Source organism: Trichomycterus rosablanca, chromosome 11 (assembly GCF_030014385.1).
Source record: "Trichomycterus rosablanca isolate fTriRos1 chromosome 11, fTriRos1.hap1, whole genome shotgun sequence".
In the NCBI taxonomy this organism is placed as follows: Eukaryota; Metazoa; Chordata; class Actinopteri; order Siluriformes; family Trichomycteridae; genus Trichomycterus; species Trichomycterus rosablanca.
The window spans coordinates 32,790,693-33,052,052 of record NC_085998.1 but is presented as its reverse complement, the minus strand read 5'-3'; the positions used below and the strand labels follow the sequence as shown (position 1 = coordinate 33,052,052).

The 261,360-nt window shown below is 37.3% G+C and overlaps 13 protein-coding genes across 24 annotated transcripts; 3 read left to right on the top strand and 10 right to left on the bottom strand.

Annotated features, from left to right (window-relative positions):
* Nucleotides 1–4,387: 4,387 nt before the first annotated feature.
* Nucleotides 4,388–9,018, bottom strand: panx2 (pannexin 2). The gene is made up of 5 exons (XM_063004763.1): nucleotides 8,790–9,018; nucleotides 6,852–7,960; nucleotides 5,960–6,092; nucleotides 5,215–5,409; nucleotides 4,388–4,734 (listed from the first exon to the last, which is right to left on the bottom strand). Exons 1-5 carry the CDS (start codon nucleotides 9,016–9,018, stop codon nucleotides 4,448–4,450), a joined length of 1,953 nt encoding a protein of 650 aa, XP_062860833.1. The 3' UTR covers nucleotides 4,388–4,447.
* A 4,509-nt stretch (nucleotides 9,019–13,527) lies between these two features.
* mlc1 (modulator of VRAC current 1) lies at nucleotides 13,528–21,642 on the bottom strand. 4 transcript variants are annotated; one of them, XM_063004759.1, is made up of 12 exons: nucleotides 21,550–21,642; nucleotides 19,567–19,817; nucleotides 18,379–18,468; nucleotides 18,211–18,264; nucleotides 18,017–18,118; nucleotides 16,927–17,028; nucleotides 16,772–16,840; nucleotides 15,967–16,083; nucleotides 15,805–15,861; nucleotides 15,535–15,657; nucleotides 14,785–14,946; nucleotides 13,528–14,016 (listed from the first exon to the last, which is right to left on the bottom strand). In XM_063004759.1, exons 2-12 carry the CDS (start codon nucleotides 19,798–19,800, stop codon nucleotides 13,936–13,938), a joined length of 1,191 nt encoding a protein of 396 aa, XP_062860829.1. In that variant the 5' UTR covers nucleotides 19,801–19,817; nucleotides 21,550–21,642; the 3' UTR covers nucleotides 13,528–13,935. The 4 variants fall into 4 exon arrangements, with proteins under 4 accessions (XP_062860829.1, XP_062860831.1, XP_062860832.1 ...); XM_063004761.1 differs by lacking the exon at nucleotides 21,550–21,642 and having other exon boundaries at nucleotides 18,379–18,463; nucleotides 19,567–19,654; XM_063004762.1 differs by lacking the exon at nucleotides 21,550–21,642 and having other exon boundaries at nucleotides 18,379–18,449; nucleotides 19,567–19,646.
* A 3,164-nt stretch (nucleotides 21,643–24,806) lies between these two features.
* btbd11b (BTB (POZ) domain containing 11b) lies at nucleotides 24,807–99,768 on the bottom strand. The gene is made up of 17 exons (XM_063004212.1): nucleotides 98,833–99,768; nucleotides 52,533–52,676; nucleotides 44,593–44,797; nucleotides 42,425–42,577; nucleotides 41,861–42,026; nucleotides 41,241–41,330; nucleotides 36,290–36,391; nucleotides 35,724–35,817; nucleotides 34,503–34,638; nucleotides 33,396–33,616; nucleotides 32,672–32,850; nucleotides 30,243–30,348; nucleotides 29,220–29,322; nucleotides 28,663–28,744; nucleotides 27,809–27,877; nucleotides 27,586–27,699; nucleotides 24,807–27,282 (listed from the first exon to the last, which is right to left on the bottom strand). Exons 1-17 carry the CDS (start codon nucleotides 99,698–99,700, stop codon nucleotides 27,073–27,075), a joined length of 3,042 nt encoding a protein of 1,013 aa, XP_062860282.1. The 5' UTR covers nucleotides 99,701–99,768; the 3' UTR covers nucleotides 24,807–27,072.
* A 2,890-nt stretch (nucleotides 99,769–102,658) lies between these two features.
* Nucleotides 102,659–109,404, top strand: zgc:153031. Of its 2 annotated transcripts, XM_063004210.1 has the most exons (6): nucleotides 102,659–102,941; nucleotides 103,993–104,042; nucleotides 104,992–105,097; nucleotides 105,946–106,072; nucleotides 106,946–107,061; nucleotides 107,714–109,404. In XM_063004210.1, the coding sequence occupies exons 1-6, from the start codon at nucleotides 102,832–102,834 to the stop codon at nucleotides 107,790–107,792; spliced, it is 588 nt and encodes a 195-aa protein (XP_062860280.1). In that variant the 5' UTR covers nucleotides 102,659–102,831; the 3' UTR covers nucleotides 107,793–109,404. The 2 variants fall into 2 exon arrangements, with proteins under 2 accessions (XP_062860280.1, XP_062860281.1); XM_063004211.1 differs by having other exon boundaries at nucleotides 102,872–104,042; nucleotides 104,640–105,097.
* mterf2 (mitochondrial transcription termination factor 2) lies at nucleotides 109,250–111,403 on the bottom strand. The gene is made up of 2 exons (XM_063004209.1): nucleotides 111,358–111,403; nucleotides 109,250–111,011 (listed from the first exon to the last, which is right to left on the bottom strand). The coding sequence occupies exon 2, from the start codon at nucleotides 110,994–110,996 to the stop codon at nucleotides 109,854–109,856; it is 1,143 nt and encodes a 380-aa protein (XP_062860279.1). The 5' UTR covers nucleotides 110,997–111,011; nucleotides 111,358–111,403; the 3' UTR covers nucleotides 109,250–109,853.
* Nucleotides 111,404–124,538: 13,135 nt separating this feature from the next.
* Nucleotides 124,539–126,309, top strand: si:ch73-62b13.1 (Carbohydrate sulfotransferase 1-like). Its single transcript, XM_063004350.1, has 2 exons — nucleotides 124,539–124,680; nucleotides 125,222–126,309. Exons 1-2 carry the CDS (start codon nucleotides 124,545–124,547, stop codon nucleotides 126,307–126,309), a joined length of 1,224 nt encoding a protein of 407 aa, XP_062860420.1. The 5' UTR covers nucleotides 124,539–124,544.
* A 2,842-nt stretch (nucleotides 126,310–129,151) lies between these two features.
* Nucleotides 129,152–134,919, bottom strand: tmem263 (transmembrane protein 263). Its single transcript, XM_063004757.1, has 3 exons — nucleotides 134,709–134,919; nucleotides 131,911–131,981; nucleotides 129,152–130,551 (listed from the first exon to the last, which is right to left on the bottom strand). Exons 2-3 carry the CDS (start codon nucleotides 131,972–131,974, stop codon nucleotides 130,253–130,255), a joined length of 363 nt encoding a protein of 120 aa, XP_062860827.1. The 5' UTR covers nucleotides 131,975–131,981; nucleotides 134,709–134,919; the 3' UTR covers nucleotides 129,152–130,252.
* Nucleotides 134,920–137,678: 2,759 nt separating this feature from the next.
* Nucleotides 137,679–148,347, top strand: si:dkey-103i16.6 (uncharacterized protein LOC557125 homolog). Its single transcript, XM_063004756.1, has 8 exons — nucleotides 137,679–137,779; nucleotides 144,026–144,221; nucleotides 144,654–144,821; nucleotides 145,267–145,499; nucleotides 145,851–145,951; nucleotides 146,065–146,226; nucleotides 146,823–147,035; nucleotides 147,117–148,347. Exons 2-8 carry the CDS (start codon nucleotides 144,034–144,036, stop codon nucleotides 147,243–147,245), a joined length of 1,194 nt encoding a protein of 397 aa, XP_062860826.1. The 5' UTR covers nucleotides 137,679–137,779; nucleotides 144,026–144,033; the 3' UTR covers nucleotides 147,246–148,347.
* Nucleotides 148,348–149,259: 912 nt separating this feature from the next.
* Nucleotides 149,260–166,299, bottom strand: ric8b (RIC8 guanine nucleotide exchange factor B). Of its 2 annotated transcripts, none has more exons than XM_063004754.1 (10): nucleotides 166,162–166,299; nucleotides 163,635–163,682; nucleotides 162,729–163,352; nucleotides 159,782–159,876; nucleotides 158,979–159,126; nucleotides 158,274–158,369; nucleotides 157,516–157,660; nucleotides 157,213–157,357; nucleotides 154,855–154,974; nucleotides 149,260–150,816 (listed from the first exon to the last, which is right to left on the bottom strand). In XM_063004754.1, the coding sequence occupies exons 1-10, from the start codon at nucleotides 166,243–166,245 to the stop codon at nucleotides 150,696–150,698; spliced, it is 1,626 nt and encodes a 541-aa protein (XP_062860824.1). In that variant the 5' UTR covers nucleotides 166,246–166,299; the 3' UTR covers nucleotides 149,260–150,695. The 2 variants fall into 2 exon arrangements, with proteins under 2 accessions (XP_062860824.1, XP_062860825.1); XM_063004755.1 differs by having other exon boundaries at nucleotides 149,260–150,791; nucleotides 166,162–166,298.
* A 4,479-nt stretch (nucleotides 166,300–170,778) lies between these two features.
* On the bottom strand, nucleotides 170,779–191,582 carry rfx4 (regulatory factor X, 4). 2 transcript variants are annotated; one of them, XM_063004221.1, is made up of 19 exons: nucleotides 191,322–191,582; nucleotides 187,732–187,818; nucleotides 187,042–187,128; nucleotides 185,830–185,890; nucleotides 185,339–185,462; nucleotides 183,725–183,786; nucleotides 182,873–183,086; nucleotides 181,486–181,563; nucleotides 180,812–180,975; nucleotides 180,565–180,665; nucleotides 180,420–180,478; nucleotides 180,170–180,314; nucleotides 178,830–178,924; nucleotides 177,384–177,501; nucleotides 177,079–177,198; nucleotides 176,074–176,235; nucleotides 175,188–175,353; nucleotides 174,958–175,096; nucleotides 170,779–172,000 (listed from the first exon to the last, which is right to left on the bottom strand). In XM_063004221.1, exons 1-19 carry the CDS (start codon nucleotides 191,362–191,364, stop codon nucleotides 171,728–171,730), a joined length of 2,298 nt encoding a protein of 765 aa, XP_062860291.1. In that variant the 5' UTR covers nucleotides 191,365–191,582; the 3' UTR covers nucleotides 170,779–171,727. The 2 variants fall into 2 exon arrangements, with proteins under 2 accessions (XP_062860291.1, XP_062860292.1); XM_063004222.1 differs by having other exon boundaries at nucleotides 175,188–175,314.
* Nucleotides 191,583–193,979: 2,397 nt separating this feature from the next.
* On the bottom strand, nucleotides 193,980–219,164 carry polr3b (polymerase (RNA) III (DNA directed) polypeptide B). Its single transcript, XM_063004220.1, has 27 exons — nucleotides 219,136–219,164; nucleotides 218,983–219,039; nucleotides 218,814–218,878; nucleotides 218,640–218,715; nucleotides 218,200–218,300; nucleotides 217,699–217,790; nucleotides 217,490–217,607; nucleotides 217,285–217,393; nucleotides 215,488–215,610; nucleotides 213,154–213,270; nucleotides 212,066–212,200; nucleotides 208,738–208,899; nucleotides 208,456–208,656; nucleotides 207,559–207,721; nucleotides 207,196–207,349; nucleotides 206,578–206,652; nucleotides 206,295–206,393; nucleotides 206,054–206,181; nucleotides 203,975–204,184; nucleotides 202,899–203,057; nucleotides 202,409–202,526; nucleotides 202,073–202,215; nucleotides 197,644–197,747; nucleotides 195,757–195,923; nucleotides 195,297–195,410; nucleotides 194,998–195,171; nucleotides 193,980–194,501 (listed from the first exon to the last, which is right to left on the bottom strand). Exons 3-27 carry the CDS (start codon nucleotides 218,864–218,866, stop codon nucleotides 194,372–194,374), a joined length of 3,225 nt encoding a protein of 1,074 aa, XP_062860290.1. The 5' UTR covers nucleotides 218,867–218,878; nucleotides 218,983–219,039; nucleotides 219,136–219,164; the 3' UTR covers nucleotides 193,980–194,371.
* Nucleotides 219,165–221,743: 2,579 nt separating this feature from the next.
* Nucleotides 221,744–226,491, bottom strand: endouc (endonuclease, polyU-specific C). Its single transcript, XM_063004750.1, has 8 exons — nucleotides 226,428–226,491; nucleotides 226,157–226,216; nucleotides 224,579–224,678; nucleotides 224,218–224,329; nucleotides 223,759–223,880; nucleotides 223,452–223,568; nucleotides 223,081–223,227; nucleotides 221,744–222,763 (listed from the first exon to the last, which is right to left on the bottom strand). The coding sequence occupies exons 1-8, from the start codon at nucleotides 226,436–226,438 to the stop codon at nucleotides 222,503–222,505; spliced, it is 930 nt and encodes a 309-aa protein (XP_062860820.1). The 5' UTR covers nucleotides 226,439–226,491; the 3' UTR covers nucleotides 221,744–222,502.
* A 2,244-nt stretch (nucleotides 226,492–228,735) lies between these two features.
* ppfibp1b (PPFIA binding protein 1b) lies at nucleotides 228,736–260,649 on the bottom strand. 6 transcript variants are annotated; one of them, XM_063004203.1, is made up of 29 exons: nucleotides 260,513–260,649; nucleotides 251,993–252,078; nucleotides 250,577–250,782; nucleotides 249,575–249,670; nucleotides 249,135–249,248; nucleotides 248,843–248,974; nucleotides 246,519–246,611; nucleotides 245,251–245,343; nucleotides 244,544–244,661; nucleotides 244,241–244,285; nucleotides 242,973–243,034; nucleotides 242,807–242,891; nucleotides 241,906–242,033; nucleotides 240,820–240,920; nucleotides 240,170–240,229; nucleotides 239,055–239,115; nucleotides 238,426–238,458; nucleotides 237,895–238,069; nucleotides 236,960–237,101; nucleotides 235,945–236,076; nucleotides 232,005–232,155; nucleotides 231,747–231,858; nucleotides 231,569–231,657; nucleotides 231,326–231,448; nucleotides 230,630–230,755; nucleotides 230,360–230,548; nucleotides 230,083–230,253; nucleotides 229,693–229,758; nucleotides 228,736–229,601 (listed from the first exon to the last, which is right to left on the bottom strand). In XM_063004203.1, exons 2-29 carry the CDS (start codon nucleotides 252,054–252,056, stop codon nucleotides 229,515–229,517), a joined length of 3,054 nt encoding a protein of 1,017 aa, XP_062860273.1. In that variant the 5' UTR covers nucleotides 252,057–252,078; nucleotides 260,513–260,649; the 3' UTR covers nucleotides 228,736–229,514. The 6 variants fall into 6 exon arrangements, with proteins under 6 accessions (XP_062860273.1, XP_062860274.1, XP_062860276.1 ...); XM_063004204.1 differs by lacking the exon at nucleotides 238,426–238,458; XM_063004206.1 differs by lacking the exon at nucleotides 240,170–240,229.
* Nucleotides 260,650–261,360: the final 711 nt, after the last annotated feature.

Sequence of the window (261,360 nt, the reverse complement as noted above, 5' to 3'; positions counted from 1 at the left end):
TATCTTCTCATTGTTTCTAGTGTTTGTTTTATGTTTTATAAGTATCTATGTACAGCACTTTGTCACAGCTGTAGTTGTTTTTAAAGTGCTCTATAAATAAAGTTGAGTTGAGTTGAGTCCTGTGCGTCAGGGAGTGTGGCTACATACTGTATATAAATGTAGTGAATTAAGTTATAAAAACTCTTTGCGGCACCTCCTATAATAAAGAAATCCATATATTTTGAAAAGCAGTCTTTTTATTGATAACTAGATATACTGTAGATTAAAACCCCAACCATGCCAACCGGCGCTCCCCGCACATAATGCAGATTTACAGGCCACCTCAGCCGGGCAAAATAGCAATGCAGAATGACATGAACCACTGCCAAACTCATTCAGCAACTGCCATGTTATATATTATTTTTCATTTAACAGGGGTCTATGTGCTGTGTGCTTTTTTGCTATCTAGTATACAATCCTCCATATAATACTATAACTGTGCATATTATACTTCCAAAAAGTAATATAATTTCCAGAATTAAACCTTAACATTGTTTAGGAATGGGGTTGCTTAAAGGTGTAATGCAACAATATGACTAAAACATTTTTGTTTAGTACATTTTATTTATAATTTAATAATTAATTCACAAGTCATTTAAGTTTATTTATTCATTTATTTTTTAAAAGTGCTTGTAATTCTGTAACTACATACATTTTAACTTTTTTTTCCAGTGACAAAATGTCCACAGATCATTTGACCTATAGACATGCTAATAATCAACACTAATCTTCTTCTGATCAGTCTCAAAGTACTACTCAATTGCATGAAAAACAAAAATCAAAGCACTTTCAGCTAAATTTTATATACTAAATGCAGTTGAGTGTGTCTGTGTGCTTTCTTCAAATACAGTAATGTGATAACTAGCTAATATTTACAATGGGGGGAAAACAAGGTTTCAACGTCTTTGATTTTTGTTATTTAATATATTTTCGGTGCATATATCCACTTCAAATTTACACACAAATTATACATCTAAAACATCTGTATTTATAAAAAAGAGTTATTTTGGGTGTATGTTTGATAACGCATATAAATACTTATAAAACACATCATGTGGATACATTTAAAGTGGATATATGCACTGCAAGCATATTAAATACCAAAAAGTGGGTAAATTCTTGTTTCCCCTCACTGTGTCCATGTCCATGTCGTTGATGTAAATGACTATGATCATCATGACATGCATAGGAGCAAAGGAACAACAGGGAAACAAATATATTGTAAACATTGCTGCGGACCACAAACAAAATCCACTCAAAAATGTTTCACAATGAATCACTGAGAAATAGTCTGACTTTTAAAAACTACTTTTTTAAAAACTGCTTTCTGTCTTGTTGCCTTTTTGTTCCATGCTATTGGGTAGATAAATCTTTTTGAAGAAGGTCCTAACTGCCTTAGACCATACACAGCTTACAGATGCCCAAGACTGGCTAGCATTGCGTGACTGATAGGGGAGACAGAAATGCTATTCCTCAAACCCACACAGCAGCACCAATCAACTCCTGGCATCTGGCCACACATGGCTTAACAAAGGGATTCCTTAACACCAGTCCACAAGTCCCTGCAGAATTTCAGGTTTTCTTTACTCTAAATGCATCTGTTCCCAATTCTAAATTAACAAATCCTCAATTAGCTTAATCAGTGATAAAAAAACCTGAAAGTTTGCAGAGCAGTGGGCTGCTAGGACTTAACAATGTGAATCTCCTCTAGTGACCTCCAGACAGCAAGGGGAGCACTTTTCTGCAGGTCTATTTGGAGGCAACAATCAGTAAGTCCTACACTTGTACTGAAGTATTGCAAGAAGACTGAATGTATTAAATATTGGACAACTGCTGAGAGATTGAAGTCTTAAAGGTGTGTGAGAAACAAAACTTATTACTGAAAGAACAAACTCATTTACATTTTGAAATACAATCACGCTTGATTTCAGCACCATTATTAGCCAACGTTTTCAACATCTGTAGCTGGCCTCACAGGAATTAATCAAAATCAAGCGTTTTAGTTTGCAACAAACAGAAAAAACACAGCTAGATCCTGAAACAGCCAAACATTAGAACTGAAGGAGTGCAGCATGAAGATGTGGGAATGGAATATGTTTGCTATTTTTCTTACTAAGCAGCACATTTCTTAATTGATCATATTCTCCAGCATGTAATTTTCTTTTATAGATACATCCATGCCCCTAAGAACTGACAGCATCCTATGATTAGTACAACATAATTTTCCCATCAAAGAAAGTAGGCTTTACATATTCAGATTCGTAATTATTTAACATTTAGACAGTAAGTAACATTTAGACTACAGAATACTTTGTGCATTTTGGTACTGAAAATATTATATTAAAGTTGCAATGCTGAAATGGGATACAGTCCTTCAAGGTGACATAAAATGCAGTGACTTTATAAATTGTCGTATGTATAGTTCTTAAAATCACAGACTATTATTTGCTGTAGAGCGACACAGGTGTATCAATGAATTTTAAATGCTGCATGGAGTAATTGAAAAGTTCTATGTATTTAAAAAGGGTGCATTCTTAATAAAATACCAGCTGGTGATTGTTGTAGAGAGGTTACAGTTTTTCTGTTGACTTCAGGTTTTCTTAGTAACACTTACTGTATGTGCTAATGCTCTTGTGCCCTTTACTCTATATGGTCAAAAGTATGTGATTAACTGACACCTAAATATTAATTCTATATGAAGTTGGTCAGTCTTTGCATCTCCATTCTTCTGGATTGAGTTCCACTGGATTGATGTTCACATGCTTTTGACCATAAAGGTAATAATGACATTAATTTTATGCATCTTGGTTTGGTCAAACTTGTGATTATGTGCACGAATGTACATGTACATAAAACAAAAACGTACATGATTACATCTAATTTGTAGAAACAGGTGACATACATTTTGTGTATCTTTTGTACATAAAGTATGTTTTTTTAAAACTGGTATATTATTGCAACAAGGATCATGTGCATTTGCATAATTTAAGAATAAATTGGCTATATTGCAGTGAATACCTGTTGAAATTTTGAGAGGTTCCCGAACAAAAGGATACAATCAAGGTAAAATCAAATGATAAAAGACATGTATTCTTTGGTCTATAAAACAAAGAACTAATTTTCAATCAACAACTAGTTTCATCCATTGAGTTGAGTGCCAGTGAGCAAAACAGAGGTGCAGCTCGTGCTGGTGCCACACAGTTCCATGGTCCTGGGTTCAATCCTGATCTCCAGTTTTTGTCTGTGTGGAGGTTGACATACAGTATATTCCTCTGAGTATTTATGAGTTTCTGTTAGATACTCTGGTTTCCTTTCACCTTGTTTGCTGCTAGCTGAACTAACTACTCAAAAATTCCCCAGATGTGGAATGAAGGAATGATTGTGTGATACCCTGCGATAGACTGGAACCCTGTCCATAATGTATTCCTGCTTTAATTCGCACGACTAGGATCTAGATGAAGCAATCAACAAAGTATGAAAGTGAATGCCAGTGTTTGTTAATGAAAGGGCCTCCTGTCCATCTCTGATATGTTTTTAACTGGTCGTCTGTTTTGTTAGCACAGTAGGGCAGCTGGTGGGATGGGTTTCATAAAGTTCCCGAATCCCAGGGACCTAGGTTCCTTCCTCATTTGTGGTCACTGTCTGTGAGAAACTTCACATATTTTTCCCATCCAAGTTTCTTTGCGTTTCTCCTTTTATTTCCACCTCCCAAAACAGCAGCTTAGACAGCAGTGCATGAGAAACTGTCATGATGCTGTGATACAGCCATGTTGGCTTGGGAGTGCTTTGGCGAACCTTTGTCATTTAACACAGTCCACCACTGCATCAAAAAATGCAACCATAAACCCTTTAAATACAAAGAAACAGTCATTCATCAATGCTATGCAGAAAAACTGCAGAGTTGTTGGTGCCCAAGCTCATCTCAGATGGACTGAAAGACAGTAGAACCAGCTGTTGAATCCACATTTCTGCTTGTTTTTAGGAAAAATTTACGTTAAATTCTTCATGCCAAGATAAAATGGACCATACAGACTGAAGAAAGTGCTGCTATAAATTCTCTCTCGATGTGAGAGGGTAAGTTTGTAATGCTCTCTGATAGGGTTACCCACTAGGCTTCAGACCCACTGTGACCCTAATTAGAATGAAGCGGTTACTAAAAATTGAATTAACACGTCTTAGACTAGTATTTTGAAATGTGCATGTGCAACTGACACATTTCTTATAAATCTGGCCACTGTCCTGGCACATTAGGTAATAAGATGGGGTACGCTGCTCCATGCCAGTGTTAATCTGTGGTGATTAGTAAGGTGTTTTCATAAAATTTGCAGTCCTTCGGCTTGGTGGTGAGGTTAAATATATAATATATATAAATTCTAAAAAGTGTGCTTGTGTACTTTTGTGCGCGTCTTCAACACTCCCCGGCAGCAATGAGCTTGACAGGTTGCTCCACCAATTTGTCACTGCTGCTTTGCTCATCTTCCTCCTCCTCGTACAGTGTGTGGTGCATGCTAAGCAGCGGGTGTGAGGAGTTGCAGTTGTAAGATGTTGATTGGTTCTCAGACTCTGGGTTCGGATTGATTAGCTCCTTGTTTTTGGAAAAGTCAGGAGGCAAAGTAGAGGGTTCTCCATTTATAAAGGAGGACGTAGGAAGGGTAGTTGAGGGAAATACATCAGTGGAAGGTGGTTCATTCTTTTCTAAAGTGTTGAAGGAAAAAAAATGTTAGAAAATATTTTTTTTATGTATACATTTTTTATAAATTACTATTATTATATTACAGTTAATTTTTTTATTGGTCTTGTACCCCTGTTTTTACCCCATTTAGGTGGTTTGTTTGCATATGCATGAAAGGGTTCTAAAGTAACACCAAAAAGGAGTTTGTTTTACTTTCTCAAACTAAAGGGTCATTTCACAAAACTGACCCAGCACAAATACTAAAAGTGCTGATCTAGATTTTGAAATATCTCCACTACAAAAGACCAAATCTTTTTTGATGGTTGGTATAAGGTTGAAGAAAATAAGTTAATTATAAATATAAGTTCAGGGGCTTTAACCATCTCCAGAACCACCACTGACAGTCATCATCTTAGAAAAACTATACCATATTAAATAAATGAAATGTTCTTCAACTGAGTAGTTACCCTGATGCTAAACCCTCATTGGAGGTGCAGGATTACCATTGAGAGCGGAGGACACATGGACAACAGAGTGTGTGCCCTCTATGAACACAGAGTCCAGAGAATGATCAGCGGCTGGGGGCTGAGGAGTAATAACTTCTGGTTTCGGCTTCTGGATGGTTGACATGTATGGATGAACGTCCAGAGAGAAGTTCCGAGCATGCTTCTTCTCTGTGCCATTGTTTGTGTCTGTAGCTGTCAAGAAACATGGCAAACATGATCAAAAGACCTGAAGTATGTCACATGGATTAAAAGATGCTACTCTATTTAAAAAGTACAATAAACTGTTGGTTACAAAGTATATAAAATTGTATATTATACTGTTTTCAAAATCTTTGTAGAAACTATGAAACTAGTTTTATAGAGCTTTACATTAGATGTAGAGCAGAATGAAGAAAAATGCCCAACTGCTCACCTTATATTTTGAGGAACTTTACATCATTAGTTATAATCCAACAACCACCAAAAACAAGTTTGCCATGAATTTGAAGCTGCTTTAACAAAAGTGTCACTGTCCAGTTAAGCAAGCTTTACCCGCAAGTTAATGATCTAATTTGCTGAATTTATATTTTGGCAAAGCAAATTTTGTTTGATTTTCAAAAAGCCCACAATAAAATTTTAAAGAATTTTAATTCACGGAAGTTTATAAAAGTCCAGAAAGCAGTAAAATCCCAAGACTTGAACTGTATACAAAAATAAAAAAAATCATCCTTTATATGTGGTATGTTAAATTTGTTTCTCTTACCTTTTGGAGGGTACTGTGTGCTCTTGCTGTCCAGTAGAGGAGCAATGATGCTGTCTGCTACCGTTTTCCGCCGCACAGGTTTAGGTTTTTCAGCTTTTATGCTGTTCTCAAGCCGAGTCAGAGTTGAAGGTTCCTTGACAAACATTAAAACACAATTAATTTAGCTAAAGTGGCATGTTCTGAAGATACAAATAAATACATTTGATTTGATATAGTTTGGCAAAATTAAAAAAAAAAAATACTAAATACAAATGTAGATATGTGACTACAGTAGCTATGTGGTTAGGAAATAATGCACTGACTGTACAACTAAATGTGTGGTAGGCAAAATGTGTCCATTTAATTTAGGAATAATTATTTCTTGAATGTTGGAATATTCATTTGGTAGTTTACTAAAATATTTATAACAAGGGACACAGTGTTTAGCATTATATTCAATTAAAAGCTTGTGTAGCTTGTTTTTGTTAGCTATTCATCAGTAACTTTAGCATTTTAGTCATGATTAACCTGCAACTGAAGGATTCATTTTTACTTATTTTACTGAGGGAATTTATTGCCTTAAATAAATTTGAGGAATAAAATAAAGTCCTAGGTTTACAAAACTTTTACATGTCAGAAGTGTGTTGCTTCGTCTCTTTGAGTCACTGATAGCAAGCCAAGTTTAATTTGTTCCAGACATAACAAAAAGTGCAACTATAAAAATATTTACACTATGTAGTACATATTTTGTATTTTAGCCTCTTGACTGTATGTGAACCATAATTTCAATTTAGAAGAGAAGTGCTATTTTATGCAGCTTCTTAATGTGTTTACTAATGTCTAAAAGTAAGCTCATGCAATAATGTCCTCTTACACATACACCAAACTGCAAATGCTAATCAAGACAGCTTACTTTAAATGATTGTGGTAGATGATTAGTCGTAGGGATCCACTTTATCTTCTTCCGGGGTCTTTTAACAGTTTCGGCTCCCATCACTCCAACCCCAATTACTGATGGATCCATGTTGGGGTCAACTGTTTGGATCCCAGAGTCTCTAACAGTAGGTGTGGCATCATGGTTGGACTGAGCTAACGCAGCCAATAACTGTCGTACCACGTTGTCATACATGAGGTCACTCTCATTGGTGATGAAGTCCAGCCTGTTCAGAGACTTGATGTGGTCTCTGTTCTCATTACAAAACATAGCAAGGATGTTAATGTCACAGAACTGTGACTTCTGCCAACGACGTCTTGTCTTAATGCCAACTTTGTGCAGCTTGTCAAAAACAAAGTTGGATTTGCGCACAACGAACAGATGAAGCAGGTTAACTAAAATAATGAGGTTCATAGTGCAGAGCAGCGCAATGTCTACGGCGGCCATAATGCGCTGGAGCTGCACAGCTGGCAGTTTGCAGTTTACGGTGAGGTGCATGGCAGGAATGCTACTGATGTCAGGTGGCTCACCAAGCATACAGGTGAACTCATTTTGCCGCTGCCAGGCATAGTATGTACTCAAGTAGGTAATAGGAATAGAACTAAGACAAATGATGGCCAAATGCCTGGCTAAATACAGCTTTGCTAAAAAGTTACTTTGTCCTCTGCGTTCTAGATATTTTTCAAAAAGGTTCTGCTCAGGACTCTTCTCCTTCTCAGCATTTTCAATGATCTCCCGCCGCTCGCGCTCAGTGATCCCAGGCCCTTTAGACTGGATCTGCTTCTCGATCTTTGGTGCACGGCCCTCAGCGGCACGATGGTAGCAGTTGTCGATCTCTTGGAGGAGAAAGTTGAGTTCTGAGGTAAGGCGAGTAGATGCCATGAACTCCCAGCCTAGTGCTGGTATATACATGATACCAGCAAATGCCAGCAGGGCATAGGGCAAAAACTTGTGCTCGAACAATGATGGCCGGCGTTCAGGCTCCACACCAGGTACAGCATCACACAGTTCTGTCCAGCAGTAACCTCTTGCATAGAGAGCCTGGTCACGAGTAAAGTTGTGTGGGGTGTAACAGTATATAGATTCCTCTGAAACAGAATAATATGGCTTTTTAATATGCATGGAAGATCAATATGTATCACTGTAACACCAAACAAGACATTAAATACCCTGACAGAGGTTTTTTGAAGATAAAACCAATTTGTTTGTTTATTTTTACAAAATTATTTTATTCGTTTTTGTATCCTTGTTTATCAGTCGGTGAAGCAGCAATTTTGTTATTTTTTACTTTCCATATTGACAAGCTGTTGGCTGAGGCCCCACGATTGACTGTAGTGCTACTACAGTGATTCCAGGAAAACAGACTTGCTGCGACCCTGACCAGCATAAAGTGGTGCCGAAACATGAAACACTTATTTATTTACGTTTAGCAGCAATTGTTAGGTGCAAGCTAGGTTCATGTTTATAGACGGCAACGGAAAACACAAAGGACTAAGCCCATGCAAACACACAGAAAATAAACTGTTGAACCCAAAACCTTGAGCTGTGTGGCACCATTACACTACACTACATAGTACTCCACCAAGGTATACTAGAGATGTTATTAAAATTAAAATACCCAAGACAGCCAGTAAAAAAAATAGCATCATTTGAGGGGTGAGGGTGTTATGAGTATACATTTGTTCACTTCATAATTTGCTCATTCATTTTGTCTATTTGTTCATCTGTTATTGATCTACAGCTTATCCCAGGAACATTGGCCACAATTTGGAAAAAAAGGCCCTAAATGCATTGCAGTGCATCCTTCAATAACATAAGTAGTCCATCTACTAGAATGTATTTAAGAGGTGGGAAAAATTACCAATAGATCTAATCGATATAAATAATACACATAGTTCAATTATTATAAAAACCAACCTGCGAAGTTTCGTGTGAAGACCAGAGTGACTAACAGAATGGGGATGATGACTGTTCCAATAGTAACAACCCTATCGAAAGGCAGCTCCAGTTTGATCTGCACCATTAGACAGGCTAGTGCACCACCCTTCTCGTCCTGTGTGGACCCCGGCATGATCAGCTCCTTCAGCTTCTCCCCTGCAAGCAGTGCCGTGGCCATGTCTAAGTTCTGCTCAAAGAGATTCTGCATCCGGCAACTGGAGTCTTCCCACGGCTAAACCCACACTGCACCTGACTGATTGGCCAGATTCACAGTAGAACCATTGTGGCTGACCAGAAATTCTCTTTCAGGAGCTTTTTTGGTGTTTCTTAAATTGTGTAGTACTGTGCTTGGTCTGTGCAGGTTGAAAAAAATCCAGTGTAAATATTCTGTCGCCGTTCTTTTCGGTCTGGCGTCAAACTATCTCCTAGGCTTTCCTTATAATACATCTGCAAACAAAAGATGTACAGATCATCAAAAACAAGAGCAAGAGCAACAGTCCAGAGCAAGATATTTAATTAACATAAATGAAGATTTGAAGAAAGGTATAAAGCTGTAAATAGCTACACAGGAATTTGTAAAGGCCAATGTGCTCATTCATTCACATTACAACAAACTGTTAACTAATAGCAGACGTAGGGTACTGTTGCTGTTCTCCCCAAAAGTTAGTGTTCTGCAAAGATGCACAACATGCAGTGACAAAGGATGCCAAACACTCCATAACCTGCTAAACTATTTGTTAGTGTTTTATTGTAAGAACAAAGTGTGGACCTGGACAGCTTGTGGTCATTGTGAAGACAATGAATTTAAAATTATTTAGAAAGAAATTGAGAACATAAAGGTGAGGTTAAAAAGAAGTTGATGTGTCAAAAACCAAACATAAGCAAGTAAAGCAGTTTAAAAAGAGGAAAGATTATGTTTTACAATGTTCTGGTTAAAGTCTAGGTTTATTTATTCAAATTTTAACATCATGTTTTACACACTTACGGCAGTTACTCGTTACACAAGATTCATTAGTTCACAAGTTTAATGTCAAACACAGTCATGGACAATTTTGTATCTCCAATTCACCTCACTTACATGTCTTTGGAGTGTGAGAGGAAACCGGAGCTCCCGAAGAAAACCCCAGGCAGACAGGAGGAGAACATGAAAACTCCACACAGAAAGGACCCGGACCATCCCACCTCGAATCCAGGACCTGCTTGCTGTTAGGCAACAGTGCTACCCACTGAGCCACCTAGGAATCTAGGGATGGCCAGGTAATAATATTAGTTGCAGCCATATATCCTATACGAGAGTACAAATTTTGGGATGTTGCCTACAGCATTCTTGTTACGGCTGATTTGCAGTCACAGGACAGGCAGGAGCTGTCCATGTGCACTGCTGTTGAAGAGAATCTCATGGGTTTGACAGCACTCAAGTGTGCATTCATCAGTGACCAAACGCTCAAGCATGTCCTGTTATTGTCATTAAGGTGTTGTATTTTAGTGTGAGGCCAATGTGAATAACATTAGGGCAAAAAAGAGCCAAAAACTGTATAAGATGCGAGCGGTCAAGTGAACTGTATCAGTGCTGTCGGTTCTGTTAGAGGTAATGCACATCAGCGCACCGGCGCCGGTCTCTGTCTACCTGTACATTGTGTACCGAACTGTCGCTGGCTAGTAAAACACCTGCCCATGAGAAGAAATGTGAACCGAGGATACGGTGTATGGTTTTAATTGTACTCACCAGTATTTTGAGAGCATCCTCGGTGAGTGAAGAGTTAATCTGCAGTGCGGGTGAGCCGTTATAGCGTGTATCCGGGCACAGCCGTTTGTTCCGCCTTCTCCTCGTTTTTCTTCATCCTCACAGACTTCAGGGATTTTTTTTCCACGGTCTCTCACTTGTGCACAGTTCCCGAGTTCACCGAAGAGCCCTCAGTGACCTTCAGCACACAATAAAAATCAACCGACAGAGATTAATCGAAAACGCTCCCAACAGTTTTGTCATTACATCTTGAAGGCAGCACACGGTTATACAGCTAATTAACTACAGCTGATGCTGATTCAACCACTCACCAGAAATAACGTCCTTAAACTTATAGCAAACACCTCCAAACACAGCCAAGGTTATTTTATAGATACACATTGATTTCTAGATCTTTTTGTCTTAAGTCCTCCCCAGACAAACGCTTTCCATCCCCGTGTCACCCCCTCCCCAAACCAGTCTGTACCGGTTAGCGCCGTGCATCGCCACCGTTTCCAAATATAGCCCCACTTTCACCGCTGCAGCAGCTGGATTCCTCAGGGAAACAAACGACGCGCATCAACAACTGCCTGTTATTTTATAACACTTGTTCTAGACGATTACTAAGGTGTTTTTTTTATATAATAATAAGCAGATCTGGTTACCTCTGTACTGGAGCTCAATGCAAAATATCCACAATATTTGTGCAACTACAAAAAAGTTACACCCTAGTGCACATGTGTACAAGTTTAACGTATTATTATCATTAGCTTTATTCTGGACAGGGTTGTTGCAGGTCTGGATAACACAAGGCAAAAGGCACAAGGCAAATTTAAAATTCTTATTATAAACTCATGGGTCTGTAAGCAGAGCTGGTGCATACACATAAAAGGTGGGATAGTGCCAATCCATCATATGGATACCTAACCTACACAGTTACTTACTTATACAAAGGGGACAATTAGAATACAGTTTAGAAAATCAGCTTACTGCGTAATTGTTGGAGATAGGAGTAAACTGGAATATTTACAAAGGATAGTGGCTCAGTGGTTAAGATACTATTGTTGGGAAGTGTTAGGTTCAAGCCTCGCCACACTGTCACTGTTGGGGCCTTGAGGAGAGTTCCTATACATCAAAACTTTAAATGTTGTTTCAATTATAAGTTTCTTTGGAATAAGGCAATTGACAAATGCCTGAAAAGTAAATGTAAAAGGAAGACAGACCATGAAAACATGGCTAAAGACAGTGACTAGTGGATCAAACCCAGGTCTTCAAGACTTATGTTACCCCATCATATAATACATATCAAAATTCTTGTTAATATTTTTTGTTTGTAATTTTAATATGCACACGTTTAGACTATCATGTCAATATACCTTTAATCATAGTGATATTCATTCATAGTTTTATATAAAATTTGTTTAATTAAATTTTTTTTTCGCATATTCTGTACATTTTAGTAATCAAAGTATGAGACACTTAGATATTATCAGACATTGGGGAGTCATTGTTTCTGACAGTGTTCCTATCCCAACCTACCCACATTTCTGTAAGTCAATCCAAATTGTAATTACATTATGTCATAATCACCACAGATCATTGTTATAGCATGCAATAAAAATCACTCTGCTAGAACAGGGACACAATTTGCTACAATTATTGCCTGATGATGCTTTAGAGTCACAGTAGATTTCCTTTAAGCTTTAAGCTGAAGTCATGATTAAACGTGACAGAGGAAATCATTTCTTACTTTCAGGTAGGCCACATGCAGCCTCAATGCTTGCTTTATTAGGAAATCTGCCCTGTTGTTCAAGCTGACAGGTAGGCCATAGCACCTTTTACGCTTCTTTCAACAGTGGTGAGCAGAAAATTAACCACATTCATTACCACCCTTTACAACTATGATGAGCAGAGAAACATATCAGAACATACATATAATAAACATTGACTATGACCATCTGAGGTTAAAGAGGCACAAGCTTAACAAAACTAGAAAGCTAAACATTGCCTAGTGTGATACATCTTGATACAGATTCTAGGGTAAAAAAAGTATTAATCCATGTACCTAACCTGCTCTGTAGTAAAGCTTCAGGCTGGTACTATAGTAAAATGGTTTGGAAAATGTTTTGTACTTCCACTTTTTAAACTACTTTACTTCCAGAATCATTGCTTAGCAAGGAAATACAGTAGCAGCCAGGCTTAAACAACTAACTAACTAATACATGCAAAAAGGTTCTTTGTTGCAAAGACTCTTTAAAATAGTATACAAGTAAGAGAGAAACACACAGGGCAAACACAAACTAATTATGTTTTATTAAAAAGACAAAGATACAAAAAAATTGCAGGATACATTACCAATTTATATAGCAGAGACAATACTTGACTTGCATAGATGTGACAAATGTGATTTTGTGTATTACATGTATGTATTGATTAGAAAATAAAATTTAGTATAAGAATAAAGGAGGATGTTTGTGAATGTGACAGGATTACATTGCTTATTTCACTTAAATGTATAAATTTAGCTATACTGTACATGCAAGCATATGTGTCATCCTCATAGAAAGTCTTGAATTCCAAGTTTGAGTTGAGTTTTAGTGAGACATGTATTATACCTTCAATAACAGAATCTCTGGGGTACATGGCTTGGCAGCAGGATTGGGCAGTATTCAGGTATATCTTGTATATCACATTTTAAACCATTTTGGATAAAAACAAATAATAGAAACAAAAACAACAACAACAACAACAACAAAAAAACATTCACTCTACAAAGCAAATTGCATTAAAATAATTTTGAATAATGGTTTGCTTGAATTATAACTTCGAATTATAGATATTTAATTTTTATTTAAAATTTATTTTTATATAAACAATAGAATAAGAAGACAGAAAATATGTTAAATATTTTTTCAAAGTACATGTTACATGTAAGTAAGGTTCTAAAATGGACCTATTACATTATTATATATATTGTCAAAAATAATGACTATTCATAAAACCAGTGCATAAAGTCAAACTAAGAAAATTAATAAGGTGTTAATAAGATGTTTGATGTTAGGGACATGAGATAGAACACAGCCATGCATGTTAAACATGTGCATATTTAAATAAGTATACAAAATAAACATATGTCAAGCATTAAAATGTATAACCACTGAGCTAAATAGTAGTAGTAGCCAAATTCTAAATTGTAAAATCGGTGTAAAATATATATATATATATATATATATATATATACTGTATATATATATATCTTTTTTTAAATTTTTTATTCTGAATAGGTATTTTGAATACTTGTAATTCACGGTTACCAAACATTCTTACTGTCATTGAACTATACCTCCTTATTCCTCCTCTACACACATTTGATTGTTCCTTGTTTGTTCTTTCTCTCTGTGTTTACTGAGCCATTTGCACTACCACTGCCTTCCAGGCCTTCTCTTTGTCAAAATCTCGCAGTGTGCCATTAGATCCTCTTAGCTAGAAAAGAGTAAAGAGAATAGATGGCATTTGTAATATATATATATACACACACAGAGTAAGCTAATTTTGGCTTGGTTTAGAGGATTCAGTGTCAAAAATTAGCAAGATATGTTTCTTCAAAAAAGCATTAATGATGCCTTCACAGATGGTACTATTACAGTGGAAGGTAACCATTTCTTTGGCACTAATAAGCCCCCCTACTACTGACATTCAGGCACATGGAAAGACATTATATGAGGGGGGGGGGGTACATTACACCACATGTACTCTTTTACAACAGGTATATAACATTGTTGGCACTGTACACCTTATATGCAGAACAAAAACATAATTTGCTCAACTGATTAGTTTTTAATATGTGGTGGAAAAACACTATTGAAAACAGCATCTTAGACATCCGAATGTGTCTTTGTTTATCTTGCAATTCATTTACATTTTAAAAATTAAAAAAAATCTCAGCTTTAGTCAACCAACTAAAAAAATTTAAAAAGCTTCTGCAGAAAGAACATAGTCAAGTCTTAATACAGTAGATGTGCAGAATGTATTATCTTGTCTGTCCAAATTTTTCAGAAGATCTTAAGGTTCTATCTCATGTTTAATAGGAGCCCTGTAATCTTGACAAGTGACATCACCACATCATAGATATCCATTAACTAAGTAAATAAGTTTTAGGTCTTTAATCAAATAGAAAAATAATTGTTACAAATTTATCAGGTAATAATTAAATTACACAAGAAGTGTGTGCCTATCACAAGAGTTTGCTACCTCATATTTGTGTGGATCTATTGATGGATTGTCCTCCCTCTCTGGTGCCCCACTGCGCAGCTGACCTTTGTAGGAAGCGCAGTGCACCACAGTGGCCAGTGTCAGGCCTGCCTGAGCCAGCAGCAGCACCATTAGGATCAGCAGTAAGATGTCATATGATTGCTGCACACACATCAATCAAAGTGAAGGAAAAATCTAAAGTGAAGGATAAGAATGTCATGGCAGTCTTAGGTATTCAGGCTGATTTCTGCAACTGTGTCAAAAACTTGATCTTAGAAAATTAGTATTGTTAAACATTTGCAGAAATTATTTAAATAACACAAACTGTCATAACATACATATCTCATATCTCAAAAGTATAAAAATTCAGAAAGGCCTGCCTGCCAGGCACATTGTTTGGGTGGGCTCCCAGGAAAAAATAAAGAGTCAGCCCAACAATATGGTTTCAGAGAAAAGTAACAGGTGCCAACAGGGGGGCAGCAACACTGTAAGTGAGAAACCATGATTAAATACAAATCATTTTACTTAAAGCGAATTAACACGCAGGTGACTGGCTGTTAAGAAAAGTTTATCCATATGTATGTGGCCATAAATGACATGACAGATGAGCATAATTCTGTAAGCTCCATGCCACGTGGACCTGTTACACCAGTAAATTTGTCCATTGGTTCTAATGAATACATAGGAAACAATTTTGCTGCTACTGATCTCAATTTTATTTCTTTGTTTTGCAGTTTAAAACTAGCTTACCTTTGCTATGGGCACATCATGGAGAAAAATCTCAATAAAACTTAGTACACTGCTGGACAAGTAGCCAGAGGCAGAGAAAAGCAGTGGTGAGGTGACACTGCTGATGACAATCAGTGTTTCTACCTAATTGTCAAAGAAAGAGAGTATAAAAATACATTTTAATATTGAGACAGTACAGAGGAAAAAAACCCACATGTGTTTTTATTAAGCAAACAGACAATAGTAACAATGATGGAGAACCCCCATCAGGACAAACCCAAGATGACTTACCAGACACTTGCTTGGATATTCTGATACCACATGACTGGCTATGGCACTTGGGAAACACTGTAAAGAAAATACATTGATATTTAAAATTGTAGACACAGACATCATATCTACAAAAATACTTTTGACTATATATTATTCGTAGCCATTGCAATTAGAACTTACAGCTATTAGAATCCAGAAGAACGTGACAGAGAGGTAGGGCCCTGGCAGCAGAGCGTCCATGTTGAGAGCAATAATGCCACCAAATACAGCAGATATCCCAACAATCACCTCAATCACCTTTAGATCAGAAAACACAATGCTAAGATCCAATCCTAATTCCTAATTCCCACAAACACAAAAACCTTTTTCACAGCTGGGTATTAAGACCTTTCACACTTTTAACATTTTGACTTGAAATTGTATAACCCAATTTGAAGGCTTTTTTTATACACTGAAAAATATATACAGTATAAGGATATAATAAGTGTAACATATTTAAAATGTTTTTTTTTTAGTAAGAACAAGTAGTTCAATGCATGCGCTCTGTTGTTCTTTCATTACAGAAATTTGTGTTGCGAGGAGTGTTCATTACAGCTTGCAAAATCTGTAATTGATTCATTTAGCTAATCTAATCTAAAGCTAATCTAAAGTTATTTTAACTGACAAATACCCCCAGCACACAGCGAGTTAGAAAAAAAACTAAGCAGGGTAACAGGCAACAAGTTTTACTAACCACAATTAAAAACAGGAATTGTACTGAACTCAGGTGCCAAATGTTATGTAATCATATGTAATCTTAATGTAATGTGTCAGTTTTAAAGTTTTTAAAGGGAAGTTAACCCACACATCTTCCATAAGTAACACATTCACTACGTTACAAAGCATAAAACTCCAATATACAAGTCTCTTTCTCTCGCTCTCGCTCTCTCTCTCTCTCTCTCTCTGTCTATGCTTTTCCTCAGTTTATTATTGATAGATGACTTACAGAATAAGCCTTGAGAAGTCTTGAAGGAAATACAGCATGGGTCACTGCCACAGGGCCGTCATACACTGGCTGAAGAAAATAAATCATAATATAAAAATATTTTGAATAAAGCATCTCGACATATTAGAATGCAATACAAACAGAGAGAGCTTGACCTTGCTATGGCTGCAGCAGTCCTCCACAGAACGAGCTGACAGGATGACAGTGCCAGCCATGAGGCCTTCCAGCAGTGTGAGCAGAATCAGATTAAAGTTGATCTAGCCATGAATACATAAACTGTTATCATTTAAATGTTTAAAATATAAGACTATAAAACTATAAAACTAATGCTTTAAAATACAAGTAGTCTAACAAAAGTCTATGGTATGATATAGACCAGTGAGAATGACATATTGACATCATTTTAAATTATAAGGAATGCAAAAGTGAATGTTGAGGGCATAGTAGAAGTCAAAACAATAAGCCTTTATGTGAGATCTGTTAGTAAAACAGTGGAATAGCATGTTGTTTACTCACAATTCACATTCATTAACTTTCTTTATGACATTCTGTAAAATTCTGTGGCAAAGAAAAAAATATTTCTGTGTAACGGCCCACCCTATCATATAGACCGGCATGGGGCACAGACGGGGGTATGGAGGCGCACATTAAGTGTTAATTCACTGCAGTCATGTGGACCCATAAAATCTGACTTTGTTAGTCCCCTTTCAGCTGGCTCATTGCTTGAGACTTGCTACTTGCATGTTTGTCTTTCTCAAGAGCTTGGGTTGCCAGTAGCTGGCTTTGATGGTAACTTTGTAGCTCTTAGCCTGTTTTATCTTGTTATCTATTAACCTGCTCAACAAAACTATCTAGATTTTGATTAGAAGTAGGATTGAACTTGTAACCAAATACAAGTATTCAGAATGTAAAAGGACGTATTTGTATTTAGTCTAAAATTATTTTAAAAAACAGGATTTATAATAAATTTGCATTATATATTTTAGAAGAATAGTTTCCCAATGCATTATGGAAATACCTTGACAAACCAACAAAATTATATGATTTAACATGGAATTGCTTTTTACATCTACAGTCAACTTCCTACTTTTTGACACAACTCAAATTAGAAGTGAGTTTTTTCTTAGTACAGGATAAATGTTAAAATTATTGTCTGTGAAATAGCCAATGTGCTATAGAGAAGGTAGATAAATATAAAGTTGTAAACCCTGTAACAATGTAAAAATGTCATTGCAAAATACTCACATTGACAGCTGAGGGGCTCAGAACCAGCTTACAACCAAACCACACCAGACATGTGGTTATTACAGCAAATGTGGATACATACACCATCTGAAAATCAGACACCTGGAAAAACAAATGCATTCTGTTTTAATCAGTCCGTACATTTTTACATTACTGAATTATTTATAGTATATTCATAAGTCCTGTACACTTACTGCAACACGCCACTTTACAGCGATGGCAAAACTCACCACGGCAGCTGGAATACTCTTAAAAAGCCAAACAATGTGACTTAAAATTAGTAAAGCCATATCAAGAGTAAAAGTTCTGACTAGAAAATTTAAATTTGGATCTTTTAGTTTGGTTGCATGAATCACACTCACTGCTCCAGCAGCACAGCGCAGGTAGTCCATGTCATCAGGAAACACATTACCCAGATAGATAGAGAATCCAGCTGTGATCAAGAGACTACACTAAGAATTACACACAGAGGAACATACACAGACTGAAAAAATGCAGAAATACATTTTATAACCATTACTAAAATAAACAAAATAAATCAAGTTACAATCTGGTATTTATAGTAAATTGACTAGGAAATGTCATGTTTTAATCAGTTTCAATTACTTTTAACAATGTAAAAAAGTTGCCTTTGCTTTGTATAAAATTATTACATTATTTACTATTAAGTTTTAAACTTGGTTAGTTGGCAAGTGGTGATGTACTGCAATACTGTGGTCTCCCCATAGTTGTGTTAAGATTAGGATTTTGATTGGAATACTTTAAGACATTATTTTAACTTGGAGTGTGTTTTGGTTCATTGGCTTTTTGAAAGACAAACTTTCTTCTATGTTCGAGTTTTGAATTTTTCTTTCAATCCCATTGAGATTGCAAATCCTTGCCATTAAAAACCATTTGCATCACATGGTGCTACTAACATCATATTTTACAGTGGGAATAGTCTAACATGGTTAATGTGTGTTTTTGTGGCACATTGTTGGTTTTTCTCAAATAAAAAAAGATTGATTTATTATTTTTTTAAATTTAAGATATAAACTTTTTTTTCCAGTAAGGACCTCCCCCTTGAAGCTATTTTATAAAGGTTATTTTGATGTAACACTTTAAATACAGTTGATAGATTAACATCCACTGTGGTTACAGTCACATACATCTACAAGAATTAGTGTCACAAAATCCATTCAGAGGACTTCCCTCCTAAATGGGTGACTAAGTTTGGAAAGGTGGCCTGACCTAGGAAGTGTGGCTGCAGTTTCTTATTTTTTTCCACTTCCTTATGATACACTGAACATTACCCTTGGTATGATCTTATATCCTTTTCCAAATGTGTGTTTCTCTATAATTTCAGTCCTAACTTGTTTTAAATGCTTCTGTGTTTGAAAGCAATGGGATGTTTATCTTTTTGGAGTTATTAACAGTGACACCACAAATATTCTATATCAACAGATCAAGTAAGTTGGCAATGTTGCATGAGAAAAATCATGGGTATGATTTTTTAAATGTAATTTAGTAAATCGTCGGAAAGATTTGACAAAACCCCAGTGTGCTCTCACCCCTATGAGGATGCTGTAAAGCCAGGCTCTGTAGCTGAGGCAGGGGTGTAATGGCTCAGCTTCGTCCAGCTCCAGGTCACTGGCTCTCACGTCCACTATGTAGCTGTCCCTCTCCGCTCTCTCCATTTCTCGTTCCATTCGCCTGCTCAGCGAGCCACTCATGCTTGCTCGTTCCAGAGTGGGTATGTGGGTGTAGCTAAACTCCTCCCGTGCTTCGTCCTCCCTCTGCATCATTGACCTTTTACTGTAATCTTTGGATAAAAAATTTTAGAACAAAAACTCTAGATCAAAGACCTCTCATAAACTGGGATAAGTTACAGTTTTAGTAAATTAAATATCAATACCACACACAATATGAGTACAGATTGCAACTACAGATTGTGCCAGTTTGCATTTACACTGTCATTGTTTTACATGTAACCCAGAAACTCTATGGTAGAATAATCAAAACTGGAGACAAATATACTTTGTATGATGTTGTTAAATTGTGGGCTATACAGAGATATATTTATGTATTATTATTTTGGTCTATACATTTTGATTAGAAGTTTTGGGGGAAGAGGGTGAGATCATAGGATATCAGCATGAATAACTTCACTAAAAATAAACCCATGGTAGGACAAAATCATAATGTAAAAAACAAAACACATATGCACTTAACTATTTATCACTTAACTATAATATCTTATTGACATTAACTGATACAATTAATAAAAGCATGTACATTTCTTACAAATAGCAAAAACACTAAACAGTAAACACTTTTTTTATTAAGTACTACAATAATATTTATTCTACTTTATTTCCCATCTGAATACAAAGCAGTAACATCTGGCTTTAAGTACCACAATATTTAAAGGTTGCAATGTTAACATGCAAATACTTAAGAAAACTGGTATTCTCTGTACTTTGTCCTTACAGCACAATGATTATGTGTATCTATTACTTGTATAGTATGGGTGGCATGGTGGCTAGGAGAGTTTGCATGTTCTCCCTGTGTCTGCGTGGGTTTCCTCCGGTTTCCTCCCACAGCCCAAAAACTTGCAGTCAGGTTAACTGGAGACACTGAATTGTCCTATAGGTGAATGTGTGTGTGTGTGTGTGTGTGTGTGTGTATGTATGTACGTGTGTCTGCCCTGCAATGGACTGGCGCTATGTCCAGGGTTTTACTGTGTGTCTTGCACTCATTGAAAAGCTGGGATAGGCTCCAGCACCCACCAACACCCCCACCCCCCAGTGACCATAATTGGATAAGTGGTTAAGAAAGTGAGTGAGTGAGTGAGTGAGTGAGTATTATTTGTATAGTCTGTGGTAGCAACAGGTATGATAAATATAGATTTGATTAAACAATTTTGTAGTATTCCTTTAAGGGCATAGACCAATTAGGCACGTTGTAATTAAAAAATGAAAAAACATGTAGCGTAATCCTAATCTTAATTTGATTTCCAATACATCTCCAATGCATCATTTGTATTGATGCATTAATAGTTTAATGCAAATGTATTATTATTATACATGACCACCATTAGAGGATTGCAAAAATAAAGAGGCAATCATTAAAGCTAAAACTGATACTGTACGGTACTGGCATTCATCCCCAACGTAATTGTAATGCAAATATTTTCAGTTTGGCATTGCACACATATATGCCATTTATTATAAAAATGGTAAAAGAGACTTTAAATACTTTAATTTCTGCATTTTAATAAGTTGTTTATTATCAAATCTACTCTAAAGGATTTTAATACATACTACTAGATTTTCCAGATCATTCATCGTTACACTGATTTGCATGCTGATTGAAGAAAAGTGACATTAACAGGGTGAAGATGTCCATGACGGACAGGAACAAGAGAGCACTGATTCATTCAAGTTCACAAAAACAAGCTGTCCCCTCCCCTCCCCCGCTGAATTTCTGTCAGCCACACTTTCTTCCTAAATAAGACCTGTCTTGTCTTATAATTTCTGACTTTCAACACTCACCTGTTTGGCTTGGTGATGTTCCTGCAGATTTATGTCAATCCAACAAGCGTCCTTCAAGTGCACCCATGGCACCCAGACACTCAGCCTGTTAGTCCTGGCAAAATCTGTCCCTCCCCACCCCCTCACCCTTTTCCTCTCTCACTACCCTCTAAAACTTTTGGAGCAGTTAAAAGAGAAGAACAAAAATGTCGAATCAGTGTGGCTGTGCCAGGCAGTCTAAGTGCCAGAGAGGGACCAGCCATGAATGCCAATGAAGAGAGAGTAGGAACAGAGGAGTGAAAAGAGGAGCGGGGCACAAACCAAGGGCTGCACAACCCAAACCTCTGACTGTGCTGCAAAGCTCACATATAAATTATCACTCCCTGGTATTAAATACACAGGTCTAGTACACAGTTCTCTAGAATGTCATTGTATGCTGTAGCATTAACATTTGCATTCACTGAAACTAAGGACCCATTAATGTCCCAAAACTATAATTCCATTATTTAAAATGTTTACTGTTAACACTATACTTAACCATGTAGCATTTTGTAGCACCAATCGATAACAACTCTTTTGTTAACACCAGGATGAAGTGGATCACCTTCAATGAGCTTTACAATCACATATTTGAAGATCATTTGGGGGGTTGGGGTCCTACTGTAAACGATGGTTAGAGGATAGAGAAAATTACAATGAGAAAAGGTGATCAGGTTCTGTGTTTTTTTTGTATTATTGGGCCCATGGCTGCACACATGCTAAACACAGAAGTACAGTTCAGTTATTGTTCTTTAATGGTCATCTCCATGACAACCTTTTGAACTACTCCCTTTCCCCTCCCCTTCACCACATTCCTTTGCCCCCTCCAAAATGTGTCTCACTCACCCACAGAGTGACAGAAAGTAGGTCTAAAAACAAGAGACAAGTTACATTTTTTGTTATTGTTGAAATAAACATGGAATTCTCTGGTGCTTCATGCTAATTCATTTACTACTATAAAACTTATTATGAACTTACATATTATGAAATACATGTTTATTTTTGGGTTTTGGGTGAGACAGGCTTCTATTAAGTATTTTTAGTAGTGTTAAAACATATGAAGAGTGGACACAAAACATGTTTAGACTCTTTACCACATTAAAGGTATCATGCAAATATATGCATATATTTTTGCAAATAGTTTCCTTTCATACATTTTAGCCTATAATTACAACCAAGTCACTTTTATTTTTCTCCTTTGTGTATCAGTGTATTTTTGCTTAGTTACATTTCAAGCTCAGAATATACAAGGTTGTACTTTTTCCACTAGCACACAGGTATGCAAATGGGAAGTCATTTATTACATCTGTCAACTGAAGTACATTAAGTCTGCTGTTGGGACCAAAAGAAGGATGAGGGGACTTCAGAAATTGGATTTGGTTTGTGAGGTCCAAAATGTGAGTTATAAGCACAGTGACAGCTTGGTAAATGATCTGATAAAGCTTAGGCCAACGTAAGCAAAATTAAAGCCCTGATATAAACCTTTATCTAAAATGAAAAAAATATTATTGATTTTTATAACAAGCAGCTTAGAAAATACATTTATACATTCTAAATTCAGTGAATATTTAAAGGAAATGCACATTTTGATTAACAATGTTTACATACTTTTGCAAAACTGATTCAGTTTTTGGATTTATTGGTTACTTCAAGGGCCTAACAAAGCAAAGCAGACCACAGGGGGCACGAATGGCAATATTATGTTATGCGGATTTTAAATTGGTTTTCTTTTTGGTTTCATTTTCTGTTATTTTGTCCACTTGTTATTTTCATAGTTGTTTGTGGCTTTTTAGGTGCAATATTATTCTACCTTGGTTAATTGTCATGCAATTGGCTTCATATCTTTCCTTCTTGCAGGTACGGGCTTCTATCTGCAGTCTCAAAAATTAGGCAAGATGTAAGATTGGAATGTTAGATTTTGTTTGTAAAAAAACCCAAACTGAAGCACTTACATTTAAGGCATTTAACAGACTCTTTTATCCAAGAGAACTTACAGTGGAAGCAACTGAAGGTTAAGGGCCTTGATTAGGAGCCCAACAATGGCAACCTGGCAGTTGTGGGGCTGGAACCTTCAGATTACTAGTCCTGTACCCTAACAGCGGATTTACTTCTGCCCCAGCTACAAAACAAAAAGAGTAAGTTTATTGCAGAATACACATTTTGAAAATTGATAAAATTTTAATCATGTTTATCATTAGCATTTAATAATCAGTTTTATTAAGTCACATTCCTGACGTAATTCTTTAATTCTTTTCAGATCAAAATGTCTGTCCACTATCTATACTGTATAATAGTATAATGCACCCTAGTGGCGAGGCAATATAGAGCGCTATCCACATGTACTGTAATTATGCAAAATAATAAGCAGGGAAGTAAATGGCAGCCACAAAACATATAAAAAATAAACGTTTTAACTTATAAATAAAAATATAAAGTGTGTTTTATCCTTTTGTTTACTACTGCATTTCATTTTGAAGTTACTGAGACAAAACATGATGTGAGGTACTGCTGTAGTTGTGAAGCTTATTGATGTAGAGTGCATTAACTCTGTGTCCTTCATACCAGCACTACAGAGAACAATGTCTGTCCTTGTTCTTTCACAACCACAAATCCTTTCTGTTGCTCTACTTCATGCCCCTTTTGGCACAGGCTTTTTTTTTTTCATCCTTTAAGCTTCCTCACTTACTCTTTTTGCACTCGAATGCATGTTTTTGTCTACAATAAAACATTTAACTGGGACAGATTGCATATATTTATACAAAATGTAAAGTATATGCTGCTGAGGGCCTATTAAAACAGATCGAATTCCTTCAGTGCAACATAAATTGATGTGACAATTAACTATGCGCTGAAAACATTCCCAGCGTAAATGTCTGGTTGCTGTGATTACATCTGGTCTGTCTTTGAAAGCACTGCAGGCAAGGTGCACTCAGCTATCACAGCCAAGCATTTTCAAAAAAAAAAAAAAAACACAGTATGAAAGAGATTTAGTGTTACAGATCAGCAATTCTCATTCATATTCAGCAGGGCATCCATTTTGATGAAAATAAACAACAACCCCTTATTACTAAAATGCACTGCATGGCCAAAAGTATGTGGACACCCCTTCTACTACAGAGTTTTGGCTATTTTATCCTGACTGCAAACAGGTGCACAAATTATAGTAAACACATAAACAATACTAAACATCCCACACCAAACGTTTAGTACTTTTGGCTAAAAATGTTATGGACACAATGTTTTCATATTAACCTTTATAAAGAATTCATAGAGGGATTTACACAGTTGCACAAACATCATGAAAATAGACAAAACATACTGCAGGCACAAACTGAGTCAGGCGTCTGATCAGCACTCATCAGGAACAAACATATTCACAGCTACGACTCTTTAATTCCATGCTGATTACAGTATTCTCTCTGTTTGTCTAACACACATAAAATCCCACATAAAAAGTCCAACGTCAATAAAAAAAATAAAAACTACATGCATCTTCACATTTACACCTGTCCACTAATTAGGATTTTTGTACATACACTGTGAGCGGGGAAATCTGTGTTATATACATATAATTACATGTATTTACACAAGTGGCCACATTTATTACTCTTACTTCTTTTGCTGTACAGTTTGTGATGACAAAGGCACACACCGTTACGACCTATATCTAAGTAAAAGCTAGCATGTGAGTCAAGCATGCCATGATGAGAATTCTTTTCCTAGGACAGACACTTTACATTTAGACTGTGTTTGTTATTGCCATGGTTGTTTGTGCGCTTATTGATAGGGGACTGTGGCACTGTAGATACACAACGAGGTCTCTTTTGCTAAAAAAAAAAAAGAAAACATCACAAGGAAAAAACAGAACTCTCTAGGTATACAAGTAGCCTGAATCATCTATGGATGATTCAATATATTTCATTTTCTAAACAACACCAATATTAGAGCTCTACGTTTTCACTGATACCTTTAATAATTCAATGCTAACCCTCAGTAACCAGGATGACTCTTTGCAAGCAAACTAAGAAAATTTGAAACTTGGTGACAGGTCATGCTTTAAAATACTGTCATAAAAATAATTATCAGTCGTTCATTTTCAATACCATCCCCATATCAGAGCTCTGAGTATCAGCCAAAACCAACAAAAGTTGACGTTCAGAAAGTACATATAAAGTATGCTGTAGTTTGTGGTAGTGATGTTCCAATCCCATTCTAAACATGTTCAATCTGTTTCAGATATCAGAGCCCGGATACTTAACAGATGCTTATATTAGTATCATTGCAGTAACCAGACTGACTCACTGCTCAATGGTATGATTTAAAATAATTGGCTCCTATATTCATGTGGATGGTCTTTAATGGTTATGCCACCCAACCTTCAGTGAAAGTAAATTTAAAGGTGTGATGTGTCATGCTTTTCAGTTTGTGTTATAAATATATCCTAATGTCATGTTGGTATTTTGTTCTGATTACAATATCAGTGGCTAAATACAGTAGTGATCCAATACTCATCTAGACAATGCTCTACAGGCAAATTATGCAAAACGGCAAAGGTGTGAGGTGTTGGGCTTTAAGATACTTTAGTTAACTTATGGATGTTCCAATCCATCAAGGTCTTGAGTATCAGTCCACATCTATACTGAAATCTAAGAGTAACTGAAGCAAATAACTATAATTATGCAAACTGTCAATAGTGTAATGTGATGTGCTTTAAAATATTAATGGATGCCATTTTCTTTATTTCAGTCCAATTTTAACATCTAAATCCTGGCAGTTTATCCATACTGTATTTTAAAAATGGCTGTACAACTTGGAAGTCCTAATTGTAGTACTAATCATTCTGGCTTGTTGTTTGTCACACTGTTGCTTGTCAGTAACTCCTTATTTATATATTTATTCATCTCTAGTAATTCATTTATCCTAATCAGGGTCACAGTGGGTCTGGATCAGATAGACAAAATGGCAGAAATACACCCAGTCACTTTTACAGCATTCCACACTCACTTGACCCGAGGAACAATTTCGAATAACCAGTTACAGAGATGTGAAAGGAACTTGGGGGACCCCAAAGGAAAACAACGCAGTTACCGAAAGTACATTCCTAACTCTAAACAGACAGTAACCAGAAGCGAGGATTTGAACCTGGTTTGGTGAAGCTTTATGAAACCACCAGGTAATTCTATAATTTTTTACACATAATGTCCTTTGAGTGGTCACAGATTAGACTCTAGATATTGGCTTGCTCTAACCACTGGTACATTACATTAATATAATAGTTAATTAGTGCAGTTCAACACAAAGATTTTTGCAAATATAAAATTATGAAAAATAAAGAATTTAACAAGCATTTGAAGGCGTTGTTACAGCTGCTAAGTTTATCCGAGCGCACTCAGCAAATATTGCTACACTAATGAATAAAGTGCACATTTAGTCTTCCCTCTAAATTAATGCACAAAGTGTATACTCTAAAATCATAAGCAATGGCTCAAGTGTCTGTTTAGAGTCTTAAACGATGGATCCCTTGGATGAGGACAGGTGGATGGAGTGAATACGGGTGGCTAGAGTTCTCTCCAGGTCCTGAAGTACATCACTGCCTGTGTTTTCTGCTGGAGTATCGTAGAGCAGCTGTTTAAAAGGCTCTAGTTCAATCAATACTACCATGTTCTTCAGGAAGTAGCCCTCAATGTATGCCGAAAGCTCAGGGGCCTCCAGAAACTAACAAGAAAAAACAAAGGAATAAAACAGTCAGTCAATGCTGGCAGCCTGAACTGTGATAAAAACAATCAATATAATATAAAACCAGTTTCAGCCTGAACTGTAATAAATTAGTGTGTTTCATAAAGAAAACGTACAATTGTTTGTCGGATAGTTTTGTTAGACACAACATGTTCATCTTTTATGATTAGAATAAAATCAGGCCACATTTTATCAGAAACTAACACAGAAAGACCGATAATTTACAGAATTTACAAACTGGATCTTAAAATGGCAGCAGAAAGTCTTAGAAATGGCTGTTACTTTGGCATGGTTATAGATTTCGACACAGGTCTCTGTGTTGATGTTCTTGGAGCAGATGATCTCGCAGTGCCTCTGTAATGCTTCCAACTGGAAGAACTTAGCAGCCGATAGAAGCTGAGGGACAGAAAGAAGCATCACTGCATAAAGTCATAGGTAGAGTATCTTCATCTTTTAGTATGTGTGTTTATTTTTGCAAAGGCGGACAAAAGCAAACAGTCCTTACATCCATAACCTCAGTGTTCCTGATGTGGAGTGAATCTGTTCCACCAAAATACAGATACTGCATCACCAACTGCAAGAAAACACATAATAAATGTTTTATAGTAACAGAATTTTTTTTATAGAAAATGCAAATGCAAAAATATAAACTTGCCTGCAACACATTCAAAAAAAGGGCAAACTAAAAGTAAAAAGTTAACAAAATAATCAACTTACAGAATTAATAAATCATAGATTCTTGCTTTATAGCATTTTACAAAATGTCCCAGCTTTTCTGGAAATGGGGTTAGTACAATATGCTGAGCATATTGGCGTTGATTGTTTTCTTCACATTCAGCAGCCACGGGTGTTTCAGGCAGCTTCATCAGGCAGTGGGTGACTAAAGATGTGCAACCACAAAACTGTGTTGTAAGAAATCTGACAGAATTTGCTTGAAAATAGAAAATGTTGTTTTGACATTGCCATCAGACTGAACGAGGCTATTAGCAGGGACTGGTGTAACATAATTTGGGATACAGAAGATCCGAACAGCTCTTACTAGACTAGTAATCAGAAGGTTGCCAGTTCAAACCTCACCCCTGAGTTGCCCTCAATTGCTCAAATTGTGTATAGACATAATTGTAAGTTGCTTTGGATAAAAGTGTCTGCTAAATGCTGCAGATGTAACTGTGGTCATGTGACCAGCAGCACTTCTGAGTCAGGCTCTCAGTTGTTGATGTTCTGAGCCAATCTGTAAATTTTAAGCATTTTGTATGGGTCAGCACAGGTAGAGTTTGCACAAACATTATACACCTATTATACAGATATGATGCAATACTTAAGTTTACTTAAAATGTGTCTTTGAAGAAAAGTACATACCTGGAATATGTTATATTTTACATTGCTGATTTCAATGCAGGTGTTCTCTGTTGCTGGTCTGTTTGCTAGTAGAGATTTAAACCTAAGAAAACAGATACATATTCAATTATGATCATGTAAATACGTCCATTTAAAATAACAAACCTAAGGAACTGTGAAGATTTAGTGTTGGGGTTACAGCTGAATTAAAATATGTATGGTTCAGAATTTAATTGGCCTTAACAAGTATAGCTTACATAATGTATAAACTAAATTTATAAAAAAATATATTTTATTTATTATTGATTTCACACTGACCAAATAACTTTTTCAAAACATTCAGATTTATATACATTTTTTATTTATAATAAATGAAAAGGAACAATAAAAACTTAAACCAGTATGGCTAAAAAGAAGAGATTTTATTTAGAACATAGTGTTAACGTAGCTTAGAGAAATCAGTCAGGTTTATACATTATCATTTAAAATCTCAGTCTCTGTGGTCAAATGTAATGTTTGGCTCTGTTACTACAACATTTATTGCATTGGAAGTCTGACTGTGATTGTGCAGCGCTCACCTGTTAGAGGCAGTAAAGAGCAGAACTTTATGAGCATAAAATGGCTTTCCTTCTACTAGAAATGTTACATCTGACATCTCTTTATTGTTCAGAAAGTGGGGGTCTAAAACAGAAACACCAGATGTGGACATGCATAAAAACCACGTCTATAAACGAGGAATATGCACATAGAATTTAAAAAAGCCCTGTTAGAAATGAATCATACACTAGATGGCAGAGGAGGTCTTGTTTCCTTAACTAAACATCCAGTCAAGAACCTGACATGAATATTTTACAGATCGTCTATAAAAGAATGTTTGCACAAGGTTTTACACAAATGGAATGTGAGTAAAAAGTCATCTGGCACATATTATCTCTGTAAATAAGTACCTGGCCTTCTAAATATTCAAACAACCAATCTGCCCAGTTGAATCAGTGGGTCAATTTAGCTAATTAAACACAGTCAGGCTTGTAGAAGGTACATCTCACTCATATGGCATCATACTAACAAAGTCAAGAAATCATCCTATGGTCTTAATCTAAGAAAATTTGTCTGGACAGGTTTACAGAGCTTTTTCTAAGTCTCTATGACTTTAGTGAGGAGATGTTATTAGGTTTTCAGCACACAAATCTGAGTGACTGAAAAAGTACAATGTTAAAGCCCAGACTTAAATCCAATGCTGTGGTGTGAACAGAGACGAGCAGTTCATGCTTAAAAGTCTCTGATTTAAAGTGCATCCATAAAAAAGAGTGAGCTAAAATTTCTTTAGAGAAATGGCAAATTAATAGAAACAGAGACTATATGAAGCAAAATTTAGACAGCATTCAGATGCAGTCATTGCTGCTAAAGGTGGTTCAACCAGTCAGCCAGAAGCAAGGTGACATGGGGGTTGGATTACACATTTTGTAAAATGTTATTTTAAGTTCCCCTTAAACCCCTTAGTATCATGTTTTGTTTCATGATCATTAAATTTGACAAAAATGCATAAACAAAGCAAATCAGAAAGTATACGTTTAGTTCATTTTGTCCAAGGTGTTACATACCAAGTCTGGAGGTCTGTTTCCGCTTGATCTCTGTGAGTTTAGGGATGGGATAGGGTCCATAACACTGAGTAAAAATCACAGCCAACTGCTGACTAATCACCTCATTCTGTAAAACAAACACCACACACATCAATACACACATACAATACCTACGAGTTTCTGCTTGTTTATCTAAAGCTGGAATGCAAGTGCAGCAGTGGTTGTAGAGATGCTTAAACTTTGCTGAGAGTCTGCAGAGAGGATTTAAATAAGAGAGGTATTTAATGTTATTTTGATTGATGATGTGGCGCTCGGAGCAGCTCATGTTTTATGGGTGGGTGGAACATGAAGAACAAATCCCAGATGAATTATTCTCTCTCTCTTAAAGTAGTCTGGCTGATCAGAGAAAATTTGAGAAGCTCTTTTTCAACATATTTTTTCTCACCCTGCCTGCATTGCTACAAATCACTGCTGCATACTGCACACTGCAGTGAGAACATTCCAGTCCTTTCAGTGTATTTGGTTGAGCTGAATGATGTGGCAAATGCACATCACAACAAGACATATTTACTATATATGATGACATTATTTCATATTCCAATGTTTTGAGCATTTTTTTCCGGAATCTGGAAAAATGAAAGCTTCTGCATCCACATTAATTAAAATAATTTGTATACACTATATGTATGTGTACATACTAAAAGTATGTAACCATTCCAAATCCATGAATGCTAATATGTAGTTGATACTTCTGTAATGAAACTATACAAGATTTTTAAGCGTTCCTGTGGAAATTTGTGCCTATTTTGTTACAAAAGCGCTTGAGATCAGACGATGTTTGATGGGGAGACCTGGCTTGCAATTCTCTTTGCAATCAAATTCCAACTCATCCTGAAAAGGTTTAATAGGGTTGAGGTAAGGATTTTGTGCTTTATACTAATAGTAATAATAAGTAGGGACACATACACTGTTAGTACTCATCGTAAGTGTACTTTTAGAGACTATAGCTAGTTTTATGCATTCTTAAACTTCCTCCAGCCATAAATCAGTGAAGAATTTCTGATCACATGACACAGTTGGTTTTGGTTAGAGAACTAAATTCCTTTCAACAGCAAAATCTAGGTGTCGCTGAAAAGCTTAAATTCAACCATTATGAGGGTAGTCCACATAATTCTGCCCATATAGTGTATCTGTACAGATATTCAGAGGCCAATGTATTAGGTTAACCCTGTACATACACTTATTTGCTATTATATGACCTACACATTCCATAAAGATGCACTTTGTATTTATTTGTTGCTCGGTTTACTTTGTCACCCCTCCTCCACAGCCATCATTGAAAAATGACCTCATGGGACCCCAACTGACCAGATTTTATTTCCACAGTGAACTATTTTCATCACTATAATAACACTTACATGGTAGTAACATGCTGGTGTCTGTTGTTCGGTGCAGCACTGTTGTTGGAATTTTCAAATACCTGGATGTTCCTATTGGAAGGAGATTAGTGCTCCAACCAAAGCCAACTGCATCTATATGGTATGTGTATTTAATTCTACTGGTATTAGTATAAATCCTACATAAACACTCTGCCATGTGACCATCAGTATTATTGCAGTGCGGTATCTGGGGGTCTTATGCTGGTCCTTTTCCATTAACAGATGGGTAGAGTTTTACAAACTACTATATTTGAATTTAACCCATGCGTAAATCATCCATCACAAATTACACACAAAAGTTTATCATGATGTTACAAGTTAGAATATCCATATAATATATACTTTTTTTATCCCTGTATTTTTTCCTCTCTCTTTCATACACCTGCTCACTACTGACTCGAGTCATATTGGTTTATACAGCTCTTTCTATCTTACCTCCACACCCATTTTTCTCAGGTTCACATCATTAGAGAAAAGAAGCACAGAGACTATCAGTCATCATTGCACAGCTCAAACTAAGGTTCACTGGTTTTGCAATAAATCACTTCTGACAGATAGACACATACACGCCAAGAAACACACACTTTAACACAAACTTAAACGAAACGCACACTCTAACACATGGGTCCACATGTTCAGAGGAGTGATTTGAACAGGTAGCAGGTGATTTATACAGGTCGTAGCTTGGCAGTCAGTGTGATTGCTATATCAAATTTGAAGAGGAGCTTCTTCCTGCCCTCTAACCCTTTTCATATCCACACAGCCCCCTGGCAAAAGAAATAAACCAAAAAGAGGAATGTGCCAGCTCCTATCTACCAGTATTGAAGCAAAGCTACACACTACATGTATCCAAACAAATCTGCCTCTAATCAGTTCTGGAGCATCGGCTCGATTTGTCTTTATAAGTGAGTAATGAGAAATGTACAGTGTGGTTAGTATTCGGAGTAGTGTGTGTGGGCAGAGGAAGCCGAGTGGGATGTGTATGTAGAAAGTGTGCAGGTTGGTGCAGACCTTGCTGGCACGGAGGATCTGAAACATAAGCGGCAGGCCATGTGTGATCAGTTCCTCGGTGTATTCCTCCTCCTCAATGCAGCTGAACTCCTTCAGTAAGCCCTGGATCAGTGGCCGCCTGTGCTGCTGGAAACACGTGCGCAAAGACTCCAGCCAGGAGTGCAACGTCCATGGTACACCTGATACAAACAAGCACATGGAAAGGTATAATCCGAAAGTTTGGACACCCCTGGTTCAATGCTTTATTCATTATCTATGTGAAAATAACAGACTCTGCAGCAGTGATTCTAAATCTTTTAAACAACTAATATTACTGTACCAACACTACTGTACAGATAAGGAGTAGATACATGTCCCAAAACATCCAAATCCAAACTGCTGACTTCAATATTCTTTACCTATTACTTCTTTTTGTGGTATTGAATTAAATCCCTTATCTCAGTATTTTTCTCACACAATGTAGCATTACCACAGCTCTGTCACAGCTCTGCTGAGAATGGTCTCTTAAATATATAATATTTGTTAAATAGTGGTCATGTTGGGGTCACTTTGCACCAGTGGTCAGAGTTGAGGCTAATGCATACCAACCAATTGATACAAAAGTGTACGTTAACTGAATACCCTCAGTAAGGTATGTGTTTTACACCAAATAGAAAGTCAGTAGAAAAAGGACAGGTGGTAATTGTGGTACCTCTTAACCCTTTTAAAGTGTTATGATACTTACCTAAGCTTCGTATATCCAGTGTAATGTCCACATGGCCGTGTTCTGAACTGTGGTACATGGCCTCTTTCAGGGCTTTAAGTTTAGCCTTTCCAGTGCGTGCTGCTTCCATCTGCAATGAGTTTCTCTCCCCCGCCTCTGAGCCCTCTGCCAGGATCTCCTCCAGGGACAACACGTCCCCCTTTCCCTTCTCAGACTGGGACAGTAACCGACGGAACACATTCCTGAACGGCACAGAGCCAGTAAGCATTTTCAGATCAGTTTTATTCAGATCACATAGCTAAAGTAAGTCACTCCTAATGCAGGGCTTAAGAATTAACACCTTAATTCTTGCCAAATATGGATAAAATTATACATCATACTAATATACCTGCCAAGTAACCTTAAAGCTCTTTAGAAATCTTATCAGAAGTTGATATAAATAATTTTAAAGATGTTCTACATTCATTGTGGAGCCATAGACATTGAAATTAGGCTGAGGCTAAAGAGCTTTGCAGATGTTTTTGGTATAGTTTGTGACTTCGTGACCAGTTTATCCCTTAAGACTCACAGTATTTTAGCAGGGTGGTCATTACTAGGCACACTTATTAAGCCTCAAAAATGCTTTAAAAAACAATTTAAGTTTATGGCTTAAGTTGTGTTTTGCCATTAAAAATGCTAACTGACAACAAAAGTTCCACTCTTCATCTGCAGCAAGTCATCTGCATCCAGCGTTAGGAGCAGCAACGCATTGTCATCAGCATCTAGAGTGGCACGCGCCAGGGCTAAAGCAGAAGCCGCCAAGGTGAGAGCCTCATATGCTAGCCAAAGGCTAAACTGGAAGTGGAAAAGGCTGCCAGAGAAGCTCAAAACAGTAAGAATAGACACAGAGTTGGAAGTGCTGGCATTGCAACGAGAGGCTGATGTGGCTGTAGTGGAGGCACAAGTGCTTGAGGAAGCTGAAGCAGTGCATGTTGCAGATGAAGAGTGGAAATCAGAATCAGGAAAGGTTAAAGTTAAAAGCACCACTATAGTGAAAAGGTGGACAGTTGGAAAACAACTATCCACAATGGCCGGTGAGCTATAAAGTAAGTCCTTAGCTCTGTTTTTATATCTGATTGTGAGTGTTACCTGTGTCCGTGTGCTGCTGCCAGGCTGAAGGAGTTCATTTCCCCATGCAGAGCTGTAGATATTCCATTGCGGTACATGGTTCCAACCAGTGGGTCAGCTCCCCTCTCCAACAGCAGATTGACCAGCTCAAAGTTTCCTACAGAGAAACAGAAAGAATTTTCACTCACCGCTAATATAATAGAATATAGATAGATAGAATATAAATAACTTGAAATGTGTTTGTGGTCACCAGTGTTTCAGACCAATAAAGCATTTCGTAAGAATTTTTGTTGTCTTTCACTTCATTCTCACATAACAGATACACTTTTATTTAAACAAGCAATTTAAATTCAATCAACTTTACACAGTGCGTGACTAATGTCGATCAAAATGCGACCCCATCCATGTTGTTTTGTTTAGCTTTGTGCGTATTGATCGGAAACCAGAGGAAACTCACAAACTCATCACTTTTTCTACTATCTCATGTCACATGTACAGAATAAACAGATCTCTGCAATTATTTGATCACCAGCCTGATGTACAGCTTGCTTATGCAGCTTTTCATAAAAATCTATCTGCACTATCTGCAACACTTAACTGTAAATCTTTGTGTTTTATGGTAAGGCTGTTTAAATTAAACTGCAGTACTTGGTGGTTCTTAAGAGATGAAACAGAAAAATGTTTTTGCACTGTAGTCAAAAGGTAGTAAATGCAAAAGCGGATTGGTTTTGCTCTCTGGATAGAAGTGATGGCACCAACCAATCTGATAGTATTAATAAGTATTTGTGAGGGCAGTTAGCTCATCTGTCTGAATGAGGAAAGTTAGCAATGCCAGCAATCCACACCAATGTTGGTGTCCACAATCCACTTATACATAATAAAACTACCGTATCCATACAGTAACAGAGACCTTAATACACTTTTTAACTTGTTTTAGTTTATCATTACATTTTGAGTGCATCACAATGCTTAGAAGATGATAATAACAGCTCCCTTACACATAATCTCACAAATATCAGAGGTATGCCACCCCACCCACACTAACATAGCATAAACAGAGAGGCTATTATTAGGTGTTAGCCACTTTGATCCCCATTCATGCTTTGTTTTCTTCAAAAAAAGATTGCCTTCGCTCTGTTGTTCTTTTGCACAGGTAGAGGTAATGTGGATTGACTAGAATATTGTTTACGCTACACATGCTAAATATGTGTGGCATCCAGTGCTAATTCTAAGTTAGCCTACCTGCAGCAGCGGCTAATTGCAAAGGAGTTTCTGTGTAGTTCTCCATGCCATCCTGCAGAGATCCTTCCACATTGGCTCCGACATCCAGCAGCAACTGAGACAGACAGACAATACAGGAGATGGCAAAAGGCAGGAGAGAGGAGAGAAAGACAGAGACAGAAGACATGGAGAGTGAAAGTGAGAAAGTGAGAGATTAGACCAAACTTGATTTGAGTCAACAACTTTAATGCAACAAGATCTGGACAGTAAACCAAAGCGCTTATTAGCCACATTTTTTGCTGAGTGAGGAAACACAGTGTGAGGCAGCTTAATCTTTAGTAGCTATGCAGAACACAGTGGAAATGGCTGGTAATGAGAAACATGGTAAATGGGGTGTAGCACAGTCGCTAGGCAAGAGTTTTTACGCCCACACAAAACAGAACAAAGTGTCAAGAAAGAATTCTAACGCATTAGGCACATTTCTAATAACACTGCATAACATTGCATAACTGGCAGATTTAAGCTGTGTGTTCTTTAAAGGCATATGTGTAGTCATAGTGTGGTCAGGGCAGGAGAAGGACATCTACCTGCAGGACAGGGACGTGTTGGTGGAGCACGGCGAAGGTGAGCGCCGTGGCTTGCCGGGTCTCAGGGTAGATTGATGGATGTTGGTGCACTGTGCTGGGCACCTGAGGGAGGTACAGTGGACAGTCAGGCAACAACACACATACACAAGCTGCCTGGAAAAGTGCTGGCTCGGAAACCAGCCAATGCACTCGGTAAACTTCCCAAAGGACTCCTGTCACTCGGTGTTATAGCAAGACTAATATAAGAAGAAAAAGCTTAGGAGGTTGGACGTGGTTTAAACTTTTTTACTCCTCTACACTCTTAATTCTCATATGATGGGTCATATAGCCTGATCTTAAATATTTAACTAAATTATACACTGTAGTACTTCAGATTTCCATAATTTCTGCAATTGTTACTTTTAGTGACTGATTGACTGGAGCAGGTACCTTAAGCCTCAATAAACCTTAAATAAACCTAAAATGTAGGTAAATTGTGGGTTATCTTAAAATATGCTGGGCTAATTTTGATTGTTATTTTAGTGGTGTAGTAAGTTCTGTAATAACATTTTACCTTAAGGAATGGCCTCTAAATGTTTATGTTAGTGTGTGAGTTTCTATGCTTGACCCTGTCTCCATTTAAATAGGGCTAGTTTGACCAGATGTATTTCAAACACTATTAAAACAACTCTTTCATGAGTTTGAAGCTAAAACACAGATTTCACAAACTTTGGTGAAGTAAGCTTTACATTGCCATGTGTTTAGGCAATATAGTGTAAGGACAAAGCCCTATTTTGTCCATGTGATGAGCAGCAAACCAAAAATGTATGTTTTATCATTGGCAGGGAGACCACTGTTTTATGTACTGACACCAGCTGTAGCCAGTTATAATCAGTAATGAGGAAATTAGTTAAATTACATTATAAATCCTTTAAACACCAAATTATTGATCTGAGTTGTTGTATGTACATTTTAGATCAATCAGATTGTATAAAAAACCCACAATCAATGTATAAAACAACATTCTTTTTAACCCTTTAATGACCTGCATAACCATTTGGTCTAAAAACTTGAGTTAAAACTAGCTGTATTTAAATAATTTTGTTTGGGTCATATCTACTACTTTGTTGACATGTGTGAAACTCCAAAATATTGGTAGATTGTTTTAAGAAAACAGCCCTCTATCCTATATGTCAACTTATAGCAACGAAGCTAGCAGCTGAAGATCATTCATGAGGGTTGCATCAATTTGTGATCATCTCAAATGTTTGGTAAAGGCTTATTAAAAAATACTGTGTGCACTAGTAAAAAAATATTAATAGTTTGTTGTTGGTATACTTCTAGGAAACTAAGTAACATTATTTTCCTGGTGAGGAACTAATGGTGGGTTAAACACATAACAAGCAGCAGGGTTGTGAAAATCATTAAAATCCCAAGACTGGTATTACATGTCCTTGCGTAAGTAAACATTTGCCTTAAACAGTCACTCATGACTCAGTGTGTTGTTGAACTATGAATACAATGTATAATAGTTTTAAGATTAGTTTAGTAAAATGATGTAGTGATAAACCACTATTTCATCAAAACATATTTAACAAGAACTGTGACTTCTGTTAATTACGCAATAATGGAAATATGACCGTACTGGTGATCTTTTGACTGTGCATGACTTGCTGTTATGACCTGATCAATGATACATATTGTTGCAAGAAGAGAAGTGTGTGAAACTTTTGGGATAACCTTGATCTGATGGTCATTCAAGTCATTGTGATAATAATAGACACACATTCTGCCTTAACTTTATCCTTATTAAACAAATTAATTAACCACTCCAGGTGGTTAAAATGATATACAGAATCTACATATACATGTATTTGTAATTTTGTTTTGTATAAATGGTTTTTATTTTCCAAAAAAGTTACACACCTGTTTCTCATCATAAATTAAAGCAGGATGGTGAAATCAAAGTGGATTTGGTACACAGGGCACATATTTACAATGCTGTTTACTCCATAATTAAAAACATTTTCAGCTTTAGAAAGGTTTAGTTTCACTGTTATAAGCAAGCCAATTAAATACTATTTGTACTTTTTATGCATACATTTGTACAGATAAAACAATCCGAAGTTGGGTCATGAAGCAATATCTTGATTTAGCCATTCTAAAAAATAGAAAAATTCTTATAAATACTTAAAACAACTAGTTGCCATTTTTATAGTATCTGTTAAACATTTAAACTGTTTTGGGTCATTATTTATCAACACATACAATATACAACTCCTAGTGGGATCAATGCACATTGCTTAGTCATTGGGTAAATAACAGTATTAATCTGAAAACAGTTTATATAATTGTGGGTTAATGAACACCCAGGCATTTTAAAATACGTGTGTGCTTTATCTAAGCTTATACAGCTCTACATTTACATTTCTACAAATTACTTTTGATTGACATATTTTTTCACAAAAACACATATTCTTTGTGCTTTTTTTATGCATTTCTAAAGCCCACATCTTACAATTATTGAAATGAAATTGAACACCTGACTTAGATTTCCATACTATTCTCCAGAGCAGACTGTGAATAATTAATAGTTCTTTTTAATAAAGGCATAAAAAGTGTTATTAGTTACAGTATTATGTGTTTGTCTGTTGTTGTTAAGGCTTGGATTAAGATCAGATTGAATTTAACAAGTATTTAATGCAGAAATGAAAGTATTTTCACAACTTTTCTGGTAACTGGACATTGACATGCTTGGATTACCATGTGTTACTGTGTCATTCTGATACTGTAGCTCAAAGCTTAGTTTAATAAAAGAGGGAAGTCACTATTTCTCAAAACACATTTCTCAATCACTGTGGCCTTAAGACTTAAGCGTGACTCATTTATGCCACAATAAAAAAGTCAAATAGAGCCATAAAATAATAAGACATGAACACATGACTGCCCTTGCTAGATTGTTATTTGATTTGAAATGTCTTGCTAAACTTTTAAGTGATGTCTTAATAGTGGCCTATGCTCACCTAACACCTTATCCCCATGTGTCCCAAAGAAGTGAACAGCTTTACTCTGACACTGTAAACTGTCCTTGGCAAGTATAGGTAATCTTCAGGTATACTCAAGTCAAAGTAAACTTCTAAAAGCTTTTTCAGTGGCACATCAACCTCAGGCTGTCAATGTTATGTTTTAAGCTCTTCCCACTGAATTGCAAATTTGTCCTTATATCACACTGTAGCTTTTCCAACTAGGACATTGATTTTGTCTGTCCCACAAAATCCAGTTCATTTTATGCCTGATCTGAAAAGATGGTATAAGACATTATCTAAATATGTAATAACAACTAGATTAACATGTAACTAAAATTGTTATAAACATAGGATATATAGCTATATATAATGCAAAAAAAACAAACAAACATAAAAATATTCAGCTTCAGCTACAATGTAATGACTAATAAGTTTAATAATAAATGACTGTGATAGTAATGCTCAATCTGGGCCAACTTTACTGGCCTAAAATCACAGCTTAGTAACAAATCAGAATGTTTTATTATTTTAAAAATTATTAACCAAATGTGCATGCATGGATATGGCTCCAAACTCTTCTGCATATAATGTGATTCTTGTATTTTGTTTTTTTAACACGAAACACAGTTCCTAACAAATCTTCTTAATCTAAAACCATAATATACAACTTTGTTGCCTCTAGCCAATTTATTCTCTACTAATTCTGTATAATCCAACAGTCCAGGGTTTAAGAACCAAATTGATTGTATTCATATGTATTAGACAATATGGTCCAAGTATGTAGACATTCATCCTAATAATTGATGTTCCAGCCACATCTATTTCCTGTAAAATCAACTTTCATTTTTGTAGCAACAGTTTGGGAAAAGCTCTTCCTGTTTCAGGTTGACTTAGCACAAAGCAAGGTCCATACAGACATAGTTAGATGACTTTGGTGTGAAAAAACTTCAGTGACCTGCACAAAGCCTTGACCTCAACTTCATTAAAACATTGAAATAAATGAGAAAATTGATTGTGAGTCTGGCTTTCTCATTTAACATCAGTGTCTGACCTCACAACTGACTGCTCTTTTGACTGAATGGGATTAGCTCATTTAATTAATTGCATAAAATAAATAGCTTGCTGATTCATCTACAAAATGTCTCTGCTGGCATAACCCATTATTTAATCAGTTTCTGGCCTCTTAATGGGTAGGCAGAGAAAAAGATTATTTCCCCTGTTTTGCTTTTTTGTTTGTAGCTTCAGTTTGTTATTTCATGCTTTGGGTCATAAGATTGGGTCATAATTTCTTTCTTTAAATTAACACATCAGATTTGTGTGGTAAGGCAGGATGTCTGAAATAAAATGCATTTAACATCTATCCTGTACAGATTCAGACTAGTCTTTTTTCTGTTTACCTCTCATCTCTGACATTCTGTTGCTGGTGCCTCATTTGACAGTCATATGGACTGGTCAATAAATCAATCTCATCCAATTGTCCATTGTTGATTGGCTTTGTTTAGCTGTACAGGTAGCACAAAAACAAACTTAAAACTAAAATTTCATCTTTTAGTAAAAATGCAGTGTCAGTATAATCAATACAGATATTTGAACAGTCTTTACATGTATAACAAGCATCTACTGCAGACAGCAAAATATTTATGCTGGAGTACTGCAGAGTCTACACAAATCACTTCCCTTCATCATAAAAATAAATAAATTGAAGCTGCAATCAATGGCAAATGTTAATAGGTCAAAAGTACTAGTTTGCTGTTCATGTCCAATTCAATGCAAACTACCCCCCCCCCCCCCCCCCCCCCCCCCCATTGTTTATCGTTTGCTCAGTCGCCTCGCAGTATGTGCAGAACAGGTGTAACACAAACACAGTAAACACAGAAGAAATGATGAAATGGGTTAATGGGTTTGATGAAAAACCTACACAAATTCTAAACTATATTACCACTGACCTCACTGTTGATATCAGCTCCTGCATCCAGTAGCATCTGCACCATGGCCTCATCACCACGTGAACATGCGTACATTAGTGGAGTCATACCCTTAATACAAAACACAGACACAGAAATTAAATTACTATTAAATACACTCATTATACAACAACAATATTTGTTTTGATTTGGAATATAGTACTTTCTATAGCGGTTTCTCTAGTTTAGATGCCCTTGAATATTTAGTTAGGTTAGAAGTGTGTGTCTACACCACAACCCTAGAGTATCCAGTGCGTGCCAGATTGAGAAGCCATGGAAAATCTTATGGCATTCTTGATGCTGTGAAAAACATTGGAACCAGCTTCCATTTGTCTCCCAGAGTTCAACAGTGCAGCCAAGATTGCAGGATGATGAAGAGAGTGGTGATGGGTGGCCTGCAAGCTGGCTTCAATTCACACCCTTAACCATGAAACTGTGAGAACCAGAAGGCAAATGTGCTGCTGTGCTAAGTGAATCTGGTAAAGGTTTTAGTAAAGCTAGTTTCATGTGGACAGTCATGATTGTTTTATAAGCAATTAATGAAGAACCTTCTTTTTTTTCCACATTTGGATAGATATGATTTTCATATAAGCGTGTGTTACCTGTTCACTCCTGCTGTTGATGCCTTCAGGTCCCAAGAGATTAATGGCCTGCTTTACCAGGTCTGTACGGCCACAGTTGAGCATGCGGAAACCCAGATCCTGCAGGAACTTTGCCTCAGTTGAGGCAGCATCCAGCTTCCGTGACACACAAAAACAATCATCTGTCCTGTAAATACAAAGACAATCATCGTGAATTGTTGTTCTATTGACCTTGAGCTAGAGTGGCTTGAAAAGGTGTTCAACCTCCAACCCTTTTTACATTAATGCTTTCTTTAGGAATATTTGGCGTCTGATGTCAGGCCCCCAGACACCAAAAAAAGAAAGAAACTAAAATGTAAATATTCTTATCTCACTTTGCTGACTATCAGCGAAAGACTTGTAAAACCACTATCAAACCATTCTAACCAAAAATACCATTCTAAGTATGATTGCCTTAACATTAGAGATGTTCACTATGTAGATGTTAAACACATGCCGGCTAATAAGAAATAAGCTTTTAATAGGTCAAAAGCAGTTATGACTTCATTTGTGCAGAATATATTTAGTATATGAATTTTCAAATACTTTAGTTGGCGAGGTTCACAGTCCACTCCAGGAAGCATCAGCCGGGCTGCCTGCCGAACATCATCACTGTCCACTGAGAAGCTGCGGCGGTGCTCAGCGTGGGCCAAAGCAACTCTGATCCACTCCATAAGGGGAGGTAGTACCATAAACGGCCTGCAGGGAGAGACAATAAACTCTTCATTATTAAACTCAAAGCACATGGGTATCTTGAACTGTCAATGCTTTTCCACGACCAGCTGTTAAGACCAAAAAAATCGTGACAATCTGAACATTTTAATGTTCTCCTAGATGATCTGTGGTTCATATTTGGCCTGCAACACAAGGAAGTGTGGTTAATTAAAATCAGGTAATACCTGCAGAGTAACTAAGAGTATATATCTATATACTGATGATCAGATTATTGTGAAGGCAGTTGGGCAGAATGTTGGTCAAGTCTGGCGAGTATACTACTTCACTTTCTGCCATGCTTCTGGAGAGGCTGCTGTGGGAATTTGTACCCATTTAGTCAAACATACATTTTCGAAGTCAGGCACTGATGTTAAATGAGAAGTTCTGGTTTGCAATGAACATTCCAATTCATCCCAAAAGTGTTCAGTGAAGTTGAGGTCAGTGTCCTGTTTAGACCACTCAAGTTTCTTTACATCAAACTCATTACATCATGTATTTTTGGGCTTTGTTTTTATACAGGAGCACTGCTGTGGTGAAACAAGACTGGGTCATCCCCAAACTGTCACATAGTTAGATAAAACACCTATAATTAGGAAATAATTATGGAAAAAATAAGCATTAAATGTGGCAATAACACCACCAAAGTAAATTTAGCAAATAAACAAATAACCCTTGTTGTTACTGGTACTGTATATTTGCCAAACTAAATGATTTCTGACTACTAAACTAAACATGATATTACATAAAGGAAACATTATGAACAAAATGTTTTGCAGTATGCATATTACACTTGTCAAAAAGTAACTGCTCCAATGGTTACTTAATCTAGTTCATTAAATTCATTAGGCTAATTAAACACAGCCAGACTTGATCATGATCACATAATACACCTAAGAAGAAATCAATCCCAGTGAATGCCATATTACATTACATTTACACCTAAAAACCTTTTAAGATAAAATTCTATTGACAGACAAAATAGCAGCTTTTTAGAAACGAATTATGCTGTAGGCATAAAATCATCATTTTAAAGTAGCAAAAAAGAAAAAAGAGTCAAACATCACAGTGGGATGTGCGATGATGTTTCTTTGCTGGTCAGATAAAGCAAAAATAAAATTCCTCAGCTCTTTGTGTTTGAGGAAAATAGGGTTGCAGGTATGATTCCAGGTAAAACATACCAAGCATATTAGGCTGCTTCTCTGCCAACAGTACTATGCCATAATATGTCATCAAGAAAAAACAGAAAGATGAATGAATGATGTGAAGCACCAGGAATTTAACCTTATTAGCCAAGAAATTAAATCTGAAAAGAATTTAAATATTTAAAAGACATCTACAAACATAAAGCCAAAGTGACTCAGATAAGGTGCTTGCATGATGAGCCAAGTTCCTAAAATAAATTTCACTAAAAATGTTATTTTTAACATTTTTGACTTCATGATAAGAGAGACCTCATGGGTTATGAAATTGTAGATGGTTTGCCAAATGAAATGGGTCAGAACTGAACATCAACGCTGCATCAAGCTTATTATTTCTTACTGTAGATGCCTTATTAATTGATTTATTGGAATTTGGATATTTCCAATTGCCCTGTGCCACTTGAACACCCTCACTGACTGCAGAGAAGCACACTGTCCTCCAACACATTTGTGTAGCTGCCAGATTTTTCTTTTTACTGACCAGCAGAAGAGTTTGTAGAGAGGAAGAGGTAATACCACATCTAGCCTTTTCCCATCAGACACATCCAATCGTGTTCGATGACCACTCAATCTCACTGATGGCCCTGCTGAGAACTTAACTTAGGTCTCCACAGTGGTGGGCCAGCATATTAGACTGCTGGACTAGCCGAGCACCTTGTCAATGTCTTTTTTGAAAGATATCTTTGTTTATAAGCATGCTTTTTTGTACAAATTAATTGATATTGTATGTGTCCAAAACCAAGTACGACTTCTCTTATTCACACATAACAGCAGGTTTGAGTTTGAAAGCAGCATTCTCACCTTTCTGTGTTAAGGGTGATTTTGGAGGGTTCAACATTTGGGTTTTCCCATTCCATCTGAGGGCAGTGCATGAAGTAACAGAGAGTGTAGAGGGCCTCAGGTTCCCAGTGGAGAAGACTGTTCTTCTGATGTACAGGAGTGCTGTTACTGTGGTTCTTGATGCTTAAAGGCTGTAGATGATGCATGGCTCTAGACACCAGGTCACCTGTAAACACACAGTAAGGCTAGTTTAGTTATTTTGTAATGCGAGAATCAGCAAAAACAGCAATGGTGAATCAGCAATGGTGTCATTGTCCCCAGTCCAGAAAACTTTAAACTGTAAAATCTTGTTACAGCAGTGGTTCCTAATCTTTTGTCAGCTGGACTGCAATAACCACCGGAGTCAACTAAAGCAGATCTTGCAGGCCACAGAAATTAAGTAATCAAATATAATTATAATGGACATATAGTACTAAAGTGGGGACCACACATCGTGTCAAGGACCACATTTTAAGGTGTGAGAGGCTGCTGTTTTAAGATGCAAATTTTGGAGCAGCAACACATCTCTATTGCTTTTGCATCAGACATTTAAACATTGTTTAAATCTGTATTTTCTTCTATCCTTTTTTTTGCACTGTGCCATTGTCCAAAATAAACATCAGATTAGCATTAGCAATCTAGACATGCAGCATTATTTTTAAACAGCTGTTAGTTTCTTATTGAGGTTTGGCACTGGTGTGGTCAATAATCTGGTAATTTCCTGCCATGTGCCAATTGTTCTCTGATCTTCTGGTTGGTCAGTTAATGTCGTTGGTGTTGTAACTGTTGATGCAAGTTACAGCTGCAATTGGAAATACTCAACCCGCTTCAGCTTAAGTCTCAGTAAACAGAGAATATTTATTTATATTTACAAGCAATTTTGAGTTCTTGTTCTCTTGATAAAGGTCCATGTGCAGTGTTTATTAAACCCCCAGCCTCGGTACTTGGTGAAACATTCGTTTGCCTTGATAACCTCTAATAAGTGATTTTAAGTGCTAACAAGCTTCTGACACTTTTCATCTGATGTATTTGCTCATTCTTCTGATGCAAAGACTTTCAGGTCATTAAGGTTTGATGGCTTTTTATGTTGCAACTGCTTTCTTTGAATCCCAGAAAAACATGTTCTTTAAATATGGAGACTAAGAAAGCCACTCCAGGATTTTCCATGACTGATTCCTTAAACAAGCTTTGGTTGACCTGGAAGCACTTGGGATCACTGTCTTGCTAAAAAGTCTGTAAATCCATTTTCCCGTTACATGGTCAAGGTTGCCAAATCCTGCAGCAACAAGTCCATATTATCACTGACCCACTACTAGGCTTGAATATGCAAATTCTTGCACTGAACAAACCACTGACGCATATGACCAAACAGTTCCAGATTTGACTTGCCACTCCATAGAACTGTGTACCAGAACTTTGCTGGTTCATACAAATTTCCTTCTGGCATATTCCACTCGACCCTTTCTCGGCTTTTTTGTTCAAGAGTGTAATGCGTCATGGAGTCCAGCTGTGTTATCCTTGGTTGTTAAGTGATCTTATGGTTGCCACTGACACATTTGTCCCATGCTTCATCAGGTCATTCTGTAAGTCTTTTGCACTAACACAGTTTTTTTGTCCTAATGAAATTGCTTTCTTCCATGATCAGGCATGTTTGCTGCTGCACAATAAGTTTGGAACTCCCATCCACTGCCCTTTGGGTACAAATAAATTGTCTCCTATCAGCTTTGGTGACAGCTCCTTAGTTTACACATTGGTTGCAACACACCTTGAACACTTAAATCTCTGGGTGAAGCAAGTTAAGGGTCATCATTGAGTTCCCAACGGTTTATTTAGTTTATTTATGTGGAAGTTAAATTATTATTATAACATGGCAATATTAACAAAATATTCTGCTACTATAAAATACTATATCATTTATTTTTTGTTTATTTGCTGTATTAGGACTTAAAGCAAACTCTTGCTCAGCAGAAAGGTTTAGAGTTATAAATCCTTCTTTTATTTGGGGGATTGAATATTTCTAATAGCAGCTGTATGTAATCCCCCTTTAATGCAACACATACAGCTGCATGTTATGTGATCATCCTACAATTAAATCCACATACATTTCTATAAGGAAAGTTTGTTTAACAAACAAACAAGCAAAACATGCGTAAGGATATTTATTGGTTTATAGTTTTTTTTTAAAAATAAGACACTAAGGTTCAGTGCTCTTCTATAATTCAGACTGTATTGAAGTCTACTCCATTAAATTGAACTCAGGATGCATTTGACTGGGTTATTTAGCAGGCTTTAGGATTCACTTACACTAAATGTCTCTCCCTATTATGATGCTTTATATCGTGTAAATCAGGTTATGAATAGAAGAGCTTTGGCACTTTTAAATTCAGTCATTCAGACAAATACAACAGCACTTCACACTGCACAAGGTGGTCGATTAATAGTGCCAAGCTATAAAAGCTAGTAAGAAACAGTGTCTATCTCTTACACAACAATCTGAATGCTGCTGTTTCAGCTATTCCACTGTCTAAATGAATTAGCATCCACACTGTCAGTGCGTGACAGGCCCTAGAGTCATTTAGGAAAAGCAGTGGGTTGTTTAACAGCTATAATTGTGTTTCCTTAATGTAGAATTCTATATACAGTGAGGTACAAAGATTATTATAGAAGACACATTTATAACCAGTACTGAGGGAGTGGTATGCAGTCTAAATGGTCTTACAGCACAACATAAAAAGACAACAATTACCCAGTAATTACAGAATATGCATAGATATGGTATACCTGTTAAAACATTGTCACACAGTAGTCTGTGCTGAAATTGACAGCTGCATACATGTACATAACAGACCAAGATGCAAGGTACTAAGGACATTTATTATTTTACTATCAACTTTATTCTGTTTATGGTTATGGAGGAAACACTGAGCACAAGCCAGGAACACACTTTGTACAGGGCTCCAATTCATCACATGGCAACACACACACTCTATTTCTTTTGCATATTTATTAGATGTAACACAAACTCCCTCACCCACCCTCCTTAGGATTGAATCAAGGATCAATCATAATGCTTCACATGATAAACAAGTACATAGCAATGCTGACAGGCTTGATTAAATTTAGTGAATCGATTTTGTCTATTTGCATAAATCAAAGAAACCTGATTCAACCAATTCCAGGTTAAACATCCAAATTCCTGACTTTCTCCCGTCAATTTAGCCCTAATAAAGTACATTTAAAAACAACATATGTCACATATTTTTTTCTAATTGGTTCAGACAAGTGTAATTTTTAGCTAGTATAATTTAGTCCAAAGTCTTTTTTGTTTCATCAACAAAAAATCACCTCTCAATGCAAAAAGCCTCCAAATAAATTGTATTGCACACAAACTTCACAAATGCACACAAAGAATCAAAAGGAAGCAGCTATGCAATCTTACAAAATACTTCTTCTAGTGAGGGCTGCTGTGGCAGTGGAGTAAATTTAGCCCAAACTTTTTTCTTCCAAAGATTCCAGTTCCTTCTAGGGAATCCCCAAGAGTTCCCAAGCCAGCTATGAAATATAATCCATCCAGAGGGTACTGGGTCAGCCCTGCACTTTTTATTCAGTGGGATGTGACTGAAACGGGTCCAGGAGGAGCTAACAAGGATACATCCTTGTGAGATGTACACATCACTATAACTGACTTCTTTAGATTTGTAGTAGAAGTGGCCTCCGGGGTTCTTCCAAACTGAACTACCCTGGGAAAAACTGACACTTAAAAATCAGAATACAGTGACTGCTGAATGTGTATTTATGTGTATTATCAGATTTGAAATATCATAAAACAATTTTATACTGACTTTAAACTACTTTATTTTTTAAATAACAGTTGATTCAAAAGTCAACTACAATCAGACATCACTGTCATACAGTGGTTACTGTAAAAGACAAACAGCTAAATATGCAGAACACAAGCAGAACTATACAGTGACAGTGGCTTTAAAAACAAGAAAAGGAGACCGAACGCTGCTCTCAAAGGGCAGTTCTATGACCAGTACTCTCATCTCTTATTCATGATGCCCTGTGACATTTCCTGCAAGTCCAAGGGCCAGCAGGAGCTGACTGAGAGCGATATCCACTTCAGATTAACCCACAGGAAGAAACTCATGCAGCTTACAGCACTTCATCCACAGTATTTTAAATTAACACAGTATTCAGTGGCCTTAATGGCTATGAAGGTGACCTTCATGCCAAGACTGGGTCCCACAGGATGGGAATACTGTCACAAGTCAAGACATGAACTGGGAAAACTGAGCCGAATCGACGGTTTATTCATCCTCCTGAAAAGCATGAATAAGGTATGAGCACCTTGATGAGCGCCAGGTGCGAAGCCTGCTCTGTTTTACATTGTCTAGGGAACATGGAATATCCAGGATTGTTAGACCAGGATAAGCCCATATTTTCCACTTCATGTATAATAAAAAGTATACAGTGCAGCTTGCAATGAACAATGGTTCCAAATTCTTAATAGGAATATGTAGAACTGGTTCAAATATTTGCCTTTATTTTATATTTCATTAGAAGTATTTAAGTAATTGTGCATTTTATTATACAGTAGCACTTTAAGTTTACAGTAATTGTAAAAACTAAAAATATTCGGCACATTAATAGATATTAACTTTTCTTAATCCAGTGACCCACTATACTACAGCACTAGTTTGGCTAAATGTACATAGTATACATACATGTATCTATACAGTTTCCTTTAACTCCACATTTGATCAATCAAGAGGGGTTTGGAGTCAGGAGTCTGCTGCTTTAGTTTTTGTTGAATAAATCTATGTGGGGTGTGGATTAAATGTGGGTATGCACTACTATAGCACTTTACAGTAAAACCCACCCTATCACCCTTTTGCACACCTCCTGGAAATGCACAATAATTTCTGCACCTTACTTGTATTTTGCACCATATTTACTTTTTAGGCACCTTATCTGCATTGCCAATTTTACGCTGCTAATGTACAACATGTCACTACCTCAGGAACCATTGTACCATCTATTCACCATCATGTACTAACACTTGTCTTTAGTCCTGTGTTCTAATTACTTGTTTATATTAGGGATAATTAGGAATATCTTTTGTAGTTATTTATTATAGGATTTTTTGTATTATTGTTGTATTTGCACTGTTTTGTATTGTCTTGCACTTTTTGTACCGTGTTACACCGTGATCCTAGAGGAACGCTGTTTCGTTTCAATATGTACTTGTATGTAGCTGAAATGACAATAAAACCTCTCTGACTCTGACTCTGACTCTGATCATGCTTAATGCACTACCAATGGTACAGTTACCACTATATGCATAAAGATCTTCAAATAAGATCACCATTAAGCATAAATTTGTGGCTCACAAGTTTAAAGAACCTACAAAAATGGAGTAAAAATAAAAATAAGGCACAATACAAGGCATAAACAATATCAGGAAACTGAGTTGTGTACATGTTTCTAGTTTCTAATTCTAAACTTGTAGAAGCAATTTGAATTAGTCTCCCTCTTATTATCTCCAATTACCTATTAAGAAAAGCAATTATTTGGAAGGCATTTAATTTATAAAAACAAAAAACAAATGCAAAAACAGTTTGGTTATTCTAATCTATATATTTTTTATTAATAATTATCCTTCATTCCTTGACATGAATGCTGTTTTTGTATTTATCTTCCATGCTGCACTGCTGCAAATCCTTGTTTTTTCTTTCACCTGCCAGTCAGCACTTCGGCAGGTGCCACTTTTGCTATGTCATTAAAAGTAAATACAGAAAATGAATTTCACCTTTAAACAGTCCTAGTCCTCTGTCACATTTTGTGTGCAGTTTGGCATGTTTTTGTGTCTACATGAGTTACCTGCAATTACTCAGTTTTTTTTCTCACCCTTGAAAAAGATGCAAAATGTGGATTGGCTACTTTAATTATTTTAAAGGTCAGATAATAATTAGGTGAGTGTTAAGTGACCTACAATGTACTTGTGCCTGTCTAGGGTATATTTCTACCATGCATCTCTGGGTGATCAGGTTGAGGCTGTACTGTACACTGATGAGCAAAAACATTGGGACCACCTGCCTAATATACTGCCAAAACTGCCCTGATCTGCCAAGACATAAGACATCTTAAGGAGTCCTGTGGTATCTAGTACTTACAATTATCTGCAGTTTAAACCACAGCAGCTCTTCTGTTGGTCTGTACTACATGCCATAGCCTTCATGTCCATTGACATGAATGAGTCTTGGCCACTCAACAAAGTGTCACTGGTTCATGGCTTGTCCCTCCTTAGACCACTGTCTGTGAGCACCCCTTTCTGTTGAGGAGATGCTTCAATCCAGTTGTCTAGACATAATTTGACCCTTATCAAGGTCATTCAAATCTTTATTCTGATCATACCTGCTGCATTCAACCATCAGCCCAACAGAAATATAACAAAAAAGCATCATATTCCTCTCTTAAGCTCCATCGGATTGGATGGTAAGCATAAGTGAACTGCCATCTTCAGGTCTCTCCCAAGATGTTAAATGGGCTTTAAGTTCAGGCTTTGGATGGGCCATGTAAGGACCATTCAGACAATGCTTGCTGTTCTGCCCAAAAACTTTAATATTAAATACTTTTCCTGTTGCCTGTCCAACAAATTCTGCCATCTATGCACATGACTTATGAAGTGACTGTTGTGTTTTTTATTACCTTCCTGACCAGGGCCTTTCTTGCCTGGAAACCCAATTTGGCCGAAAAGCTTAACTCTAGTATGGTTCAAGGCTGTGCCTTTTTCCATTTTAAAATTATTGATGTCCTGTGAACATTCAAAGCCTGAGATGTGGTTTTATATCCTTGCTCTGATTTATGTCTTGTCACAGTTTTATCATAGAAATCTAGTTCCTTGAACTTCATGGATTGGTTTTTATATTGACAATACAGTGTAAATTGTGGGTTCTTATAGACCCAACTGTGTATCTTTCATAACCTTGTCCAATCAATTTAACTGAGTCAACTGAGTGTTGATTTGAACATGGTCATATAAAAAACTTTATTTTTTCTGTCAATTGCAGATTTTGGTTGATGACATTAAAATAGTTCCACATATAAATGCTTACTATAAAAAATTAAGATTACAATTTAAACTGCAGCTTCAATACTTTAAGCATAAGTGGGGCAGACCTTCTACATATGCAGAGGTGGAAATAGATGTTTTTGTGTGTCTAAATGTTTTTAATGGTTACAGTATTCAATAGAGAGGTAGTAAGAGAGGTAAATTTGTTTAAACAAACATACACTCTGTCTTAGGCCCAACATAAGATTTTGGCTGTATTCGTAAACTGCTATAAGTGTAATGAGTAAAATCTCTTGGGTCCCAGAGCTAAAATGTTTTTATTTTTTTGGTTTAGTCCACAGTTCAGTCTGTTGTTCGCGGTCTGCTTAATTATTAGGTTGCTGGTTTAATATAATCCCAAATAATGAGAACTTACATGCACAGTTGATTGTATTGAGGGGGGATGTTGCAAATGATTGCACAATTGATTGTATGTAAATGAGACACACAGCTGGTGAAAAACAATATTTTACCTATGTTTGGTATTTAGTATGTGATTTTAAAAGATGTAAAATGTGCATCATGAAATATCCTTTAGCTGCTATTTGCATAAGCAATTGCTATTCTCATGATAATAAGTTGTTATATTAATACATTTGCATTGACACTGCCACGTATTTTGCACCATTAAAAAACATCTGAAATGACATATTAATGGCAAATCAGTTAATTACCTTTTTTGCAAAAAATACTATACTTAATAGAATCTATCAGTAAATTACCAAGGGATATTTCTTGTATTATTAGGTTTGCAATTCCTGATGATCTGAATACAACAGCTGTTTATGAGACTTGTACTTTTACTTACTGAGTTCAGAGATGCTCCCAACTCGAGTGGCCAAAAGACACTGCTCTATGGTGCGCAACTCTGCCTGACTGTAGGCATCACCAGGCTTCCCTGATCGCTGCTGGTTTCTGTGCTGGTTAAAACTGTCTGGTAAGATCAGGATACCTGTAAGAAAGAGAAAGAGTGTTAGAATGTACAAAAAAGGTTCAAGTCAGAGGGTAAAAGCTTCGCTTATATACATACCCCATTTCTTAATTTAACTGACTTTTGTCATAAATCACAGACTCTTCTTTTTATTGCATTTTACTTAACGTCCATGGTTTATGGAAATGGGGTTTGTAGTTGTGAATACGTTTCCACTCCATTATTTCATGATTGTGATGACATTTCATTGGTCAAGACTCATGAAAAAGAACAGAAACGTTTTACCCTTTAGTGGATAAATGACATTTAAAGTAGAAACTCTAGCTAAAAATGTACGTCACACAATTATGATGCAAATGATTGACGGAGAATACTTGCAAATGACATAATGCAGGGAGAAACCTGGCCTTCTAAACCATAAAAATAAAATGGTGACATTTTACACAAAATCACATAAATACTTTAGCAACAGCATCTTCAGCATGTGCACAGTTACCACTAATAAACCCATTTTCCAAAAGGTCATGCAGTTTCATTATGAATGAATTTTAAATCAGCAGGTTTTGTTATATAGTACAGGAAAATCATGAACTGATTAATCTGGCTAAATTTCAGTTTAATATAATGGAACATTTCTATCCTGGTAAAAGTGGTTACCTCCAAGATGACAATGCCACTGTCTAAAGAAAATTAAAGGTATGTTAATGGTGTGCTTATAATAACAATGACGTAAACCTCAACTTAATAGAACACCTATGGAAGAACACCGATCAGCCATAACATTAAAACCACCTCCTTGTTTCTACACTGACTGTCCATTTTATCAGCTCCACGTACCATATAGAAGCACTTTGTAGTTCTACAATTACTGACTGTAGTCCATCTGTTTCTCTACATATTTTTAAGCCTGCTGACCCCCACAGGACCTCTACAGAGTAGGTATTATTTGGGTGGTGGATCACTCAGCACTGCAGTGACACTGACATGGTGTTGGTGTGTTAGTGTGTGTTATGCTGGTATGAGTGGATAAGACACAGTAATCATTGTCCCTGCTGGACTGAAAATAGTCCACTAACCAAAAATATCCAGCTAACAGCGTCCCTTGGGCAGCGTCCTGTGACCACTGATGAAGGTCTAGAAGATGACTAACTCAAACAGCAGCAATAGATGAGCGATCGTCTTTGACTTTACATCTACAAGGTGGACCAACTAGGTAGGAGTGTCTAATAGAGTGGACAGTGAGGTGACACGGTTTTTAAAAACTCCAGCAGTGCTGCTGTGTCTAATCCACTTATACCAACACAACACACACTAACAAACCACCACCATGTCACTGCAGTGCTGAGAATGATCCACCACCCAAATAATAACTGCTCTGTGGTGGTCCTGACCATTGAAGAACAGGGTGAAATCAGGCTAAAAAAAGTATGTAGAGAAACAGATGGACTACAGTCAGTAATTGTAGAACTACAAAGTGCTTCTATACGGTAAGTGGAGCTGATAAAATGGACAGTGAGTGTAGAAAGAGAGAGGTGGTCATAATATTATGCCTCATCCATGTAATGCATACACATTCAACAATGGTTTTTGCTCTACACAGACTGATATTTTTCCAGATTTCAAAGTCTTTTCACAATATTATGTAAGGTAGTGAAAATTGAAATTATGAAAATTCCATCGATCCAGACTGAGTTTTTAATAAATCACCCAATAATAATACCTTCACATAGTCACCTGCTTTGATTTAAAATAGTGTAACTAAGATATTCTCTTTTATTTTGCCCGTCCCAACATTTTTTTTTGACTTACATCGTCATTCAAGAATAAAAGCCTGCTTCAAAACTGACAACTACCTACTGACACAACTAAAGTTTATTGCGGATCATATGAACACTCTATATTACAGCCTTTAAGTCTGCGGTTATGTAAAGCTTGAAGTACATGTTCCAGTTAAGTAACTAAAGAGCAGTTGCAGCAATCATTTAAATCTCCAGACTGCCATGACATGCATGTTCTTTCCAAGTATATATAAACTTTTGACTTCAACTGTAAGTAGCAGAGGAGCTCCAAACAGCAAGACAGGCTGGTATTTCAGGATGATAACAGGTGAAAGACTTGGCTATCTGCTCTCCATCTGCTCTTAGGGATGCGGTTAATGAAAGCTCTTATGTTTCTGAACATGCAGGAGTTACAGTTAAAGACAATGTGTGCCTGTCCGGGGAGATAAATACAATATTAATCACATGCTTTTTCCACACTGTTAATGTTGAACAGTTCTGTTGGGATTACATTCAGGAATTCTCATTTCATTTCTAAATTTCTCTCCAAATGGTAATATTACCACATTATTTCAGATTCATTCCATTTCCCCTGTTACCACACTACGATCCATTGATCAGCACATGAAGCTAAACTTCTGGAGCAAGACACTTCATTTGTTTTCTGAATAAGAGTTTTTATTACCTCTTAGTTAGATGGCATTATGAGCAAATTGGATCAGCCCCCATTGTTATATAATCTTCACTCCAGCTGCTGATGAATGCGCCTGGAGCCAGCGGTGTGGTAAATTATGATGGGGAAAAATACATGACTACTCCTCCAGTCATCAAGGGAGCGTTTTGTTTGAACTGTTTCATTTACAGCTGTGAAGTAAACACATTTATAAGTATGGCTATTGTTGGCACAGTTTACTCAATCACACCCCGCATGTGAGCACGCATTGTAGTGACCTCTCAAAATTCCATTACGGTTCAGTGCAATGAAGTTTTTTATTGCAACATTAGTGTGGGATTGTTATGGATCAAGAAGTCAGAAAGGCTTTTTACAGTCAGCATTTTCCTTGTTGCGCAGAAAACCCAACCTTAAAGAATTAGCCTGATGTTGCCATGGTGATGGGGTAAGGGTGCCAGGGTGGGTTGCTTGCCTGCGGCAGGGGAGGGATTTCAGGTGTTTAGAGATGCGTAACCACACCTCACTGCTCAGAGACCATGTCTTGCTATATGTGAGTACTCCATCAAGCATGGCTGTGCATCAAAACCAAAAACCTGCATTTCATTCAGTAAGAAGCACAGAGTCTATGTAAATCATATGGTACATTTAGCCAAATTCACAATATATATAACATTTACATTTTCGGCATTTAGCAGATGCCTTTATCCAAAGCGACTTACATTACAGTTACAGTATACAGTCTGAGCAATTAAGGTTAAGGGCCCAACAGCAGCAACCTGGTAGTGGTGGGCCTTGAACCCACAACCTTCTGGTTACTAGTCCAGTACCTTAACCACTAGGCTACAGCTTGCCTGTAATACACTAATGGCCCAAAAATTGTGGAAACCTGCCCATGATTTTCTTGGACATCTCATTTTAAAACCATTAATGTGTTTGTGAATCTGTGCCCATTCTGTCAAAAGAGCATTTGTGAGGTCAACATGAATGCCTGGCTCACAACCCAAAGGTGTTTGTTGGGGTTACGGTCGGGGCTAAGATAGGTCACTGGTGTTCTTCCACACCAAACTCTAAGCCATCTCTGTAAAGACCTGACTTTGTGCACAGAGCACTATTCAAACCGTTGCCAAAATATTGGAAGCATGTTATTTATCTGATGTAGCTCATTTAATTTACATCACCGTTTTAGCCTGGTGAGGGTCGTGCAGGGTCATTGGACGCAAGGCAGAAATACCCTGGACAGAGCACCAATCTATCATGGGGCTTAAACCAATCATCCTCCTCTGTTGTTTTTGTTTGTGTTAGTAACCAAATATAAAAAACTTTTATCTGCTGACAAATAAGCTTTAGGTATTCATTGAAAATTTAAAATGTGCTAATTTGTGCTGCAGATCATGATGCAATGCTATATCCATACCAGACAACTTAAGAATTCTGTAAAACTGAATTTTTCCTCGGGTGAACCCAAGAACTAGCTCAGCTTTTTCCGCATTGGCACTGATCTCATATTTTAAATATTTTAAACATGTACGTAAATGGGTCCTTATTATGGCTTTAGCTACTTCCTTGATTATCCTGTTACTTCCTAGATTTCTCTCCATCTTACTGGACAAACTAACACATTATTAAAAAGATCAGATTCTTGGTTTAGCCTTTTAGGTTTAATTATAACCTGTAAATGACCTTTACAATTAAAACTGGACTGATTTTACATATCTATTGTAAACTGTGAATTCTTAGTGAACTGAATAATTTAAATATTAATAAGATAAAATAAAGATTCTGCTTGTTAAAAGGTTTTCTCAGTTCTTATGTGCTGTATTTTAAAAATGTGATTCATGTTGGACGCATCATTAGGTCTAAAGAAATTAGAGGACATTATGAGGGCTGATGAGTCTTTCATTCATAATGGGTCTTCCAGACCAGGGGCGTAACTACAGGGGGGGCAGGTCCACGACATGAACTCAACCACTCACCTCACTGCCCCCCCCATTGGCTGCACTCGCCAGGTCGTTATTATTATATTACAGTGGGGCCAAAAAGTATTTAGTCAGCCACTGATTGTGCAAGTTCTCCTACTTAGAAAGATGAGAGAGGTCTGTAATTTTCATCATAGGTACACTTCAACTATGAGAGACGAAACGAGGAAAAAAAAATCCAGGAAATCACACTGTAGGATTTTTAAAGAATTTATTTGTAAATTATGGTGGAAAATAAGTATTTGGTCAATAACAAAAGTTCAACTCAATACTTTGTAACATAACCTTTGTTGGCAATGACAGAGGTCAAATGTTTCCTGTAAGTCTTCACCAGGTTTGCACACACTGTAGCTGGTATTTTGGCCCATTCCTCCATGCAGATCTCCTCTAGAGCAGTGATGTTTTGGGGCTGTCGCTGGGCAACACGGACTCCACAAATTTTCTATGGGGTTGAGGTCTGGAGACTGGCTAGGCCACTCCAGGACCTTGAAATGCTTTTTACAGAGCCACTCCTTCGTTGCCCGAGCGGTGTGTTTGGGATCATTGTCATGCTGGAAGACCCAGCCAATCTGGAAGAACATCTTCAATGCTCTCACTGATGGAAGGAGGTTTTGGCTTAAAATCTCACGATACATGGCCCCGTTCATTCTTCCCTTAACATGGATCAGTCGTCCTGTCCCCTTTGCAGAAAAACAGCCCCAAAGCATGATGTTTCCACCCCCATGCTTCACAGTAGGTATGGTGTTCTTGGGTTCTTCTTCTTCCTCCAAACACGACGAGTTGAGTTTTTACCAAAAAGTTCCATTTTGGTTTCATCTGACCACATGATATTCTCCCAATCCTCCTCTGGATCATCCATATGCTCTCTGGCAAACTTCAGACGGGCCTGGACATGTACTGGCTTAAGCAGGGGGACACGTCTGGCACTGCAGGATTTGAGTCCCTATCGGCGTAGTGTGTTACTGATGGTAGCCTTTGTTACTTTGGTCCCAGCTCTCTGCAGGTCATTCATCAGGTCCCTCCGTGTAGTTCTGGGATTTTTGCTCACCGTTCTCATGATTATTTTGACCTTACAGGATCAAGGGAGATTATCAATGGTCTTGTATGTCTTCCATTTTCTTACAATTGCTCCCACAGTTGATTTATTCACACCAACCTGCTTGCCTATTGTAGATTCACTCTTCCCAGCCTGGTGCAGGTCTACAGTTTTCTTCCTGGTGTCCTTCGACAGCTCTTTGGTCTTGGCCATGGTTAACTGTTTGAGGCTGTGGACAGGTGTCTTTTATACAGATAACGATGTCAAACACGTGCCAGGTAACGAGTGGAGGACAGAAGAGCTTCTTAAAGAAGAAGTTACAGGTCTGTGAGAGCCAGAAATTTTGCTTGTTTGTTATTGACCAAATACTTATTTTCCACCATAATTTACAAATAAATTCTTTAAAAATCCTACAATGTGATTTCCTGGATTTTTTTTTCTCATTTTGTCTCTCATAGTTGAAGTGTACCTATGATGATAAATTACAGACCTCTCTCATCTTTCTAAGTAGGAGAACTTGCACAATCAGTGGCTGACTAAATACTTTTTGGCCCCACTGTATAATATACTGTATTATATTATATTATTTTCCTTAAGTAAAATTAAAATAACTAAAACTGTGCATTAAAAATACCAGAGCCATTCTGATCAGCTATCAGCATATATATACATTTGTTGAGGGGGCCCAAATATTTATTTTGCACTGGGGTCCATGAGCTACTAGTTACGCTACTGATCCAGACAATTCTTGGTCTGTACTGACCTCTCACATGAACTGTATATTTAGGACACTTTTTTATATTTAGGAATTATTTCTACCTTCCCTTTATTACACAGCTTTGTCACCCCTGCTAGCAGACAGTTGCAAGTTAATAAACAACACATGCAGTGTGTAGATTGAACTTACAGTTCATGATGCAGAATGTAACAGATTTCTGTAAAAAATGCTGCTTAGTAGAAATAGGTACAGTAAAAAACTGACAAAACATAAAAAGGATGAACTGTGGAGCACACTTAGCCCCTTGCCCTCTCTCCCCAGGAGTCCAGACCCAACTAAGCATGGCTTTCTTGACAAATGAGAGTGCTAGGCTTCAGTGCAGGCTGGAACACTTAAAACAGCGGGTGGTACAGCTGGCATTTTTTACACACACTTTTTCTTAGCCCCCTGCATTCATGCAATGTTTCTTTCTCCGCTGATGTAAACAGTTTAAATTACAGAAGGCTGTAAAGACTACACACCCGTGCCTGCTTTTGATATGTTGGTATGTTTGATATGTACAGCCTGGCAACGATCTCAAAGTGAAGGTTTTTGTATGAAACACGCAATGAGCAAAATTGCATTAGTTTTATAAGGGTTCACGGTAATAGGCACACTTACATCATGGTAGGTGTTATTTATTACCTGATTCCACCTCCAAACTTAATTTCTTGAAGTTTGACCTACAGCTTGTTTTGCTGTGTTGACCTGTTAAAAAGTTTTTTTTTTACCTTAATTACCCATGATTTTAAAAGATTTAAAACAAATGTAGCCTCTCTATTGCCCCCCCCCCTTTCTATTCACATCAAATGCCTCAGTCCACCCTAAACATAAGTGTGAACGGTACTTGCTAGCAGTAAACGTTGAGTAAAGAGTGGAGCATTAAGTGTCATTAAAAGAAAATCTGGTTAGAAAACACTGACAAAAAGAAAACTAAGACAGAAGTTTTCCACAAGCAAAGGCTGGTGTAGTCTGTGAGTGGTGAAAATTAAACTCAGTTCATACTAAAATAGGCCATTGTTAATTTTGCTCCACTAACATTAGTTTAATATCTTCATGTGTTTACATTTCGCTTCTGTTTTAGTGACATTTAATAAATGCAGACAAAGTATTAGCAAGTTAGTTATCTCTGCCCCTGCCTGATACCAGGCCCAGCAAATGCAGTCTCAGGTTCAGCATCCCTGTCTCTCCATCTTCACATCATTGCTGCTCTCCTCCTTGCTCATTTGGGAGTAGGGCTGGTTCATTGTGTGAAATAACATGTCAGTTGGCATAATTGCAGAGGGTCCAAGGGATATTTCTATCATGAAAAAAATATATAAAGTTCTAAAATTACTGACTGTAGTCCATACGTTTCACTACATACTTTTTAACCTGCTTTCACCCTGTTCAATAATCAGGACCCCCACAGGACCACTACACAGTAGGTATTATTTGGGTGGTGGATCATTCTCAGCACTGCAGTGACAATGGCATGATGGTGGTGTGTTAGTGTGTGTTATGCTGGTATGAGTGGATCAGACACAGCAGTGCTGCTGGAGTTTTTAAATACCATGTCCACTCACTGTCCACTCAATTAGACACTCCTACCTAGTTGGTCCACCTTGTAGATGTAAAGTCAGAGACAATCGCTCATCTATTGCTCATCTATGAGCTGGTCATCTTTTAGACCTTCATCAGTGGTCACAGGACGCTGCCCATGGGGCGCTGTTGGCTGGATATTTATGTTGGTGGACTATTCTCAGTCCAGCAGTGACAGTGATGTGTTTAAAAATCTCCAGCAGCGCTGCTGTGTCTTATCCACTCATACCAGCACAACACACACTAACACACCACCACCATGTCAGTAAAGGATAAATAGATGAACAGAAGCTTGGTCTAAAAGTTTTTTTAAAAGAATTTGACTGTGTAATATGTCTTGTAAAAAAGCTATTTTTCAAGTTCATTTGAATTGATTTCATATTTGAAACATTTTTCCAAGCTTGACAGAGCAATCCAATACATCAACTTTCAATTTAATCATGACACCAAAACTGGTGCATTAAGGATTAATTAGTACCTACATAGCCAGTAATTTTACTGAGCAGGATGCCATGCGACGCCCCTTATAAAACAATCCACATTTGAAAGGTTGCTACAGTGGAAACAAGGTGATTGCCCATATTACCTCCATTTCCTCTGACACAGCCAATTTTGTCTGTTAAGTGCCCAGGCAGGCCAGTGGCACTGACAAGACACAGACTTGTTGATCTGAGAACTTGAAGCCTTGGCAGTGGTCAGCTGGCATATATGACTGCGCCCCCATGTGTGGTGTAAAACAAGACAACAGAACAGGCCTTAAGGCATCATCCCTGCAGTCAGGCAACCTGGTTGTTTGTTACCCTGTGGGAGAGTCAGTGTCAATTAAAAGAAAACAAAAGTTATTCTGGCTTATTTCAATAATCAGATCTACATGATATGAACACACTGGTTTTAACTGTTCTGGTGGTTTGTGCTCTTGTGGACATATTATCAAGATATTTAATGATTTTTTTCTTTTGTCTATTGTCTGTACGTGTTAAACACTTAAGTAAAGGTAAATACCAAAAGAAAACACTTGCTGATGCACTGTTTCAACCAAATCTAGTTGATATGGTCCTGCCAAGTGCACTAGATTTTTATAGTTTTAGCACAATTCTCAAAGGACATTTTAATGCCTACAGGACCAGTAAAAATTAATTTACAAACGTTTTCCCACAACATATTTATAGTCTTCTGCTATGGCCAGGCATGTGGTCTGAAGCCCACATTACCAGAAAAGCCTGTTATTGTAGCAATGATAAGAAACAGTAATGGTCTGGATTTTTAAAATAAACCTTTAGGTCAGCCTCAAATGCTCTATCAGACTGTGACGAATAGCTCTCTTTTAAAAACATCAGCCAGTAGAACTACTGTACTGGGGGAAATACTTCAGACTGTCAGTATTTTATGAAAATTCTAAATTACAGCTGACAAATTCTAATAAATCAATGTTATATGTTTAGTCAGTCAACCGCTGGGTACTATGGGTCATTACATGTAGTCTATACAAAGACACACAGGAGCTACCAACATAAATAAACATAAGTAAGCTAGCCATAGACAAGTCTGATTTATGCTTTCTTCTGAAAAGGCTTCCACAGACTGGGGAATTATTGAATAAGCTTATTGAGGGTAAGAAATTTTGGAGAAGTCAATATCTGCAAAAAAGCATCCAAACTTCCTAGTTACTGAGAAATAAAGACCAATAAATAAGGTTGGGAGGAAGTTTGACTCAAAGCACTCCCTAGCATACTAAATAGTATATTAAACTGGTATACCAAGAAGGTTATCATTTATCATTATTACTTAACATATTTTGTGCAGTTGCAGGAGCTCTTTGGTATTCAATCATGCACTAATTGAATACTAAATAAATATGGTCTGTTCTCCATCCAAGTCATAATAATAGATAAATTGCACTGAGTGCACTTTATTGACCTGCTATATCAGTGCCTACACACATGAATAGATCCAACAGTTTAACGTATACTGCTCATCTATAATATGTTTAAGCCCTAATACATTTTATTTGTTTTAATTAATTAAAAGTAATTTTTTCAATTACAGGTGGCCAGTATGTTCACTAGGTCACACTTAATGAAAGCTAACTGAATTCTCCTTAGTTGTGGATGAAATGTAAGATTGTGAATTCATGTAGCTTTTAAGATCCTGAGCTTGGGGCATGTTTTACGAATCCTTTCTTAAGGAAGAGACAGACCAGCTCTAAAATCCAAACTTCATTACTGTTGAACATGCTGCTATTGAGAAAGGGATTAGCCCAGAGGTTAATGGTTTTCCTCCGTGTGTAATTAAAAACATTAATTAATGTTATTAGTTTAGGCAGAATGTGTTGCTCTGTTGTTATGACTTGAGTAGAGATTAGATTAGATTTTATGAATAAGTAACTTGTTTGTTTGTTTGTTTGTTTATTAGGATTTAAACGTCATGTTTTACACTTTGTTTACATACAGGACAGGACAGGTAGTTACTCATTACACAAGGTTCATCAGTTCACACAAGGTTATATCAAACACAGTCGTGGACAATTTAGTATCTCCAATTTACCTCACTTGCATGTCTTTGGACTGTGGGAGGAAACCGGAGCACCCGGAGGAAACCCACGCAGACACGGAGAGAACATACAAACTCCACACAGTAAGGACCCAGACCGTCCCATCTGGGGATCAAACCCAGGACCTTCTTGCTGTGAGGCGACAGTGCTACCCACTTTGCCACTGTGCCGCCCTACTAAGTAACTTAAGCATGTCCAATGGTTTATATAAACCTTATTCTATTCTATTCTAATAATGCTAGAACAGTAGGTAAAATGTACGTAAATAAAAAATAAAACACAATGATCTGTAAACTTCCTTGTACACGTGTTTAAATAAAACAGCATGCTTATGTATTGAATCATATAAGTTGGGGGTTTCATTATTGGGAGTACATGAAGACAATGTCAAAATTGCCCCCCATGTCCTTTATACCACCCTGGCCCAAAAAACTCATTTGAACTATTTTTAGATGAAAATGCAGTTCATTTAAAACACTTTTTTTAATCGAAAGCCACACCCTTATCATTGTTTGATATGCTGCAAGCAGTTCTTAGAAGCACTTCTAATACAGACAAAACCAGACTTAATCTGGCCTGTATAGGGATCATGTGCCCCAAAATAAAATCAAATTTATGCATTTGCATACTACAGCTAGATTGGGTTTAAAAAAAAATAAAAAATAAATAAAATTCAACAAATCACATTTATTACAAAGACCTTCAGGTTCAAACCTGTTAGCTTAAATGGAATCCTCAACAATGTGATTTACATGGTTCCTTGAGGCACAGTTTCTCAGTGGCTTTAGAAATACCGCATTTAGTCTTCTTAGGGAATCTTAGGGTCAAGCCTGGTTTGTCAGACATCTCCTGTCTGACCCAAGTCTACAGTATGTTTTACTATGCACCAAAAAAAACCCGTTGGACCAGACAGCAACTTTTCCCAGAGTGCGGATTAGCTACCGACCACAGTGCGGTACCAACTCTATATTTAAATCTATTTTGAATGGAAGTAAAGGCAAGCCCACTACACACACACACACACACACACACACACACACTTGATGTCTTCTTGTGTGAATGGAAAAACACCTATTGAACTTTCACAGAGCCAGTTCCCCATGTTCAGCTTTGTAAGTTTTCAGTTTATTTCTACTGTGCCTCTAAACAATATTTAGTGATGAAGTGATTCAGGCCTCTAATGGTGAGACTTCTAAAATATTTATAGTACTTGTAGGCCAAGCTTCAATCTCATACAACATTAACTTAAAACTCGCTTCAATTATTGATGGATAATACCTTTGTAAGATATTTGTAGGTAAGCTTATTTAATTATCTAACAATTATAAATCCCCATAGTGAGATGTACCAGTAGGTTAGAGACAGTCCATATAACCAAACTTAAAAGGGAACTTAACATGGAAGCTAAGACCTAGAGAGGGCAAATTAGAATTGTAGAAAATATAAAACTACAAACTCAATCAGAAAGTCTTGAGTGAATTGTTAGCCAAAATCTCATGCAATGTACACTTAACAAAGCAAATCAGTCAGTAAATAATAAAAACTGTAAAATATGGGGTTAGTATGAGTTTGTGGGGATGTTTTTACAAGCTATGGCAATTAGGACAGAACTGGTTTATACATTAATGGCTCACAGTATATAGAGTATGGATAAAATGTACCCCCCTCTGACAGAAAGCTTAATGATGAAAAGGAAGCAAGATGACCCAAAGCAGACTGCCAAAGCCGTATAAGTCGTGACTTTAACCATATTAAAAATTTGTGGAACTACTTTACACAATTCTTTCAAGTTCTTACTGTTGCCTGGTTAGTTGGGTAGTGGTAAACTATAGCTCTATGCTGTGCAAAATTAAATGGCACCAGTATATCAGCAGTTAAGGTGTTGGGCTAGAAATCAGAAGACTTCTGGCTCAAAATCCACTATTGCCAGGTTGGCACTTCTGGGTCCTTGTGCTCCGTACAGTATTGTACAGTATCTTTGTCCACATCATGTAAAACTCCAGCATGCCTACACTCATGACCTGGGCTTGCTCAACCCAGTTATCAGCACTATGAACAGCTAAACCCACACATGAGAGTAATAGCTAATATTTCTTGGCAGTGCAAGTCAAATTATTGCCACTAATGTGGTTTGTGCAATAAGAGTGCTATGATGGTGGTCTTTCTTACACTACATTTAAACTCTTTAAGGATCAGCTCACATGTCAAAATCAAGTCATGTAGCACACTCATACATAGAATAAAGTCTGGTGGGAATGTTTTTATGGGCTGAATCACACATGCTTTTAAAGCAAACCATCTCAGAAACCAATATTGCACAGAGGCGACAGCAGATGGAGACCATATGTATAACAACTAGAGTCTGGAAATCTACATTAGTGTCGAGAAAAATGGGGTGAGGGGCACGGACATGTCTACATCCTCTGTGCAACTCCAAGAATGGCCAACCCCAAGCTTTTATTGGTTTTATTAGGTAATAGTCTTGCTGGGTGATCAGAGAGTTGTATGAAAGGTTTGGGCATCCTTTGCCAAATTAAGCATTATGTTGACATTGAGGCAGTGGTAGCTCAGTGCTTAAAGTACTTGTCTTATAATGGGAAGGTTGCTAGTTCTAGCCTCACCTCTGTTAGGTTGTTATTGTTGGGCCCTTGAGCAAGATCTTTAACCCTTGGGATTGGGATTTGTTATGCAAGTCAAGATTTGTCACTGGAGATTGTCAGCTGTTGAAAATTCCAGACTCTCGAAACCTCATATTCAACAACTACAGGCCCCTTGTAGCAGCTCACTTAAAATCTGAAAATGAAGCTAAATGATTCAGAAAAGGCTATAAAATATATTACAGTGCTCCCAGCACGCAATTTTCTCTGTCAAAAATGTCATCATGAAATGTCTCGGCTATAATTGCTTGTCTGCTGTCCAGAAAAGCAAAGCAAAACTTCCCCATTCCTGCAAATACCAGCAAATTCTGAAAATAAATGTAATAATTAGTCAAGAAGCTGAAATTAGGCTAGTTTACCAAAGATACAGTACAGTTTACCCGGAACTACTTTAAAAACACAAGCTAAATCTTTTAAAATAGCTTTTAAACAGTTAGTTTTTAGATCACTGTTTAAATGTTTTCCTGTAAGGTTGTGTCTACTTTTTTTTTAACTAAAGAAAAACAAACTTGTGCATACAACAGAAAAAAAACATACACTGCAATACACTACTGTGTAGGACTATTTCCCACACACACCACCTACACTTGATGGACTGATAAACAGAAAGTAAGCTTGGAGTATTAAAATGAAGTTTTAAGACAACAAATACATTCCCACTCCCACAAACACAATTGACAATAGGAACATCAATCATTTCCATAATGACTACATACATTTAATAAAGAAAACATGATGTTCTTATGTTAGTGTTTCTTGAACCAAAGGCATCATGGTTGGGTAAATTTTGGCATCATTTTCTCAAACTTGAACAGCATATGTCATACCAAATTGACAACACAAACTTAAATGTCTGTAGACATGCCTTTTTTGCCGTTAGATTAAATTGCAAATTGGAGTTTGTTTGTTTTTTACCAGAGAAGTCTCCAAATCCCCCAAAATGTACACACTGCATCGTTATACCAAACTTATTTTGATGCTTTAAATTTTTTTAGAAATACGCACTATTACTTTAACACTATAGTGTAACAGGCCCACCTGTCATTGAGATCGGGGGTCATGGTTACAGAATTATGCCCAGCTTCCTTGCCATTTATGCCTGGCAGAGGACACATGGATTCGCAGATGACAGACATGTCGGTTTCTCTCACATATGCCGCTATGAGCTAAAATTTGCTTCAGGTAAAAGTGTTTCTGATTTAATGGTTTCCTCCTCACAGAGTTGCCAGCTCCTCTGTTGGCAACATGCACAGGCCCCATGTTCAGATCCATGCTAAGCGCAGACTGCACCAGTTAGAGTAATGTGGTACAGCTCATTCATTTCTATCCCCAGCTTGTTCTGGGTTTCATTTCTGTTTTTCCAAGAACTTGGTCATCACAGGCAGCTGCATCCACAGCCAAATTGTGACAACCAGATTTCATTTATAATTTATCTCTTTTCTATCCATTTTCTTCTGTTGAAGGCTGCAGAGGTTTTTGTGTCTTTCATTTGTTACTTTGATAATTTCTGTCATGGTATACCCAGAGCCATAGATAGAGAGAGTTGCGACACTCCTTGATCTCGCCGCCACGCGGTCACGTGGTTCATGTAACCCTCCAATAGTTCCAAACAAACCCGGCGCTGTCATGTTCTCATATGGGACAGGCAGCAGTGAATGAAATATTAAACGCTAAATAATAAACATTTGTATAATTTCTGGGTATTTTCAACTGCGTTTACATTTACTGCATCTGCTTTAATGTCAATTTGGTATATGAAGTGGAAGATTGATGTTTATAATGACTTGTTAATAGGTCATTCTTGTTAACACACTACATTATATTAGCATACATTACATATATATCATTAAGTAGTAGAGACAATATACAGTACAGAGATTAGACAGTTTTTTTGTTTTGTTTTTTTGCATAAACTAATCTCCCTTCACTTTCCTGAGGATTCATAATAAAAATAATCATTTTGGCTAAACACTAAGCCATGTGGCTGGATTCATAAGGTTTACCTGCACTGAATGAACAGATTCATAAACACACTACCATACCAAAAACATTATAGTACAGGTACATGAAATAGCATTCATTCATGTCTTATTTCATGAGTGATTAATAATTGATTCCTACATGTAATACATTAATGAATTCATTATGAATATGCACTAGTTCATTTTGTCTAATGTAAGTGGTGGACAAGGTACCATGTAGTTGAGTTAAAGTAGAAATATCCAAGGTAAAATATTACTCCAGTAAAAGTAGTAGTAAAAGTAAAAATACTTTGTAATACAATGTATTTGCTCAGTGTCAGAGTAAAGACAGTGTTTGTAAAAGCATATTATGGTTGTTTTTTTTATGTAAAATATGTGCTCAAAAAATTCATTATCAACAAACCAGCACCGCATGTATACATTTCCTAACAGATGCCAAGAATGTCCTTGTGAATACAGCCTTCCTTTCACTGCTAATTCTGATTCCACAACAGCTTCCAAGATGATCAGTTGCCCCATTATGAATAACTGCTTTAAAATAGATAAGCATCCATCAAAACATTTTGTGAAGGTCAGACAACATTCAGCTTTATTTTAGATTTCAGAATATTTTATAAATCTTGCATTATTTTTTTATAAAATCTCACTGGACCTCATATTCACTATTCCACTGGAGAGCTCTTCTTTTATTGACAAAACAGAACATGTCCAATTATAGTTAATTCAACGTAGAGTAAACAGCTGCAGTAACATGGCAACAGAGCCAAGTTGTGCATGAATGAACATATTTCTGAAAGGTACGTTCACAAACAAGTAAGAGCATTGTTATATTTCTTAATATAGGGGTGGCCAAGTTATGCAACCAGTAGAGTGGGTGTAACACAACAACACAGATTCAAAGTTTTAGCATTGGACAGTGGACAGTCAGTCACAGATCTGGTTGTTTCCCCTTAACTTGCTGTCCTGGATGCCCTTTAGTGGACAAATAAAAGTGTGACAGGATAAAATTGCTCCCAGTAATGAAGAGTGACATTTCTAGTTAAATACCACATACACAAAACATATCACCATTCACAGACACATCTTCAATGCCTTAACCTTTTTTATTAGGCACACTTAATGTGGAGTGTGTGTATGTATGGGCTTAATAAACACTGTATAAAGAATGGATTATATCCATAAGCATAGTCGCTGACCTGGCGATGCAAAAAGTGTTGCTGTTTTGACAAGTCCTTTTGAATCATGTCTAAACATAAACAACAACAAAAAATTTCGAAGTGCCAAATGTGGTTATACTAAAACCCTAAAACATATTGGAATCTAACACCTCACCACAATGAATTGGGCTTGGAAAGTCAATCACAGCTGCAACTAGGTATACCCTGTATCTAGTATACCCTATAACTAGTATACCCTATAACTAGGTATTACAACTTTAACTTGCTGGAATACTTACATAGAGAAACAATATGAAACATGTACAGTTGCAATTATAAATATCCAACCCCCATATATGCTATAAATTAAGTCTTTATCAGTTCAATAATACAGCAAATAAATGAAGAAAATAAATGTAGTATTTTAGAATGGCACAATATTTTGTTAATAATGCCATGTCACATCTATTCAACCCCTACATTATATTGCTGATCATAAAACCTACTGCTAGTCCGTATAGCCTAAAGTTGGGTTTCAACATGATTAACCCAATGGAAACTCAATAACAACTCTTAATCTGCTTCAGCTGTGATGTGTTATATAAACACTACTCAGAAATGTGTTCAAGGTGTGTTGCAACCATGGTGAAAACTAAGGAGCTCTCACAAAAGCTGAGAGATGAGATTATTTCATTACACCAGAAGAAATTTGAATAAGACTGCAGAGTTCTGGTACACAAGGATTAGTGAACTGTCTGGCACAAGAAAGATGAGGCTTGTGACCAGAAGTATGGGTATGGGGGTGGGTCAGTAATGATACGGGGGTGTTTTTAAATTCTGCTGCAGGAACTGGCAATCTTTACCATGTGACTGACATAGATTCACAGAAATACCAAGGCATTGGTATGAGGAGAAATGATATGCCTTCTGTGGTGAAACTGAACCTTTGGGAAGAAATTTCCAGGATGACTATGATCTCAATCAATTGGCACAATGCAGTAATACATTCCGGACGAGACAGCAATCCATCGCAGGAGCTCGGCCAGCTACATACCTAGACATAGACAATCATGTTTGCATGTAGACACCTGAACGGCCACTAGCACCTCTGGAATTTTTGAACCCTGGATGGTGTAATTTACCACTATACCACCTGAGTACCAAGAACTAGATGCTCTTCCGTATGTATCAATACATTTTCTCTTTTTACAGAGACTTGTTGTATATTTTCAATAACTTGTATAAACATCACAATAATACTTTTTGAAAGGAGTGAATATTTACAATTGCAACTGTTTAGCTAAAATGTGTCTTATAACAATAGTGTAAATACACAATATAAAATTCATTCTTCAATAAAATTCGCTCAGTTATACAATTATGTGTCTAAAAATCACCCCGATCTAAAATGACATAATACAAGCACAACACAACACAAAAACACTTATATGCTGACATGCAGAGTCATGTCACGCAAACACATTCTCTCTGTGGCTGCTGGGTAATGGCTGTGCCATTAGTACTTGCTAGCATGATATTGAGCCAGCTGTCATTGTTACAGTCAGCCCGAGGGCCGACTCAGCACCTCATCCTGGAAAAATCAAACAAAACCAAAATGGAAATCACTGTCTCATGCAGTAACCCCTCCCTCTTCAACTGCATTATCCATCCAGTAAAACTCAGGGTTTGTTTTTTTCTCCTGCAGAATCCTCTCATCAGCAATCTGGGACACACTGTGAAGCTCGCTAGCAACCCCCCATGTACACCATTCTCTTTCCACTCAGAAAAGGCCAGTGCAGGACACAGGCAAAGACGCCCATAAGGAAAATGCTCAGCCACTATTCTACTTTGATGACACTGGGGTTAGAAAGTCCACTAGATTAAAATAAATTCCCATGATGTCTCCACTCTGAGTCATTCATTTCTGAGACCTGTATTTTCTTTTGCAGCCTGCTCTCATTATTCATCACATTCCTTCATACAGTGGAGCAGTAATTTGCAAGTGGCTGAACTCTAAATTGCGCTGTAATTACCCAATTGTGTGAGTGAGATTCATCATTTTGACTTAGCAGAAGGCCTCTAGGTGTTACGGTAAAATTAGTGTGGGCTGCAAATGTAGCCATGACTGATGGGACTGAGGCCAAGGAAAACCTCTGACAGAAAAGGTTGCCAACGAGGAGACGGATCTGTACTGATTATGCAGTAATCTCATATAGTAAGGTTTGCTTTTGAAGGTCAGTGCTATTTATGAAGCCTTGACTGCAGAATTCACTGGTAAGACTTCTACATTAACTGACTCGATCAGTATCCTACTGTTGCTGGTGGATAATTTCAAGTGACAAGTTAAAATAAACTGAGGTAGCAGAAGTACACCAAACTAAAAGTGCAAAGACTCATCCGAAAAAAATAAAGCAGCGACATGACTGACTAACGTCCACGTTTACCCATTTACTCACACCAAGCATCAGCTTAGAGAAGCCAGTTTGCCCTCTGAATAGTTTTAAGCACCAGAATGAAACCCATGTGGATATGAGGAAAACATGACAAACTCCATTCTGTTTAGCATTCTACCAGTTGCACCATTGTGCCCCTCCATTTTTGAGTTGTACAGTGGTACATTGTAACTCAACGTCCCCTAACCTTAAAATCTTTGAAACTCAACGCCCTTTGTTGAGAAATCTGTACCCTAAAACTCAACCTTTCCCTTAAACTCAACATGTGTGCAACTGCTGCTTTGCTCGGCTTGAGTGGTGCGGTAAAACGTCATGCAAACATGAGACGAATCTGCATTTGTGTGGCATAACCGTCAAATGTAACTTAATGTATTAAAAGAATGACATAGAAACACTAAACCTCACGTAATTATTACTGCTCATAAGTTCTCTCCACTAATTAAGAAGCATAAGAAAACAATAAATAAGTAAAGGTAAAGTACAGGTTTTATTGTATTTTTGATTGATTTTTAACTGTTTTTAATCGAGTTTTTTATATTATACTTGAGTTATTTTCAGAGTATAAGTGTCAAAAACAAGCCCATTTTTTTACATTAGCCTAAAATAGAATGCATTAACAGGTTTCCCATACATCCTTATGGAAAAAAAAACCTTTAAACTCAACACCTTTTCAACTCAACGCCACTCCCAGAACAATTGATGTCGAGTTTTAAGGTACCACTCCAGTTGCCTAAAATTACAAGTGTGTTGTTACTGGGGTTGTAACTGTGGGTTTCTGCCCTCAATTACTACCTTCTAACCTTATGTAATTCAGGGCTGTGTGTCTGTTATGTTAACAATTAACACATGACCTGGTAACACCCTCCTGACCACTGGAGATAAACATGTCCTAAGATGTCATGCCAGATGTCACATCCTTTCATGACTGGTTATAACAGTCGATGTCACGTGTAATAAAATTGTTCTATTACTAGTATCAGTAATGTTGTAAAACTGGTCTATACTACAATTTATTTATTTTTGCTTTTTTGCAATAATAATAAAGTCATCCTTTCATCCCATTTACTGTATCATTAAGTGTGACAGTTCCAGATTTAATATATTTTATTTTATACCATTATTATTTTACTACAAAACCTATAAAGAATCGCACACAACAACTTTGAAGTCTAATTATAGCCTAGAGAAAGATTTTAGACACATCAGCAGGAAGGAACCACCATTAGGCTTGTTCTTTTTTCTCATGCTTTTCTTCAGGCTTTAAAGCACTTTATTACACACATTTTCACACAGGCACAGTACAGACGGTGAGTCTCTTATACATATAAATGAAGGAAGCACCCTAGAGAGGGTTCATTAATACAAAATCATGCCAGCTATCTTAAAATTTTTCTTCATTGCTTAATAAAACAAGTAGCTATTGTTTACAGTGTATTACAATATACTGCTCAAATTATGATAAAAATCAGCCAATAAAACTGTGAGAAACAGACACATTAATAAATAGACTTTAAATAAATGTTAGATTCCTCTCATGATTCGTGAGGTTGAATTAATTAACCTCAAATACATTTTAATGACCTTTTCATTTGTATCTATAAAGAATGACAATAATTCTAAAGCTGACTATATAACTTTAATCACCATTTTATCCTGTATGAGAATATGGTAATGGCTCCTGGGAATAGAATTAACTTAATATGTACTTGGCATTTGCAATGTCAACTACCAATATAAAACCCTACAATCAAAGATAGTGCTATACTGTATTCACAGATATACAAATATTTAATTTTAATTTCCATTAAATTGCATTATATGTAATTTATACTATGTGCCAGCTAGACTTACCTTCCTATTTCCTACAGACTGTCAAAGCCAGTGCACTGATGGTTTGAGAAATCACCTGATGCAGAACATCATAATTCCTTCACTAATACAGCTGTAAAGCAAGTAAGGTTTTAAGTCACTGCATATTTTTTTTCAGGGTATAGACAAAGATTATTAGTTTACATCTGTTCAAAACATTCAACATATGCCATGAACAGAATTGGTACAAAAGTGTGCATTACTGATCACCCTGACTTGCAACTACTGTAGCTTATATTATAGGTATATTCGACTGTATGTTGTCTGGTGGTCCAATTTGTACGGTGTTCCTCGAAATACACTCTCCATTTCCAAGTAAAGTCGTGCTTTCCATTAAGTGCTGAATGCACTTCACAAAAGGGCTTTTGAGTGATGCAACAGCAAGCATTCACTTTGTTATTTGGGGATGACTAGGTCATACCATAATTATACTATAGTCATTCAAGTCCAAAAATAGAACTGGTCCAGGACACTTGGTGGGAGGGAAACTTAGTCCAAGGAAATCGGCAATAACAGCATTTAAATAATCATTAATATTATATTTTGCATAATTTCCCAGTATCAGTTGTCAGAAAATACATACTTTAAAATACAGTCGCTATTAAATGCGATTCGCATGTATAGTTAGCACTTGTGATGAACTGTTCACTAACCACTTTGTATAAAATTTACATTCTGAAGCTGAACTGCTTTTGAAGACGCTGTTTATGTTCCTACTGCTCGTGTATCTTATTCTCTGACATTACAGCCGTGTCCACTGTGAAGTTTAGACTTGGAGATATGATCAGTCATGTGTTTTACATTTTAATGAGCAGCTACAAGCTTGTTGGTTATCAGTTAACCGTTGATTATTGTCTGTCTGTTATCGTTTAATAAACTGGCAAAATTTACATTCCTAGTTTCTAGGAAAAGATTGTAGACAAATAAGGAAAAAACAAACAAAGACCTGATAATAAAAAAATGGTGGCAAAACCCCCAAACCCTCAGTCACGTTTGCAGTTCTAGTGATAAAAGCCAGGAGTTGGATATTATAATGCTGTCGGGTATGTGGGAAAAAAAATAATCTCATCTGTTTGTTGTTTTTATTACTTTGTTTCAGATCTGAAAAAATAATCCAAGTCTGCCTCAAAGGAGCACAGATGTGAGAATGTAAAGCACTGAAAAATTCATTTTGAACCTGACAGTTTTAGTAAATTGATTTCTTTGAGGAATCACATGCAACTGATTCATATATATGAGAGGGACCTTGTAGCAGGTGGGTGTTATTTATCACGGAAGGTAACAGAAGGAACAACCTGGGGAAAATTAATGAATTAAATTGGGGCTTGGACCAGCCGGCTTTATCTTATTTTTTTCTCTGTTCTAATTCTTGTTTTGTGTATTTGTTATGTAGGACCTGAACAAAATAGAAAAATAATAATAATTATTAAAATTTTTGTATGTAGTACTTCACTGCATTACCTGTGACTTTTTAAGCATTACACATAAACAGGTTATTATTATTATTTTCCAAATTTCTAGTTTCAGGTTTATTCTGTTTATTGTGTTCTCAATTAGTAAGTGTTTATCTTTAGTTTTCTTCTTTCATTTCCTGGTCAAGTTTCCTGCACCTGGGTTTATTTAATATCCTCTCACAGCTATGGGGTACCATTTGGCACCTCAGTTCAAGAAACTCAATTCAAAGCACTCACCACCCTGTTACAGAAGTTGTTGCAAAGTTTGCCTGTAGCAATTTGCGAAGGTGTTGCAACTGGAAAAAAAACCTGTAAACTGTCCCTGGGTAGTTCTTCTTCTCTGGAACTATTACAGACCTGTTTCTCTGCTGTCTGGATTAAAGCTTTAAGAAAGTGATTTACAATTATGTGCAGTAGCCTCTCTGTTTCTCTGTACAGTCTTTTACTATCACATTTATCAACTGAAAGGGATCCCCAATATAAAGCCAACAGTGGGCTGTAATCAGAAAGTGGAACTGCTAAAAGACTGGAAGATTAACACACATCCACTTCTAGTTCCAATTAAAAATCGATCCAGTTTAGCTTTTAATTAAACAACAAAGTAACATTAGTGGTCAGAAAGATAAAGATCTAAACCCTAGTGAGTCAATTTAAAAGATGTCTCATTCTTGTCTCTTTTTTGGAGAAAAAAACCTATGTTCTCGTAATCACACTACATGTAAAAAACCTCTAGTGTCTTTTGGCATGCAGAAAATACTAGATGGGTATGTTCAGTTACACCCATGTGATTCCAAAGATTAACAGGTGCATTTTGGTGTTTTGTTGAAACTTGTCTGCATGGCTTTGTGAATATTCTTGTTCTTTCTGTGCCAAATTAGTGGAATCAGGTGGAGACAAGTTTCCCACGCCACTGTCTAGGACTTCACAATGTATATATTTTTTTTACTGTCATCACATTTGGCCTCAACAATAGTGATATACCAAAAGCCTATATTTAACAAATGAACACTTTAACATACTTTATATTATGTCCTGATTATTTTGACCAGTTTTCAGAGTTTTTAAATCTTTTTTTTGTTAGTGTTTTTTTAAAATGTGTCATTTTTGCTATCATATATCATATACACTATGTGGCCAAAAGTATGTGGACAGCCCATCTTTGTTAACAGGTGTATGAAATTAATTATATTAATTATAAATTATATGCTTTAAACTTTGTGTCAGGACTTTGAAAAAAGCACTGTCTGTTCCAGCATGACCGAGTCGTTATGCACATAACAAATCCATAAAGATTTATTTATTTATTAGGATTTTAATGTCATATTTTACACACTTTGGTTACATTAATGACAGGACAGGTAATTACTGGTTACAGAAGGTTCATCAGTTCACAAGTTTAATGTCAATGTCATGGAATATTTTGTATCTCCATTTCACCTCACTTGTATGTCTTTGGACTGTGGGAGGAACCATGCTGCCCAAATCCATAACGACATGGTTTAATTACTTTGCTGTTAAGGAATGTTTATCCATTTAGATTAAACTGGAATACTGATTGCAAAAATAAGTGTCTTCCCAGGGAAACCATGGTTTTGGAATGGGATGTCCAATAAGCTTACAAACAGGTGCCCACATACTTTTGGCTATATAGTGTACATGCTATAATTGAATACATACATGAGTGGCAATCCCATCAACTCATAATCCATCTGCACTTTAAACAAAAAGCCTCACAAACAGTACTTCATACTCAAATAATTACATCCTATTAAGTGTGACCGCAATCCATGAACACAGCCTCTCTTCCAGAGTCTCTTGGTCTTTAGCTAGCATTGCTGTGTTTTTTATGCTCCATTGGCACACATGTTGGCAGTTTAATGACCTTATGAATAAAGACATAAATCAGCCAGCTTCAGTGCGTTCACAAACACCATGCTTACTGACCTTTATAAACAAACTGCACTATAACATCTGAGCAGGTACAACAACAGCTGGTGTGCTGCTCTGGAGCAAGGGCACGAGGCCAGAAGTTTAAATAAATTTCACTTTAGTGTCCTTTGAAACAACAACAGCACAATGCTTATGGAAACTGAAGTTTAAGTGTTTTTCTGTATGGCGTGCCAGCTGTTGAGCGGGACTAACTGATGACGTTGGGTCAGAGGTTTTTTTTTAGTGTTTTTTAACTTAATGCAATATGTGTGATGTGGTTTTCAGCTCATAATTTTACTACATTAAATGTTACTGTACATTTCGGGGATTGATTTCACTGTTCATGGTACACATTACAGCATTATTCGTTATATTCATGTTATTTGCATTTCCAACAAAAGACACATTCACATGTGTTACATAATACTGACGGACCGCCAGAGAAATTACAGCCAAGCTTTTTATAAGGGCTGATTTTGGAAAAAGGGGGTGGGTGGTTGTTAGGAAAATCACTATGTACTCTCAGGACTTTTGCAAACTGAATTTCCAGTACAATTATATTACAATGTTTTGTTATCCGTAAATATACATTTTATTTGACTTTAATACTACTAATAATAAAACCTCACCTTCACCTTGGCAAGTTCACCTCAGTTTGGCAAGTTCTCAGTGTGTCTGTATAGATTTCCTAAGCAATCAGAGGAAAAAAGACGCAGAATATAAATTGGCCCTTCAAACTTTAGGTGTACAGTATGTGATTGAGTGAATGTGTGATGCCTTGCCACTGATTAACTCACTGTTCTTGTTTTTGTGTAGGCTCCAGACAGACCATGATCCTACATGGAAAAATGTTCTTTTTGAACTGAGTAAAAAAAATTCTCCTACAGTGTTTGGAAGTGGTGAGCTATGACCCATCTCTACTTGCCAAGACTGAGGCTTTGGTGGATCTTTCTTTCTTACCCATGACAGCCTCATCTGTTACCAATTTACCTGCTTATTGTGGAATGTTTCAAAACAATGTAACGTGAAAAGGCTTTTCACTTTTTTTTACTCTTTTTTGTCCCGTCATATCTTTTAGTGTGTTGCAGGTAGCAGAATTAAAATTTCTTACAACTTTGTTACAATTTTCAATTTACAACTGGTTTGTAGATACTAAAGCATGCACTCACTCTAGAAAGTGCTTTTAATTTTGTGTTAACAGTTTGACACAGTTTGAAAAAGATCCTTTACTGTATTAGAATTGCCATGTAACCCCAATGAAAAGAATGACTGGCCTGCACAAGTCTGACTTCAACATATTTTAACCTCTTTTAACAACTCACAAGGCACTTGTGAGCAGCTGCCTAATGCATGTTCAAAATAATAAGATGCTGTTATAGCAGCAAAAAGGAAACAACTCCATATTAGTGGCCAGTTGGAGAATGGGTAAATAACAATGACAGGTTTCAGCTCTATGCTCTGTATAACTGCCATGTAAAATGACATTAAGTTGATATCTAATGACATGCACCTTAAGGCATATGTGTAGAAGGATAAATCTGACCTTTGGCATTTGTACTTTGGCTCCAGTATCCAAAACAACACTTAACTGGTACTGCCAGGGGGCACAGGTGTGTGACAATCTTAGATGGTTATTATTCCATGTTCATTTATCCAGTTTTTTAATTGCAAAAGCTTTGTGCCAAAAGACAGCTTTTTACACTAATCACATATTTGGTGCATATAAATTCGCGTTTGTTTTTCCTATACAATAAAATGTGGCTATATGGTGATATTTTATTGAGATCTTTTTGTGTTAATTTGTCAAGTATCCTATCATTAACCAAAATCTGTTGTTGAAATGCTACAATACATAATGCTAATGATATAAGGTATAATATGTATATGAACAAAGAAAACCTGTTCTATCTTGCTGAGGCCTGAACAACATTTAGGTGTGTTTTTTAGAGAGATTAAGTGTAATTCTTTGTATATGAGGACAAAAAGCCCTTGTACACATTATACAAATTGAAACACTTAAGAGTCGACATTTGCTTAAAAAATGATTGCTGCAGATAGAAACACCATGCTGAATCTTCACAAACTGTAATGCTCTGTCATAGTGTGTGTGGGCGACAGGGTTGTTTTGATGTTACCCACGCATACTACACCTCGCATGGTTTAGAGTATGGGAATGCTGTGGTGTGATACAAACAGTAGATTCTGCCAAAATAACAGGCAGTCTTATTGTCTCTCTTCATCTTCCTCATCCTTCACATGTCTTATCCTGCCTGTCATGTCCTCCACCCACCTCCAACAGCACACATGATTAGTTAAACATGCCCTTCTACTTCACATGGACACAAAAATTACTACAGTAATTGTAATTATGGAGAAAAGCTCCACAGAAATGGAAAGCTTAATACTTCAAGATCGAGGTAGTATCTAATACCTGAAGCAAAATGCTTAAATCATAATCAAAAGTTTATTGGGATTTCATTATGTAGACTGGTAATTTGGTTAAATTAGCCAACACAGGACAGTGGTAGCTTAGTTGGTAGAGCTTTGGGCTATCAAGCAAAAGGTTAAAAGTTCAAATCCCAGCTCTGCCATGCAGCCTCTGTTGGGCCCTTGAGCAAAGCCCTTAACCCTGTCTGCTCCAAAGGCACCGTACAATGGCTGACCCTGCGCTCTGACCCCAGCTTCCAAACAAGCTGGGATGTGTGACCTGTATATGTGTATATGACAAATAAAGGTGTTTTATGCTACTTATTCAAAAGTGAAAAAATATTATAAATAGTTTTAAGCATGGTGTCACATAAGCCCTAAATAGTTTACAGTGGAATGTTAAAGGACTTCCCAAAAATAAAATCCTACAGTTAATGAGATGACAATCCACTTTGCAGTCTGTTGTTCAGAACTGCACAACAAGGTTCAATGAAACACAAATCTGCTGATGTTGAAGGCCATCCAAAGCACTTGACCTCATCCTGGTGTTAATGAAACAACCCTTGTATAATTTTAGCACTGTGTTAGTTGAACATTATCATATTGGAATGTGGCCATTGCATTAGTGAAAAGTGTTTTCTCCATTGGGTGTACCTGTTTTATATTAGTGGGCTGTTATAAGACCATGCAAAGCATCCCGGATTTTAACAGATGGTGCCCATACCACTATGTACCACTGTGTACATAAGATTACAGAGCTAATTTAATAATCTCCTTACAATAGTTAGTTAAATAACAATTAAATATTGACCAGCGCACACTTAATAGCAGACTTGCATTTATTATTTAAACGCTATTTTTAAATACTGGAGTCTAGAATTTAACTTCCTGTGAGACAGAACAGAAATGACTTAACCACAGAATTGAGAGTTTAGACCAGTGCAATAAATCAGACCATTCACATGTCAAATTTGTTATTTGATACTGAGCTAACAAAAATAAGTCTTATTTCTTGGATGGTGTGTCTTCCTTCAGTTAATCAATAGCTCATTTACTTCCATTATTGTTCAAGTTTCTACAGTATATATCTCAAGGGAAAGTAAAACAAGCTATTATGAGCTCTGTTAATGGCAGATGGATGATTAAAAAGCTCAGTGACTAACTGTATATTAATCATGATCCAGATTTTGCCCATTGAATGACTAATTACTAATTTTATGAATTAATAAAAGCAAATGACTGCAAACATATTGATGTATAGTGCCTAAAGAATATGAACAAGTCCTCTGTTTTACTGCAAAGTTCTTTGCCACTATGCTAAATGGATAGGTCCATAAAGACATGGTTTAAAGACTTTGGTGTAAAGGAACTCCAGTGGTCTGCACACAGCCCTGACCTAAACCTCACTTAACAAAATTTGAGGGCAGCATGGTGGCTAAGTGGGTAGCACTGTTGCCTCACAGCAAGAAGGTCCTGGGTTCGATCCCCAAGTAGGGGGATGTGGGTCCTTTCTGTGTAGAGTTTGCATGTTCTCCCCTGGGCAAAATGTGGGAAACACCGCAGATAGGTCACAGTCTATCACAGGACACACACACATTCACACTAAGAGCAATTTAGGAGCTCCAAGTGGTCTGATTGCTTGCCTTTGGACATAAAAAACAAATGGTGCTAAGATTAATATTAATTACAAAAATCAGCCAAAAAACACTAGCCAATTCTTTGATTTAAGATAAATTCTATGATTACAAACTTGAATTAAGAGGTGAGAACAGAACAATAATACAAGTAGATTTGATGGGCAGTTTTGAGCAACAATATTGCTGTTTAACTGAAACAGGACTGTGTATCTGCAGAGGAAAGACAGCTTTTGTTGCAGGGTGTACGAAATATAATCACTCCTTTGTCAGCTCCAGAGCGCTCTCTCTCACCAGCTTTTCCACTAAATACTAAAATGACCTTTGCTAAATGTGTTTCAATAACAAAATCAAGACAAATATTAATTATTAATTGCTTTACTATTTATTATAGAAAAAATCAAAGCAAGACAACATGGTTCTTGAGAACCTGGGTTTAAATCTTGGCCCGTCTGTCAGGTGTTTTGCATGTTGTTCCTGTGTTAATGTCATACTTTGGTTTCCTTTTACCTTCCAGATCCAGAAAGACTCTGGATTGGCTGGTTTAAATTTACCTGAGGTATAAGTGAGTAATTTTGTGAGCATATGATACTGTGATGTACAGTATAAGCACCATTATTTGCGATTAGAAGTGTCTATTTCAAACATTAAATAATTATTAACAAATAGATAAATGAATTTGCAAAACAGCGTTGCCTTTTTTTTCTTAAATCTTTGTCTACTATCCCATTGTCACTAAATTGGGGTTGTAGAATTTACCGTATTAATCAATACTGGCAGATGAACTAATGAAATTAGCCCTGTTCACGAGACTTTTATTGATAGGTTTTCATCTGCAGGGAAAGAAAACCTATGTTCTGATTTAACAAGGCACATGTGAGCTGACAGGATTTATGAACAGGTACGATATTGTTGCTGGCTGTTCAGATATATCTAAATCTTAAATCAAATTCTAGTGAAATAATAGATTCAAGTGAGTTTACTGGCGGTAAATCTTATATTTTTTGTTAACCGAGTTTGTCACGTGCCTGATTGTGTTACTGCATTTATTTTCCACCCAGAAGTGCAGCTGATCCATGTGATTCAGACTCTGTCAGCTTTTCTGTGCCAATATTTTCTCTCTTCCACTTTCTTCCCATCTGTTAACCAGCACCATGACTTCATCTCATTCTAAGAATTTTACTCAAATTTATGAATTACTTCAACATAAATGAATACCTGCCACTTTTCTAGACAACAGACGTCATAACACCCAGAATTCTTTCCCACTAAAGTAATAAACTATGCAGGTGGATATCAAATAAGTGTGCTATGCTCAATCCTTCCATGAATTTTAGATTGCACTATTTATTAAAAATTTAATGAACACAGAAATCTGTGCAAAATGTGTAATGTGTAAGCCTGCTAGAAAATCTTTAAAATTTATTTTAAGATTAGTCACAAACAATGCAGAGACAAAATTCACCAGCCAACATGAAGACAAAACAAAACAATATCTAAATGTTTCACATAAAAATTTAAAAAAAGACTGCAGTGGATCTTTCATTGCTAAGTATGAAAAATATGATGTATCTTCCCTTAATTAATTAATTAATCTAAATATTATTATATGTCTATTAAGAAAATGTGTTCAGTTGGCAGACTGTGTATGTAGACAATCAGTTGGAGCTTGTTTTACCAAAATATTATTTGAAAAGAAAATTGTGTCTTATTTTGCCTTACTTTTGTCAACACATATGAAAATGATGATTTGACTATTATACTATATATTATACTATATACTATACTACTATAATAATTAATAAACAATCACAACGTTTAATCAGGGGTGGCACAGTGCAACAGTAGGTAGTGCTAATCTTGCCTCTGGTCACTTTATATGACGAGATGGTTTCATCCTACAACTCAAAAACACACCAGTTGGTGGACTGGTTCCATAAATTGTCCCTAGATGTAATAAGTAAGTATTTGAGGAAGTATGTGATTTTCAGTGATGAATTAGCTGCCACAATCTCAGCTGGTACCTAGTGTTTTCTAGTAGACTCCCACAGTGACCTTGAGAAGGAGAAAGAAGCTATTAAAGGTAACACAATGTTTAATTATATGTGGAATTAGCCTTTATATTGTGGGTAGTGCTTAAGGTGTATTAGTTTTGGCCTTACCTTATCAAAGGTATATTGGTAAAGGCCTACCCCCACCCCTACTTAGTACAAAGGTACAGATAACCCCTACATAAAGCAGCACACCAAGCTGGTGGTCTGCTAGCAAGCAGGAGGTATTGTTTACACTGGATATTCTTAGGCTAATGTCAGTTTGCTGGGTTATAATAAGATTCCTACAAGGAAGTGCAGTGATGCAATGTTTGAAACCATAAAACTGAAATCTATCATGCAGTGTTTCCATATGGAAGCCAGAAATTGAGCCAAAAATAGAGCCAGTCGACAGGAAGACCCTTTTCCTTTGAATGATGCGATATTAAATGAAATATTTACTCAATTATATTACTGATCATTTATGAAGGACAAAATCAGCTTCAGGATTAAGCCAGATATTCAAACTGCAAATCTGTAAATTCTTCACACAACTGCAATTCAAGTAGTGACAAAAAGGACTCTCTTATTTCCTTACTTCCTAAAATAATAATAAAATATTTTACCCATTCCACAGCCACTAACATTAGCTTTTTGCCAAATAAAAATACATGACATTTCTTTTTCATCTAATTAAACATAATACATGGTTATACTCTAAAGGTTTTTAATGACTCACATAATGTATATCTTATTACCAAACAAGTGTGAACCACAGCCTTTTATTTCATGATTGTGACTGCAGTCACTTTGAGAGATTTGCATTGTTCTAATGTCTTTTACTGGCAGCAGAAATCCAGTATTACTAGAATAAACCCCACAAAGAAAGCCACAGGTTTATTCTTGGAGAAACAGACCAAAGCCGAATAGTCAAATGAATATGAATCAGCAGGTCAGGAAATATTGCTTTATATTAGTTACTAAATTGAGAAACAGTAGCTGCATGGATAGAACTGGACCATCTAATAACTGCTGCTGTAGCCGAATTATTATTACAGCCACTAACTGGTCAGGAGTATGTGGACACACTGTTTATTATTAAGTTCAGTTATTTTACCACATCAACCACTACCAGTTGTGGATACTTATATAAAATAACATAAATGCTTTCCACATTGGTACAACAGTTTTTTCAGCATGACTGTGACCTTGTGCACAAATCAAGGTCTATAAAGACATGCTAGAAAAAAGGCTGCACAGAGCCCTGACCTCAGCCCCACTGAACAGATCTGGAATGAACTGGAACATCAATTGATGCTTTCTTGACCAACATCACTGGCCAGCAATACAAATCCTCTTTTGACTGATTAAGCACGACTTCCCACAGACATATCTTGGTAGTGGCGGTAGTAGGCAGTTGTAGCCTAGTGGTTAAGGTAATACTAGTAATCAAAAGGTTGCTGGTGCAAGCCCCACCACTGCCTGGTTGCCACTCAATTGCTTAGATAATATACTGTCACAGTACTGTAAGTTGCTTTGGATAAAATGCTGAAAATGTAGACGTAAATGAGTGGCAGTTGTTACAGCTAAAAGGTTACATAAAGGTCAGGTGTCCAAATACCTTTGGCCATATGCTGTGTGTGTGTGGGATGAGAGCATGGTGAAGAAAAAATTGTATATATACGGTACTCCTTCCTTAAGTCATATAAAAGTAAGGAAACAATAAAAACGCTTTGTGACTTGTTTGCTCCACTTAGACTCCACTACAAGCAGACAAATACAACAATACACAATCTGCATTTTCTTACTCGCTCACTCACCTACATTTTTCCACTGCTGGAACTCACACTGTCAAATAAACATTGTCTCTAATAGGAAATGAATGTTCATAGATTACACGGTACAACAATGAGCTGCAGTGAACATTTTCCTGAAGTTCCTTTTAAAAGTTATTTGGAAATGCTGACATGTTTTTGCACAACCCTCTTCTATCCACAAGAAAGGAAAAGTCACCTAAACATGTATTTTATAGCCTTACAACAATCAGTCAGAATTCCTGAACACAACTGAATCATTAAGTTTAGTGATGGAGAGAATACAAAGCAGGTCGAAAGCAGACATCAGTCACAATTACAGGCACAACACATTTTTCCCATCTGCAATGCTGCTGACCCGTGGAGGAATGTGGTGCTTGGCAGGGAGGTAAACATAAAGCAGGCCAGACAGGAGCTTCTGATGAGGCATCTTAGGACAGATGGGATGGTTGCATGAGTTCTGAACAAAAGCCAGTAGAATTGGCATTGGCACTGCCTTATTGTTCACTGATGTCTTTTGACATGGGTCTTTTAGCCTGTCCTGTTACTTTTATAGTTATCGAAATAAAAGGCCCAGACATATTGCAGGAGAAACATCTACAAAATCTAAAATTGCAGTGAAGTACAGACATGACGGGCATAACTAATAACCTTTCCAACATTGCTGTTAAAACTGGAAGCTTACACTGAAACCCTGGAAATAACATAACATTGTAATCTGTCTTTCGATTTTGAAACACTTTTCAAGGCTGAGAATTTCACTTGGTAAACTACAAACCATAGCAGTTATGGTACTGGACTAGTAAGCAGAAGGTTGCTGGTTCAAAACCCACCACTGCTGGGTTTTAAGGCCCTTAACCCTCAATTGCTTGGACTGTATACTGGCAAAAGTACAAAGAAATGACTTTGTTTTGGCTAACCATTTATTGTGAATGCAACACACTCAATACAAGTTCTGACAGGTAAAATAAGAATGGCAACTTTACTTGAAATAATATTAAAGTCACAGATTTAAAACATTCCTCAATAAGCAGATGAACTGTTAACAGGCGAGGGTAACAATTGCTTAGAAAAGGAGAATGCACCAAAGGCAAGCAAGCAAAGATTTTGTAAGAGAGTTGTCAGTCATTTAATTTCTCAATGCAAGAGTCCAGATAATTTAGGCCTTTCAACATCCAACAATCTGGAAACACAGTCCGCCACTGCAGTAAAAACGCAATCTTAAATGTTATAACAAAATGAGAAAGCCATTCCTCAAGTCTATGCAGTTATCTGTGCCCAAACTCATCTAAAATGGACCAAATCAATCTGTATTAACATCAAGTTTTCTGGGCTTAAACCTTAATGAAGACTAAAAGGACCATCCAGACTGTTATTAGCAAATGGTGCAAAAGCTAACAAACTGTGATGGTATGGGGGTGCATTAATACCCACGCCTGAGGGATTTTGAAGTATGTCTGTAAAAATTTGTACCCATTCAATCAAAAGATCAATTGTATGGCTGGACACTGATACTGGTCAAGAAAACCTCAACTGATGTTCCGGTCCAAAATTGTTCAGTGAAACTAAGGTCAGGTCTTCTTTTTATGGAGGTAACCAACACCTTATTTAATGGTCGTATTTATAATAGTGTGTGCTGCTTTGCGAAATTGTAGTAAATTGTCTGATTCAAGTGTACCAGTTCTTCTCTGACTGTCTCCTACCAAGGCCTAAGGGACTCCCAGCCCCAGTTTCGTCCTTCCTGTCAAACCGAGGCTCATACAGACAGTTTAGTGGCTCCACATTTAGACACAGGCCAGCCTACTTTTGGCTTCCGTACAAGTTCAAATGGACTCAACTGGATGAAAGCGCTTTCACTTGCTTGAGCAGACAGGCTGTCCTTTTAGGATATAGGTCAGATCATTACTGCAGGCCTATTTTTATTATAGGGACACTTTTACAACTATATTAGCCTGTGAAAACACACTCAAAGGCTGTGGCCCAGACTAAAACAATGGCCACTACGTGAAGAACTTTAAAAGAAAACTGAGGTGGTAATGTAGCCCAGTTACATTTAGCATTATTATCTGAAAGTATGGAAATAAATGTCATGATCAGAGCTAGTTTGACAAAAGAAAAACTAAATACGCTAACTTAATGTCAGCTAACAAACACAACAACACAGTTGGTACAGTGAAGACTATCATCAACATCAATAACTAGTGTTGAAGTGTTAATCATTGCTATACCCCTCTGGATTTAAGGTATGAGAAAGTAGTTTTTTTCTGATCCTGAGTGAGTCATCTTGCATTCAAAAACCAATGCTGTCATTTTAGATTTACACCTTGAGTTAGACATAAGAAAGACAAAGCTACACAGGAGCATAATATACAAATTTAAAATGTGTTTATTTTGTATCATATTTTATTCCAATTTCAGTAGTAAAATTAAATTCAGCTTTCTACCCACATAATGTAAATGATATACTATTGCTACCAACATTTATACACAGCTTGAGAATCAGCTTGACTGATTAATTTTAAATATGATTTGTTCATAAATCAGACAGCAGCACAATATTACACACATATGAATAATGGTTGAAATATAATTTCCAATCATCTGCCTGCGGGTCCTTTTGCCTAATACCCTTATTAGTCCACAGCACCTGAACCACTCAGTTGACATAATGCATTTTGAACCCAGGCTCTAGTTCATCTAACATTGTACAAAACCAAAAGCCTGTGCTAATAGCATTGAAGCTGCCATGGAAATGAAAGTAAAATCTCCTTGGCATGGTAAGGACTGGCAAGCATCCTTTCTTTTGTAATGACTGTAAAGAAGTGACTGTATTAGTAATAATCATCTTTCATCTCTTCCTGGAATTCAGTTTTTATAATCGCCTCAGAAAATGGCAAGCTAAGAAGAGATAAGCAGCTCAGCCATAAATGGGTAAGCTTAACATAATGACTTGTGCTGTATGGTGTAGTGAACTCGCTGAACACAAAACACCACGTATGAGCCGAACCTTAAATACAAAAGCTCATTAGCATTTTAAACCTTAATGAATCCATTGGCTGCATACGTCTCATAGTCGACTATCCATCAGCTTAATTACACCCAGCCAAGAGCAGTTCAGCTCCTGTCAGCATGGGACACAATATGAATATTCTAATTATTATGTCACTCCATATGACTAAACCTCACCCACACAAGGACCATAGGATGGGGATTTTATTTCTGGAACTTTGTTTAAGAATAATTTACAGGGCAATGTTGCCAACTTTATAAAAGTGGCCTGCAAAGTAGGCATGCAGCCTAACATCTTGTAGGATTTACAACGGAATAAGCATGTTTCCAATCCACTTTTTAAAAATGTAATGAAAACTGAGAAAGTACAAGCACACACCTTAGTATAATGCATCCCAGATGACAGATGTGGAAATCAATCTGGAAAGTGGCCTGACCTTTTACAGACAGAGAAAACAAACGTTTCTCTAAAGGCTGATGTGGAACATTCAACCATGAATTGCCTTTTTTTTTTTAACAAATCACTTATGACAGCAAGAAGTGTTATGGCATGATATGTTCATGATGTTGGAGGTGAAGCCTTGTGTACACTACGTGATTTTCAGACAGATTTAAACTCAGCCAGAGACTAAGCTCATCTAGCATGCACCAATCATGGATTTTCCCAGTCACAGGCACAGAATAATTATATAATAATTATATAGTCATATGCAAAATCTAACAACTAGTTGCAAACACAACAATTAAGATCAGCCAAAAAGAGAGTAAAAAAAGTGGTTCATAAATGGGTTAATGAGAATTTTTTAAATGTCAAGCTCTTTTAATCTTCTGTGCACTTGAATTGATAACCAGGTAGATCTGGTCTAAATTTTAAAATTTTATTTAACACAGATCCTTCAATTTCTGTCTCAATCTCTTTATTTGTGCTGCCCTGTGATGTAATGGCGACTTGTCCAGAGCTTATTTCTACCTTGTGCCCAAGGTTCCCAGGTTTAGCAAGTATAAAAAGTGAAGGTTAGGTTTATTTAATTTATATTCTGTTACCTTAATCACCTATGATTACAGTCCTGAAGTGAGTGAGGAACATACATGTTGATGTTATGTACACGTCTATGTCTGTGTTCGCACCAGTCACAGCTGTGTAACATCTGTATAAAGAAGGAACACTCAAGGTCACCCTCATCATTTCTTAGAGGGCCGATATCATGTGTACCATTAAATTGTAATTCTATCCTCTGTGTACATAAAGAAACGGTCTACTGCTTTCTGTCAGCTTTCTAGATTTATGTTCTGCTCTTCAGATTCAGCGCTCTGACATGAGATTTGAGCTAAATCATAGTTTCCTGTGCTGGAAAACAACATAGCATAAACATTTGACAACAAACATGTTTCATTTTTAAATTGTAAAAAATAAACTACATTATTATTATTGTATTCCAATAAACCAGAAAATTTATATTTGGGACACATTATATAATCAAGACAGCAAGGGTCTAAGGTAAGTACATTAAAAAGTGTCTCTTGGCTCACTTGTTACTGGGTATAAACTATGTCCACTGCTAACATCACTGCCATTTTTGAGTAATGTTTGCATTAAGTAATGCATTGATTATTATTACTAATGACCTCTGATAACCCCTGTGCCAGACCTTTAGGTGTGAGAAAATCTGCCCTATTTCTGAAGGTTTCCTGTCAGTGTTGTGATTTATGTGGCATGCTGTGGGCTATGCAGTAGATTTTCTGCACCGAGATTTCTGCTAATCCCTGTTCAGTGCTGTTTTGGCTGCAAAAAAGATTGCAAACTGGGCTAAAGAAGATTTTAAAAGGGACATGCAAATACAACAGTATGCCTTTCTCCTGTGTGTAATATGAATGGAGGTTGTTCTTAAAAATTACTTTTTAGGAAATTTGTAGACATTTATGGCCATTTGTTTTATTTTATAGGGTTAAATAAAGGCTAATAACTATACATTAGCATAAGTGCAGCTCAGCTCCAGCGTTTTAAGGTTGTGGGGTTTGCTACATTTTTAATGAATAAAAACAAGAAAACAATAAGGATTTGTTTTGCTGTTTAATCAAAAAATTCTTAACAAAAAGTTGTTTAGCCCAGTTCTGAATAAATAAAATATCTCTTTTCCTTGCCATTCCCTCTTAACTCTGCCTGAAATATTAATTACTTTAAATACAAAAAAGTATTTTGTCTTTTTTAGCTTTTTGTGTTCAGCATTGAAAAACAGTCTATGACATTTTTATTGTCTTTGGTTTTGCTCAAGGGAATTCATTTTAAACTGACTGCAATTCTAAACAATTCCATGTTTATTTGTCTTTTACAATGTGTGTATATCATAAACACAAGAAGCTAATGTGTGCCTGTGTACATTATATGTGTAAGTGAGACGGTCCTTAATAAATGACTGAATGTGTGAGTGAGGTCCTTAATAAATGACTCAGTGTTTTTCACACTAGAGTAATCATACGTTTCCCGCTGTCTGGACCTGCCACCTCACACTGGGAAACTTCTGTTGCTGGGCACCGCCACAAGTCTCCCAAATGCCAACAGATGCCTGCAGGAGAGCATCTACTGTACACTTCACATGCTACTGTGTCAAAGCTTGGTAACCTACAATAAACACAACCTGCTTGGGGCACAAATTATTCAGAAATAGTCTCATTTAAATAATAGATACCTACTGTGCTGTGGTCTTTAATTGGCATCATAATGTACAATTAAATTAAGTATTTATTTTTACACATTTCAGTTTAGTAGTAGGTTGTAGTGAGTGTGAAGATGCACATTTGCATCAGTTCATGGTTAAAGGCCTTGTTTAAATGAAAAACAGGTTTTTGTATCTGTTGGATGTGTCTGTCAAAGAGAGGGCTGTGTGTGTCTGTGTTTGTATTTATGTTAGATTATATGCATGTATAAGGTTTCCTTACATGAGAGAAGATTAGTTAATAATTAATAACCAACTGATCAGTTACTAACAAAACTTAATTAGTGCAAAGGCATACAGACTACCTATAGTACATGTACAGAACTTAATTTCATGCACTCTTTTCTGTTATTATTTAATATTTATATGCAAATTACTATTTTTTAATCACTCCTTATTTCATCTGTGTAATTGCTGGTTTAAAGGTGAGTTTCAGACTATTGTGCTGTTGATTTAGACGTGTCTATTTATTCTTTAGTTGCATTTTTAGTAATAAAATAATTTTCCCATAAATTAACTAAAAGTTAACTCAAAGAACTCAAATAAAAAAAGAAAACTAAACAGGCACAGATAAGGATGGTAAATAGCAAGCAAATTCACCTTTGCAGCTACCTAAATTCGTAGAAGCACAAACAACACTGACATTTGATTTAAAAAAAATAAGAATATTTTTGGTGCCCATTGTTTCCTGGTGAAACCAAAACCACCGCAAACCTGACCAGGATAAAGCAGTCGATGAAAATGAAATGAAAATACAAAGTTTTGGCACAAAGAGAACTTCAGATGGGCACCCAGGTGGCGCAGAGGGATATTCCACTAGCACACCAGCGCCGAGATTCTGAACTCCTCGGTTCAAAACTCGCCGTTGCCACTGGTCGGCTGGCGCCATCTAACGGGCATAACTGACAGTGCCTGCAGCAGACACGTCTCTGCTAGGGCGGGATGACCGGACTATGTGGGTGGGGTCTTCAAATGCTGTGTAAGGACCCTGATTGGCAGATAGAGTGCACCTGTGCAGAGTGAGTAGGTGAAAAAGGTTTTCGCTAAGGGCTGCGAGCGGGTCGGAGGAGGCGTGAGCAGCAATATACCCACCTCAACTGCACTCAGGGATCCCCAGCAGCGGAAGACAAATTGACTACGCTAAATTGGGAAAAAATGCATAAATAAAAAAAAATAAAAAAAAGAGAACTTCAGATATTTACTATTGTCTTTTATCTAACTACAAATGGTGTTCTCACAAAAGGCTTACACGTCTTTTTTATTTAAGCATTAGTTTTAAAGGAGGTAAGTCACATTTGTGAAATCCTACAAAAATGTTCCTAAATTCCGTAAATTTTTTTACCCTATTTTCCTTTTTTCTTTTAATTTTAAAGTCATTTAAATTTTTATTTTCGAACTCATACTTTGTATAAAAAAGCTTTATTCATATACAATTTTTAATAAACACATTTAAAAGCTAACAATATACATGTACTTGTACAAATGTGACTTGATGAGCATTGTTCACTCCCTGTGAATTCAGCAGCTCCTACAGAGTAAAGCCAGCACTACACTGTGCAATAATTGGCCTGATTGTCTTGCCCGCATACAAAATCGTTCAAGGTAAAATATTTTCTTTGGTTGTAAGTAATAATCTGTGGTCCTAAAAAGCACAATGTGGTGCTCACTGGCAGCCAATTTAGCCCTGCTGCCCCAAACAACCGACAAAATAGTTCTGGCATGGTCAAACATTTTAAATACAAATCTTATAGTGTGGTGTGTCCCACATAGTTGCAGCTTAGTGGTTTGTGGATTTGACCTCAAAAACCTTATTCCAAGTCAGCAGACTATGATACCATTTTGACTACCTTTCGTATTTGTCAACAACACTTCCTGTTTACAGCCAGTTAAGTCTGTCTGGATTAAACTTAAGGAAATGCATGAATGCATGTCATTACCGTCTACTTTCATATGGCACTTGAATAGTGCGGGGTGAGAAATGGATTTAGTATTTAGTTGGACCAGGACACTGTGGCCTTTATATATTATTGCTTAGTATATATATATATATTTTTTTTAACTCTTTTTGTAACAGTCAGAGCTCTTGGTGCACTCTTCTGTAGTCAGTCCTCATGTTGTGTTATCACCATTATCTGATTTTCATCTTTTGCCATCTACATTTTTAACAAAATCTTGCCAAAACCCAAACAGTCAGGAAAATCAAGAGCTCTTTAAAAGACTTTAAAAACAGAATCTGGCCAGTTTCCAAAATGTAGATTATAACTTTTGTCTGTTGACAGCTAAAGTGGTTGTTATATGTCAGCATATACATTCAAGACTATGTCACCAATTACTAGGAGAATGTCATCACCTGGCTGTGTGTGTGATGCACATGTTTCTATAAGATAACCTATAGCTTAAAGGTTTAAAGGTTTTGGGTGATGCTTGGTCAAAAAAGTTTGACAGCCACTGTTCTAGACTGTTTAACAGTATCAAGTTACTTAAAGTATTATGTCTATCATATTTACACTGATCAGGCTGTTAGACAAGAAAGAGTAAATAATTACCAAAGTATTTCTATCCAAACACTTAAACAAAAGAATAACTAAAGAAGGCAGACTTTGCAACCCTGGTTTCCAGGACATTAATGCTGTGCAGCACCCACATTTTTTCTGAGCAGCATTATGCTGATATCAGCAGCTTTTAAGACTTTGGGGCAGCCTGGTACAACCTCAGAGCTGTGTCATACCTAGACGCTCGAACACTGCCTAACAGATACTCATTAACAGCCTCCACTGCCTGGCACAGTTCAAATGTAGCTACACAATAGACCTGTGACACTAAACTGCCCACTTGTGCTGCTGCACCTCATACACTGCAGCCCCCACACCGACTACAACGAGGTGGAAAAAGCCTACGTGTTCCATTATGGACCATGTTAAAACATCAATACATATTCATTTCAGATGTTGTGTAAGACAAGGATATTGCAAAAACGTTTACAGCAACAGCAATATGCAGATGAGTTTACTTATCTGTGCAGTTCTCCATCATTAAACAAGCAAATGTGGTAGGCCCTCAGGAAAATGAAACAAATGTGAGCTGTGGCAATGGCATTTTAACATGGCCTTCAGGGGAAAGCTTAACAGTGCATGCTGGGAAATGCTGCCTCTGTGTAAGTTTGATTTCTAGTGCAGTATTGTATTGATTTAGTATCATTTTTCAAATGAGCTTTCTTATATAAAAAAGGTGGATTTATCAGCTACTTTGTCCAATATAGTCTATGTATCAACATTCAGTGTCCCCACAAACAGGCTGAGAAACTCATTTATTTCCTTTAAGCTTGATTGGAACTATGTCATACATTGCAATATGCCAGCCAGCAACTTAAAACACAGCCTACGGTGCATAAAAATAGCTAGAAATACAAAAAAGCAGCAGAGATAGCATGTTGTCTGCCAAAAATGTTTTCAGTGCATGAACAATCAAGAAATCCTTCAATGTTTTTATCAGCATATTAACCACAGGTTACCAACCACTTGCTTGGTTACCAACCTACTGTTTGATTGAGTCGCCAACAGGAGTGATGAAAGAATAGGGGAAATGTGCATGATTTTCTATTATCTACAAAACAAAAACGAATGGTTTACACACATCAGAGGTGTCATGCGCTAACCTTTGGAGCTTATCAAAAGCAAGAATGCACAGGCACGGGCAGCAGGGCCTGCCACAATATTGGGAATTTACAATGAATTCAATTAATAAGGAGCATCACATTTACATCATATTTCAGCATGAACCTGCTGTATAAGGCTGCATATTAAGCAAAGGAGAATTGGTATGTTCTACAGTGCGCTGACTGCTATTTGAACTATGGAATTATTGCCCGCTGTTGCTTAATACAAGACTTCAGCTGCTCAAGAGTCGCCGTTGTCTGATTCTTCTCATGTTGCGCTATACACTTTCAATACTAGACAGATCTGGACTGCAAGCAGGCATACATACACACACACACTCACAGTGCCTACAAAGCCACACTGTTGCGACACGTGCATAAGAGGCCTGGCATTGCCTTGCTGAAATAACTATGGTCTTTCCAGGAAAAGAAGTAGCCTTGATGCCAGCATGTATCTCTAAGCATATGTCTCTTGTATTAATGGTTCATTCACACATATGCATGTTACGCATGGCATGGGATCTGATACACCCCATACCATGACAGATGTGTGCCTTTTGCTTCTTGATGTCTTTGTATTTTGACAGTTAAATAAAGGTTTAAGAGAACTAAAAAATCCTTGTTTCAATTCCATTTAAAAAGAAATGGAGTTTGTAAATTATGCATAACGACTAGCAATGTATAACTTGGAGACTGTGGCATCATCTGCCTCTTCCTAATGATATTACAGTAAATTAATATAATGTGGCGCAAGCACTGCAGAACAGTTAGGGAGCTTTGCTAGAGGGTGCAATATAGATTATGTCACCATCCACAGAGGAGAAAAACACACTGTTTTTGACACAGAGATGCAAGCCACTAACTGAAGGACATTTGAGTCACTGGTATTTCCGCGCAATGCCAACCAGGCACTGTATAAACGATCATGTTCTGTTTGGAATGCTTTTTGTGTGTTTTGTATTATATTTTATACCAAACCCATGGTTTTATATTAAAAACATCAAAAGCCACAAGCAAACACATTCAAATTTGTACAGTTAATGAGTTATGGCTTTAAAAACAAGCCTATGTGGTCAAAGCATTTGAGAATGCTAGTCATACAAAGCACACACTGAGCAAATTCAAAATAAAAAGCTGGTCATTCCGCCTCTGAGATTCCAAACGTCTCAATGTTGGCTCATACATCTGAATGCAGACTGAAGTAATACACAGATGATGTCACTGCCTGGGCAACTGGCCCACAAATCATTTAACTGGATACACTTAATAGCAGGGTTTCCTGCAAGGTCCATCAATGAATGGATATGGCTACTTTGGCTCATTTGAGAAGAAGAAAATAAGTTCTCCATGAACGTAATCTGTCATAAGTGAATGCATGTGTGTTGCAGCTCATTTCCTGTTCATATTTCTATCTGTTTACTTTTAAACATAAGTGGCTAAGACATGAGCTAAGTATATTTCGTGCAAACATACATATGTATCCATCTAACTATGAAGAACAGTATTTATTACTGCTGTACACCAACAGGGTTGAAAGAGTATGTAATATATTTTAACAAAGCATTAAAAAACAACTATTTTGTTTTGTTTTAAATATTTGATCATTAAAACAATAAATGTCTGTAAATTGGGACAAAGCCAATTTAAGACTAGAAACATTGTACAATTCCCCTACAGAGATGATGCAAATATGCCTAGTTGCAGATTATGCCTAGTCTTTTATGATCACAGTTCGGTTGACACTTTGCCAAATCAAGCATAACAATTCAATACTATGTCATTACACTTAACATGGTTTAATATATTGTACACCCTACTGTGCATAATATAATCAAAAGAGTCTGGGGAATGTCTTTAAGAATGGAGCAGGACTAAAAACCACTACAGAATCATAAAAAAACTTCTGAAATGAATATCACCAGATAGGATTGGGGATAGTCTGACAAAAACACAGTTTATGCATAGCAAAAGCAATTTATCAACAACTTCCAGAAATGCACCTGACATTTCTAAGCTTAAGCTCACCTGACATGACTGATGCATGATAGAATCATGTATTGAGGTCTGATAAGTTGATCATTCAGATTTATGCTAATAATAGATTATTTGTCCTTTGGGCCCAAGAAAAACAGACTATCCGAATAGGTACCAGAGTGAAGTATAAAAGTCAGTGTCATGATATCAGAGAGTAACAGTGCCCCTGGAATGGGTAACTTGCACATTTGTGAGGCCACAATTGATGAAGACATTATGGAGCAACATTTGCTGCTTTCATTTACATTTACATTTTCAGCATTTAGCAGACGCTCTTATCCAGAGCGACTTACAGAAGTGCTTCTATAGTGAACGTTTCATTTCTCAAGTTTAGGTAAACAACAGTCGAAGAACACAAATCTGCTAAAACCTGTTAGAACCAAAGTGGGTTTTTTTTGTTTTTTGTTTTTTTTTTTTAATGGAAAAGGATGGAACAAGATGTTAGTAAATAAGTACAAGTCAGCTTAAGTGCTTAGTAAAGAGGTGGGTTTTTAATCGCTTTTTAAAGACAGCAAGAGACTCAGATGTTCGGACAGACAGAGGAAGTTCATTCCACCACTTGGGCGCTAGAACAGAGAAGAGCCTTGATGCTTGTCTTCCTTTAGTCCTGGATGGAGGCTCATCCAGTCCTGGATAGAGACTGCTTTCTAGTCGAGACATGAATCCCATTGAAACATGTGGTACATTATGAAGTGCAAACAAAAGCCTTGTATGGATGAACAGCTAAAAACCTTTATAATAGAAGAATGGGATATGTTTAAAATGTTTAATGTTTAAAATGGGATTACTTGTTCAAAGAAAGGTGCTCTAACATAGTAATAACATGCTTCTGTCCCAAATTTATTAAAATGTATTGCAGCACATATTTCCAAACATTGTGTTTTGTACTGCTTTTAATTGAATACTGGTAAAAAGCAATTTGCTCTTATTTACAAACTTTTTTAAAAGTTCAGTTTCAAGTTTGTTTTGTGTGTGGTAGTTGTTGCCTAGCGGTTAAGGTACTGGACTAGTACGCAGAAGGTTGCCGCAGCCGCTGCAAGGTCACTGTTGGGCCCTTGAGCAAGGTCCTTAACCCTTGATTGCTTAGACTGTATACTGTAAGTCGCTTTGGATAAAATGCGTCTGCTAAATCCCAAAAATGTAAACGTGTTCCAATAATAATGTGCCACGCAAGAAAAATATTAGGAATTACTATTTAATTATTACTAATTAAATATACACGCAAAATGTGATTAATAAGAGTTAAAGTTTTACAAACTATACCAAAAACCTACAGTGGATTCAGAAAGTATTCCCCCTTGACCTTTTGCACACTTTTTGCCATTGTTGCCATTTTACCCATCCGTCTACTCATCATCCATAATGAAGTAAAAGCACATTATTAAACTAATGCATCCACAAAAGTCTTCAAACCCTTTATTCAATACTTTGTAAAAGCCCATTCAGCAGCAATTACACTTACAAGTTCTAGGATATGTCTCAACAAGCTTTGCACACCTGAATCTGAGCAGTTTATTCTTCATGACAGATCACCTCAAGCTTCAGATTTAATGGCGTCTTTCTATGAACTGCCTTCTTCAGGTCTTCTCAAAAATGTTTGATGGAGCCACTCAGCCACTTAAGTGCATTCAGCGACTTGCCCCAAAGCCACTAGTTTTTGCTAACTGTTTAGGGTATTGTCATTTTAAAATGTGAACTGTCAACCAGTCTGACATTGCATGCACTCTGAATGAGGTTCTCTTTAGGAATGTCCCTCAATTCTTAAAAGTCTCTCTTTTACTGTAGTGCTAGCATTAGGGCAGTCAGAGGATGTGCAGTACCTGTTTTTCAGTGTTAGTGCTTGTTGTTCTGCCCCCAAGAGTTCAATTTCTTTTTCTTCAGCTTTTTCCTTACGTTGCCAGTGTACTTTACATGCTGTTAAGCAAACGCCACACTCAATGTTGGCTTTCATCGTAATATGAGGTGCTGCAAAGAATGTTCTCTCCAACAGGTTCACCCATATCTGCACAAAACATTTGAAGCACTTTTAGAGTGACCATCTGATTCTTTTCTAACTCTATCAAAAAAAATTTTGTATGGACAGCCAGTTTGACCAGATGGACAGCTTTAGTACGGTTGAAGCTAAAGCTTCTTTTATTTCAAAATTATTAAGGCCACTGTAGTCCTGGGAACACTCAATTTCTTAGATGGTAGTTTATATCCTTGCTCTGATTTATACATTACCAGAATGTGATTATGGAGATCCCAGACAGTTCCTTAGATTACACAGCTTCAGGTTTTTTCCGATGCATTGTAAATTGTAGGTCCTTATAGACCCAGACTTGTGCCATTTTAAACCATGGCAAATCCCTTCAAATTGCGACAGGTGGACTTTTGAGTTGTAGACACATTTTAGTCATAATAAAAGCAAAAAGAATAGGATCACATGACCACAATTTAGAGAGCCACCATAATGGCTCTGGATACTTTCTAAAATTCTAAAAACCTGTTTAATTATGGGTGATTAAATGTAAATTGATGGATAAAATGACAACAAATAAAAAAAATCAAAGGATCTAACTTTACACTATATACTTTATTTATTAATCAATTTGAAACTTTATTCCATAATTGATGCAAAAGACCCTGTCTGACTAATTAGGCTTACCCCTGGAGCCCTCTGGAAAAACTAAGCTCAAAGCAAAATACAACATCTAAAAGGGGCTCTGATCCATCAAAAAGCAAACCACACACTCCTTTACCAACTCACACCTAGGAGCAGTATATGAAAAGTGAAAGAAAATCAGACTATCCACAAGAAACCCATCTCCCAATGACCAGCTGAGACACATTAAGGCCTTTTTTCTTGGTAAAGGACATGGTTTTAAAAGTCCTTGTTAAATGCGTATTCATGACTGGTGCAAAAGCTTAACATTAGGTTGAAAAATCTTGTGGTGTTCCGTAAAAAAAAAAAAACATATAGTGCTGTAAACCTGTTGCTCTGCTCCTAAAACTTTTTGGGACTCACCGCTGGTATTTTTCCCACATATTAGGTGCTGGAAAGGCTGAAGGAGACCGTGAAGCTCCGAGTCGTTGTTGATGGCTACTTCAAATGCCTCCACGCTGAGTGATGGCATGCCGTTGCCTTGCTCCAAAAGCGCACTGTTGAGCACCCGGTTGAGCACTTCGCGGAACAGGCTCTCCATGCAAGCGGCCAGGTAAATGGCAGCGTGTTCGTGGATCCTGAGTGCCACGCTGCTGTCCACCATCCAGCGAAAGAAGCGTCCAACAGAAAAGACAAGTCCACAGCGCTCGGACTTACCGCGGCTGTACTTGTCCTCGGTGCTCATGCTGTAGGTGGAGAGCGCACCGAGCGCAGCGGCAGCAGAGTTGGCAGCGACGGTCCAGGACAGCACTATCTTTGCGGCGCTTTGCACTTCATAACGGGTGCAGCGCGCATAGCGCAAACTCAACCGCCGAGCCTCCATGGCTATGCGCACCAGTGCGCGGCTCAGCAGTGAGGATAACCTCGCGATCAGCTCCGGACCGACTGTGGCGCATCTCGGATCCCCGTGCTTGGCTAATGCAGATTGCACATCGGCGAGGCTCCACGGCACCTCGTCGAGCTCGGGAAGCCTGGCGCAGTGACCTGGGCACTCCAGCGTCTCGCTGTCGTCTCCCGGCGCAGCGTTCACAGTGTCCGAGCTGCCGTGGTGGCTGCGCATGCGGTCGGTCAAGCGGCAGCAGGTCGCTCCATGCGCATAGGGTGCGTGCGTGTCGGGACAACAGCACAGCGACGAGCTCGACGACCTGAACGAGTCTGCCGCTCCGCCGTAACCCGAGTCCAGCGTCAAATCCTCTAGGGTCCTCGCCACCGATTTAGCCCTCTTCGCCATGGCTGCGCTGCATAGTGGCCCGCAAGCTCGGCGCCAAGACACATAAAGTTCACTCAAGGTGGAGAAAGCCTGACTGTGATGTAAACGACTATTTTAGAAGATTAAAGAAAGTGAATAAAAGAGCGCCAATGGGCTTGAGGTGATGGTGGAAGTCCTCTGCAGTGGTATACTGTGAATGACTCTCTCACTGCACCACAGTTCACTGTAGCTCAAGTAGCTGTAGGAGGAAGGAGGGGCGTATGAGCCATGGAGCGCACCAGCAAAACACCATGTCAAAACTCAACCATTCTGTACACTAATGTACGCTACAGCTCATGTTTGAGGATAATTTCACACTGAAACTGAGTGGATGTACTCAGTTTAGTCGTTTCTCATCTAGTAACTTACTATGGTTTTGTAAACATGTACCCAATCTTTAAAGTCAATGCTACTGAACAGTTACAGTGTACTATACTATAGACTTCTACACCACTGTACTATTGCCCTACTGTTACACTATAAAACACTACACATTATTCTACGCTATTCTATACTGTAGAGTAACAATACCAGAAATACCATGCTGTGCCAGTGTATACATTTTGCACCATATGTTATACCAACACTGTGCTATATATTTCAAATATATCAGTTTGGTAATAATTTCCACAAAGGAAAATGGGTAGGCTAAGTCAACTCTAACTCTTACATCTTTCTAAGTAAATAGATTACTGTACTGCAGTTTGGGTATATTATACTACACTTTTTATATATTATATTATTATAGTTAAGGCCTACTCCAACTAACTATACTAATAATAGGCCAGCCACTTTATTATATGTTACCCTAAACACTGTAGGACTACTATAGTACACTACTGTGGGCTATTATACTACAATGTATGTCTACTTATTGGCACTGCACTATACTGCATGCTATTTTTTTCTGTATGATAAACTATAAGCCATAGTAAGCACCAGTTATCTCTGTTGCTTAGTTATCATTGTTGCCAGACATTATTCCCTCTATAGAATCTATCTGTTCCAGAAAGGACACACAAACCTAATTCAGTTCAGATTTCAACCAAAGAAGGTTGAGCTCCCCCTACCGGTTTTAATTTCACGGTTTTTCTCCTAGCTCCAAGGTTTAGCTTGGCACTGTTGCCCTTGGTTTGTCCTTGTCTTAAATATGTACTGCAGAAATTGCAGAAACAAATTAAATATTTATTAATAAGTACAACCAGTACTATAAAAAACTATACCTATAGCTCTTTTTGTTTCCACAAAGGACTAGGGTAGCATTAGCGTTTTAGAAAGAACACCTGACTTGTTTACAGATTCGTTTTTGTAATCAAGTGGTCTTGGTCTTTAAACAGCTAATTTGTTGTATTCGTTGTGGCACCCCTCTAAATGGTATGAATTCCTGAAGCCACATATAAGACTGATGACCACTACTGTACTATAGACATACACTATTTTTTATCATGTTACCATTAGATGGTTCTTGGCTGTGTGTTGCATTAGTTTATATACTGTATATGGAGATCTGTGAAGGAAAAAAGTGTCTAATCAGTCCATCTCTGGTGTCACATCCTTGACTCTTGAGTTTTCCCCAGTTCCCAGCTTTTAGATTTGCATATAATTATCAATTTCCATAAAAAAGAATAATTTATTTCTAAATAACCTTTAGGTAGGACACCACTACAGCAACCAGGTATTCTGTAGGTAACTGTTTGTTAACTGGCATACTCTATAGAGGACTGTGTGGTATCTATTTTTGCACACAGGTATATCTAATGTACTTTTTCATCAGTAAACTGGATCGATAGATAGTACAGCAGTGTTTATAATCCTGTTCAGATGAAGCATATGTCTGAGAAGAAGTGATGCGGATCGAATGAACACCTGGATGAAAGTAACAAGACTCTTCTTCTTTAATAATTAATGGCATATGCATAATGTATCCCTTTATGCTGAATGGAGGGTAGCTTTAAGCACAGAAGCATAAATTACCTATCAAGATCGTTAGTTTTTTTTTTTAAAGATATAATAAAAAATTAAAACAAAGGACGTAGACATTCAGCCAGGCATTAAAAAGCTTACCTCCGTACTGTATACTGTATAGACTTGGTAAAATTCCGTCAGCTTAAAAAAAATAAAATAAAATGTATGGTAGCCTGACATCTAGTGTTCACAGGCTTCACCTTCGGCTGTACGAAACTTAAGGTTCCTTAAACACATGAGATTGAGGAAACAACTGTATAAATTAACTGAATCATTCATTCCTGAACCTACTTGAGAAACAGGGCCTGGAAGGGAATCATTATCATATATCCACACAAGATACAGCTGTATGTGTGAAAAACAAGTTCATATATGAAATCCAGGCTATAATTGATCCAAACAGTCAAAAAAAATTGGCCGACACTTTTACGTCTTTTCCTCAGTGGTAAAGTAGTGGTCTTTTGTCTTGGTGTACTAAAATACATTGCATTGGTATATTTAAACATATGTGATGGACTGGCGACCTGTCCGGGGTGTTCCCTGCCCTTCGCCCAGGGAATCAGACCCACGGCAACCCTAAATAGGATAAAGCGTTGGTAAAACAGACAATAAATGAATTAATTAATAATTTATTCACCGTAAAACCGATGAAACGAACGCAATGTGCAGACATCTCCACCAAAATAGCAGAAACTACTAAATAATCAAGTTCAATAACCTGAGGAGCATTATCAATAGGTACAATCCGAACTACCGTCCACACGAACACGAAGTGCACTAGGCAGGGCGTGAATGAGACTCTAAACTAGTGCGCGTGTATCAGGAGCAGAGATTCATTTGGGTTCAGCCACTGCTATCGCGCACGAGCTGACGTGTGCACACACATACTATGTTTTGAAATTGTCCAAACTCATTTGGCAAGAGTTGTTATCGGTTGGTTAATAGTTAATCTAATGGAAGTCAAATCGTTATTGTAAAGGGATTTTATTTTACAGTTTGGCAACTTCGCCAAAAGGTCCAGATGTTTGAATGAGCGCTTTCACATCATGAGACTGGAGCGTAACAGCGCCGCATTAAATCAATCAGGGATCAGTTAGTTCATGTGAACATCCGCGCTTTGTGTTGTAACCGGTGAGTGAGTGAAGGTGATGGACACCCAGCAGAAGAATGAATTACAGAAGAAGCCGATCTGGCTTATCGCAGCTGCATGCAGGAATATGGGCATTGGGAAAAACGGTCGACTTCCCTGGAATCTTCCGTAAGAAATGATTTTCATTTTATGTCATTTAATAAACGAAGTAATTCATGTTTTAGTCAGTGTAACGTGGGATAAAATACACCGCTGGTTATGTAACGTTTATTGGAAACTGGTTGAGATTGCATTCGAACATACTCACTGTCTTTATTATGTTGTTCACAGTATTTCCTGAAAGAAGAAAAATCGTGTGGGCTCCACCTCAGGCATTTCATTTGACTGGCAAAGTTATTTTGTTCATAAGTTCCTCAAATGCTTTTATTAAGTCAACTTAAGAAAAGGGAATTCTGACATGAGTAGTTTATCTATTTTTCTTTTTTAAATCCATCATACACTGTTTCCAGAATTCAGACATACAGGCATTTGGACAATTGTATGCCTCCAAATTTGTGGGAACACTTTGGTAAAAAGCCCCTATTCTGTTCCAACATGACTGTGCCCCAGTGCACAAAGCTTGGTCCATACAGGCATGGTTGGGTGAATATGGTGTGTAAGAACTTGACTGACCAGCAGAACCCTGACCTCAACACCAGTAAATACCTTTGGGATTAGCTATAACAGAGAATGCAAGCCAGGTTCTTAAGATAAGACTTTATTGATCCCCTTAGAGAAATTAACGTCATTATTTGTCCATCATTAGTGTCTGATCTCACAAATACTCTTCTGGATGAATGAGCAAATATTCACACAGACACACTCTAAAATCTTGTAGAAAGCCTTCGCAGAGGAGTGAAAGCCGTAGCTGAAAATGAAGGACCAATTCCTTATTAATGCCTTTGGATTACAAAAAAAGATGTCCTTAAAAAAAGCCCCTGGATGTGTAATGTGGAATTTTCACAACTTGTAATGCAATGATAAATCACTGTTCCCATTAGTTATGGCAGGAACCCATCCCCCAGCAGGCTCCCCAACACTTTAAAATAGGTCTTAAAAGCAGCATAAAAAAACACGAGTAAAGGTACCATAAAGTGTATATGAATAAAGATGTACATGTAATGTTAGTAATATATAGAAAACTGTATTACCACAATGCATTTATCTCTATTATCAACAGAACAGAGTTCCAGTTTATGTTGAAAACCGTTACGACTGTGTGTAAGCCAGGTGAGTAGTGTATACATCCATAAGTGATATCTGGCTGTATTCCCCTTGTAGGGTTTACTAAGGGTAACTGTGTACATTGATATGTCATAAATTAAAGTGTTTTTCCTGCCCACAAGATACCTTCACCGCCCACAAAAGTGGACCAATAATTGCCATACAAAAATTGTGACTAGTAAATATATTTTAAAAAATGTGATTAAAGCAGTGACCAGTGAAAGTAAGCCAGAGAAATCTGCTCCAGAATAGCATAGATCAGGACCGGCTTGTTTACATTCCTCCCATTATTCATGATATAGACCCACCCCAAGAACCTTTCACTTAATCCACTCAAATGCAAATATGCATTTTAAGAAAGCATTTTTGCATTAAAAACATGATCTGCTGCCGTATTGTGTTTTGTAAGGTATGATATTACACATGCATTTATGAGGTTCATCTAATAAAATGTGTTGTTAGTGTTGGTCAGTAATGGAATGTAAGTATTTAGATAGACATTAAGAATACACAAATATTTACAAAAAAAGTCTAAGACACATTTTAAAAAGAGAGACACTTGAAAATAGAGATATTATTTTGTTTATCGTTTTTATTTTTCAGTACCTGCTTACAGATAGTTAATACTCGGCACAAGAGAAAAATACTCCATGGCACACCGTGTTCTGTACACTCACGTAAGCCTATTATGGGCAGCAAATTAACCCTCTGCATATTCTGGTGAGCTGGAAGAAATACCCGGAATAAACTTTTGTTGACACAGGGAGCTTGCAAAATGTGACCAGACAGGGACCAGAAGTAAATCTGGAACCCAGGACCTCAGAAACCATCCTACTGTGCTGCACCCATCTTACCATTCTTCTGCTATTCAGCCATAAATATTTGTAAATGTTTAAACAGTTATACACATATTATGTATATATTCTAATTAACTGCATGTGCTTCTTTATCTTAGGAAAAAATAATTTGATCATATGGGGCAGATATAGCTGGTTCTCATGCCCAGAAAGTGTTTTCCCTCTGGCCAACAGCCTCAACGTGGTCCTGAGCAAAAAGCTGCAGTAAGCTAATTCTTTACACTGTTAAACAAATGTGCAATAATGGACTAAAACAGATAAAATGATAAAATAACGTTTTAATAGTTATGCTTTATGCAGTCAGCACTTTTCATAATGTATATACTCCACATAAGTTCAGTTTATGTCTACATACCTTTGGTGTAACGATGATTTGGTTTAAGTACACACACAAACACCACACACACACACACAACAAGAAACAGGTGCAACACATTAACACAATCAAAAGGAACTGAAGACAGGTGTATTAACAAAAAGAGGTGGGCATTAACATGTAGTTTAGTTTTATTTCACCACTAGGGCATTACTGTGGTTTGGCACTGACACCTTGTGATGGAACCTGGCTCACAGTTCTACCAAATATGTTGGATTGGGTTGAAGTCAGACCTCTGTGGTTTAGTTGTTTCAAGCATTTCTTTATAGTTTGATTCTTTGTTCATGAGGAAACTGTCATATTAAATCAGTTATTTCCTGTTGCCACAAAGCTGGAAGCACAAAGTTTGCTGATATTTTATTAAACAGTGTAGCATTAAGATTTTTGAAGAGGCCAGACAAGCAGACCTACTGAACCTTAGCACTTGACCTTCCCATTCTGCAAACTTGTGGGCTGCTAAACTGCATTGTTGCTCTGAGACAATTCTCTTTTAATATGGCCTGTTTTACTGTGTTTGTGTGTAGTGTCTGACAACAATTAATGATAGTATGAGTGATTTTAATACAAAAGTAATAAGATGTTGTGTCTGTATGTTTTTGTTAAGGTTGTGTATTTTTAATGTGCTGCATAATGCACACCAATTAAAATAATTTTTTACCATTGTTTTCCCCACCAGGTCTGTCCCAAAGCATGCTCACTTTATTTCTGAGGACTTTGATAAAGCAATCAGCTTGGCCTCCAAACCTCCCCTCAGTGACTCTATAGAGGCCATCTGGATCTTAGGTGGAACTCAAGTTTATAAGGTACTTAACATCCATGGACTCCTGTAAGCAACTCTTTCCTAAAAAGCAGGGTAGGCTTTTTAGAACATATAAAAGTGTTTCCAGCTTGCAATTTTTACTATCCAAAATGCTGTAAAGGGAAACCATTAAAAACAAAGCAAAATCTTTCAACAGAAGGTTTTAACAAAAAGAAAAGCATTTGTTTAAAAAAACAACTTACAAACTGTCTGTACTACACTGCTCAAAAAAACAAGGGAACAAATAACACTTAAATCTCAAAGTTGAAAATATAGTGATTTAACATCAAGCTTCATCAAATGCACTCAATTAACAAAACTTGGAAAGCAAACCTTTTGCTTATGTTGTGTCATATGTGTCATTTAAGTAAAAAGGAGTAAGAATGAAATAAGCTTAACTTTTGAAATATGAGCATGATTTAAAAAAGGAAATCACAAAGTATTTTTATTGTAATACTTAAATATTGAATATGTATAATATTGGCAACCTTTTTAATGTCTAGAGGTTTCTTTAGTTTCTATGCCTCTAGAATTATATTGTTGAACCTTTGACTAATATCTTGACATTTTGTATAAACACACTACAATGCAGAATGTAGTCACTTTTGTGTCAGCAAAAGTTTATTCTGGGTATTTCCTTCCAACTCACCAGAATATGCAGAGGGTTAATTTGCTGCCCATAATAGGCTTTTGTGTGTGCACACAGAAAACAGTGTGCCACAGTGTATTTTTCTCTTGTGCCAAGTATTAACTAACTGAGAAAAAAAAATCTCTAAAACAAAATAATATCTCTATTTTTAAAGTGTTTGCACAGTTGTTTGTCTTTTTAAAATGTTAATAAACAGTGCAGCCATTCAAAATGCTTTATTTTTAACAGGAAGCTCTGGAGCACCCATGGTGTGATCTCATCTACCTCACCGACATCATGGCAGACTTTGACTGTGATAATTTCTTTCCTAATTTTGACCAGAAAATATACAGGAAACAAAACAGGTGGGATATCTTAATATGTGCGAGTAAGTAATTATATGATGTTACATTTTAGCTGAGCTACTACAACAGACCCTGTACTGGCACATACACTCCTCAGTCACTGCTCAGTTATTAGCCATGCAATGTCATGGTGATGATGGTAAAGGTTAGAAGAAATGGACTGGTTTGAAATAACTGTAGTAACTGAGCAATAAACCATTGCAAAATGCAAAACATGCCAAAACTAGAGCTACAACAGCAGAAGACCACATTGGTATCCTCTTCCATCAGAAATTTCCAACAGAAACATAAGGCAACCGTGGAATATGTTCATCAAAAATTTACATTTAAAGACGCTTTAACATCTTAGCTTTTACTTTTAAAGATTTCTGCTGTGATATGCAGATGGCAGAAAAATAAATGCATGCACCCAAAGCTGAAGTTTGTGAACAGTTCTGGTTGGTGGAGTATTGGTGTGGAGTGTTTTTGGTACACATTAGTCCAAACTAATAATATCTAATACCAATAATAGTATCAGTTTGGAGTTTCTAACAAAATGGCAAATAAGTTGGTATTTATTAATCTACGTACTCTTAAAAATTAAGATGTCATAAAATCCACAACTCTATATAAACTTGATCCTTATTTTTTTTATTTATTTTTTTTTACTTAGGTTTCCTGGTGTGCCAAGTGAGATTCAAGAAGAAAATGGCATAACATTTAAATTTCAAGTCTTCAAGAAGGAAACTTGACCAAAAAGCTGAACAAAAAGCAACAAATAGGACTCTGCAGAAAGTGTGTTTTATAGTACACAGTTTAGGAGATGAAATATTTAAGAAGATTATAGAATAATGAGTTGTCAAGTTAGATTATATTGACTACAATAACTATATACAGTGGATTCAGACCCTTTAACTTGTGCACACATCACTGATAGACACATCTACTTTAAATAAGGGATAGTAACATCAGTCATAATATGTACTCAAATTAAATACACCCACTCAGACATCTTTACACAGTGCTAAGGGCATGGTGCAAAAAAGCAAGACAAAGTGCAAAAGACAACAAACAATTAACGCTAACTCCGATAGCGCCACTTAGAGAATCATGGTAGAATCAGAGGAATTGGCAGAATTGTTCAGAAAGTCCACTAATCTTGCATGCTGTGGACTTTGTCTGGTGCACACAAGGATACTCCCGAGACCTGCCCCAGAGCCACTCCAGTATTGTTTTGGGTGTTGAAAGTTGAACAGGAGGTTTACACAAGGATGTTTGTGTATTTAGCTGCTTTTATCTTTCCCTCAGTTTTACCAGTCTCCTTGTTACTGCTGCTGAGAAGCACTCTGTATGATGATGTTTTACTGTAGACATGGTATTAACCAGGTGATGAACTGTGCCTGATTTTTCCAGATATGGTGTCTACTGCTCTGCATGCATCCAGCATTTTCTACTGAAAACACTCTGTGTGTGAAGCCATGTTGTTGAATTGTGTTGGGGGTCACACTAACAATGGTTTTCTGCCATTCCAGATTCCATTAATCTTTTCGCAATATTATTTATGGTAGATGGTGAAAGACCTAAATTATTTTTATTCTTGCATTGACAAATGTTAAACTAATTTGTTGGGTCCTTTTTTTACTGTTTATTTTGACAAACTACAATCAAGTTAGTTATCCAAAAAAAAATTTAATCTCTTTGTACTTTTGTCAGTTAAATAAAAGTTCGAGAGAATACACATCAGTTTATTTTGTTGCATTTTTTTAAAATGTCCCTCTTTTTCAGAATAGAGTGAACTGGCACCCATGGTTTTTAAATTGCCCAACACCTGCAAGCAACTGCACTCACTACTCATTTATTTAAGTTTTTTTTTTTTTTCTTTTTCTTCGTCACCCTTAAGTACTTTAAATGTCTATGTCAAGTACTTTATCTCAGACAATCAAGCATGTTAATTAAGTGTACAAGGATCTCTCCACTACTGTAGATGGAAATCTTGGCTGGGTAAGCAATTGCAGTACATCCACTTGGAGAGATTAATAAGTAGTGCAAAAAAAAAAAAAAAAAAAAAACACCAACCAAAAATATTGTTTTGGCTGTGCACTGGATACTGTACCTCAATCCAATAATACACTATACAGAACAGGAGTGGTTAGTAAAGTACTAACCAGTTATCGATCAAAGTGCTTATTGGTCCATAATCTGATAACAGTGACAGTGTAATAATATTTAATCTAGCATTTTATTACTGTAAATACATTTCCCTGCTATATTGTGCAGAATGTTCTGAAAGAAAAGAAAAAAACCCTGTAACATCAACTATTCATTGCAGTGCCTGGAATAAAATACAGCCCCAATGCTTTTTCATTACTGTCACAGTTAGAGATTTGTATTACTTTCACTGTACCTTAAATTCTGTAATTAAATGTCTGCATTGTAATTTCAGGGTGTTAACATTTACACATTTAAAACAATAACACATGTAAGAAAACTAAGCACGCTAGTCCCAGCACTGACATCTACATTACGTGACCTTATGATCTCACCCTGGAATATTTATTACTCCTTAATTTATTAATCCTTAAATTCCTTCGGGATTAATAAAGTATCTATCTATCTACTCAGATATTTTTACCAGCTGTTTACCAAAGTCAGTTACTGCACCAAAGAACAAAATACATGCTACAATTCAATTAAATATTCGTTTAGAACTCGTTCTTAAGCCATGTTGACCCAAGCTGCACTACGATAAATAGATCTTCGCTTGATTGCCAATTGGCCTACAAGAAAAAAATCTTTTAAATGTTTAAAAACACTTAATCTTCCTCTTCAGTCCTGAGAGGTGCTACTGGATTAAATTGAGGCCGCTCTTGCCTCAGACAAAATTTCCCACAGCTAATTTCAAAGTCTTTATAAGTGCCACTGAGCAGCTCCAGACTGCCTGTCCTTACATCATAACCATAAGAGCACAATTTCTGAATGCGATACTGAACAATCTGTGTAGTCAGTTCAAGTACCGTGGGCGTCTGCATGATTTGCTCTCGGCTAATTCCAGCACTGAACAGGCATTTGAACCTGTCTTCTAGGATGGGCACAGAGTAGTAAAGCAGTGCTGGACATTTCAAGATGACCTCCCGAAGCTCAGGCTCACGGCAGCACAGTGTTTTCTGTGAGTAACTCCAAGTGAGAACCATTAATTCTGGGTGAACCTCTGTAATAAAGCCTTTGAGTTTTGAAATAAGCTGGAGGAGCTCACTGCTAGTAAAGCCTTGCTCTTGGAGAAACGTAAGGTTTTTCCTCATAGCTTCTGGAGACTTCTGTAGAACATAAGGGTTCTGACTCAGCAGCTTCTGTAGCCAAACCTTCATGCTGACATCATTTCCTCCTAGATCTAAGTAGGTTTTCTGAAGAGTCTGGACCATTTGCTCATTCTGCTCAAAAGGTCTGCTGAAGCTTTGAGGGGCACTTGCCATTAGTTTAGCAACAATGCGCTTGTTTAGGCCCAGGTTCTGGAAAAACAAGATGTTGGCCTTCCTGTTTTCAATATGGCAGTGTGAGGTGAAAAAGGAGGCTGGAAACTTTTCGATGATCCCCACCAAATCTTTCTGGCTGCCACAAACAGACATCCAGAGAAACTTTTGAATCTTAAGATGCTCAGGTGTGCAAAGAATAGCTTCAGGGTGGAGTTCCAAAACTCGAGCAATAACTGGCTCTGTGGCACCAATGTCCCTCAACATAGCCACTGTTTCCATGACGTAAACAGGGTTCTGAAGCAACACCCAACCTTTCAGTTTTCGTATTTTTCCAACATCAACAGACAGGTTGTAAAGGGTGTTCACGGCTGAGGTATTCTCCACCTGGCTGAAGGAGGAGCAGTACATGCTGGGAAGTTGTTGAAGTCGTTGACTGAAGGAACACAGGGACACTGTGAGAAGGCGTAGCATGTCTGCACATGTCATAAGTGTGTCAGATACCTGTGTAAAAAAGCAAACATTTATTCAACACTATTAATTTACGCAGATGTCATTACAGTTAAGAGAATAATACAGTGGAACAGTTAGGCATGCATGAAGACAAATATATTGCTAATATTAAAGGTGGGTCAACAGTTGAAGACTGTTGAAGGTTTTAACAGCTCAGTTCAGTTTTTTTTGGATTGTTGGGTGCAACTATTCAAAATACTGTAAATTTATATCATTTACATGTTGAATAAGTAAAAGCAGACAGGTTCAGACTGTTTTGTTTGGGTTGTTGGCTGTAAATATATTTTTACATAACATGCACAGTTAGCAAAAAAGGTCCATAAGCACAATATCATACCTGACAAACTCCGCGGTCAACACATACGTTAAATCCTAAATAAAATGCTCCCTTCCCTATAAATCTCAACTAGTGATATGACTTTCCACCGCATACATTGTGTTCTGCAGTATGTCATTTGGAACACAGCCATCGTTATCAAACGCGTCAACGTTTTCTTTTGTGTTTGTGTCCGCCATGACGGTATGATACAGTTCTGCCATCACCAGGACAGGAGGAGAAATATTTGTAATACTTGATATTACCACGACAGCCAAACTATTTAAAACATATTTATATAATAAGATAATTAAGCTTTCATTGTTTCATTGAATTTAACTGAAATTTAATTAATTTAATTGATTAAATTAATAATTTAATTTCACAGTTAGCATAAAAGGCTAATCTTCACTTCAGTGTCTGGCTTTATACAATGGCTACCTGGCAGGTGTGTAAACAACCCATAACGAGACAGTGCTGAAGTACAGGGGTTGGACAATGAAACTGAAACACCTGGTTTTAGACCACAATAATTTATTAGTATGGTGTAGGGCCTCCTTTTGTGGCCAATACAGCGTCAATTCGTCTTGGAAATGACATATACAAGTCCTGCACAGTGGTCAGAGGGATTTTAAGCCATTCTTCTTGCAGGATAGTGGCCAGGTCACTACGTGATGCTGGTGGAGGAAAACGTTTCCTGACTCGCTTCTCCAAAACACCCCAAAGTGGCTCAATAATATTTAGATCTGGTGACTGTGCAGGCCATGGGAGATGTTCAACTTCACTTTCATGTTCATCAAACCAATCTTTCACCAGTCTTGCTGTGTGTATTGGTGCATTGTCATCCTGATACACGGCACCGCCTTCAGGATACAATGTTTGAACCATTGGATGCACATGGTCCTCCAGAATGGTTCGGTAGTCCTTGGCAGTGACGCGCCCATCTAGCACAAGTATTGGGCCAAGGGAATGCCATGATATGGCAGCCCAAACCATCACTGATCCACCCCCATGCTTCACTCTGGGCATGCAACAGTCTGGGTGGTACGCTTCTTTGGGGCTTCTCCACACCGTAACTCTCCCGGATGTGGGGAAAACAGTAAAGGTGGACTCATCAGAGAACAATACATGTTTCACATTGTCCACAGCCCAAGATTTGCGCTCCTTGCACCCATTGAAACCGACGTTTGGCATTGGCACGAGTGACCAAAGGTTTGGCTATAGCAGCCCGGCCGTGTATATTGACCCTGTGGAGCTCCCGACGGACAGTTCTGGTGGAAACAGGAGAGTTGAGGTGCACATTTAATTCTGCCGTGATTTGGGCAGCCGTGGTTTTATGTTTTTTGGATACAATCCGGGTTAGCACCCGAACATCCCTTTCAGACAGCTTCCTCTTGCGTCCACAGTTAATCCTGTTGGATGTGGTTTGTCCTTCTTGGTGGTATGCTGACATTACCCTGGATACCGTGGCTCTTGATACATCACAAAGACTTGCTGTCTTGGTCACAGATGCGCCAGCAAGACGTGCACCAACAATTTGTCCTCTTTTGAACTCTGGTATGTCACCCATAATGTTGTGTGCATTGCAATATTTTGAGCAAAACTGTGCTCTTACCCTGCTAATTGAACCTTCACACTCTGCTCTTACTGGTGCAATGTGCAATTAATGAAGATTGGCCACCAGACTGGTCCAATTTAGCCATGAAACCTCCCACACTAAAATGACAGGTGTTTCAGTTTCATTGTCCAACCCCTGTAGATCAACTCGGAGATTTAATTACGGTTTAATGCACCATAATTTATTATTCTGTTGCTGAAGAAATGTGTGCTATTCACTTTTACACCCGTTTTTATTTATTTATTAGGATTTTAACGTCATGTTTTACACTCTTTGGTTACATTCATGACAGAAGCAGTAGTTACTCGTTACACAAGATTAATCAGTTTACAAGTTTAATGTCAAACACAGTCATGGACAATTTTGTATCTCCAATTCACCTCACTTGCACGTCTTTGGACTGTAGGAGGAAACCGGAGCTCCTGGAGGAAATCATAGCTTTGTTTTATATTTTCTTCTTTCATTTCAGGTTAGTCTTTTTCCACTTTAGTTATTGGTTTTCCACACTACCCACACTAGTCTCTGATTATAGGGATATTATCTATTACATTAGGGCGGCACGCTGGCCTAGTGGGTAGCTTTGTCGCCTCACAGCAAGAAGGTTTGATTCTCAGGTGGGGCGGTCCGGGTCCTTTCTGTGTGGAGTTTGCATGTTCTCCCTGTGTCTTCGTGGGTTTCCTCCGGGAGCTCTGGCTTCCTCCCACAGTCAGTCCAAAGACGTGCAAGTGAGGTGAATTGTACTGATTAATCTTGTAGAATGAGTAACTACCTTTTCTGTCATGAATGTAACCAAAGAGTGTAAAACATGACATTAAAATCCTAATAATTAAATATATTATATTCTAGTTTAAATGGTGGCCATACTGTTTCACAAGCACAAGGTCTGATGCTGTTGTCCTTGGTTTATAAAAGATTCACTTGTAGACACATAATTTAAGTCAAACAAATGTCAAATAATAGTTTTGCTAAATGTGTGAAGCTATTTGGCTGTAAAAACAGTTTGAGAACTGTTTAGTAGTTGGAAACACATTGGATAAGCAAACAGTCTAAGCAGAAAAAAGGGACCAAAGTAATACTCTTTAATACCCTATAACACCCTAACCTGTTTGCAAAATTTGTCACACTGAACAGTTTGATTAATAAACAAAGCAGCATAAAATGGAAAGAAAGAATGTACGGAAATGTTTTCTTTTATAAAACAACTATTGAAGACTTGTATCATCCATGTAAAAAATGTTGTTAACATGAAAACATAACCACCTTCAGCAGCTGCAATAAAACACTTTTGTGAACTTTTATGTGTTTTCATGTGAAAATTTTTATGCACATTCCAGCATTTGTCCCCTACACACCCATGCACCTGTTTGCACGCACATTTAGGTTAAAAAAAAACAAAAAACCTGTCTAACCACCCAGTAACATACAAGTCTCCTTTTTAGCTATGAAATACAAGCTTAAAGCAAAGAAAACTTTCATTGAATATGCATTTAGCCTAAATGATAAATTGCTCTTATTTATTTAATTATTTATTTATTTTTGCTAACTAAACAAACTCATGAGTGCAAGATTAGGATAAGTGAAAGTACACCCTAATAAGGCTGTAAGCACACCATGACATGGGTGGATCTTAATGCCAAACAAGTTAGTCAGAAATATAATTGCATGTGGAGTGCATTACAGACAGCTTTTTAGTCTTGTGAAGATCTTGCTTGCACATGATGCTCAGATTTGGATTAATACTTTTTTTGGTGCTGGCTATAACTCTGGCCAAAGAAGAGCCAAAGCCTGTTTTCCAAACAGTTGGAGAATCCCTGGAGATGGGTTTTTGTTTTGGGGTGGATTACGTTGCAGTGTACAGAGTAACTGACTATGGAAGGCTGCTGTTGGGCAACTCATCAGACCCACTCATATCTCCTGAGCCTTACAGGAACCGGATCAACTCCACTTATATAGGAAATACAGAAATAGGACTACTTGGTATGCAAATTGAAGATCTCACAGCCTCCGATTCAGGTGTTTATGAAATTGAATGCTGGGTTGGTAATAAGATTCAAACCCATCATCAAAGCCACTTATATGTCTGCCATAAAGAAATTCCCTCTCAAGATATTTTGAGTGAACAAAATGCTAATCTTGTGTGTAATATTAGTAATTTTGAAAAAGGCAGCATTAGCATCAAATGGTTTGGCAGAATGTTTTATGGACACAAACAAAAATTGGTTTTAGATACCAAAAGATCACTGGAGCTTCAACAAGAGGAACTAATAGGACTCCTCCAGGTGCAAGATGAAGGCTTTTCTCTCCATGTCTTAGATGCCACCCAAAGCAAAACATACGATTTCTACTGCCTTGTAATGGATGGAGAGCAGTGTAAGAGTTTCCAAAATATACATCCACGAGAAAGCATTGACGCTGAGCCTGTTTATTTTGGTTTGGGAGAAAAAGCAGTCCTGCCATGCAAGTCGAAGCATCTGAACCAAAAAAGATACTGGAGAACACCTGTTGGAGAAGTTAACTCAACTACATCACAAACTAATGAAGGATCGATTGCCAGTCAGATGTACATATCAAACCTTGAAGAGGCTGGAGATTACTCATTGGTAATTCCTTATGTCACAACCAATCACTCTGGGGACTATAACTGTTTCTCACCCTCACTTAATAATGAATACTCCATGACTGTTTGTTCAAATCTGTTGTCAAGTGTGATGCAAGTGCATGCCAGAGAAACAGTTACCTTAAATTGCACTTTACCCTCATTCAATTCAGCTACCTTCCTGTGGTACAGACAAAGACATCCTAACGAGGTAGATCTTCTCTTTGACTTAGAAGTTCCAGAAACTGATCCTATGGAGGACAGGATGCAGATTTCAGAATCAGATGCCTCTCTCACAATCACTGAATTTGCTGTGGAGGACAGTGGTATATACTGGTGTGTGGTGCTGTTAGACTCTAGTGAACTGGATAACAATGATGAAGACGAGACAGCTGACTGGTTTAATGTGGAGGACACATATATTTGCACCTTTAAGCAAGTGATCCAGTTGAAAATTAATCCTAGGATGAGTTCTGAGCCTGAGTCAAATCCACCTCCATATGCAGCAATTGGAGGGGTGTTTGGCCTAGTAATTCTAGGGTTGACTGTGGCTGTAGTGGTACTGAGGATAAAAGCTAAAAGAAAAGCCCAGAGCCCAAATGGAGCTGAACTGCTGGCAGAGCATAAAGACTTATCTTCTCCAATAACGCCCCTAAAAAACCTTCACAGAAACTCAGAAGACGTGTGTTAATGTGGTGCTTTTCATTAACAGTTTAAGTCAAATGTTTGTATACACTTGTAAGGAATGTTTGTCAAGCTTTTTTTACAACGTTCTGTAATCATTGTGGAAAAAAGGACAATTCATGTAGTTTTAAAAGAACATCCTGTTGTTGCTTGATGTAACACATCAGCTGCTCAACAATCTGGGATCCTTGCTGTTGTATCTTGCGTTACACGTTTATAATGCTTTACACGTTTTTTAATCAGAGCAAACAGGCCAGTCTAGCACCTGCACTCTAACTACAAAGAAGTAATGTTTTTGAAACACATGCAGAATATGTCTTGCTAAAACAAGCAGAAATATTCCAAAAAAACATTGTCTAAATGAAAGCACATGTTGCTCCAAAATGTGTATCAGCATTAATGGCACCTGTACAGATGTGCAAATTATCTGTCATTGCAAGAACCATCAAAAAAGCCATGATTTTTTAGAAGCTGCTGGGATATGGGTAACAGTGCTCACTTGAGCAAGTTTTACATTGGCTCTGCTAGAGAGAAGCATTTGTTTCAAAATTGTCACTTGAAAGCTAAACTGAAGTTTTTCCCTAATCAAAGAAGTAAAAGCAGGAGCAGGAGGTGATGTGAAGCTTATGTGTGTAAACATTCATTACTGTCTGATGCAGTACGGGGGCTGAAACTGAGGAACACATGTTAATACTATATTAATAATTGCAATCTGTACAGCTAAATAATGCACATCTGCTCCTGTCAAACAAGTAACACTTACTTATAAAACCAGTTGGTCTGGTTCCATGTAACAACATGTACATACGCATCAAATAACTGGATTTTTTTTAAACCCACAGACATAAGTAGTTTTTCAAGTTAACTTGTTTCAGCAATAATGATTTTATAGGGTTTAATGATTAACACTTGTCATATGTACTTTGTGTGTGTGTTGGTGGTACTTATTTATCATTATAAATAGTACTTAACACTAGGGTATCACTGAAATAGAAATGTAAAAATATAATACAAAATAAAAAATGTAGGCCATGCCTTACTGGCATCCATGCATTCAAGTGTTATTAACAGCAGAATGCCTTCCTGTTGAATCTTCCTGTTGAGTCTTGTCTTCTATCCAATTGTTTTTCTTCTGTGTACAAAAGACCCTTCGTTTCTAAACATATCATTTAAAGTAAGATTCCTTAATTTAAAAATAATACCAAAAATAAAAACCACTGACTAAAAATCACAGACAACTGCTTAAGTTTCAGCCATTCTCTCCCCTAAGACATAGCCAATCATGTTTATGTACCTGGCACCTTGCCAGATGATAGCATTCGAACCCGGATCTCAGAGCTGGTGGGCTAGTAATAGACTTAAGCAGACAGAACATACAATATAAAGAGGTGTAGAACATGTAGTGTTTAAAAAATGGAACTATCTTACACTGCATAAGTAAAGTGTATTCTTAGTTTGAAAGAATATTGAAGTGGCAGTGTGTACCCTGTATATCAAATTAAAAGAAAAAGATTCTGCGTGTTTATTCAATGCATGCGCTAAGTTGTGCAGCAATTCTTTCATACAAATGCAAATGCATTCATATTCTCTAGAACCTAAAAATAAAATATAAGCTTAAAGTCACACCCTAGCCACTCAACTTTGTTTTCTTTTAATGTTTTGTCAGTAATAAAAAGGATTTTAATGGTATGTTTATTATCAAGTCTGTCTATCATGTTTATTATCATGTGTTGTGAAAAATTTAATGAACAGTTTTATTAATTAATGTGTTAATTATTTTTTACTAACATTTTTATCCTGGTCACTGTAGCTGTGATTTCATGCTGCCTGTTTTTTTATAATCAATTTCTTCTTTTAAAACATCTGTGTGGTCACATGTGCTTAAAAATGTTTTTACATGAAAAAATTTTGTCATTTTTTTTTTACAATATTATAAACAGTATCAGAAATATTGATACAGCAAGGAGTCTATTTAATTATTGTCGTGTTTTACCACCGATTTATCCTGCTCAGGGTCACAGTGGGTCTGGTTGCTTCTAAATCAATTGGTAAGGAGGCACTTTCTTTCTTATAGTGTTGCTGAATCCTCTGCTGGCACCTGTTCTTCTATTCTGAAACCATGATACCTTATTTTTTCCAAGGAACCCAGCCAGCATTGTGGAACTTTTGGCCATCATGACAAAACTGTCCTGGACAGGCAAGTTGCCTCCAGAAGTGGCATGGGCATTGGCTGTGCCAGTCGGTATAGTGGCTGGGTTCTTTATTACATGTACATAGGAAACTATTCTGTGGTCGGTGTTTGTCTTTCAGCTGAATGGAGTCGTCATCCGACGATCAGATAATCATTTTGTTTACTTAAGGAAGTGTGTTGTTAGTGTAATGGGATGGAAACTTTGCCACTCATCAGAGGCCATGCTAATATTTGTAGAAGATTTGCCACTTTGCTGACTGTCACGAGGAGGCTACGGACGAGACAAAAGGGGCAGACACACGCGCAGAGATGTATTCAACAAAGGATTTATTAATAACAAAACTAGGCAAACAAGGCAAAACAAAGCAAACATGGCAAAACTAGGCAAACAAGGCAAAACAAAGAGCTAGAAACATGACTAGTAACACGAGCTAGAAACAGGACTAGTAACACGAGCTAGAAACAGGACTAGTAACACGAGCTAGAAACAGGACTAGTAACACGAGCTAGAAACAGGACTAGTAACACGAGCTAGAAACAGGACTAGTAACAAGAGCTAGAAACAGGACTAGTAACACGAGCTAGAAACAGGACTAGTAACACGAGCTAGAAACATGGCTAGTAACAAGAGCTAGAAACAAACCTAGAAACAAAGCTAGAAATATGACTAATAACAAGGACAGAAACAGACTCCATACCCAGCCAAACGAACAGCGTACACAAACAAAAATAGTTCCCAATGTCAGTCTTCCAGCCTTCCTCCTTTATTGAGGGCAGCTGGAGCTAATTAACCAAAAGAACCAATCAGTGAAGGGGTGTGGCAGGAAACAGTGCTCATGGAGAGGGGGGCTTGGCACACAGGAGCTCATTGTCACACTGACCATGTATGCAAGCAAATTAACTGTCATCAGTAGTAGTACTAAAGCAAATAATTTAGGTCTTTTACCATCTACTTCAAGCCCTCAGGCATTATTGCATGAAGAACCATCATGCTACTTTGATAAATATAGCCACATGGCTCAGGAGTACTTTCAAAAAGCATTGCCACTTAACACGGCCTACAACTGCATTAATAAATACAAAGCTCTATATAACACAGAGTCAAAGCCATCTGTTAATTCTAGGCAGAAAGACCACCAAATTCTCTGTGCCCATACTCATCTCAGGTGGTTTTTATTAGGTTTTTTTACGTCATGTTTTACACTTTGGTTACATTCATGACAGAAACGGTAGTTACTTATAACACAAGGTTCATCAGTTCACAAGGTTATATCAAACACAGTCATGGACAATGTAGTGTCTCCAATTCACCTCACTTGCATGTCTTTGAACTGTGGGAGGAACCCGGAGTAAACCCATGCAGACATGGGGAGAACATGCAAACTCCACACAGAAAGGACCTGGACCACCCCACCTGGGGATCGAACCTAGGACCTTCTTGCTGTGAGGCGACAATGCTACCCACTTAGCCACTGTGCCACCCCATCTCAGGTGGACTAAAAGACTGGAAACATACAAATATACAGTAGCTCCATGTGTCGGCTTGTGTTTAGGGAAAGAAGTGGAATTCTCCATGCGAAAGGCTAAAAGCTCTAGACTGTTAGCAGCAATAGGGGTGCATCTGTGCCCATGGGTGACTTGCATATAGGTGTTACGGTACCATTGGGATTTTAGAGAGAGGATGATGTCCTTAACACCATATCTACCCAACACCTCCTCATCCTCTCAATTACCTTCACCAATATGTCCACTGAGGTCAGATCTAATTACAACCCTCTCTTCTTTACTTTCTCCACCACTTCATCTAATGAACTCCAGAAACCTCAAGTTGCCTCCAGAAGTGGCAGTCGGTATAGTGGCTGTCCCACTTCAAGTTTCCTGAACTGGTTCCTGTTTTGGGTTTCTTACTCATTTTACCAGAACTCGGTTGTTGCAGGCTTGTGGACTGGACATTCAGTTTTCATTCTTATGCTTTCCATGTTTTTCTCACCTTCTCGAATGTGGGCTGTGGATGTTTTATTTCTTTTTATTATTTTGTTTTGTTTCTCTACTGCCATTTCTTTACTGTCCTATTGACTTTGTATGTGTGAGGTTGCACACCTTTACAAAAATGTACAAGACAAAAAGTGGGACTGCTCCATTTACACTTAAAAGCCATGTCTGAAAAATATTAGCAATGTAAGGTGAGTTATTATAATACAATAATAATAATAATAATAATTACATGCAAAGATAACTTCATGTGTCAGCTTGTGTTCAGGTAAAGAGTTGAGTTCTCCATGACAAAGGCTAAAAGCACTATTCAAACTGTTAACAGCAATAGGGGTTGGGATCGCGTACCTCCATTGGCTAGGTTTTACTTTTTTTTCCTTGTATTTTTAGAGTTCTCAAATATAGTGTAACTACATTAACTTTTGCAGACTAGTACTATTCTTTCATTCCTTATGAAATACTTTAAAAATTTTAAAAATACTATAACAGCATTGGATTATTTTATTTACTCATGATTCATGATAGTCTTAGTTTATCTTAAGCTGTATTGATTGACCACTCACACCCATCAGATCAATTTATGTAAGGATGGGATGAACAAACATTACAAACGTTAACAAATGTTTTTCCATGACTTGTTTTCATTAGCATTTGTATCATGAAGGATTAACCTCTAAATTCCTTTAATAATACAGCACTAGAAATAAATCATCTTCTATAATTCTTTTGTTTACACAAACATGCACATTAATTCATCAAATACAGCAGCACAGTCTGTGACGTTGTCAGGATTAAGAATATTCTGCTATAGTCTTTATTATGACAGCCACTAACTACAGAATCATTACGTTGAGGAACATATAAGTGAGACACCAGTGTTTCTCAAACGACAAAAAACATACTAATTAAACTAAATAAAAAAACTTCATCATAGCATGTTTGTTTTAATACAGAGGCAACATGGTGGATTAGTGGGTAGAACTTTCACCTCACAGCAAAAAGGTCACAAGTTCGATTCCCAGGTGCAGTGATCTGTATCCTTTCTGTGTGGAGTTTGCATGTTCTTCCCATGTTCTGGTTTCCTCCCACAGTCCAAAAACATACAGCCAGGTTAATTGGAGCTACTAAAATTGTCTTAGTTGTGAATGTGTGTGTGTGTGTGTGTGTGTGTGTGTGTGTGTGTGTATGTATTGTGACCCTGAATAGGATAAAGTGGTGGTAAAACAGACAATGAATCAGTAAATGAATGAAAATTCCTTCCAGACTGAGGATCTCAAAACTCTACATTAAATATTTAAATATTTGTAATTTATTTATTAGGATTTTAACGTCATGTTTTACACTCTTTGGTTACATTCATGACAGAAACGGTAGTTACTCATTACACAAGATTCATCACAAGTTTAATGTCAAACACAGTCATGGACAATTTTGTATCTCCAATTCACTTCACTTGCACGTCTTTCGACTGTGGGAGGAAACCGGAGCTTCTTGAGGAAACCCACGCAGACACAGGGAGAACATGCAAACTCCACACATAAAGTATCCTGTGTATGAATATGAATTTACTGAGTGGACGTGGATAAGCGCGCAGCAGCGTCTTTGATTCTGATTGGTCAGTAAAGTTTTAGGCAGGACGCCGCCTTCTTAATGTGGTCAAGTCCGATGCAAAGCTAGAACTTCAAAAGCAAAATATTCCTTGATATCAGCGAATAGCTGGTAATACTAATAATGTCGGACTAGGACTTAAATGGACTCGAAATCTGTATCGAGCAAAGAATCTATTAGACTGGAACACACGCTCAGGTCCGGAGTCTTTTATCTTATTATTTTTAATTATTATTTATTTAAGTGTAATTGTGTTTACGCTAATATTCTGTTTATGCATTTTAAAAAATACCTTAAATGTACTACATTCAGATGTGCTTATTATTGGACCTGTCTGATTTTAATTCAAAATTTTGCAATTTATTACCAATTAGGAAACCAATTTTGAATAAATTCAATACAAGCAAATAATTTATTATTAATGTAATATGTATTAATAAAAAAATATACAATTATTTATGTAATGTACAATAAAAATGTACAATACATAAATAATGATAGAGAGCAAATCACTAAGAACCAGAAACATTAAAATCTAAATAAACTATTTTAAAGAAATTGGCAACATTGCATGTTAATTTTCATGCAGAGAAATTTCTTCCAGATTAAAAAAGAGTTAAAAATTAGAGTTACATACTTGATAACAAAAAAATTAAAATAAATATGTAATAAACTGTAAACTGTACATAATAATAATACGTTTTTTTCTATTGAATAAATATATTGCATATTTAATTTATTTAAAGTAATTATTTATTTATAGTAATAATATTTTTTTTAATTTCCTTGCCTCTATTAAATTATTGTAGCATATTACCCTGCAAGTCATCTCTTGTTTCATGTTTCTTGATCCTGTTCCTTGATGACCCTGGAATTGATTTGTGCCTGCCCACCGGCTTCCAGTTTTATATTTACCTAAGTTTATCTTCTTTGTACGCATGTAATCTGACCTCAGCTATAATCTATGACTATGATTTTTTTTTTTTTTATTGAGCTGTGGCTATGATCTTGTCATATGCATTTTCCATACTGTCTCATTTTTTCTGATTTGAGGCTGTAGTTTTAATTTAAAAAAAAGATATTTTAAACTGTCCTAAATTCCAAATAATTTTAGCTAATTAATCCATAACCTAGCAGTTGTAGAGGGCAACTTCATATGAATGGGTTACCTAGTGTGCATTGACATTTAAATCTTACCTGTTGGACTTCCAAGTACAGTACACCAAAAGTAATACAAAAAGGGGGGGTTCAGACACATGGCAACATAGCTTACACGCAATATGACTAACGGCCTATCGGTATGACGACCTGGGGTTTCCGGGTCAGATCCGCTTTTATTGTTTACCCCCCACCCCTTCCTTTTTATCCATGCCATCAGATTCGTCTGTCAATAACACTGGCTGCAAAAAAATAACAGGAGGGAAATCGAGGGAAAAAAATTCAGACAAACATGCATTTTGCAAGCAACATTTAATATACTTTTACTTATATGGCCATAAAATGTATGTATGTATGATTTCTGTTAATTATCTTTTTTCCCAATGGCATTATGCTTTATCTCTACCAATGCTGATCTCTACTCCTGATTGAGGAGAGTGAGACTGACACATGCACCCTCTGACACAAATGCAGTAGCCGACTGCATCTTTTCACCTGAACAAAGTGAGGTCATATGTGGATCGGCTTTGTGTACGGAGAGCCACATCCTGATCAACGCATTATTTCCCAACCATGCAGGCGCCATCAACCAGCCAGCAGAGGTCGTAATAGCATCAGTTATGAGGTCCCGACTCTGGCTCCCACCCTGTACGAACAACAGCCAAATCGTTGTTCGTGTAGCCGCCCAGTCTGCCGGATGGCAGAGCCAAGTTTCGAACTGATGAGTTCTCTCTAATGCGCTAGCGTGCTTTAATGCTGAGCCACATGAGCTGAATTAATTACTTTTTAGTATTATGCTTTTTTATATTGGGACGTTTAATACTGGGATAATTGTGTGACCGAATCCTGTGGGGTCCAAGGCCCTTGACCCTGTCTTCTCCAGGGGCGCCGTACAGTGGCTGACCCTGTGCTTTGACCCGGGCTTCCAAAAAAGCTGGGATATGCGTTCTTCTATACAGTAAACTAACCATGTATTTAATATTATCTATATGCTTAAGTGCTGTGGCTCAGTGTTAAGGTACTGGACTAGTAGTCAAAAGATCACAAGCCCCACCACCACCAAGTTGCCACTGTTGGGGCCCTGAGCCAAGGTTCTTAAGCCTTGATTGTTTGCACTGTAATTGGCTGTAATTAACATACACCTGTCTGTTTACTTAGCATTATATTAACTGTCCCATCTAGTTTGGAACTGAGGTTTGTGAGAGTATCAGCAGGTAAATCAAAAGTACAAAAGTAAGTTATACTACAGACACAGCTGAACATCACATACCACATTTTTTAAACGTTGTACAGGTGTAAGCAGTAAGAAGGAGGCTGTGTGTATTAAAATGTCTTTTTTATCCTAAAGGCAACAGGGCAGCATGAAATGCTTATGGAAGCTCTTGCTATTGTTTTGTTTTCTCCTGACGGTGCAGTACACAGTCATTCATTTTGTGCAGAAACATTTCTCAGGATGTTATCTGCACTTCAACACCCCCCAGGGTTTAAATGAGAAAGGTGAGACACTGCAATAATGACAGTAACATTACTTATAACACCCTGTGAAACACGACGATAGGGATTTACAGTTATTTATAGTGATTTTTGAGAGGTATATGGTCTGTCTGAAAACCTAGTGAGCATCAGATGCTCCCTTGTCATTCATTCATTTTATAGCTTCCAAATAAGGCACCTTAGTAGGCAGCATTTTAAGGTATATAAGAATATAAGGCTTCTTCTCAGGAGCACACGTAGGATGACGTAAAATGCTGTCTATGTAGAGAGCTCACTAGGTTTTTAGTCAGACACCATATCTCAAGTCCAACTTTGCATATTTTAGAGCACAATTACATTACAGTACAGTCATTTATTTTTACTTAGAAATTCGTCAAGTGGTATCCAAGCTTTCGTGTAAGCCTGTACTGTACTGTACATCATTGTTTAATTATTTCTATAACTTAATACTTTGTACACTTTTGAAAGAAAAATGTTAACCTCCTATTCAGTGTATATTCCAAGAGCAGTACTTAACAACTTTACTGTCTCCTTTCTTTACCAGATCAATCAATGAAAGCCTCAGTCAATGACTCTGAAACCACAAAGCATTCCACTGCCCCTACTCGGAGGCACATCTATATTTTTTCACAAACTCGCAGCGGATCCTCCTTTGCTGGGCAACTTTTTAACCAACACCCAGACATCTTCTACTTATTTGAACCTCTTTACCATGCCCAAGACAAATTCAGCAACACAAGCAAGGACCTGCAAACAGCCATGCACGGGGTCTACAGAGACCTTCTCTTCAACCTTTACACTTGTAACCTTAACAGTATGGAAGACTACATTCAACCAGAACCACAGGAACACCTGACAGATTCATTCTTCCACAAGACCTCCAGCCGTGCTCTCTGCTCACAGCCTGTCTGTCATGCAGGCATTATAGATAATATGACAGAACAACAAATAAAGACCTGGTGTCGGGCAAAGTGTCCAACCTTAAACCTCACCTTGGCCTCCCTGGTTTGTCAGGCCCATAGACATGTGGCCATCAAAACGGTGCGAATCTTCCTACTTAAAGACCTACGTATCTTAATTGAAGACCCACGATTAAATGTCAGGGTAATTCAGCTGGTAAGAGACCCCAGAGCCATCTTAGCGTCACGCCTAGCTGCATTTCATGATATTTATATGGGCCAGAATGCAACAGACCAGCAGCCAGATCATTTGGATTTGTCAAATATCAACAAAACATGCCAAGATATAGAACAATCTGTAAACACTGGTCTGCAGAAACCAACCTGGTTAAAAGGTCGTTATCTACTGGTGCGCTATGAGGATCTAGCACTTAATCCTGAAGCCAAAACCAAGGAGATCTACAAATTTCTAGATGTTGATATTGATGATAAAGTGTTTAGATGGTTATCTCAAAACACCAATGCCACAGGTCAGATGAATGATTTATACTCTACCAGCAGAGATGCCAAGAGCACAACAGAGAGCTGGAGACAAAAACTGGCCTTTGACATTGTTAAGACAGTGCAGACAATATGTAACACCACATTGTCCATGTTAGGCTACAAAATGGTGCAGTCTGTGACACAACTGAGGGACAGTAACTACAGTTTACTGGAACCAAGAACCTTTTAGAAAGTCATGTGGCCTTTACATATGTAGAATGGTGTAAACTATAATATATAAAACTAAATCAGCTGTATTGAGCTACAAAATAGTGTGGGACATTTGTAAAATTCTGATCAGTTTCTAACAAATTAATTTAAATTATTGCAGAGGGTGTAAAGCCTATGGAAAGTAGAATAGACACCTGGATTGGACAAAATACATGTCAAAGTATGTAACGCTGAATACTCTACTTTCATATCTAATATTACTAATAATATGATGATTTTAAAAGGTTTTATTAAGTGCTTTACGTAACATCAGTAATGTGTATAACTATTTCTTATTAATAGTATGTTGTACAATAATCATGCAGTTATTATAATACGTTGGACAATTAACATATTTATAATACATTCTTGATCTTCAGTTTCCACATACTTTTGACCATATAGTGTAGTAATGTCTAGAGGTGTATGGCCATGAAGTAGAAATTCTAAAAAAAAAAAAACATGACTTCAAACTGCTAAACTCTAAGCACAAATCCAGTTGTTCTTACTTCAATATCATTCTTAATTCCAGTATAAATCTCTGAGCACAAATTGTATCATTTAGCACACTTTGCTCACCTAGAAACACTGGTCTTCAAAATGCCATGTTGCATTTGTGCAAACTCAGAAGAAACTTCAGTCATTTGAGTATAAAAGAGTACTGGTATCTCGTATTGTTGCTCCTTCACTTCACTGTTAGAATTGCACTCAAATGGACACAATATACAACAGTTGGTTTCTCAGCTGGTGTTGATTGAAGACACGATAGACCTGTCATTCTGGTCCATGACTGATTCGCCAACAACACAACATTATTTTGTAATGCTGTACCTTTTATATTCCCCTTTTCTAAATCCAATAGAGAGATAGAAAGTGCACAAATACAGGTCTACCTATGTTAAATAATAAACATCATTAAAATAGTGTAGTACAATTACAAGTGAACATTTTTTTATACTTTTGTATTATTAGTTTATTAAACACTAGTAAAATAATATATTGATGTATATTAATGCCGAAGAAATGCAACAGAAATAGATGAAGTGTGTGAACATCCAAAAAGTATCAACTTAAATGTGTCCACGACGGCTGGGATACACAGGTACGCATCTCAGCGGTGCTATCGGCGACCTCTGCTGGACTGAAGGAGTATTTGCATGTTGTAATATTTCAAATTGTTATCTGATTATTTATATTGATGCAAATATTGTTTGTTACTTAATGGTCGCGTAACAACCTACATACCCTACATTAATTATACAGTTCTAGTGCAGTAAGTGCTGTGAAGTCGATTTCGACTCCTGGCGACTGTATAGATAGTGTTTCTCCAGAACATTCTGTCTTCTGTTTGGGTCCTCATGCTTCTAAATGACTTGTTTATTGTTCCATTCATCTTGTTGATGGCCGTCCTATGTCTCTTTTATTTTTAACTCTTTCAAACAGGTCATTCATTAATTTTATTTATACTGGATGTCACCACAGGAGATCTGTTCAAATGTCCTCTGCAATCGGTTCTTCTCATAATGTGTCCCAAACGAGCGAGCTCCAGTTTGATAATATGGGCTTTGAGTGAGGGGCTATATTTTATAAGTTATATTTCTCTCGTTTGGTTAGTCCAGGCACAAAATTAAATTAAATTTCATGAAATACAAATGCTTGTGAATACACTTGCTCTTAAATTACTTTTGTGGTAAATTTTATCATTTTTACCTCTAATATTCTTAGGTTTTAATTAATTATTGCTTTTTTGCCTTTCATACAAAAGTACTAAAAAATAAGTAAATAATTTCTTTTGGCTGCTTGTGTTAGGGGTCACCACAGCAGTTAATTATTTCAGCATATTTGATTTGGCTTAGTTTTTATGCAAACCATGCCTTGTCGCCCAAGGTAAGTGCTATACCTTAGAAATGCTCTTTTAACTGAATCTGAACTGAAGCACAAGTTCCTACAGACACACTTAAAATTTTTTAAAACGCTTTCCCAGAAGATGGGAGGCTATATTAGCTTCAAAGTTGGCGGCGACATTAATGCCCTTGTTTTAAAATGGAATTTCCAACAAGCTGATGGTCTAATGTCTACATACTTTTGGTCATATGGTGTATCTTTGTGCTGTTATGACGACCTAATAAATATTTCTCAATGCTACTTGACCTTAATACAGCACTTTGCATTTCTCAATAAGGCTGAATTTTCTTTACCTCAATATAACATTCTGCACTTTCGTAATAATGATTAACAGTCTACGCTCCCAGTGTATGACTGGTGTAGCCAGAATACTGCTTTAGTGTTCTGTTTTTTAGTAATGTAAACCTACTGAACATTGTAAAAGATGTCTAAAAAGTTGTCTAAAGATGTTTAATATTTGACTGTGCCATCAACTGTACACATTTGATGTCTGCTTGTAATAAAAAAGCTATATAAATATAATATTTTTTTACATTTTTGATTATCATTTGTGAAGACAAGGCACAGTGATTTTAAACCAGTACATGTAAACTAGAATTTCAGCACATGCTAAAGACCATGCCACTCCCCAAGTATTCTTCCAGGAATTATGTTGGCACTACGACCAAACAGAAGAATTTGGTATTGCAGCAGCATAGATCTGAAACCCCATCTGATCTCCCTTTGACATAGTCAGTTGTGTCTGTTGAGTGCAGGTCTAGCCAGTGGCACCAAGAATATGACTCCTGAGTGTGAGTGGGTTAGCGTACGCAGTGCTGCCCAAGCATCACCTGCTGATCATGATAACTTTGTACAGATAAGCACAGTCAATGTAAGGCATCCATTATTAACAACACATTCCAGTAAGGCCAAAATATATTTAATCTTTCTTCTTTATTTAATTCACATTATATTTGCAAGCACAGACATAGATACATATATGTAAAATGAACACACCTATATAGGTAAAATCTAAAAAAGCAACAAATATACTGTTTTGGTATACAAACGAGCAATGTGAATGCACTTAGGTTTTAACATTACATTTTTGCATTCTTTGGCTGTAGACATTTAACAAATACTGTCTCTGCTCATTTACTCAAAATGTCATTCAATATTGGTCCATGCGAAAGTTTAATTTATGAAATGAACAAGACAAAAAGTATTTTGCTAGAGAAATAAAACACTACTGAAAGAAAAAAAATAGCACAAACAGCTTTGTTACACTGCAAGATCAGAAAGAAATGGCACGCATGCTATTTCTGACATTAGTGTAAATTCAAATACAGTATAGCAATTCTGTTATAGTCAAGAAACCAGCATTTAGATTTTTACAAGAAAAAGTAGTTGTTTGTTGCATTGTACGAAAATAGTAGAAATATACTGTATTGCAGGTGGCAGAAAAAGAAAAATGAGCAAATCTGTGTGAGAGGACAGCATGGCTCTGCTTGAACCCCAGACACAGTCATCTCACAAACAAAATCAAACACAGACATACAGCTCTGCTATCAACCCAGCACAGTTTCACAATTTCTTCTGCAGTACAATGAGGAACATCCAAGTGACTTAATCCAACACTTGGCCTGGTATTTACTGGGCATAAGCCTTGGTACAAATGTAGATTATTTATTAGGATGTCCTGCCACAAACAGAACTCTCTGTAATGTGCTCTAGCAGAACATGACAATGTTACACTAATCCCTCACCAGACATCCAAATCTTCAAAACTAATACTTTACATATCAAATCAATGTGGCATCACAACCTTTACATCTTGTCATGTTCCACCACACAGAAACAAACGTCCTCCTTTAAAGAGCAGGGGAAAGCTCCTCAAACGTTGAAGTCACCATCTCATAATCCAGATCGAGCAGACAGATCTGATCCTAGCAAATCTTTTAGCAGAATATGAAACCAACCATCAACCCATCAAGGAGTTGTACACTTAAGTCACTTATATTACTCTCCTTCCAGACTATTCAATCAGACTTGTCCTTCTTCTTTCCCCCTCCAATAGGAACTTTACTAACCACTGCTGATCCGACTGCAGTTATTCCACCGGCCACAGCAGATACGCCACCTTTTACCAAGCCTACACCCATCCCAGGAACAGCGGCAACAGAGGTAACAGCAGTCTTTGTTAGGTCCAAGCTCTTTCCACCAATCCAGGCTACTCCACCAACGGTGGCCCCGACAGCTCCCTTGGTGACACTGAACAGACCCCCGGTCACTCTGGAAAACATGCCTGGCTGGGCCTGGGGGTGGTCCTTATTCGTATCTGTAGAACATATTACATATGATTATCATCAGTTACAGTATAATTAAATTAAATCTCCTATTAATTTCCTTTAGACATTCAGCTCAGAGTTTATTTAAAGCTGTAACCAAGCAAAACCAATTTAACAAAGAACAAAAATTAAGCCAATAATTAAATACATTTACAAGACTCTGTACCAGAGGCGGCATTGGCCCCAGCTGAAATCTAATAGGCCCCTGAAGTGCCCTTGTACTTTCACTTGCTGCTTCAGAGCACTTCATTAGTTGAATTTTAAAAGCTTTGTAAATGTCACATTTGTGTGATTTCAAACGTGCACACACACACACACACACACACACACACACACACACACACATACAGACACACAGACACACATACACACATACACACATGCACACACAACCAGGCCAATGTGCTTTGTGTTTCAGAACCTAGTTACCTAGTGTTAGTCAGCTACCTAACAAACCCAGGCCTAAAAATACTAAAATCCAAAGTACACCAACTAGACAAACCCAAACGTCTGGTTAGTGCACCACAACTCTGTTAGACTATTTTTGTTTATAAGAATTCAATTCCTCTCCTGTTTACCTGTGTTTTTTTTTGGCATGCCAGTGTTCTTTTTATAAACATTCTGCAAACAGAACAACTGCAAACAGAAAGGTTATTTTTGTTCTTATCTGTCTGGTCAACATTCTAAAGTAACTGTTTAGTCGTTTGCATTTTTGTGTTAACTGTTTGGCACAGCCAATTTGTAGAGACCAACAGTATGAAAAGTGGATACTGAAAACTTTTTTGTGACAAAAGAAGGCCTAGCCTGCCAGTCAGTAATATTAGTTTATATTAGAGGAAAATATGTCCATATTGTTATACTAATGTACTTTATTCTATTTGATTTAAAACTATATGTAAATGAACAAAGGGATTTAAGCTGCAGTTGCATGATATGCGGCAAAACTGCTTTTGCACTGATCGTGCCATTGTTTCCTATGGATTTTAAAAATCACTGCTTGCCTTGTAGCTGTGCTACTTTTAGTGCAGATGTGTCACTTTGCTGCTTTATTTACAGAATTCATAAGATTTTATTAACCTACTTTCTTTTTTGGCTGTTTACAAACTTATCAAGTGACTGCAGCCTTAATACTGTAAAGAGGACAGTCTATAGGTTCAGAGAATACCTTTCAAAAGATTCTTTCTAACAACTGTGACCATTACCTAAAATAAACATTATGTCCTGTGTAATTGCAGAGAAGAGTGAGGAAGTGTCAGATACTTTGGAACTTGTTAAAATAGCTTCATCATACTGCTATTACTTTAACATACCCAACATAATACAACTGAAAACATCTTAAAATGTCTTACCTGCTGGAGGTTCATCATTCATGTATGCAGGCACATCATACTGTGGCTCGTCTACTTTACTCATTGTATCTCTGTGAAGAAAAAATAAAAACAGTGAGATTACAATGTTTAAAAAATAAACATTAAGCAGCATGTGAATGAGCCTAAAGAACCTGAGGTAGAGGCTGGAGCATACTGCATGCATAAACAATGAAGAAGGCAAACCAGTTTAAACCAGTCAGGTTTGTGCTCCTGCTGAAACACTACTGTATACTCTGAAAACTTTGAAAACTATACTTTGTAAACTAAGCTGTTTTCTGTAAAAACACGACGTGTTGCAATACAAATGAGCCAAAACATTAGAACCACTTATCTAATAAACTGTCAGGTCGTCAGGACATGGACTCCATAAGACACTGCAATGTCCTGTTGTATCTGCTGCCAGGACTTTACCAGCAGGTCCTTTAAATTCTGTATGTTGTGATGTGAATCAACCTAGAGTGTATCCTGGTGTTTATTCTTTACAACAAGATTCATTGGACAAATCAACATTTTCCGTTCCTCAAATGTCCGGTTCGGATGCCTTGTGCACATTATAGGGTGAACAGAAGTTAGCACTCTGGTCTGCGATTACGCAGTCACATAAACAGAAAAGTTCAATGCATTGGCATTCACCCAACTGCTTGTATTCAAATCATCTTTAGTTATGACAACAGTAGGTGGTTCAAATTGTTTTGGTCTGCACCAGACACCATAACCTGAAAATGAGTCTTTGCCACTTAACAACCTGACGGTTTGTGGCTTGTCCATGCTTGTCCATTTTGCAGTACAACACATGTACTGCAAAAAACTACTGTCAGGCCAAAATTTAATAAAACCCTGACTGTGAAATGCACAGTTGTTACAAAATAGGCCTTGCCATGCACAATTTTGGGGGGAGGTGGCATATGGTGAAACAGGGCATTTGAATTGATTTGGTTTTGAAACCTGGTCTTCTTTTAAAAATGCAACACTTCAGGTGAAGCAAAAAGATTAAATTGAACTAAATCTCAAAAACAAGAAAACATTACCCTTAAGGGGTCCTAAATCCCAAAGATTAAAAATTAAAACTTGTAATACAGCCTGAAAATATGCCCAAAAATCTACACTTGATATGATATGGGGGAGTTGACAGGGAATCAAATAAACAAATGTCAAAATCAGAACATTGTAATTAAGGAGAACAGTTTTTAGTTACAGTTTCCATGTTCATATTTATATAACATAAGGTCACATGGTTATAAACAGTTATTCTTTATTGTGGTGTTTTTTATTAATTTTACTGATCAGTGAAAACAAGAGTTTCTGTCTTTTTCCAGCACATTTGGTCATGTATCATAATGAGGGTCAAAAGCTACAGATGTCAATAGAGTGTTTACACATAGCACACTGGTTAAAAACACAGCTTGTGTGCAAGTGTTTTTGTGTTTCTGCATTACCATATTAAAGTCATGGTACAGTCTGGACATTTTACTAATTCCACACCCTTTTGCAATTACACAGTAGTGTAAAGATGAAGCAGCTGGATTAATATTTTTAATAATTAAAAGTAGGGCTCTGCCAGTCTTCAGTTTAGCCACAGGGTTAAATGATGAAGTGGTTTTAGGGATTAAACTGGATTCCTCTTTAATAGATTTAGTCAGAGGTATTAGGTAAGTCCATTTTCTATATAGAGACACACGACACAACAACCTCTCTTTATAATTAATCAAACTTAATGAAAAAAATACTTTTTTTCAGTTTAGATGCACTTTTTATTAAAATACACTGTGTTTTAAAAAGTTTGAACGGGCTTTAAAGCCAGAATAATTACGGTTTAGTGTTTAGATTAGATTAGAGCTGGTGAAGGTGCCAGGCGTGAGTTTAGTTACACGTAGGCATGAATGACAGCAACGTACCTCACACTAACCACTACAGCCAGTAAAGCTCCACATGATTACAGAAAACACTTCTTGTAGTAAATAATTATATATTAAAGCTAAAAATAAAAGTCTAATTATGCTGTATTCTTTATTTATGCCATATTGGTGAGCTTAGCTTTGTGTGCCAGTTGGCTAATGTAAACTGGCTAACTGGTTTACTTAACTACTGTCTAACTGTGCTTTATTATTAAAATAAACTAAATTCTAAATATATGAAAATGTTGAACTATTTAAATATATTTGAAGAAATATAGATAGACGTGTACAAGGTTACAGAACTTTTGAGACATGTTTGAAAGAATATTGATGAATTTTACAAAGTTACGTTGCTGATTTTTTCAATATTTTACTTTGAATTCTATACAATCTGTAAAAAAGACATTAATACTAAGTCATTACATTCTTGTACAGCTTTTATGTTCTTATGACGCAGTTTTATTGAACTGGATAATAACACTACACTGTACAGAACACTGTGAGCTTAAAATAGTTTTATAACAAACAGCAGTGTGATAGAAAAGCATCTTTTCTGGTAAAGTGCTCAAGGCTGCACTTTTAATTAACCAAACTAGTTACAAGAACAACACAGTTACTGTATATAAAGCCTTTTATAAACCCAAATAACCTAAAACTAAAGCTGAACACAGTAGGTGTAACACCAGGTGAATGTTTCTGCATAATGCGCCAGCATGACAAGATAACAACAAAAATCGATCAACGCAAAGCAATCAATCGATTAGACAAAACTGATACTGTGACAAGTGTTAAACAAGATCGATATGTATTCATTTCATCTACCCACATACAAACACAACTTTTCTAACGTGGTAGTTCTAGTTAGCTGCATGATGAACTCACGTTTACAGGTTTTGTAGCTCTAGTTGTTTTTCTCTTCGCTTAACTTCTCTGATCACTTCTTTTCCGTCGCGAACTCTTTCCACTTTAATATAAACGATGTTGCAAAAGAGTTTAAAAAGTGAAAAAGCACTGAGAATAATGTATATTTATGGCCGATCAGAACTAAAGTGAGGCAAGTTCAGACTTTAATGACGTGGACGTGGCGTTTCTACTTTGCTCTTTTTTACCAATGTGGACACATTACACAGGAAGTGACGTTTCACTGTAGCCTCAAACGTGTACTTGTACACAAACACAGGGTGCTTTTACTTTTTACTAGCTGTATTTGTTACAGCTGAGTAAACTCAAAATACATTCATTTTATGCATTTATGTACCTGATTGTTAGGTTAGTCTTTAACAGCATACAATAATCATGTTCACAATTCTAACCTGAATTCTCACTGAATTACGTTGGACCTTCTCTGCTGAAAAACTGCACAGACCTAAATCCAGACATTGGCTGGAATTTCTGCCAACTGATTTGCTGATTTAAACTGTGCCAATTTACAGCAACATGACCAGCATAATGGTTTTTGGTTGTCACCGACGAGCCTCTACTGTGTTTAACTTTTTTTGAGGTTTTTGCTAGTCACCAGCATTTGTTGTGTTTAGTGACTCTGGTGCATGTTGGTTTCAATACTGTGTTTCACCCTCCAAAAAAGTAATCAGTGTTGTGGGCAAGAAGGTCCCCCAGTTGGGGTGGTCCGGGTCCTTTCTGTGTGGAGTTTGCATGTTCTCCCCATGATTTGTGGGTTTCCTCTGGGAGCTCCGGTTTCCTCCCACAGCTTAAAGATATGCAGGTGAATTGGAGATACAAAATTGTCCATGACTGTGTTTTACATTGAACCAAAGTGTGTAAAACATGACATTAAAATCCTAATAAATAAATAAATAAATAAAATCCGTGTTGTGGTCTTTTTTCAGTTATCGGTGTGATAGATGAAAAACATATGAAACAGCATAATTCACTTAAAATGTATTTGTATAGTGCTTTTTACAATAAGCATTGTGTCAAAACAATTTTACAGTTTCTATGACAAAAAAGCCTTAAAAAGCAAGCCAAGGGCAACAGTGGCAGGGTAACACTCCCTCAATATTACTGTGAGAGAAACCAGACTCAACAGGAACCCATCATTCTTGGGTGACCTACAGTACATTTGGATTAATAAAAATTATAATAAGTAAGCAGATACTAGGAAGGTAAAAACAGAATTAATTAAAACAAACTTCTAACAAATAAAAAGTATAAAGATCATCAAGAAATCTTTTTTGTCTTTTTGTCTAGTAAATAAAGATTGAAGTAAATTAACACATTACATATTTCAGTTTTTATTGTATTTTTTAGAAAGTGTCCCAACTCTTTTGAAAATGGGGTTTGTATGTCAAATAGACACTTTACATTAGAACAGAAGACAATGAAACCAAAAGAATGTGTTAGGACGCCCTGGGAGGTGCTAGTGTGTTAAAGATGTGACTTATGTAAACATAGGCTTCCCTGTATAAACACATTACCCACATGCTTAGATGTTATACAAAGTTATAAGCTTTTCCCCAAAGGAATACAAAGGAATGTTTTCTTGATTTTCAAGCATAATTTAGTCATTGTTAATTCTTACACACTTCCTAAGTCTTGGGGTATGAAGTAATTATAGGGTTAAATAATATACAGGTGTATTTTACAACAAACAAACAACAAACAAACGTCAAGCATGATAAGGTGATGACTTTTCTACTCTAAACCAATCACATTTATACATAAATCACACTCATTTATCTATACATGATAAACCATGAAAGTCCCTCATAGTCCCTAGGATTTCAAGCAAGCTGTTAGAAGCTTCTCTTAAAGAAACCAAACTAATCTCAACAATGGCTTTTCCATCTGAAATGTTAGAACAGGTTGTTACACATATTTTTTTAAATAGGTTATAACAGTCATGATGTATTTGAGTCTAGTTTCTAAAACCATTAGGTAGAAAAGTGCTTGATGACCCATTCCTTGGCATGCTCCTTTTCTTTTCTACTGTTGTCGGAACTGAATGAAACATTGAACACTATAAATGTAACTTTTTATCGTTTAACTCTTTACCTATCTTAAAGCAAATGTCTGTCCTAAAGCTAAAGCAAATGATCGTTATTATGATGATCTGTATGTGACACAAAGAAAGGAAATGCAAGATGAGCAATATTTCAGCCTATTGTTTTAGTACCAGGCAGGCTAAATGCTTGATGTGAAACCAGCTATTAAGACAAGTGTAGCTCTGAATGACAAGGGTAGAGACACACATTATCCTTCCCACCTTGTGAGAAAAGAGCTTGTGGTTGTGCATTCTTGCAGCCCTTCCTCTCAGGAAAACAAATTCCTACAAATTTACTTTAACAATACAAAATGTGAGCGCATAAAACTGATATTTAACATAAATTTGTCAGGTCAGGCACTATTATTGGATAAGAAGGCTTTAAGTTCATCCCAAAGGTGTTTAGTGGGACTGAGATCAAGACTTTGGCCTACGCACTGGAATTTCTCAACAGCATACCGCTTGTCTTTATGCACCTCACTTTGGTGGACAATCATGCTGAGACAAATAGCTAGAAGCTTATAATTTAATTTATATAAATGATCTTGTACACCAGTAGACAATGGGGTTTGGCTGTAATACCTGGACTCATTTGACATGTAGGATTTCCTTTCTTTTGTCCAGAGCTCACCCTGGTCTCATTTCTGCTGGGCTGAAGTTCTGGTGGCGGGCCTGTGGAGGGCGTTATAATATCTCTCTCAGCTCACTGATGAATTATTTAAACCCAAGCGCCTTTTGTTCCCGCGCACAGTGACGCTATTTCCCATCGGTTTGTTTTGTCTGAGGTTCAGTACAGAACAACACATGAGTGTAAACTTTCATTACTGCTGTGCTGCAGCACTGATTCTGTAATGCAGCTCTGTAGTGACTGATAGAACAGGCAGGAGGAGACTGATACTGAGCTGCTCTTTAACTCATCTTCTCAACAGTGCAATCTAACCATCATAAATAGGTAAGTTTGACACAATATCTTACTGCTTTCATATGTTCACTTTAAGATGTTTATATAGATTGATGGGCCTGAAAAATAATACATTGCAGTATTGTCTGTGTGGACGCAGGCAGGATGGCAGTAGCTAAAATTTTACAGTCACAATCAGTATTCAAATACAAAATAGTATAAGAGTTAATATAAATAGACTCCACAATGACATTTTTTAATTATTTTAATGCATAACAGTTACGTCGTTCATGATTTAAATAATCCAAGTGCATTAAGTAGTTTTTCCTCCTTTTGTTTGGGTTAAAACAGCAGCTCATGTTTTCTTGAACTTGCGCATGTGCACTGTTGGTGTATCTTCAAGTCCACTGTCACTGAGCTCTGGTGTGTAGAGATCTCCACCTCCACTCAGTCCAAATCAAGCATCATTCATTCATGCAGTTATTGGCTGTTTAACTACCGCTTTATCCTAGTCAAGGTCGCGGTGGGTCTGATTCATTGGGCGAAAAGTAGGAAACACCCCAGAGAGGTCGCCAGTCCATCTTAATCAAGCATCTCTCAAGGCCAGGCAGATCCGCTGCTGCTCCATAAGTTTGGAACTTCTAGAAAATACTTCCAGTGGTTAAACTAGGAATGTTCAAGGTCTTGGAATAGCATGTTCTACACAGTTAGCAGGCTGAACACTTTTTGAACGAATGAACTCAGTTCAGAACAAATGAATCACAGTTAAATTGCTATGATTCCTAAACGTTTACATTTCCAATCCATTTTAAATTCTTCTCATTTTAGTCTTAATTCTGATTCGTCTCATATTTTAGATGACCATCAACTTTTGCATTTTCTACAATCTGTAAATCACTGTCCGACACATTAGATTGGGACAGTGGTAGCCTAAAGTGTAGAGCTTTGGGCTATCAATCGAAAGGCTGAGAGTTCAAATCCTGGCTCTGGCATTCAGCTACTGTTGGGCCCTTGAGCAAGGCCCCTAACCCTCTCTGCTCCGGGGCGCCGGCTTTCAACGAGCTGTGATGTGCTGAAGAGAATTTCATTGTACTGTACACCTGTATATGTATATATGACAAATGAAGGCATTCATTCATTATGAAAAAAATCTTTAACACCAGATATTGTTCAGTATTATAATGCTTTGTAACACATACAACTATTCTTTAAAATTCAGTTTATTGAAATGGTCTTCTCCTAATAATTGTTTTTAAAAAGTATAGGAAAATCTTAGTTTTGATTATCAAGCTGCATTTTTGCTAAATCTTTACATGATAAGCCATACATGATTGTTACCATGCAACACTGGAACTAAAACTATTGGATCATAAATAATTCTGTCCCAGAAATATGGTGGTGATCTTTTCATTCTTGAGATTATTTTGAGATAAAGAGAACATGCAAAATACCAGATTCAACGTTCACACACACACACACACACACACACACGTTTAGTGTCCCCATAGTGTTTAGTTTTTCCACGCCCACCACTAGATAGCAGTCTTTTATAATATTTAAACCTGAAAGAATGTGAAATGTGGGGCGTTCGTTTAAAGCCCAAGTACCTGTTTAATTATAATTGGAGTAAATTAAGGTTGGTGAAACCTATATTATTCCTTATTTACTCTTAAGTTGAACTGACACAATGTTGAAAAATGTGTAGTGCTACAAATGTAAAGATCGGTTTGCATAGCTGCTCAGGTGGCGCAGCGGTAAAGTACGCTAGTGCACCAGAGTTGGGGTTTCGAATACATTGTATCGAATCTCAGCTCTGCCTTTCCGACTGGGCTGGGCGGCAGCATGAACAACGATTGGCTGTTGTTTATAGGGTTGGGGTAAAAAGTCGGATCATAGGTCCTCATAACTGGTGCAACTGTGGCCCCTGCTGACTGACTGATGGCGCCTGCACAGGGCTGAGGAATAATGCTGATGGGGGTGTGGCCCTCCATACACAGTGCCTGTCAAGTATGAACTCGACTCGTGCAGGTGAAAAATGCAGTCTGTTCTGACTGTACGTGCCGGAGGGGGCGTATGTCAGTTGAGAGGCGTCCTCAGTCGGCGGTGAAGGGTCGAATCAGTAAAGAGGATGCAATCAGGGTAATTGGACCCGACTAGATTAGGGGAGAAAAACCTGGCACTTTGTCAATAGGAAGGAAAATAAAATTGTTAATAAAAAGGATTTAATGATAATCATCCGGTCCTATTTTATAATTGTGACAGGCCTAAATCATGGTGCATCACATGTTCCCCAGTTTTGTTTTGATATATTACATAAGCGTATAGGCATCTTAGTGTGTAACGTATATGATGTTATCTGAATCATGCAGCTCTAATTTGATTTAATCCAATGTATTGCATGTGTTGCCCACTTGCTTGCTTTCTTCTGAAGAACCACACACACACACCCTGAACAAACAGTATATTAAGCCCAAATGAGTTGCATTGTATCATATTAGTATGGAACAAAGAGCTGACCCTAAGTGACATGTCATTGGTAAATGCAGGACACAGAGAGGAGGAGACCTTGTGGGCTGAAATTCATCACCATGGTGACTGCAGCTTTGAGGCGATAACTTGTATAGGGGGCAGCAGACACCACAGAGAAACTGTTTACATGGCATACAGTGGTTTTCAACCAGGGGACCAGGGCCCACTAGGGGGCCTCAGTGAACCCCGGATGGGGTCCTGTTGCATTTTATTGAGAAGAGTATAAAATTAGTGCAACATCAATAGGCTATTGATATACAGGAGAGCTTGTGTGATGTCACATCTATATATACTACCTTTAACCTATGTTGGGTTTTGAGAATGGACAAATATTTGATCTGCCCTTGCAAAAGTCATTAGACTGGTATGAAGGATGGGATACAATCTATTTTGATTCAGTTGTTGATGCAAATCCTGCTGAAGAAGACCCAGAAGATACCTTATTATACCAGACAATGCCTTTTGTCATCCTTGCTGGAGGTGTAAGAAAAAAGGTTGAGAAATGCTGGTGCAAACTACATTTCAGAGTAGGATTTTTTTTTGTTCCATTTCTAAGTGATAAATGATCATTGTATTACAATGGTGTTGTTTTTGTTTGTGCCAGTAACATATAATGTTGATAGCTACAATATAGCCATATATGTAAAACCTACTGCATCTATCCCATCAACTGACACACTGAATTGTATTTATGATTATTACTGACAGTAATGTGTTTGTCAGTGGTTTCTGAGGTGAAGTGGATTAGATTATCAAATTCAATTGGTTTTTCTGGGCCTTTGCGATAACTGGTCATAGGCACACATGCACAGTGTCATAATTATGACAACATATTATAACATATAATGTAAGATTATATAAGACATGCCCTGTTTGAAAGTCAGATTTGACATGGGTTATGTCTAGGTTATGTCATGCTTGTTGTCGGTTTATGACTTCACTAAGTCTTTTCTCAGTTTATAACCCTGAATGACTGGCAGTTTATTCCCTCCCTGCCTGCATGTTGCTCTTCTTCTCACCATGGTTTAGTCACACTGCTGGCTGGGTGTTGATGCTTTCTTTAAAAAGAAAACCCTCCATGTGCCTGTGTTATTAAAGTCCTCTTAATCAGACAGTTCTGTTTCCATCGCAGGCTTCATGCTGGCTAGCTTAGTAGAAGATGAAAATCAAGCTGTATTTCCTGTTACTGTAGTGTTATTTAGTTTTTACCGTATTATCTCTATCAGATCTGCAATTAATGAATGATTGGGCATTTTTGTTTGATAGTGTTTAACACATTCCCTAATTTCATGTATTTATGAATGATCAGCCTAAGAATGTCTATTAATAGGTTTGCATTACTTGCACCTGCAGCAAATGTTTTGATCCTCACTAAAACTAATTATTCTTAAATGCATCTCATTAAATTTCTCATGTATCATATTTAATGCCAGTGTTCATTTTTTGTGCTCCAGTTTAGTGGAGTTCTACTTGAAACTACTCAGTGTGGAGTCACATTAAGCTCTGCTGTGATATATTGGTCCTGCTCAGCAGTGTCTCTATGGGTGGACAGGAGACAAAAGCTGGCCTCCTGTAGTTTTTAATAGCACCCCAGAAATGGCATTAAAGTAATGGAGATTGACTTAAATCTCACACAGACTAAGTCTAGATGCATTTAAAATGCTTGACGGACCAAAATGAGGTTTAATCAGCTTTTTTTGTAAGAATGACTTTATAGCTCAGAGAATTTTGACAGATTTGTTCAGCAGCTTTCTATCTGCCTATAGTAGATGGGTTTATCACCTCAGTCAGATAGTGTTCATTGTTCCTGTGAATGTGATTATGGTGCCTTTCCAGCCTGTGATAAAGCTCTTTAGTAAAAGGGCTGCCTTATTACACTTGAATACCATGATTCATCGCTTGTTTTAATAGCACTTATCTCTGCCTTTAAATTGTGGTTTAAAACCAGCTCTGCAATACATCATATAACCTCTGCCAACTTGTGTTCGTTTTCCCTTCTAAAACTGAACAAGGATCCTGCTCGAATGACTTGTTTTATTTAATCTCTCTATATGTTTAACCTTAGAATTAGGTTAGAATCAGGTTAGAAACTCCAAATGCACACTGACAGTCGGGGTCTGTTTCAAATGGGCATTATTGCTGTTTACAGAATGTAGTTTTACTCTTAATTGAAATCAAGAATCAGCTGTTTGAAATAAATTTAAGTGACATTTTTGTTATCAGTTAATCATTGACATCCTGAGACTTGGTTAAATTCCCCACTTAAATTTAGTAGAGGTTCTGTGGTGAGACCTGAAATCAGTTCATTCATGCAACTATTCTAGAAATGTGTTTAATGTAGCAGTTCTTCAAAAACAGTGGGCAGAATTTCTTGCACACAGATGTGAGAGGTCATTGCTCACTTTGCTGCAAAATCAATTATCCTTTAGAAAATAGGTTATATTTTATATCTCTTGCGTTGCACGGCATGGTGGTGTAGGTGATGTGTCTACAAGGCAACAAGTTACTTAAAACCTGGTTATAAACTAAGAACAATGAAAATGAATTGTAAAGTATATCTAAATACATTCTTTTATTTAATATAAAAATGAAATTATAATATTTGGTCAGCTTATTTTTTCTGTCAGGGGGATCTACTCGTTTTATTAAAATTTACCTTGGAATCATTAATCACTATTCACTTTACCTCCCTTTGGGTTTCAAGGGGCCTTTGCCGGGGCTTCCTCCATTCTGTTCCAGCTGGGTTTGTTGACACACAGTCAATCCTGGACACCAACTCCCCCATCTTTCTTTTAAATCATCCCTCCCTTTTTCCTTTTCGGCGCAGTAAAGCTGCCACAGCTGTGGGTTGTATTAGCATAGCTGCCGAACCCTAAATATATTACAACCATTAGCTTTTGTTAGTGCGGTGACACTTTTAAAACACTGAAGCTTTTCAGCCACCAAAGAGGGGCGAGACAAAGGGTCTGCACAGTGATTTTCGTTTAACTGCCGTTTAAATATAGGCCCAAAGAAGCTTCTGGATCTGGGATAGTACACAAACTGTTGCCCGAATAAAGGGAGGAATAAACAGCCAAATATAACTTGAATATGAATAAACTGAAGTATTGTTACTAACTAATTGGTGGCTTCTTTAAGATCGAGGTCACGTAATTGCACCTCACAATTGCTGCAAAGATATCGGATTTAAAATCATGCTCCGAGGTTTACCATTTTAACACATTCTGAAGGCATCCCACTGTATTTAAAGTACCAATTAAGTACATTACGCTAATTGTCATTATTGTTTATTAAAACCAATTTGAAATGACTTGGAAGTTATTGGCCCGTGTGTATTGACTGACTGACTGGATAATTACATGAATGAACAGGTAAACAAGTGTAAATGTATATTACCCAGCAGTATGGATGGCACGGTGGCTAAGTGGGTAGCACTGTCGCCTCACAGCAAGAAGGTCCTGGGTTCGATCCCCAGGTGGGGCGGGCCGGGTCCTTTCTGTGGTGTTAGCATGTTCTCCCCATGTCCGTGTGGGTTTGCTCTGGGAGCTCTGGTTTTCTCCCGTAGTCCAAAGACGTGCAAATGAGGTGAATTGGAGACACAAAATTGTCCAAGACTGTGTTCGATATAACCTTGTGAACTGATGAATCTTGTGTAATGAGTAACTGTCATGACTGTAACTAAAGTGTAAAACATGATGTTAAAATCCTAACAAACAAACCCAGCAGTACCTGCTACATGTCTGTTGCTGATGAAGTTCTGTTTCACAGGCGCAGGCATGAGTAAAGCAAGGTTAAGCAGGGAGAGACGGAGCAGCCAGCCTGGTTTTAACAGAGGGACCTGCAGCTCCATTGTCTCTCAAGAATCGGATTCAGCCTTCTCCCAGCAAAACAAACCTTCAGAATCTGGCCTTCTTAATGACCTCAGCCACATGAGGGTCAGTGAACAGCAGGCCTCCTCATCAAGGTGAGACACTGTATTAATTCTCTCTCTGACAAATTCTAAACATGTCATCCTTTTCAAGGTACAACCCCAATTGCAAGAAAGTTGGCACAGTAAGTGAAATTTAGATACAGAAAACAAGGATTTGTAAGCTGTATTTAACAGGTTGTTGTTAAAAGCAAAATTTTAGAATTTCACTATCTACAGTTCATAACATTTAATAAAAGATACAGAAAATCCAGATAAATATACCGCATTGAATTAACAGAGTACATACAAATACAAAAAAAACCAACAGTTGATTAGTTAAAACAGCAAATATCTCCTCTTTGTTCTGATATGCAAATCATTATTTCCTTTTTATTTATTTATTTTTTCTTCTGTCCCAACATTTTTGGTGTAGGGTTTGTACTTTAAACAGTCAGTGTAATCACTTTGCAATGTTGTGCATCCTAGGAAAGGAAGGCCATCCAAAGCTGGTAATAATGTCAGCAGGAGCTCATTAGGGCGCTCACGAGGAGCGCTCGAAACAGTGGGGCGGCTGATAAAGCTGGGGCGCATACGTAATGTGGTAGTGGTGGCTGGGGCTGGCATCAGCACAGCAAGTGGCATACCAGATTTCAGGTGAGACTTTCACTTCACATCCAGTACAAATTTTTGTGTTTGCAGTTTAAGTGAAAAGTTGTAAAGTTACATTAATCAAACTATGTGCAATCGAATGCGTGAAGTTTTTTTTTTTTTTTCATTTCATGTTTTACCACCTCTTTATCCTGGTCAGGCTTCTGCAATCACTAAGCGCAATGCAGTTACACACGCCAGACAGTGCGCCAGTCCATCACAGCCTGTTCTCCTCAGAAAATATTAACTTATTTTTAAATAAATAAGAATAATAAAAAGTGGTATTTATCAAGTGGTGTCCAAACTGTATGTAAATTTAATAAAAATCAAAGTGGGTCACAGCTTACTCCATGTCTGATCGCAACCACTCGTCAAGAGCAACCACTGTAACTTAATTCATTCAAGCACTTAATCATTAGCTTTCATTTATTCAGTTATATTTTTCACCCAGGACACCAGGCACGGGTCTGTATGCAAACCTGGAAAAGTACAACGTTCCCTACCCAGAAGCCGTCTTCAACATCGACTACTTCTCTGAAGACCCTCGTCCCTTCTTCTCACTGGCCAAGGAGCTGTATCCTGGCTGCCATCGTCCTAATTACATCCATTACTTTATCCGCATGCTGCACCAGAAAGATCTGCTGCTCCGCATATACACTCAGAACATCGATGGACTGGAGAAGAGTAAGTTTAACTGTCTTACAGCCACATTTAACATTGATGTGCTCTAAATTACTGTGTCAATAAATGCATACATGTTTTAATCCATTTTATGTATTTCTTGTTATTTGGTCAGATGCACAAAAAAAAGTTGTTTTTGTGCAACTTTTTATAGTGACAAGACAATACTGCTAGTGTTAGCAAGCATCAAAAATCCCTATTAGATGATGCAGTGCAATTCTTGTGCATTTAGGATTTACTTAGACCAGCAAAGAGAGAACCAAGTGGTACTTAAAGGTTTTGGTTTCATCCAGGGTGGTATTTAGTGTTGATAAAAGCTAAATCAGTAGGTTTAAGCTTTTCTCTCTTTTTCAGTGTGTGGTATTCCAGATGAAAAACTTGTAGAGGCTCATGGAAGTTTTGCCACTGCTGCCTGTCACCTGTGCTACACACCATTTCCAGCAGAGGAAGCCAAGGTGGGAATCAACAATTCCTACTACAAATCCTTCATTTTTCTTGAATAATTCATCCTAAAATAATTCTAATGAGTTTGCTGAAACTCATTTGTCATGTACATTTTTAATTTCAGGAAGCCATTATGAGTGATAATGTCCCAACCTGCTCATTTTGTTCTGCCACGGTCAAGCCGAATGTTGTATTTTTTGGAGAAGATTTACCAGAAAAATATTTTCAACATGAGGTGGATTTTCCTAATGCAGACCTGCTAATCATCATGGGAACTTCTTTACAGGTCAGAATAGTAAGAAATGTCTCGGGTTAACTAGAAATAATTATTTCCAGAGATGTTCAGATCCAGGATTTTTGCTTCTGAGTGATTTCAGATATAATCTGATATAATCTGCAGCCAGACTCAAGCTTGTTGGTGTACTGTGTTTCCATACTGGCACAGCATGGATTGTGGGTGCTGCACTTTACTAGGAACTGAACAGTGGTTTGGCATGTTGTTACCATTTTTTTCACCTTCCAAAAACATGCTACTACTTGGCTACTCTTAATTGCTTGCTTCATATAAGTGAGTAAATATGTGAATGTGTGAGATGCAGCAATAGAGAATGTCCCAGGTAAATTCCAATTATGTGCTCATTGTATCTGCGTAGACTGGACCCACACAAACTGACCAGAAGAAAGCGGTCATTGAAGATGCTAAATAAACTCTTAAGTTTGCATAGGTGATTTGAGTCATGCTGATCAACCTCACGTATTAACAGTATTAAACATGTTAGTAGATTAAATAAAAAACATAACCAGTGGATACAGATCCAGCAGTTCAGACCAGTTTTTTTTTCCACATGGCTAGATTAAAGTTAGCTTCTTGTTCATTGGCAGATCGAGCCCTTTGCCAGCCTGGTAAACACAGTAAAGTCCACAGTTCCCCGTCTGCTGCTTAACCGTCATGGAGTGGGGCCATTTCAGCATAAACCATTGAGAAGAGGAGACTACATGGAGCTGGGAGACCTGGTGGACTCAGTCAAAAGATTTGCAGAGATCCTGGGGTGGCACACTGAGATTCAAGACCTGATGCAGAGCCATGAGAAAATGGTATGTCATTGTGTACAAATGTGGTCTAATTCCAAACATAGAGCATGCCTTTAACTTTTATTTTTATTGTTGAATTTGCAGAGCATCCCTATGGTAATATCCACTCCGTCCTCATGTAGTGAACAGCCGCCTGTCCAGCACAAATCCTACTCATGTAGCACCAGTGAAGAAAGTGACACCTCCGAAACTGACAGCATGAGCACAGAGTAATCGAGTAACTACTGTTAAGTAACCTCTATATCAGAGTTCTGCAGTTCATAGCAGAACTCCACTTATCATTTTGATACTGGGTGGTGCTGATTGTCTTTTTTATTTTTTTAAGTAGCTCATATGTGTATGTACATCTGTCTTAAGAGATGACAAATAATAGCACCTCCTTATTACTGATCATTTTAATATTGTATGTTATTGTGTATTAATTATATAGATAATATTTGTTAATGTTTAACTACACAATTTTTCATAAATATTATTAAGTGCTGTCAAGTCAATTCAGCCTTCTGGCAACCACATAGTGTTTGGGTTTTCAGGCTTCATAATGGCTTAGGCTTATGATCTATCCATCCACCTTGACGTTTTAGGCTCCAGATCATTAAGATCCTAAACAGAAGTTAGGATGGCCTGTGTAAACAGTACAACAGGTATGCCACAGAAATTTGTGGGTCTGAAGGTACTCAGTAAAGCATCTCACAGGCCCAGCTCTGAGATGACCGTGCTAAACTAGCATGGGAGGCGTGACCTCCTGAGTGTGTAGTGTCCCGCTGTGTGTTTTCACAGGCACTGTGGACTCCGAGCTGAGGCCTCCCTCCAAAACTCTAATGAATGTCTGCGCTTGGCAACAAAGAACCAATATCCTGCTGCTGTGTGTACAAATGTGTGAATTTAAGTTTGTGCATTGTCAGGCTGAGTAGTCAACAGCACTGTCAGTATGAAAATGGCCAGTCAGTCAGAAAGCAGTTTTTACATTTTGCACATTTGTTCTAGGTTTAATTTGACCAGTTTACATTGCAGCATACTTATACAAGAAGTCTTAATGTCTGAACGCTTGATTTCATGTTTTGTACTGTTCTGTATGTTTAAGGGAAATTTTTTTTAATCAGGTCCTTGTTTAAGGATGCTGAATTGAAGTAGGAAATAATGTGTCGTTCTAATAGATGATGCATTTTTGAGGTTTGAATTTAAACAATTAGAAAGTAAACATATTTTACTCATGTCTGTGTTTTAATGACCAAAATGCTGCTGTTGGGTAGGTGTCTTGTTTCTGTTTTTTATATTGTATTTTTTTGTTGAGATTAAAAATATTTAACAAGAAGCTTGTTGTCCGTTTATTTTGTGGAAATCTTCCTGCCACTAAGTTGTTTTTTTTATACTTTAATGTTTAAATGTTGATTATGGTCAAATTGGCACAAGGTGAATTTTTCTCATGTAGTTTCAGATTTGCAACTGAATATTTAGCTCTATAATAATCATGAATACAAACCATTTCCTAAAAAGTTTTGTGAAATGTATTAAAACAATAAGTGATTGTAGTTTTTGAGAGGTTTAAAATGGATTAATCAAAGATTTCCCGATGCTTTTACTCTAGTTTGGCGGGCATGTTTACCACTGTAATAAATCACATTTCTTATTAATTACACTTTTAATCATTTACCAGTTCTTACAGTTTTGAAAGTGGAATATTTGCCCACTCGTACTGTTGTGGCTCATCAGTGTATGTCTGAACATTATAAGAAAATTAGAATTTGATTGAAAAGTCAGTATGCCTGTATAAAAATTTGTTAAAAGAATTACAACCCATATATGGCAGTGATGGTTTGACAAGGATGTGAAAAAGGAATCAATTAGCACCAGCAACAGTTGATGAAAGCCTTGGTCTGGCCAGTAGTCACATATAGACGAAAGATGCATTCAGGCTTTCGAGAACAAGTGCACAAGAAAGCTGTTGAAAATGTCTTTGAGAAAGATGACCACTGAGCAATTTACAACATAGCCAGAACTGAAAAGAAGCTACTGAACCAAATTAAGTCCCACAAGTAACATCACTTTGGGCATGTAATGAGGCACTCACATAACATTTATGTGTGACCGTGTTAAGACGACTTCGACCAAGAATAAGCTGGATTGACATCCTCATGACAAAGACTATTATTAGGGGTCATAATCCCTCAAACAAAGGCTCACAAACAGAAGGTAAAGATGATATTTTAGAGTTAAAACAACTCATTTTAATCATGCTGGAAAACGGTTGGAACAAACTGTCTGATACACAGAAGAACAGACCCTTTAAATCTTAAAAAGCATTACATACAGTATAAAAGACAAGCTGCACACATTGTGTATATTTACTTTACATGTGCATAATTAACCTAATCAATTTCCAAAAATTTATTTTTTAAACCACAGAAATTTCCAAGGTTCAAAGAAAAAAACTAATAATCATAAATTGAGTGTAAAATAAGCGCAATATTGTTCAAATAGTCCCTGATTTACACAGATTTATATAAGTGGATTGGAAATTATATGTATATACAATAAGGATCAATGTTCACAATTACCATTCAGATTGTTGTGTTTAATAAGAAACAAATGTGGTAAAATTCCTTCCATTTAAAACAATATTTAATAATTAATGAGCTTACAAAACAGCATGATTTCTTTAAATTATGTGAAAAGCAAATAGAAACATTAATCCAGGCTTCTTAAAAAGTTTGATAAATAAATGTTTAGTACCAAGTTCTTTTGTGTTTTAAATTAATGTAATGATTTCTTTCTTTGTATTTTCTTTGATCAAATCTCTTATGAAGGAAAATTTTGGATTCATAAATCTCTACAATATAAACTAAGTTGCATAACCAATATGCTGAACAATTGAGTAAATCCAAAATATAGAGATTTTAAAAAAAGAACCGTAAACACCATTAAAACACCATTAAAACCTCAAAACGTGTTAAACAGCTATTACGCCAGCCAACCACCACTGGGATCGGAGTTCAAATCTTAGCGGTGCTACTGGGTTTACAGAAAATATGACAGTGATATCAACTGAATGTGACCTGTGATAACTGTAAGCTGTTTTGGCAATTTAAATGCATAAATGGATTGCTTCTACAGGATGGCTGTAGGACATGGTAGTGTTTTTAAACTGCATGTTGATTGATCCACATATCCACAAATAACATCTTCCAGAACAATTAAAACATACAAAAAAATCATTTATAGATGTTAATAGTTAACTTCAAAAACATTATTAAGTAACAAGTGATGATAGTGATTTTTGTAAACAAAAGCAGCTGCACTGTTGGCTTGATTACAAAAGTGCACATTTATAAAAAGGTCTAATTTCTTGTAATTTCACCATTTAATCCAAACTAAAATGCCTCTGTTATTTAGTGCACTTAAATAAGGAAAATAAGGAATGACTACTAAGGTAAAGAAAAGAACCCAAGACCCAAAGGACCAGTACTTTATATATTACACACAATCCTAACAGAAAAGAACACTGCAGCGGAACACATCGCTCCTGCCACTGACCCAAACATTTCAGATCACAGTGGGCAACTGATGTGGACTCGGTCAGACTCTTAGTGGTCCTCAGCAGCAACTCGATGGTGAAGAAATGATTCAGTAAGCAGGATTGTTGCTTATTAATCGGAGTCTGAATCACTGCTCTCCGGAACAGTGCATGTGCGCATAGCTTCCTCTAGAGGCGCAAGTGAGCCGTCCTTTCTTACACTCATCGGCCTGATCAGCTGCTGCCTGTGAGAGGAGAAAAATGCACCCACTAATTAACTCCAGTGTAACTGTAAAAGATCAAAAACATCACGAATAATTAAAAAACACTGAGGTTTTACATGCATTACATTATTTGGTGTAACAAGGCTCAGAGCTTTGCTGTTCAAATGCAGGGTTGTCAACAAATGAAATCTCTGAACAATGCATTTTAGTACATGGAAATAAAATAATTTGCTAACATATATTTAGCAACTAAACAGAAACTAGATACACTGCAGATGTTAAGCACTGATCTCTTTCCAGTCTATGATTTAATAAAATTACAAACATCAGTGTAAAAAAAATCACATCAGAAATTATTACAATACAAACTCAAAATACTGGTTTCAAACTAATGGAAATAAAAATAACTTCAAATTAGCTCAAATATTTAAAGAATGTGTATTATATTAAAGAATACTTTTAGGTGTTACCACAGTAAATCATTGTGGTTCGCATACATGATTTGGCACAGATTTATGCTGGATGCCCTTCAAGTTGTGACAAGTATACCTCTCAATGGCAAGGCTGTTATGTTTGAGAATAAAGTGGGCATCCAATCCTGACTGTGTAGATATCTGACTGGCCAACAGCACATGGGCTAGCATATTTTACCGCTGCCTTTTATTTTAAAAAAATTAAATGAATTTATTGTAATAAATATACCCAAACAGTAAACTGAAAGCTCAGGAGAAACACTACCCATAGGGTCGTCAATCAACTTAGCAATGATAACTAAAACTAAATGTTTACTGTGTGCAAACTTGAAGGAAAACATTTGTTTTATATAATGTTAAGTACATAAGTGGCTTGTGATTATAAACATATGTATACATTTATTTATTTACTTATTTATTTTTTAATCATACATTTTAACAGCTTGTGTCTGCCATGAAACCCTGCTGGTTTTGACGAGATATTAATACTGGTGAAATGGCAAACCGTAACACCCCAATTTGAGATAAATCATTTGAAACCACACAATCACTGACATAATAAGAACATCTAGCTGTTCAGGGTAATCATTTGTTTGATGCTGTTATTGCCCTCACACTTTATCAATGCGGTTTTGCAGGCCACCAATTTGTCATTACAATACACCTGCTCTTTGAAAGGAACCCATAGTTGTAGGCATTGTGGAAGCATTGAGATCTTTCCTATAAAGAGGCCTGTTGATGTGTGGAACATCTTTCTTTTCTTTACATCCGGCCACAGAAGAGCTCTTAGAATCACAGCCCTTTAAACCCACACCCTGAACCTAGCTCGTCGCTGTGAACAGGCTTCCTTCCCCCACTTTGCGGTTTAATTACAGGATCAATACTCATTCTAATCTCTTCAAAGCCGTGGCTGCTGCACCACACTAATCCAATTATATCTGCCCTATGTCACCAGCACATTATCCAATCAAAGCAAAACTTTACCAAATCATCCAATTTAAGTTCGCAAAAATCTTTATGATTAGATGAGTAACAGATAAACATGAAACAAATGTTATTCAAAGAAATAGTAGTATTTTTAAATCCTCTCAACTTGCCTAAAATAGAATAAAACCAAAACATATGATATGCAAAACTACACTAAAACAATGTAGACAAACACTATAAGTGCAATGCCAGCATTAGAAGCTTGATCAGATGAATACATTTTTTCCAAACAGCCTAGCCATTGGGAAGTGCACTTGTCAGTGAGCCCTTAGTACCTTGGACAGCCAAAAAGACAAACAAATGGATCCAAAACCACATTAAATCTAACCTCTTACTCAAGGCCCAAATAACCTAACTGAACAATTATAAGGTTTTAATTTTGGACACATTATAAAAAAAAGTAATTCATTGGAAAAGACAATTATGCTTGGAAGAAGGAAAAATACAAGAAGAACAGCACAGCCAGCAACAAGATGCACCAAATCTGAAGACCACAACAGAAGACGTTCTGGAGAAACACTATCTATATAAACACCAGGTGTTGCAAGTAACTTCATGGATCATTATTTGGCCTATATAATTAATTTAGAAAAGCAGCATTTTAAAAGTTGATAAATCCAAAAATTAATCATCAAACTGCAAATTAGCCAAAGCTAATATGCTTTATCAATCTTAAATTTCCTAATCCTAAACTCACCACAAGTCAGACCATATCACAAGCAAATGTAAAAAGATATCTATAAACATAAAAAGCAACAGAATGCAAATAAATTAAAATTAAACCTGTTGCAAAAATGAAAACACTGGCCCTGGCTTCATGCTTCTGTCAGATATAGCCGTCTTAGTACATCAGAATCGAAAATTAAGAGTATCACATGACAATGTACATCCACTAATGACCTCAACAGATGATTAAATACTGAAAACAAGTATGAGTAAGGGGTGTAGGGGGTGTGCTGGAGTCAGTGCTAATTGGAGCGAGTCAAGCAGTGGAGGGTGGGGGAACATTCTTTTAGGTCCCCGAGCTGTCTCCTGAGCAGCCATACTCCTCACACTCACTGTCTACACGCTGTCTCCTTGCACTTACCACAGTACCTCCTTCATCCTCAATGAAGGTGAGGGGATTTTTAAAGAAAGGAATCTGCCTCTCATGGGCACACGCTGCTCATTATGTCTCAACCTGCCTATGCATTGTTTAAAACAATGCTGTCTGCCTGTGTTTGAAAACTTTTTTTTTTACATCACACTCCCCTCCATTTCCCCCTCATACACACACACCGACCCAACTCCACATTAATTGAGCCAGTTTCTATATCCACTTCTTGTCAAGCAACAATGTTTGGCACCACTGATGAATACAGCGAGCAGTATACAAAAGAAACATGTATATGTATCTTAAAAAACCCCACAAATGTGTACAAAGGATCAGTCGGCCAAAGCGTGTGCCAATTAGCAGGTAATTAATGCAGTAGGGCTGATGTTGCTGCTTGCATTGACTTTTGTTGAATGCTGCAGCCTAAAGGACAACCAGCTATAAATGAGGCAGAGGCAAGCAGCGGGAGATTCTTGTCTTAATGAAACGGTTGATAAGGAGCGTGTTCAGAGCAACGTAACAGCTTTTCATACTGGCGTCTCTCTAGTGATTGGTGCTGCTTGTTGATGAAAAGCTCAACACAGATGCAGTCTGGTATTACCAAACAGCAAGCAGTAGTACAATAAATATGATACACCTACTCAGTATGGTAAGTGAAATTTGTGGTAATAAATCATCAGCTGGTTTAGTCATTTGTAAAGGTGTGCTATTTAAAACTAATTAAAACATAGCAAATGCTATGATCTCAGTCTCATTTATTTAATTTTATTAGGACGTCATGTTTTTACACACTTTGGTTACATTCATGACCAGACAGGTAGTTACTGGTTACACAAGATTCGTCAGTTCATGTCTATTAAACACAGTCATGGACAATTTTGTATCTTTAATTCACCTCACTTGCATCTTTGGGCTGTGGGAGGAAACCGGAAAGACATGCAGACTTCACGCAGAAAGAACCCATACCACCCCACCTGGGGATCGAACCCAGGACCTTCTTGCTGTCAGGCAACAGGGCTACCCCTAACTCTTGGATACTCATGACATGTCATTTTTTTATTTACATGTCACAAAACACCAGGGGTGCTACAGAGGAATTTAGCAACATTTATCAATAAACATAATGCTTTGTTTAATACAAAGCCAGATATGCATTCCTAAAAAAAAATTAGACATATGCTTTTTCTGACACTCATAACACAAAATAAGGCTGCATTTATACAGCATCTATTCTTCAGTTTATGCTACAGTTTAAATTGCTAAACTGAACAACAGAATTGCACATTTTAGTTATAAAAAGATGCTGACAACTGTATTCCACAACCAAAATAAATATCCCAAGGCTTTTAACCCACAGTTACGAACACTGTATTCATTCACAACTGTAAGTCGATTTGAATAATAATCAATTGCTTGCACTGTATTCGGTCACAACAACTAAAATAACCTTTCCAAGGCAATTTCCTGTGGGCCCTCATGTGCTGTGAGTATTGTTGTAGTTATTTTTTAGTGGTTCATTTTAATCTCTTACCTTGACAATTCACTGATCATCTCTGCCAGTTTCTGAGCTTCATATTCCTTTTGTTCCTCGGTCATGCCTTCAGTTGGGTTTGGCATGGGCTCTTCTATGTGACCTGTGATAGGGTTAATGCTAAAAAACACAAGAGAGGAACGGAAGATGTTGTGTCAAACCACCATTTACCATGTACACGATATGGCCAAAAGTACGGTTGACTCTCCTAATAAATGGCAACAGTTTGGAAAAGGCCTTTTTCAATTCCAGCATGGTTGTTAAAACATATGGACAATCAAGGTCCATAATGACATTGTTTGTGCAATTTGGTGTGGCCTGCACTAATTTCTAACCCTAACCACATTTACTACCTTAGAAATGATTAGAAACGTTTATTGCGAGTCAGGCCTATTAGATTAACATTAGTCCATCAGGGTTGCAGTTGGTCTGAAGCCTATCCAAAACCACTGAGCTTAATGTGGATATTCACCAGTTCATCAGAGTGTGTTTACCCATTTACTTACTTACACCTAGGAGTTATATTATGCTAACAGTACATATTACAATCATTTTTAAAAGGCTGTTGGTGTACCACGCTGCGGTGCCCATAGACCAAATTTTTTAAGACAATATGTCATTGTATTGTTCACTAAATACAGCTGACTACAATTAACATGGCCAAAAATTCCTTTATTTTTAAAGCACTATTGCCACGGACATTAAAGCACCTACCTCATAATATTAAAATTTCAAGTTAATTTCTGTGGATCTTCTTGTACTGTTTTAGTTATGGTCAGTGATTTAAAAGATGACCAAGCCTTTTATGATTGTTATGAAGCTCAGTGTCAATACAACAAGTCTAACCAGAGTGGGGTAGGGTTGGACGGTATTGCCGGTTTTCATACCGCCATACCGTCTTCAGAAAATACCGCGGTATACGGTATTACCGCGCGCGCGCTGGGGGGGACAGATAAACTTTACAGTGTACACACTTTAGAGTGTAATCACAATATTTCAATGTTTTATTACAAAAAAATTAAACAATCAGAACGTCAAACATTGCTTATCCTATCTGATCTATAATAAATACGCATATGTGTAAATGCATCTGTATCAATTACACTTTTAAACATATTAACATATAACATTTAGCCATTGTAATCTCTCACTGCCCACACAAAACAGAATAATAGCAGGCTAAACAGTTCAATATATTTCAAAAGTTAACTGGATAGTTTATAGTTACAGCTATTTCTTAAAAGTGTATGAACGTGTACGATTAGTTATGCCTGTAATACAGAATTAAGTTCTATACCGTAACAAAAAAATATTAATGTAAATGTTAATGTTGCGATGATGGGGATGTAAAATAATGTCAAATAATTCAAAGTCCAAACATTCGAGTGGTTTAACGAGAACGCTACTTTAAATATCACACAAGCTCAGTGCAAAACAACATGAGCACAGCCGGAAACGGTAAATTTCCGATATCTTCCCTACACACTTGCTCCCTACGCCCTATAGGACACTTAACATTCTTAAAGGGCCAGACAATATATTTATAATTCACAGGTGAGACGTTAGAAAACAACATTCTTTTTTCTTAAAATAGCGCTTTTATTTAGGAAAAAATAGTTCTTACACAGGCAGAAAAAACTACGGCAGACACAAAAGTCAGAACAGGGGATCGGGCGTAACGTTATTATTACTGTTTGCTCCTTATTCTCAACACTTGTGCTCGATTTACACTGAATATATATTAAGTAAATACGTACATGTCCGCGCATGCACACGCTTGTGTTAATTTCTGGTTGAACTGATAAAAAATGTTGATTTCGGAAAATTAAAATACGAGCCATTTTTCTGTTTCTGCTTGTTACCTCACAGCTAACGCTAGCCATTGTGGCTTTTCACTCGTCTCTCTGTGTTATCACCTTACACAGTGAGCACCCCACAACCAATCATTAAGTGAGCTCCGACCGCCTACCACTCCCACCCCTCCCTTACTTTGGATGCGCGAATGTCCTAAAGTCTCAGTTTTCAAGGTAGACCTGAAGCAGAAATCTGGCGCTTCACATTTTTGAATACCGTCACCAGTTTTAAATACCGTGGTATACCGCAATACTGTCATACCACCCAACCCTAGAGTGGGGTGACATAGCACATTTATACAGGACTATGTGAGTGATCAGTTTACCTGGTACCCAGAGTAAACACCCTAAACTCCTGACAGACAGTGACACAGGGTTTGAACCTACAACCGCAGAACCCTGGAGCTGAGACAGCCCAACTACCTATTGCAGCATCATGTAACACAATTAAATAAGAATTTTAGGTCTAGAGTACATAGTGTGGTTTTGGAAAGGTATTACTTACAATGGTTTTACTGACTTATACTCCTCAGTGTCTGAGTCCTCATCAGGAGAATACTCAGTATCTCCTCTTCCTCCTGCTAAAAGGCCACGAGCCACCAGCAGGCCTGCAGCATTGCCGTAGCCAGTGTACTTCAAAAGATTATCCACTGCAGGACGAAAAAGATGACAAATGTGAAAACTTGACAGGAAAACGACCATAAAAGTAGCTCCTGATCAACTTGTACAACTGGTAATTTACAAAATGTAACTCCAATTTAAAAAACTCCCCTGACATAGTAACATTAAATTTTTAAAAAATGCTTACCACTTTCCTTGCAGAGAACAAAAAGAAACTCTGCAGCCCCCTGTTTCACTCCCATGTCAACATGAGTCATGAGGCGCACCAGTTTGTTCCGTACTGTACTGCCCACTTCTGGTCTTTCTGTTGCATCTTTCAAGGGTGGTAAAACCTAATCATGAACCACATCACATCAGACTTAAGAATCAGAAAGGAAAACAAAGACTAAAAGATTTCTTGGATTGCTACCAAAGCAACAGTTACTCACACCAGATATTTGCCCTTCACTCTGCCCAGGTCACACCAGATATTTGCCCTTCACTCTTCACAAAGTCAGGGTGGTTAGGCTTAGACTAAAATGTATCAAAGCCTCACCCACAATTTGGGAGGTCATTCTAGTTTTGAAAGGTCCACAAATGCTATTTAATGGCCAAAAGTATTTGGTTACTTAGTTCGTTACTTAGGGCAATCAATCTACCTCACCTTTTCAGGGTGGGAAGTGGTTAGCATGCTAACCTAACTCAACCCCTGGTTGGGTAATTTTTTTTATCATTCTCAGGTTGTACACTGCTATTGTTAGCACCTCCGATTTCTAATAAACTGTGCATTACATAAGGGTTCATTTATTTAGTTGTGCTATTAGTTGCTGACATAATTGAGTAATACATCTACATCTTTCTCTGGTTCATTTTATTGGCAACAGAAAAAAAACATGTAGAGCTTTGCCTACAGAGCCTGGTGTGACTGGGGCTTTAGCAGCGTTACACAGAAGAGTTCACGCTAACCTTAGCTTTCAGGTATCTGCGGAACTCCCTGTGGTATCTGGAACTTTCTGTCAGAAGGCTAAGCACTGGGGTCAGACCCTCTTTGTAGTTTGTTCCCTTTACAGGTCAGGAAAAAAGAGAGCAAGAGCAATGAGCAAGAAATGCAAAATAGTACTTCATACCCCATTGCTGTATTATAAAGGGTTCGAATAATGAACTGCAGGTCAGAATTATCTCAAATATGTATTTATAGCACGTGTTCTCCCCACTTTTTTTAGGACCATCCCTTTTTCTTTCAGCAAAACAATGCTTAGCCAAATTCTGCACATGTTATAAGAGCATGGCTTTGGAGTAGGAGAGGGCAGGTGCTAGAGTGGCTTGCCTGCAGTCCAGAACCGTCTCCAACTGAAAGTGTGAGACATTTTTCAGTGCAATATATATGATGACTGCAATGTGTTGCAGCTTTTAAATTAAGAATACATTTAAAATAAACACAAAAACACTATTGAGCTGATTAAATATCTTGTCATTGCATTGATTCTAATTGAATAAAAAATTGTTTTTATTAACACATGTCCCAAATTTATTTAGAATTGGGATTGTGTTACAAATTTTGGAAATTCAAGAACACAAACGAATTTTATTCTTTTTTTTAAAAAATATGTTCATATTAATATAATAATTGATATAAAATTTTAACATGTAAGAGTAATTTCTTTTCAGTACCTTGTCTATTCTCTTCTCCATGAAGTCCACTAAGACATCTAGAGTATCCATATTCTTTCCACCATATTTCTCAAGTCCTTCCTGTTCAGATACTATCAGAACGTCCAAGCAGGATACCGGAAGGTTGCTGAGGAGGTTAATGGCATGGCTAGAAAAGAACAAACACAAGACAATGTTATTTATTCCCATTAACGTGAATAAGGTTTAAAACTGGCTCAAGGACAGTACTAGTAAATGTTTGCAAACCACTTTATTTAAGTGACTATGCACAAATCATCTAACAGACATTAGGATTCCATCCACTGCCTGACATTTTGCAAAAACATACAAGAGAGAAATGCTCGTCCTGGGCCTATTTGAATAACAAAAGCCCAATTACTAGAGGCCAAGTTTTGTCTTGCATTTTGTTTATGTCAAAAAGCAGAGGGATAACAGGGCTAGTGATTAATAATATAATAAGTCAAATCCATACAAATGAGGTGCAAAGGGTTCAGAATGCAGAAAGTCTCACACATTTAGCAGTGTTTATCCATTTTGCCCTACATGAACTTGGATTTCTCCAATGTACCTAAATCTTTTCACTATATTTTGTATACTAGATAGTGAATCCAGACATGATGTCCTGCTACCAATTTACCTTCTTACTGTGGAATGTTTAAAAATGATGTAACTTGTATTTTGAAGACATGGGTAACATCTAGCGTAAATCTAAGACAGCATAGGAAAAAAGATTTTCTTGTCACTTATTTGCACTGGGTTTTTCCCTCAACCTAACAATTAAGATCAACATTACAGATACCTACCTGTGAGCCTCCTCTGTTTTCTCCTCTGTTTGAGACCTTAGCATCAGTATGTGCCTCATGATAGATGCAACACGCCGCAGCTGGTGCTCATTGTGCTGTTGGAAACAAAAAAGACAGAGAAAAATGTGAGGAAACTGTCAGATTAAATAGAACTGATGTTGACACTTGGGTGGAGCAGTTAATATGGTAACAACAAAATAACAGAATAATGACTTATTATGAAATGTTAGAAAGCATATATACTGAACATATATACTGAACACGTGCAGTAAATAAACTTAAAAAGAGCCTCACAGTAAAGATAAACCGGAGCAGCGCACGCTGCGCGCGCGTGTGTGTGTGTGTGTGTGTGTGTTTGTGCCTTTAGAAGAGACGCTTTGTTCACAGTATCGCTATAAGTGATTCAGTGATTCATGAGTTGATTCGTTTTTATGTGAAGCGTAAGTTTCTCTTCTCGGTTATCTCTCTGTGTTTACTGTTATTAATTAAATGTCGTGGTTTTAAATAAACACCAGCTGCTACAGAAAATTGTGTGTGATTCTCTTACATTAAAAAGCTTCATTAAACTGCTATTACCACAGATCTGTAACCAAATCAAACTCGTTCCGTCTAAGGAGCTAAAAGTTTTCTAAAAGTTCAGCAGATGATCCTGAACTAACGAATTTGGTAATGAATAAGCTTTTGCCTCGGATTGGCTCTGTAACGTCATCTGTTCTCATCTACATCACAAGTAAGAACCGCTTACGATTTACCAAAGTGAACCAGGAGTTTATATAACGTGCTGATAGAATCGACTCAGATGTGACCGGGTTGAATTATCTTTTTAAAGTAAATATTACAATCAGCAAAATTACATCGTAAGAGCTTTCACGATGGTTTCTGTACGATTGTTGATGAATGGTGATGTGATGGTTGGCGCTTCATAGCTCAAAGTCTGGATCAATCCACTGAGCTGTTAACTTAACATGGTCTTTATATATCACACGATCGGATCGGCTACTTTTAGGAAATATCGCCGATCGCCGATAGCATATTTTGATTAAAAATCGGCCGATACCGATTCGTAGCCGATCGATCGTCCCATCTCTAATATATATATATATATTAGGGCTGTCAAACGATTAAAATTTTTAATCGCGATTAATCTCAGAATTTCATATAGTTAATCGCGATTAATCGCATTAAAAAAAAATCTGTGTAAATGTTATAGAAAACAAGGATTTTTAAGTGAAATGTTACAATTAAAATGGTGAACACATTTTATGCTAAATGTACTTATGTTAAAAACTGCTGGGACAAGAGAAAACTGTAAGGGAGTTTATTCACTCACATACTAGGCAGTAAATGTCAGATTGTAGGTTAGAATTTCTCCATCAGCAAACATTGTAGATCAGCGGTGCTTTAGGTGGGATAAGGCGTAGTTATTGTATCAGACTTGTCTGTGGTTGTATCGTGACGATGGTTTGATGGACGTTTCTACACGAAGTGAGTGTGTTTTGACCCTTTGGGGCTTCCATAGTTCATGAACTAACGTGCTCGACTCAGCTTTCCGGTATTCGGTACAGAAGAAGAAGTTAATTAAGTGTAATAAAGTGTTCTGCTCCCGACAACTTGTGAATATAGCGTGTATTTATTTCTTTATTATGCAAGTGCATCACTACCACGATCGGTTACATTATGTTAACAAACCGCAAATGAAAAACGGTGGCAAGTCCGACATTAAAACGTTTGTTCTACCAGTCAAGTGTCAACATGAACTAGAATTTGCGTTAATGGCACTAATTTTTTTAATCGCGTTAAATTGAGGTCGCGTTAATGCGTTATTATCGCGTTAACTTCGACAGCCCTAATATATATATATATATATATATATATATATATATATACACACATATATATACATATATATACATATATATATATACACACACACACATTTTTTGCCATTTGCCTTCTGCACTGCAAGCCCAATGTAAATTTTGTGCACAAATTATTATGCACAACTAATTTGGGTAGAAAGGGGTTGATACATTTGTTAACCAAAAAAAGACTTTTACCGACTTCTACAGAAGTGGGTATGAATGGTGTCATAATAATGAAAACAACAGCAACAATAATAATAATAATAATAACAATAATAACCAGAAAATCCCAATTTGCTTCGTAGCAGTGAGCTACTGCGCCTTCTGCTATCTGTTCTTTAATGTATTTTATTTGGTGGTCAGGTCTGACAAACATACAGTACGTCAAACATACTGTATGTTCCAAGATAAGGTTGAAGCAGAATGTTTTGTCCTTGAAAAGTTAAATATTACAACAACAAAAAAAACATACAGCTTATCATAAAGATGAGAATCAGACAATGAACTCGGACCGTTTTACTTGAAGTCTTATTTGAAGCAAGAATTGGCAATAATTCCACTCGTAACAATGCAACATTTGGTGTCCTCAGTTCCCAAACAACTAATTAGTGTAATTAATAGGAAAGGTGATGTAACACAGTAGTAAACATGTCCCTGTCCCAACTTTTTATATGCCTGTTTCAGGAATTAAATGCATTTTTTTTATCTGTTTTGCAGTTAATAACAGGGCAGGTACTAAATGCATATTGCATTTAAATGCTGCTACATGTGTATGAAAATGCCAGCTGTTGGGAAATATTTTGAGGTGTAAATAACTGCTGCACAATTTAGAACTCTTAGATCTGCCAATCTGGTCTAAAACGCAGCTCTAAAAAGTTTGTTTTATTGTTTTATTTTTAATCTATGTGAATTTCTGGAATCTCTGTAATTATGTATGTAATAGCTGAAGCAGAATGCTCATTTTGTAATATTGTAAATTTGATAATCCTGATCAGCATTAGGGTTGGTTCAGTGCATACTTGCAAGACCTAAAATACTAGGCAGTGCACCAAATCATCACTTGGCATCCCAGACATAGTCCTTACCTCATCGTTGAAGTCGGCCATGGTTATGTTGAAAAGAGCTTTAAGTGCTTCCATGGTCAAGTCCAGCTTCTCTGGTGAAACATGTGGGGCCTGTGCAACAGGAGGGGTAACTTTATACGGTCCGGACCAGCGCACATCCAGGGTGCGCTCGAGCACACCAGTAAGCAGCTCCACAGCATTCATTTCCTGACGCAGCCTCCTCCGGATGTCTGCCCGCAGAGCAGAAAGCAGGAACAGCAGACGAAGTGAGAAGAGCCCCACCTCATGATGGCCAGAGCCCAGTGAGGACAGCCGGGCACACAAACCCTGACCCAGCCGCACATCCGCAACCACTTGTTGTGCTGCCACACTGTTGTAAACCACATTACAAAAGCACTTAAGTGCCTCTACCACCACTCGCTCCTCTTCTGCTGAGTCAAACTTTGTTTCCTCTAAAGGTCCCTCATCACTTTCAGGCAGTCGGATGCATGCCAGTCGTGCCAGTGTAAGAATTCCGTTTCGTGTGGCTACAGGTCCCAAAACGTGCTTATCACGAGACAGGATGCGCAGGGTTTCCAGACAGGTGGTCTGGCACTGGGTTTGGACAGGCTGGTTGAGCACTGTAAGCACTCCCTGGCAAAGCTTCTGTAGCAGGAAAACATACAAGAGCCAGGTGATTAATGACATCAATACTTTCATACACACTACGCATTACTAAGATATGATATTAAGTATACTGTCAGTACACACATACATTGTCCAAACTTAAAGTAACAAGATGGTCATAAAAAAAAAACATTCTTGTAACCCTTCTTCCACTTCAGTTCTTGTCCATTTCTGCCATTCGAGCGTCACATTACACTACATCAACCAGACACATGTAACCAGCCAACAGCAGATCATTTGATAAAAATTCTGTTTACTTACTATTCGAGCCTCCTTTTCTTTGCAATCAAAAGCAAATGTTTTACAGTTCTGAAAAAAACATGTTAACAGTTACAGGCAATAAAAAACGTTACAGTACATATTATACTGCATATCACATATAATCTAGTCACATAAATTTAAAAAACCACTAGTGACATACCAAATAAATTATACCACTGGTGATATAGCATATCAATTATACACTTTGAAGGTTGCATTTACGTTGTATTAGGGATACAGCAACAGTCCTAAATGTATCCAATTATTCAAATTAGTCCCATTCATCCTACGTTCTTCATGTTTTTGCGTACATAATACAGTGTATTTCACCTACTTTATAAAATGCTGGAAAAGAAAACTTGTTTTGTGACCAGTGCTGCCAGTTTTTATGTCCAATTCACGTTGGGGATACCTGTTGCATCTTTATACCAAACAACCGCCGGTTCCATCAGCATTGGAGGGGTTGACTTCTCTGAGCAATGAGATGGCTGAAAATAGTGGCATTGAAAATCTTTTTAACACATGGTTGACAAAGACTTTTGGACAGTACAAGTCATTGATCCTGGGTGTACTGACTTCCATCACTATGGGTGCAGCCTTAGTCGTCTGTGGTTGTTGTTGCATACCTTGCATCAGAACAAGGTTTATTGAAACTGTATTGATTACAAATTACCTTGCAGGCCAGTAAAGCGACAATACTAACCAATGAGGGATTTGAAATGTACTAGGTTGATCCGGAGGATGTCTAAGACATCAGGTAAAGTAGTTGTTTTTCGTAATAGCTTATGCTTAGCTTTGCAGGTATATAATCATGAATCCTGAGGGTGGAGTATCTCACATTGGGGGCTGGGTGATCAGTGAATTGGCCAGAGTATCACACCCTTCTGGGGTTTAAGAGAGAAAAGGACCATCACCGAAAACCTTTGCCTTCTATGTCCTTGAGAGAAGCACCCAGCTCGTACATGCACACGCACATATTCATATAATCTTCCCAAGCACACATACGGTAGAATGATAAGATTTATTTTGTTATTCAGAACATCAAAGTTTCCTTTTACTCTGTAATTCAGGATTTATACCATAAATGGTGTGGAAGGGGGGACTGTTGAACTATTGGGGTTTTAAACTGGTGGGGTTTTGAAAGGCCAACTGTCAAACGTGGCAATTCAAGGCTTCACATGGGTGTTTTCTTTATCAAAATTGTTATGGTATACCATTCTCAGCTGAGGGCACTCAATGTAACTCAATGTACTAGGGCAGGAGAACCGGGATAGGATAAGCGGAGTCGGATAACATTGTGTAAGATAATGAATTGACAATATACCAGAGAAAGTCCATATATGGTGTAAACAAGGACAGAACAAGGATTCTGGAACTGGCAGCGGGCCCATGGAAGAGGTGACAAGAAGAAATGGACTGAAACAAAGAAATGGACAAATGGACTGTGGGTGTGGTTAAGCATATTTAAACTCCTGCCAGGAAGGTTCGGGGCGGCTCTTCTCAACTTTCCCTGACGCTTGTGTGTTAATGGTGGTTGGAGATAGAAAGCCCCCAGCTGGGAACACACTTTTGATCTTCTCATCATATTGAATAAATAAGTAACTTTACATTTACAGCATTTAGCAGACGGAACACAATGAGCAATTGAGGGTTAAGGGCCTTGCTCAGGGACCCAACAGTGACAACTTGGTGGTGTCGGGGCTTGAACCGGCAACCTTCTGTTTACTAGTCCAGTACCTTAACCACTGAGCTATTACTGGCCCTGTTAACTGTTAGTTATACACCTAGTTGCTACACCAAGTACCCCCATGGACATGCCAAACTAGAATGACAAATGTAAACGAATGTAAACAATATAGCTGTAGTAGAGACTACATCTATTTTCAGTTTTTTTTCTGATACAATGTGTTAATCCACCTATAGCCGTTAATCAATGAACATTTTGCATTGATCACAGGATGCTATTGGCATCAGAACTGCAGATGTACTACATTCTGCGATCTAAAAACCCACAAGGTTCATCTACTGTATATAGCATGGGTAGCTTGTAAAATGGCAAATTCATGCGTATAAGAAATGTGAGCTTAATAAAGTGACCGGTGAGGGAACATGTTTCATAAAATGTATGTAAACACAATATTTTCTTGTACTTTTAAGCACGTACAAAATAAAAAATATGGACACTCACTAACTGGATTAGCATTACCCAGCTACAGTGCTAATACTGCAAACAAAGCTCTGCAAATAAACACAAGTAGCTCATTTAAGTGAACTAACTTGACTAGCCATAGAACTGACTAGAACAGGCTAGAATGTAGCTAGCAGAGTTAGCAAACATGAACATGCATCTCGGTGTGGTTAAACCGCGGTGGGAGATGCTGTTGTAGTGCATTATAGGATTAGAACATGTAACAATACTGACGTTGTAATGCTAGCGTGAACTAAACCTGTAAACCGCTGTTATAATCAACATGTCAGTTAGCATCCAGCTAATAGCCCGGTGCAGCTAGCACTATCCAGCACCTACCTCTGTGTTGTATTTATGCAAAAGCTTTTCAATTTCCGCATTATTTCCACTCTCAATCTGCGACAGGATTGAACTCAGGTCCATAATGGATGCTCATACAAAACAAACAAGAGCGCTTCTAATACAGTACAACAATGAGAACAGGTTTTATTGTGTAAACCCGTCTGTTAACTTTTAATTGGAAAACGTCACTTTGTGCGTCAGCTGACTTCCCCTTCACACTACACCACACTACCCGCCCTGAAAGCATTACTAGCATACTAGACAGTGTGGTAGAATGCTATTCTGCACTACTCTGTGTTTACATACTGTTCAGTAAGCTAGTACGCGTTTTTCTTATATTATAGACACAGGCTGTACCAACCTTACCATACACATACTATGTACTGTATATTGCACCAGAATTCCCGTCATGCATAAGTGCTTCCATGCTTAAAAACGTCTTAAACCAGTTTAAAATGCTGTCCTGGTCATAAACGAGCTTGGATTGGTTTATAGACATCATCAAAGATCCAGTCTGACCAGCTGAGTTGGCTCAAGTTTTTTTTTTCTTTAAATAAGCCTCAAATAGGTTTAATCATATCTTCTTATTAAAAGGGATATGTTTGTATCTGCTAAGATACTTTCAGTGTTATTAATTATACTCAGTTTAAGTAGTAACCACTTTATTGTGGAAAGGGTACAGTGGTCCTATCTAGGAAACACAGAAAGGACAAAATACACATATAAACATAATATACAATCATTATTTATTATCAGAAAGCCCAACAATAAACTTCTGTTTAAAAAACATGGACAAATAAGTATGGTTTTCTATCATTTAGTTAGAGAAGTCAATGAAATTGAAATTGATCCCTCGTGACTGCCGTGTCTTACATGTCTTTTACAAAAGTATGTAAATTTTTAACTTGTAGACTTTTCTCTAGAAGCTCTTTGGCCTCTTTTGAGTGTTAAGTTTTTTTTTAGCAGCTTTTAACTTTAACAAGTTATTTGCTTGCAAAAATGCTTAATGTTCAATATAATGAAATTTTAAATTCCAAAAAATACAATAAAATTATTGTACTGTACTATGTAATATATAATAATTTAGCCTTAAATTTATACTTTCAACAAACAACTACCCAAACGTACAGTATATAGCTAAAAGTGGACATCAACATCCCATTTTTACATCTACACTTTCCAATTGGTGTGCTTTACACTACACTGCTTTCGATCAGCTTTGTCCCCCTCCTGACTCAGCCTCTGTTGATACGGGGGAGCTCAGCTCCTGGTTTGATGTCTCTTGCAGAACCATACTGGACTCAGTGGCCCCATTAAGAACCATACAGCCGAAAGTTAAACCCGAGCCCTGGCTTAATGACAGAACTCGTGCAGCAAAGCGGGAGTGTCGCAAAGCTGAGCGCAAATGGAAGAAGGACAAGCTGCAGGTTTCATTTCAAATCTTAAAAGATTGCTGGCGTTCTTACCAGAACACTATCAAAGAAGCCAAAAGAAAATATTTGTCAAATATTATCATGGCAAATTGTCATAATCCACGGGTGTTATTTAAAACCATTGACTCTGTTCTTAAGGCCCCTCAGCCCATCTGTTCAGAAGCATCCCCTGAAATGTGTGATAACTTTCTGCACTTTTTTATTGACAAGATTGTCGCAGCACGAGCTCCTACCACAGCTCCTGCCTTCGACCCCTCTGACTCTGTCCCTTGCCTGACTGTGTTTGATAGTTTTGAGCCGGTGACTCTGTCGCACTTGGAGGATGTGGTAGGCCATTTAAAGCCTTCTGGTTCTCCCTGTGACGATATGCCTCCTCACTTTTTTAAAGAGATTTTTCATAGTATAGGGCAACAGGTTCTGGCCATTATTAACAGGAGTCTATCCTCTGGTGTTGTTCCTGTGAGTTTTAAACATGCTGTAGTGCAACCCCTGCTTAAGAAACCTGGCCTTGACCACACGGTATTGGCTAATTATAGGCCTATTTCCAAGCTGCCCTTTATTTCAAAGATCTTGGAGAAAGTTGTTTATGCTCAGCTGAAAGTTTTTCTGGATGAGCATAATATCCTGGAGGTCTTTCAGTCTGGTTTTAAAACCCTGCACAGCACAGAGTCAGCGTTGCTTAGGGTTTTCAATGACATCCTCCTGGCCAATGATTCTGGTGACCATGTGATCCTTGTCCTGTTGGATCTAACCGCGGCTTTTGACACGGTAGATCATAACATTTTAGTCTCCCGGTTGCAGCACCTAGTGGGCATTTGTGGTAGTGCTTTGGAATGGTTTAGGTCCTATCTGACGGACAGAACTTTGTGTGTGAGTTTTGCTGGTTCAGACTCCTCCCCAGCTCCCCTGCCGTATGGGGTTCCACAGGGCTCAATTTTAGGACCCCTCCTCTTCTCACTTTATCTGCTTCCACTGGGCTCCATTTTGAGAAAGCATGGCATCTCATTTCATTGCTACGCTGATGACAGTCAGATATATGTCCCGCTGAAGAAGAAAGATGCTTTCTCTATTAAGCCACTTCTGTTATGTCTTAATGACATTAAAGCCTGGATGGCCTTAAATTTTCTGAATTTCAATGAAAAGAAAACAGAAGTGATGGTGTTTGGTCCCAGTGGTTCCTGTGAAGCCCCTCCTGTTGATTTGGGCCCTTTGACACAGCATGTGAAGCATACAATCTCTAACTTGGGTTTTAAGATGGACAGTGATTTTAAATTGGACCGTCAAATTGGTGCAGTAGTCAAATCCAGCTTTTTCCATTTGAGGCAGCTGGCAAAGGTGAAGTCAATCCTTTCACATGAGCACTTTCAAACAGTGATCCATGCCTTCATCACATCTCGGCTGGACTACTGTAATGCACTTTATTTTGGAGTCAGCCAGTCCTCCCTCAAACGTCTCCAGTTAGTGCAAAATGCTGCGGCCCGACTTTTAATGGGATCACGTAAGAGAGAGCATATAACCCCCATTCTGGCCTCCCTCCATTGGCTGCCCGTGCATTTCAGAGTACATTTTAAGATTCTGTTGTTTGTTTTTAAATCTTTAAATGGACTTGCCCCGCCTTACCTCGCTGAACTGCTCCATCCCCACACTTCTGCTCGGTGCCTCAGGTCAGCTGATCAGCTGCTCCTGGAGGTACCAAGGTCAAAGCGTAAGCTCAGAGGGGATAGAGCTTTTTCAATCGCTGCCCCTAAATTATGGAACAACCTACCACTCCATATTAGACAGGCCTCTTCACTGGCTATTTTTAAAACTAGTCTTAAAACCCATTTTTATTCCTTGGCTTTCAATCCAGCATGAGACTTCTCATTGTTTCTAGTGTTTGTTTTATGTTTTATAATTATCTATGTACAGCACTTTGTCACAGCTGTTGTTGTTTTTAAAGTGCTCTATAAATAAAGTTGACTTGACTTGACTTGACTTGACACTTGGTACTGTACATGGTCAACTGCCCATACACTTAAATCTGTTTTAAAAAAAAACAGTTTTGAACTCAGCAGTAAATAATGCAACAAAAATTGTTGCTTGGCATAAAATTATTATTTCAATGGCCTTTTTAGTTTTCGTTTTTTAAATGCACTGACAACCTACAACAAACACTCAATGCAAGATAATAATTGAGGTCTTTTATCAACGTCTCTATGTGATATTGTAAAAAGATTTAGAGAATTAAGAAAAATCTTAGTCTGTTTAGGGCAAGGCCAAAAACTAAAATGTTAAATGCCTAAACCTTCGAACTCTTAGACAGCATTGCAAGAAAAACCATCATGCAACTGTGATAAATATGGTCACATGGGCTTGGGAATACTTTGGAACACCACTGCCAGTTAACACAGTCAACCACTGCTAAAGCAAAGGGAAAACTATACAACAGGATTGGCATGTGTTAAGCTCCCATTTGCATTTTAATGTACTGGGCACATTATGACCTCTGTATTCCTCCATCACCAATGCTGGTACCTTAACCAGACAGTAAATTTCACTGTTGCAGCAGCAAGAAGGCGAATCCACATCCAGCCTTTTCTTCTTCATACACGACCAGTTGTTTCTGTAGAGCCAGGCCGTTGGCACAACAGAGATGCCCCGAGCGCCCATAAGTGCAAGTTTTTAATTTCATTGAAACCTTTTCCATCATATTACAAAATGGTACCAGTAATATGAAGTTTGACTGTATGTGATGCTATATTGTAATGTCATTTCATTTCCCCTACAACTACAGTGTGATTCTGACCTGTTAATCCACTGTTAATGTGAAATAATGTGACTTCCAGGTTCAGGCATTTGTTCTTATGCAGATGCTCACCTATTAAACACTTTAGTTATGTTATTAAAATGGGTTTCTGTAAAAGCATGAAATAAATGCAAAATGGTCTGTAGAAAAGAAAACAGTTCTCCATAATCACCAAAACCTCCTTCCAGTAGAGAAGTATGGTGAAGGGAGCATATGCTTTGGGGCTGCTGAGCAAGCAAGGAATAAGTTAAGTAAAAAAAAAAAAAATTCCATTTTCTCACTTAGTATTTATCACAAGAAGAAGGAAAATTACAAAATCCTGTCTGTAATCCAAATTATGTGGGTAAATAACAAGATTCAGTATACAGAATTTACACAGTAATAGCTGTCACCACCTTAGTTATGGAGTGCTTTTATTTACAAGAGAAAGTGACTAAAGATAAATGTTACATTTTGATATTCTTTTCTTTTTCCTACCCATAGGGTAATAGGTCCACTGTACTTTCGAGTGCATTTAAAAACACACATCTAAGTTAACACATTTTCTCTAATAATAAAAATGCAATTTACAGTACAAACATATATAAACAATGCAACAGAGACCTTGTTACAAAAGCTGCAGCAGACTGTTTAGCATTACCAGGCCACAAAGTAAAACTGCTGACGTAAACTACTCAAACCACTTCCAGTAAAATCGTCAGATCTCAGTTTCACATATGCAAGCAAGGGCAAGCCAACAAATAGATGTAATTTATTGGCAGTAGTTAACTCCCTTCCTATGACGTCCATGATATGGCAGTTGGCCAGAATTTCTTTAGGAGGAGCAACATTTCATTTACTGTCTTAGTCTTTCTGTTCCTTTTAAACAGATCTAGGGCTCACCATGTACTAAAAACACAGCCAGCAGAAGAGCTAAACAGATAAATAATGAGGAGAAAATCTACGTCAAGACATACATCAACAGACACATAAGGGATGTGTTTACGTCAGGTAACAAGACAAGCATCAACAGATACATGAGGGACGTGTTTTTTCACAATAAAACTAGGTCAGATGCCAAGTTTGTTTTCATTAGCGGCTGAAAAATACCCATAGGGGAATCACATTGTGAAAACTAGAAAAAGAAGTAAAAGGCACAAATGGGCTACAGCTGTTTTCTCATTTGATTCTGCTTTAGAAACAGCTGATTTGGCAGCGTTCACAGTAAACACCCTCTGACCAAATTTAAAACATTTTCTAAAACCCCTCTCAGTCCTTGTTGATCCATCATTTTATTACTTGGCCTTGATGGAGACCTTTAAGCACACAAGTTCATAGGGCTGGTCTGGGATGGATGAAAGTGCAGCTATTTTGCCCACCCTGTCGTAGCTTCTCCATTAATGTAGGCAAAGCCAGGAAAGTGTTGCGCATGCTCATATTCAGAGTTCCTACGTGGTGCCAATGGCGAATACATGTCCCCTGTTGAGGCATAACGTGATGAGTGCATAGGAGGGCTGGAATAGCAGCTGTTGGCTGGGGGTACATCTGACCAGCGGGGGGTTACTGGGGTTGGGTGCAGCCGAGGTGAACCACCCATCAGACATGGCTCCATGCGCGACATCTGGCTATTCAGTGGGTACTGTAAAACAGAGGGAAAATTACAATCAGGGCATGTGAAGCAAAACATACAGCACACAACTCTTTTCATATCTTAAATCCTATTTGTTAGCTTTAATCATACATTTTCCACATCTAATACTGACATCCAATAACTGAGCTGACTTTCTGCAAGAAAATTAGAAAAATATGGATTGTTGTGCCAATTAAGTTGTGCCAAGCAACATAATTGTTGCAAAGCTATTTTATAGACTGAGCTACAAAATACTTCCTGTTAGTAATGGGGAAAAAGTGCCGGAACTCCCCTTATTCACATGATGGCTAGTGTATGATTAGTATTACATGTAAAGTATTACATTCTGAATTAACATATACTAGCACAACATTACTTGTCTTGTATTAGACTTGTTGAGAGAATTAAAACAGGTGAGCTTCACATAATGCCCCCTGGTTAATCCAGTTTATATACAGTCATTAAATGAATAAATGAATGAATATTAAAATTTATTCATATAGAGCACTATTGTCAAATTACAATCACAAACACGCTATTTGTCCAAAGGTTTAGGGTTACCCCTCCAAATTATTAAGTGTAGCCACAGATCTTTTCATCCAACTTCAGTGCCTGACCTCACCTTCCCACAGACACACTCCAAAAACAACTCCCCAGAGAAATAGAGGCTGTTATACCTGAAAAGAGGGACTATAGAATTCCCCACAAGTGTGTGTTTTCCATTAATTACTAATAACTAATGGCACAATATGTTGGCAAGAAGGTCCTGGGTTTGACTTCCAGGTGGAGAGGTACGGGTCGTTTCTGTGTGGAGTTTGCATGTTCTCCCCATTTCTGCCTGGGTTTCCTCTGAGAGCTACAGTTTTCTCTCACAATCCAAAGATATGTAAGTTGAATGAATTGGAGACAGTGACGGTGTTTGGTATTGAACTTGAACTGACGAATCATAACCTGTAACTACCTGTCCTGTTTCTGTGGGTTTGCTAAACACACAAAAGCATTCATTTTTTATTCATCATTATTATTTTCCGACTCCTTTAACCATGGCAGGGTCTAAGTGGGGCCAGATGGCATTCTTGAAACAATGGGCATAAAACAAACATGGCAAAACTCCTGTACACAGACAATGATCGAACTCATGTCCTTATGACCCATGTTGCTGTTTGGCATACACTCCACCAGAAGCACCCGTTGTTATTTGTGGTTATTATCTCTAGTATACAGCTGTGCTTGATATAAAATTTGAGAAGGCTTGAAAAGTATTTATTTTTTCAGTCCCATTAATGATTTTGTAAAATCACATATCAGTTTATGAAAGTTACTTTTAAACAAACCTTTGAGCACCACTTCTGGTAAAGCACATATAATATTGTTACAGAATGCCATTATTGTTATTATTATTTATGTAAAATTTATGCAGTTGAAATAAAAGAAGGTGGTTTGTAAAATGTAAAGGATTTATTAATCTTTGGTTACCAAGGGTAACTTAAGCAATCATAAACAAAAGTCAAACATGTCAACATGTGTGCCGATTAAAATTGTTTCTGGCTTCAACAAGAAAAAAAGCATAGTGTCCCATTTGTTTCATCTCAGTCACTTCCTTCCAGATTGAGACACTTAGACACTTGGACATTGTGCCCATTTTAAACACACGGAAGAAAAGTGACAGTAAAAATCTCTTTCCCCCTTCAAAATAGAAGCAGCTCACAGTCAAAACCATTATGAAGGACTACAGCACGGAAAAAGTAAGTCAGTCAGGGTCAGAGACCAAGATATGAGGCTTAGTGACCTCTTGTTCAAGCAGAGAAAAGAGGCCATTGAATAACAATATTTTAATAAAGCCGTTCTCAATCTGGGCTCACGCTGGCTGGCTGTGCACTCTGAAGCAGCTATTGAGTGCTGGGTGGAGGGGTGCTGAGTGGGGCGACTGTCAGAGATGTGACCAGGCCACCTTTTAGTGCCTGCATCCGCTTTTGGGAGAGCAATTTACCATCATCCGCACTGAGACATTGTTGATTACAGAATCAGGCTGGGTAAGAGAGCTCTTTACAGGAAATTATTGTCCACATTATTTTTGGCTTACAATATAAGATGCTACCAACTGAAAAGTGTCTTTATTATAAATAATTTTACCACTACCAGTCTCTCCTCAAAATGTAGTCATTAATTTATTATATCTTTCAGCACCGCTTCATCCTGGACAGGTGGGTCTGATTAATTGGACAAAAGGCAGGTAACACCCCGGACAGGTCACCAGTCCATCACAGGGAAGACAGACACACACACATTCACACACGGTCACACTTTTGGTAGCTCCAATTAGTCTGAATGAGTGTAATTAGCGACAAAAACAGTGGCAAACAAATGCTACGGTATTTATTTAATAAATTTTGTAATATACATTTGCTATGTATAAACTAATACATGAAGAAGAGCACTGATCATTTATGTGTTTGCCATGTACATATTTTAAAAACTAATGTTGAGAAGTGCATAAATTATTCACAGTTCCATTTATATTCACTTTTACTTATAATTGTTTGCTCAGTAACATTCCTGGAATAAAGAGCATATCGTAAATGAGCTTGGACTGAAATAACAGGGGGTTCAACCACAGGCTAAGCTTACTGCTCTGCATTACACAAGGCCCAGTGTTTCATATGCAAATAGCTTTAATGTGTCATTCACTATTCTTATTCATATTAGCATCTCTGTCTGAGTAACAAACCCTATAAACTACTATTAAGCACACAAGTCTGGAATACACTGCCTTTACCATTTCAATTAACAGGAATACACAACTATGCTCCAAGATGTTTATTGGACTACACAAAGTCTAAAGTGGCCAGATGTTAAGACACTGTCTTACTAACAGACTACATTCTCATTTTATTTGGCCACTAAGACATTTGCTGTCTCTCAGTCAATGAACTGACTGAGCCCTTGGCATGGTGAGGACTACTGACCTGTGCAGAGGAACGGTGGTATGAGGAGTAGTGCAGGGGGTTGGAGATGCCAGGTTCATGGGGTAGACTTGGGTACTGACTCTGAAGGGCAGGATGATGCTGGTTTGCATAGCTGCTGTAGTTGTAGCTGCCCGTATAACTAAACAAAAGGTCAGAAGAGAGTTAAAACTGTGAAAAATGAAGGTGTTAAAAATGTTTCTGTATTTCTGTATCTTCTGTAAGTTGCTTACCCATGCTCATCTCTGTGCGGGTAGACTGGCATTCTGTGTGCAGATGTGGCAGGATGCACTGGGGCACTACTACGCATACAGGACAACTGGGATTCACCATCTGGGGGGCTTCCTCCTGATCTGGTCACTGTGTATGTAAGGGACCAGGTATATGACTGAACAGCTCCTGGTACAATACAAACACATACAGAAACATACCGTTTTTCTATGGGGATTGTATTACCTACATAAATAAACTACACTATGTGGACAAAAGTATACAGACTGTGGACTATGAGTTTGTTGGCCATTCAATTCTGAAACTATGAGCATTAACGCACCCCCTGCCCCAGTCTTCTGTGACTGTAACAGCCTCTACTCATCTGCAAGAGCTAGGGCAGTGATAGCTCAGTGGTTAAGGTACTGGACTAGTAATCAGAAGGTTGCCAGTTCAAGCCCCACCACTACCAAGTTGCCACTGTTGGGCCCCTGAGCAAGGCCCTTAACACTCAATTACTTAAAATCATGTTCAGTCATAACTGTAAGTCTGCTAAATGCTGAAAATGTAAATGTAAGAGCTTTGCACAAGATTTTGTGTGTCTGTGAGAATTTGTACCCATTTAATCAAATTAGCATTTTAAGGTACAGCAAAACGTTGCTTGCAATCAACGTTCCGATTAATCCAAAAGGTGTTGAAGGCTCTGTGTCACTGTTCCTCCACACCAAACTCATCCAATTATGTCTTTGTACATGAGGGAACTTTAATGTGGGAACAAAGTTGGTAGCTTAAAACTGCAAATTTTGCACACCTGTTAGTGTGGCTGAAACACATATTTAAGGCTGGTGTCTATATATTTTTGGCTATAGTGCGTTTTAAAAAACAGTAATTTATTAAACTCCTTTTTACCTGAAGTGACAGATACACTAGTGTTTTCTGGAGAATGCACTGAAGCAGGGGAACTGGTGGCTGGTACTCCTACTGAGGGCACAGACTTAGCAGGAGAGTACGGTTCAAGAGGCATGGAGGTGGGTGTGCTTTCAGTCAGCATTATGTCCTCACTACTGTCCGCTGTGGAAGAAGAAAACAAGTCCAGATAACTCAGTACCTAACAAAGCAAGGTTAAACTATCTCAGTCTAATACAACTTGTATTTAGACTACTTTATACTTTATAAGAACCCTAAAAGCACATAAATTGTACCCTAAAACATATATGAAGACTCAGCAGTCCACAACAACTTCAAGTTTGTGTCAAGAAACAATCACAGCAGGCAGAATTATGTACTTTGCACAAAATAATTTCCTTAGCAAACACACTATTAAAAAAAGTCTAGTGTGACTTTAGGTATAGTGTGACATTAGGTATAGTGTGACTTTAATATTTTGTAACTATTTGGTTATGAAGTGGTTATTGGTAGGTAGATTATACACTATACTGTGTATAGATGAATAAATAGCCTAACCATTGGGAGGTGCACTTGTCAGTACGCACTCAGTGCTGGTCCCAAGCCCGGATAAAAATAGGGTTAAAGGAAAGGACCCGGACCGCCACGCCTGGGGGTCGAACCCAGGACCTTCTTGCTGTGAGGCAACAGTGCTACCCACCAAGCCACCGTGCCACCCGGGTTAAAAAATCATGTGGAAAAAATAAATATAGATGAATAAATAAAACATTTAGACTAAGAAGACTGCACTTTAAACAACCAACATCTAAGGATTACTAGTAATTATAAAATATTATGATTTAGTTATTTTTAAATGATATTTTTTTGCACCTTTTGCTTTAAATATTAATGAATAAAGTAATTTAATTTTTGATTAACTTAAAACTAACTAACCCTAGCTTTTTTGCCATATTTTATTCTATTTATGTTCTTTACAAAAACTGTCCACAGACAGGACCATCAACTTACTTGTTGTCCCCTCTCCTTTCATGGCTCTCATCAGCTCATTGGCTCTCTCCTGGCAGTGTAGAGATTCCAGCAGGTACAGCACATAGTCATCAAACATCAGGTGAATTAGGTGAAATGAGCCTGCTCATACACAATATAGAACACATTTTTGTTTGCAGGTTAAACATTTTGCATATATTGTATACACACATTTAGTGCATATTATATATCATATTCTAGGTAAGCATTTTGCCCAGACCTGGTTAGCATGTTACATGGAACTTACTCCATAGTTGCACCATGATTATCGCACATATATGACTCACCAAAGCTGGGGGCGCTGTGCAGTGTCATGTCCCTGATCACTCTCGTTCCAAAACATGACCACATTAGCAGGAACTGCTGAGCGACCTTCTTTAAAGATCCAGGTCTCTTCCCTGCCACCTAAAATAAATATTAACATGAGAAAAGCCTGGGGAATGGTTGTGGGGGCCTTAACCTTTGGGTCTACGCTGTGGTCAAACCCCACAGGAACAAAAAACATGTCAACAAGTCAACTGTTTGATTTTCCCCTGGGGACACACCCTCCCATTCAACTATTGTCTGATAGCTAGAGGACGTTCCCAAGGCGACCAAAATTTTACAACCCTATATTAGCAGTATAATGGCTGAAAACAGGGGCCATGAAGACATCATTAAGTTGGGAAATTGCGCGGCTATAATAGAATTGGAATTTAGATTGATGGTTCACATATCGGGGGCATTGAAAAGGCTGAATGCCTGTAACATGGGTACCTTTGTAATAACAAGTGCATGTATACAGTTATCCGTTGGTTAAACTGACACATTGGAACCCAGTGAAGTCAACTGTGCTTTCAACCAAACACCAAGAAATAACAAGATAGATTTAAAAAGGCTTAACGTGCTGCTAATGTCATTAAACAATTAATAGTCCTTACAAGGTAACGGAATGGAAGTAATGCTATCACTTCCGCTTGAAAAATGTGTTTAAACTAAAATTCACATTTTGCAGTGATTACTGACTGACTAACTTATAGATCACTTAAGTTTATGTAAACCCTGTAATCATGTAACCAAATAGTCTTTCAATGTGAACCCACTCATTGGTGTAAACTTAAAGACAGAAATAAACCAAGAGAAAATAAAACCTTTAAAACAATTGTTTCTGTTTTTCTTTTATAAAATGATTGTATATGCAAGAATACATACACTGTTTGGCCAAAAACATGCATACCCCACTTTTAATGATTAAGTTCAGTTGTTTTAGCCACAACCACTGCTAAAATATTTGCTTCCAACTTTGCAGAAACAGTTTGGGTAAGCATCTTTTTTGTTCTAGCATAACTGTGACTCTGTAAGTGTAAGTTTTCTGTGAAGTAAATCCACTGGCCTGCACAGAGCCCTGACCTCAATCCCACTGAACACCATTAAAAAAAACTTAAACATTAAGTACGAGCCTGATCTTCTCATCCAACGTTAATACCTGACCTCAAAAGTGCTCTGTCTACTAAATGGGCACATAGTTCTACAGACATCCTTTAAATGTTGTGGAAAGTTTTCCCAGAAGAGCAGAGGCTATCAGAGCTGCAAAGGAGTGTGAGGCAACTCCATAAAAATATCAGCAAGCTCATAGTTAAGTCTCCACATACCTTTGGCCATATAGTAAAACTTAAGCAAAGGTTTAGTATAATAAATAAATAATGTCATTTTTGTGTACTGTTCATAAAAATAAAAATAAATGCTACACTAACCTTAACTACACATCTGTCCACCATAGAGTCCAGCCACTCAATGTATGCTTCAATGGGAGATTGATCCTCCAGCAACCGGTCAAACTCCTGATACACTAAATGAGAGAAAAAAAGACGAGAGAGAGAGAACAAAAATAAGAAAAGGTCACATAAATTGTTCTGGACTTCTCGAGTGATTTTAATTGTCAGTGATTCATTATGGCATCAAAAACATCAGATGTATTTACTTTCTTTAAAATTCAACTTTGAAATTTCTAAAAACTCAAAACACTAAGAAGTTTTGATATTCATTCATATAATTAAAGTGAATTAATTTAAACCGGGAGGCATGAAAATACAGACTCATGTAATACTCCAAGTACCCCAATGCTATATATTAAAAGTAAAGAGTCATGCATTGACAACACCCAATCTATGAACTCTGACCTTATTAGCCATTTGAGGCTAGCCACTGAAATGCTCACTGGGTGTTAAAGCATTAGGGGAAAGTTGGTTAACCTCTCAGCAGCCATAATTAAAGGCTGTCTTTCATGAGCGTGGGAATGATTCAGCTCTGGGTACGAGCTGCGGACTGACATCAGACTTGAGTCAAACATCAAATGTACTGGCAGTGAACAACTAGTAGTAAATGTAACACTTATTGTTACTAATGGATTACGTTAAATTTAACAAATAATGTACTATAAAGCACTTTAAAAATGGGTCGTCCACATTAATTGAGTGGTACTTAAGTCAAACTTACTTTGAAACAAAAACATTATGACAAAAGAAGCCTTAACTAAGTCTTGATTTTATAACAGTTACATTACTCCTAAAATGGTCTATTCATTTGTAAACTATTTTTGACCACTAAAATGAGTTATACATGATTTATACATCTACACTTACACTTATAGGACTTTTAAATATGAATGCAATACTAGTTTGAAATTACCCAATATTTTTTTAGTATCCTATAAAATCAAGCCACTGTAGCTGACACTTTAATGGATACATTAACTTGAATTAAATAGTATTAAAGCCTTAATTTTTAATCAAACAATTTATTTCATATTAGCCACGTCTCAAATAATAATGATTAGCAAAGATAAGTACAATTAGGCAATTCTATACATATTTTAGCTGGAATTTTAGGGACCTTGTCATACTTAAATAATTTAAACATAAGATGTAATAAGCTTTATGATGTAGATTTCCCTCTGAACTGGCTTCTGAATTGTAATGAATAATGTCTACTCAGAACTATTCCACATAACCATGACTATATTCATTTATTATTCTACATTGTACTTTTCTGAAAGCAAATAATTTCACCCCAGTGTGTTAAAATAATTACTTACATTCGATAATTAGTCTTCTCTGGTCCTCCCGTGATTCCTCCATCGTGTAAAGTGTCTGTTTAGTGATGCTGTTAAGATCTACATTTCTCCAGTCCTCCAGCATCTGAAAGGTGATGTCGGCACTGTGGATCACCGTCCGGGAGGCCTACAGTGAGCAAACACACTGTTCATAATGTACGTATAAAAATTCAAAAAACTAAAAAAGAAACCTAGAAACATTTAGGGCAAAAGCAAGTGAATCTAATCTTACCTGACAAAGATGATTTAAGGATGTTTGCCGTTTGAGTATTTGAGAGAATCTTCGTGACACTAAGAAAATACAATTTGAGAATTTGTTTTACACAGTGTTTAGGAACCAACAATAAAGATGCTAAATTAATTTTCCCAGGACTCACGCTCAAACTTGATATTGCGCAGGTTCTCTGGTAAATCATGTAGTGCTACCTTTAGCCACTCGTCCAGCTGCTTAGCAAATTTCCTGATCACTTGAGTCAGGCTACCAAAAAAAGAAAGTATTCGTACATTTATTTCTTCTTTTTACAGCCAACCTGAAATCATTTTGTTGACTTTTCATTTGTGATGGACAAATGGTGAAATAGTAATAATCTAGTAAAATTACAGTAACTAGCAGCAGACACTCACCTGTCAGGCAGAGCCTGCAGGACTGTAGGCATCAGAACTCCTGAGATGGCTTTGTACAGGATGGAATCACACACACCTACAATGTTTACTACAGTAGATGAACTTAACACAGGCAGCATGTGTGGGGGCATGCCTTGCCAAAAGTGCAACAGGAAGCTTTGGACCTACACACACACACACACACACACACACACACACACACACACACACATCAGGAGAGTTATGAATACATAATCCACACTGTGGGAGCACATCTTAAACAATTAAGGGTTGAGGGGACCTGTAACAAAACCCCATAGGTGTTCTATAATCCAGAAGGATTCAGTTTACCAATGAAACTGACCCATAAGGTTATAGTTATGTAACAACATTGGTAGTGTTCGTAGAAAAAGGTTATAGTGCAAGGCTAATTATTTGATAAAACAATGCATGCAATTAACATAATTTTTACTACAGTTGTGATTTACCTGGCTGCTGCATGGTTTATTTTGACACTTTACACTTTTTATTTAATAATTTTTTAATTAAATGTAGGGAAAATTAAAATGCTTCAGAAGCCAAAGCTAAGTTAAAACTCTTTAGCTGTATTAAATCTAACAATGGAAAATCCTTACAATTTGATAGGATTTAAAGAATGATTTTAAGCTTGTTTGAAGAACCTGGAAGACACATACCTCATCAAAATTGGCACGGATTACCGTGTCCAGTATTCTCTGGCAGTGAGTCCTGTACATCATGATAAATGTTGAAACCTGGAAAATAAAAAAGAAGATTTCAATAGAAGGCTAACAGTTTTAAATTATTTAACCAAACAGAGCCTTGTCCTGTGGTGTGTCCTTAGAAAACTATGGACAAGACACTTGTTCAATTTAGCTAATCAATTCAAAATTCAATTCTGTTCCCAGGAGAATTTGCATACAGCACCCAAAATGTTTTCTAAACACAGGCCTCATATAGCACAAGCACAAACTTTATAATATGACCTAAATATGCTTATACACTTTGCGCCTTGAAATGTAAAAGCAGTCATTGTAATGGTATATAAGTTAACAGAACAGTAGAGTTGTATATGTTTTTCATTCATTTATTGATTTTGTATTTCATTTCATGGTTTACCACTGCTTTATTCTGGTCAGGGTCACAATGGGTCCAGTTTCACTGGAAACACTTGGTGCAATGCAGTAACACTTCCTGACAGGATGCCAATCCATCGCAGGGCCTTGGCCAACCCCCCGCTTAGACATAGCATATCATGTCTGTATGTAGACACTTAACCGGCTAACAGCACTACTGGATCAAAATAAGCATTAGCTGGCTAGCGTGATTGACCACTGCACCAACTAAGCATCTTATTACGACTATTACTAGAATTACTTATTTACTAAAACTAAAAACATCCTAGTAAACTTTTACATTATTTCATTTAATTAAGCTTGTAAACCAGCTTAAATGACTTCAGTAAAAAGAATACATTTTAAAAAAACAAATTGTTTTTAACATTTTTCCCATTTTGTGCAAACATTGACAACATATCTAAGTGGAGCCACCTTTTTTTACAGAATGAGAGAACTCAAAAAAAGACTGACTAAAAATCATAGACCATCCCCCTTTAAACATTGTTTCTAAATGTTTTCATGAATTTATCACTACGCATATCAATGTAAAGTTATCTTTTATTCTGCCATTCTAAAGGTTATAACATTATAAATAAAGCACAAAACAAATGCCACATAAAACTCTTCATTCAGTAATGCTAGCCACAAATGTTAGCCAAATGAAGTGTATAAAAAGTGCCTTTGGAAATCAGCAGCCCATAAAGCATTTAAAATTACAGCTGGCTTTTGAAAGCAGGACAGCGAGAGCCTGTATTTTGTTGTGTGTGAGATCTTATTATCTACTTGAAAGATTAAGAGTTCGTTTGGACCAGGCATGTAAATCCTCTCTGTTGCTGTTTAAATCTAGACCCAGGAAAGGTGCAGGGGGCAGATGAAAGGGGCTGAGAAAAGAGGGGGCAGGGTGGCAGGCTGAAGGAAAGTCATTGCTTTTTAGAGCTTTATTTACCTTCTCCTCTGGCAGATTGGCAGGCAGATTTAGGTCTTTGACATTTGGAAAGTCCGGCAGCAGAGTGCCCAGTTTGGAGCGGGGTGAATACGCCACAGTCTGCTTTGTAACCTCTTTCTTGCCTGTTCCGTTTACCCAGGCGGCACCCTTAATAGAGTACATCACATCGTAGTATTGTGAGGTCTCCTTTACTGCTAAGCCATAGTAGTGGTACCTAAGTGAATGGAAGAAACAGTTAAAATTGGGTGTTTTAAAACCAATTCAACTTTGTAGAAAAATTTAGATGCCTTTATATTAATACAAATGTTTCGTAGTTTTGATTTTATTCGAGATTCTGACACTGCTCTGGATTAATAAAGTACAATGAAGGAATTTGCATTTATTTTTAATTTTTAAACTGTATTTATTTAAAGACAGCACATAGAATTAGAAAAGAAAAGCTTGCTGGCTGCACACATTCCAAAAAAGCTGAGATAGGCATGTTTACAACTGTTGCATCACATTTCCTTTTAGCATTGTTTTGTCATTGTATGGGAACTGAAGAGCAGTTCAGCAGTCCAATAGTCTGAAGTTCTCTTATATATTCTGCTTTATAATGTGAAGAGAAACGGGCAGCCAGGCTGGTCTAGCACTTGCACCCTCTTACTATGAAGCCATGGTATTGAGCCACTGAGAATGTGGTTAATGTTTTTATACCCATTTATGAGAACATTAACTGCTTTATATAATTTGTATAACTTTTGTAACATTTCTAACAGAAACAGTGATTACACAACTTGAGAGAGATTTCTAGAGGAGAAAGTTCTAAGTAAGATGCATTGTTAGCATTGTCAAAAAAGTGTGAATACTTACTTTGATTGGCCCCTGGTTCCCAGTCGTCGTGTGGTTAACTGAGGAAACTGCTGTCTTATTATCTATATAGAGTAGAAGACCAAAAAGTGTTTACTGTTTTGTGTTTAACTTCTCTTTTAACCTAATTTTATTTTTAAACATGTCTTAGAATTTTAATTTAAAGCTTTAAGTCTCATCTTTGTATCCATGTTCATAAACCTAATTGCTTAATTGCCATAAGTCTGCAGTCAGGCCAATTGGAGCTACTAAAATTTGCCCTAAGTGTGTGTGAATGTGTGTATTTGCGCGCATGTGTGTGTTTGCCTCGTGATGTACTGGAGATCTGTCTGGGGTGTTTCCATTGGGCCTTTCGCCCAATGAATTATACCCACCGCGACCCTGACCAGGATAAAGCAATGGTAAAACAGACAATGAATGAAAACAGCTTAAACATCTCTATCTGTTTAATTTACAGTTTAAATGGAAAATTAGTGGAACTTTAGTCATTTATGAAAGATGTTCTCAGTTGGACCAGTGATGTTCCTGCCAGCTGTCACATTCACAACATCCAGCTCTTCTTTGCATCTTTTTTTTCTTTTCTTATGTCTTTTTCTGTTCTGTTTTTGTCCATAAGATTGGCTCCTTGGTCCAGCTCCCGGTGCAGAACCTTTAGCAAACAGTGGAGCTCTCCATTGTGTGGGATGAAAAAAGGGGCCAAGCTGTGAAGTTTCTGTCAGACTCGGCTTGATAAATGAGCAGACAGGGAGGCAGCCCCAACTCTCTCTCACTTTTTTGTCCAGAATCAATGAAGCCTTCCTAAAGGACACCCCACGCTGCTCCAGCCACTGATCTAACATTCCGCAACATCTCGCCCTTCCAAATTTTCTTTAATTACACATTAATCCTGGCCCCCTCTCTTTTTCAATATCCTTTGGACAGGAGCTGGGGTATGGGGCAGGGATGTCAGGTGGTGCAGACGTGAAGAGGTGCTTAGAGGGGTTGTGGGAACAAGTGGAAGCATGTCTGTAGTTTTAAATGGTCTAACTAACAGCTTACAAATGTTCACTGGCAGTGTCTTTCTTTCGTGTTCAGCAAACTTCCACTTTTACTAAGTATTCTGTTAAACATCAACTACTTATTCTGATAAATCGGTCATATGTTTTCTGTTATTCTCTAAACAGTAGCTTGGTATTTAAGGTTCTGTAGTGACTAGCCATTTTCCACCCAACGTTATTATTAAGTTCAGGTGTTTCAGCCCGAACCACTGCTAACAGGTGTATAAAATCAATTATATGAAATAGATTATAACCCTTAACCCTAAACACATAGACTTATGTGTTTACATTAACACCTAAATGCAATTTTGAAAAATCAATCCACCTGCTGTCATGTTGTTGAGAGTTATGACAGTACTACCAACTCACACGTGAACTGTAAAATCTAAGAGTGCCAGTGGAAGCTCAGCAAATACTAGACTAGTGATCAGAAGTTTACTGGTTTAAGTACCGTCACTGCCAAGTTGTCACTGCTGAGCCCCTCAGCAAGACCCTTTACCCATAATTGTAACATAAATTTAGCAGTAAAATTCCCATCTCCATACTAACATTAACAACTGATTGAGACTTGAAAGCTTACCTTCCCAAAGCTGGCAGCATTGACAGGCTGAGTGTCATGTTTCTCACTGAAGTCAAGATAGTGCATGTAAAGTGCACTGCGAGGGATACAAACCCCCTCCGCAATTTCGTAGTTCTCCTCCAGCCTGCCAAAAACACATTATTAGCACACAGGTTAGATGATTTGGGATTTTTTTTATCTGTATTTAGTTGTAAATAATACAAAACAGTACAAAGGGTCTTTTTTATATATATTGTGCTTCATAATGCAAATGGGAGACAAGTCTGGACTGCAGGCAGGCTTGTCTAGCACCTGCACTCTCTTGCTATAAAGCCACACTTTTAACATGTAGAATTAAATATCACTGATTTATTTGCACCTACCTACATGGAATTGGGTTTGTGAGTTTGTGAGCATTTTTGTTTATGAGTAATTGCATTTTAAATGCTTTAAAAACACAACTAGGATGTTACTGAAGATAGTTGAATATAGTGAAGGAACTGTATACTCACCACTGTAACGTTGCAGGAGTTGAATGAGATTTAGATGCCCGGTTGTTTTCTTTCTCTTCATCTTTATTAGATAATAAAAACAAAGTTTTTAAAGGATTAAAATATGATCATTTACAAACATCTCACTCATTTTTGCAAAAGCATAACCTAACTTAAACTGGTTAAACTTCACTTCTGCAATACAAAATCTGCACTAAATGTAATGGATCAATGTTGACTGCTTTAAACAATAACAGGAGACCAGGGATGGATCAAAAAGGATAGGAAACACAAAATAGAATAGTCAAAATAACAATATTTACCACAGACATCTAGAGGTTACAGTTTTGGTCAAATTAATATTTATATACATTATCAAATATATAATTTTACTAATTAGAATAAGGGGCAGAATAGTGGCATGGCAGATGGCGCAAAACACCTGGTTTCCAGGTTTGGCATGTTCTTTAGATGCTTATATGGGCCTTCATGAGACATCTGTTTTCTCACACTTTATAAATGCATGGTACTAGGTGGATACTAGATGTCAGTGAGTAGAAAAATGGGACATAATGTTAAAAGGCTTTAAGTTTAAAGTTAAAATGTTAAAATGCAATGAAAAGACTGATGAAAAAAACTAATGATAAGAAATATTTTGTTTGGAAATTCAGCAATTACTTAAAGAACTTGACACTATACATAGCACATTATACTGACATTTAAAATTATTAGTCAATCATCTGTGTTATATTGATGTGTAATTGCAGAGTGAATTGTTGAGAAAAAAACATGGTTTCTTTATGTTAATTGTTAGAAGCCTAATTAAGACATATTAATTTTATTAATTTTTTCATAAAGGCATTTCCTTTTGTTGCTTAAACAAACATTAACTTATACATGTTTAGCCATATTTGTTGTTAATATTATTTCTGATTTCTTAATGCAGCACTTTATATATTAATAATGTAACAAATTTTGACTAATGCAATAAACAATGCTTTTTAAGGGAACCTTAATGTAAATAAGGTTACCATTAATCTACTAAAATATTTACTACATTTGAGAAATATATTCTGGTACCTTTTGTTTCATTTTTCTGATAATGTCCCTGCCCCTTGGTGGCTAAAACACCTGTGGTTAATGGCAATTCATACAGTGTCAGGCAATCTAAAACCTACCTTAATGTTCCATCATTAAAATGTTTATCATTATTATAGAATTAACATGACTTACTTTCATCATTGGACATGTTCCCGAGGGATGAGTGGCTGGAATAGCGCTTGATCTCACTTTCATTCTGGCATCTTTCAATCCAGCTTTCTGCAAATATACACAGTGAGAATTTTATGTACACTTTCAGAATTTGCTTTCTTTGAAATATATTTTTCTATTTATTCATGTTTGGGTTTTTTTGTGCCACTGGCTTCCACACAACACCCAAAGTTTAAAAGATTAATCCCTATGCTTTTTTCATACCTTTCTCCTGTTATTCCCCCACATCATATTTTTGTTGATTGTTGCCAGTGAGTAAAATGTTTAGATTATCAGACCACAGCAGTTGGTTTAACTAGATGCTGTTTTGTGTATTCAAATGTAATGTTGACTTTATTGTTAATGTTGCAGATAAGTCAGTTGTTCTGCTCTACCACGCAGGTCATGTTCACTTGACGTTTATTAAATAAAGACAAACAGAAAAATCCTCATTATAGTGTGACACCAGTAAAACGAGTGAAGATTCATAAGTAAGTAATCTAGAACAAACTGACCAAAAATGATCAATTTGCATCACTATTTCTTGATTCACATATTTTTTGAGCACATCAGCAAACTAGAGATTGGAACTTGGTCATTTAAACATGTCTCTATATAAATATTAACATATTATTGTATATATGGACACAAATTTGTAGTAACATGGCTTACTTTCATCATTGGACATGTTCCCGAGGGATGTGTGGTTGGAGTAGCGTTTACTCTCACTTTCGTTTAGACATCTTTCAATCCAGCTTTCTGCAAAAGAAAAAAAATAAATAAATAAATATATTAAATACCACTACATTGACCAGTTAACTAAAACATGTGTTCAGTTTTTATTTTTACATGAAAAAACACTTTTTTTTATTGTAAACACAGTTGAGAACAGCTACAGGGGCGATAGGTTTATATAAATGATAAGTTCATGATTCATAAAAAGTACTGTTATGTTTTATTAAACATTCGTATATTATTGCTATATAAGTATATGGGAAATATCTGATATATAAATGTATAATTACAAAAATATTTTGTTCCTAAGTATCATTTTAGAACAAGAACATGGTGTAATATCTCATGTACAGGATATTTACAACGCATGTTTCACTAAAACATAAGCATTTTTGAAACTTCTTAAAAATAAAACAAACATATTGATTTGAAATATAAATTAATTTATTTTGGTATAGAACGCTATTTATAGACAAGTATAAATTCCTAGCAGCTTACAACTAACTTAGCTTTTTTTTTGTGTTAAAATCCCCCCAAAAATTTTCTTAACAAAAATAAGTAATTAAATAAAATAAATAAACAGCAGAACTGTGGCACCAGTGACAGTGGTTATTTCCAAAAGAATTACACAGTGCACAATATTGCAACAAAGTGCAAGCTATATTGTTTTTATTTGTTTTAATCATTAAAGTATAATAGCCCATATGTTATATGTAAACTGATGTTACACAGTGTCACTATAAAATATAGCAAAACAACAACACTACTGGCATTTTTATTATTAGTTAGATATTTATCTCAGAAATGAGGGAAAACAACTGATCTTGGTAAATTAATATTTATGAGTGGCTATTTAAAATGTGGCAGAGTAAAAGATTGTAGGGATAAGTGAGTCTAAAATGGCACAGCTTATATTTTCAAGTTTTCAAGTTTTTTTACATATTTACATATTTTCTGGCAGCCTACAAAAATGTATTAAAGCACTTTGAGACACCAGTAACTAATCAGGACAAAATGTTAGTATAGATGTAGTTTTGGAATGTATCTAATATCATTGATGTGCTTTATAAAACCACATGTTCCAACCACTGAGTAATTTTTATTCTGAATACAACAGTCTGCATTAAAAAACCTTTAACACTGTGTGTGGTTGCAGAATGTTTCTATTGACTGTATATGACTGTAGTCCTATAATTCGGGCATTTATTTAATACTAGACATTAAAAAATTTCAAAATACGAAAATTACTATTGGAAAGCATGTATAAACACTAGACAAAATGTAGGCCTACTGCTAATGACATCCATGCGTTGGCATATCTCTAGAAAAATAAAACAATGTAAGTTTTTTGTATAATTATATTGTATGTATTGTTTTATGATGTGTTGATTTACATTTCGCCTCACTGAAAACGTTTAACGTCCAAACCGCAAACTAGGGCGCTAAAAAGCATCAAAATAGTTCGCCTTTAATAACACACCTATCTACACTTTAGTGTACACTGTAAAGAATGCTAGTAGGCTATCCGGCTTACACAGGATCCTGTTCCCGGCACGGGCCGTCACTACTATCACCATAGCAGCGGTTGCCAGGATGCCTGTTGTTAAGGACACCAGTTCCGATACATTAGAAAGGTTAAAGTCGGGGAGAAAAGTTCTGATTCATTTAAAACTGAATTATTTACATCATTTTCAAAATGAATAAGTGGAATTAGAGCGAGATGCATGATAAGAAAAGTCAAGAATACTGAGACTCCCAGTTAAGGTTTGTCAAAAAACGAGTGAGATGATCAAACATTTATTAAAGGTGGATTTTGAAAATGACTGCAAGTGTTAACATATATGCACTGTGCTCCTCACAGGCTGTTATACAGCAGGTCAGTAAAACTGATCAACAGATCACACAATCTCTGTCACGATCTGATCGAGACTATTGAAAGTGACAGCAATTAATTATTTGAGACAGAATCATCACATGTCATGTGCCTGTATAAATCATTTGTAATCGTGACATTTATTATAAATTTGTATCTGCAAAATCATGTTAGTACCTCCAGTCAGATGCTTTATTCCCAAAACAATTTGTGATCACGTTTTGTATCTGGACCTCAGTAATATTAGATTAAATGTAGTATTTAAATAATACTCTGAAAGTGGGATACATTTAACAGCAATTACAATTTAGTCTTTAATCGCAATGATGTGTGACAATTAATCGTCAGTTAAAATGTAATAATGGTTACAGATAGCAACAATACTATCTTTAGGTTTTTCACAATTATTAAGCTACAGCATCCCTTACATAAACAGCAGATCTTTTATGTGTCTTTATTCTCCCAGGGCATTTATTTATTTTTTTGTAATATATTGTACGTGTTTCACGAGTTTGTGTGAATTAAAAGTGAAATGTGTAAAAGTTATACACATTTTACACGTGAAAGTCACAGAAACTCGTGTTATTGGTCACACTGTTAATTGAGGCGTCTAAATTGTTATACATTTTTAATTGTATTGCTACTTTCTCAGCTTTTAGTAATTGTGATATAACTTTTAGAAATAATCAGGCTTAAGGCTTAAAAGTAAATCCTATAACTTTACCAAGATTTAATGTTTAGCTGCTTATTTACTCACTCATTTGGTTTTATTATTAGATACTAGGCTAATAATAATAATAATTTATAAGAAAGAATATTTGAGCTGAGCTGTTTTAATTGAAGGATTTGTTCAGTGCGCAGCTTGAGTGGCTCTAAATAATTGGATTAAATCCAATCTAAAGGCGAGACGGATCACTGATCATTTATTCTGCTTCACTGAAAATCATCAAGACTTTCACTGAAACTTATAGTGGCTTAGTCGTTTTAATAAAAAGTGGTAAATAACATTTAATTTGTATTTAATGTGATACAGGGTAATACTGGCATTTAAAGTCTAGTGTAAAATGAGTTAAATCTTGCTTTTATTTTGATTTAAGTGATTGTTGCAGTGAATGAGTGTTAAAGTCGGGTTTTGTCTCAGGCCCAGTGATGCACCTGTTTCAGACCTGCCGCTAAATGTTAACTAGACAGAGTTACAGCATCGCTTTAACTAATTATTTATTTCATATAATACATGCAAAGTATTTCCAGAGCTTGTTCAATTTAGTTTTTTTTATTATTGGAAATACTCTAAATCTTAAAAAGTAAGGCTGATCTTAAGTAACTCAAACACACCATCCTGCCCAAAAATTTAATCAGTTTTCAGGTGTAATTACATCTAGTAATACAATTTACATCTAATTACACTTTTCATAAATGGCTTCATAAAAAAGTTATTTGCAACATCTGCCAAAACTACATCTTCTGAACCATTAAAACAGCACATCAGCTTTTACTCTTTAGTATTTTAATTCCACGAGTTACCTTGATAAATCAACAGAAGAAATAAAATATTTAAAAACAGCTGGAGATTGAGGTAAAAAAATCCAAAACGAATGTTCCAGAACAACCCTGGTTCCCCAGAATCCCCAAAGCCAGCACAGCAAGAACCAACCTGTGGAATCCATATCAGGTTCCTCCAGCAGCCCACAATGCATCCTTTTCCCATCCACAGTTTCAGGGGCTCCTCAAAGAAAATGGCTTCACACAGGATTCCCCCCTCCACTCCTCAGCTCCTTCCGACTAACCAAGAGTTCTGCCTGCCACGAAGAGGCATACGAAGTGGCAGCTCCAGAGAGAAAGTAAAAGAGAAGATGGTGGTGGTGGCAGTGGTGGTGATGGAGGAGAGGTGGCGGGGGTGAAGGTTGGAGCAGTGGGGGGGTTTGTGGGGGTCAGAGACTCCAGAAATCCAGAGGGGGGAAAAGCCAGAGCCGTCAAAATGTTTGCTGATGTTTCATGGGAAAGGGGCTGATTTTATAGGAGCCCTGATGGGGGACATGTCATTGATAGGCTCGGCAGGCTGATGAATGGCTTCGAGTCAGATGGGGATGTGGCAAGGCTCACTGGAAGTCTTTTGTCGAGCTGTTTTGAATAAGAAAAGCTCCCTCACCAGTAAAAAAGAGGCTTAGATCTACGCAATCCCAGCACTGTGGCCCCTCCGTCTTCCATTATAGCATTTAATACGTTTTCATACCCCCTCCCAACACACACTGCCCCCACTGCCTCAGTTTTAAAGTTCTTCATCCAAGGGCCACTTTTTGGCAACTTTTAATGTCTGGCACTTTCTCTGTCTGCATAGATGACAAAGTCATAAAATTTATTTCTGGACAATTTCATGGAGGTCAAAATAACCTTTTTAGCACTTTACTACGAGTAAACTTAAACCCATCTTGTTCTTGTACAGGGTGAGGTGCAAAGTGAACTTTTAAAAAGTCAAATTTTAAAATGGAGGAGAAAAAAGTTTTGAGAATTTGATCACATTTGCTCTTGCGCAAAATAGAACCGGTGTGCCCCCTCCTCTCCGCACTCTTCCCTTGTACCAACTTTATTTTAGTGTGCTGGGAGAAGAGCGTCAGCTACAAAAGGGGGAAGTAAAAGTGTAGAGCCTGAGGCAGGGAGGGCTCTGATGGAGTGCCTGCAAACTGCAGAGGGGAAAGCTGTGATTAGAATATGAATGGATCCACGGGGGGAGACAGAGTAGGAGAGAGTGAGCAAGAGAAAGGATTATGGTTGAACTGCTCCTAAAATTGTGACTAGAGGAGGAAGAGCCTTGTGTACTCCGGGAAGTTGCAGAAGTTCCGCACCATGTGGCTACTTGTCCATTTAGAGTATCAACACAGCACATACAGAACTTTAGCGTAAGCACAGCCACTAGTTCTTAAAACATGCCAACTAAGTCAGAGATAGCAATCAAACTGAGAGTAGTACATGAACACACAAAAATCACACAGACTTTACATCATTATTAGCTAGAATGCTTCATTTTCACAGTGAACTGCAATAAAACTTGCCACAACAAAAGAGCATTCAGCTTCTCTTTCATTGGTTGAGTTGAAAGTCGTGCAAGTCGTGCAAGTCGTGAGTTGAAAGCTGCAATCCCTGTCATGGCTAAGGCACAAAACCAAATAAGCACCAAATAAGATTTTTTGTACAGTAAAATCAAAAACTGGCAGCATCAGTGGTAAATCACTTGTGGTTACTCTAAAGTTACTCTACACTTTGCTTTGCCCTGTCTTTATCCAAATCTTTCTTTTTTGCATTATTTACTGGCTAGCTGCAGAATTAAAATAACTGAAAAACATTTCTTTACAATTTACACATTTTGTTGGGGGGAAAAAGTGATGAAAACTGCAAGACAATTCCTAAGAAAAAGCATTACAAACTAATAAAACAATAAGGATTTATTGTTTTACCTTTATAAATTAGGATAAGGATCAGCTGAACCAGCAGCCATATCAGTTTTATTAATTCCAGTTTTTAAGCTGGATGTCACTGGAAGCAGGGGTGCCTTGTCCACCCCCTCAAAACACATTCATTTTCGGTCATTCCACTCTTGCTCTCATTAGGCCCTCATTAGCTAGGACAGGTGCAGTAGGTCTAAAAAGACAAACCAACACCCCCAGCCTCCAACCTTTATCTGCGAGTCACTGTTAGAGTCCATTCTGCTGCATTCTCCCAATCAAAGACTTCCACAGCGGCTTAGTGGGTGGCTGCAAGCTTTGAATGGTGAACATTTTATTAGTGTAAAAAGAATCAGAAAAGGAAGGTAGCCAACATGACAACAAGCTCTTTACTGCTGTCAACATTGTCACGTTAACACTTAATCAGTGCTACATCTACCTCAGTCCTGCTATAAGGGCAGCTAGGATAAATACTTCCTGTTGTCACTGACCCTTTTTAACCTGTTCTTTTTGTACACAATTTGTGGTGTATGGGTAACAGGTTTACCCAATACATTGACATTAAAGTAAAAAATTATCTTTGTAGAGCTCTAGCCAGGTTAAATATACTGTTCACACTCCAACTGAGCTGAATAATGAATTTGCTTTTGGATTATTGCTAAGTGTTGCTAAGTGTGCTTATTTAGAGCAATTCTTAAGCTTGTACTAACAGACTTTCTTTATAAGTGAGCCTTTAGTAAACTGGTAAATATTGACAGGAAAACACTGACACTGTTTGCAATAATCGCCCGTGCACTGAGAATAAGATCACAGATACTGGAGATTTTTTTCTTCTATTCACAGGTTGCACAAAAGAAAACAGAAACACACAATTCTATAATTTAAAGATTTATTACTTACATATACATAAAGAAAATGTCACAATTGCTGTGACCAAACCAAAAAGAGAAATAATGAATAATCTTCATTTCTTCATCTGAAAGAAAAAAATAGTATGCACTTTCTTCATGCAAGCTCTATCTGCCACTTGAGATTAGTGTGATATTCTAATCTTTTCTGAATTAGTTTCTTTTAGACATTAAACGTCTTAACCTCTTTAAACTCAAAATAAAGCCACTAAAGTTTTCCACAGAATTTCATTAACACGTCTGAAGAACCATTACAGCATGGCACCGATATCCAGACGTACACAGCTATGAGTGCAGTTTTTACAGTAGCTTGAGTTAGCTGTACAATTTTCTTGCCTTGAGATCAGTCAGCACGTTCACTCATTGTAGGGTGCTAGTTTAAGCCGAGGCACGATGTTCATGGACTGTAGCTCCTGAAAGAGCAGCTTGCAGGCATATGGAATGCGCAGAGATGATACATGGCATGAAGACTTACAGTAGTGGCACCTACAGCACCAAAACACAAACATACAAAAAGTTTAGAATTAAATGACTACTAAATACACTCCACAGACAGTTTAGTATGTACGATTTAGGTATACTTACACCACATGGTCAAAAAGTATCAGTTCTAATTAATTGCTGATAGGTGAACTAAATACAATCTACAAGCCATGCATGATTCACAAACATCTATCTATCTGTCTGTGTGTCTGTCTGTGTGTCTATCTGTCTGTGTGTGTCTGTGTGTCTATCTATCTGTCTGTCTGTCTGTGAGTGTCTATCTATCTGTCTGTCTGTCTATCTATCTATCTGTCTGTCATCAATCAATCTATCTGTCTGTCCATCTGTCTGTCTATCTGTCTGTATGTATGTATGTCTGTCTATCACTAATAAATGGGGTAGAGGGTGGTGGACAAACTGTGCATAAGACATAAACTTAGTAAATATAATTCAGTTAATAGACCCTTGTCTATATGAAGTAATAAGATTTGGTACTGACCACCCAGAGTATCCCAGCAGGCCGCACTGACCACACACGTCAACCTCAAAAGCATCACTGGAGATCATGAGGCGCTCCAGCAGCAGCATGCTAGCACCATAGCCAATCAGACAGTCCCTTTCCATCTCTCCCAGACGCAGACCACCGTCTCTAGAGCGTCCTTCTGTAGGTTGTCTGCATAAACAGCCACACATGGTCAGTTGACGTGAAAAATTTGTACAAATGTTTATACAAATTTATAGCCAAAAGTATGTGGACATCTCCTAATTGAGTACAGAGGTGTTCACTATTTGCCACACCTGGTAAGCACTGCTCTTGGACCACGTGCTCGGGCATGCATCTTGTCCAACACCATGTGCTTCAGTTTCTGATAGTACACTGGACCAAAGTAGATGTAGGCCTCCAGAGGTTCTCTGTGTAAACAAAAAGTATAAAGTTACTCACATTATCTAACAAGAAAAAGTAATGAAAGCAAAAAGAGTGGCATAAATATGGGATGTTTAAATAAAGGCATTGTGTTTTAAGCTTATTACAAGCCAACATTTACAGCAAATATTAACACTTTATTACCAAAAGTCGGCTTTTATAACACATTCATAAGCACTGCACAAAGACTGCTGAAGATTTTGAGATTAATGTCAGATCATTAAAACATTTATTGTCAGCAAGGTTAAATACAATCTATGCCAAGTTGAAGTACAAGGGTTTTTAGACAGTTAATTATGAACAATGATAAAACAACTTGAACTTCGACTTTACCCAGTGATGCCAGAGGTGACGTAGTCCTTGCCCTGGTAGTTGTATCCATAGCGAATCAGATCCTCACACACATCCTTCACTTTACTGCCGCCAAAAGCCGTGCCATAGTGGAAACGCCCATCCAGTACCCCAGCTTTCCCTGCTAACAGCTCAATTAGCTTCCCAACCTAGCATAGTAAAACATGTACATTTATTGTTAGTCAAATTTTCTTTTGGAAATATATGGGTTAGAATCTGTCTATAGTCCTTTTCACGGTTTTGTACCGTCACTGGACAGTGGAGGTCTATACTGGTCTGGTCTAAAAGATTTTATATCAACCTTTTACAGTAGTATAATAATACTGAAAAGAATAAAACAAAATATTAAATCTGCATAAAACTTTAGCATATGCCATTTTTAATCAATGTTAGATTTAGCAAATAAAGAATACATGTACATTAAAAAAACTTATTTTCCACAGTAAAATCAACAAACCATGAACTTTGTAAGAGAACTGTCAATCACTTTAAAAGAACATTTCTTAATGCAAGATTGCAAATCATTTAGTTTTTTTTTTTTACCATCTACCGTTCACAATATTGCTAAAAGATGTAGGGAAACCACAGAATCTCAGGATGTAGGGCAAGGCCTGAAAGCACTGTTTAATTTGCACTCACCTACATCAAAAGCAAGTACCGCTTACATTTATTGACAGTGAAAAAGGATTTATGACTAACTGTGCTTGATATTGAACCACAAATTCCTAAGATGTGCTCGCAGAAACAGCATCAGCCATTACATTAAATAAGAGAGGGCTATAATATCTTTAATTAAGTAAATATTTTAATCAGCAAAACTGCATCATATGTACAATGTGGAGTGTTCATTATTTTATTTTAGCTTGTCAAAAGTTTTCTCAATGATTTTTGGACAGCAGTTAATGTAATGTGTGATCTGAGTGGATTAATAATTTTTTAGTTTTTGTAAAAAACCCAGTCTATTTTTTAACAGCTTCCTTTTACACTGGCCACATGATTCTAAACCTAATTACTAAACTAAATTACATTATTTGCAACTCACAAATGTCAATTAACGAAGCAATGAAAAAAAAAAACTTTAACAACTGCTTCTCATCATTCTGTACGTGTAAAATTATAATTAAAATAACTTAAAATAAAGTCAAAGTAAAATAATTCTGGTTGTATTGTTCCAATAACTGATTAGTTTAGATTATTAAAATTTGGGACATTTTAGCACATTCACAGTGCTAATCTAGTAGCCATAAGCTCCCACTATTTCTCAGTAATACTAGCCTCGGATACCAAACTACAGACGCAAACTTCAGACAAAAAACTGGTTGGCCACATCTTGGCAGTGTTTCACTTAAACATTATTTACTGGTATGCCAGTGACAAATGCTTGTGTGCTTTTACTCAGACATTGAATTTCAGGTATGCCGGGAACTGAAAAGAAAAACTAAGTGTGACGATGATATGACGTCAGTGCCAGTGCAGCTTAAGAATGAACACAGTTACGGTCCGCTGCACCACAGTAGCCTGGCAGAGGCTCCTCAGAGAAAGGACAGAAAGACCTTTGACCCGATGACACTGAAAGAGTGAATCCTTTTCTTCTACCTACACCAGTTCTTAACCGAGAGCCCGCTGAGTGCACCCAAACACACTTTAGATTATGAAGGAAACAAAACACTTTAGGTTTAAAGCGTTATATAGAAAGTTATTCTGAATAAATACATTTATGTTTAAACTGTCTCCAAAACTGCCGAACTACCAAACTGTAGAACATGATTTAATTAATTTAATTTAAATTTAAAAGGCTTAAATGATATTCTCTGCTTCCTAAAATATAATAGGTACTAAGGAAAAAGTTTCCCACTGGGAGGGACTTACAGTCATTCTGCTGGGGTATCCATGAGGGTTCATGATGATATCTGGACAGATCCCGGAGTCACAAAACGGCATGTCCTCCTGAGGGACAATCAAGCCACAAACACCTGCAGCAAATAACAAACAGACAGAAACATGATTAATGGAAAAATATATAATGGTAATAAAATGTAAATGCATTGTTGTAGCATGTTGTGTAGAATGAGGTCAGGCATCGCCTTACTAAAATAACTTCTCTAAAAGTCTCTAAATTACTGCACTCCTGCACCCGCATACCAAGACTGTTTTTTTCCCTTTTGCTGATAACAGTATGGATGGTTGTTTATACCTTTTGCACAGATTTTTTTATTTTTTATTTTTTGAAATGCAGTCTCATCTGAACAGTCCATCTGAGATCAACACATGAATCAAGAAATTCAACTGAAACTCTGGGTTAGGTGACAGGGTACAAACCCAGGTGGGTCTACTTGTCATAACCACATGACGTCTAAGGACTTAGAAGAACAAGCATTGCCGTCTGAGGGCTTGGGGAAAGAAAAAAAAAAAAAAAAAAAACATGAAGTAATTTTTTTTCCTTGGTCAATTAAATACATAAATATTTTTTTACAAACACAAATAATGCAATTTTTGGAAATGGAGTTGACACGAACTGACATTTCTAACCAACAGCATTACCTAAACTATGCCATACTTTTTAACTCGTCGACATCTCTACTGTAAACACAGCAAAATATGTAATGTTGAACAAGGCTGCTAGTTTAACAGAAACAACAGAGTGGATGCTCATTTACATGGTGGGATAGAGAAGTAGTTTGCAGCTCTGAGAGAGAGTAAATGTTTGCTCCGCACTCCTCCCTCTGCCAGAGCAAACATATTATTGGGCCATTTGCAAGTAGTAAAAGGAAAGTGAACAGAAGCGGAGAGTAGAGGCGCTCAGCCGCACAGTCAGAGAGGAATCAGACTTCTGCAGTGTTCCACACACAGCAAACAGCGGCACTCTGTAAGAGGAATGCAATACAGCGCTGCTTAAAGAGAAGCTGATGAGATCTGGAGACAAACATCAAAAAGCAGTTTTATTGAGCTTTTTAAAAAAAAAAAAAAAAAAAAAATCAACTTACTATTGTGATCAGATTGGAAAATGCAAGCAGTTAAAAGTTAGGAGCTTTGCTCAGGGGGCCAACAGTGGCAACCTGGCAGTGGTGGGACTTGAACCAGCAGCCCTCTGATTACTAGGCCAGCACCTTGAGCACTGAGCGACCAGTGTTCACTAGATGGCCAAAGTATGTGGACAGGTCTTTTAGCCACACCCCTTGCTAACAGATAAAGAAAAAAATGTATAAAAAAATAAATGCTTAGACTTTGTAGCAACAGTTTGGGGAAGGCTATTTCTTGTTCTAGCAAAACATCCTCCTGTTCACAAAACGAAGACCAAAAAAAACATGACCTTAACTTTATTAATCAAAACTTCGGTTTGAGCAGACCTTACAAATGCTCTTTTGACTGAATGAGCGCAAATTCCCACAGACAAATAGTAGTAGTAGTAACATCATAATAATGTCTTCATGTGCTGAATTCTTCAGTTGAAAGATTGTTAATATGTTGTCATTGTTTCAATCAAATAAAAGGACAATCAAAATACAACCAAAATAAACAGATTAGAAACAACACACTACACTATACTAACATATTTTATTGTACAGAATTACTAGGTGAACAAAGAAATTAGATGGAACAGAACATAATTAGGAGAAAGTTGTAAAAGAAGGAGCTTCTGATCAGACATCCTGTGTGTTATTTATTTCATGCGAGTGTGATGAAGGAGGCATGAAATCAGCCCAGAAAAGACAGACAGCAGTAAGAGTCCACAGCCCTTCATCATACCCCATATAGCTCCACAGTGGCAGCTCACACAATGAGCCCCACCAACACAACTCAGTGAGGGGGTGTGTGTTTATATCCGTGTGTTTGGGTCACCGGTAAATAATTAACCTATTCTGCTCTGCTGACCGCAGCTTATGAGACTAGCTGGGAGTAGGAAGGAGGGGGGGCGCCAAAAAAACCTCTGAAAACGTGTCTAATACAACTGGCACCAGTGCACTGTGGGATGTCCCTTTTTTGGCGCTAAATACCAACAAAACTGCCAAACTTCACTTGAATTACAATATTTTTTCATGAATATGCATTTCTGTATTTAGACTGCGTACAGTTCTCCTGAACCACACTTAGTTTCCTGCACTGTATTATTTGGGCCGTTAAAAGTTCCTAACTTTTATAATAACTCTCAAAAAACACATAATAAGAAGTTTTTTGTTGCTTTTACAAAAACAGCCATCATTTTTATAAAATAACTAACATGCAGAATTCCCTTTGTTATAAAATATCTACTGTAAGAACCTCTTTCTGTAGACTGGGTACTGTTTATTATAAAACGGATAGCTCCGGTCCTAAAATCTGATTGGCTGAGCCGCCTTCGAAGCCGTTGTAAAATCCCCGATAAACGCACTCCTAGGACCACCTCACATCATTCCATATTAATACGCCACTGAAAAGAACAAGTGAATGTTATTTTTGCCCTCATGTTGCCTAGCAACACTATTAATCGAACTACCTTGCGTCGCGGAAGAATGCTTTATTGTAAGTTTATACACAATAAATACATTTATAAATTAAACATTGTTGTATTTATTATATTTTATGTTGACCGCCGTTTTATAAAAGCAATAAGCCACTCGAGACCGTGCGTTACTGTTATGATTTTAGCACGGGGAAAGAAGTTTTAGGCGTCATCCCCGTGCTAAAATCACAGTAACGCACGGGCTCTTGTGGCTCATTGCTTTATTTTAGTTCAAGTCCTATTAAGTTCCAAATTTTTCCTTTCTTCCTTTAGTACAACATGAAATATAGTAACATATGCATTTCAATTAAATTAAAGAGCAGTTAAAAGCAACGTGACTATTATAATTTCATTTGTTTTACCACTTTATCTTGGTCAGGGTCGCAGTAAGTGCATTGCAGTAACATACCCCAGACAGGATGCCAATTTATCAGGGGGATGGTCTTGACAGCACAATCCCCCTGTCCCCCAGACATAGCCAATCATGGGTCTAATCATGGCACTGCTGAAAAATTAAACCCTGGACGCCAGTGGTACCTTCTTGTTGTGAGGCAACAGTGCTACCCACTGAGCCACCGTGCTGTCGAGCACCCAGTAAAATGTACTAATATATTATTATATATTTAAATCAGGAGTGGACAGTACTGTGCATCACTAGGTTACTAATCAACTATATAGTATAAAGTGCTGACTTAAGAGTAAGAGTGCAGCAAGTTGGTGCAATGCATATACATACAGTGGATATAAAGTCAACACACCCCTGTTAAAAATACCAGGTTTTGATGATGTAAAACAAAATCAGACATCCCACCTTCAATGTGACCTAATCTGTGCAATTCATTTGAAAAACAAACTTAAATCATTTAGACTGAAATCTCAACTTATTTGCTTCTGACACCAACTCTTTCTAAAAAACCTTAATAAGGTCGTCAATGTAGTGGGGAATCATTTTTCTTATTAAATTTTAATAAACTTAATTTCTCTTGTATTTTTGTGTTTGATAAAAGGTGGTGAGGTTTTTTATACAACAGAGACTGCGGGTTTTGGCAAAGCTAAAGACTTCCAATCAGGTGGAATGCAACTAATAATCAAAAACTTTTAAAATAATGCATTACCACCAAAACCAACAGGCATTCTGTAATCCACCTAACTTCTCCCAAATACAAAGCTCCACAGAAGCACTAAACCCAAAATTCATTCTACAGAACTGTACCAACCCACTCAACCAATATCTACAATGCTGTGTTAGCCTAGTTTACAATCTGTACATAACTCATTCAAATAGTTAAAGACCTGGTAAAAAGAGCAGTACATCTGAGCATCTGAGTCTCTTTATAGCTAACCCCTCCCTGACCCCTGCTCACTCTCACAGGCTGTGATGAGAGCCCATGGACAACCTTCGGCTAATGAAATGAGTGAATTATGCATGGCGCCAGTTAGCACACTGATTAAACTATCATCTGGGCCTGGGCTCACAGTGGAGGTGCGCAGAAACAATGCGCCCTGTAAACACTTTTTTTTTCCCAGGAGCAGAGCTGCTGTAATAAATTTGCATAGTCTGGTTTAGGACAAAAGGCTAATTAATTGAAAAACGGCCCTTGGGAAAGAAAAAAAGAGTGGGACATTGAAAGGGAATACATGTTGGGAGTGGGAGGGACCAAAAAAAGCACTCGTGTGTACATGTGTGTGCACACACACACACACACACACAGAGCCATCCACTCAGATGAGAATAACTGGCAGTGATCTTGGCACAAAGCAGAAGTATTTGGCTTTGCCCACTTCAAAGAAACTGGAGAGGTCTGAATGCTGCTGTACCTTTCTGTCCATGCCGGCTGCTGAATTTGTCTCCTATCTCGGGTCGACGTGTCTGCCTGAGCAGGATCTTCACTAGGAAAGCGTCTTCAGCATTTGAGGAGATCATCACCTTTTCTATGTACGAGTCTGTTGAGCCCTTATAGCTGTGTAAAAAAAAAAGCTACATTTGTACATATACTGTGTGGTGGTGTCATAACTTTTGCATTCCATTAAAGGAACAACATCAAACTTCAAAGCAGTAATCTAAAACCTATGAAAAAGAAATGTCAATATTTACAATACATTAAGTGATGCATTTTAACAGGTATAAGATAACAGATAATCCATTTTACTCACCCAATGGGCACATCTCTGTACTGTGGCTGGTTTGGCTGGGTACTGCCCTCCAGTGGTGTTTGAGTGACCGTGGGCATCGACTTGTTCACCAGCACCTGCTTATTCTCCACTCGCTCCCCTGACGAACATAGAAATAGATTGTAAAATACAAATACACAGTCTTAGCTAGCATATTATTTAATTAACACTTCCTTTGGCTGGAAATGTACTGATGGCTCATTTTACAAAAAAAGACTCATGTAAATATATGATTACCTTAGAGGTAATGACAGGGCTCGATGTTTTTCCCCACACATGCCAGCTTAACATGGCAAAGCCACAAAAGTGACACAATGGATTTGGATTTTTGGACATGGATTTGGTGGAATTTGGGTTTAAAATACCACTGCTAGTTCATCAGTAAAACATGAAGTGTCAGCAAAACAAAAGCTGGTTGTTCCTTAACTCTCATTAAACTGCTGTAGTGAAGTAAAATCCTAAAAAGTCTTACCAGGAGAGCAAATGCCATCTGCATCCAGGATGCTGTGTCTCCAGATGGGCTTCCGTGTTTCTGCATCCAGCATTGGACCCATCACCTTATCAAAGGTCTGGTTAGTGTAACGTCTAAGGGTGCACTTAGCATTCTTGTAAACAAGACACCTGCCAAAACCTGAAAGAGTAGAGAAGTGGGATGAGCATACAGGGTCAGCATGGTTTGTGCAATGTGCAATTTATCAAAGCATCTGTGTGCAAATTAGGGACTAATATTTAATAAAAGCTAATAAAATAATTTTCTGATCAGTATCCTAATACTCTTGCAATTTAGTGTCATAAATAGCTGCATTATGCAAATGAGCGCTTCTTCACCGTGTGCTGTGATGTGATCTCAGAGGTTCCTGGAGGTTTAGAGAAATTACCAGTAATGTTTTGACTGGGACATAACAGGTTTATTATACTGTATCAATACCATCTCAATCTACTATTTATTTGCATTGTGCAAATGATCTAAAAAAATGCTTAAACATTATTATTAATTATTATTATTATTATATAATATTATTATATAATTATTATAATTATATTATAATAATGAGAAAAATATTTTTATGTATTTTTATTTATTTCTATTACGTTAACCTAAGCCATCGTCCAGAATTCACACAACACAAAACATCAACATAGAAGGCAGATGTCAATTGTACAAGGTAATTTTTTTGTGGCAGTGTGGCCCAATTTAAACTCATTACTCTCATCAAACCATCTTAATTCTTCTATAGTTAAGGGAATTGCTATAAAGGATGAATGCTTTTAAAATTATTTTATTTTTAAAACACTTGTGAAAGTAGATTTTATAAACCAGTTTGAATTATTTTGGAGATTAAGTTATTCGTAGGTTAATAGATTTGGTGTTGGAATGTCTACATTTTGCTTATTGACCAATCAGACCTTATGAAATCCTACCCTGTATTAGTATGGTGGTAATGTATTTATAAGTGCACATTGAGTGTACATTTGAGGAGGATTTAACAATTAAAAAAGGAAAAAAAGGACTAGGAAGCATAGGAGTTATAAGCAGAACATGCTTACCTCTGTCTAGTGAGGCTTTATTTAGCACGAGGGCATCCTCTATATCATACCCGCTGTAGCTCATCACAGCCACCGTGGCATTCTGACCTGCAGGAAGCTTCTCAAATTCAATTAATTCAATGGTCTTGGTTTTAACCATGGGTCTCTGTGGATAGGCAAGCAGGTACATCAGAGTGTCAATTCGGTTCCTCTGGTTATAGCCAATAGTTCCTGTGGGGGGTGAAGAAAAAAAAAAAAAAAAAAGGTTTATATATATATGTTAAAATGTAAAGACAATAAATACTCACTTTTAAAGTAAGTATAAATATTGCTTATTATTTCTTAACCCAAGTTAAATCCCTAACAGGGCTGCACAATAACTCAAATTTAAACTTTAATTATTCAATTAAAAATTTTAATTTTAAAATCCCAATCATAGCTCATTTATCAACAAATGTAAAAGGTTCAATACACAAATAATTTAATAATAATTTATAGTAATTTTACATGCACACAGTTTTTGTTCAATGTTTTAATTTTGTAAAATTAGAACATTTTTAATCACTACATACACTAATAGCACAGTGTGATTTCTAAACACTATATAGTGCACTAGTCACAGAAATTGAACACAGGTACCAGTGTTAAAAAAATAAACCAATCTTACATGTATTTTGTAATCAAATTCTGATTGGTTTACCAATCATAATACCAACGGGAATTGGAACTGGGATACTAATTGTTACAAATTTACCTGCTTATTGTGTAACGTTTTAAAATGGTGTAAGCAGAATATTCTATTAACTTTTCAAATTTTGTTTTGCCTGTCCCAACTTTCAATGTGTTTCAGAAATCAAATTCTAAATTTGTTCATATTTACCAAACACAATCAAGTTGGTCATCCAAAACGTTAAAAGATTCTTTGTACTTTGGTAAGTTAAATATTGTACAGAATTAATGAATCAAAATATCGTTTGTATTGCATTTTTTTTTTTACAAAATGTCCCAACTTTTCCCACAATTAATGTTTGTATTCGTTTAGCAGCACATAACTAAAAATTAAAATGTTTTGTTTGGCTGTATTTTTATTTTATTTTAGCACACTCGTGTAGGTAAATGAAATGCTTGCAGAGTTTTAATGACCTGTATAAATCCTGATGTGAAGCTTGTTATTAATAAAACAGAGTGATGGATGGGGGTGCATGTGGAGTGACAGTATCTTTAGCAGACTAAGAGTGTGCACATCCTTAATCCAGCCAGGCAAAGTTATGAAAGAATAGCGGGCGTCCCCTGAGGCCTCGACATTTGTCAGATGCTATTACTTCACAATCAGGGTACAAGTACACAGTGGCTGAAAACAGGGTCGGAGCCACACAGAGAGATTTGCACATGTATGGGGCCGTCCGCTAAAAACCCACAAGGGACAAGGGTGAGGATATTGGGCCAAACGTGGTTTGCAGACTCTGTGGTTTTGAAAAGATTGCGTGGGGGGTGCTGGAGTAGTTCTGGTAACCAGGGGAGCGGTGTGTGTTGTCTTGAGATCTGTGGTGCAGCTGAGCACACTAACTCTACACACACTGAGCACAACACAATGAATGCTTAATGACACTCACAGACACTGTGTGCTGTAGCCTTTCGCTGCCACGTACACATGCACACAAAACGGCCTGTGCTCCACACACAAACACCCACACTTACTTTAGTGTGTCTGAGCATGTGAATAACACGGCTGTAGAGTGGTGTATGTATGTACAAGAGAAAGATTAACAGAAACAGTAGGTGTGTAACTGCTGTAGCTTTTAGTTCGGAGTTCTGCCACATGTGATGGTTTATACAACAGGTAGGACTGACCATGTGATCTGATAAAAAATGTGCTACCTGTGATGTAGTATAGCTTTGCTAAACCCTGACTGGTAAATAATAATAACAGGCATTTTGGCATCTGCAAACAATTTAACCATCCCTTAAAAAATGAAAGCTACTTGGTTGACTTGCTACTTGGTTGACTTGCAGTGCATCTTTTGGCCAGACTTTGAAGAAAGTGACATTAGTTGGGTAAACCTCAGACCCATGAAGTGTATTACAATAATTGACACTTACCCATGGCCTGCTTGCCCATAGCACACTGGTAGGTATTTCTGGGAGACTGGTTATGATGGGGATAAGGGATCAAACCAGCACAAACCCCCAGAAGAGTAAACGGCTCAATTTCCAAATGAGTAGTGTCCCTGAAAAAAGCCAAATTAATATGGTAAACAAACTATTTAATGAAAATAATAAATGGTGGTGTATTGTTCACAACCGGCACATTCTTCTTCTTCAAAATGTGGACCAAACTCACTTTGTGATCATGTGTTCATACAGAGCAATGCTGCAGTCATTCTCCTCATTCACATCTAGATACTCGACCAGACTTTCATGTAGGAAGTCCTCAAAGCTTCTACAGGGAAATAAAGAGTCGTGTTTAGCCAAATGATAAACTATATTTAAAAATGTTTGTCAAATACTGCTTTTCTAACATGTTAAGAAAGACATGCATAACACAAACAGGCTTAAAATCTGCTGTTTGACTTTTCTTTCAATATCAATGACAAGTGTTTCAATTAGATTTGACTAAAGTGCACCTGTAGCCCTGAGACAGCTCCTCAATGTGTTTGTTCTTCACAGCTGGCTGCCCATTCTTCACAATGATGTAGGGCCTGGAAGAGCACAAAACTATCAGCAACAAATAAAAAAACTTTAATATCTGTTTTACTATCAGCTGAGATACAGATGCAACACAGAAATAACTAAATATGTCCAAATAATGTAAAAAATAAATATCTAACAACATAACAAAATATTATATGCCAGCTAAAAATGTTGTTATCCTGGAATCATATTCAAATAAACCAGCATTAGTTAGTAATTGTATACCCACAACGTTTATCAGAATGGTAGGTGTAACTTCTAGTCATTAAGCTTAAGTATAAAGGTGATGTGATCCAGTGGTAAAAATCCCTCTGTCCCAGCTTTTCTGGGATTGTGTTGCAGAAAGCAATTTGTTTATATTTAACAAATCAAATTATGTTTTTCACTGGAAACAATAAAAATCTTTCCTTTGTCCTTTTGTCTGTTAAATAAAGTTTTAAGTGAATTAACAAACTACAAATTTTATTGCATTTTAGAAAGTCCCAACATTTGTGAAAAAAGGGTTTGTATAAAATTCTGTTTGTTGTTCGGTGAGCAGACAAAATTTGTACCTGCAGAGGCGCCCCCCATCAGAGGAGATATAGACACACCGGTCTGTCACATTGGTGGAGATCGACACAAACTCATTAATGAATCCAGCTCTTCTCATCAGCCTGAACGTACTGACGAGCTTACGATGGTCTCTGATCACTCCGAGGATGTTACCTGCAGAGGCACACAAGAACAGTTCATGAGTGCTTTCTGGAACCATTTTGGGATTTACAATGTTCTTATTTGGTTGAAAACACTAACAAAATTCACAATTCCTATTATTATAATATTTATTATTATTTTATTACACAGTTTATCACTTAAAATGAACATACTTTAGCATGTTAAAACATTAAATTGCAATTTAAGTGAAGCTGCGTTACCATTGAGGAAAACCAGGAAGACAGTGGGATAAGAAAGCTCCTCTCCACATAGCAGATTGACGTCCTCCACTCCCAGGTTAAAAGCAAGCTTAATGATCGGTCCGTCTTCCATGTCTGTGGTAATGTGAGTCATCAGAGCCAGGTTTTTCACCAGTCCACAAGCCTGCACCACAACCACCATTAATAAGAAAATGGTCACCAATCTAAGGTCCAGCTTTTTTTTTTATTTTGTTCTTTCTAAGTAAAGTAAAAAACTTAAAAAACAATTCAAGTTAAATACAGTTCGTCAAATATCACATTGAAAATGTCATTAGTAATACTAATTGTTTTTTTAATATGTATAAAAAAGAGGAAACTTTAGACAATTAATGCAGTTTGTGTGAGTTACCACAAACATACGTTTCAATCACCTGAAAATGCATATTTTTTAAATTATTCACACATATACATACATAATATACATTACATATAAGTATAAATACTTCTTAATAATGAAGTATGTATGTGGTATGCTGAATTCTTAGTATAATTGTTTTAAGCATATCTAGTTGATTTTTGTTCCATGTCATTAGGCAAATCATTGTGCTTGGATAAAATGTTAATTTCCCTTGTTAATTAAGCTGAGGTCACAGACTTTGATGTCTGCTCCAAGGATCAGGGTCAATTAGCTCTTGGCTTCCCTAAGAGATGGTTTAGGGAATAGTTGGCAACATGCTACCTCCTGATGACATAAAAAGCACTTTTCTGTTGTACCACTAGGGAGCCACAATAACAGATTTTGTGTCTGTTTAGTCCACAAATAACAGGTGCAGAATTCCACCACTGATCTGTGGTGGAACTGTAGATAAAACGAACAATTCAGTTCACATTTTGGCAAAAAGATGAAGACGTACTGACCTCTCCTTCAGGAGTATCTGAGGGGCACAGCATTCCCCACTGTGAGGGCTGCAGAGAACGTGGCCCGCTCACCTTCCTGGTTTTCTCAAACTGAGAGGAGATACGGGTCATCATTCCTAGAGCCGAAATGAAGGAAAGACGTGACAGCACCTGCGTCACACCCTGTCTGTCCATCTTAAATCTTTTGAGAGACCAGTTTCCCTGTGGATAAAACAAGGTGCCGTCAGTGGTACAGAAACTGTAATTAAATTAAATCAATTAAATAATTTTAGCACTACTCACAGTTGAGATAGCATTAACCATGCCGTTTGTGATCTGGTCCTGTCGCATGTGTTTGACCACATCGAACTGAGCAGCTCTTTGCTTGGGAATGATCTGGTCTGCAATCTTCTTCAACTCAGAATTAAACTTCTTAAAGAGATCCTCAAACAGCAGAGACAAAAGCTGGGAAACACACACATTCTTTTAATCACTTTAACCAAGTAATATTCTACGAAAAGAAAATTAAAGCATTATACAGATATCAACAACTGTCTGGGCTCAAAGCAGCTAGCTTTAAACCATTATGGATCCAAGTGTAACCTGCTGATTAGCAAATTAGGTTTCAGTGCTTTTATCAGCTGTAAACTTCCAAACACAGTTTCTTTGTTTTTCTGATCCCAAGCGTCACTTCCAAAAACGAGCAACTTTATGAAATTTATCTGCCTGCTATGTTACTTCACACACCCTCGTAACCCCACTGGGTGCCACGGATAAACGTAAGAACCAGGTGTTCCAGTGTTCAGATAAGGTTGAACTGGCCTTTATTCCAGAGCTTCTGGAAGTCAACACTTCCACAAGCTTCATTCAACCATATTAGCATACATCAAAACAAGCAGGCTGTACTGAAATTAATAAAGAAATTAAGCTTTGGCAACACAGCAGGGCCAATTAGTTGAATGTCAATGAATCATAATTGAGGAGTGAGGAGATTGGCAGTGTTGGGAGTGTGTGTAAGCTCCACTGAAAGGGTTTGCATTGCTTAGTGGTCTCTCTCACACATGGATCACCCCTGGAGAAGGTTGGTTGGGGGAAATTAAAGGACTTAAGACTGCGGTAATTACATTATCAGAGCCGGGCGGGTGGATTAGCTCAATCGCTCCCGTCAAGGCAGCCATTCTTTTGTCGTGCCTGCGCTAAATAATAATAAAAGCCAGAAAGGCCTGGGCTCGGCTGGGCCGGGATTTGGGTGCTGCCTCTGCTCTGCTGCATATCTCGCCGTCAACAAAGGCAGGCAAGCTGGGAAACAGGGTGGGCAAAACAGAGGAGACAAACAAAAGCACCGGGCAAATAATGAAGGTATTAATAAAAGACATGGATGGCAGACACAATAAGAAAGATGAAGGATTGCCAGGAAATCAGACATGCTATGCCGGTCTGCATTTAGTTTCACACAGGGGCAGCAATGTGTGCAGAAGCTAGAGAAAGGCTAAAGTGAAAGGCAGAAAGATCTGGAAAACACAGAAACAAAGAAGCTGAAACTCTGCTACCTTAAGAGCATACTGAGTAGAGTACCTGCCAAAGTGCATGGTGTGTGTTGTTATTATATAGCCAGCAAGGCTGCAAAAACTGCACGTTTTATATAATAAAATATATAGATAGAAATGTATTTCCAAATCACGTGAATAAGCAATGACTTACCATAAGTAAAAGTTAAACTGAATCCACTTATAATTCAATAACACAGGATCAAACACTAATGGCCAAATGGTAATCGCCCAAGGTCGGACCGGGGTTTCTCTCATCATCGCTGCAAACTGTTGTTGGCTGAGAGAATGGCTGAGTTTAAGGAAAACTCGCAGAGATTAACGTACAGTGGGGCCAAAAAGTATTTAGTCAGCCACTGATTGTGCAAGTTCTCCTACTTAGAAAGATGAGAGAGGTCTGTAATTTTCATCATAGTTACACTTCAACTATGAGAGACAAAATGTGGAAAAAAAATCCAGGAAATCACATTGTAGGATTTTTAAAGAATTTATTTGTAAATTATGGTGGAAAATAAGTATTTGGTCAATAACAAACAAGCAAGATTTCTGGCTCTCACAGACCTGTAACTTCTTCTTTAAGAAGCTCTTCTGTCCTCCACTCATTACCTGTATTAATGGCACCTGTTTGACCTCGTTATCTGTATAAAAGACACCTGTCCACAGCCTCAAACAGTCAGACTCCAAACTCAACCATGGCCAAGACCAAAGAGCTGTCGAAGGACACCAGGAAGAAAACTGTAGACCTGCACCAGGCTGGGAAGAGTAAATCTACAATAGGCAAGCAGGTTGGTGTGAATAAATCAACTGTGGGAGCAATTGTAAGAAAATGGAAGACATACAAGACCATTGATAATCTCCCTCGATCCCGTGGGGTCAAAATGATTATGAGAACGGTGAGCAAAAATCCCAGAACTACACAGAGCGACCTGATGAATGACCTGCAGAGAGCTGGGACCAAAGTACAAAGGCTACCATCAGTAAAACACTACGCCGAGAGGTACTCAAATCCTGCAGTGCCAGGCGAGTCCCCCTGCTTAAGCCAGTACATGTCCAGGCCCGTCTGAAGTTTGCCAGAGAGCATATGGATGATCCAGAAGAGGATTGGGAGAATATCATGTGGTCAGATGAAACCAAAATGGAACTTTTTGGTAAAAACTCAACTCGTCATGTTTGGAGGAAGAAGAAGAACCCAAGAACACCATACCTACTGTGAAGCATGGGGGTGAAAACATCATGCTTTGGGGCTGTTTTTCTGCAAAGGGGACAGGACGACTGATCCGTGTTAAGGGAAGAATGAACGGAGCCATGTATTGTGAGATTTTAAGCCAAAACCTCCTTCCATCAGTGAGAGCATTAAAGATAGAACGTGGCTGGGTCTTCCAGCATGACAATGATCCCAAACACACCGCTCGGGCAACAAAGGAGTGGCTTCGTAAAAAGCATTTCAAGGTCCTGGAGTGGCCTAGCCAGTCTCCAGACCTCAACCCCATAGAAAATTTGTGGAGTCCGTGTTGCCCAGCTATAGCCCCAAAACATCACTGCTCTAGAGGAGATCTGCATGGAGGAATGGGCCAAAATACCAGCTACAGTGTGTGCAAACCTGGTGAAGACTTACAGGAAACATTTGACCTCTGTCATTGCCAACAAAGGTTATGTTACAAAGTATTGAGTTGAACTTTTGTTATTGACCAAATACTTATTTTCCACCATAATTTACAAATAAATTCTTTAAAAATCCTACAGTGTGATTTCCTGGATTTTTTTTTCTCATTTTGTCTCTCATAGTTGAAGTGTACCTATGATGAAAATTACAGACCTCTCGCATCTTTCTAAGTAGGAGAACTTGCACAATCAGTGGCTGACTAAATACTTTTTGACCCCACTGTAACTCCCTGTACACTGTAGGAGGAAACCGGAGCTCCCAGAGCTTAGTTGAGGCAGCTGATTACAGGAGCACGAATCTGCACAGGTCTTTGTGCTTGAGAACAGAATCTACATCAGCTATTTTAGGACTAGTAACTCCTCTCAATGGCTTCTTCAAAAACCTGTTTAGTTCATTGGTTAACTAAACTGATCATCTCTACCTGGCCAGCCAGCTCCAGACGCTTGTTACCATAGTAGTCACGATCATCCACTTTGTTGTTTCCTTGAGCAAGGATCACTCTGCGCACCATCACAGCCAGGTAGATGCACTTAGCCCGAAAGTTAAACTCTTTCACCTAAAAACAGCAAAAAAGATGTTTCCTCACATAACTGGTCTAAACAAGGACAATTATTGGGCATTTGTTAGATCCTCAATTTATAAACAGTTTTAGAAAGCTGAATAGTTAATTGGTTTAAAAAGAACATTTTAAAGTTAAAATTGTAACTACTTTAGGTGTTTTACCATCTACCATACATAATATTGTGAAAAGATTTAGCAAATATGGAGAAATATCAGTCCATATAGAGGAAGGCTGCAAACCACTGTTAAATGTGCAGGACCTTTGCATATTTGCAAAGATACCATTAACATGGAGGATTGTACAGAGATTTTAGCAAGACCTATGTTGCCATCTAAGCGTTTTTATTTTCAGGTTGTCTAGGTTTATTTTAGTAAGACAATGCCAGGCTTATTCTCCTTGCTCTACACTGGTTTGGCTTCATAGACATAAAAAGTCTTGGGTAAATAATGATCGATTATTCCTTTAAAATATAATACGACCCATCATCACCCAAACAGCTGCTACAGTAATAAAGCCAAACTTAAATATATGTTCTTATTGTCAGATGCTGAGATCCGTCATGACCACTATAATGCACAGTTAGTCCGATATCCTGCTGGAGTCGGTTCAAAGTTCTGCTGCCAAAAAGGCTTTCCAGGTCCAGCAGTCTGACCAGACATTTTAGCTGATTTCCCATGGCTTACAGATACATTCTGCAATGATTAGAAATCGCTCTGTCTGACCTAAATTCTAAAGTTCTGGAAGCTCAGTATCTGTGCACAATGCAGTTTGTAGATTTGGATTGTTTGCTATACCAAAAATTTCAGCAGTCACCCAGCAGTCATCTTCCTTAAATAAACTTAATTTAAAACTACAGAGTGGTGGTCAGAAATGGTTTTAACACTAATAAAACATATATGGAATAGAACATGGAACAAAAAAAACGGACATAAAGGTCTGAGACTTACAGGCACGTGGGTGAGGATGGTTGAGGCCAGCAGTTCTCTGGCTTCTTCCATCTTGGTTTTCTTTGGACCACCCCACATACGCTGACGCCGCACCTTATTTCCAATGTATTTCAGAGCCTGATTAAAAACAAAGACATGTTGACAGTTTAAGATTGCTCATTGTTTATGCATGTTTGTTTTCAAGTCACAGAGGAGACTAGTTTAGTCGTCAAACCAAAACTTTGATCTATGGATGCATAGGATAGTGCAGGCTCCAGTAACTCACTAAAGGGGTGTCATAGGCTCCCCATTTGTCCCACAAACACCTGAGTTTGGTGCTACTTATTCTACTGAAAAGGTTAAAGGTCACAGGGAGTTAGATTTTTTTTTTTCAGACCACCCACTCTGACCCTGTTAGCTAAATGTAGCCACTCAGTTTCAGATTGTTTAAATTAGATTTACTATATTAGCAGCATTTTCTTGTTGTTTAGCCTGAAAGAGAAGAAACTTGTAAGTGGTTTCAGTTAGAAAGGTCTCTGTCCACTTTGCAAATCAAGATGTAAGACAAATAGGACTAAAAGCCTAATCACACAAACTGGACCAGCAAGATTTCTTTAAGTAGCCTCAAGTGTGGATCAAAATCTTTTTGTGTGCTAAGAAAAATGGTACTTCTACCAGTGCCCAATTTCAAGGAAAAAACTTGGATATATACTTGTATCAAAGAAATAATGAACAATTTTCCTTTCAATGTTTTATCATTCTTATTGCATTATACAGATACATCCAGGCTTGATGTACTGGTGGGTTTATACTATCTGTAGTAGTGTGGCAAAGTAAAGAGGGACTCGGCAGCAGCCAATCAGATCACTAAATGTGACAGAGGGTTTACAGCAGAATGCTAAGCTGCATTCTTTTTTTCTTAAATATAAAAAAGTATGAAATTGAAAACAAAAGAAGATGAACACTCAATTCAAATACGTGTACTAATGATAAGTATTACAGGACTCGGTTTACAAGAGGAATATATTTCTAAATCTATTGGAAAAAGTCTTAAAATTGTAGCTTAAAATATTTTACTTGGAGTATTTGTATATTCCCACAACTTAATATGTTCTGGCTGAGCCATAATCCAATGAAAAAGGGCCTCATGAACAAGCACCACTGACTTCAAGTATGCAAATATTTGTGTGGTATGCGACTACAGTTTTTATTTTATTTAATTAAAAAAGACAGTGATTAAAAGGAATGTTATTTTTTTTAAATAATAAAGCTGTTATTATGTCTTATGCAATTAAAAAATATTAAAATTAAAAGAAACACTTTTAGCGCCGCACAAACCCTGTTATGTTTAATAATTGTTGATGAATGCTGCCTCTAGTGGTAATAATTAAAATTGCTTTGCCTTGCCTCCCTGTATAAAGTCTTTAATGATTTCGCTATAATACTTCTTATCTAAAGTCTGCCTGGGTCAATTGGAGCTCACACGTAAGCCTCATTAGAGTCCTGATGTGCACCACACAATGGCGCACAAACAGGAGCTCGAGCATGCTCAGACGCGGGTTGCTAGGATGCAGATATGCTTCTTACTTAGCCATTGTCAAGGCTTCTTACAAAATAAGATGTCCGAGCTGAGCAAATAAGGCCTCGCTATTCGATAACGTATGTCACAAGAGTTGGTTTGTATTAAATCAGTGGGGAGTTTTCCCTCACATCATTAGAGAACTGTGGACACTTTTATAAATTATTTGTAACAACAATTTATTCTGACAACTTTGCTGAATGCTGACAATTTTGTATGAGTCCAGACATAATCAAATACAACGTGTTTTGATCACATCAGGTGAAAACCTATAACATGATAAATTGATTATAAATGTAAAATGTAACAACTTTATGCACAACAGTACAGTGACATATACTAGTACTCCTGTGGGCTGGTAGATGTATCCTGTGTTTCAGTATGATTGTAAGATTCAACTGTATTCAAGCAAAAGTCAGATTAGCCTTGACAGAGCAATAAAACTTCACAAGTCATAAATTCATTAGCAAGCCCACCAAGAAAAGTAAATGCTAATAACCTGGGTTGAAATCTCATTTCTACTGATCCACATCATTAAATTTACAGTTTGATGAAGGCTAGGTCATAAAATAATAAGAGCATTTTATTAAAAAAAAAAAATTTCTATGCATTTCCCCCCAATCTAGAACTGTTGATAGTGTGTACAGTATAATAGCACCACACTTATAATGGGGACAAAAAATTATATTAGCATTCGTATAGTTACATTTTGTTTAAAATAACAGCATTAACTACAGTATTAGCTCATAACAGTGCTAAATATAGCATCGATGCACCTGCGTTTGGGTGAAAATCTGTGCTTTCTGGCACTCTTCCAGACTGGGGGCAAAAGCGGCCATGACGTGCTCCTCTGTGCCAATCATCTGCACTATTTCCTGATCACTCTCCACACCCATTGCCTTAAAACACAAAGCAAAACAGAAATCAGACCTGAATTAATTTATAAAAACAATATGAAATCTATAGTTATGTCTAAACTTAAAAGCCAACTAAAATGATTGGACTGAGCTGATGTTTATAACATGGTCATAACATTGGAACATCTATCTGTATTTGTGACGGGAGGTATTTCAAAGGTGGGAAGGCCTCACTGACATTTACTTATGCTAATGGACAACTGCGGGAGTGAAACTGAGCTTACAGTGTTTACAGGTCTGTGCCGTTTATCACTGCCATTGGTTGCAAGGAAAAGCCTGCAGGAATTTAATCTGAATGTGTAAACGCAGAGCAAACAAATTTACCAGCCAAATGTAGTATTAAGTACACTTAACTGTGAATGGATTACATAAACATAAATCAATAATTTACTGTTTAAAATATGACATTTTATATACAAGTAGGTAAAAATTTTGCCAAACCATCAAACATCCTCTAATGTAACCAGTACTTGCAATACAATGCATCTAGGCTATTTAAACAGAAACAGTAATTTATTCATTTACTGATTATCACCCACTATGTTGTCTATATCACATCAGGGAACATTACTTACATTAGCATTGACATTACATATTTTGTGCTAGACATGTCGTGGGTATGGGAACAGGTGAGCACATGTGGTGCCCCCTGGGTAATGCAGTGTATATACGATTATTATGAATCGCCCAGAACCTGATGTGAAAAAAGTAACGTTTAAGAAAACATCAGTCCAATTAAAACGTGAATTCTGTTAAATTGTGCAACATTTATTTGAATAAAGTAGATTTTAATGAAAATATTTTTTTATTTTAAAAATAATAGTTCTATGTTGTCTACAAACCTGAACTTCAACCCACAACCCTTATTTAACACTACAAAAGACTGAGCGGCTGAGGACACCACTTATTTTCTGGAATATAGCACCATCTGCTGGTTACTGGCTGCAACTGCAACTTACCTGGTCACTGCATATTTGTGGACAGCCTTTTTTAAGATAGATACTTTATTAAGTGCATGAATAGGTGCATGCTATTCAGTTTCAGGTCGTGTGTACTGTAAAACGTGGAACCTGAGCATTTTACTATGTTCACTTATCTTATCCATTCATTTAATTTATTAGCTAAAGTAGCAGGTGCAGTAGTGTTGTTAGGGGGTTTTAAAGCCTTAATGTCAGCGCTGGGAGAAGAATAGTGCTCCAAACAAAAGAAAATAAAGTCAACAGTGTTCTGTGATCAGAAAGTGTTTACTGACAAAAGACATGACACATTATGCAAAAAAATAAATCAGCTCTTGGTTCTAACTGTACACCTTGAACGAGTGCCAGTGTGTTCCTAATAAGGAGGCCAGTAAGTTTAAACTGTACTTAAAAATCCCAACAACACTGCTGCATCTGATACACTTATACCAGAACAACACTTTACCAAATTATTACCATGGTGGTGTTCACCACCCAAACATCATCTGATCAGTAATGGTCCTATGAGGGTCTCTTTCAATGGATAAAAGTAGTACAAGAGATGACTGAAGTGCACCATGCAATCTATAAGCTACTGTCAGTAATTGTATACCCTCAAAGTTCACCTGTATAGCAGATGAAGCTTATAAACTAATCAGTGAATGTAAGTATCTAATAAAGTGCCCCTTCAACCTCTTACCTTGAAGATGATGGCTATTGGCGCATCCTCGGACAGTGTGTTGTGCTTCAGGTAGAAACGGCCCTGTTTCACAATCATGTTTGTTCTGCTCTTCTTCTCATGAGTGGAACTAAAGCACAAAGAGAAAAAGAGATGTGATAACTAGGTATGTACCACATTAGCACCAATTATACATTCAATGTTACAGGTCACATGACTGCTGCACCTTGTCACAGAGGCTCCCACTGCACCCTTGCGATCTTGATCCACAATGATTCGGTTCTTGGACAGCTGTTCCTGAATAAGAATCACTTTCTCCTGACCCTTGACAATAAAATAACCACCTGCACAAGAAAATATGCCATTACATACATTAATGTACAACAAAGGAAGTATCTTAATATTAATTTATTAACAAATAATCTGTGAATTTACCTGGATCTAGGGGACACTCGTTGAGTTTAGAGAACTCCATGGGCGTCTTGCCTGTCAGGACGCAGTTGGAACTGCGCAACATAATCGGCATCCTGATACAAAATAAACACGAGTGGATTATGTGGTTTTAAAGATGTTTTTTGTTGTTAAGACAAGATAAAATGAAGATAGTTTATGGGTGTATAATTAAAAAAGAATTAAGTTTAATAAGTTCAAATAAGGTTGCAGCTTTTTCGGTTTCAGGACAAGCACACCAATTCATGTCCAGAAATAGTGTTGTAATGTCACTGTTTTAAAACATTATTCATTATAATAATAATAGTTATAATAAAATAATGCTCCACATAAAATCCAACAAACACAGCCTCATCTTTTGTTTATAATTAGTTATGTCAATCCAGCAAATGTTTGGGATGTGATTCAAACCAATAGCTTTACATTATACTGGAAAGTGGGCCAGTTAAAAAGCAAACAATAAAGACAAAAAGGAAATAATCATACCTTCCGATTGGTAATGCATTGCGGATAATCCTCTGACTGCCTCTGGTGTATTCTATATCCACAGTGATGGGAGCAGAGTAGGTCATGTCTCTTAGACGACACTGGTGGGAGAAGATTTGATGAGCATTTGGTCACAAAAAAAATCAGTTTTTTATCATAAGATTGCAAAGAATTCAAGTCTTTCACCATCTACAGTTTGTTTGTTTGTTCGATTCTTAATGCCATGTCAGCTGCTATTATCATGGCTGAATAAAAGGTTTCACCATCTACAGTTCATAATATCACAAAAAGGATTGGGGGTGCATTTATGAAGGTACCATTGATGCTGAGGCTTATATTAGTATTTTGGCATTTGGTATTTAAAGTATAATGACACATGTTTTCCTGATCAGATATGATGTGTAAAGTTATGTGCTAAAAAAAATAAAAATAATTATTACCTCATGTGGAGACACTGGTCTGGTTACATTAAAGCTCTCTTCCACATCAGGCATCCCAACATAAATATTAAGGTACCTGGAAACACAGTAAATTTGAACAAATGATTCTAAAATCATTTTTTCTTTAAATTCTGGCTAGATGTTTGAAAAAGAAAACCAACCCAGCAGACTTACTTTAGATACCACATAGGTTCTGCATCGCTTGTAATCTTTTCATTAGCCTTCATGATCTTTTTTATCTAGACGTGAAAGGAACATAAATGCTCTATTAATAAAAAATAAATAAATAATAAATAAACTACTTGGAATAAATAACTCAACCCACAGATAATATGTATCTTACCTCCACATTAATGAAGTAGTTGAATGAGTCAATGTGTTGTTTTACCAAACCTTTTATCTAAAAAATAAAATAAAAATGACAGCATGAATGCAATGGTCCAGGGCTGTGTGTTTTCTTTCCATTACTACTTTTTGCAGTTAAGACAGAACGTACCTTTAAAAAGGCTGGAAGCAACTTCCATTTTTCCTGAGAAATCAAAGTAAAATTAGATAAATTGACCAGGCTTATACAATATCCACAGCACTATTATATATTATTTTAGCTTGTTCAACAAGCAACATATCAGTGATACTAAAACATTATTTTGGATTTAAATATTTAAATTAATCCATATATTAAATGTGACTCTCCTAATAGCTGCTCCAGAGCAATCTAAATTCAAACAAACTACACCGACCATATAAGAACGTTTGCTAATCTAGATTTGGGGCAGATTATGGGGCTCTATTAAGACAAAACCCACACCCATCTTTCTCAGACATTAAATGTAAAATTTAGATTGCTTTTAGTCTTGTGTGTTAGGTAGTTATTGTTTGAAGATTAAAGTCAGGGTGATGGCACATTTTAAGGACCATAAGCTCAATATTATTGACGCTACAGGTTATAGACGCTACTTTTTCTCAGTGAAAAATTTGATCCCATTAATACATCATATAGGAACTGTCTGAAAACAAACAATAAATTGGCTGTAGCCCATGAATAGCTGTGGTCAGCTCGTCAACTCTGCTCTACAGGGGCATCTATAATAAAAAGAGACCAGACCAGATTCTGTTGAGGTATGAGGTATGTTGTGCTGAGTTAATAGAATCAGGCACTATTGCTACACTACAAATGATCCAATAACTAAATAATATCAGTTCAGTGATCATATGACAGTCCATTTCCAGACAACATAAGCAATTTACAATATATGATACACACTCACTCACTCTCCATGTCAACTATATACTGTTAGCTAGTTAGCCTGCTGCACTGTAGCTGTTATTTTTATTGTTAATGCTTACCTCCACTGTATCTACAGGAGCAGCAAGCTGTTGAGGAGACAAGTCCCCAAAATGGTCTTTAAGCAACTCCATTATTTCAAATAAATTGCACACAAACAGCGCAACAAAATCATTACACACACTTCAAAACAACTCTTAACACTATGTACTGTATGAACACGTGAGAGGTACAGTGTTGCGGGGAAACTTTACCGGGCTAAAAAGCGCCAACATTAATAGTTCCACCCACACACAACGAATGAATCATTTCAATCAATTTTAAAGTCAAAACTTTAATACACTTATATAAAACAGGTCTGAAGGAAGCAGGATGAATACAAGTTAAAGCTGAAACTTGAAAACAATGTCTTAATTAAATTTAAGTCATATTTAAATCTTTTAGACTTACATTTTATGAAAACAGTGTCGAAACTTTAAGCATATAAAATGCCTTACTGAATATAAATTGGTTGGAGTAAAAGTGTAAAAACTCGATGTTAAAGTATAAATTTTATGTAATAAATGTAGCTGAGTAAAAGTCCAAAATGTAAAAACTCAAATGTAAAAATTCGGTAAAACAACAGATACTCCAAAAATACTATTATTTAAAATAAAAATAAAGTACTGTAACGAAGTATTATTACACCACTGCCTTTTTTCAGATTTTGAGGTAACCCACCTCTATTCTAAACACACCCATATTCATAACATACCTCTATTCTAAAAACACCCGTATTTGTAACACACCGCTATTCTAAACACACCCGTATTCATAAACCACTTCTTTTCTAAACACACCCGTATTTGTAACACACGACTAGTCTAAACACACCCATATTCATAGCCCACCTCTATTCTAAACACATCCATTTTTGTAACACACCAATATTCTAAACACACCCGTATTTGTAACACACACCACTACTCTAAACACACCCGTATTCATAACCCACTTCTTTTCTAAACACACCCGTATTTGTTACACACCGCTATTCTAAACACACCCATATTCATAGCCCACCTCTATTCTAAACACACCCGTTTTTTTGTAACACACACCGCTATTCTAAACGCACCCATATTGTCAACCTACCTCTATTCGAATTTCACCCGTATTCATAATCTACTTCTATTCGCAACCCACCTGTATTCATAACCTACCTATATTCGTAACTTACCTCAGTTCAGGTGTGACCCAACCAAGGCTTTTGTTAGTCACGTGTGTTTAGTGCTTGTGGCGTCAAAGTAACAGCAACTGCATTACATTTATACGCTTTGAAATGAGAGTACAATACAATACCGAGACAAACCCAGGGCCGTTATTTGGACAAGTTAGTGTCTATTGACATTAATAAGCTAAATTGTTTGCGAGCGGGTGGAGCAACGACGATGTTGCCGTTTGCAGTAATAAATGTGTATATTGTTGATGCTGTTTATTTTGCACAAAGATGTGCTGTATTTAATTGTTTTTCTATTTTTACTTACAAGTGCAAATAAAGTACAGATATTTACATGTTTACGTTACTGTACTTAATTACTACCCACCACTAATGTGCACATTCTTAAAAATAGGATGTCCTCTTTACTAGACCTCAAAAAATGCGTCCGGCCGGGATTTCTAAATCACCAACAAGGTCCAGGATTCAGCTTTTGTAGACTGCACACACTATTCTGTGTGTTTTTGCACTGATTTCACCTTTGTGTTTGTCAATAATTATTAGACATCAGTTCAGACAACAGTAATTAATGCAGTAAAATAGGTATATCATTCACAAACATTGGGTTGCAATTTTATTTTTACTGATTAAAATGTTTAAACAATCAAAATGTGACATTAAATGTATGTAAATCTTATAAATGATTTTTTCAGCTCTGTAAAAGGTTAAGGTATATTTTCCCCATACAACAGTACAGTTGTCAGTGCTTTGCCATGCCCTGCTTCATTTTATTTTAATAAAACCAAACCTGGAAAAGGTGAAGAGGAATAATAAGCCGTTTATACACAAAAATGTTACTCCATGCCACCCTTATCAGTTACATGCAACATGTACTGGTGCCAGCTGCTTAAAATGCGACATCTCGTACTTAATAACTGTTTCATAATGAAGAATACATTCTAAAGTAGCCTAAAATGGATAGAAAAGAAAATAAGTCAAATGTTTAAGCTGAGAAAAAATGACAGTAAATTAATTACAATCAACCAATATTTTCCTCTCTGCCATGCCAGTGTTGATAGGAATAAATTCAGGCTTGAAAGTGCACAATAAAAATGACACCTTAAAAACACTAAATTTCACAATGACACCTTGTTTGGGTGGTGGCTGGTTGGCCGATAGCACTGCTTCTGATCTAAGCCGAGTTGGATTAGCATAAGGGACCATTGCACCATCTGATCACCCTATTTTACATACACTTAAAAACAATCAACAAAAAGCAGCAGACAGAAACACCCATAAAAAAAAAAAAAGGAAAAAAAGGAAAGAAAAAAAGAAAAACTTTTAATGTAAAACTTTAAAGCTGAAAAGCTGCTGTGTGCTCTAAATGTGCCTATTGTTGCTGCTCAGGAGCTTTGGGTAGCAGGTCCCAATGGAACGACCATGCCTGTGAACAATCATCTCCAGCTGGTACTGGTCCATGTTCACGAGCGCAACTGTGGTCTTCTCGGTGGATGTCAGAAACAGGATAGTAAAGACCGCCATCTCAAACTCGGGACTCACACCGATGAAAGCGCTTCCAACAGGCTTTACCAGACCATGCCAACTGAACTGCACGTTTACAACATGGTCATCTGCATCCGGCTAGCAGGAGAGACAACAGATGCATTTAGAAAAAGACAAGAAGTTTATGTTTCATATTTTATGTATAATGTAACTTGTATAAAGGAACTAGAAATCATATTTGTTTTTAAGAGAAAAATAAAAATATATATATCATCGATTCCTTTGAACTACTATTACAGCTATCATTAGTTTCAACTACAGGCAGTAAAGCTTTTTAGTATGTTTTAATTTTGCATAAGATGATGGATGAATTGTGGTCTATTCCTTATTTATTTTAAAAGTTCAGGAGAAAATTGTGATGGTGAAGAATGTCTGTTCTCAGTAAAAGACATTACCACATCATTTCTTGTAGCTTTGTATCCCTTGTAATCAAGAAGATTCTGCTTTTCCTGGAGGTAAAACTGGACCCAGTTGTGGAGGCCCATGATTTCATTCCCAAACTTTGTCTCACCTACAAACACATGCTCAAATCCACTGGAGTCCTCTCTGCTTACATAAACACAGTGTAAAAAAATAATAATAATAACAATCCTATTATTAATAATAATCACATTACTCACATCACATTTACTGTAAGTAAACCAATGCAATTTACATGACATGCTTTAAACTCTATTCAGCATATGGCTCCAGTTTCTGAGCTTGCACAAAAGGGTGTATGTGTATATATAAAAAAAAAATTAAATAAAAAAATAAATAAAAAAACTTGCCCTCCATTCCTATCTCTGTGGTAGAGGCGGAACCACATGTAGTACAGCTGATTCTTGAACTGCCTCAGGTCAGAGCTGGATTTACCCTTCCTCACTAAATACTGGTGAGCCCTCTGCAGAACAAAACAAATACATTAAAACCAGATGTTCATGTTGTTCACTTTGAACTAGCCAAACCTTTACATAATACATAAAGCATTTCTACTATGGTTTAAATGTGATCGGTAAATTTGTGTATATTGGTGTTATTCTCTATACATTGTAGTTAAATGTCAGGACTGAATATGGAATGGTGCTTTATACCTTCATGACTGCTGTCTGCAAGATAGAATCTAGGAAAACATTATTCTCTGCAATCTCCTCAGAAGTTACCCTCTCAGCCACACCGGTGGATCTTTCATAGTTATCCAGCAGTTTCATGAAGCCTAAAAGAAAGACAGAGATTAAGTTAACCAAACCTGGACCCTTGAGTAATATAAGCAAGTTTGTCTAATGAGGCAACTTTTTTCACATTTTCTACTGTTGGACTAAGTATGAGTAAAGAAAGCTATAGGATGCATTTAACCACAATTTTTGCTGGCGACTATTAAGTCTTGTAAAAATGCATTAGTGCAAGAAAGGTTCTAACATGTCCTTGAAAAAGGCATGTCTAGACCAGCACTGAGGAAAAACAACCTAAACTGGATTTTTATTGCCTGGAGTTAAAACATGTTGAAGCAAAGAAGTAAGTTCTGCAGTTCTGGAAATACTGTTTGTTCTTACTTGCATATGTAGTGATGGACTTCAGTTTGTTCTCGTTCACATAGGAGAACAGAGGAGCTGAAGCATAGTCGACTGAAACCCTGCTGCCACTGCTAATAAAACCAGCTCTGCCCTGTTAAAGAGAGTTTTCAGAGTCCTGAATTACTGACATTACTAACCATCACATTATGCTTCAGAGAATCCCTTTGCCTTAGTAATCTCTATGATTTGTTTTAACATAATGCATGTTATGTTTTGACCCAGACACAGTTTATGTATTAACTATCATGCAACCATTTGAAACTCTCATCATATTGTACGCTCTAAATGGTTTAAAAACAAAACATCATAAAAAGTCTTTATTAATTTCATTATGTTATACCTGCAGTGAGATCCTGTAGTCTGTCCCAGCCTTAAAGCGGTTGACATCCAGCTTCCAAAGCTCATTCACTACTGCAGACAGCTCCCGGTCTACAATGTTACTGTAGCAGTTTTGGAAGGATTTCAGAAGTAGATGTACATTATTTCATTAAAAGTCAAGAACATTTAATCAACGAGTGTATATAAAACAATGCTTTGCTTTTAGCTTGCAAGCATAAAATCAATCAATTTAACTTATCCTAATAATTGATTAAAAAAGCAATACTTTAAGTTATAATTATATATTTAATGTTTAATTTAAAAAGGCCACAACCAATTTTCATGAAGGAGTCTACTAAATCAAGATCCAACATTTAACATCCAACATATAAAAATAAAACCTATCAAAAAGCTGCAAGGGTCACATCATGCGTTGCACAATAAATAAACTGGCACATTATGTAACAGAGGTTTAAAAAAACTGGCAAGTTTTGCACTCCTTCAGCCTTTAATTTGCATTGCATGCATATCGTATCCTTTGTCATGGTAAACAGACAAAGAACAGGGTTTATCATTTTATAACACTTATAACAGTCGTGTTTACCCTTTAATTCTGTTAATGGACAAAAACATTGTGCACTTGTGTAGGTGAGTTTTTATTATTATTAAGATTATAGGCAGATACTTATAAAGCGGCAAGCCAGCACAGGTAGATGGAACACACCCTTTGGATTAAGTGATTATACTTTTAGGTGTAGTAGGAGACATTTTAGAGTAAACAAATCCAACCTGTCCCATTCCACCTTGTCAGAGGTGTAGTTTTTAAAGAGTGGACTGTGTCAGACTATACATATAACAACACAGATTATTAATTTTGAAAGTTGAACAGATCTCAGTAAGCAAATCATAGATTTTGTTTTTGTCAGCAATGTTGCTGTGAACCATCTCTAAGCAACTTTGTACAATCAGTTGTCCATAGGTTTAGAACCTGTGAAACATGAGGGAAGCCCCTGCTTCAAAAAGCACTTAAATATTTAACATAATTTCGTTGCTGATCATATGGATAAAGAAGATGTAAAAGCAAGCTCTTCTTTCTTGCACAAGATTTAAGCCCATGATGATGTAAAGCTTACTAGTTCACTGCAGACCTGCTTTGTGGTGGTTTTTGGATTACGTCTAGACACATTACAGTCCATACACATTTCCCATCAGACTAATGTGACAAATTGGTTGTGCTTTGCAATTTTTACAAAGAGGGTGCAGTCAAACTAGCTGTATTTATGGGCACAGAGAAGTCACAAGTTGTGTCAATCATGTTTACTAACAAGAAATTAGGAGGTCATGCCAATGCTATAGAACATAAAAAAGCTTTCTGCATTGTCAAATTAGATAGATAGATAGATAGATAGATAGATAGATAGATAGATAGATAGATAGATAGATAGATAGATAGATAGATAGAGATAGAATTTAATTAAAACCGTGGGAAATTAATAATCTTAACTTGCACATACCCATAACTCACACATTTTCATACGTTTCTGAAAATCAACAAACTTGAAGTTAGTCAAGTATCTTCCATTCACTCATAAAAACTTACCTTGCTGTATCAATATAAGCAAACAGTGCCAGGAACACAAGGAAAGAGCCCCAGAGTCTCCTAGAAGTGAAATGATTGAATTAAACACATACATCATTAATTTAGGGGTTTCTACTCAATGCATTTTGCAGAAATATACAAATATAGGAGCTTTAAACAATTATAGTCTGTAGTGCAAAAGCAATGCTATTTCAACAATAATGTTAATATAACGCAAATAACAAAATCTATGTAACGTAAATCTTGAAGAAAATACATGTACAGCACCTACCTGGTAGCCATTGTTCGTTGTTTCTTGCACAGAACAGATAAACGCAGTCGTTGTTCCACAGCCTGTTCCACACAGCTGGATTACCGCCCTATTTATACCACGCTTACCAACACCAGTACTGGTGGTGGCGAGTCGTTCGTTTCAAACGATTCTTTTTGAAGGAGTCAAGTCGAATCGATTCCTAAGGCCCAGGATATGTTGCGAATATTCCATAATCTTTTAAAAATTATTTTGTGTTGTTATAGTAATGATTCATTATATGCAATGTTTACATGTGATCTTAAATCATTACGGGCAATTAATAAAGTATGAAAGTTTGCATATGCTCTTGGTTAGCCTATAAGCTAATTTTACTAGCATGTAATTTTGTGGAAGGCTACAAAAACTAAAAGAAGTAATTTCCATTGACATGTTGTAAGCCAATAAACATTTGTTATACATATATAATATGTATTAAATATGTATTGTATTAAATAGTATATATTTAAAAGTTTAACTTTATACCACAAAATTTACAGCAAAGGATCTTTTATCTAACGATCATGTGAAATTGGGGACAGTGGTAGCCTACTAAGTCAGACATCCCAAGTCTCCCGGAAGTTCCGGGAGTCTCCTGCATATACATAGCGGCTCCCTGATGCCCGCAAGTCAGATAAAATCTCCCGGAATCTAGAACGAGCGGCCAAGAGCGCACGCGCACGCAGGCGACACAGACTTTTTTCCCCGATCGCGTATTAAATCCGTTATCTGAATCTAGCGCACTGTGTAGGGAACATAAACCAATTGTCTAATTCACTATCTAGTGCACTATGTAGGGAACATAAATCTGTTATCTGATATACAATTTAGTGCACTATGTAGGGAACATAATTATGTAATACAATATCTAGTGCACTATGTAGTGAACATGAATGCGTTATCTAATACACTATCTAGTGCACTATGTAGGGAACATAAATCCGTGATCTGATATACAATCTAGTGCACTATGTAGGGAACATAAACCAACTTTCTAATTCACTATTTAGTGCACTACGTAGGGAACATAAATTCATATCTAAAATACTATCTAGTGCACTATGTAGGGAACCTAAATCCATTAACTAATACGCTACCTAAAGCATTATGTAAGAAACATAAGTCTATTATCTAGTACACTATCTAGTGCACTAAGTAAGGAACATAAATTATTTTCTAATATACAATCTAGTGCACTATGTAGGGAACATAAATCTATTATCTTTCACACTATCTAGTGCACTATGTAGTACACATTAATGTGTTTGTGACGCGAATGTTATTATGTTATCACCCATATACACCCAGCTTTTTTTTTTTTTTTTTTTTTTTGGGCTTGGGGGGGTCGGGGTCGAGGTCCGGGGGTACCTCCCTGAAATGAGTTTTTGCAACTTGGGATGTCTGTTAAGTAGAGCTTTGGGCTATCAATTAAAATGTTGAGAGTATATACAACACACCACTGAGGATTCATGTACATCAATGCTGGACCGCTGAATTATCAGTAGAAGATATAAATATACTTAAACCTTGGTTATGCAGCAAGAAGGTGATCTTGTGTGCTATCTGTTAATGAGTTAATTAGTTATATTTGTTTCTAGAATGCTAAATGTTTATAAAAAAAAAACAATGGCAAATGAAAACAAAACTATTATATAAAAACGACAATTGATTGGTATTGGTAGGCTTAATGTGTGTCATGGAAACGTTTCTCACACCATCACACCCACCTGTACCAGCAGCCTGATCTGTTGACAGAAGGCGATTGGATTCATGAATTCATTCTGTTTACTTCATTAATATAAATTCTGGACTTACCGTCTGCCTGTCACAGCAATCTTTTCAGCTGTTCAGATTCAGTCTCTTCTAGTTGAGAGCTTTTTTCTGCTTAACACAGTTGAATGTATGAATAATGTTATGGGTAAAAATCCCAGTGACATTACAAACTTCAGAATTAAAGTAAAAAAAATCATGTTATAAGCAACATGTATTTCTCATTTTAATTCTGATTAGTGTCAAGAGCCTGACATGTCCCAGATACATTAGACACAAGACAAATACATTCTGGAAAGCATGTCAATACATAGCAGATTAGGAGTAAAGGAGGGAATGTGAGCAAAGGGACATCTTTTTAAAATTAACATACCGTTTTAATGTTCTCTAGGCTAATATACTCATACATTCAGTGCAGGGGGGCTCAATGAGAAGCTCTGGAGACATTCGGTTCTTTATTCAGGATTAGGCTGATCAGGGGAAAAAAAATCACTTTGTGACAACAAATAAGATGGTGAAGAACAGTTTATTGACCTTTTGAAAGAGTTCAAAATTGATAAACAACACATTTTTGAAATGATTATGGCTGCACAAAACACTGCTTTAATAAGTAATAAATGTATTTTTATATTTTAAATGATCCACCATATTTTGGAAACTTAGAAAAGCTTAAATAACATGCAATAACACTTTTTTACAAATAGGCCATCAAACACATGGCACTAACTGTTTATTGTATTAAATATATTGCATATAAACCCATGCACCTATGAGAATATGCTGCTTTTTCAGTCAAATGTTACTTTTTATCAATAGCATGCCGATAAAAAATAGGCAGTCATTAAAGTCCCTGCTGAATTTGGCAATCTCTATTGGTTTTTTTTTTTTTTCATTCATGCTTTAAAATGTGGCACCTAAACTTTTATTTTCAACTTTTTAAGTAAAGAAGGATGAACAGACAGGAGTGTACAAAAAATGTCCAGTGACCAGCTGGGAGACCAACAGTAGGATTACCATTTAAAGTTATTTAAATGTAAACACGTCATGTGTAACCATATATTTTTAATTGAGACATGTTCAGTAACGTTTTACATCTGCACCCAGGGGACATATTTAACACCTCTACACAGTAGCTTAACTATGAATGACACCTTCTCTGCTAAACACTGCAGTAAGCTAAATACTGCATTCTGGTTCAACAAATTAGTTTCCGCATGGATGGCACAGAAAGAGGGAAAGAAAAAGACAAAGAGAGGGGTGTGAAGGATTGGCACAGTCAATTCCAATCACAGCCACAGCTCAAACGGTTGAGTCGTCATCAGTCGTGCTGGGGTTAGGGGACGACGTAGACATCTCCTTAAAAAACTCGTCCTCTTTCAGCATGCTCTGAATCACAATAAATATAAGACATGATTTATTTTCATTACACATATAAATTAATACTTTTAATTTACCACACAGTTGAAGAGCTTTTTACCGTTAAGTTGTTGATGCCCTCTGAAAAAGCACCGATCTGTCGCACGGTGCCTTCAGAGTCCTCCAACTGTGCTCACAAGATGAGAATATCATAACAGGTTAAACATAATCAGTAAGCAGCTCTGCTTTCATTTTCTTTATAGCTATAATCTGCACTACAGTTAAAATTAAATGGTCACAATGTGCAATCTTTTTCAAAATGAACCATGTGAACCCTAGCCATTTATTAATTTTACTAAGCACTACCTACTGGTTTGTGTTTCAGTGACTAGTTCCAAAACTCTCATTTGAGATTAAGATGCTTTCAACTTTGTTGGAACAGTTTGGTAAAAGCCCTTTACTGTTTAGGCATGACTGTGATCGATGTGCAATGATAAAACATTGTTCTAACCTGATCCAACCGATCTAGCTCGTCCTCGTAGATGTGTAAATCCATGCCTCTGTAGCCCTTCTGAAAGCTGCGTCCTTTGGGCATCTCCACATCCATGGGGCACACATACTCTTCACTATCCTCCTGCTTCTTCTTCCTCAGGGTCCCAAAGTTTCCAAATGACTTTCGTGGCTAAAACACATAACAGAAGTCAGCAAGAACAAGTCTTAAATGAAATTCGACAAAATCCTTGCTGAAACAACACAGTCATTCCGGTTATACTTTTGGCTTGTCATACCTTGACCTTTGCGGTTGCAGTAAGTAAGATGTAGTCAGGATTCTCCATCCACTCTTGCTTCAGCTGCTGAGCTTCAGAACCCACTAACAGGTTAAAATGAGTAGCCAGGTGCCTCCGGAGCAGGGTTTTATTGGGAGGAATGTTAAGGAGCAGAGCCATGGTCTCAGTGTTAAAGCGGGGCTCGAGAACCTGAATACACACAGAGGCAAAATTAAGTACAGCTCAGTCTCAGACATCTGCAGGATATTACTGCTTGACCTTACTGCTCACCATCAGTCCTCCATGGACTCCGCTACCCCTCAGATTTGGTGCGTATTCTGCCAGATCTACAGAACGCAGCCACTCCATCACACGGTGATTGGTCCACTGAGAAATCTCAGCCGGGCTGATGTTGTTCTACAAAGATAAGTGAAATGAAAATCAATGATGTCAGTTAAAAAGCTTCTGCAATTTCTGAAATATGATACTTGCATTAAGAGCAGAATAGCAGACTTGTACGTGTGATCCCAAGTGTACCATACCCACAGTGAAGTTTGGCGATGGGAGCACAATAATACAGGGCATTTCTGCAGATGGTACTGGGGCATCACACATTAAAGACGACACAGAGAACAAGTACTAGCTAACCGCTTCCTTTCATCTCGACAAGGCAAGTTCACACAGGGAACAGTATTGTGTATGGAGAGTCACCACGGACTGATCTTCCTGTCTCTGTACAGGCACCATTGATCAGGAATTAAAAGGAATGAGAAATCCTTTTGGCCCACCCTCTCTCAGGCATAGCCAATCATGTCTGTGTACGCACTGAGATTTGAACTCGGGACCTTGAGATCTCAGCAGTGGTGGGCTAGCATGTTTTACCGCTGTGACACAGGGCATCCTGTTTATTTATATGTGACCGTTTATAGCAATATAATTTGAAAGTGGAAAAAAAATCAAATCTGTGCAACACAGTAGAACCTGTACCTCATCTGATGGTCTGCGTCGCAGGCAGTTAGGCTCGTAGTTGTTGAGGCGAAGCACTTGAATCGCTCTTTTAATGCTGAGGTGATGGAGCACACTGCCCACTTTCAAAGACAACAGATCATCCTGCCCATCACAACAGAGGAGATCGTTACCAGGACAACATGTAAAAATAAAAATAAAAGTTTAAACATATACACAGAGCATGTGTCACAAAGTTTTAGTTACTCAAGACAGAAAACTCACCACAGTCATGTAGTGAAGCATTCTGCCGTCCACTCTGGCTTCATCGAACTGAGTTTTGTACTGAGGAAGCCCGATGTCATCAAGCCACCCTAGATAAAGCAATTAGGAAGAAAGGTAAGCAAACCCAGGCGATATTCAGCTGATTATGACAGTATGCAAAATAAAAGTCCATCCTTACTTGTTACCCAGTGGTAGTCAAGTTTCCCTTTGTTATCATCCTCCTCAGAGCCCAGTGCTTGTAGGGCCAGTTGAAGTTTCTTTCTGTGGAGAGGGTGCTTGATCCCCAGCTCCTACACACACGCACCAGTTAGCAAAAAGGCTTTTGAGTGTTTCTGACAGGATGTATACCTACGTTTGGCAGATCAGTAGAACATCCAAAAGTGGCACAAAACAATTTTGCTGTTAATGGTGCGTTTGTGAGAGAACATTAGCTCACCTTTTCCAGATCATGTGTAGATGCCTGTAGCAGAGTCTGTCCTGAAGAAATCCACTGTCTGGCTAGGTTTGCATACAAACCCAGTCCCTGCTCCTGCATCCAATCACATACCTGCTCCCTGGACCACCGTGCAAACGGAGCATCCACCTCACTGATACACATACACAGGTGATAAATAATAATAATAATACAAATAAAAACAAAGAAAAAAACACTATAGTAGTACCATACTATATGGCCAAAATTATGAGAACACACCTTCTAATTATTCAGCTGAGATGTTTCAGCCACACTCATTGCTAACATGTACAGTGTATCACAAAAGTGAGTACACCCCTCACATTTCTGCAGATATTTAAGTATATCTTTTCATGGGACAACACTGACAAAATGACACTTTGACACAATGAAAAGTAGTCTGTGTGCAGCTTATATAACAGTGTAAATTTATTCTTCCCTCAAAATAACTCAATATACAGCCATTAATGTCTAAACCACTGGCAACAAAAGTGAGTACACCGAACACTGAAGTTTCAATATTTTGTGTGGCCACCATTATTTCCCAGAAATGCCTTAACTCTCCTGGGCATGGAGTTTACCAGAGCTTCACAGGTTGCCACTGGAATGCTTTTCCACTCCTCCATGACGACATCACGGAGCTGGCGGATATTCGAGACTTTGCGCTCCTCCATCTTCCGCTTGAGGATGCCCCAAAGATGTTCTATTGGGTTTAGGTCTGGAGACATGCTTGGCCAGTCCATCACCTTTACCCTCAGCCTCTTCAATAAAGCAGTGGTCGTCTTAGAGGTGTGTTTGGGGTCATTATCATGCTGGAACACTGCCCTGCGACCCAGTTTCTGGAGGGAGGGGATCATGCTCTGCTTCAGTATTTCACAGTACATATTGGAGTTCATGTGTCCCTCAATGAAATGTAACTCCCCAACACCTGCTGCACTCATGCAGCCCCAGACCATGGCATTCCCACCACCATGCTTGACTGTAGGCATGACACACTTATCTTTGTACTCCTCACCTGATTGCCGCCACACATGCTTGAGACCATCTGAACCAAACAAATTAATCTTGGTCTCATCAGACCATAGGACATGGTTCCAGTAATCCATGTCCTTTGTTGACATGTCTTCAGCAAACTGTTTGCGGGCTTTCTTGTGTAGAGACTTCAGAAGAGGCTTCCTTCTGGGGTGACAGCCATGCAGACCAATTTGATGTAGTGTGCGGCGTATGGTCTGAGCACTGACAGGCTGACCCCCCACCTTTTCAATCTCTGCAGCAATGCTGACGGCACTCCTGCGCCTATCTTTCAAAGACAGCAGTTGGATGTGACGCTGAGCACGTGCACTCAGCTTCTTTGGACGACCAACGCGAGGTCTGTTCTGAGTGGACCCTGCTCTTTTAAAACGCTGGATGATCTTGGCCACTGTGCTGCAGCTCAGTTTCAGGGTGTTGGCAATCTTCTTGTAGCCTTGGCCATCTTCATGTAGCGCAACAATTCGTCTTTTAAGATCCTCAGAGAGTTCTTTGCCATGAGGTGCCATGTCGGAACTTTCAGTGACCAGTATGAGAGAGTGTGAGAGCTGTACTACTAAATTGAACACACCTGCTCCCTATGCACACCTGAGACCTAGTAACACTAACGAGTCACATGACATTTTGGAGGGAAAATGACAAGCAGTGCTCAATTTGGACATTTAGGGGTGTAGTCTCTTAGGGGTGTACTCACTTTTGTTGCCGGTGGTTTAGACATTAATGGCTGTATATTGAGTTATTTTGAGGGAAGAATAAATTTACACTGTTATATAAGCTGCACACAGACTACTTTTCATTGTGTCAAAGTGTCATTTTGTCAGTGTTGTCCCATGAAAAGATATACTTAAATATCTGCAGAAATGTGAGGGGTGTACTCACTTTTGTGATACACTGTATAAAGTCAATAGTAGAAAAAAAAAATGTTTTTATTGTTATGGCAACAGATTGGGGAAGGTCCTTTCCTGGATAAACATGGCAGTGCACAAAATGAGCTCTATGAACATATGGTTTGGTGTGAAAGGATTGCAGTGGCCTGCACAGATTCCTGAGCTTAATCAGACTAGACAGCTTTGTGATTAATTGGAAAGTAGATTTTGAGCCAGTTTTTTTTGGAAACCATTCATTCCTGACCACAGACACATTTTTAAAAAGCTTTAAGAGCCATTTCAGAAGGTAAAGAAAGAACGTTTTTGGAATAGGATATTCGGCAAGCTCCACGATGTCCACATTCTAACTATAGAAGCATTTGAAAAGCTCAGCACCTTCTTAATGTGGATGTGAGCTTAAATTTACTACTAGGGGGCGCTCTACACACAAGCTGTATGCAAACGGTTCTGTTACGTATTTAACATCCAGTCAAGGACGGATTAAGGATAGTCTGGGCCCCTGGGCGGGCGCCCCCCCCCTCCAAAAACATAAATAAATTAATACATTAAACAACCTGTCAATAACTAACCCTAACACAAGAATCTATTTTATATAAGTTTCTTTCTACTCTTCTTTCTTGCAAAGTCATCCACTAATTCATCAAAATTAAGCTGTCTGACCAAATCTGATTCAATGGCCAGAAGTGACAGTGAGTTCAGGCGGTTTTGGCGCATCCTAATCCTGAGTTCATTCTTAATACGAGCCAGTTTGGAGAATGAACGCTCCCCTTCACAATTTGTGATAGGCACAGTCAAAAAAAGTCTAAGTGCTATGTAGACATTTGGAAAGGTTGACTGTAAATTCAAATTTATCATGGTTTTGAGCATTTTACTAGGACATTTTTCGTTTTCTGTTATGAATGATTTGTATTGTATCAATTTATCTGCCAGGCTCATGTTCAGATCTGAAGGATATGCTGCAGCGAGTGAGTTAGCCTTTAAAGTGAGCTCACTGTTGGACATATTGTCAGGCATGAAAAGAACATCAAATAGCTCAGTTAAGTGTGTGCATGCATTCAAACTGCTTGAAATTGCTTGTCTTAAATTTAAATAATTGCAAAATTGCTAAATTAATTTGTGTCTCTGCGCTTAAGAGAAATTGAACATAATAATTTTGAAACAATACAAATTCAGAAACATTAAGTAAGGGCCTGAATCGCAACAAAACGTCTGTTATGAAATATGGTAGCTTGCCTGGCAATTTGTAGGTCCCTAGAAAGTCAAGGAGCCATGGTAAACGACTTCTATGGAAGTCAAGGGCCCCATAGCAGGGGCCCTCGTGATCAAGGGCCCTCTAATGGTATGCCCTGCTCTTCTCTAGGGCCCCCTGGTAGGGGCTCTCATAACCAGGGCCCTCTAAAAATATGCCCCCCTCTTTCCTAGGACCCCTAATAGCCAGAAGTCGAAGTCAGAGCAGTGCCACAACGCCTCATCCATTTTCATAAGGGGCCCAAAAGCATGGCTAGGGCCCCCAAAAGTATGGCTAGGGCCCCCAAAAGTATGGCTAGGGGCCCCAAAAGCATGGCTAGGGCCCCCAAGAGGCCCTGGGGTCAAAGTCCCTAATAGTCAGAGGATCCTTAAAATGGAGGGCCCTCGGAAATAAAAATATATTGTATCATAAATGTTGATAGGCATCGCAAAATGTTTTGGGCCGGGGCCCCCTAACCTCAAGGGCCCCTGGGCGCTGGCCCCACTGGCCCGGTCAGTAATCCAGCCATGCAAATTAGACCCTTAAAATCTGCAAACCTGTACATCACATTTTAACGAGATCAGTGACATGCACATTTTACGTTTAATGTCCAAAATTTATCAGATTTATCACATACAACTTATAAGCACAATTTAATTCATTAAAGTTATTAATAAACAATAATTACTGTCTCAATCTGACAAATACATTTACAAACAGAAAAAAATTAAACTGTGTTTTATTTAGCCTACTGTTTATTCTGTCTTTGATCACTGACCTGTTGGTGTTGTGCAGATCCCGTGACCAGCCCAGCCTGGGCCCAGCTGTGGCTCGGACTCCTCCTCGTTTAAACTCATTTTCTGAAAGGCTGTCATCTAAGCTGAATGTGGTGGACTGACTTCTTGTAAGCCTTTAGTGAGAACAGTTTAATGATTTGATTAAAGCCAGAAAATATAGGGTCAATGTCTGAGTCACTGATTGAACAAATTACACACATACAGCACCAAATACATATTGTAATTCAAAAAACAAACACTATTTAAGAAATATGTGAAAAACCGTCAACTACAAGTGAATTAGAATTTTTCCTGTGATATTTGCCCTTCACTGAAAAGACAGTCCTATTAAAAATAAAAGCAGTATGAACAGTTTTGGAATTAGTTAGATCAAATAAATGTGTTCCAAAAAAAACTCTGCTTATGCTGGATCTGCAATCTTTAACAAAGTTGAAATGTGAAGTCAAAAGGTGCAGAAAAGGCAGAACATTAAACAAATGCTGATATGGCATTGGTTTAAACTATTTTTGCAGAACCTTTTGGGAAAAAAATTCTATATAATGTGTAGACAGGATATAGGGGCATTATTATTTGAGGGTGAAATTATTATTTTATAACTATTTATTTCTATGTTGCCAGTTTTTTTTAATTATCTGACAAGTATTGCAAATAAATGCAGTTTCTTTTCAACACAATTCCTGCACAGTAAAAGCTAGGTGCCAGTTTAGTGCCCTGGAGTTTATTTACACATGCAAACTCGATTCTTGAATTTCCTTTTAGCCCTAGAACTAGACTGCAGCTTTGAATGTTTATGTACCTTGAACCAACCCTGTATTTTGCACCCTTTGGGGAAAAAAAACCCTCCAATTTCATACTGATAGAATGATTTTGATCATTTGCAAGACAAAGTTCTAGGTAGATTTTTTTGCATGAATGACCAAATTTGCATGTGTTTTTACTTACAGAAAGTATAGCCTAATACACACAACATATAGTAAAACAGAGGCACATACTTACTTCCCTAAGAATGCTTTAATTCCTTTTGACTTCTTCTTTCCCTCGAGGCAGGTGGACAACGTGTTTGAGCTGTCACTGTTAGCTGACTTTTGTGGCATCCCCGCAAGATCCAGGTGATCGGTTCCGTCTCGCTCAGTCTCAGCTGTTCAAACACAGACATGTAGCAGAAATGACATAATCCACTGGTTCAATCATAATCCATCAATGTTTCCTTTTTGGGAACTCAAGCGGAAGGGGTTCAGCTTAAAAAACCAAATAAAAACCACAAGAATGATATGCACATTACTGCAGATGATGAACTCTTTTCAGAATGAATGAAATGGAAAAAGACTGCTTTACTGGTGCGCTGGGGAAAACAAAAGCCATGCACACTTGCATGTAAACAAAAGGCTAAATACACATCACGATTAGCTGTGTTAGTCCTTGGTCAGGAGTGGACGTCTGCAGCAGTAGGTGCAGGTGAAATACAACCTTTTAATTGGATACTACTAGATTGGGAGGAAAACTGGAGGGAAAATGCATAATGATGTGGTTCTAAAATAACTTGTTATTAGGGGGTGCTACATTTCCATACTCTGCAACCTAGTGGGTACCTACTGATTAGACTGAAATGACAAAATACACAGAAATCATCAAGAATCGGACTTTCAGAATTTCTGATGTCTTCAATGCAACTGGTCGAGTGTGTTGAATATTAAAAGAACATAACGTGTGTCAACAAGTGAACACTTCAAACAGGGGAAATGCTTTAGAGGCTATGTGGCAGGTGTAGAACTAAAACACAGAGCTGTACTGCACCAATCACTGGAGCATTTGCCCAGATATAGTATTCACCTGGTAGGCCATTAATAATAAAGAAATCAGGCATTAAAGCCTAGTACACATTTTTGAAGTCTCCATATTACAAAGGGGCACTTACAGAGGCAGGTTCTTACCAAGATTTGGAGCACTGGCTGTTCTTTTGTTGCTTTTGAGCTTGAAAAAGCCTCTTCCAAAGGAGGATCTAGCTTTCCTTGTCCCAAAAGGTTCATCCTCTGTGGTACGAGAACTGGCAGTGGGGACCTTGGGTGGTAAGGTTGTAATTTTGTTGAATTCATCAAAAGCACGACTCTGTAATAAAAAGAAACACAATTTTACATATAAAAACATAAATTATAAAAAAAAAATGTAATCTCAAAACAAAGCTGCATTAAGGTTCTGTGTCCTCTGCTCAAAAAACCTTAAAAAACCAAACGCTGTAATTTAAAATCTCTACATATCATTAAAAATACCATCATTAAAATGACATCAGTGCTTTGCAGCCTGTTCCTGGAGAAATGTCTGTTTATTTGAAAGTCTTGTATTATAATGTTCAGGATGTATTTTTTATGTTTTAAATATACTGCTGTAGAAATGCTGAGTTAAATACAGTCTACAGGAGCAGGGTTACAATGAGCAGGTTCACATTAAGTAATGAAGCATCTTACTTCTGCTGGACTCTGCACAACTGCTAAAGTTCTCTGTGATTTAACCAGAACAAGAGGTGTTATTACATATTTGCTAAAAGCTAGAAAATGACATTTATAAAAACCCACAAACTAGCAGCAGTTTTACAATAGACATATTGTGGGCATAAAATACACTTACTTTCACCACTTTGGAATGCTATGTAAATAACTGCTAATGATGCTCTGGCATAAGTGCAACAATGAAATTACTGCTGTGGAATTAAATAATTCATTGGTAAAGGACTTTAGTGTTTAGGTAGCCTGTGTAAAATATGGCTGGAGATTGCAGCTGATTTTGTTACTGTTAATGTTAACATGTACATAACCCATTTTTTGCAAAATCCTATACATACAAAAATCTGGGCCCATTTTTCTACACACTTCAACAGCAGTTAAAAATTGTGATTACATTTTTTTGACTGGATCTACTTTGGAGTTTTTTCCAGGCCGCAATGACAGCATTTCTTATGAATTTATGCGTATATTTGAGTATATATACAAACTCCTGACTACAATATGTGCATATAAAAGTTGATAAATGTTTCATTAAATGACACAAACCTAGCTTAAATAATAAAACTGTTTAAGATTAGGGTGATGGCACTCACCATTTCACTAGGGCTGCCATCCAGTTTACTCTGGCTGCCAGACTTGGGGACCTCCACACTTCTGCATAAAACAACAGACTTACAATTACTATCAGAAACATCTAAAGCATTAAACCACTAGCACTTAAGCATGTTAACACAGACATGCTTTGAAATCTGACTAAAACATTAAAGATTTAAATAAAAACAATACATAGTGATGCATTACAATTACACTCAATCCTTGGTTCACTAGTCTAAAGTTCACCAGAGTTGAACATTTGATGAAACACATGTTGACAAACGTGACCCAGCAGGAGATTTTCTGGGCCAGGGCTGCGGAAATTTGCCAAGCTGAAGGATACATGAAATGTGCTTGTCAGCTTGAATTTAGAGCTGCAAAATCCAGCACTATACGACTCAGCTTGGCACATTATCTGCAGGAAGTTTAGCACATCACAAGCCTGTTAATGAGGACCTATAAGGTAACGTGAAAATGAACTTAATCAATCTGGTAACTACATTTATTGATTATTTGATAAGCCACATTGCATATGTACAATAACTGGCTGTAGCTTATCTGTACACACCGTCCTCTGTACCAAATTAATAAACCAAAATGAATAGCCACTCACAAGATAATGTTTGGGTAGTGGACTATTTTCAGCACTGTAATAGCATGAACACTGTAATAACAACATGGTACTGTGTGTTCTGGTATAAGTTTATCAGATGCAGTAGGGCTGCTGGGATTTTTTTTAAATCTGTTCAAACTTACCAGCCTCCTAACAACAAATAACAATATTATCAATATGTCCAAGTTTGCATTTGCTCTGGAAGTTTTCCTTAAAAATCATTTATCTGTCCTACAATTCTCCCGGTCCCTGGTGCCAAGAAGCACCCCCATAGCATAACACTGTCACTGCCATGTTTCCATGTAAAGATCATTAATATCAATCATTAATATAGATAAATAAATATCAATAAGCAATTATGGGCAACAGTAGCTATAAATGTAAACACAATTATACACATTTAAATCACACAAGCTCTGTACAAGTTGCAAAACTGCGGGGTGGGGGGTATCTGCAGAAAAATGGCTCCCCATTTTGCAACTCTGTGGCAGGCATACTCACTCCAGATCGGTATCGATCAAAGGCTCCTGTGCCTGGTTTTGCTCCTGATGCCCTGAATCACTAAACAGGACAAACACACAAGTATTGGAAAGGTAGAGTGAAGGGGAAAGTGGGATGTACAAGCAAGCATAGAATGCAAATACATATCTAATATAGCTCATGTGTCTAAAGAACACTGGGAAAGTAGAGTGGTTAAAACAATAAGTAATAAGTGAACACAATTTGTATGAATAACAAAGGCTAATGAGACATGCATTAACACATGAATATAGGAGACTGAGACACTGGGATGCAGACACAGCTAGGAGGAATGATATGGACTGCAGAATGGATGACACTGGAATATAGACAAGATAATAACATGAACACACAGTGATGATTAAGCAGACATGAGGGTAACAGGCGTGTCTTTTAGTGATACAGTCACCAGGTTGTCTACTTTCAAAATCATAGTATTAAGGCACTGGCCTTTTTGTGATCAGACTTATGGCTGGATAATATGGCGATATATGTCCCATTTGATAAGAGACATGTGTGGTTCTAGAGTTGTGTGGCTCCAGAGTTGAACATTGGTGGTCCTGTTTAACAACTTTAAAGTAGATCCATTCTAAAATTTCCACTCGCTGTGTAAAGTGATTTGTCGAGCGTACCTCTGGGAAGGCACTTGATCCAGATCTACATCAGTCTCTAGCTTGACTTGTGTTGATGGTGAGAGCAAGGGCACATGCAGCATACTGACAAATGTCGTTGGCTAAAAACAAAAAATGGAAAGAAAAAGGATGAATGCAAAAAGTCAACATGTATGTTAGATTATACAGTGTCATTATCCATGATGTAGTCATAAACTAAACGTTGGGGGAGGGGGGGCATATTGACAACTGACAACAACACTTGAAGCAAATCTGAATATGAGGGGGCGGGGGAGGGGTGGTCTAATATTCTGAGAAATTTATGTTGTTTTTACATTTGGTTCAATCACTAGGGTCCATACTCAGGATTCATTTCATTCTGGGGACAGGCAGGGTTATCTGACCCGTTTTGACTGGTCAACTATTTGAATGTGAAAAAAATCTTAAATACAAAAAGAATTATTTTATTGTATTTTCAATAGTGTTTAATATTTTCTTGCTTTTTGTACAACAATAAAATAAAAAAATCTACAGGTACTTTATATTTTGTCTGTGATTTATTCACTCTGTGACTTATTTGCCTCCTGTTCCCTGCCAGTGTGGAACTTAAAAGAAAAACAATTATTTTAATGAGCACAATCTGTACCCTAACTCACATAAACACACAGACCATTGTTTTCAGTGAAATCTGGGTCCTAACTGACTTGGGTTTATAATGATCAAGCAAGTGTTATGAAAGGTGCTATACAAATAAACTTGCCTTGCCTTGCCTTTAATTTCAGTAATAACTTCAGATAACCTTTACATCTGGACATTATTCACACAAAGAACTAAATCCCTGGAGAACATCTGTAGCATCTGACTGAGACAGGAAGCTGATGAATAGTCTCTGGCCTGAACGTTTGATGTTTAAAATTAAACCTGTGCTGAATGTCTCAAAAACTTTCAGAAGATTCGGAAGGTTAAAACAGAAACCTTAAAATGTATTAAAATCAGTAAGAAGCTGCAATCAAAGCATTTCTTAAAAGCAGAGTTTCCAACTTCAGTGTACACAAAACTGTCCTGACACACTGCAAGCTTCAACTTTTTTAAATGTAGCTGCTGTACCTCATCCTGATTCTGTGCTTCCTTAACACAAGCAAGAAGAGACTTCTCTGTATCCATCGAAAGCGACAATGCAGTAGACATGGACAGGGAGCTGTCACTGTGGCTCTCGTCACTTTCTCCGTCTTTTGCTTTTATCAAGGGAAAAAAAAAGAAAAGCAGTTGGTTTACATTACCTTAACAAAACATGGAAAATAACTCACATCAAAAGTATTTTTCTACATAAATGCATCCTTAAAATGTGTTTGCTTTCAGTGGATAATCAAGTTTGTTCTAATGAAGTCTTTATTGGCAGCAGTTTTAATTGTTCAGTAAAAGAGAAGTTGACTAGCAGATGTCTGCTTGATATTTAGCTTGAAAGGGATAGGCATAGAAAAGTATCTAGTCGACTAATAAAAAATAATGCATGAATCAACTGACACTGTCTTATCCAAAAGTTTGAAAGCCCTGGTCATATTTCATGTTTTGTTCATGTTCCAAGAGAAAAAAAAACTACTCCTTCGTAATTCTATAGACATACACATATCTTTAAAAAAAAAAAACCCACTCATGTCTGTGTGGACCCCCAATTAACTTTTAGCACCACTGAGATTCGAACCCCGGAAGTGAGCTAGCATGATTTATGATGCACCACCAGAGTGCGTTCAATACAGAATATCCTATTAAACTAAATGACAGACTGTTAATAGTCTTGGACGCTCTTTTGTTTCAAGTCAACTGATGACGGAATCTGAAAATTCCTATTCAACCAGGGTCAGAGACTTCTCCCATTTTGCCTGACACACTACTAATAATTTTTAAACGATCATCAATTAGAATACCATTTGTTATGGCTAAAAGCAGTTGTTGACTAATACAGTTGCTGACTTATGGTGTGCACACATGGTGAATTATCTCTTTTTACCTTTTATTCCCTGCACCAACATGACCATGTCCTGCACCTTCTTGTAGTGCATTAGTGACTGTCGAAGCTCCTCAATCTTGCGATCCTGTGGAGCAGTTAATAATGATTAAGATCACCCTGACATGAAAACCTCCTAAATTGCTACATGGATCAAATCATGTAGTACCTTTTCCTCATTGGCTGCCATTAGTGACTCGACTGCTTTCTTCATTCTCTGCACTTCCAAATCTGTAAACCACAGACCATGTAATTTAACAAGTGAACAAGAAAGACCATAGTGGCTAAATAAACACATACAGACACTGATGCAGAAACAAGGATTGTAAATCCATGGATTACAGAGGGGGCTTTATCACATAGAGCAGAAGCATGGAGGGATTCCATTCAGTGAGTTTACTGTGAGTGCATGTAACCAGAGTGGAGAGCGCTGTTCTCCAGCCTGAGAGCTTCCTGAAAAGGATTGCTTATAAAAAAAAAAAAGAACAGGTGACAAAATTGAGGGGAGTTGAAAGGAGCTTGATGGTACAACATGTTATTGTTAATGAAGACAGGCAGGAATACACAAGGGTGGCTTATGGACAGAATCTTGCGTGCAAGATGCATCCAACATGCTAAGAGGCAGTCAGTTTCTGACCTGGTGATCAAAAGCTAGTCTTAAATAATAGAATTACACTACATCTTCAGACTTATAATACATGCTTAGAAGTGTGTGATAACTCAAATATTTTCCTTTTATTTCATTTTCAGGTTTTACCAGGGTTTTATCCTGGTCAGGGTCACAGTGGGTTCATGCAGAACCACAGCCCAGGCAAGATGCTTAAACATCCTGGGCCTTGTTTTTAATACAATGTGTTTCATTACAAATCACACAATCAGCAGAACAACTGAATGTTTATATGGTTTATATGTGAACACCATTTCATCCTGGTCAGGGTCCAGTTTTACTGAAAACCACTGAGCGCTAGGCACTCCCTGGACAGGGTGCCAATCCATCACAGGGCACTGCACCACCTGAGTGCATTATTGTGTTTTTTTATTTTTATTTAGTTTTCGATAAGTAGCACCAAATCTCCCTGTTCCAAGTTACCCGAGCATGTGCTTAAAAGTAACTGAGCTCTTTAGTATGACCCATTTCACTGCCATCATTTACCAATGGACACTGCATCGCTGTATGCAAAGTTTAACCACTAGTAAAGTGTGTATTTAAAATATTGACCATAGAACGTCTTTAAAGAAATTATTTCCAGATTGTTCCTTCACGTAGAAGTGTTTATACATTAAATGGAACAGGGATCAATACTTCTCATTCATTCCACAGAAAGGCAAGCATAATGAGTACATACATGCAGACTGTGAAAGAACAGAACTTTAGAACTGAGTGAAACATCCATAGCAGGTGCGTAAATGTTAAGACAGGAGGTAAACCTTCCTTACGTTTCTCTTTCAGCTTCTGTTTAAAAGTTTCTTCTGCACTGAAAACTGTTTAAGACAAAGTAATCAAATAGAGCATCCGTCATTACCGCATCTTACAAAGCAGGCTGTTAAAAACTGCAGTATGCATGTAGCAATCATAAGCTCCAAATAAAATGATTTATTCGATTAAAATTTCATTTCAATTAAGCACTTGATACTAGCATTATCCCTATGACTATTTCAGAACTTGGACTGGGGTATTTTGCAGAGCATGTTGGAACAGGTGGAACTGAGAATATCAGTAACAGACTGTGGCTGACTCACCTCTCTCAGTAGATTCCAAGCCTGCAGGTGTTGGTGATCTAGACCCTGTTTCATCTTGTAACCTCCTTAGTTCTCCATCTTTACCATCCAGCTGCCTTCCTAATGCAGCCAGCTCTTCCTGAAAACATCCAAACATGCACGTCAGAAGCAAATAATCTTGCAGAACTTCAAACAATCACAAAAAAAACCCCACCAAAATCACAAACCACAATCAAAACATTATATGTACACTTACGCTCATTACTTAACACAGCATAAGTGTTTTTTATTTTTTATTTTTTTTTTTTACAATAAGGTTAAACTATTACCTTTTTTTTTTTACCAAAAAGTTCTTTTTGACTTTTATTCAAACAGTTCACAGACAGAAATGATTGGAATCCCAAGACTACCATGATATAAAATGTATATACGATCTACACATTGTTACAATGCCAGGTTTTTGCAATGTAAGAAGAGAACAAGATGAATCATTTCAGACTTTTTCTGATTTTTTACATCACAAAACCCAGCCAAATTAACAGGGGTAGGTAGACTTTTTATACCCACTGTACATAGCACTTCAAAGTTTCTGTAAACTTTGTAAATTGCATTCAGTGTGCTTTATTCTTTGCAAAATATATGTTATTAACAGAAATACTTGTGTGTTTGATATCTAAAATTGAATAATCAAATCACATCAACAATCAGTGACCACAAGGTATGCCAACCTTGAGTGCCTCGATTTTGTGGTCCTTCCTTTGTTTTTCATACTGCAACTGGCTGGTTTCGATTTTCAGGCTAGATAGCTTTGCCATAAGCGACTAGCAGTGGAGAAAGAAGCCAGGAAGGAAGAAAACAAGAAATTGAGAGGAAAAAAGACAATTTAAGATGGAAAGATGTGTCAGCTTAGCAAAAAGATTAATTAAAAAACACACTAAAGTAGGGATGTCCCGATTACGGTTTTTTGTTCCCGATCCCGATCATTAATTTTGATCCCGATCCGATATCGAGTCTCAAACCGATACTTGTATTTTCTAGATATTGTCTAGATAAGAACTAGATAATACTGTTCACACAGTGCACACTTCAAGTACATTACAGTTATTCAAATTAATCTAATGTATATGTTTAACAACTGAATAGCTCTGTAGTGCTGTAGGAAAAAAAAATGCCTGCATCCAAGCTATTGCTTAATGTTCTTTTATATTTACAAAATAAAAGTAAACAAACTTGGTGCAGCATTGTAGTAGTAAAACTGGAACACTCGAAATGTTGTGACAATGGTTTGATGGACGTTTCTAGGCGAAGTGAGTGTGTTTTGACCCTTTGGGGTTTCCATAGTGCATGGAATAGCGTGCTTGGCTAACGCGATGACTCTAGCTGTCCGCTATTCGGTACTGTAACAGAAGAAGTTAATAAAGTGTTTTGCTCCGACAATTTGTGAATATACCGTGTATTTATTTCTTTATTAAGCGAGTGCATCACTACGACGCTCGGTTACATAACTAAGCCAATCAGAGTGCTTGATACTGAGATGTTGTTCAGTCTTGTAAAAGGTACACTTGTAAAAGCTGTGTGTTATAGTCCTGAAGTTTTCATACTCGATTAAAAGTTATTGTTTTGTAAACCGGAGTGATCCTTGACTCACACACCATGTAAACAGTAAAATTCTACAGTAATGAACGCAGCTCTGCTCCTACCGCCTCGTGAAACGCTCGCATTGCAGACATTACACTTCGCTGTTGGACTTGTTTCACTTTCCAATTTAAAGTATTTCCACACAGCGGACATGCTGACGTAAAACAAAGGATCAGTTTAGGGTCGGCATTAGTAAAGCCGATACCGATCAGTTAATAAATGCCTTGATCGGTCCCGATTCCAATCTTTGAGATCGGATCGGGACATCCCTACACTAAAGATCAAGAGGAAAAGAGAAAGTAATGAAACAGAGGTAAAATACTGAGACAACACTGAGGAAAATGGGTATTAAACTCACCTTAGTGGATTTTAATTTCTTCTCATACTGCAGCCGTTCAGTTTCCATCTCAGAAATGCGGTACCTTAGCTCGTTAATTTCCAAGATCAAACCCTGATGAGATAGACCATATTACTAACATTTACTATACATACATTAATTAACAACTGACCAACAAAAAAAAAAGACTTCTCAGTTAGTTCGTTTTTTTTACCTGATAAACACTTGAGTGCTACAAAAGCTACGATAATAACTTAATGTACATGGATGATAATTATATATCAGTTTTACTGATGTAGCAAACAGAGTAAACAAGTTTACAAGTGTATAAACTCCAGTGGGAATGAAGTAAACCAGGACATATTATATGAAAGCTCTATTCGACCACATGAGCTTGGAAGTTATTAGCCATATAAAGGTGCATATAAAGTGCGATACGCAATCTCCGGGACTAGTCAGGGCACATGCACGCAGGAGCAGGGTCTCTTCGCAATATGCATGGGAACCCAACATTGGCAGGTGATAATAAGCAGAGGCAGATTGGATGTTGAAATTGATTTTTAGTACATGTGACATTCTGTTGCTACATAGAAACTGATTGTCCATATCAACCCTCTCAGTAAATGTTGTTACATCTTTTAAACCCTGAAAATTCAAGTAATTTTAAATTATGCAGGTTTTCTTGTCTGTTGTTTAATAACGATATTTGGATAATGTTTGGCTGCTGTTAATACAATTCTGAGGATTAAGTACTGCTTCATGCAAGATTTGTGTAATATAGTGATCACATGACTAAACACTGCCACAATGCCATCCAAACGTATGTAACCAGCCAACATTTCACACGTGCATGTCTATGAACTTAGTCTTAAATATTAACTCAGCTAGGCAAGCAATCTGCAAAGAACCCGCAAAAAATCTGCATTTTGGCGTATTTAACCATCTTGGTGTGTAAACATAGATCATGACTTTGTAATCAGTTTTAGGTATTGTTGTGTCTGGACGGAAGATAAAACCAGAATCCAGAGACAGTCACTTCCATTCAGTACAGAGAGAGGCCTTTCAGGGAGCAGCTCTTTGTCACAGCATCCACCAGCCTGAGATTTATGATTCGGTAAACAAACAGCCTGAGGCTGCAATTAGATGAAACCACTAAAGTAACAGCAGTGAAAATCCATGCCTGCACAATTAAATAAATCTATATTTCTCTGAATGTTTATCAGTGAGAAAAGTCTGTTTACACCGTCACTAAATCCTAAGTAAAGCTTCCAGTTGTTAGAGGATTAAAAAGAGCATATTCAAGGGAACAGATTTCAAAACTGTGGTGCTGTTTGGGCTGTACAGAAATACAGGACACAAACCAAACCAACTTTTAATTTCTGTATATTTGTGTACAACATCAGAAACCTGAATTTTATCTGCAGCCAGGAAATTGTTACAGAAACAATTATGATACAAATATGTTATGATCTTTCACATTAGTAATTAAAAATGTTGCCCGCATTATTTTTTTATTATTGTTGCATTAATACCAACCCAGAAGTAACAAAAACTTTAAAACAAACTTAATATACAAATAAAATCCCAAAAGCAAAAAGCGTTTTGTATAGTCAGCCTTAGAGAACACAAGTTAACCATCTGTTTTTAGCAAATCTTGCACTATCCATAAAGTCAGCATGTTTTTTCACCACACAGAATGGAGATCCTTCCTTCATGGGCGTCTCCTTAACACCCACACTTAGATACAAACTCTATATTCTAGTCCGAGACATGCACGTCCACAGAAAGAGCAAAGCCTCTGCAGTAACGACTATTTTGCAGGGAGAAGAAAAACCACCCGAAACAACTTTAGAAAGGAAGTGGCATTTAAGAGAAACCTCCTCACCTTTTGTCCAGAAAGCAAATAATTCACAGCAAGGACAAAAACCTACTATTTTAAACACTGAATGAAAACAACAAGAATGCAGTGCATATGTGCAATCAAAATTATTTAACCACTGATTTCATTAAATCAATCAAACAAGAACAATTTGAATAGCTCAACACAACTAACAGAACAAGTTGTTTCTCCGGCTACACTACCTGGACGTGGCAGAAAGAGGAAACTATCACCCGTTGCCATCATAATCCTGAGGAGGCAGGTGGTCAACAATTATCCAGTAAATGCAAAAGACCTGCAGTATATTAGATTATAGTAGAAATGTCATGCTGTCTGGGGCATCATTGGACCTTCCAGCAAGACAATGATCTCAAGCATACATTAAGTGTTATTGTAGCAGGATTGCAGGTGGGTAGGTGCATGTATTTAGGTTTGGGTGTAAATATGTTGTCTAAATGTCACTCACCTCACTATCGCTGAATCTGTTATCAAAGTCTTTTCTCTCTTTTTCAAAGGCATTCAGCTTTAGCCTTAGATTAGAAATCTCAGACATCAGCTCCAGTTTTTGTGTCTCAAGAGCCGACCTGCAGATCAGCTCCTGCAAGACAAACAATAGTTCAACCCTTTAATTCACACCAGTCTGGGCATAAGTTCTAAATAATATTTTGTTTAAAGATGAATTATATAGAACAAATTAGAGTGATAAATATGCCAAAGCAGAAGAAATTGGAAGGGGACAAATACTTCTTGCAGCTCACCTGCTGTAACATTTCCTCAGTGGTATTTAATTTGTCACGGTGTTCCTCAAGGCACAAGTCTAGGTCTCTTATCTTTTCTCCTTGAACCTCGACTTGGTCTGTCAAGACGCTCACCTATAAAATATCACTTGGTTACATGTTGTATTCTAATGTATGAACAATATAGAACCAAAACACCTTGTTACTTCTGGAAATTGGTGGCCCCCCATTGTATCTAACCCTGGAATACCCTGTATTAAGTACAGGGCGTCAATCCATCACAAGGCATTGGCTACTTCCCCTCAAACACAGCCTGTGTAGACGCCCAGCTGACAATAGTGCTGCTGACATTTAGACCCAGATATCAGCTGTGATGGGCAAGCGTAGCAGACCGCTGCACCACCGAAGTGCCCGGTGTAGTGTATATTCAAACTTAAATAAGTGAAGAAGCTAAAAGTTACCTGTAGAACAAGAGATTCCTTGTCACTTTCAAGACGATTAAGTCTGTCCTGGTAAATGTCACCAGTCAGAGAAATGTGCCCGTTGTGCCCATTTGACTATAAAAGCAAAAAAAGATATATATTTAGGGTTATTCTAACAGTGAGTTCAGAAATAAAGGATATAAAGCAGAACTGGTTTAAATTTGTACAGCTCGTTAAAATAAATAAATTAAAAGCCTCATATCATAAACTCAGAGTTTGCAATTTGGTTTGTTTCATGAGTTCTTTGCTTCCTCTGCACCACCTTAAATGATGAATGAACTACACAATTGTGAGTGGTAGCATTACAAGCTGACTCTGGCATTCCATTGACAGACTACCAGCTTTTCTGAATACAGAACTGAATACAGTTTATTAAAGAATAGACAGTTAGTCAAAAGTTTACATACACTTGTAGGGGACACATACACCGATAAGCCAAAACATTAGAACCACCCTTGTAATATAGATCAGAAATAGACATACAGCAATGTACAGTATTAACGGTATTAAAAATAGTTTTTGTTACCAAACTGTGTGGCACAGTCTTCTAATTCCTAGTTAATGATTATGATTGACCGTGAAGCTCTGTGCAGATCTCCAAAAGCAGAACTTGACAAATCACAAATGTCACATCTATTTCCAAGCAACTTCAGGTCATAAGACTATATGTGCAAACAATGTGATATGTGATGTATTTGCCAAGGCCGTGTGTGTTTTTGACCCAACAGACTTGTATGAAAACATCATCAAAGTTGTGACAAATATTTGTAAGTGTATAAAACTATATATACAAAGATTAGATCTATACTAGACCTACTAAAACCAGGTGTTACACAAATGCTAAAAATAAATTAGTCTGTATAAATGATTAATAGTGCAATTCCCATTAACAACACAGCAACACCATACTATTATTATCATTTTCCTATATTAGTAACAAATAGCAGTAATGTGACACTGTTATGAAACCAGAACACGTACCAGGTGGCCCTGCAGCCACTCTACCAGGCTGTGTGCAGTAGAGTCGGGTATCTGGCAGCGCAGTCCCTCTCTTTCCTCCGTGTCCATGAGCTCCAGAACCCCCCGCAGATCCTCGATTAGGTGCAGTGCCCGCAGGCCTCCAATGAACGGTGAGGTTGGAGACTGGCAGTCAAAGATTCCATTTGAGTAGTCGATTGACTTTGAGCCTGTGAGAAAAATATAACAAATGATAGTGTTACTGGTTCAGAAGCACCAATAAGACACAAAAAAAGTTACTCCATAATGATAAAACATTTGTTAAGCGGACTGAAAATAGACATGTAGCCATATAGTGAAGTCAGCTGAAGATCCATTTTGATATAAACTAGTAGAAATTGACCTGTGTTGTTTTATAACCAATATTGATTAGTATGGCTGCAACTAACAAACATTTTAGTAATTAAATATATATCAAAGCTCAGGTAGTGCAGTGGTCTAGTCTCCTGCCTACCACCTGTGAGATCTGGGCGCCGAATCTCAGTGGTGCTGTTGCCCACCGAGTATCTACACAGACATGACTGTCTATGTCTGAGGGGGGGTGGCTGAAGCTCTGTAATGGATTGACAACCTGTCTATAGTTTGTTCCATGAATCTGGATGGAACCGGATCCACCGTTACCCTGATGAATAAAAACTGTATTTAATTTTGCAGAACCTGGGACACTGGTGATAAAGTACCACATACCACAACAGTTTCTGAGGGCCTGTTTTCGATTGCTTCCATGCTTTTCCAGTGTCTGTGTGGGTTTTCTGGACAAACTCCAGTTTTGTCCCCACCTTATAAATATTAAAGCTGTCAAGAATAAAACAGTGGGTGAAATTATAACTGAATGTGTTTTCCTGACTTCTCATCTGTTGTTCAGCCTCAGAATGTATTTACACAGTGATGCTGTGGGTGGGACACTAAGCCAAACTTTATAGTGTTTGTACTTGTTACAGTATCTTGTTACACAGGTGAAGCGCTGATAGCAACTACATGACACCTCATATATTAGATAAAACCCTTTTATCAGCTTTAATGAAAGTCAATAATTGGTGAATTTCTATATGCTGCACTTCTGTGTGACAATGCCACAGCTAAATTTCTATCCAGTGTTCAACACTTACTTTCTGCCATAGTAGGGTCTAATTTGAGTATGTGGTCACCCCTGCTAATTCTTGAGTGGTCATATGGTTTAAACACACCCATTTTATACACTAAGAAGTATGTAAAATTAATTATTAATATTTTACATCAATTAAATATTTTACACACTCCAAAATACATGCTTTTCCAAAACACAGCAAGCAAAGGAGGATGGATGTCCATAAAACTTATGGTCAGATATTAACTTACTTTCTACCATACAATGTAGCTGGTAAATAACATTACAGTTACCTGCTATGATGCCATCCATTTGCTCCAAGGCAGCTGCCAACATATCGCTGGCATCAGACATCATCTTTAAATCTTCGATATCAACCCTGAAATTATATTTATAAAATGAGGAAATGATCAATTATAAATAAACACAGCAATACTGCAATCAACCAAACAACCATACAGAGAAAAAAAAAAAAGTATAATAAAAATACAGAAAAACAGAAGAAAAAGAATGCCTTTATTGGTCATATATACATATACATGTGTACTGTACAATTACATTTTTTTTCCCGCATACAGCAAATGGGCAGCTAGAAAATCACTCTGTACTATATAAAGGGGTCTTAGGCTCACGAAAAACCCCAAGATAAACCCCAAACCAGATTTCCTATAAATGCAAATACCTGTTTTGCAAAAACTGGTGTACTGTGACCCAGCAGTAATAGTCATGTATTAACTTAAAGCTAACCTAGAACCTTTATTTTAGGATCATCCAATTAGGTGTGTCTTTGAGGCATCAAGTATGTCTGTTTAAACATGCAAAAATGGTTTTTCAGACAAGATTACAATTTCTGCCCTCAGTCTTTAGTCTTTGCAGACCAATAAATCCTTATTTAGAAACAACTTACAATCATCTTCTCAAACAAGGACCAACCACAACTTTAATCATTAACGTTTCTACAATCAGCTTGGCAGATCGTAGAGAATCTTTCAGAACAGTAAAAATTCTGTGTTAAGTTGGATGATTCTTGCTCACTCACTGTTCCCTGGGTTACGCAGTCAGGATACCAACACTGAGCATTGATTTGGAAGAATAATTGAGCCATTTACCTCCATTACTGGCACAGCATTTGTGCTGTCACTTTGGACACAAGGCACTCTGTGTAAGCACTAGTGGGTGTATAACTGAGGTTCTTTTGGAGCACAGCCCAAGAACACAGGACCAGCCTTTTTCCTCCTCATTGCAGTAAATCTATTCTCCTTTTTAAAGTAACAAAGCAAAGGATAGAATCAAGACTTGCATGACCTTCTAATCTAATAGTTTGTAGCAACTGTCAGGCTGTAGCCAGTCAGTGGGATGGTGAGTTTTTATTTAAACAGCTGGTCCAACACACTGGCGACACCCAGCATTCAGGCAGTGGTTTTCCCTCTAGATGTTTTATAGAAACCACCCACAAACACACACCACATCAATTCAAATGTTGAATGTGTGTAAACCAACCCCCAACTTTAGACTACGTGTTATGCTTTAATCCACATTCTAGTGGCTTTAAAATGTCTGAGCAAATTAGTGATTTTAGAGGCTGAGATACTTCTATAGAAAAGCACTAAAATTGCTTTACAACAGCTACAAACTATAGCGTAGTCTCCATAAGTCCCTATCAAATTTAAAATGTCAAAACTGGTTTTAGTAAACTAGCACTTTGGTAGCAATAGTAAAACTGGAGTGGAGGTTAAAAGCATTACTGAATTGTTTGAATAGGCTTATTCTGTAAGACCTGCTAGCTTATACAGTGGCTTTCACATAAATCCCAACTGTCATCATGCAACAAAAATCTCTTAAAGTTTAAATCATACAAAATCCAGAAATCTTTTAATTGTAAAGCAGACACACTATTGGCAATTCAGAGGACTGTCTGGACCACAAGTTAATTGGTACAATACAACAGGATATTTTTTTTTATTAACAGGGCGTTAGCTATTGTAGTATTTTGTAATTAACGGGAGGTTAGCCATTTTAGTATTTTTAAATTAACAAGAATTAGCCATCATAGTATTTGTAATTAACAGAATGTTAGCCATAACATAAAACTACTTTTTAGGGTCATGTGTGCTTACAGATCTTTAACATAAAAACTGTACAGCAATTAAATAATCAGCTTTTTTCTGCAAGCCTGAATGTTCACATTACATAATCACATTAACTTCTAAAATTAGTCTCTCTCTCTCTCTTCTATATGGTTGAGAAAAATAAAATAAAAATAAACATTCTAGTCTCATTTACACACAGTAGCCTCTTTAAAAAAACAAATAATCCCAGTTCACCATGTAAAAAAATCCAGTGTAAATAGAACTCCAAAAACAGGATATCATTTCACATCAATGACACGGTTTCAAAGACAGTCTAAGTAACAGTTTTGTCTGGACATGTTTGCAGCACTAAGTTGATGTCAGACCTGCAGTACTGTGGGACGGGGTGATGGTGTCATTTTTATCCTGAGTATTTAACAACCACAAAAAGTAAATTGGACATTTTTTACACTTGGTGCAAAAATCAAAGACCAAACCCTGGGTCAATTCTATAGGGAAGGGCATCATTGCAGGATTGCATTCACACAGATGCTGTATCTATTGTGCAGGAAATGTTTGTGAAATAACTTATAAAAGGCTTTGCTTACCAGTCATAACCACTATGGTAAAACATAATATTGTAATTTTAAATGAGTGTTACTAGGCACGTCAGTGGCGGAGTGATCCATTACGCTAAGCCACTACCACTGAGATCAGGGTTCGAATGTCTCTACATTTTGCCATGAACCAGCTTGTCTAAACATGTCTAAACAGACATGACTGGCTATGTCTTTGGGGTCTGAAGCCTGCTATGGAACGGTGCCCAGTCCAGAGTTTTCCTGCCCTGGGCTCAGTGTTTTTCGGTGGAACCAGACCCGCCACGACCCTAAGCAGAAAAAAGCGGCTGATAAAAGTTAAATTAAAACAAGAATTACTTTTGTTTTAATTCCGTCCTTTTTCCAGATGTATAAATAAAAATACAACCTTTATGATTTATACACTGATTGCAGAAACCTGTTCCCTGCCATTGTATAACATGAAAAAATAAGGCAATGTGACGCATTCAGCCAATCACACGGCACTCTGTTCCCCGACCTTCAGGGTGGATTGTTTTTACACGAGTTTGCTGTTATTAAACACCAAAGCCCCATTATCAGGTGAAGCACAGACTGGTACCCTGGCTCAGAATGTGTTTTCATACATGCCTAAATATACATGACCATGTGTCAGTCCTGGATTAATGTGTGAAAAACACTGTTAAAGGAATTGTTTGCTTCAAATCTGGTATTCTTTTGTGGTGCATTCCTAAGTGAAAGCATCATGAACCAAAATGTTACATGGAACATGGACATCAAACAAATCCGCTTAAAAATTAGATAAAAAAAGAGGCTGTGCTGTCTTGTCACTGTCAGCTGCTGTAGCAGATTCATGTTTAAAGGCCGTTAAATGTGTCATATTTATTACTAGGTGCTCAATTACTGGGTGCTTAGTGAGCGCACAGTGAGTGTTAAACTGTCAAAAGGTCAAGAATAATGTAAAGAAGATAAAGCACTAAAGTCCACTAAAACTCTTTTGTACATCTAGAAACAATATTGCCAAGTTGCCACTGTTGGGCCCTAAGCACGGCCCTTAATACACAAAAGGTTGGATTGTATTTGAACGTAATTCTAAATTACTGCTAAAACTGCTAAAACTATTATTTTTCATTGACATGTTAGCACCGCTTTATTCGGGGCAGGGTCATATAGGGTGTGTTTTCTACGAAATCATTGTGTGCAATCCATCGCTGGGCCTTGGTGATCCTCCTTTAGAAATAGATAATCATGTCTGTTTGTAGCACCCAAATGGGGATTTAAACTCTGAATCCCAGCTGTAGTTGTCTAGTAATATAAACTTCAGCAAAGCATTTCAGCAAGCAATTAATAACAAATTAATTTACAGACTTTGCACTGCTTGCAGTTTGGGTGTCTTTTTCAAAGGAATTTTGAAGAACTGAAAAGTTCGCTAACATTCTCATTTCAGTGCACTTTGCTCTGTGATGTGAATTTCTGCATGGCTGGAATTTCCTCTTGTGGCTGGAACACAATGGCTCCCGGCCTGGCCAGCGATAACACAATGATAATAAGCTCTTTGTGATGAACTCCACTATCACATGACAGACACGGCATAGTACTCCAAAAGATTCATAAAAGACACTCTGCATTCCAGCTCTATGCCGTCAGTGGAATTTTACATTAGCGTGAAAACAAAATTAGAAAAATACAGAATTCCACCAAAATATACGAGGCAGTAACATTGCCTAACAAATGAAATGTATGCTTAAATAATGTCTACCCAAAGGAAAAATATAACAATACAATATGGAGACAGAATGGTATTCAAGCACTACATTCAGTGTGTTCCCTGGCTAATGAGGGGGTGTCTTCAGTTACAGTAACATTTACATTTTCTGCACTTAGAAATTTTCTATTCTGCACTGCACATTTTATCCAAAGCGACTTACAGTACTGTGACAGTATACAGTCTAAGCAATTAAGGGTTAAGGGCCTTGCTCAAGGGCCCAACAGTGGCAACCTGAAATCGGTGGGGCTTGAATCAGTGACCTTTCGATTAGTAGTCCACTACCTTAACCGCTAGGCTACAACTGCCATGCTCAGTTGGTATGCCCACTACACCCAAGCAAATTGTTCTGGACTCTACAGGAGCTATATTAGCTATGTTAATAGGTAACACCTATAGGAAAATGTAAATGACTCCAGAGCCAACATTTTAAATAATATGTCGGGCAGCACGGTGGCTAAGTGGGTAGCACTGTCGCCTCACAGCAAGAAGGTCCTGGGTTCGATCTCCAGGTGGGGCGTTCCGGGTCCTTTCTGTGTGGAGTTTGCATGTTCTCCCTGTGTCTGCGTGGGTTTACTCCGGGCGCTCCGGTTTCCTCCCACAGTCCAAAGACGTGCAAGTGAGATGAACTGGAGACACTAAATTGTTGACTGTATTCGATATAGCCTTGTGAACTGATGAACCTTGCATTATGAGTAACTACCGTCCCTGTCATGAATGTAACCAAAGTGTAAAACATGACGTTAAAATCCTAATAAACAAACAAAAAAACATAATATGTCTGAATACACAGATCAAGAGCAGAATACATACTGGATCAGGACTCGGTTGGTTGATGCGTAAACAAAAGTCAATAGCTTTCTGGGTCATAACATATTGAAACAAGTCATTTAAAAATCTCAGAGAAATCAGGATGTCTGTAATAATTATAAAAATGCAATGTTAAGCTTGATAATACACAAGATTAGAAAACGTCAACAGAAAATTTATTGACCGACAAGTTTAGAGATAGAGGCATGTTTACCACTGTGTTCCATCACCTTTCCTATTAATTACACTTTTTATCCTGGGAATTCAAGGCACTAAGTGTTCCAGTTTTGCATATGGAAGGAATTCTGCCTATTATTACATTATACAAGACTCCATACTACTGCTCAACAGTCTGTGGTCGCTGTTGTCTGATTCTCCTCTTAATAAAGCAGCAAACATTTTCAAAAGGAGACAGAGTTAAGCTACAGGCAGGTCAGTCAAGCACACTCACTCTCTGTCTACAAAGCCACACTGTTGCAGACAATGCACAATGAAGCCAGGCATTGTCTTGCTAAAATATCCATGGACTTATTTGAAAAACAATATGTGCCTCTGCATCATTGATACCTTTACACAAATTAAAGCATTTCTGTACAGAATTGATGAATGGTTTTCTTTTTGCATTTCAAAAATCCTGTAGTTCAACTGTACTCAGACTTATTGCAATAAAAAGCAATAAGCATGAAAACAAAAGTCCTGATGGTTTGCGATCCATCTACTCAAATACCTCAGGGCTACACTCCACTGAGCATGCAGTATTAACCAGTGACCTACTCTGAACCCATCAAAATAACAGCCAGAAACAAACAAGAGGGAAAAAAAACAGCCTTTTGGTTTCTGTCGCTGCAAAATCTTAGAGTCTTATAAGACAGTGAGCAAGCTGGAAGCCATGCATGAAAAAGGAAGCATGTGCAGTCTTAGTGCTGCCCTCAATACAAGCTTCTTAAGGGCATGATACAGGTCACATGACTAGAATTTTTTAACCTCTTCGGAGAAGTGCCAACTTAGTGCCCACTTCATTAAAATCCAAACTAGTGCCACCTGCCACATGCATACACTCGTATTCTCCAAGAAAACAAGAGGTGTAAGAAGCTTTTATTCACGACCCAATGATGGATGTAACAGTAAGCTTAATGCAATGACTTTTTTAAATCAATGCAATACAGAATGCGCTATGCAAAATTATTATTATTACAAACTGGAATGATTTCTGGAATGTAGAAAACATGGGTGGCATTGCACATGTCAAATATAAACATGGATTTCAAATACAAGCACAACAATTGTGAGATTCGTCAATCTTCTAGTGGATACCAGTGTTTTATCTTTGCAACAGACATGCAAATTATAGAAATTTGTAGTTTCATCATGACTGAATGAACCGTGTATTAAACAATATCAGAGTCTTGCAGAGCAGAGATTTAGATCTGGCCAGCTATTTTATTAAAAAGGCTATAAATTACCAGCTACTATTATGAGTCTGAGTGACAGAAGAATATGAGTTATTTAAGCACATCACTGCATGGTAGGAAAAACCGACCTCTTGTGTAGCTATAGTATACTATAAAATATGAATCTTAAATTATTTATTTGAATAAGCACAACCATAAAGCGAAGACAAAATCCCGGTGAGAAAGTAGTGTTGTTTTAGTGAAAAGAAAAGAAAGTAAGAAATGGCAATCACATGCGTTTACTAGAGCATCTTTCTTGCACACCTAACATAACGTCTACTGTTCCAATGAAAAATGAAAGCTCCTGGCTTTACAATATTCATTTCATGCAGCTATTAGGGAACTTTTGAGAAATCACATCACAGCCTTTAGTAAACTCCAGGTGGTAAACATGCAACTTTGCTATTCATTATTTCCATTTAACAATCATGCTTTATTCCTTACTAATAAAATCCCAGTGATTAATAACTCCAGTGAGTTGCTCAGTGTTATGAAACTAATGACAAGACCTATGATATCCTCATAAACTGTATTGAACATTAACATTGTAAAAAGCAAACTTAAAATGTAATAGACTTTTAGACAATCTTCAATAAACAGCATTTAACCATCATGGGACAGTGGTAGCGCTTTGGGCTTCTAAACAAGCTGGGATATGCGAAGAAAGAATTTCACTGTGCTGTATGTCTGTACATGTAAATATGACAAATAAAGGCATTCTATTCTATTTATTGAGTTGATTTGATTGTACTTATCCTAAGTTAAGTAAACCATTTCAAGTGCAAAAAACTGTAAATGAAACATATATACTGTTTTTAAGTTAAATATTTGATTTATATTTTATCCAAGTTACTACTTCAAGACATGCACACAATGTCACACCTGTCATGTTTTACATTTAATATTTTTGGTCATGCTTACACAACAAGCAGGCAGAGATCTACAATGTCACTCTAAAAATTCACAGTTCTGGTTTGGTGCCTGAAGTTAAGTTTTTGGTATAATACAGATTTTATCATTTACTACCTGGATTTTTTTTTTCTTAATGCCTCAAAATCTTAATGATTCACTTTACTGTCATGTTCTACAGCTGGCTAAAACGAGCCAAGTCAGATTTGGACATATTTATTTATTTGAACGTCATGTTTTACACACTTTGGTTACATTCATGACAGGACAGGTAGTTATTCGTTACACAAGGTTCATCAGTTCACAAGTTTCACAAGTCAAACAATGTCACAGACAATTTTGACTCTCCAATTCACCTCACTTGCACGTCTTTGGAGGAAACCGGAGCTCCCGGAGGAAACCGGAGCTCCCGGAGGAAACCCACGCAGACATGGGTAGAACATGCAAACTCCACACAGAGAGGACCCGGACTGCTCCACCTGGAAAACGAACCCAGGACCTTCTTGCTGTGAGGCGACAGTGCTACCCACAGAGCCACCGAGCTGCCCTATTTGGACACATTTAAAGTCTGTTTAAAATGAAAGTTGCAGTTGTTGAGTTCAGATGAGAAAGCAATGAGTCAAAATTTGTGTTCAATCCTACACTTTTTAAACACACTTCCTTTTATCCATTTTTAAGTTGTTTTCACCTGAGTGGATGTGTTACACTTCTTTAAATTCATTTAAACCTGTTTTATTCCGTTTACAGCAGCTTCTCTGGTTAAGAATGGAAAAGCTGCAGAAAGCTTCTCTTGTTCCCTGATGATTACGTGGACGGCGTGAATCACAAAACCCAACTCACCCAGTCGTGCCAACATAAACTCACTGGTTTCTTCATGAAAACTTTTTGCATTTTTATGTTATTCAGTAAAGACACACATTTAAACCAGAACTATTCAAAACAACAATGTTTCTGTGTACAGTATTCACTTCACAAAGCCATGTTAGGAATCTGTCTCCTGCGGCAGAGCCTCAGGCTACGGAAATCACACAGAACTAAACACATAACTAATAGAACTACTAATCTATCAAAATACATCTCCTATATAAGATATCAATGTTAGAAAATTTCTATGATCACACACACACATAAACTGTTCTCAAGAATCACTTTTTGTACATGTAGCCTGAACTACACAAGTTCAGAAAAGTAAGAAACCACACACAGCATTCAGCGTAGAGTCAAAACAACTCACCAAAACTCGGGCTGGCGCTTAAACAATAAAAGATGGAGCCGTACTGCTCTTGTAAAACGTCCCTTATTCCTTTAATTTGAATTTTACAATGTTTGCGCTCCCGAAAATCCCTGCACCCTTTCAGTCTGCGCCATGTCGACAATAAATCGGGAAAGAGGTGACGTCACGAGAAGGGAACATCCCGCCCTGGAGTAAGGCAAAATGATGAAGAGTCAATTCAATGAACCGATTCCTAAAACCACCCGTTTAAATACATTACACTGTGCGCGTTTCATAATTCATCCAGCGATTCATTGTTATTTAGAACTTTATTCTGATCAAGGTCGCTGTGAATCTGTCTACACTTGCCGATTAAGTGTTCCCTTAATTTTTTATACAGTATGTTTACAAAATACAATTAAGCTGGTCAGTGAAAACATTCTTTGAACTCTCATCAGTTAAATGAAGCTTTGGGAGAATTGACAAATCACATATTTTTGTTTTTATTGCACTCCACAAAGTGCAATTGATTCTATTGCTTCTATTTTTTAAATTATATTTTTAATTTTTCTAATTTTCTACATTTTTACATTTCTATATTTTTTGTATAATATATATTTTGACTATTTGTACGTTTTTGTAACTAATGTGGCTGAGCAGTCACTAAAGCATTTCACTGCCAGTTGTACTGTGTAAGACTATGTATGTGACAAATTAGATTAGATTAGATTCAACTTTATTGTCATTGTGCAGAGTAAACAAGAACAGAGCCAACGAAATGCAGTAGCATCTAACCAGAAGTGCAAGATAGAGATTATATACATATGATACACAGTTAAAGTGACCAGATAAGTGAAATGAGGAGACAT

Coding starts and splice junctions, on each gene's coding strand:
- si:ch73-62b13.1 (XM_063004350.1), top strand. CDS start 124,545: ATGAAATGCTTATGGAAGCTCTTGCTATTGTTTTGTTTTCTCCTGACG. Junction 124,681..125,221: donor CCAGGGTTTAAATGAGAAAG/GTGAGACACTGC, acceptor TTTCTTTACCAG/ATCAATCAATGAAAGCCTCA.
- mterf2 (XM_063004209.1), bottom strand. CDS start 110,996: ATGACATGTGCAGACATGCTACGCCTTCTCACAGTGTCCCTGTGTTCC.
- polr3b (XM_063004220.1), bottom strand. CDS start 218,866: ATGAAGGCTAATGAAAAGATTACAAGCGATGCAGAACCTATGTGGTAT. Junction 217,608..217,698: donor CGAGTGTCCCCTAGATCCAG/GTAAATTCACAG, acceptor TTTCTTGTGCAG/GTGGTTATTTTATTGTCAAG. Junction 207,350..207,558: donor CTTCCTGGTTTTCCTCAATG/GTAACGCAGCTT, acceptor GTGCCTCTGCAG/GTAACATCCTCGGAGTGATC.
- rfx4 (XM_063004221.1), bottom strand. CDS start 191,364: ATGCATTGTGGGCTGCTGGAGGAACCTGATATGGATTCCACAG. Junction 185,891..187,041: donor GAACATGTCCAATGATGAAA/GTAAGTCATGTT, acceptor TATCTAATAAAG/ATGAAGAGAAAGAAAACAAC. Junction 181,564..182,872: donor CCAATCTGCCAGAGGAGAAG/GTAAATAAAGCT, acceptor TTTATTTTCCAG/GTTTCAACATTTATCATGAT.
- panx2 (XM_063004763.1), bottom strand. CDS start 9,018: ATGCAGAATCTCTTTGAGCAGAACTTAGACATGGCCACGGCACTGCTT. Junction 5,410..5,959: donor CACACAGTACCCTCCAAAAG/GTAAGAGAAACA, acceptor GTTTCTTGACAG/CTACAGACACAAACAATGGC. Junction 4,735..5,214: donor TGTGTCCTCCGCTCTCAATG/GTAATCCTGCAC, acceptor TCAACACTTTAG/AAAAGAATGAACCACCTTCC.
- ric8b (XM_063004754.1), bottom strand. CDS start 166,245: ATGGACCTGAGTTCAATCCTGTCGCAGATTGAGAGTGGAAATAATGCG. Junction 163,353..163,634: donor AAGAAAAGGAGGCTCGAATA/GTAAGTAAACAG, acceptor TTCCTGCTACAG/AAGCTTTGCCAGGGAGTGCT. Junction 154,975..157,212: donor TATAAGTCAGTAAAACCATT/GTAAGTAATACC, acceptor TGTGTTTTTTAG/CATTAACCCTATCACAGGTC.
- si:dkey-103i16.6 (XM_063004756.1), top strand. CDS start 144,034: ATGAGTAAAGCAAGGTTAAGCAGGGAGAGACGGAGCAGCCAGCCTGGT. Junction 145,952..146,064: donor TTCCAGCAGAGGAAGCCAAG/GTGGGAATCAAC, acceptor TTTTAATTTCAG/GAAGCCATTATGAGTGATAA. Junction 146,227..146,822: donor TCATGGGAACTTCTTTACAG/GTCAGAATAGTA, acceptor GTTCATTGGCAG/ATCGAGCCCTTTGCCAGCCT.
- mlc1 (XM_063004759.1), bottom strand. CDS start 19,800: ATGATGCAGAGGGAGGACGAAGCACGGGAGGAGTTTAGCTACACCCAC. Junction 18,119..18,210: donor CTGTAAAGTGGCGTGTTGCA/GTAAGTGTACAG, acceptor TTGTTTTTCCAG/GTGTCTGATTTTCAGATGGT. Junction 14,017..14,784: donor TAGATCCACACAAATATGAG/GTAGCAAACTCT, acceptor ACTCTTTTCTAG/CTAAGAGGATCTAATGGCAC.
- tmem263 (XM_063004757.1), bottom strand. CDS start 131,974: ATGAGTAAAGTAGACGAGCCACAGTATGATGTGCCTGCATACATGAAT. Junction 130,552..131,910: donor GAATGATGAACCTCCAGCAG/GTAAGACATTTT, acceptor TATGTTCTACAG/ATACGAATAAGGACCACCCC.
- btbd11b (XM_063004212.1), bottom strand. CDS start 99,700: ATGGCGAAGAGGGCTAAATCGGTGGCGAGGACCCTAGAGGATTTGACG. Junction 41,331..41,860: donor TCAACAGCAGGAGTGAACAG/GTAACACACGCT, acceptor TTTTGTATTAAG/GGTATGACTCCACTAATGTA. Junction 34,639..35,723: donor GCAATTAGCCGCTGCTGCAG/GTAGGCTAACTT, acceptor GTTTCTCTGTAG/GAAACTTTGAGCTGGTCAAT.
- ppfibp1b (XM_063004203.1), bottom strand. CDS start 252,056: ATGATGTCTGATGCCAGCGATATGTTGGCAGCTGCCTTGGAGCAAATG. Junction 248,975..249,134: donor CTGAGGAAATGTTACAGCAG/GTGAGCTGCAAG, acceptor TTTGTCTTGCAG/GAGCTGATCTGCAGGTCGGC. Junction 244,286..244,543: donor CTTGGAATCTACTGAGAGAG/GTGAGTCAGCCA, acceptor TGTCTTAAACAG/TTTTCAGTGCAGAAGAAACT.
- endouc (XM_063004750.1), bottom strand. Junction 224,330..224,578: donor ACTACAGGATCTCACTGCAG/GTATAACATAAT, acceptor TCTCTTTAACAG/GGCAGAGCTGGTTTTATTAG. Junction 222,764..223,080: donor AAGCTACAAGAAATGATGTG/GTAATGTCTTTT, acceptor CTCTCCTGCTAG/CCGGATGCAGATGACCATGT.
- zgc:153031 (XM_063004210.1), top strand. CDS start 102,832: ATGGACACCCAGCAGAAGAATGAATTACAGAAGAAGCCGATCTGGCTT. Junction 102,942..103,992: donor CGACTTCCCTGGAATCTTCC/GTAAGAAATGAT, acceptor TATTATCAACAG/AACAGAGTTCCAGTTTATGT. Junction 104,043..104,991: donor TACGACTGTGTGTAAGCCAG/GTGAGTAGTGTA, acceptor TCTTTATCTTAG/GAAAAAATAATTTGATCATA.